The sequence below is a fragment of the Triticum aestivum genome, chromosome 3B, assembly GCF_018294505.1.
Source record: "Triticum aestivum cultivar Chinese Spring chromosome 3B, IWGSC CS RefSeq v2.1, whole genome shotgun sequence".
In the NCBI taxonomy this organism is placed as follows: domain Eukaryota; kingdom Viridiplantae; phylum Streptophyta; class Magnoliopsida; order Poales; family Poaceae; genus Triticum; species Triticum aestivum.
Window position 1 is genome coordinate 709,839,992 of NC_057801.1, and position 288,358 is coordinate 710,128,349.

Genomic DNA, 288,358 nt, shown 5'->3' on the forward strand with positions numbered 1-288,358 from the left:
GAGATCAAAGAAACTCAAATAATATTCATGGATATAGATCTGATCATAAACTCAAAGTTCATCAGATCCCAACAAACACACCGCAAAAATAGTTACATAAAATAGATCTCCAAGAGATCATTGTATTGAGAAACAAAAAGAGAGAGGAAGCCATCTTGCTACTTCCTACGAACCCTTAGGTCTATGGTGGACTACTCACACATCATCGGAGAGGCGCCAATGCGGATGATGAACCCCTCCATGATGGTGTTAGATTGGATCTCGTGGTTCTGGAACTTGCGGCGGCTGGAATGTTTTTCGTAGACTCCTTTAGGGTTTCTGGAATATTTTGGAATTTATAGGGTGAAGAGGCGGTGCATGAAACCCCCGTGGGTCCCACAACCCACCAAGGCGCGCCCTAGTGTCTTGTGGTCCCCACGGGACTCCTTTCTGGTGCATTCTTGCCCTCCAAGGTGTCTTCTGGTCCAAAAAAAATCTCCAAAAAGTTTCATTGCGTTTGGACTCCGTTTGGTACTGATATTCTGTGAAGTAAAAAACAAGCAAAAAAATAGCAACTGACACTGGGCACTATGTCAATAGGTTAGTCCCAAAAAATGATATAAAGTTGCTATAAAATGATTGTAAAACATCCAAGATTGATAATATAACAACATGGAACAATAAAAAATTATAGATACGTTGAAGGCGTATGAACATCCCCAAGCTTAATTCCTACTCGTCCTCGAGTAGGGAAATGATAAAAGCAGAATTTTGGATGTGGAATGTTGCCTAACATGTTCATCACATATTCCTTTTCTTTTGTAGCATGGACATTTGGACTTCAAATTAATAGTCTATATTTGACATGATAACTTCAATACTCAAGCATATCAACAAGCAACCATGTATTTCAAAATATCAACACTAAAGAAAGTTATCCCTAACCCATCATGCTTAATCATTGATCCATTCATGAAACACACTCGAATATTAGCTACATCCAATGCTCAAGTACGATCATAATGCTCCCTAGTTGGTGCTTTACAAGAGAAGATGGAGACTCAATAAACATTAAAACTGCATAAAGTAAATAGATAGGCCCTTCGCAGAGGGACGTAGAGATTTGTAGAGGTGCGAGAGCTCAAAGCTTAAATTGAGAGATAGAAATATTTTGAGAGGCATGCTTTTCCTGTCAACAAAATCGACCAAGTAATTCCCAACACTTTCCATGCTAGATATATCATAGGCGGTTCCCAAACATAAAATAAATTTTATTCTTTTTTCCACCATACTTTCACACTCCACGACTAGCCATATCCACGGGGGCCGTCCATACCAACGCTTTCCAAGGAATTTATTATTTGACAACATAAAGTAAATTTCTTTTCCATTTCGGGACTGGACATCCCTATTACTGCCATACTCTTGTGCAATGACAAGTGAATAAATACTCATCTTGAGAATAACACATCTAGCATGGAAAATCTTGGCCACCCCCGCTGCTTCATGAGCGGTATGGGCACACAAAAAGGAAATTAATTTTGAAAATTTAGAGTTGGCACATACAAATTTTACTTAGAACGGCATGGAAATACCACATACGGGTAGGTATGGCGGACTCATATGGCAAAACTGGGTCTAATTATTTTGGATCCACAAGTAGTATTTCTACTTGGTACAAGTGGAGGCTAGCAAAAATTGAGAAGCAACCAACCAAGAAGCAAAAATTCTCAGAAACGAGTGTTAAGCATAACTAACACCGAATAATGCATCATAAGTAGGATGCAATTTCATTGGATAACTATTGACTTTCGTGCTTGCATAGGGAATCACAAACCTTAACGCCAATATTCTTACTAAAGCACAATTACTCACCAACATGACTCATATATTACTATCATCATATCTCAAAACTATTACAAAGAATCAAGTTTATTTTGTCCAATGATCTTCATGAAAGTTTTTATTTTGTCCTTCTTGAATATCTATCACATTGGGACTAATTTCATATGTTGCTTTTAATAAGCTTAAACAAATTTAAGTGAAGAACATGAGCACAAATATTTTGTTCTCTCAAAATAATATAAGTGAAGCATGAGAGAATTTCTTAAAAATTTTACTAACTCTCAAATAAATATAAGTGAAGCATGAAAGTATTTCTTCAAAAATATGAAAGCACATCGTGCTCAAAAAGATATAAGTGAACCACTAGAGCAATTCCATAGCTCAAAAAAATCTAAGTGAAGCGTAAAGAGCAATTCTAACAAATCATAGCATCATTTTGGCTCTCCCAAATAGGTGTGTCCAGCAAGGGTACTTATGACAAACCAAAAATCAACAAAAAAAGACTTGTATAATACAAGACGGTCCAAGCAAAACTCATGATATCTGATGAATAAACATATAGCTCCAAGTAAAATACTGACGGTCGTTAGAAGAAAGAACCAAGCAACTAAGCTTGGGGATGCCTTCCGGGGCATCCCCAAGATTAGTTGCTTGGTTCTCCTCAAATATTAACTTGGGGTGCTATGGGAAATCACAAGCTTAGGCTCTTGACACTCCTTTCCTTCATCCATCGTGATCTCACCCAAAACATGAAAACTTCAATCACACAAAACTTAACGAAACCTTTGTGAGATCCGTTAGTATAATAAAGGAAATCACCACTCTAAGTACTGTTGCAAACCCATTCATATTTTATTATTGCATTATACGTACTGTATTCCAACTTTACTTTGTCTTATACCCCCCAATACAATCCATAGTTTCATCAAAATAAGCACACAATGCAACGAAAACAGAATCTGTCAAAGATAGAACAGTCTGTAGTGATGTAGACTCTAACCATACTTTGGTAACTCCAAATATCCTGTAAAATTAGGATGATGTAGAAAATTTGTATATCAAATTTGTGTAAAAAAATCATAAACTTTTGTCCTTCTGTGATTTATGAAAATTATTTTACTGGACGCAAAAGTTTCTATTTCCAACAAGATCAAATTAACTATCACCAAACATAATCCCAAAGAATTTACTTGGCACAAAAACTTAATGAAAACATAAAAACACAATCATAATAGTAGCATAATTGTGTAAACACTCAAGAACAAAAAGAAAAAGGCAAAAATAAATTTATTCATTGGGTTGCCTCCCAACAAGTGCTATCGTTTTATGGCCCTAGCTAGGCATAATGCATAGATTCAAGTATTGTCATCTTTGGTTTTCAACTCCTCAATCGCACAACCAAAATTCTTCAAAGATTTATCATGCGTATTTTCAATAACAATACTCCTAGGGATAAGATTGAAAAATTCATTCTTGCAAGTAGGGCATTTTACCACTTCAACAAAATTGGGGTGAATACTAATCATTTTAAGATCTACTTTTTTGTTATTATAAGTATTACCCTTGTTCTTAGTGATTTGAGTAGATTTGCAAATTTTTACGGGAGTTATTTCAAGAGTTTTAACAGAAGAAAAGCCCGAGCTTAAGTTACTAAAAATTTCTTCTAATTTATCAATCTGCGAAGGGCTTTCTTCTACGACTTACTTTTCCCTTAGAAATTTAAAAACATCTCCCGCTTTTGACCCAAATTTAGTGGCAAGATTATACATTTTTATCTAAATTTTCAACATGTTCTTTAGTGAGTATTTTCTTTTCAATAGCATCAAGCCTTTGCATAGCATGCTCGAGAGTTTAAACAGTTTCATTAATAATGAGAGGTGGTGCACACACTAGATCTCCCATAGCATTAAAAGCATCCAAAGTCAGGCACATTAAGAAATTTCCACCGGTAATCGTATCAAGGACGAAACTATACCAAGTGGTCATGCCCACATAAAAACTACGATGAAGAACAATGGTAGATTGCTTACGAATAGATCTATTATGAGCATTGCAAATCCTATACCAAGCATCTTTTAGATTCTCCCCTCCCCTTTGCTTAAATTTAGAACTTCATTCTGGGGGGTACATGCAATAGAGGAAGAACTAGCCATAACGACAAAGTAGGCAAACAAGATTGCGAGCAAAAAAATAGATCCGACGAGAAAAAAGCGAACGAAAAAGAAAGCAAGTAAAAAGTCATTTTTTGTGAAGTGGGCGAGATGAAAACGAGAGGCAAATGGAAAATAATGTAAATTGCAAGAAGATGAGATTTGCGATTAGGAACCTGATAGATGTTGATGATGTCTCCCGACGGTTCCTTAAATGCCTTTTGATGCGGCTAGAAACTGTGTCGATATTTCTCCAAAGAGGAAGGGATGATGTAGTATAGCTACGGTAGGTATTCCCCTCAGTTACAAAACCAAGATATCAATCCAGTAGGAGAACCAAGCAACACTATGTAAACAGTAGCTGCACACAAAGAACAAATCCTTGCAACCCAACGCATAACAGGGGTTGTCAATCCCTCCTCGGTAAAAAGATAGATAATTTTGTTTGAGTTTGGATAAATAGATCTCGGTAAAACATGAAATAAAATAAATAAATAAAAAGTGCAGCAAGGTAATTTTGGGTTTTTCGAATAATAGATCTGAAAACAAGTATGGTGGAAAATAGCTCTGAAAGCAATATAATAATAGATAGATCCGAGGGCCGTAGATTTCACTAGTGGCTTCTCTTGAGAACGTAACACACGGTGGGTAACCAAATTACTGTTGGGTAATTGATAGAAGATCGAATAATTATGACGATCCAATGCAATGATCCATTTATAGGCATCACGTCCAAGATTAGTAGACCGACTCCTGCCTGCATCTACTACTATTACTCCACACATCGACCGCTATCCAGCATGCATCTAGTGTATTAAGTTCATGGAGAAACGGAGTAATGAAATAAGAACTATGACATAATGTAGACAAGAACTATTCATGTAGGAATATACCCATCTTGTTATCCTTAATAGCAACGATGCATGCGTGCCTCGCTGCCCCTTCTGTCACTAGGAGAGGACAACGCAAGATCGAACCTATCACAAAGCATCTCTTCCCATGGCAAGAAAAATCGATCTAGTTGGCCTAACTAAACCAAAGATTCAAATAAGAAATAAGAGGCTATAAATAATCATGCATATAAGAGATCAAAGAAACTCAAATAATATTCATGGATATAGATCTGATCATAAACTCAAAATTCATCGGATCCCAACAAACACAGCGCAAAAAGAGTTACATCAAATAGATCTCCAAGAGACCATTGTATTGAGAATCAAAAAGAGAGAGGAAGCCATCTAGCTACTACCTATGGACCCTTAGGATGATGAACCCCTGTGTGATGGTGTTAGATTGGATCTCCTGGTTCTAGAACATGCAACGGCTAGACTTGTTTTCCGTTGACTCCTTTAGGGTTTCTGGTTCGGAATTTATAGGGCGAAGAGGCGGTGCAGGAGACCCCCGTGCCCCCCACAACCCACCAGGGCACGCCCTGGTGTCTTGTGGTCCCCACGGGACTCCTTCCAGGTGCTTTCTTGGCCCCCAAGGTGTCTTCTAGTCCAAAAAAATCTCCAAAAAGTTTCACTGCGTTTGGACTCTGTTTGGTACTGATATTGTTGGTGCAATGATAGGCCCCTTATATTTTAGAGTTTGTTGACATAAACAATATGGGACTTATGTGTTTGCTAGTGCACACAGAGTAACGTCCCTGAGATCATGAGGAGTTTGATGCAAACGACGAAGATAATCTTCCTGCATTGCAGCATAGGTTATCACCGAAGATGATGTTAACAAGAGTGGCCCCTAAAAAATGTTGATGTGAAGCAATTAGTTTGGTGTATGTCTGAAGGATATGACTGCGTCCGAGGAGAATGAAGACAAAGTGAAAACATAGCATTTATTTCGTTCTTCTTCTTCTTTTCATCGAGTCATAGGAGTAGGACCACCGTACTATTAAGAAGGGTGTAGCGTTCGAAACTTTGATTCTCTGATGCTAAACCCAAATCCTATGGATGTTGTGAGAGAAATCTCTTTGTGTTCCGAGCAAATACTTGCCAGCAAGAAACTGTGATCTTCTTCGCGAGAGATTTGTCTCTGACCTAGGAGTTAGCATTACTTATTCCTCAAGTAATTGTAGCGACCAGACCTCAAACAGTCTGATCTCTGTGCATCAGTGTCATCCCTGGATCGGTAATGCTAACACGCACAGTACTTAAAGGATTTATAACAGAGTAGAAATCACACACTTATTACATCGAATGTCTCAAAAGAGAACTTATTACAATAAATATGGCTTAAGGCCATCTAATAACGATAACAGTGGAAGGCTTGGACGATAAGCGAGTCCATCAACTCCAACGGCATCACTGAGTATAAGACCACGACCTAAGGCACCTTACTCGTCGTTTGAAAAGTATGCAACATGACCGTTGCAGCCCGAAAATGGGTCAGCACATGGAATATGCTGGCAATGTAACACATAGAGAGTAATGAACAGAATAATGCTATCACTACATGCATTTATGGATGGTGGAAAGCTCTATGGTTACAGTTTTGCATAAAGCCAATTTTTCCCTACTGCAAAGGAATGAATTTTATTTAACTATCATGGTGGTTGTTAAACATTGAGAAGGTTCCTACAACTCAATCCCTATTAAGTAGCATCTTTACCCCAACATGATTAAATTAAAGTAACATGATGAGATTCACATGATAATACAGGTACTAGATACTCAAAACATCCAGAACCGGGGACACGGCTAACCATGATTAGTTTGTACACTCTGCAGAGGTTTGCGCACTTTTCCCCACAAGACTCGATCTCCTCCGTTGGATTTCTCGCACTACATGGTGTTTGGGAAACGGATGACCAAGACACAGTCTTTCAAAAACAATAACTCTTTACTCCGGGTGGATAGTTACACCTACTTTCCCCTACATCTGCTAGCCCACCACTGAAAGAGGTCTTGTAACCTACTCCACTATGCTAGATCCCATAGTAGCTTGTGGCTGCACATGGAAGTTTCTAGCATGAATAATCTCATGATCCCTTTGAGCCTGGGTGGCGGTCCATAGGAGAATCACACGGTACCCTAGGATTTCAAAAAATACAGGCAACACTGGGTTCCCTAGGTGCCTCAATCCACCTAGATGTGATTTTCAGTTGCCACCTTAAGTAAACCATTAAATAACAATCTCACATCTGTCACAGATACACTCACCCAATCCACATCTACTAGCATAGCATGGCAATATAAGCAAACGTAGAAGTAACTCCCAGAGGTTTGATGATAAAACAGGTAATAGGTACTACCTCATCTACTTCCCAAAACCCACATATTACTCAGATCCTAATTATGCATTTGTTTGAGGATTGATCTAATGCAATAAAACTGGGTAGTAAAGAGGTATGATCAAAGTGTTACATGCCTTGCTGATGTTCCGTGAAACCTAGAGACTCGTAGTAGCAAGCGGCGCACTCCGGGTACTCTATCACAAACAAACAAGCATATGACAAGCACTCAACTAATGCACAGGTAAAACTCAAATAAAATATCTAACCAAAAAGTTCAACTTAAGAGCTCCGTTTTGCAAAAAGAATCAAATCAAACGAAGCAACGAAAGTCAAACGGCAAAACTCTAGGTCAAATTTAAGAGCTTCGTTTACTAATCTGGACCTAGGTCAAATTTTACAGTAACAAAAACTTATTTGAGTTGGCAAAATTGAAAGAGGGTTTCAAGACAAAACTCTAGGAGCTTGAATCGCCTGATTCTGATAAACGAGCGAAAAGTTATACGAAAACGAAAATCGAATCAGAAATCGCTATCTGGAATAATCGCGGAAAATCCAAGAAAAAGAAAAATGGATGAACAGGCTAACGAACGAACGTTCGCTGTCTATGGCTAAAAGACGAAAATCATTATTTAAAATGAACATACAAATGAACGTCCGCTAAATAGACTAAACCAGAAAAAAAACCGATCTATTAAAAAAAAGGATCTAGGGTTTCAAAAAAAACCAATCAGATTTCTTGCGAGAACCGAGGCGGCGGCGGCTACCTTCGGCGGCGGCGGACTCCGGCGAGGGTGGCGGCGGACTCCGGCGAGGGCTGCGGCGGCGGGGCGGACGGTGACGGCGGATGGCGGCGGCACGGTCGGTGACGAAGGTCGGCGGCGGCGGCAGCGGCGGCGGCTCGGGGCTAGTGTTTCGGGCGAGGCTGGGGGCTGGGGCGGCTCGGGCCTTCGGCCTTTAAAGGGCCGACCGGGCAGAGTTCTAGTCGGGTACGGCCTGGCTAGGTCGGTTCGTTTTCTTTTTAGAATATTTCCGCGCAGAAAAAAATTAAAAGAAATACTAAACAGACTATCAAAATCCCGAAGTAAATTTTCCCCGTCCTCTAAAATCAAGCCGGAAAAGGTGAACATTTATTTGGGGCCAAAATGCAATTTTGAAAAATGCGCATTTTTCCTAAATTCAAATAAAACCGCGATAAACACCAAAATAAAAACTTATTTGATTTTTTATTAAATCCTCAATATTTCTTTATTTTGGGAAAGTCATTTTATTCCCTCTCTCTTATTTTTATAATAGAAATAACTGAAGATAAAATAAATAAAATCAAATGATCCTATTTTCAAATTTTGAGAAAACTCAAATATGAAAATAACGAAATCCCCCAACTCTCTCCGTGGGTCCTTGAGTTGCGTAGAATTTCTAGGATCAAACCAAAATGCAATAAAATATGATATGCAATGATGATCTAATGTATAACATTCCAAATTGAAAATTTGGGATGTTACAAACCTACCCCCCTTAAGATGAATCTCGCCCTCGAGATTCCGGTTGGATAGAAAATAGGTGAGGGTGGTCCTTCAGCAGATCTTCCTCTCGCTCCCAGGTGGCTTCATTTTCGGTGTGGTGGCTCCACTGAACTTTGCAAAACTTGATAACCTTGCTGCGCGTGACTCGACTGGCAAACTCGAGAACCTTGACTGGTTTCTCCTCATAGGTCAAATCACTATCCAATTGAATCACTTCCAGTGGCACTGTAGCTCTCAGCGGTATATCAGCCATCTCTGCGTGACACTTCTTCAGCTGGGAAACATGGAACACATCATGAACTGCTGACAATCCTTCGGGCAATTCCAACTTGTAAGCAACTTCTCCCATACGTTCCAAAACTTTGTATGGTCCTACAAAACGTGGCGCTAACTTTCCCTTAACTCCAAAGCGCTTAACTCCTCAAAGTTGGGATACAGGAAGATAAACTCTGTCTCCGACTTTGTAAACTGTCTCCTTGCGTTTAGAATCTGAATAGCTCTTCTGCCTGGACTGGGCTACCTTGAGCCTATCGTGAATCAACTTCACCTTCTATTCAGACTCTTTAATCAAATCTGGCCCAAACAACTGACGGTCTCCAACTTCATCCCACAACAACGGTGTCCTGCACCTCCTTCCGTACAAAGCGTTGAAGGGGGCCATCTTCAAACTGGATTGATAACTGTTATTGTAAGAGAACTCTGCATATGGCAAATTCTTGTCCCAACTAGATCCATAATCTAGCGCACAAGCTCTCAGTATGTCCTCCAGAATCTGATTGACTCTCTCGGTCTGTCCATCTGTCTGCGGATGAAAGGCTATACTGAACTCTAGCCTGGTACCCAAAGTTTCGTGCAACTGATTCTAGAACTTTGAAGTAAACTGGGTTCCTCTATCTGATAAAATGCTCCTCAGAAATCCATGCAGACATACGATCCTGGTCATGTATATCATTGCCAACTTAGCACTGGTGTAAGTGGTCTTCACTGGGATGAAATAAGCTACCTTCGTCAATCGATCGACTACAACCCAAATCGAGTCATGGCCTGAATGAGTCCTGGGCAATCCCGTGATAAAATCGATGCCTAGCTTATCCCACTTCCATTCGGGTATTGGCAATGGCTGTAGCAATCCTGCTGGCTTCTGATGCTTTGCCTTCACTCTCTGACATACATCACATACTTCTACATACTCCGCAATATCCTTCTTCATTCCGGTTCACCAGAAAGTGTCCTTCAAATCCAGATACATCTTGGTATTTCCTGGGTGAATCGAGTACGGCGAATCATGGGCCTCTTGCAGAATCAACTTCCTGATCTTCGGGTCATTAGGCACATAAACACGATCTTCAAACCATAAGGTATCATGCTCATCCTCACGTAATCCTTTAGCTTTTCCTTTGCTCATCCTCTCCTTTATCTCGGCAATTTCCTTGTCAGTCTTCTGAGCTTCTCTGATCTTATCCATCAAAGTCGACTGAATCTCCAACGCTACAACATAGCCTCTCGGAACTATCTCCAAACATAGCTCGCGAAGATCCTCTGCTAACTCCTTCGGTAACTCTCTGGTCAAGAGTGTGTTGACATGGCTCTTGCGGCTCAACGCATCGGCTACTATGTTAGCCTTTCCGGGGTGATAATGCAATCACATATCATAATCCTTGATGAGCTCCAACCATCTCCTTTGCCGGAGATTCAACTCCTTCTGTGTGAAGATGTACTTCAAACTCTTGTGATCCATGTACACCTCACAGTGATTTCCGATGAGAAATGTCTCCATGTCATCAACGCATGCACAACGGCTGCTAACTCCAAATCATGTGTAGCATAATTCAACTCATGGGGCTTAAGCTGTCGTGAGGCATACGAAACAACTCTTCCCTCCTGCATAAGCACTGCTCCAAGTCCTTGATGTGAAGCGTCGCAATACACCTCATAATCCTTGCACTGATCTGGCAGAATCAACACCGGTGATGTAACCAAACATTTCTTCAACTCCTGAAAACTGGCCTCACATTCCTCCGTCCATTTGAACTTGGTGTCCTTCTTCAACAACTCCGTCATGGGCTTTGCAATCTTCGAGAAATTCTCAATGAACCTCCGGTAGTATCCTGCGAGTCCAAGAAAACTCCGGATCTCTCCAACTGTCATTGGGGCTTCCCAATTTGTCACAGTGACAACTTTGGTGGGATCTACTGCTATTCCTTCTCTGGATATAACATGTCCAAGAAATCCAACTTCCTTCAACCAGAATTCACACTTGCTGAACTTGGCATATAACTGATGTTCTGTGAGCTTCCCAAGTACCAGACGCAAATGCTCCGTATGCTCCTCTTCATTCTTCGAATAGACCAAAATGTCATCAATGAACACCACGACGAACTTATCCAGAAACTCCATAAACACCTTATTCATCATGTTCATGAAATATGCAGGTGCGTTAGTCAGACCAAATGACATAATGGTATACTCATACAGCCCGTACTTGGTGGTAAAAGTCGTCTTAGGTATATCCTGCTCTAGAATCTTCAACTGGTGGTATCCCGATCGCCGATTTATCTTGGAAAATACCTTAGCTCCTTACAACTGGTCAAATAGATCATTGATCATCGGCAGTGGGTACTTGTTCTTGATTGCCACTTCATTCAATCCTCGATAATCAACAACCATCCTTAAAGATCCATCCTTCTTCTCCACTAGAAGCACTGGTGATCCCCAAGGTGTAGAACTTGGGCGAATATATCGTTTATCCAGTAACTCCTTAATCTGCTTCTTAATTTCCTCTAAATCCTGTGCGGGCATCCTATACGGTCTCTTAGATATTGGCCCTACGCCTGGCAAAAGCTCGATCAAAAACTCAATGTCTCTATCCGGTGGTATGCCTGGCAACTCTTCTAGAAATACTTCAGGAAAATCCTTCACCACTGGTACTTCCTCCTGCACAACTCCTATTAAGGAATTCACTTGGGTCCTCTTCGGCTCATGCTGGATACATACTTGATCCTTCTTCCTTCTGGAGTGGTAAGCAAAATCGACTTACTAGCGCAATCGATGTTTCCTCCATACATTGATAGCCAATCCATACCCAGAATCATATCCAAACCTTGCGACTCCAAAATTATCAAATCCGAGGGGAAAACATGCCTGCCTATGGTCAATGGCACTTGAAAACATCCTGCACTGGCCATATACTCCGCTCCTGGTGAGCTTACTAACATAGGTGTTCTAAGAACCTTGGTGGGTAGTTTATACTTATCCACAAATCCCCTTGATATGTATGAATGCGATGCACTAATATCAAAAAGAATGATTGCAGTAAATGACTTAACCAAAAACTTAGCTTTTACTGCATCTGGCTGGGCTTCAACCTCCTCCACGCTAACGTGTTTACCTGTCCCTTGTTGAAAGGGTTAGGCTTCTTCCTAGATCTTCCATTGCCATTTCCATTCTTCGCTTCAGGACATCCAATGCATAATGTCCAGTCTTCTGGAATTTGAAACAGGTAATGTTGCTTAGATCCCTCTTAGCTGGGGTTGATGGGTTGGTACGACTCTGTCGTTGCTTCCTCCATTCCCATTACCATTTTTGGGGCCACTATGGTTGTGCGAACTACCTCCTCCATGGGTAAGGTGAAAAGGTCCTCTCGAGTTCGGGGTAAAACAAGGCTTCTGCTGAGCTCCAGAATTGTACTTCCCTTGTCCATACTTCCTCTTGTGGTTGTCAATCTGCTGCTGCTTCCCTTCAATCATGGGAGCACGATCTACCAACTCCTGGTAGTTGTTGAAGGTTGCAACCATCAACTGCATGCTCAGCCCATCATTCAGTCCTTCCAGAAACTTCTCCTGTTTAGCGGCATCCGTAATAACGTCATCTGGGCATAACGTGCTAGCTTACTAAAGTCATCCATATACTGGCTAACAGTACGTCCTCCTTGGCGTAAGTTGCGAAACTCACGCTTCTTCGTGGCCATAGCTCCTGCTAAAACATGAGTAGTCCGAAAGCCTGCTGAAACTGATCCCATGTGACAGTGTCGATAGGATAAGTGGCTGCGAAATTCTCCCACCATGATACTGCGGGTCCATCAAGCTGATGTGCGGCAAAACGCACCTTCTCCGCATCTATGCATCCTGCAATGGTCATCTCCCTTCCCATCTTGCAGAGCCAATCATCTGCAAATATCGGCTCGGTGCTACTGGAGAACACCGGCGGATTCAGTCTCAAGAAATGGGCTAAGTGATCAACAGGTGGTGGTGGTGGTGGGTTGTTGTTGTTGTTGTTCCCCTGATTCTGATTCTGGACTAGTATCTGCATCAATGCATTCTGCTTCTGGATCAACTTAGTGAGCTCTGGCGAGAAAGCAAATCCATTGTCACGTCTCGGAGGCATCTGAGGTTTAGAAAAGATGAGAATATAGAATAGAATGAGGTCTATAGAGAAAACACTACCCATATGCACATGAGACAATTTCAAACAATTTAACTTCAATCAAATCAAACAAGGGCATACAACAGTATAACTTACCGTTACAAAAGTGCCCGGACTATACTATATACATGGGGGAAATACTACTACTATTATGGTGGTCGACTAGAAAAATTGATCGGTCGAAGACTCCATGATATCTGCTCCAGCTTCATCAACAGAGTCATCCTCGCTATCGTCTGGGTCCGAGTCGGTGTTGTCGATGATGATGTAGTTCTCCGGGCAAGTGCAATCATTGTCTTCTCCTCCAGTCGCGGGAAATCCCATAAACACCTTTAGCTTCTTCTTCAGATCTTCATTCTTCTCCACGAGTGTTGTCATTTCCTCCTCATAACCATCGCGTGTAGACTTAAGTTCTTCCTCCAGCTCCGTGATGTTGGTCATAGCCTTCTTCAGACCTATCATGCCCGCGCACATCTGGTTCTCCTGGCGACGAATGTGCTGGTTTAACTCCTGGATGAAAGCTGCAATTGATCTATCCTTTCTAGTGTTGATCATCTCCCATTGCTCATTTCGGCACCAACAAATCTGGTAGATAATATCCTTGAGATCCTTGTGATAAACTTCTCCAATGCGTCCCATTGTGATGTGAGCTGTCATGCTCTTTCCTAGACTCCAGGTTGGTGCATCAAAGGAAAACTCTATGGGCTCGGTGACGGGCATGAACGTCCTTCCTGGAACTTGAACTTCAATCATCCAACACTCCTCTTCTGGTAAAGTGGCGATGTAGGTCCCGGTGAAGCTTGGTACTCCGATGTTCAGGTACTTAGTGACTTCCTTCAGGTGGCGTCCAAAGGGTGTATCTTCATCCGGTTGCGTGAACTTGTTCCTTGCATCCCCCATTCCTAAAAGAGTAGAAAAGATGAGGTGTCAGAAATGAGAAGAGATAGGGTGATCTAGGGCTTTAGCTTAGTGGCCGTGTCCTACAGTCAGCGTGTGCTCTGATACCATCTTGTAGTGACCAGACCTCAAACAGTCGGATCTCTGTGCATCAGTGTCATCCCTGGATCGGTAATGCTGACATGCATAGTACTTGAAGGATTTATAATAGGGTAGCAATCACACAGTTATTACATCGAATGTCTCAAAAGAGAACTTATTACAATAAATATGGCTTAAGGCCATCTAATAATGATAATAGCGGAAGGCTTGGAAGATAAGCGAGTCCATCAACTTCAACGGCATCACTGAATATAAGACCACGACCTAAGGCACCTTACTCGTCATCTGAAAAGTCTTCAACATGAACGTTGCAGCCTGAAAACGGGTCAGCAAATGGAATATGCTGGCAATGTAACACATAGAGAGTAATGAACAGAATAATGCTATCACTACATGCATATATGGCTGGTGGAAAGCTCTATGGTTACAGTTTTGCCTAAAGCCAATTTTTCCCTACTGCAAAGGAATAAATTTTATTTAACTATCATGGTGGTTGTTAAACATTGAGAAGGTTCCTCCAACTCAATATCAATTAAGTAACATCATTACCCCAACATGATTAAATTAAAGTAACATGATGAGATTCACAAAATAATCCAGGTACTAGATACTCAAAACGTCCATAACCGGGGACACGACTAACCATGATTAGTTTGTACACTCTGCAGAGGTTTGCACACTTTTCCCCACAAGACTTGATCTCCTCCATTGGATTTCTCGCACTACATGTTGTTTCAGAAATGGATGACCGAGACATAGTCTTTCAGAAACAATAACTCTTTACTCCGGGTGGACAGTTACACCTACTTTCCCCTACATCTGCTAGCCCACCACTGGAAGAGGTCTTGTAACCTACTCCACTATGCTAGAGCCATAGTAGCTTATGGCTGTACACGGAAGTTTCTAGCATGAATAATCTCATGATCCCTTTGATCCTAGGTGGCGGTCCATAGGAGAGTCATACGGTACCCCGGGATTTCCAAAAATACAGGCAACACTGGGTTCCCCAGGTGCCTCAATCCACCCAGATGTGAATTTAAGTTGCCACCTTAAGTAAACCATTAAATAACAATCTTACATCTGTCATGGATACACTCACCCAATCCACGTCTAGTAGCATAGCATGGCAATATAAGCAAACATAGAAGTAACTCCCAAAGGTTTGATGATAAAACTGGTAATAGGTACTACCTCATCTACTTTCCAAAACCCACATACTACTCAGATCCTAATCATGCATTTGTGTGAGGATTGATCTTATGCAATGAAACTGGGTAGTAAAGAGGTATGATAAAAGTGTTACTTGCCTTGCTGATGTTCCGTGAAACCTAGAGACTCGTAGTAGCAAGCGGCGCACTCTGGGTACTCTATGGCAAACAAACAAGAATGCAATAAGCACTCAACTAATGCATAGGTAAAACTCAAATAAAAGATCTAAGCAGAAAGTTCAACTTAAGAGCTCCGGTTTGCAAAGAGAATCAAATCAAACGAAGCAACAAAAGTCAAACGGCAAAAAAATCAAGCTTCCTTTACGAATCTGGACCTAGGTCAAATTTTACAGTAACGAAAACTTATTTGAGTTGGCTGAACAGAAAGAGGGTTTCGAGACGAAACTCTAGGAGCTTGAATCGCTTGATTCCGATAAACGAGCGAAAAGTTATACTAAAACGAAAATCGAATCAGAAATCGTGATCTGGAATAATCGCGGAAAATCCGAGAAAAAGAAAAATGGACGAATAGGCTAACGAATGAACGTTCTGTCTGCGGCTAAAAGACGAAAACTGTTCGTTAAAACGAATGTACGAACGAATGTCCGCTAAATAGACTAAACCGAAAAAAACCGATCTATTAAAGAAAAAATGGATCTAGGATTTCGAAAAAACCACTCGGTTTTCTCACGAGAACCGAGGCGGCAGCAGCTACTTCCAGCGGCGGTGGACTCCGGCGAGGGCGGCGGCGGCGGGGCGGTTGGCGATGGGACGGTTGGTGGCGGCAGACGGCGGCGTCGGCGGCGCGGTCGGCGAAGGCGGCGGCGGCGGCTCGAGGCTAGGTTTTCGGGCGGGGCTGGGGCCTGGGGCAGCTCGGGCCTTCAGCCTTTAAAGGGCCGGACGGGCAGAGTCTTAGTCGGGTACGGCCCGACTAGGTGGGTCCTTTTTTTTTAAATAATTCCGCATAGAAAAACAATTAAAAGAAATACTAAACGGACTCCAAAAATCCCGAAATAATTTTTCCCCATCCTCTAAAATCAAGCCGGACAAGGAGAACATTTATTTGGGGCCTAAATGCGATTTTGAAAAATGCGCATTTTTCCTAAATTCAAATAAATCCGCGATAAACACCGAAATAGAAACTTATTTGATTTTTTATTAAATGCTCAATATTTCTTTATTTTGGGAAAGTCATTTTATTCCCTCTCTCTTATTTTTCTTATAGAAATAATTGAAGATAAAATAAGAAAAATTAAATGATCCTATTTTTAAATTTTGAGAAAACTCAAATATGAAAATAACGAAATCCCCCAACTCTCTCCGTGGGTCCTTGAGTTGCGTAGAGTTTCTAGGATCAAACCAAAATGGAATAAAATATGATATGCAATGATGATCTAATGTATAACATTCCAATTTGAAAATTTGGGATGTTACAGTAATGTTACAGTTGCTCCAAATCCGACCGTGGCAAATGTGTCGGTTGCCCATTGGCTGGATCGCTTGTCAAAAATGGTCATTTCCCATCTGGGAAGGATGCGGCTATAAATGGCCACCCTGCACCGGTTTTGTCCGGTGGCTGCTATGTTTGAATCTGAGAAGATTATTGAGAAACCCACTCTTTGAGCGATTTGCGTTTAAAATCCACCAAGAGAAAAACTCTAGAGCCGAAGAATTAGATAGTGGTTAGCATCGCTCAAATTGAAGTCAAGTACGCTCCACCTTTTACTCTTAAGAGCTGCAAACTCTATAGACTGCTAGATGTCAATTTCTTTAGAGACCAAGAGTGATTGTGGTTCTTGAATAAGAAGTCTGTGAAGGTTTGGAGATCACCTCAAGTATCTACCATGAGTAATCGGCATTGGTTGACGAACTACTTTTTGAGGAGAATAGGGTGAAGATTGTTTATCTTCCGTGTTAAGTCACATCCCGTCCAACCAGACATAGTCCTTGTGCAGAAGGACGAAATGGTCGAACAAATATCAGGTCACCATCAAGCACCACAGGTTATGTCTTCTACTCTTGTTTTTCTTCGACATGTTTCCTTCGTGAGTTTTGTCTTGTTGCATGTTTAGTTTACTTTCGGTACTTAGAATTAGCTTGCAATAGTCTGTTTCTCATTTGATCTACTGATGGGTTCCGAGAGTTTTGAGATTACCAAAGAAATTTTAAAACTCCCATTCACCCCCTCTGGTACACATACTTCGCTCCTACAATTGGTATCAGAGCAACGTACTCCTTGACTCTGCTCATTTTGGTAAAATTACCTTGGAGTTTAAGTATGTCTTCAGTGAGCTACAAATTGCATCTCAAGATTCCCATATTTGATGGGACAGACTATCCCTTCTAGAAGGAGAAGATGAAGATCTGTCTCTGAGCAATAGATGATGGTATGTGGAATGTGGTGCACTTGGGGTTCACAGTTGCAATACCTCAAGCCCCCACTGACAAAGAGAAGAAACTCATTCAGATGGATGCTCAAGCCAAAGATGAAATTGGTGGCCATCTCTCTCGAGTGTAATTTCTTTGATATCGCCAATGTGAAACTGTAAAGGATTTGTGGGATGTCCTCGAGAAGATCAATGAAGGGGTTTCAACTCAGAAAGAAGCCCAAATTGATACTCTTCAAGTGAAATTCAATCATTTCAAGCGTATCTAAAATGAGAGCTGCCAGCAAACCTTCGATCTCCTCAATGACATTGCAAATGAGCTTGAAGGTCTCAGCGCAAAAGACATCACTAACCATGAAGTTGTGAAGAAAATGCTCCGATCTCCTGACAGTTCATTCGTCACTCTTGTATTGATGATTCGTGAACGTCCTAATTACAAATCCCTTGACTCTATTGATATCATGGAAAGGCTTAACATTCACGAGGAACAAGAAGAAGAGAAAACAGATCTCTATGGCTCAAGTCAATGCAAAAATCATGCTCTTAAGGCTGTGGCAGATTCATCATCCGATGGAAATACCGAAGAAGATTCAGATGACGCAGAAATGCTCAGCAAGGATCTTGCATTGATCACAAAAAGATTTCAGAGTCTTCACAGGAAGAGCTAGTTCCATAAGAAAGGTTCAAGCAACTTTGGTGGTTCAAAATCTTCATCAAAACCTGCTGGAGAATACACCTATTTCAAGTGCAAAAGCCTCGACATTTCATTTTGGACTGCCCTCTCAGGGAAGCTGAAATTCGTGCTAGTGGGAGATATGATTCTGGCAACTATCGAGGCAAAAACAAGAGCAAGAACTATGACTCTGATGATGAGAAGAAAACGAAGAAGTTCTTCAAGAAGAAGGATAGCTCCACCTCAAAATGTTCATGAAGATCTTCATCAAGGAACCTTTCCAAGTCCTCCTCCAACCACAAGAATAACTCTCGCAAGGCCAAGGTGTACATCGACAAGGAAATGTATTCTGATGAAGAAGAATCATCAGACTCAGAAGAAGCTGATGAATCCAATGAGGATTCTGACTCTGGCATGGCTGGCATAGCATATGCTTCGTCCCCTACGACAAACTTCATCGGGAATCCGTCAAGCAACAATGAAACCCCTGCCTACTGCTTCATGGCCAAAGTATCGAAAGAAAAGGTATCCTCCAAACATCACAAGGTTCTCTCCAGTGATCAATATTCTTCTGATGAGGATGATGATACGTCTCCAATGTATCTATAATTTATGAAGCATTCATGCTATTTTATTATCTGTTTTGAATGATTATGGGCTTTATTATACACTTCTATATTACTTTTGGGATTAACCTATTAACCGGAGGCCCAGCCGATATTGCTGTTTTATTGCCTGTTTCTGTATTTCGAAGAAAAGGAATATCAAACGGAGTCCAAACGGAATGAAACCTTCGGCAACGTGATTTTTTGGAAGAATATCACCCATGAGACTTGGAGTTCACGTCAGAAGACCCTCGAGGAGGCTAGGAGATATGAAGGCGTGCCCCCCCCCACTGGGTGCGCCCCCTGTCTCCTGGGCCCCTCGAGCACCTGCCGACCGACTTCTTTCACCTATATAAGCCTACATACCCTAAAAACATCGAATATCAAGATAGATCGGGCGTTCCACCGCCGCAAGCCTCTGTAGCCACCAAAAACCTCTCGAGAGCCATTCCCGGCACCCTGCCGGAGGGGGGATCCTTCACTGGTGGCCATCTTCATCATCCCAGCGCTATCCATGACGAGGAGGGAGCAGTTCACCCTCGAGGTTGAGGGTATGTACCAGTAGCTATGTGTTTGATCTCTCTCTCTCTCTCTCGTGTTCTCTCTCGTGTTCCCTCTATGGAACGATCTTGATGTATCCCGAGGTTTGCTATTGTAGTTGGATCTTATGATGTTTCTCCCCCTCTACTCTCTTGTGATGAATTGAGTTTCCCCTTTGAAGTTATCTTATCGGATTGAGTCTTTTAATGATTTTAGAACACTTGATGTATGTCTTGCCGTTCTTATCTATCGTGACAATGAGATATCATGTGCCACTTGATGTTTGTTTTGGTAACCAACTTGCGGGTTCCGCCCATGAACCTATGCATAGGGGTTGGCACACGTTCTTGACTCTCCGGTAGAATCTTTGGGGCACTCTTTGAAGTACTTTGTGTTGGTTGAATAGATGAATCTGAGATTGTGTGATGCATATCGTATAATCATGCCCACGGATACTTGAGGTGACAATGGAGTATCTAGGTGACATTAGGGTTTTGGTTGATTTGTGTCTTAAGGTGTTATTCTAGTATGAACTCTATGTTGGATTGAGCGGAAAGACTAGCTTCATGTTATTTTACTACGAACTCTTGAGTAGATAGAATAGAATAGAAAGGATAACTTTGAGGTGGTTTCGTACGCTACCATAATCTGTTCGTTTGTTCTCCGCTATTAGTGTCTTTGGAGTGACTCTTTGTTGCATGTTGAGGGATTGTTATATGATGTATCTATGTTATTATTGTTGAGAGAACTTGCACTAGTGAAAGTATGAACCTTAGGCCTTGATTCCTATCATTGCAATACCGTTTACGCTCACTTTTATCGCTTGCTACCTTGCTGTTTTTATAATTTCAGATTACAAATACCTTTATCTACTATCCATATTGCACTTGTATCACCATCTATTCACCGAACTAGTGCACCTATACAATTTACCATTGTATTGGGTGTGTTGGGGCACAAGAGACTCGTTGTTATTTGGTTGCAGGTTTTTTTGAGAGAGACCATCTTTATCCTACGCCTCCTACGGATTGATAAACCTTAGGTCATCCACTTGAGGGAAATTTGCTACTGTCCTACAAACCTGTGCACTTGTAGGCCCAACAACGTCTACAAGAAGAAGGTTGTGTAGTAGACATCAGATGACCGTGCTAAGTTGATCAAAATCACTAATATTCAACAAAACTCTCTTGAGAAAATTGAGAAAACCCTCAGGAAATCTGAAGGGTTGTTGGTTGAGGAGATGGAGAAAAATCACTCGTTGACCGAAGAGTATTCTACTCTCCAGTAACAAATGGAAGAACTGTCAAACCGTCATGAATTTCTCTTGACTGACCATGAAAGATTGACCTATGACTGCCTGAAACGGAAATAGGAACTCGAGGCGCTGAGAGAGGCTCATGAGGATTTGATTAGGGAAAACTATCTTCTCACCCAACAACGTAAAGAGAAACCTAAAGTGTTTGTTCCACCCTGCTTAAAATGCCTTGAACGAACCAATGCTCAATCATTTGCAAATGCTAACCCCTCAGTCGAGGGAAATAGTTGTGTCTCTGATGAAAATGCTAGCTTGAAGGATCTTCTTCAGACAGGAATGTTAAAATCTCTCAAAGGGCATCTAACCCTTTGTGACGTTTTGAAGAAATCCATTCTTCAGAAAATCCCAGAAAGTAAGGTATCAGTTTCGAAAGCAAATCGAATGAAAATGGTTCATAGTGGGAACCTCATCAATATCCTTGCCCTGTGTGGGTACCCATAAAGACCAAAACGCTCGATCCAACATTACTTTTGGGATAGAACTCTCCCATACCTGGATATCTTGATGATGATTCTCTGGACAAATATAAATTGTTCAAAAATCAATATGGTGATGCTGTTGCTCGCTATGTTGGACCTAACTGCAGAAATGGCTCCCTAGAGAAAGCAATTTGGTCGCCAAAGTAAACTATCGATGCATTACCTGTTACCACACTACTAACCATGCATGCTGAAAATGCTCAATTCTTCCTTGAAAAGGTTTGACAGAATGAAAAAATAAGCATTGTCTTCCCGACTTCTAACAATTCCTTCGTATTCGAGGGAATTAGAAAAGGTGATCTATATGTTGTGGATTTCTCTAAGGGTCCCTCGGTGCAAACTTGTTTGCTTGCAAAAGCAACCGAAGGTTGGCTGTGGCACCAAAGACTTGGTCATGCAGCTATGAGGAATTTGCAGACCCTGGTGAAGAAAAATCATCTCCGTGGCACTCTTGATGTAAAATTTGACAAGAATCGTCTCTGTGCTGCATGTGAGGCTGGTAAATTAGCCAAGAAGCATCATTCATCAAAGACAGTAATGACCACAACATGGCCTCTAGAAATTCTTCATATGGATTTATTCGGTCCTCAAAATTATGCCAGTTTCGGTGGCAGTCATTATGGTCTGGTTATTGTTGATGATTTCTCTCGATACACTTGAGTTTTCTTTCTTGAAGACAAAACCTGCACCCAAGATATCTTCAAAAGCTTCGCCAAGAAGGCCCAAAATCAATATGATGTGCAAAACAAGTAGTCGGAAGCAATAATGGGACTGAGTTCAAAAATACTCACATCGATGAATTTCTCGACGAAAATGGTATTACTCATGATTTCTCTGCTGCATACACTCCCAACAAAATGGAGTTGTTTAGTGAAAGAATAGAACTCTCATTGAAATGGCAAGAATAATGTTCGATGAGTATAAAACTCATATTCGCTTCTGGGCTGATGCCATTAATACTGCTTGTCATGTTATCAATTGTGTTTATCTTCACAAATTCCTTAAGAAAACTTGATATGAGCTTATCACGGGTAAGAAACCGAATGTTTCTTACGTACGTGTTTTTGGTGCACCCTGTTATATTCTTGACATGAATAATTCTTCCAAGTTTGCACCTAAGGCACATGAAGGTTTTCTTCTCGGTTATGGCTCAAACTCACATATATATCGTGTCTATAACTCTCACCAAAGGAAAGTTATGGAAATGGTAAATGTGCGATTTGATGAATCTAACATCTCCCAAAAGGAGCACATGCCAAATGTTATAGATGAACCGCCGATTTCTGATGCTATTCGGCAAATGGCTATTGGGATCGTCAAGCCTGTTGAAGGAAATGCACCTGAATCCTCTAATGATGATGCCCCCATGACTCGAAGCAGAACTCGTCAAGCTACGACTGAAACAAATGCCACTCAGAATGCAAGTGGCGATCAAATTCCAAATGCCGATCAAAATGGCAATCGTGAAGGGAACAATGACACAAATGCTGATGTTGATGAAAATGACAATGATCATCGCGAAGAAAATGCTCATTCTCGAGTGGTTGATCAAGTTGATCCTTCATTAATTCTCGATGAAGGGGTGTAGCGTTCGATGATTGGTTCTCTTATTTACCTATGTGCATCCAGTCCTGACATTATGTTGAATGTTTGCATGTGTGCCCGCTATCAAGCTGCACTGAAAGAATTGCATCACCAAGCAGTCAAGCGCATTCTGAGATATTTGGTTCACACCCCCACATTAGGTTTATGGTATCCTAAGGGAGCACAGTTTGATCTTGTTGGATATCCAGACTCAGATTGGGCTAGTGACTTGGTTGACAGGAAATCTATTTCAGGGACTTGACATTTCCTTGGTAGATCATTGCTATGTTGGTTATCAAGGAAGCATAATTTTGTATCTCTTTCTACGGCTGAGGCCGAATAAATTTCTCTTGGCGCTTTATGCACTCAGTTACTATGGATGAAGCAGACTTTGAAGGATTATGGCATCAAGGTCAATAATATATCTCTATATTGCGACAATGAGAGTGCCATCAAAATTGCACACAATCCTGTGCAGCATTCTCGCATGAAGCATATTGCCACCAGACACCATTTCATTCGCGATCATGTTGCTCGAGAGGATATTGTCATCAATCATGTCAAGACCAAAGACAATCTTGCTAATATTTTCAGCAAGCCTCTCGATGAGAAAAGATTATGTGCGTTACGGTGTGAGCTAAATACCTGGACTTCACAAACATGCAGTAAGCTAGACTCAACACTTGTGCCAACACTTCCACATCTTAGAAGGAATGGGTGCATAACACTCGAGAGTTTATAAATTTCGACAAAGTGAAATTTTCTTTCTGAGAGTGAATACATTAATGAATAACTAGACATACCGGGTGCCACGATAATTGTGCAATGCTTAGGGTCATATGGTTCTTATACGGTTGGTTACGCCACCACAATTTTCATTCATTGAATTTCTTCTCGATCGAAGTTTTTATGTTAGTCTGAACGCATTTCTCTCATAGCTACTCTTTTGGGCGTCTATGTTTATCTGTCTGAGTGCAATGCCTAGGACCCTATTTTTCTCTACTCTACCTCTTCTAGTCTATGCTATTCCGTTACAGATGCTCAAATTCCATCTGGAACGAAAGTTTATCTAGTGTCCTTGACCACGATTAAGATTCGGTGTGAACATTAATCTATTTTAGCAAAAGCTATCCGAAATTTGGGGTTTCCCGCCCAAGTTTGGACCACGATCTTTTACGGCGGTTGCCACGTGCTATCCATCAACTGCCATCCTATCATGTCCGATGAATCACAATAGTCTCTGAATTGAGGCCGTTCGATCGGACTCACCAAGTGCGGTTATTTCCATTCGCATATAAAAATCATACCATCCCCTCTTCCAGTTAACTTCTCTTTTTTATTGCAATCGTCTCCTCCGAAACCCTCGCCGAAACGCTCCTCCTTGAGCTCGACGCTGATGAACCCTTTGTTGTTTCACTGCCAGAAAGTGGTCACCGAAGTCTTTCCTCGCCGTCGTGGGGCATCTTCTTCCTCGCCCTGCCGTAGCTGTTGCATGCCACCGAGCTAGGGTACGTGCAGTTTGAACTCGGGCCTTCTTCTATCTCGTTCGAGTTTATCTGCGGTTAATTTTCTCTGATTTTACCACATATCTTAGATCTAGGATTTTACCTTTACTAGTGCGTATGTGGTTTGTAGTTATCCCTCACATCTGAAAAAGTTAGATCTAGGGTTTGTGATATGTCTTGCATGAATGAAATGCCTAGCATGCTGACTAGTATTTTTTTGGACCTACTAGTTCGTTATGTACATTTCCTTCATTCAAAACATTTCTCAAAGTCTGCATCTAATTCTTCTTCAAAATGTTTTTCTCGAAAAAATATTCACTGTGAGCATTTGTAACCCTATCCAAATTTTCCCTCGAAACTATTCTTGTTCACAGGTATATGCAGTCAGTTGAGGATTTTTCTAGACCACTTAGTATGGACGATGAAGAAGAGATATTTATGGGTACAACTGCTGAATCAAAACCTCCAAATGCCAAGGGCCAAATGGTAGGCCCATCAACCAGCAAAAGAAAGTGATCCGAACAAAACAAAGATGTGTAAGAAGAAAATGCACCAAAGAAAAGGAAAGGTGGCAGGAAACCATTCACAAATTCAGCTTAGTATATCTCTCATAATAACTACAACACTGTTCTAGGAGAAATAACAACGGAGAAAAGAAGGTGGCTGCAAAAGATTCGATGTCACTCGGTACACATGTGGTTTAACTATGAGATGATTCATCCTCGGTATGCAAAGAACTTTTCCTTCCATCCTCCATGGGGTGACTGCGATGAAATCGGACTTGTCCGAGCAAGTGATCCCCAAGAAAGACCACCGCCACCACCAACTGCTCATGAATCATCTCTTAAGACTCCCGAGTCTTCTCGTGATGAAAAGGCTAAGCGCCTAAAGAATGCTAAAAAGAGAGCCAAGAAGGCAGAAAAGGAAAGAGCTTGAGAAGAAGAAAATCGCCGTCTTATTAAATCTCACATTGAAAAGAAGAAGGCTGAAAGAAAATTGGATGGGTGTTCGAAGCACAAACATGATCCCAGCTCTGCTCCTTTGAAGAAAAACAGTGCACCGAAGAGAAGGTCATCTAAATCAGTTGACAGAAATGATGAAAGCGATCCATCCGATCAATATGATCCTCCACTCACAAGGGAAGAAGTTGATGCAACTCTCTCCGAACAAGTGAACATCACTACTTCCACCATATTGCCTGATCTTGGAGCTAGTCCCGTCATAATAGCACCTCCGAAGAAGATCACTTTGAAGAGAAAAACTCCTCCTACCACTGTCGCTATGGCCAACCATGTGGATACAACCCCTCATCCCGAGGCAATATACTTGCAAGATCTGGTTGTTGATGCCCCAGTGAGCACAATTAAGCTAGGAGAGACAGTTCCAAAGCCAAAGGTGAAGAAAATCACAGTTCCTTCTGCTGAGCAAAGTGCTCCATGAGCTGATGTTGTGAAAGAAATGGCTGCTCAATTTGCTCTGACCTTGACACAACCATTGGCATCTATGCCTCCAAATGAGCAAAGTCTAGTGAAATATGCTCCTATTGCATAGATTAATGACCACTTTGATGCCCCTCATTATTTCAATCAAGTCTTCATCATGGATCAGCTTGACAGATTCATGGAAAACGTATTTGATGGAGAAGTGGCATCTTTGCCGTTCCCTCTGACATCATTACTCAAGCATTTGATATTGTTCGAGAAATGGGAGAGGATTCCCTTGAGATCAATTCCCTCACTGCCCAACTCAATGAGTTTGACAACTGAATGAAAGCTACAACTTCCAAGTTTGTCATCAAGCAACTTGAAGAATCATATGTGGACTTCAATCGAGCTTTGACTATCCTTTGGAACAGAAGATTGTGATTTCATTCTAGTCTGGATAATATTGTTTGCAAGATTTGCCTGGATCATCAACCACAAGCCATTATCTATAATGATCTTGTCAAAGGGCATGGTTGTCGGTGTCAAAACTGGGGGATCTCGGGTAGGGGGTCCTGATCTGTGCGTCTTAGGCTGATGGTAACAGGAATCAAGGGACACAATGTCTACCCAGGTTCGGGCCCTCTCGATGGAGGTAAAACCATACTTCCTGCTTGACTAATATTGAAGATATGAGTAGCACAAGAGTAGATGTACCACGAGATCCTAGAGGCTAAACCCTAAGAGCTAGCCTATGATGGTATGCTTGTAATTGTGATCGGCCTTCTAAGGACCATCCTCTCCGGTTTATATAGACACTGGAGAGGGCTAGGGTTTACATGGAGTCAGTTACAAGGAAGGAAATATGATATCCGGATCACCAAGCTTGTCTTCCATCCAAAGGAGAGTCCCATCCGGACATGGGCCAGAATCTTGTGTCTTGTATCTTCACGCTTCAATAGTCCGGACGATGTATATAGTTCGGCTGTTCGGATACCCCCTAATCCAGCACTCCCTCAGTAGGCCCTAAACCAGGCTTCAATGACGATGAGTCCGGCACACAGTCTTGTCTTTGGCATTGCAAGGCGGGTTCCTCCTTCCGAATACTCCAAGGTTATTCTCGAACACGTAGACCGTGTCTGGATCTGCTACGATGAATAGTGTCCAGTTCTCCAAGATGATCTTCACACACCATTGTAGGGAACAAAGCATAAATCCGTTTTGTTGACAATCGTTGTATGTCGTGCCCTTGCATCATGGCCTGGTCCAACACGAACTGGCGTTTCCTGCCCCACCTCGACTTGCGCTGCGAGGTGGTTTTATTGGCACGTCCTGTCAAAGCAGAGATCGTGTTCCTCTTATTGCGGGATCTTTCATCAATATGTGCGTGTAAGACCCCACGGTGACCGTTGGTATGACTCCGTGTATTTTAGATAAGTCTCAAGCGGTCACGCCGAGGACTCTTGATATTCATCCCCTTTATAAAGGGGCTGAGGCCTACGCCTCTTTTCCACCCCCTTGCTCCTTCTCGCACCTCGAGCTCCAGCACTCAAAACCTAAGCTCCAACACCCCAGATCCTCCAGTATGTCCGGATCCGACACAAAAGGCGGTGGGTGGCCTCCTCGATCCAAGAGGAGGACATTACTAAGCTTAAGGAGGTCGGATACCTGACCACCGATATCCAGCACAGGCTTCCTGCTCCAGGGCAAGTTATCCCCACGCAGGAGCCCAATGAGAGCGTTGTGTTTGTCGCTCACTTCCTCCGAGGCCTGGGCCTCACCCTCGACCCCTTTGTGAGGGGGCTCATGTTCTACTATGGCTTGGATTTTCATGATCTGGCTCCAGACGCTATCCTCCATATCTCGTCGTTCATTATCGTGTGCGAGGCTTTTCTCCACGTCAACCCACACTTCGGCTTATGGCTGAAGACCTTCAATGTGAAGCCGAAGATGATCGAGAGGCGACATGCGGAGTGCGGAGGTGCCATAATAAGCAGGAACGCCGATGCCCCATGGCCAGAGGGTTATTTTCCGGAAGTATCCGATGTATGGCAATGGAGGTTGTTTTATGTTACAGCTCCCAGAGGCACAAAGTGGGTAGCCGCCCCCGAGTTCCGCTCGGGCCCTCCGTCACAGTTGGCGTCTTGGACCGACGTAGGACCGAATTGGGGGCCCGCTGGTGATGTACCAAAACTGCAGAATCACATCCGGGAGCTTATTGAGAGGGACATAAATCTCGTCAGCATAATTCAAGTGATGCTAATCCGATGGATGTAGCCGTGCAAACGTCGGCCTCTACGGATGTGGGAATTCAATCCGGAGGGTCCATGGACTATTAAGCACTTCTTCGGCCTGAAGCTCGAAGGGATGTGCAAATTATTCTTCGGTCCACAAGTAAAGTGTCCGGACACCACCGAGGATGCGGGCCTAAGCTGTAACCGCCTGGACGCCCAAGTAAGTAACCTTAAAGCCGGACACTTTGTTTATATTCTGAAAAACCCTCCATGGCCAGGAATGGCTCACCAAGGCGGAGAGAATCAGGTGTCCGGCGCCACTTCCTGAAGGCTCGCCTGGCCCAACCATGGCCAAGATGTTTGGCCGGGTGCTTAGCAAAATCCCCTCAGGGAAAGGCGAAGGAAAGGGCGGTGAAGCCGAACTTCACACACTACGCATCCAAACTAGGGGAATCGTTACCTCCCCTAGGGAGGATAGTCGGGAAGGGGAGTGTCGGTGTCAAAACCGGCGGATCTCGGGTAGGGGGTCCCGAACTGTACGTCTAGGCAGATGGTAACAGGAGACAAGGGACACGATGTTTTTACCCAGGTTCGGGCCCTCTCGATGGAGGTAAAACCCTACTCCTGCTTGATTAATATTGATGATATGGGTAGTACAAGAGTTGATCTACCACGAGATCAGAGAGGCTAAACCCCAGAAGCTAGCCTATGGTATGATTGTTGTTCGTCCTATGGACTAAAACTCTCCGGTTTATATAGACATCGGAGAGGGCTAGGGTTACACAGAGTCGGTTACAGTGGGAGGAGATCTTCATATCGTATCGCCAAGCTTGCCTTCCACGCCAAGGAAAGTCCTATCCGGACACGGGATGAAGTCTTCAATCTTGTATCTTCATAGTCCGGGAGTCCAGCCAAAGGTCATAGTCCAGCCATCTGGACACCCCCTAATCCAGGACTCCCTCAGTAGCCCCCGAACCAGGCTTCGATGACGACGCATAGTCCGGCGCATAGATTTGTCTTCGGCATTGCAAGGTGGGTTCTTCTGAAAATCCCATATACCTATCGAATAGTGTCCGGCTTCTGATGAATGCCATGCTCCTCGGCTTCCGCGCCCAATAATGGCCATTTTCCACGTGTCAAAAGAATGCGAAAAGACAGGGGTTCTTTTTGTCATTTAGCCCCTTAGCTGCGCAAAGGGGCCGCCTATAAAAGAGACGGGGATTTTAGATCCGAAATCACACCATCTTCCCTCCGCGAGCATCCATCAGAGCGCATTCCACAAAGATCCATTCTACCATGGCCGGTCAATGCAGCTCCTCCTCTCGCCCCTCCAGCCCTCGGCCCGGAGATTGGGAGAGGTGTTCTGTCCCGCACAGCGAGCTAGTTACGCTCCAAACCAAGGGGCTCCTCCCCCCCAGCGTACATGTTCCCAGTTCGAGCCGGGCTTGCAACCTATACTGGCGGAAAACAGGCGGAGAGCACCACCTCACGCCTGCCTCCATACTGCATATTGCGGGCTATGTGGCCCTTTGCGAGCTGTTTTGGGGCATCCAGGCCCATTTCGCACTATGGAAGAAGTTGTTCTGCCTCGTGCCCCACTCTCAGGAGGGGTCAATTTATCAAGTGGGCGGAGCCAAACTATGGCGCATCACCGGGACCGGATATCTATCCGGAACCCCAAAGAAGGCGTCCGAGGACTGGCCTTCAGAATGGTTTTATATAGATGACGTCCCCCTGTCAGACCCTGTACGGATCGGCCTCCCTGAGTTCAATAATGCTCCCTTGAAGAAACGCCTGAGCTGGTGTCCACGGAGCCCTCAGAGGGAAACTGACAGGGATGTCCTTTACCTGATGAGCCGGATAAGGTTGTTAGCTCATTCCGGACTGACCATGATCGAGGTCATGTCCACTTGCATTATGCGGGGGGTGCAGCCGCTTCAGTACAGAGGCCGCCCCATGTGGGATTTCAACAGGGAGGACAATGCCACCCGGTGCGGTCGCAAGGGGCCGGATTCGACTGCCACTCTAACGAAGATCTTATCCGCTTTGTACAAGGGAGAAGAGGAGGAATTCCTTTGTATCAACCAACAAGGCGGATTCTCTATGTACAATCCTCCAAGCTGGGTGAGCGAACACTTTCACTTGCCTATCCGTTTTCAAATTCCCATAGTTGAGTACTTAGCCTAGAAATTTTAATGCAGGAGCTACGCAAGACTGTAAAGGAGATAAACAGCCCTCCTCCACAACCCGAGGACCCGGAATGGTCCCTCGACCCGGATTCCCAAGAGGACCCGGACTTATGTGTGGAGCTGATTGACGGGGTGTTTCATCAATTGAGTAAGGACAACACCTTAGTGGCCATTACGGTTGATTATCCCGGACTACTCCCAGCCTCAGAGGTAACCGAGACCGAAGTCCCAGTTCTTTCAAGAGGACCATCTGTGCTTATTTTTGATTGCCGTATACCATTGGCGTTTTTTGCAGGGGAAGTCCTTGAGGCGGAGGGCCGAGCCCGCGATGGTGGGCCAACAAAGGTCATCGAGGCCCAGCGGGCTAAAAAGAAGTGCGGACCGGATCGAGACGCCGGCGCAACGGTACGGCGTGCAACTTCAATGCCCAGGGTTTATGCCCTCAAGGCATACTAACGCTCATGCTCTCTTCAGGAAGAAGAGTGCTCGCTGGACTATATCCACCGGCTAGGCTTCGAGGCCGGGTCCGGAAGCGGAGGTGAACACGGGGCATGCGCCGAACGTTCCTCCGACAGAGGACGTGGGCGGGCTATATGCCACCAATTCAGAGGTGGAGAGTGCCATGAACTACAGGCGTCGCCGGACTGTTCTTCGTGACGCTTGTTTTTTCCAAGAGGCGTTGGACGCCTTTAATACGAGAGATGCGTACCTCCGTGCCGCTCAAAATGGTCTAGCCAGAGCCATAGAGCAGTATGTAAAAGACATACGGGTGAGAAAATCTGATGGTTATATATGTCAGTAGCCCCCAAGACTTGAAACAGTTGGAATAACTGATTTAAGGATCATTTGTTATGCAGGATCTTACAAAAAAGAATACGCAACTGTCCCAGGAGCTGGAAGAGTGCAAGGACCAACTTGAGGCCGCACTAGCAGCAACAGGGAATGCCAAGGAGACCTCCACTGGTAATATATGCTTCGAAAGATGAGTATGTTGTGAAGTGTGGCATTTGTGCAATTCTGACAATAACAGTGCAGATGGCACCGGAGTGGATCCGGACAAGCAGCAACTCTTGCGCCAGTTAAAGGCCGGCGAGAGCATGCTTACAAGGGTGAGGCAAGAGAAGAACAAGCTTCAAGATGCCAATACCCAGCTGGGCGAGGAACTAAAGCATGTCCGTGCTCAGCTATCGGATTTCGTAAAGGAGAATCGGCGGCTTCGACGCGGCATTGTTAGTAAGTGCTTGAACGAACCTTCGAAAAAGAGTTCAGCGAGGAAGTCGATTGACAGAGTTATGTCTGTAGGGATGCTAACAGGTCGGCCTGCGGAGGAAATGCCCGGTTCCGCGGGTGACCTTATTCCTGAGCTATCGCAACTGCACGAACGAGTTCGGCAGGCGATGCAAGGCGTCGTACAGGCTTTGCGGCCATCCATCTCCATGCCCGAAGGTCTTGAAGAGCTTGTAGAGAAGCTAAAGGGAGCGCGGCAGCGCTTCCGATTATGGAAAATATCGGCCTGCCGTCAAGGCGCCATGGAGGCCTGGGCCATGGTGAAGACGCGGTACACGAATGCTAACCCAAACCACATGGCCGTGGTCGGACCTGTGGGGCCCGATGGGAAAGAGATCCTGTCAGTTTAGTGTACGGCCAGGTAGAGCTGGCCGCCAAGTATTCCCATAAGGATTGTAAATTGGACAACATGTTGGATGGTATTGAAGAAGAATATACCCAGTCAAATTGACTATGTAATTTAAAATGACATGTAAAATGTCTTCTAGCCGGATTGTAGATCATTTGTCATTGCGGACCTTTTCGCTTCAACCTCTGGACCCAATAGTCCTGAGTGTGTCCGAATACACTCTCGGTTATGTAAGAACCGGGGTATGTTTGGAGACCAGGCGTAGGGGTCATTTGTGCTTTAGCAGACAAGTGCCCAACTAGTTATGTTATATTACATGATTAGTAAGAAACATCTTCCAGGGAGAATAGTTCCGTTAGGGGTTCCTTTCCCTGGGGGGCATGCCCTAAAGTGCATGTCTGAAAAAAAAGGATCTGGGGGCAGATAAATAAACAAGTGAAAAATCATCTTTTAGTTCACCGACCGAATATTCCCTTAGGAATGCTAGCTTTCAGCTTCACCCAGTCTGAGGTACACATTCGGCTGACCCGGCAGTAACAATCACAGAGGTGCCCCCTTTACCACCTAGCCAAACAAACGGGAACGTAGGGGTAAGCACAGGAGCCAGGCAACCCATCTTGGCCAAAACTTAAGTCATATCGAGGCATATAATGGTGGATAAAAAGGTACATGCGGAAGTGTAATGCATGTGTTGGGCATAAGGCCCACAAGCTTCTGATAAAGAAGCCCCCAGGTATAATTAGCGCGGGTAGCGCGTCGATGATGTGCGAACCATGCGCAAGCGAGCCCTTAAAGGCTTGTAAGGAAAAAAAGGGAAGGAAGGAGAAGGAGGGAAATGTGAGGCAGCAAATGTGTAAAAAATAGATAGATGAAGGAGACGAACACAGAGTCCGGCGCTAGGTGTAGAATCTTCGTAGGCGTGCTGGTTCCATGGGTTCGGCTCGAGTCGGTTATCCGATGCATTTCGCAGACGGTACGCTCCACCAGTCAGGACTTGGTCGATTATGAAGGGACCTTCCCATTTGGGCTTGAGTTTTTCCTTTTTCTTGTCCGGCAAGCGTAGAACTAGTTCGCCAACATTGTAAGTTTTGGCCCGTACTTCTCTGCTTTGATATCTTTGAGCCTGCTGTTGATAGAATGTGGAACGGGCCTTTGCCATGTCGCACTCCTCCTCCAATGCATCCAGGCTGTCCTGCCGATCGAGCTCGGCCTCTCTTTGTTCGTACATGCGCATGCAAGGTGAGTCATGAATTATGTCGCAGGGCAGGACTGCCTCTGTGCCGTATACCATAAAGAATGGTGTGAATCCGGTGGTGCGATTCAGCGTGGTCCGCAACCCCCAGAGTACGGAGTCGAGCTCCTCTACCCAGTGCGTGTTAGATTCCTTGAGGGATCGCACTAATCTGGGTTTAATGCCGCTCATGATTAGACCATTGGCTCGCTCGACTTGACCGTTAGTTTGTGGGTGATAGACTGAAGCATAGTCAAGCTTGATGCCCATGTTTTTGCAATAGAGTTTAACCTCGTCGGCCATAAAGTTCGTGCCGTTGTCAGTGATGATGCTGTGGGGGACGACGTAATGGTGTACGACCCCTGATATGAAGTCTATCACTGGTCCGGATTCGACCATCTTAACAGGCTTGGCCTCTATCCATTTGGTGAATTTGTCCACCATGACCAGTAGGTATTTTTGCTTGTGTGTTCCTCCTTTAAGGGGTCCAACCATGTCAAGCCCCTAGACTGCAAAAGGCCAGGTAATGGGTATAGTTTGGAGGGTGGTAGGTGGCATGTGGCTTTGGTTAGCGAATAATTGGCAACCGATGCATCACTGGACAAAGTCCTGAGCATCTGCCCGGGCCGTCGGCCAATAAAATCCAGTACGAAAGGCCTTGATTACAAGGGCCCGGGCTGCAGCATGGTGCCCGCCAAGTCCGGCATGAATCTCAGCCAGGAGGTTCCGCCCTTCCTCTTCGGAGATACACCTTTGAAGGACTCCGGTGGTGCTTTTCTTATAAAGCTCTCCTTCGTGGACTTTATAGGCTTTAGATCGCCGCACTATGCGGTGTGCCTCATTTTGGTCCTCGAGAAGTTCCTGCCTAGTTAAGTAGGCTAAGAATGGTTCTGTCCACGGGGCAATTACTGCCATTATTACGTGGGCTGAGGGTGTGACTTCGTTGGCGGAGTCTTCCGTTGAGTCAGAATATTCGGCCAGGTCCAGACTGTTATTTCCGGATTCCCCTTCCCACTGTACGGATGGCTTGAATAGCCTTTCCAGGAAAATGTTGGGGGGACTGTATCGCGCTTTGCACTGATGCGTGCCAATACGTCTGATGCCTAATTGTTTTCCCGGACTATATGGTGAAATTCGAGCCCTTCGAACTGAGCTGACATATTTAGGACGGCGTTGCGATAAGCTGCCATTTTCGGATCTTTGGCATCTTTATTTGGGATATTGCGAGGTTCTAACCCCCACACACCTCTAGGCGTTGAATGCCCATGGAGACTGCCATCCGGAGGCCATGTAGAAGGGCCTCGTATTCGGCTGCATTGTTGGAGTCCATATACATTATCTAGAGTACATATTGGACTGTATATCCTATTGGGGACGCCAGAACGACGCCATCCCCCAGACCCACAAGCATTTTGGAGCCATCGAAGTGCATGATCTAGTTGGAATATGTGCCGTACTCTTTAGGGAGTTCGGCTTCAGTCCATTCAGCGACAAAGTCGGCCAAGGCTTGCGACTTGATGGCTCGCCGTGGCTTATAGGTTATGTCAAACGGGGGGAGCTCAATGGCCCATTTGGCAATCCAGCCCGTTGCGTCGCGGTTGTTTATGATATCATTAAGAGGTACTTCGGAGGCTACTGTTATTGAACACTCTTGAAAGTAGTGTCGTAGCTTCCGGGATGCCATGAACACTGCGTATGCTATCTTTTGGTAATGCGGGTACCGAGATTTGCATGGAGTGAGGACAGTGGACATGAAGTAGACTGGTTTCTGGACAGGGAATTTGTGTCCGTCCGTTTCTTGTTCGACGACGAGGACTGCGCTTACAACTTGGTGAGTTGCCGCGATGTATAACAACATTGGTTCGTAGATGTTAGGCGCGGCCAGGACCGGGTTTGTTGCCAATATGGCTTTTATTTCTTCGAGTCCGGCCGAGGCGGCATCCGTCCACTCGAAGTGTTCGGTGCACAGGAGGAGGCGGTAAAGGGGTAATGCCTTTACCCCCAAGCGGGAGATGAAGCGGCTTAGAGCTGCCACACATCCAGTCAATTTTTGTATTTGCTCGAGATCTTTTGGATTATTCAATTGTGATAGAGCTTGGATCTTGGCTGGGTTTGCTTCAATTCCTCTACCGGATACGATGAAGCCCAAGAGCTTTCTGGCTGGTACGCCGAAAGCGCATTTTTCCGGGTCAAGCCTAGTGTCATATGTTCGGAAGTTATCGAACGTGAGCCTCAAGTCGTCTATTAGAGTTTCGACATGCTTTGTTTTGACAACCATGTCATCCATGTATGCTTCAACTGTTTTGCCGATCTGGTTGGCCAGACATGTCTGAATGATGCGCTGATATGTTGCGTCGGTGTCTCTGAGCCCGAAGGGCATTGTATTGAAGCAGAATGGGCCGTATGGGGTGATGAATGCTGTTGCGGCTTGGTTTGACTCTACCATCTTAATTTGGTGGTAGCCATAGTACGCGTCGAGGAAACACAATGAATTGTGTCCTGCGGTGGCGTCGATGATTTGATCAATGCGGGGGAGGGGGAAGGGATCCTTTGGCAAGGCCTTGTTGAGGTCTTTGAAATCGACGCATAGGCGCCAGGATTTGTCCTTCTTTGGTACCATCACCAGGTTTGCTAGCCAGTCCGGATGTTTTATATCTCTGATGAATCCGGCTTCCAGTAGTTTGGCTAGCTCCTCTCCCATGGCTTGTCTCCTAGGTTCAGAGAAACGCCGAAGAGCCTGCTTAACAGGCTTGAATCCTTTTAGAATGTTAAGGCTATGCTCGGCCAACCTGCGTTGGATTGCTGGCATGTCTGAAGGGTGCCAGGCAAAGATGTCCCAATTTTCGCGTAGGAATTCACGTAGTGCGGCATCTACATCTGGGTCTAATTGTGCCCCGATGGAGGCCTATTTTGTAGGTTCCGTTGGATGGACTTGGAATTTGACTATTTCGTCTGCCGGTTTAAAAGAGCTGGACTTGGATCTTTTGTCGAGTATCACGTCGTCCCTGTCCACCGTGGAGCGCAGCGCAGTTAGTTCCTCGGCCGCTAGGGCTTCGGATAATGCCTCAAGGGCCAGTGCGGCTGTCTTGTTTTCGGCGCAGAGTGCTATGTCCGGGTCACTAGCAAGAGTGATGATTCCGTTGGGTCCGGGCATTTTGAGCTTCATGTACCCGTAATGGGGTATAGCTTGAAAAATTGTGAATGCCTCTCGCCCTAACAGAGCGTGGTATCCGCTAGTGAACGGGGCCACTTGAAATGTGACCTCCTCGGACCTGTAATTATCCGGCGTGCCGAATACCACATCCAGTGTGATTTTTCCTGTACAACACGCTTCCCTACTAGGGATTATTCCTCTAAAGGTTGTGTTGCTTCGCTCAATGCAGCTCCAGTCTATTTCCATTCTTCAAAGGGTTTCCTCGTAAACGAGGTTCAATCCGCTACCACCGTCCATGAGTACCTTGGTAAGTCGAAAGCCGTCCACTAAAAGTAATGGCCGAGTTGTTCGAAATTTAGGTTCGTCACTCGCATTAAAAGTAATGGCCGTGTCACTCCATGGGTTTATTGCTGCTACCTTGTAGACTTCGGTAAGGCTGCGGAGTGTTCGTTTCCGCACATTGTTTGATGCGAAAGTCTCGAAGACTGTTGATACCGTACTGGTATTCCTGGGGTGGTGCTCTGCGGATTCTGGAGTTAGAAGCTGCTCGCCACTTCTGGCCACCTGCTGGAGTATCCAGCATGCTCTAAGGCTGTGAGTTGGTGTGACGTCCTCTGTACTATGAATTTTACAGGGTCCATTGAGCCATCCCTCCAGTACGGTTCCATACCCTATAGAGGGTTTTTGCTTTTTGTTGTCTGGCCCAAGTGCCTGGCGATAATGCACCCTTTTGTTTCGGACTGGGATTGTATTCAGGGCCGGATCATCCCATAGTTTTATTTCGGTTTTCCGAACGCTTTCTGTCGCACAGTATTTTCGTACTATGGATGCCAAGTCAGCGAAGCGTGTAATTTCACGACGACTTATGGCATTGAGGATCCCGATGTCCGTACAATTGTTGCAGAAGAATGAAATTCCATCCTTCTCGCGGCAGTCCTCTATCATGTTCTTAACCAGGAGGAACCTGGCCCAGTAATGGTGTACTGTTTCTGTGGGCTCTTGCCGAATTTGGGATAAATCCCGTATAGTTGGGTGGGCGGGTGGACTTAAATCCGGGACCTCGCCCAATCTGAGACTCAGGGGCCAAGAAAGTTCCGAACTCGGAAACTTGGGTTCTTGGATGCTGTCCAATGAATCAGGCCTGCTGCCTGACTTTAAGTTCAGGGCTTGAGTGACGTCCTCCCCTCCGCAGGTATCCGGCTTGGAGGGATTAGGAATCCGGACATATCTGGTCCTTAGGATGGGTGAAGATTCGCCGCATTGCTCCTCCACCACCTCGATGTGGTGGGTGACCTAGGGAGAGTCAATCTCTCTTGGATCGAGTTTAAGCCCAATATGATCGTAATCTGTAGCGACTCCCAGGGCGGCGATGCGATCCAAGAGCTCGTTTAAGGAAGAGAGATCCATTGGATCTAACTGCTCGGCGAGTTCCGAGTTGACGTGGAAATTGATTTCGATGACCCGAGAAGTCATCGTCGGCGCGGCGGCCGAACATGTGGTCATTAGAAAACCGCCTAGCCGGAGAGTTTGGCCGGTAGCCAAAGCTCCTTTAGAAACAGCACCGTCTTTAAAGACAGGGTGTGGCATCCTTCCTGATGGCGACGGCACCGAGGAACTCTCAATGAAAGCACCAATGTCGGTGTCAAAACCGGTGGATCTCTGGTAGAGGGTCCCGAACTTTGCGTCTAGGCGGATGGTAACAGGAGACAAGGGACACGATGTTTTTACCCAGGTTCGGGCCCTCTCGATGGAGGTAAAACCCTACTCCTGCTTGATTAATATTGATGATATGGGTAGTACAAGAGTTGATCTACCACGAGATCAGAGAGGCTAAACCCTAGAAGCTAGCCTATGGTATGATTGTTGTTCATCCTATGGACTAAAACTCTCCAGTTTATATAGACACCGGAGAGGGCTAGGGTTACACAGAGTCGGTTACAATGGGAGGAGATCTTCATATTGTATCTCCAAGCTTGCCTTCCACGCCAAGGAAAGTCCTATCCGGACACGGGACGAAGTCTTCAATCTTGTATCTTCATAGTTCGGGAGTCCGGACAAAGGTCATAGTCCAGCCATCCGGACACCCCCTAATCCAGGACTCCCTCAGGGAGGTTAAAGCCTCCTCCCCGTGCGGGAGGAAGAGGGCCGCCTCCAAAGACTTGGAGGCGGAGATGCCCAAACAAGGGAAGGAGACATCACCAGGGGGCTCTTCCGCGCCAGGCACCCTCACCGCGTCGTGCCCACCAATGGGCCAGCCCTCCACCGAGCTGTAAGTTAATCGTTAATTCGAAAGTATGGTGTTTCTCTGAGATTCATAACCGGGACTTCGTCTTTTGCAGTCCGGCGAGCAGCTCCTCTCAACAGAGTTCGTCTTCGGGGGATCTTCCTCCGGAGATGATGGAGAGTGAGACCCCACCCACCTCTCTGCCTCATGAAGCGAGCGACACTGAGGTGTCGTCATGGAGGAGTCCGGATCTATCGAAGCCAGAAGCGAACCCGTCAGTCGCCCTGAGCCCGGAGCATTTGGCTCCCACGGGGGGCGATGAGAAGGGTCCGACACAGTTCGATGTCCGGCCGGACCTACCGATAGGCCTTTTGGAGCGAGCCACGCTCTCAGAGGAGTACCGCTCTTTAATGAGCACGGTGCTCACGAAGATTTCATCCCCTACTAGTGGTTTGAATGAGGCATTTACAAGTCTGCTCAAAGGCTTTGAGGTATGTAGTGAAAAATGCACTATTTTTTGGTTGTGAAGCACGCGCTAGGTGTGCTCCCGATGGATAATAGCCCCTGAGACTCTGGTTGCCCGCCATAGGCAGCAAACGGGGGATCACATAGTAATGGCTGCGCCGTACATGTGCGCAGGTATCTAAGGATCCGGCAGCCGACCAGTCTGTTGAAGTTGCCGAACTAAGGATGCAGATCGGATCTATTGATGCCGATATCACGCAGGTGAACAAATGGCTGGAAGAATCCCAGGGCATGTGCTCTACTTCCCTTATTATGTTGTATATGAAAATGCAAGAGGGGTATACTATTAATGCAATGTGTTTGTGCAACAGATGGTGTTGCTGCCGTGGAGGCCCTGAGGGCGGAACTTGCTCAGGCCAAGGAACAAGCTCGGGCTAGCAATGCGGCTTCCCTAAAGGCGACCGAAGAATTGAGAGCCGAACAGGCTGCTCATCGCCGAAGCGAGGAAAAGATAGCCAAAATGGCTGGGGAGTTGAAAAATGCCACCGACCGGTATGTACTCCTTGAGAAGGAGAATAAGGCTAGTTCGGTCGAGCTGGACAAGGCACTTAATGCCGCCAAGGAGATGCGGACCGAGATCCGGGGTATGCGGGAGGAGCTCCAACAAGCCGACAAAATCATGGCTGGGGGCTCCTACTTACTGCGGACGAAGTTTTTGGATCCGAAGTAAGATCCCCTGGCTGGGCGCTAGAGTCCTGCAAACGCATATGCAGACTTGGCGAATAGTACAGCTGATGCTCCCAAGTTCTTCGAGGATCCATGTGATAAGGAAGTAGAGAAGCTTTTCTAGTCGCAATTCAATGCTCCCACTCGCCAGCTGCCGCTAAATGAGAAGGTGGCTGCTGTGGCGGAGCTTCACAGGCTGTCCGGTCTTGCAATGCGGTCTGTAATAGACCATCTTTGGCCGAACGGGCCTAAGCCGGACAGTTACTTTGGTTTGGTGCAGAAATTCCTAGGGTCCGTGTCTCGGATTGACGCCATGAGGAGGTCAGCGTGCATAGAGGGTGAGCGAATGGCTCTTGCCTGTGTTAAAGCCTATTGGACTGATATGGAGGCCACCATTAGAGCGACCCAGGACCCGGCGGGAGGCCAATATCCGGCCGAGCACTACTTGGCGCAGGTCACAGAAGGTGCCTGCCTAATAGAGGCGCAGTGCTCGGAGAATGTTTTCTTCGAGTGATAAGTTGAATCATTGTAAAAACAATGTTTATTTTGATTATGAGGCTATATTTATACTTTTTGCCTGAAAATATGATTGTGTCCCCTGTACGGCCGTTTTTATATGTATAAGTTGTCTGAAAGATAGCAGTCGTTGGCTTCAGCCCCCACACGTACAATGCGGTGGTGTTCGTGAAAAATATGCTTAATCACACTTGATCCAACATCTTGGTCCATTTAGGAGGTGATCGCACGTCGAACTAGGCAACCGGACTATATAGCTGTAACACATTCGCTTAGCCATGGGAGTCTAATGGTGGGGCTACTATGTAGCCCCTGGTACCTTCGCGAGCATCCGAATACGGGCGCATGTGTACATGGCCGAAATGGCCCTTCATTAATGCGGAGGAATCCTAAAGATTCTGGTGAGTCTTCGAGTGGTTGAACAGTCTCTTGCTGCATCATGACAGTCAGTTTTTGGCTTTCTCTACTGAGGTGCTCATCCGGAATAACTGGGCACAATCATAGTAGTTCTCCTTTGGCCGCCTTAGCCGATAATAACGGGACGTAAGGCGGCAAATCCAGGAGCCGGGAAAACCCAACATTTGACCAAAGACATGATTCAGAGCTGATGCATATAAGGCCAAATTCGTGACGCCAAACACTCCCGAAGGTGTTCGGGCTTTATAACAGAAGATGGGCTCAAGAATGCCCATTCATTATGAACCCTGTGTTTCCAAGTGCGTGCGGTAATCTGTCGTGGCGAAATACCAATGACGACAGTATCCTCTGTGGGTATGGAACCCATGGAATGGTTTAAACTACAAGAGGCAATAGAAAAGGTTTAGACAGGGGCTTAATCTAAAAAGAAACTTGTTCAACGGGGCCCTGCTGCACGTCTGCGCCTTTGTCTCCGTTGTGTCGTATCCTGGAAGGGTATCGCGCAAACATTGTCTATGGAAAAAGGAAAACTCATAGGAGAGTACAACGTAAGTATGCGATGGATAGTAAAAGTGTTAGATGTTGGCCCGCCAATAAGGTTGAGCCAAGTGTGGGGTTGTATTAAATATTTATAGCCCCTGGTTTCCGCTATGGGATTACATATAGGGCGCCTTGGTTGAATTTTATCCGGGCTACCGGACTCGTCTAACCATGTCTGTGGTCTTAATGACCAATCATGTTTTCTTATATTGGAGGACGCTTATAGTCCGGCCGTTAGGGCCGCCGTGTGTTCCTCTGCGCAGCGCTCTGTGATTCTGCTAATGGTGATGACGACTCGGGGACCGGGCATCTTGAGTGTAAGGTAGCCATAGTGCGGTAATGCATTGAAGCGGGCGAAGGCCGTTCTTCCAAGCAGTGCATGATAGCCGCTTTGGAAGGGTGCAATGGTGAAGAGTAGCTCTTCACTTCTGGAGTTGCCTGGGGGGCCAAATGTTACCTTCAGTACGACGGAGCCCCTGCCGTAGGCTTCAATGCCTGGTATCACCCCTTCAAAGGTGGTGCTGCTTTGGCTAATTCTGGATGGGTTTATCCTCATCCTGCGGACAGTTTCCTCGTATATTAAGTTGAGACTACTGCCGCCGTCCATGAGGACGCGGGTGAGACGATATCCGTCGATTATTGGGTCCAACACCAAGGCCTTTGATCCTCCGCGCTGAATACTAGTTCGGTCGTCCATGCGATCGAAGGTGATCGGATATGACATCCAGTGTGCGTCTCTATGCGCGTGTTCGTGCCATCTCGTGGATATGTGAGTCTCGTGGATCATGTTTACTGTTTTAACCTCTGGCGGGAATTTTTTCTGTCCTCGAGTGTTCGGCTGGCGAGGTTCATCCTCGTCTTCACTTGGTGTTTCCCTCCCCTTGTGTTCGGCATTTAATTTGCCGGCCTGCTTAAAGACCCAGCATTCTCTATGCGTGTGGTTCGCAGGTTTCTCCGGGGTGCCATGAATTTGGCATAGTCTGTCCAGGACACTGTTCAGACCGGACGGTCCCTCTTTACTGCCTTTGAATGGCTTCTTTTGCTGATCAGGTCGAGAGCCCCTGAATCCGGCATTGACAGTTGTGTTGTCCGGGCTCTCTTCCTTGTTTTGGCGTTCGTTTTTATTACGCCGTGGCTTCCCGTTGCCATCCCTTATTTCGGATGTGCTAGGGTCGCAGGTGCCTTTACGGGCTAGCCAGCTATCTTCACCCGTGCAAAAGCGGGTCATAAGGCTTGTTAAGGTTGCCATTGTCCTTGGCTTTTCTTGGCCGAGGTATCTGGCGAGCCATTCGTCACGGATGCTGTGTTTGAATGCTGCTAAGGCTTCGGCGTCCGGACAATCGACTATTTGATTCTTCTTAGTGAGAAATCTGTTCCAAAGCTTGCGGGCGGACTCTCCGGGCTATTGGATTATGTCACTTAGATCGTCTGCATCCGGAGGCCGGACATAAGTCCCTTGAAAATTGGCCCTGAAAGCGTCCTCGAGTTCCACCCAACTCCCAATTGAGTTTTTGGGGAGGCTTTTCAACCAGTGTCGAGCTGGTCCCTTCAGCTTGAGGGGAAGGTATTTCATGGCGTGGAGGTCATCCCCACGAGCCATGTGAATATGCAGGATAAAATCCTCGATCCAAAACCCTGGGTCTATCGTTCCGTCGTATGCCCCTATGTTCACAGGTTTAAAACATTGTGGGAATTCATGGTCTAGTACTTCTTTGGTGAAGCACAGGGGGTGAGCGGCCCCTCTGTATCTGGACGCGCTGTGGCATGCCGTCGGCTGTTGTTGTGTCTAGTGTTTATTCTAAACTGGTATTTGGCTTGTATGATCGTTTTGGTGACCATATTCTCTCGCCAGGGTGTGTCCTTTAGATCGTAGATGGACCTGACCGCACCGGCTTTCTTATCCAGATGCTCACGTAGATTGTGCGCGGATTCAGTAGCCGATCTGGTGCGGTTGTGGAGCGGTACGTCTGGTCTCCTGCTCATATTATTCTTTGATGGAACGGCCTCGCCATCGAATACAGGCAGTAGCTTGCGTTTTGGGTAGCTCTTTGTATGGCGATCGTCGCCATATTGTTCTTTAGTGTCCAGCACTTTATTCCATCTGCGGTTGAGCGTTTCCTGTGCGGCTTTAGGCCGTTGCTTCGGCTTCTTTAGACTTCTCGCTGTGGCCATAAGCTTTTGGTGGAGGTTGTCTCGTTCCACGCGTTTGTCTGGAATGATGAATGCATCATCATCCGGACTGTGTTCCTGTTCTAGGGTGGTTTCATGAGCTCGTCGTTCCGGATCATTGTGATCGGGTATTTGCTCCAAACTCGGTTTGGTGTGACCTGGCTCATCCTGCTCCATCGCTGGGTCCATGTGGTCGTTACTGCCTTCGGGGTTTACTGGTATGTCGATCCTTCTTGCGCTCTTGTCGCTATTTTTACTGTTGCTGGACTTTGAGCGATGTCTGCGCCGCCGTTTTGGCTTTTGCCCGGGTGTTTTATCTTCCAGATTATCGCCGTCGTCCTTCTTGGGCGTATCCACCATGTATATATCATGTGACAAGGTAGTAGTCCCGTGCGTCAGAGATTCTGAAGCTTCTCCTGCATCGTCCTCCATACCGTCGATGTCTTCGGAGTCGAAGTCAAGAACGTCGGTTAAATCATCGATCGCGGCGATGAAGTGGGTGGTGTGTGGGCAACGAATTCCTTCATCGCCTGCTTCCCACTCAGGCCGGACATAGTTCGGCCCAGAGCCTCCTGACAAAGAGAGAGACTTTAATGAGTTCAGCATGTCGCCAAAGGGTGAGTGCTGGGAAATGTCCGCAGCGGTAAACTCCATTACCGGAGCATAACCTGGCCCGGCTGGCTCGAGGGTATGCGGACCGGAACCAACAACCGGATATGAGTCCGGGGCCCTGGGGTTACAGGCCTCCACAGAGGTGAGACCTGTGTTCGGCTCCACCGCCGGTGAGTATGCGGCCTGTGGGGCGGGGTCCACCCCTCCGTCCTTGGGCAATGCAACCTGCTCCGAATTTAGATCTGGGGCTACTGAAGGGGTGATGTCCCGAGCATTGTCCGACAGCAGGTCTAGGCCATGCTCGTCGTGACCGTCCGACACTCCTAGTACAGGGCCAAATTCGTCGAAGATCAAGTCTCCAGGAATATCCACCGTGTAGTTCAAGTTTACGAACCTGATCTGGTGGCCAGGGGCGTAGCTGTCGATCTGCTCCAGATGACCAAGCGAATTGGCACGCAGTGCGAAGCCGCCGAACACAAAGATCTGTCCGACGAGAAAAGTCTCACCCTGGACCGTGTTGTTGGCGATTGAAGACGCCATCAAGCCTCGAAGCAACGACACAGAGGAACTCTCAATGAAAGCACCAATGTCGGTGTCAAAATCGGCGGATCTCGGGTAGGGGGTCCCGATCTGTGCGTCTTAGGCTGATGGTAACAGGAAGCAAGGGACACAATGTTTACCCATGTTTGGGCCCTCTTGATGGAGGTAAAACCCTACTTCCTGCTTGATTAATATTGAAGATATGAGTAGTACAAGAGTAGATCTACCACGAGATCGTAGAGGCTAAACCCTGAGAGCTAGCCTATGATGGTATGATTGTAATTGTGATCGGCCTTCTAAGGACCATCCTCTCCGGTTTATATAAACACCGGAGAGGGCTAGGGTTTACATGGAGTCGGTTACAAGGAAGGAAATATGATATCCGGATCGCCAAGCTTGTCTTCCACGCAAAGGAGAGTCCCATCCAAACACGGGCCATAGTCTTGTGTCTTGTATCTTCACGCTTCAGTAGTCTGGACGATGTATATAGTCCGGCTGTGTGGATTCCCCCTAATCCAGGACTCCCTCAATGGTGATGACTTCGCTCAGCAGAAGCAGAAGAAGAAAAAGAAAATTGCGAACAAGAGTGCTCCTCCTCCTCCTGCAAAAGAAAAGTCTCCTGAAGCCGTGCCACAGAAGGAAAACACTCCGGAGCCAGCAATTCCATCACTAGTGAATGTTCAAGTCACATATGCTCCAACAACGACAAGGCCAACTGAACCAGTGCATGTGGCCTCCCCTATTCATAAGTAAATTCCCTCTCATCCACTTGTCTCAGAGGAAGTTGAAATTTATCAATCCAAGCCTCAAGCCTCTCCTACTCACAATGAACCAAATATTTTGGTACCTCCCTCTTCTCCACAACCAACTCCCGATGAACAACCTCAACAGCCTCTAGTGCCTGATTCAACCTCTGAGCCACATGTTGAAGAATCTGCTCCTCCTCAATTACAAATTTCAATCAACACAGCGACAAGAATCTTGGATGATGGACCGTCCGGTCACAAATCAGTTTTTGCTTATCACACTGACTCTATGGTATATGGTGATGAAGTGATTTCCATCAAGGATGAACTCAAGTATCCATACCCTCGAGAAGAATTGCCTCTGTTCAAGAAAGTCCCTATAGTGGGCCGCGAACATATGAATCACCTCAATTATGGACTCAGGAACAAGCCATTTATTATTCATGGATTCTCTATGACAGCAAGAAAATTTCTCCTCATGAATTCCTAGATATCGCAACTATGAAGAATATTGATTGTTTTGATCAGCTGTTGCAAGTTGTGGAAGACTATTGCCTCACCAGCGTGTTTTCATTTGAACATCCTTGGAATCGAAAAATTATTCTGCAGTTCTATGCAACCTTATATATCACTGGTGATGAATCTGACAGTTCAAAATGGATCATGGAATGGATGACCGAAGGGAAACGCATCAAGTGCACCACCATTGATTTTGTCTCACACTTTCATTTTCCTTGATTTGAGCATGACAAAACTGAAATCCGTGTGCACAACATCGATGCTATTTTAGATGATATGTTTGGGTGCACAATGGACAAGGAAAAGATTTGTGACTACAATGGTCGTCCCAAGCCAGAGCACCTGACGTTTGAGAATCAAACTCCATATCGTATGCTCACCTATACAATTTGCTCTCTGGCTGGAATGAATACCAATGGTACAATCTTAGTGTTCTTTCGAATACCATCTATGCCATCTCTGAAGGATCTGTGTTTGATATTGAGGATATGTTTCTAAACATTTTGAAGGATTCTGTTGAATATCCGAAAAATCTCAAGGTCTATGCTCCGTGGATTCAAAAGGTGGTTGATTATTCCATGAAGACCGAATATTTGGCAAAGGCTAGTCATAAAAGCTTCATTCATCCGGCATGAGACACCTTGCAAGTCATGCAAGAAATATTTTCAGGAAAAGTACCTGAGTCAAGCCATCACGATTGTCACAACACATTTGATGGGCCATGTCTACCAAAGCACGACTGAATGATTACTCTTCAAATTAACTCCATTACAACTAGAAGTCAGTATGCGCATGCAACAACTGCTGCTTAAGCATATAGCTGATGATCGATAAGAAAAATAGCACCTTGTTGCTGAGTTTAATGTTATTAACAACAAACAAGAATCATGCATCTAATAGCTGCCGAAAACAAGAAAAGGCTCTGGAAATTACTTCGGAAGTTCTTCTCCAAGAAGCAACTCAAGGATGCAGATCTCAAAGAGCTATATGATTATATTGACAAATGCCTCATAGTCAAAGATTACTAAACTCGTAGTACTCCTCCTCTTCCTGCCCGAGAGCCAACTACTGATCTACTACGTATTAATCTTCACAAGCTGCTTGACGAATCTGAAGCAACCTCCCCGATGGAAAAACCAGTTGAAGCAAATCTTCTTTCTCGTGTCACTACAGAAGCTAATCCAAATGTGCCTTCTTCATCAAAGCACCTGAAGCCAATCTTGAAGACAAATCTGCTGCAGATGACGATGAAGATCTTCCCGTGACCTCCGAATCAGAAACTTCTTTGGATAGTTCTTTTGGTGAATCCACTGAGTGAATTAATTTCAGAGCTTTTTGCACTCATGTTCTTCATCACCTTTTTGACACCTCTTGACAAAAGGGGGGAGAATTACACCGAGTTTCATTGATTTGCTCTCTGTGTTTATTTGGATTTAATTTCCCGTGTGGTTTGAAACATTTGCCTCAAAGACTATCTATGCCATGATGTAAAACTTCTGTGATGTAATATTATTAACCCCGCCCGCTGCACCATTTCTCGTGAAGCATTTGTTTTGTAGGTGGAACTTTTATTAGAAATCTTAAATGATGGCACTACAATCTTGATGGATTATATGATCAGTATGTCGAATGATTGAAATCTCCTCTCTATACTTCAATGAATTGCAGGAGAATTTTATCTCATATCTATTACCTTGCATGCATCTAGGGGGAGTATATCTCATATCTATTACCGAATATGATGGTAACAAGAGTGACCCCTAAAAATTGCTGAAGTGAAGCAATTAGCTTGGTGTCTATCTGAAGGATATGACTACGTCTGAGGAGAATGGAGACGAGGTGAGGACATATCATTTATTTCGTTCCTCTTCTTCTTATTTTCATTGAGTCATAGGACCACTGTACTATTAAGAGGGATGTAGCATTCGAAACTTTGATTCTCTGATGCTAAACCAAAATCCTATGAAAGTTGAGAGAGAAATATCTTTGTGCTCCGAGCAAATACTTGCCATCAAGAGACTGTGATCTTCTTCACTGCGAGAGATTTGAATCTGACCGAGGAGTTAGCATCACTTGTTTCTCAAGTAATGTTACCGTTGCTCCAAAATCCGAATGTTGCAAACGTGTCGGTTGGCCATTGCCTGGACCATGTGTCCAAATGGTCATTTCCCATCGGGGAAGGATGTTGTTATAAATAGGCACCCCGCCTGGCTTTGTCCGCTGGCTGCTCTGTTTGATTCTGAGAAGATTGTTGAGCAACCCTGAAAGTGCAAGTGGCACTTAAACTATATTTTGGAGTGATGACAATGTGTTTAGTGGAACCAATATCGGTAGCTAAAGTTTATCTCAGGATATTGGTTCCAAGTGTTTCGAGATGGAGATGTGCGACCCCCAATTCAAAAAGGTCAAAGGCACGATCGACCTGCGATTCAAAGGTTTTAGTTTTGGTTTTCTTCGAGTCGTAGGAAAGACCGCACTATTAGGAGGGGTAGGTGTGGATAAATATTGTGTGGGAATGCCATCGCCGAACCATATACACTAGCCTACCCATTCCTACCACTTAAAGTCATAGTGTGCATGCATGTGGTACTCAAAGAGCTTGCAACAGAAAGTTATTGGGTACCACATGCGCATGGGATCTTTGGACCCCCGTGCGCACGAGGTACTGCATATCTCTCTAGGTACCCTGTGCGCATGGGGTCTTTTGACCCCCATGAGCACGGGGTACTGCGTAAACTCTCTAGGTACCCTGTGCGCATGGGGTGTTTTGACCCCCGTGCGCATGGGGTGGTGTGAAAGTCTCTAAGTACCCCGGGCGCACGGGGCTGACTTGGCCCATGCGCACAGGGTCCAACAGGTAGAAACGGCCACCCAAGCATGAACACTATAAAATCCCCCTTCTTCCTCCTCCATCCATAACCCTAATTTCTTGTTGAGCTCCACCATTTCTACACTCCATTTTTCTCAATACTCTCAATCCCTCCACCCAAACGTGTTGAAACTTTGGGGACTGGGAGAGCTAGACCCGATCTACATCTTGACCAAGCCAAATCGGTTTCCCTGCAACATTTTGTCCCCAAATCGGTATGTGTCCTCACCTCACTTCTGGTTAATCCTTTCCCTCACTTTACTTTACCTTGGATGCTTGTTGCCTTGCTAATTAGATTGTAGCCTAGCATACTTTTCTTTAAGCTTTCTTATCATATAGGTTGTGTTCACCTAGCTGCATATCTAGTTAACCCTATTTATCCGCTAAACCTAAAAATTGACAAGAAAGATTAAAATTTATAGTCTCCTATTCACCCCCCTCTAGTCGACTGTATCAATCCTTTCAATTCGTATCAAAGCCTTGTGCTCTAATATAAGGTTTTACAACCTTATAGGATATGGTCGATCTAGGGAGTGTGGGAGGTGGCGCACCCATTGCGGAAAATGGTGAAAACCTACCCCCACCACGTCAGATGCACTTGGTGCCCCGGTCGTTGCTCCCATCGCGCCTATTAACCTGGGTGCCCCTTTGACCATGGCCGATATTCTTTCAAAATTTGCAGACCTCAAAGCCTCTATGTTGAAAGAAGTTTGTTCCTTGGTTAAGGAGGAAATGCTCGCTTAAAACCCTCGACATCTGCATCAAACTCATTTGATCTATATGACATTCATGATGCGGATGACTCGAGAGAACCCCTTGCATCTACGACTCGTACTCAAGTTGCCAAGTACAATGCCGTGGAACCCTTTTACTCTTTGCAACCCTTGCACCATCCTCGCATTAATCCTGTTGGTCCTCCGCCCCTTTGAAAGTATTGTGTTTGCTAAATGGAATCTAGATGTCTCATATTCGTAGTGCTTCAATGCAACTTTAGTGGATTGTGGTCAACGGATTCAACCCCAAGGACCCATTGAATCTCACTCCTAGAGAAGCGGTTGATGATGAACTTAATGCAACCGCCCACAACATGTTGTGCTCCGCGGTGACCGAAGACTATAGTGACTCCATTGCTCTTCTCAAGACCGCCAAGGAAATTTGGGATTGCCTTGAGGAGGCCCTCTAAGAATTTGAAGCAATTCGGAGATCTCGATTGGCTTTGCTCAAGCAAGAAGTCAATCTCTTTGTGAGGAATGAGGGAGAGTCCGTGGAAGAGGTTTACCGAAGGCTAAAGTCCCTTGTGCTCAACTTAAGAACCTTTGGGTGCACTTGGGAAAATGATGATTTCATCAAGGACAAGTTCATAGATGCTATGGTTCTCACTGAACATACCATGGCCAGGATGATACATCAACATCTGGATTATCACAAGTTGACCGCGGCTCCAGTTGTTTCCACTTTCTCCACTCATGTTCTTTTGGAGACCAAGTCCAAGAAGATCTTTGCAATTGCTCAAGAAACCAAGAACTCCAATCTTTCCTTGAAGGCCAAGAAAGTGATTATCCAACCCACATGGGATGTAGAAGTGAGTGAAGAGACTTGTGAGGAATATGTTGACACCTCATGCCCGGCAAATGATTTTGTAGAGGACTTGTCTCTCTTGGTCAAAAAGTACTCTAGGACCATGGCAAACAACGGGAAGAATCTTCAACGAAGATCGTTTGGACGAAGGAAATGCTACAATTGTGATAGCCCAAGACACTTTCTGCATGATTGTCCATATGAGAGACGGGAAGACAAATCCGAGAAGCTTGTGCTCAAGAAGAAGAAGTTCTCCAAGTTTGCAAAGAGGAAAGATAACAAGGCTCTTGTTCATGAAGAATACATGTCCGGAGATGAAGATAACAGTGATGATGATCAAGTGGGGACGGCTGCTATTGCCATGCATGCCACTACCTCCTCCTCCACCACCGTCCTCTTCAACTCTCCAAACGATGACAAGCCTTTCTGTCGCGGGAAACAACGGCCACCTATTGGACCAAGGGGCCCCTTGCCGGTTCGACAGGGGAGATGTTGCGTTACACAAAGAGCCAGGTTTGGGCCACCGCGAGGCGTAAAACACTACTCCTTCTTTGGTGGATTGATGGTGGAAGAATAGTTGTGGAGCATAGGACACTTGCCCGGCAGGGGCGACAGTGGCTATGCATGTATGGGCGTCTAACTTTGCAGCATCGCGAACCCTTTCTACGATTGCCACGGGCCTCCTTTTATAGGTTAAGGGGTCACCACAATGGCAAATCAGTCATTATGTAATGATAACATAGCAAACAGTGCTATCGTACCTAACTCTGCAGTCTGACATGGCACATTGAATGCGCCACTGAACGTCACATCGTTGCTCGCTCGGCAAACCTTGCCGGGTTTGTTTTTCCAGCTCCGCGCCTGCTTGTTTGGCACATCGCCGAACGGGTGTCATCTGTAGGTTTTCCTGTAGAAAGAGGCTGCCATGTGGCGAATGGCTACAACTTAATCACTTTGCGGCTTGACACCGCATTGATCCACGACGTGGGTCATGGGGGAGTGGGTGATGAGGTGTTTCTTGCATCTGCGAGTCCCGGCAGGCCCTGCCGGGACGTCTTGGTCACTTTCTTCCAGGGGTGGCTCTGTCCTTGCCATGCCCGTTTGCTCGGCAAGGGAGGCTTTTCTTCTGGTGGTACTTTGCTTCTCTGGCTTGATCTTGATCCTCTTGTTCTGCATCCTGGTACTTCAAAGATCTTGGTCTCTTGTTCTTTGGCATGGCCTGATGCCATAATCAAGTTCCCATGCCTATGCATAGTCAGGGCAACATACCCAGGCTCTGTTGCACCGACAGAAGCCCCCGGGCCTGCCCTGATCAGGCTACCGGGCGTCGTCGGGGTAGGCCCTAATAAGTGCATAGGCAGGGGTGCTGAATAGGCTGGCCCCTCGGTGTCTTCTTTGCTTCTTCATCAATCTTGAGTCTGGGCTAGTTTCCGGTTTTCCCGCGTGTCGTGCGCAACATTATGGAAAAACTTAGATCCTGGCCCGAATGGCGCTCGCATCCCACGATCACGGGGTGGAAACTGCCATCCCACATGTCTCAAGCTTTGGGCGCCTCCACCATGTGTAATCCATGCATTATGAGGGGTAGGTGGTGGATGCGGAGAGCACAGGTGTGAGTGCCATGGCGGGAAATTAGGCGTCGCTAGTTGGGGCAGCAGGTCTATCGGGGGGATGAACCCCAGGCAGGAAACGGAACCCGAATCCTTTTCAAAAACAACAGGGCTAGCACCGCCCCTCAAGCCGGCCCACGCTTGGCAGGGTCAGTCGACCTGCCCAGGCCCCTCGACCCGGCCAAGCCCCTCGACTCGGCCTCAACAATCAGCACAAGACAGCCGAACCCGGCACGCCAAGACTTCCCCGACAAGCAAGCTCAGCCCTTGGCGTGTTCCTCAATCCGGCCATGGGTCAGCTCCCATGCCATCCAGGCCGTACGATGGGACGAGTCTTCATCCACCAAATGACTGATGCAATAGTGCCTTGCCCATACCTCTGGTCAGCCGGAGCATGGCATCAGTTCTCCTCACCTACCCGCTGACCAGGGCCGGTGTGGCAACAGTGCCCCCATCATCAGCACTGATGCCAGCAAGCGGCGACCAGACGGAGCGCATTGTACCCGACTCAACTCGGCCACTCCCTAACGATCGACAAGATGGTGCACAGTACCCCTAGGCACGCGGGGCCCGCGCCTAGGGGAACCCGGCGAACCACAAGCCCCCGGCGGGTCCCAGCCCCGGGTCCCCTTACGCTGACAACCCAGCCCTACGGTCATATAGTATTACCGTTGTACCCCTGGGGGGTTGGCCTATAAAACCCCCCAGGAGCCCGAGAGAGAGAGAGAGAGAGAGAGAGAGAGAGAGAGAGAGAGGCAGTAAGCACACATGAACTAGCCACCGAACAGTAGAACACCCCATGGAAGAAGGAGCAGCCTAAGCCTTGGCCAGCCTTCCTTCTTCCTCCATACAGCTCCAGGAGCTACCTTCTACTGTTGCATATCAACCATATTCCGCAGGTCTAGGGGTATTATCTCTCCGGAGAGCCCCGAACCTGGGTATGTCTTGCGTCCCACGCTCGCTCATGCCAACCCTGCCTCTGGAGCCCACCAGCCCCCTCGAGCCTCCTCGTCTCTTTAGCCATCCCATGGCATCTGCCGTGCACCCACCACGATAGTTGGCGCCCACCGTGGGGAAGCTCGAGGAGCTGGATGGGAGCACACTTCAGACGGGGCTCCACTCCGACTCCGACGAGCCCGTCATGCTGGCAGACGACATCGTCAATGCACTCACCGCCTCTACCGCACTGCGCATCTCCGATGCGCCCGCGGTCGATGAGTACCCTAGCGAGGTACTCAGCTACTATGACTCCCCCCTATCCCTCGACGGCTGCATTCTTGCCGGGGCAATGGACATCCACGTGGAGGTTTTCGTCACCGGCACTGATGCCTCCTCCATGTCGAGCGCGACGAGGAAGGCTGCCGAAGCCAAGGCCACTGCAGAGCGGGCAACCTCGTCCAACCCGTTGTGCATCTTGATACAAAGCCTCCGCATCCCCATCGGCACCGACATTGAAGCCTCCAACATCACCGAGGCCCGAGCCCAGCTCGAGGAAAGACGCTAGCAGATGCTAGACCTGACCGAGACACTCGCCTCCATGCAGCGTCGTCTGGATTCCGCTTAACTGGAGCGCAGCGCCGCCTACGACTTCACGCATGCCGCGGCGGAGCCGAGCCGGGTCTCCGACGTGTGAACCCGGGGAAGAGCAATCGACCGCGCCCTTGGCGCCATCTCGACCGTCTATGAGACCCCAGTGAAGAACATGCGCGCTATATAGGCAGCCGCGGTCGGCCTGGATCAACTCACGGGCAGGAGCTGAAGGAGAGCATCAAGCGGATGCAAGATCTCCTCGACGTGGCCAACGCGCAGCAAGACCGCATCAACCAGCTCGCTCAGCCGGCCAGCTCCGGCTCCGCTTGCATTGCCGGACCCGGCGATCATCAGCACATGGTGTCCTCATCACTCGACGAGGCACACTCCGGCCGAACCCGGACTCGACGCGACCCGGCCCTGACGGATGCTGGCGGTTTAGGCTCCAAGCCGGCCCTGGAAGGTCGGCTCGGACCCGGCCAGCCTGGCCGGTGCCCGGCCCGACCCAACTCGGCCCCTCGTGGCCCGGTCGTCCGCCGACTCGGCGCACGCACCATCGACGACACCAACGCTCGCCACCGCCTCAAACAGCCCGCCTTCTCCCTGGAGGTGGTGGAGAGCGGAGCTGTAGGGACAGCGTGCATTGGCCCACGCATCCGGGAGGAGCCCTTTCTGAAAGGGTTCACGCTTCTCCGCGACATCCCCAAGTACAACGGAACCGTGAAGCCGGAGGACTGGCTCACCGACTACACCACCGCCATCAGCATCATCACGGACAACAGCACCAACTTCTCCAGAGGCGCGCTTGCACAATACTGCTCCGTCTCCGGCGTCCTCCTCGACCTGGCCTCTATTGCGCACCCGCAGTCCAACGGGTAGATCGAGCGCGCCAACAGCCTCATTCTATCTGGCATCAAGCCACGGCTTGTCGAGCCACTCATCCGGTCACCCGGCTGCTGGCTTGACGAGTTACCAGCCATCCTCTGGAGTCTCCGAACCACGCCAAACCGGTCGACCGGGTTCACCCCGTTCTTCCTCGTCTACGGAGTCGAAGCCATCATCTCGACTGACGTCGAGTTCGACTCGCCGCGTGTCGCGATGTACACCGAAGCCGAAGCCAAAGAAGCCCACGAAGACGTCGTCGACCTACTCGAAGAAGCCCGCCTTCTGGCGCTCAGCCGTTCAGCCATCTACTAGCAATGCCTGAGGCACTACCACATCAAGAAGATCAAGCCCCTCGCATTCTGCGGGGGCGACCTTGTCCTCCAACTCGTCCAGGAGCAATCCGGCCAGCACAAGCTGTCCTCTCCATGGGAGGGCCCGTTCATCATCAGTCGGGCCTTATGCGATCGCAACGCCTACTACCCCATCGACGCACGCAAGTCAAACAAGCTCAAGAGAGACACGCCGGCGAAGAAACGACCCAGCCGTGGAATGCGGAACTCCTTCGTCCATTTTACAGTTAGCCGTACGAATGTATGTATCACTGCCTTTTGTAAACTCATGAAACTATGGAGTTCCCGAATGATGCTCGGGGGCTGCCTTGTGCCGCCAAGTTATTGTGTCTCCTCCCTTTTTTCATTAATATGCTCCGGTACCCGGCCACCGGTATGACACGCTCGACCCGGGGGCTCGGGGGTTGGCCGGTTCGGTCGCGACCTGCCACCTTCCTTGGTGATTCCTGACACGCTAAGGACGCCGCGACCCCTCACTTCACCCTAGGCCATAGATCCGGCTTCGGCTATCGGCTCGCAAGCACAGCAGGCTAGAGCTCCTGCACGCCTCAAACACTAAGTCAAAGGCCATCGGGTCAACCAACCCGGCCGGTCACTCTAAAAAATAGCCGCACGACCGGGTGCTCGCCAACCGGCCCTACCGGGTTGCCGCCAGCTGGCCCAGTGGGTGTTTCAGTCGCGCTCAATGTTTTGAAGACCTAAGTACTGCGCGCCCCTCTCAAAACCCGAATCCCTTGTCACAGACCAGAGCCTCAGCCGTCAGACTCATGGGGGGAGGTTCGAGAGAGGAAAAAGCAAGAAATCGGTTCAAAAACGAAAGCAAGGGCAAAGGCATTCACAAAATGTACACATCACAGAATATTTAAGCAAGGGCCCACGGCCAGAGTTCACTACATCCAGAAACCCCTAGTGGGTGGGTGGACCTGCTACCTCACAGCAAATTCTACTAAGTCATAAACAGGAAGCATGGCCTCGGGCATCTCCGGCTTCGGGTCGCGAAGTACCGGTGTCCTCCTCGGCGCCCCCGTCATGGTAGACCTCCGTCTCCTCAGAGCTGCCCTCCGGGTCATGCAGAATCAAGCCATAGTCATTGCCATCAACGACTCCGCCATCTTCATCCCGCTCCGGGTGGAACTCGTCGTGGAAGGCGAACCCGGTGATGTAGCTGGCTCGGGAAGCAATCCGGACGACCTGCTCCTGTAGGTGCTGCTCCGAACCGGCCCACTGTCCCATCAGCGCGTCCAGCTGCAGGTCTGGGTGCCAAGACATCACGAAGTGGAGCGCCATCTCGGCGCCAACATGAGCGGCGGAGACGCGCCACTCATGGAGCCGGTCCGGCCCCATCTCCAGCCAGCGCGTCAGCCACGTGAAGCTGCTAGGCGCGACTGAGCCCGACTGCACAGTCGCCGTCATCGCCATGCAGGCCTGGGACAGTCGGCCCATCTGATCACCTAGGACCCGCAGGCGAGCCTCCGTGGCTCATGATCGCTGGGAAGGTCCACGCCACCTTCGGGTCGGTCCCAGAGCTGGCGACCCCCAGCGGGTCACGCTGGAAGTGGATGACCTCCTCCGCCAGCTGATGCGTCTCCGAGAAGGCCCCTGTCAGAAAGCAAAGCAAGTCAGAAAAGAGACATTAAGGACAAGAAGCCAGATCCCAACCCGGCCAAACTCAAGAAAAAGCACTTACTGGAGAAGGATTCTTCCAGGTGCTGTGCTTCGAGCAACATACCGTGCCGCTCTCTATCAATGGTGCGGTCGCGCTCCTGGAGCGCCTTCTCTAAGTCGGCCGCCTTGTCAAGGGCCGCCTTCAGCTCAGTGTCCTTGCCCTCGGCCGCCTCGCGCCGGTGGGCCTCCTCCTGGCGGGCCACCTCTGCCGTGGTCACCTTCTCTTTCAGGCGTTCCATCTCAGCTTTGCAGCTGGCCCTCGTCGTCGGCCAGCCTGCTGCTTTGCTGGTCCGCCTCGGCCAGGGCCCACTTCGCCTCCACCACCTTGGCGGCCTCCACCTTGAGGCGCTCCACCTCTTCCTCGAGGAGGGTCTTGTCACCCGCCAACTGCTCATGCAGCCGGCTGGCTTCATCGAGCGACCGCCGGGCCGCCTCCGCCTCCGCCTTTGCCTACACCACCTCGGCTCCTAGACGGCTGGCATCGGCGACAAGCCGGTCATAGTGGTGGCCGGCCTGAAACAGCCGCGTTTGCTTAGCCATCACCTCAGCTGCAAAAAGAAAATTCAGAATAGAAAAGCAAGATTTAAGATTCGACCCAACTATTACACAGTTGGCCCTAATCTCGGGGCTACACCCACTGGGTGCGCTAGCGCCCCCCACTAAAAAGAGCATGAAGATACCTGCGGCGATGTAGAGCTGCTCCACCTTAGCATCGAGCTGCTCCTTGAGCTCCCGGTGCTTGCCCAGGAGGCGGTTGAAAGTGCTGACGCGGTAGCCGTCCAGTTGCTGAAGAAGGCAGCAATCAAACTAGAGAAGCAAGAGTTACGATTCGACCCAATTGTTACACAGTTGGCCCGAACCTCGGGGGCTACACCAAGTGGGTGCACTAGCGCGCCCCCACTAAAAAGAAGCTACAAAGAAAGAAGTACCAGAAGGCGGCAAGGGAGCTTACCAGCATGGCGCGCTCCAGCTCCTGCGTCCGCTCCACCTCGGCCTGGGCGAAGGTCTCGATTCGGTTCGTCTGCCCACGCAGACGGCGGCTAACGACGTGTTGGGGATCGTTGCGGAAATTAAAGAATTTCTACGCATCACCAAGATCAATCTATGGAGAGACATCAACAAGAGAGAGGGGAGTGCATCTTCATACCCTTGAAGATCACGAGATGGAAGCGTTGCAAGAACGCGGATGAAGGAGTCGTACTCATAGCGCTTCAGATCACGGTGGATTCCGATCTAAGCGCCGAACAACAACAACTCCGTGTTTGACACACGTGTAGCCCGGTGACGTCTCCCGCACATTGATCTAGCAAGGAGGAGGGAGAGGTTGAGGAAGATGGCTCCAGCAGCAGCATGACGGTGTGGTGGTGATGGAGTGGCAGTTCTCCGGCAGGGCTTCGCCAAGCTCACGCGAAGGAGGAGAGGTTTTGGGGAGGGGAGGGGCTGCGCCTTGGATGTGGTGCTGCAGCCCTCCCTCCACCCCTCTATTTCTAGGGAGAAGGGGGAAGGGGGCTGGCCCCACTAGATGAGATCTAGAGGGGGGGCAAGGGGAGGGGACTTGCCCCCCAAGCCAAGGGGGCGCCCCCCTTAGGGTCCCCCCAAACCCTAGGCGCATGGGCCCAAGGGGGGATGGCGCCCAGCCCACTTAGGGGCTGGTTGCCTTCCACCTACAGCCCATAAGGCCCTCCGGGGCAAGTGGACCCTCCTGGTGGACCCCGAAACCCCTCCGGTGGTCCCAGTACAATACCGATATACCATGAATATTTCCGGTGACCGTATGATGACTTCCCTTATATAAATCTTCACCTCCGGACCATTCCGGAACTCCTCGTGATGTCCGAGATCTCATCCGGAACCCTGAACAACAATCATTAATCACACACAAATCTTCCCTATAACCCTAGCATCATCGAACCTTAAGTGTGTAGACCCTACGGGTTCGGGAATCACGCAGACATGACCGAGACAGCTCTACGGCCAATAACCAACAGCGGGATCTGGATACCCTTGTTGGCTCCCACATGTTCCACGATGATCTCATCGGATGAACCATGATGTCAAAGATTCAAGTAATCCCGTATACAATTCCCTTTGTCAATCGGTACGTTACTTGCCCGAGATTCGATCGTCGGTATCCCAATACCTCGTTCAATCCCGTTACCGGCAAGTCACTTTACTCATTTCGTAATGCATGATCCCATGACCAACTACTTAGTCACATTGAGCTCATTATGATGATGCATTAACGAGAGGGCCCAGAGATACCTCTCCATCATACGGAGTGCAAATCCCTCTCTCGATTCGTGCCAACCCAACAGATACTTTCGGAGATACCTATAGTGCACCTTTATAGTCACCCAGTTACGTTGTGACGTTTGGAACACCCAAAGCACTCCTACGGTATCAGGGAGTTACACAATCTCATGGTCTAATGAAATGAAACTTGACATTAGAAAAGCTTTAGCAAACGAACTACACGATCTTGTGTTATGCTTAGGATTGGGTCTTGTCCATCACATCATTCTCCTAATGATGTGATCTCACTATGAATGACATAAAATGTCCATAGTCAGGAAACCATGACCATCTGTTGATCAACGAGCTAGTCAAATAGAGGCTCACTAGGGACATGTTGTGCTCTATGTCTTCACACATGTATCACGGTTTCCGGTTAATACAATTATAGCATGAATAGTAGATAATTACCATGAACAAGGAAATATAATAATAACCATTTTATTATTGCCTCTAGGGCATATTTCCAATAGTCTCCCACTTGCACTAGAGTCAATAATCTAGTTACATTGTGATGAATCGAACACCCATAGAGTTCTGGTGTTGATCATGTTTTTCTCATGGAAGAGGTTTAGTCAACGGATCTGTGACATTCAAATCCGTATGCACTTTGCGAATATCTCTGTCTCCATCTTGAACATTTTCACGAATGGATTTTAAGTGACGCTTGATGTGCCTGGCCTTCTTGTGAAACCCATGCTCCTTGGCAAGGGCAATAGCTCCAGTGTTGTCACAGAAGAGAGTCATCGGTCCCAACGCATTGGGAATAACTCCTACGTTGATAATTAACACCTTCATCCAGATTGCTTCTGCCTCCGAGGCTGCCAAGTACTCCGCTTCAGATGTAGATCCCGCCACGACACTTTGCTTGCTACTGCACTAGCTTAGTGCCCCACCATTCAAAATATACATGTATCCGGTTTCTGACTTGGAGTCATCCAGATCTGTGTCGAAGCTAGCATCGATGTAACCCTTTATGACAAGCTCTTCGTCACCTCCATAAACGAGAAACATATCCTTAGTCCTTTTCAGGTACTTCAGGATATTCTTGACCGCTGTCCGGTGTTCCATGCCAGGATTACTTTGGTAGCTTTCTACCAAACTTACGGCAAGGTTTACATCAGGTCCGGTACACAGCATGGCATACATAATAGACCCTATGGCCGAGGGATAGGGGATGACACTCATCTTTTCTCTATCTTCTGCCGAGGTCAGGCATTGAGCCGAACTCAACTTCACACCTTGCAATACAGGCAAGAACCCCTTGTTGGACTGATCCATGCTAAACTTCTTCAATATCTTATCAAGGTATGTGCTTTGTGAAAGACCTATGAGGTGTCTAGATCTATCTCTATAGATCTTGATGCCTAATATGTAAGCAGCTTCTCCAAGGTCCTTCATTGAAAAACACTTATTCAAGTAGGCCTTTATGCTGTCCAAAAGTTATATATCATTTCCCATCAATAGTATGTCATCCACATATAATATGAGAAATGCAACAGAGCTCCCACTCACTTTCTTGTAAATGCAGGCTTCTCCATAAGTCTGCATGAACCCAAACGCTTTGATCATTTCATCGAAGCGAATGTTCCAACTTTGAGATGCTTGCACCAGCCCATAGATGGAGGGCTGGAGCTTGCATACCTTGTTAGCATTCTTAGGATTGACAAAACCTTCCGGCTGCATCATATACAATTCTTCCTTAAGAAAGTCGTTAAGGAATGCCGTTTTGATGTCCATTTTCCATATCTCATAATAATATAATGCGGCAATTGCTAACATGATTCGGACGGACTTTAGCTTCGCTGTGGGTAAGAAGGTCTAATCGTAGTCAACCCCTTGAACTTGTCAGTAACCCTTGGGCGACAAGTCGAGCTTTATAGATGGTGACATTACCATCCGCGTCCGTCTTCTTCTTAAAGATCCATTTATTTTCTATCGCTCGCCGATCATCGGTCAAGTCTGTCAAAATCCATACTTTGTTTTCATACATGGATCCTATCTTGGATTGCATGGCTTCAAGCCATTTGTTGGAGTCTGGGCCCGCCATCGCTTCTTCATAGTTCGAAGGTTCACTGTTGTCTAACAACATGATTTCCAGAACAGGGTTGCCATACCATTCTGGTGTGGAACGTGTCCTTGTGGACCTGCGAAGTTTAGTAGAAACTTGATCCGAAGTACCTTGATCATCATCATTAACTTCCTCTCTAGTCGGTGCAGGCACCACAGAAACATCTTCCTGAGCTGCGCTACTTTCCAGTTCAAGAGGTAGTACTTCATCAAGTTCCACTTTCCTCCCACTTACTTCTTTCGAGAGAAACTCTTTCTCCAGAAAGGACCCATTCTTGGCAACAAAGATCTTGCCTTTGGATATGAGGTAGAAGGTATACCCAATGGTTTCCTTAGGGTGTCCTATGAAGACGCATTTTTCCGACTTGGGTTCGAGCTTTTCAAGTTGAAGTTTCTTGACATAAGCATTGCATCCCCAAACTTTTAGAAACGACAGCTTAGGTTTCTAACCAAACCATAATTCATACGGTGTCATCTCAACGGATTGAGACGGTGCCCTATTTAAAGTGAATGTAGCTGTCTCTAAAGCGTATCCCCAAAATGATATCGGTAAATTGGTAAGAGACATCATAGATCGCACCATATCCAATAGAGTGCGATTACGATGTTTGGACACACCGTTACACTGAGGTGTTCCAGGCGGCGTGAGTTGTGAAACAATTCCACATTTCCTTAAGTGCGTACCAAACTTGTGACTTAAATATTCTTCCCCACGATCTGATTGTAAGAACTTTATTTTTCTGTCACGTTGATTCTTCACCTCACTCTGAAATTCCTTGAACTTTTCAAAGGTCTCATACTTGTGTTTCATTAAGTAGACATACCCATATCTACTTAAGTCATCAGTGAGGGTGAGAACATAATGATAGCCACCACGAGCCTCAACGCTCATTGGACCGCACACATCAATATGTATGATTTCCAATAAGTTGGTTTCTCGCTCCATTGTTCTGGAGAACGGAGTCTTGGTCATTTCGGTTCCATGAGGCGTGGTTCGCACGTGTCAAATGATTCGTAATCAAGTGACTCCAAAAGTCCATCTGCATGGAGCTTCTTCATGCGTTTGACACCAATGTGACCAAGGCGGCAGTGCCACACGTATGTGGGACTATCATTATCAACCTTACATCTTTTGGTATTCACACTATGAATATGTGTAACATCACGTTCGAGATTCATCAAGAATAAACCATTGACCAGCGGGGCATGACCATAAAACATATCTCTCATATAAATAGAACAAACATTATTCTTGGATTTAAATGAGTAGCCATCTCGCATTAAACGAGATCCAGATACAATGTTCATGCTCCAAGCTGGCACCAAATAACAATTGTTGAGGTTTAAAACTAATTTCATAGGTAAATGTAGAGGTAGTGTGCCGATGGCGATCACATCGACCTTGGAACCATTCCCAACGCGCATCGTCAGCTTGTCCTTCGCTAGTCTCCGCTTATTCCGTAGCTCCTGTTTTGAGTTACAAATATGAGCAACCGCACCGGTATAAAATACCCAGGAGCTAGTACGAGTACTCGTAAGGTAGACATCAATTACATGTATATCACATATACCTTTGGTGTTGCCGGTCTTCTTGTCCGCTAAGAACTTGGGGCAGTTCCGCTTCCAGTGACCGTTTCCCTTGCAATAAAAGCACTCAGTCTCAGGTTTGGGTCCGTGTTTTAGCTTCTTCCCGGCATCTGGCTTACCGGGCGCGGCAACTCCCTTGCCGTCCTTCTTGAAGTTCTTTTTACCCTTGCCTATCTTGAATCTAGTGGTTTTATTGACCATCAACACTTGATGTTCCTTTTTGATCTCCACCTCCGCTAATTTCAGCATTGAAAATACCTTAGGACGGGTTTTCACCATCCCCTGCATATTGTAGTTCATCACAAAGCTCTTGTAGCTAGGTGGTAGGGACTGAAGGATTCTGTCAATGACCGCGTCATTCAGGAGATTAACATCCAACTGAGACAAGCGGTTGTGCAACCCACACATTTTGAGTATGTGCTCGCTGACAGAACTATTTTTCTCCATCTTACAACTGTAGAACTCGTCAGAGACTTCATATCTCTCGACCCGGCCATGAGCTTGGAAAACCATTTTCAGCTCTTGGAACATCTCATATGCTCTGTGCTGCTCAAAACGCTTTTGGAGCCCCGGTTCTAAGCTGTAAAGCATGCCGCACTCAACCAGGGAGTAATCATCACTACGCGACTGCCAGGCGTTCATAACATCTTGAGTTGCTGGGAAAACGGGTGCTTCACATTGCAGTGCATCTAGGACATATGCTGTCTTGGAAGCTATGAGGATGATCCTCAAGTTCTGGACCCAGTCTGTATAGTTGCTACCATCGTCTTTCAACTTGGTTTTCTCTAGGAACGTGTTGAAGTTGATGACAACATTAGCGTGTGCCATTTGATCTACAAGACATATTGCAAAGATTTTAGACTAAGTTCATGATAATTAAGTTCATCTAATCAAATTATCTAAAGAACTCCCACTCAGATAGACATTCCTCTAACCATCTAAGTGATACATGATCCGAGTCAATCCGATCATCACGTGAGACAGACTAGTCATCATCGGTGAACATCTTCATGTTGATCATATCTTCTATATGACTCATGTTCGGCCTTTCGGTCTCTTGTGTCCCGAGGCCATGTATGTACATGCTAGGCTCGTCAAGTCAACCTAAGTGTTTTGCATGTTTAAATCTGGCTTACACCCATTGTATGCGAATGTTAGAATCTATCACACCCTATCATCATGTGGTGCTTCGAAACAACGAACTTTCGCAACGGCGCACAGTTAGGGGGAACACTTTCTTGAAATTTTATGAGGGATCATCTTATATATGCTACCGTCGTTCTAAGAAAATAAGATGCAAAAACATGATAAACATACATGCAATCAAATAGTGACATGATATGGCCAATACCATTTTGCTCCTTTTGATCTCCATCTTCGGGGCGCCATGATCATCATAGTCACCGGCATGACACCATGATCTCCATCATCGTGTCTCCATGAAGTTGTCTCACCAACTATTACTTCTACTACTATGGCTAACGGTTTAGCAATAAAGTAAAGTAATTACATGGCGTTATTCAATGACACGCATGCCATACAATAAATAAAGACAACTCCTATGGCTCCTGCCAGTTGTCATACTCATCGACATGCAAGTCATGAATCCTATTACAAGAACATGATCAATCTCATACATCACATATATTTCATTCATCATATCCTTTTTGGCCATATCACATCACACGACATATGCTGCAAAAACAAGTTAGACGCCCTCTAATTATTGTTGCAAGTTTTTACGTGGCTGCTATAGGTTTGTAGCAAGAACTTTTCTTACCTACGCCAAAAACCACAACATGATATGCCAATTGCTATTTACCCTTCATAAGGACCCTTTTCATCGAATTCGATTCGACTAAAGTGGGAGAGACAGACACCCGCTAGCCACCTTATGCAACTAGTGCATGTCAGTTGGTGGAACCTGTCTCACGTAAAAGTACATGTAAGGTCAGTCCGGGCCGCTTCATCCCACGATGCCGCCGAAACAAGATAAGACTAGTAGTGGCAAGTAAATTGACAAAATCGACGCCCACAGCAAACTTGTGTTCTACTCGTGCATAGAAACTACGCATAGACCTAGCTCTGATACCACTGTTGGGGATCGTTGTGGAAATTAAAAAAATTCTACGCATCACCAAGATCAATCTATGGAGAGACTAGCAATGAGAGAGAGGGGAGTGCATCTTCATACCTTGAAGATTGGGAGACGGAAGTGTTGCAAGAACGCGGATGAAGGAGTCATACTCGTAGCGATTCAGATCGCGGTGGATTCTGATCTAAGCACCGAACAACGACACCTCCGCATTCAACACACGTGCAGCCAGGAGGAGGGAGAGGTTGAGGAAGATGGCTCCAGTAGCAGCACGACGGCGTGGTGGTGATGGAGTGGAAGTTCTCCGGCAGGGCTTCGCCAAACTCACACGGAGGAGGAGAGGTGTTGGTGAGGGGAGGGAAGGGGCTGCGCCTTGGATGTGGTGCTACAGACCACCCTCCACCCCTCTATTTATAGGGAGAAGGGGGAAGGCGCCGGCCCCTCTAGATGAGATCTAGAGGGGGGGGCAAGGGGAGGGGACTTGCCCCCCAAGCCAAGGGGGGCGCCCCCCCTTAGGGTTCCCCCAAACCCTAGGCACATGGGCCCTAGGGGGGATGGCACCCAGCCCCCTTAGGGGCTGGTTCCCTTCCACTTACATCCCATATATAAGGCCCTCCGAGGCAGGTGGACCCTCCCGGTGGACCCCCGGAACCCCTTCGATGGTCCCGGTAGAATACCGGTATACCTCGAACATTTCCGATGACCGTATGATGACTTCCCATATATAAATCTTCACCTCCGGACCATTCCGGAACTCCTCGCGACATCCGGGATCTCATCCGGGACTCCGAACAACATTCGGTAATCACACACAAATCTTCCCTATAACCCTAGCGTCATCGAACCTTAAGTGTGTAGACCCTACGGGTTCGAGAATCACGCAGACATGACCGAGACAGCTCTCCGGCCAATAACCAACAGTGGGATCTGGATACCCATGTTGTCTCCGACATGCTCCACGATGATCTCATTGGATGAACCACAATGTCAAGGATTCATGTAATCCCGTATACAATTCCCTTTGTCAATCGGTACGTTACTTGCCCGAGATTCGATCGTCGGTATCCCAATACCTCGTTCAATCTCGTTACCGGCAAGTCACTTTACTCGTTCCGTAATGCATGATCCCATGACCAACTACTTAGTCACGTTGAGCTCATTATGATGATGCATCACCGAGTGCGCCCAAAGATACCTCTCTGTCGTACGGAGTGACAAATCCCAGTCCCGATTCGTGCTAACCCAACAGATACTTTAGGAGATACCTGTAGTGCACCTTTATAGTCACCCAGTTACATTGTGACGTTTGGAACACCCAAAGCACTCCTACGGTATCAGGGAGTTACACAATCTCATGGTCTAAGGAAATGATACTTGACATTAGAAAAGCTTTAGCAAACGAATTACACGATCTTGTGCTATGCTTAGGATTGGGTCTTGTCCATCACATCATTCTCCTAATGATGTGATCTCGTTATCAATGACATCCAATGCCCATAGTCTGGAAACCATGACCATCTGTTGATTAATGAGCTAGTAAACTAGGGGCTCACTAGGGACATGTTGTGGTCTATGTATTCACACATGTATCACGGTTTCCGGTTAATACAATTATAGCATGAATAGTAGGAAATTATCATGAACAAGGAAATATAATGATAACCATTTTATTATTGCCTCTAGGGCATATTTCCAACACGGCGTCCATCTCCTCCTCCTCCTGGGTCTGAGGCACGAAGACAACGGTGGTCCCGCTCCATGCTGGCTGCGGCATGGCGGCCCGACGCCCCCCGGACTAAGCACCAGGGCGTGCTCTCTGCCGGCCGCTCCCGCCGCGGCCGGCATCTCCTCCGACGCCCTCTCCGGCGTCGCCACGAACCCGGCCGTCAGGGTAGCCTGCTGCATCAACGGCTTGATAGCTAGGGTGGCCCGCGGCTCCACCACCTGCGGCGCCTCCTCCAAGACGGCGTCGCCGCCGGCTCCGTCGACCCCCGCCCGCTCGACCACGGCGATCCGCGGCGGGGTGTCGTCCCCGGCAACCACGACCTCTCGGTCGAGGTCCACCACCTCCGCATGCCCCCCTTGGCCGTGCTCCCTCATCGATGACGGCTCGAAGACTATCGCCGCCACCATCGTCCCCTCTGGCATCTCGGGCCATGCCGGGTCCTTGCCGGCTCGCGCCGACGCCGCGGCGGCATTGGTCCAGGCTTGGAACAATGCCGCCTCCAGCTCCGCCTCGGCCCGGTTCCGGTCTTGCCAGGCCAAGCCCTCGGCATCGACGGGTCCAGACCAAGATCCAGTTCCGCAGGCTCCTCCTCGTCCCGGTCAATGGCGGCGGACCGGCTCCGCCGGAACACGGTGCCCTTGGCGGCCGCAGCATCGGCCGCCGCCCTCGCCAGCACGATCCGCGACCTGAAGGTCAAGACAAAGTGAACAACGAGCAGGGCCGACCCGGCTACTCGGAGACAAATAGAAGAAAATCTTACCCTGACAAGACCAGAACTGCGGGCCTCGCCGACCTGTCCTGCGCGGCGCTGCGCCTCCTCTTGGCGGTCAGCCCCGCGCCCCCGACCGGGTCCGACGCGCGCTTCGTGGCCCAAGGCCATGGCACGATGCTGTCCTTCCCGTGCGTCCGGCTCGGTGTCGCCATCCTCGATGACCCGGCTCCACCCGCGTTGCCACCTCCTCTGCCCAACGCGACTGCATCAACGGTCTGCATCAGTACTGTACATGCCGTGCCCCACCCGACAACTCAAGAAGCACAAAAAAGAAAGCAAAGAGCGAGACTTAACTGCACGGCGCCTCGCGCAGACATCGGTGTCCTCCTCCTCCCCCTACCCCTCCTTGGGCCACGGGCTCCTCCAACGCCGCCCACACAACCTGCGACGGAGCCCGGGCGTAAGGGTGCCGGATGGCATTCATAAGCACCTCCCGCGTCGCGTAAGGACGGATGAGGAGATGCGCAACAACGAAATACGAGGACCAGAGACTCACAAGGGCGCCGGATTCAAGTGGTTGTACGGCGGCTTGCCGAACCGCCAGTCCTCCCTCAAGTTGACCTTGGAGATGTCATTAACCTGGCGCATGATCTGGCCCGCCGCCAGGCGCGATGCCCCCAGGCGATTGGGGTCTTGGAGGCCGGTCATCTCCCCGATGAGGCAGGTGCGCCGTTGCAGCGGAAGGACCCGACACATAATGAATGCGGCGAGGAGGTCGGTGCCACTGAACCCCTCTCGCGCCTTTATCACCGACACCCGCTTGCAGAGATTGTGAATCTCCTGCGATGGGTGCCTGGGGTAATAACCCCAGTTCATCTTCAGCCACGGCGGCGTGATGGCGAAGGCCGGCAGGTTGATGCGGTCCGCGCCAAGGTTGCGGACGTAGAAGAAAGAATTCTGCCACTTCTTGGCCGAATCCTCTAGTGGGATCTTGGGGCAGTCAGCTCCCGACCGCTTTGAAAAGACGGCGGCCCCGTAGTCGGAGAACTCACCGACCGTCGGCCCCTGCTGCTTCAACGAGAAGAAGTGCGCCCAGAGGTCGATCGTGGGTTCGACCCCCAGGTACCCCTCGCGGAGGGTGACGAAGCCCGATAGTTGAACGATGGCGCCAGCGCCTAGATGGTGGGCTGGAGCCCAAAGAACTCCAAGAAGGTGCGGAAGAAGGTGCTCACCGGAAGCCCGAACCCGCGCTCAAAGTGTGGGAGGAAGACCACGCACTCTGTGCCCTAGGGCTGCGGCCTCTGCTCGCCGCGCGGCAGGCGCACAACGACCTCCGTTTCCCCCGGCAAGCGCCGGGAGGCGCAGAGGTAGGAAATGTCATTGGTGGTGATGGGCGAGCCCATCCACGAGCCCGACGACAGCACCGTCGACGAAGATGCAAGAAAGGAAGGAAGCTGGATGACAACGGAGCTCTGCTCAAAGCAGCGGGTGTCGCAGTGCGGCGGTCGCAAGAAGCAGGAGAAGGATGAAGAGGCAGGGGCGCATGAGCGAGAATAATGTCCGCTGCCCCCCTCGGCCCGATTTATAGCCCCCTTTGCGAACGTGGGGGAGTGGGATCGTTTGCACTCGCCTTTCCCACTACCCCGCAATAAGTGCGCATGTATGCATGCAATAACTACACGGGGAAGAGCATCCGACCCCCGAACGCCGCAATAAATCCGTGTGAGTGGGCTAAAGGGCACGCAGTGGCAGGCCCCAGCGCTCGCCCAGTCTCGTCACGCGTGTGTGCTGTCAGGCCCCTCCGACTTCCAGGTGCCACGTGGCGCCCACGCGAAGCCCAAGGGATTGCCCCAAGATTCGATGGACTCCTCGGTTTCCCTCCACTACCAGGTTGCCGCGATCGAGTTTCCAAAAACCGGCATGCAGTGGGTGTTGCCGGACCCGGCGGTCACAGGATTCGCCTCCTCAAGGGGGAAACTGCGAAGGCCCTCCCATCCGAAGACGGCGGGCCTTCACAGCTTCGGGGACTACTGTCGGGGGGATGGACCCGGAGAAGGCAACGGAACCCGGATCCTTTTCAAAAACAACGGGGCCAGCATCGCCCCTCAAGCTAGCCCGCTCTTGGCCGGGTCGCTCGACCCGGCTAGGCCCCTCGACTCGGCCAAGCCCCTTGACTCGGCCTCAACAATCAGCACAAGACAGCTGAACCCGGCACGCCAAGACTTCCCCGACAAGCAAGCTCAGCCCTTGGCGTGTTCCTCAATCCGGCCACGGGTCAGCTCCTGTCCCATCCAGGCCGTACGATGGGATGAGTCTTCATCCACGAAATGACCGACGCAATAGTGCCCCTCCCATATCTTTGGTCAGCCGGAGCGTGGAAATAGTGCTCCTCACCTACCCGCTGACTAGGGTCGGCGTGGCAATAGTGCCCCCACCGTCACCACAGATGCCAGCAACTGGCGACCTGATGGAGCGCATTGTACCCGACTCAACTCGGCCACTCCCTGACGATCGACAAGACGGCACACAGTACCCCTAGGCACACGGGGCCCGCGCCTAGGGGAACCCAGCGAACCACAAGCCCCCGGCGGGTCCCAGCCCCGGGTCCCCTGACGCTGACGACCCGGCCCTACGGTCATGTAGCATTACTGTTGTACCCCTGGGGGGTTGGACTAAAAAAACCCCCAGGAGCCCTTGGGAGAGAGAGAGAGAGGTAGTAAGCACACATGAACTAGCCACCGAACAGTAGAACAACCCCTGGAAGAAGGAGCAGCCTAAGCCTTGGCCAGCCTTCCTTCTTCCTCCATATAGCTCCAGGAGCAACCATGTACTGTTGCATATCAACCACACTCGGCATGACTAGGGGTATTATCTCTCCGGAGAGCCCCGAACCTGGGTATGTCTTGCATCCCACACTCGCTCATGCCAACCCCGCCTCTGGAGCTCACCAGCGCCCTCGAGCCTCCTCCTCTCTTTAGCCATCCCATGGCATCTGCCATGCGCCCACCACGACTAGGTCGGCCGTGATCCTTGCACCTCTGGATGGGCGAGGGAAGCGGCATTGGATGAGCTGGGCGGACACCCTCTAAACGAGAGGCCATCTCCCGGCTCGTCCTTCTATATATAAAAGGGGGTAGAAGTGGTGCATCTCCATACACACCTGCTTCTTCTGACCTCATAGCCTTTCTTCACTCACCATGGTGAGAGGACGAGGGTGTGGTGCTATTCCAGTGATGGCGACAAGGGCTTCTGATCGATGGTGCATTCCCCCTCCTCCGGACCCCGTGGCACCGGAACCTATTGCGAGGGGCAGAGGGAGATGGCGTGGCCATGGTCGCTGCTGAGCTCGAGGGAGAGGAGGAAGGGGCGGTGCTCTGGCCGCGCCCCCGCCGGTGGCTCCTCCCCCAATGGAAGGCCATGTTGGAGATAAGGCTCGGGAGTTCGTCATCGGGCTATACAAGCCTCTATGCGGCCACCTCCGGTGGTCTCCCAGTTGGACCCCGGCTGGCTTCCTCTTGGGTTGCAGCTCCATTAGCCCTGTCGTGCCCATCTGGCCCTGGTGGCGGTGGTTGTTGGGTCGCCCCCGCCATGCTCTCCATCGACGTGTCTATCAGTGTCTCCTTTTGCCCTCTTTTCCTTCACCTGCCGTGCCTAGGAGGAGAGGGACAAGAAAGGGGATTACGGGGTACTTATCTATTTTTGATCTTAAACTTATAGGCACTTGCCAAATTTTAATTGAAATAATGTAATCTCTTGAGTCCTTGTATGTATTCTGTAAGGCTTGTACTTGTCTATGATGAGACTTGCTGATACGTCTCCAACATATCTATAATTTTTTATTGTTCCATGCTATTATATTACCCGTTTTGGATGTTTATGGGCTTTACTTTACACTTTTATATCATTTTTGGGACTAACCTACTAATCGGAGGCCCAGCCCAAATTACTGTTTGTTTGCCTATTTCAGTGTTTCACAGAAAAGGAATATCAAACAGAGTCCAATAGAAATGAAACCTTTGTGAGCGATCTTTTTGGAACAAACACAATCCAGGAAACTTGGAATGGACGTCAAGAAGAAGTCGAGGCGGCCACGAGGGTGGACGGCACGCTCCCTGCCTCGTGGGCCCCTCGTGGCTCCCCTGGCCTAACTCATTCGCCTATATATATCTTCGTACCCTAAAACCATCCAGGGGCACCACGAAAAACTACTTCCACCGCCGCAGCCTTCTGTATCCACGAGATCCCATCTTGGAGCCTTCGCTGGCGCTCCACCGGAGGGGGAATTGACCATGGAGGGCCTCTCCATCATCAGCAAGGTCTCTCCGTTGAGTTGTGAGTAGGTTACCACATACCTTCGGGTCCATAGTTATTAGCTAGATGGCTTCTTCTCTCTCTTTGAATCTCAATACAAAGTTCTCCTTGATCTTCTTGGAGATCTATCGATGTAACTCTTTTTTGCGGTGTGTTTGTCGAGATCCGATGAATTGTGGGTTTATGATCAAGTTTATCTATGTGAAATAATTGAATCTCCTCTGAATTCTTTTATGTATGATTGGTTATCTTTGCAAGTCTCTTTGAATTATCATTTTGGTTTGGCCTACTAGATTGATCTTTCTTGCAATGGGCGAAGTGCTTAGCTTTGGGTTCAATCTTGTGGTGTCCTTTCCCAGTGACAGCCGGGGTAGCAAGGCACGTATTGTATTGTTGCCATCGAGGATAAAAAGATGGGGTTTATATCATATTTCTTGAGGTTATCCCTCCACATCATGTCATCTTGCTTAATGTGTTACTCTGTTCTTATGAACTTAATACTCTAGATGCAGGCAGGACTCAGTCGATGTGTGGAGTAATAGTAGTAGATGCAGGCAGGGGTCGGTCTACTTATTGCGGACGTGATGCCTATATACATGATCATGCCTAGATATTCTCATAACTATGCACTTTTCTATCAATTGCTCCACAGTAATTTGTTCACCCACCGTAATACTTTTGCTCTCTTGAGAAAAGCCACTAGTGAAACCTGTGGCCCCCGGGTCTATTTTCTATCATATACATTTCCAATCTAGTTTATTTTGCAATCTTTACCTTTCAATCTATATCATAAAAATACCAAAAATATTTTTCTTATTATATTATCTCTATCAGATCTCACTTTCACAAGTGGCCATGAAGGGATTTACGACCCCTTTATCGCATTGGTTGCGAGGTTCTTATTTGTTTGTGTAGGTGCGTGGGAGTTGGGAGGAGCCTCCTACTGGATTCATACCTTGGTTCTCAAAACCGAGGGAAATACTTACAGCTACTTTGCTGCATCACCCTTTCCTCTTGATGGGAAAAACCAACGCATGCTCAAGAGGTAGCAAGAAGGATTTCTGGTGCCGTTACCAGGAAGGTCTTCGGTCAAGTCAAGACATACCAAGTACCCATCACAAACTCATCTCCCTCGCATTACATTATTTGCCATTTGCCTCTCGTTTTCCTCTCCCCCACTTCACCCTAGCCGTTTTATTCGCCCCTCTTTCATGCGATCTTATGTTTGCTTGTGTCTGCATGTGCCTTCTATGTGCTTGCATCTTTGCTTGCTAAACATCTATTAATATGGATCCACTTAAAATGTTCTACTTGGATCATCTTCGATCCTTATGCACTCGTGCTGGAACCGCAACTAGCCTAGTTGATGGGGAATCTTTAGATGAGCATGCTCATTTTGTGCGTCACCATTTGTCTGAAAAAGGGAGACTCTTATGGGATCAAATAAATAGATTGATGTGTTATGCTTGGAATGTTTGTGAGATTTGTGATTTTACTTGTTGCCCTAAGAACCCTAAAAACACCTTCCCTACCTATGTGAGTTTAATGAAAATGAAATCTTATCTTCTTATGCAAAGGGTGTTTATAGTTACTATGATATGAACAAATTGAAGAACTTGTTGCTTTTAAGGGTGCTTATGAAGTTGCTTCTTTGATTGGAAAGTATGATATTACTCTCTACGAATCTGAAAATTTTGACATACTTAAATATTGCTATGAAAACTATGCTCATAATGTCTATGTCAAATAATTTATTGAGAGAATGACTGTGGCTTTGGAACAAAATAATGATATGCAAGAATCTATAGATAAGATTCTGATGATTTGATTGAAATATCCCTTGATGAACATGATGCTTGCTATTCTTGTGGCCATGATGCCAATATTTATGAAGATGAATTTGCTATTGTTCCTTATGTTAAACATGAGAATGTTGCTATTGCACCCATACTTGGTAGTTCCTTCAATGAAAAGCATGATTGCAATGATGTTACTATAATTTCTCTTGATGTCAATTTTTCTAATAATATGCAAAACCCTAAGCTTGGGGATGCTAGTTTTGCTATGTCTACTACTTGTTGCAATGATCATGATTGGGGTGACTCTTCTTATGATCTTGAAAATTTATTTAAGCCCCATGATGAATATGAGATTGATAATAGTGCTTGCAATAATATTGAAAGTGGGTTTGGAAGAGTATCAACTTTCGATCCCACATATTTGGAGTATTTTCAATCTTATGATATTTTTGATAAAAGTGGGTTTGGAGAGGTCATGACTTTAGTTAATGTTAATCCCACTATCTTGGAAGAGTGCCAACTTTGCATGCATGTGGGTCATGTTGAGAATATGTTTTTTGATACCTATATTGTTGAATTTGCTTATGATCCCACATGTAACTATTATGAGAGAGGAAACTATGGTTGTAGTAATTTTCATGTTACTAAATTACCTGTCGTCATGTTGAGATTGCTATCGACTCTTTCTTCTTCCTTGCATATGATAGTTTTTGCTTGCCTTGCAAATTTGTTTGCTTATAATATGCCTATGCATAGGAAGTATGTCAGACTTAGACGTGTTTTGTCACATGTTTTATGATGCTCTCTTTATGCTTCAATTCTTGTCTTTCATGTGAGCATCATTGAAATCTCAATGCCTAGCTAAAAAGGCTTTAAAGAAAAGCGCTTGTTGGGAGACAACCCAATATTTTTCATTGCTGTTATTCAATAAATAATTCATTTATCCTCTGGTTAGATATGATTTTATGTTTTAATTAGTGTTTGTGTCAAGTAGAACCTATAGGATCATCTTGGATGAAAGTTAATTTGATTCTGCTGAAAAACAGAAACGTTGCGCTCACAAGAAAAATTCAATAAACCATAGAAATGTGGTTTTGAGTTGATTTTTTTGCAGTAGATCAATAGACAAATTACCTACGACTTCCTATTTTGTTAGGAGTTTTGGAGTTCCATAAGTATTCAAAAGTTACAGATTGCTACAAACTGTTCTGTTTTTGATAGATTCCATTTTCATGTGTTGTTTGCTTATTCTGATGCATCTATGGCTAGTATCGGGGGGTATGTGTTGGATATAAGGTTCCGGCAAAACCCTTAAAGTTCGAACTCTGTGGTGTGCACGAAGATCTTCTCCCTACCGATCCACGCCCACAACCTCTCCACGATTCTAAGCTAACATGATGAACAACACAAGGGACACAAGGTTTATACTGGTTCATGCCGCCATTGTGGTGTAATACGCTACTCCAGTGTGTGGTGTGTGGATTGCCTCTTGGGCTGATGATGAACAATACACAGGGAAGAACTGCCTCGCAAGGAGAGGTGTTCTTGTGCTGATGTAGGGTGTGGATGAACTCAATCCTCCCTTTGCTATTGTGGTGGCTAGTCCTATTTATAGAGGCCCTGGTCCTCTTCCCAAATATTGAGCGGGAAGCGATTCCACAACGGCGGGATTTGAAGGGAGACAGCTAGTACAGGCTATCCTGACTAAAGGTGGTCTTCGACTGCCAAAGACACTGGCGATGACGCCGTCTTGGGCTCCACGGTGACCTCCGTCCTGCCGTCCTGCTGGTCTTGGTCTTGTTGCACCGATATGGAAACCTTTGCTTGATGCCTCGGTACTCCGCGCCTGCACTTGCCCCCTTTGCACCATAGAGTAAGCGAGGACACTGCGCTGGCTGGCGCCCGCCTGGTCTTGATCGTCATTACTTGTGTCATGTGCACCTCGCGAGGTACCCCTCCCCTTGATCTCTCCCCCTCCTCGTGAACATGCCTATTGGGGCCACCCCTGAGGAGGCTTTGCATTGTCCTCCCCACGAGGCTTGGCCCCTCGCGAGGGTCCTGAACTTGGGTTGATGAAGACGGGCCATACTGGGCCACTGCTAAGCCACGCCGCAGGCCGCAGGTAGGCAAGTCTGGGGACCCCCGTTCCCAGAACACCGACAGTATGAACCATAGAGAAGTTGGAATACAGTAGGTTTAACACCAATATAAATAAAGAATGAGTTCATTATAGTACCTTAAGTGGTGGTTTTTCTTTCTTGCACTAATGGAGCTCATGAGATTTCCTGTTGAGTTTTCTGTTGTGAAGTTTCAAGTTTTGGGTAAAGATTTGATGGACTATGGAATAAGGAGTGGCAAGAGCCTAAGCTTGGGGATGCCCATGGCACACCAAGATATTCAAGGACAACCAATAGCCTAAGCTTGGGGATGCCCCGGAAGGCACCCCTCTTCCGTCTTCATCTATCGGTAACTTTACTTGGAGCTATATTTTTATTTACCACATGATATGTGTTTTGCTTGGAGTGTCTTGTATGATATGAGTCTTTGCTTTTTAGTTTACCACAATCATCCTTGCAATACACACCTTTTGGGAGAGACTCACATGATTCGGAATTTATTAGAATATTCTATGTGCTTCACTTATACCTTTTGAGCCATGCAGTTTTGCTCTAGTGCTTCACTTATATCTTTTTAGAGCACGATGGTGATTTTATTTTGTAGAAATTATTGATCTCTCATGCTTCACTTATATTATTTTGAGAGTCTTTTAGAACACCGTCGTATTTGCTATGGTTATAAAATTGGTCCTAGAATGGTGGGCATCCAAGTTGGGTATAATAAAAACTATCATGACAAGTGAATTGAATACTATGATCAACTTGATGCTGAATAACTGTTTTGAGATATGAAGGTGGTAATATTAGAGTCATGCTAGTTGATGTAATTGTGAATTTAAGAAATACTTGTGTTGAGGTTTGCAAGTCCCGTAGCATGCACGTATGGTAACCATTATGTGACAAATTTATTGCATAGGGTGCTCTTTTGATTGCCTTCCTTATGTGTGGAGGTCGGGGGCGCGTGATGGTTAACTCCTACCAACCTCCCCCCTAGAAGCATGCATAGTAGTACTTTGGTTCGAGGGCTAATAAAACTTTTGCAATAAGTATATGAGTTCTTTATGACTAATGTTTAGTCCATGGATTATACGCACTTTTACCTTACCATCATTGCTAGCCCCTACGGTACCGTGCATTGCCCTTTCTCACCTTGAGAGTTGGTGCAAACTTCGCCGGTGCATCCAAACCCCGTGATATGATATGCTCTATCGCACATAAACCTCCTTATATCTTCCTCAAAACAGCCACCATACCTACCTATTATGGCATTTCCATAGCCATTCCGAGATATATTGCCATGCAACTTTCCACCATTCCGTTTATTATGACACACTTAATCATTGTCATATTGCTTTCTGCATGATCATGTAGTTGACATCGTATTCGTGGCAAAGCCACCATGCATAATTTTTATACATATCACTCTTGAGTCATCGCATATCCCGATACACCACCGGAGGCATTCATATAGATTCATATTTTGTTCTAGTATCGAGTTTTAATTCATGAGTTGTAAGTAAAATAGAAGTGTGATGATCATCATTTTTAGAGCACTGTCCCTAATAAAAAAAGAAAGGCCAAAAAAAGGGAAAGGCCAAATAATAAAAAAAAAGAAAGGCCAAATAAAAAAAAGAAAGTCCCAAAAAAGGGGGACAATGCTACTATCTTTTTCCACACTTGTGCTCAAAATAGCACCATGGTCCTTATGATAGAAAGTCTTCTATGTTGTCACTTTTATTTACTAGGTGGGATTCTTTCATTATAGAACTTGTCTTGTATATTCCAACGATGGGCTTCCTCAAAATGCCCTAGGTCTTCATGAGCAAGCAAGTTGGATGCACACCCACTTCATTTCTTTTGTTGAGCTTTCATACATTTATAGCTCTAGTGCATCCATTGCATGGTAATCCCTACTCCTTGCATTGACATCAATTGATGGGCATCTCCCTATCCCATTGATTAGCCGTGTCGGTGTGAGACTTTCTCATTTTTTGTCTTCTCCAATCCCTATCATTATATTCTATTCCACCCATAGTGCTATATCCATGGCTCACGCTCATGTATTGCGTGAGAGTTGAAAAAGGCTGAAGCGCATTAAAAAGTATGAACCAATTGCTTGGCTGAAACCGGGTTTGTTCTTGATGGGAGTACTTTGTGTGACGAAAATGAAACATAGCCAAACTATATGATTTTGTAGGGTTGAACTTTCCTTTGCCATGTTATTTTGAGAAGACATGATTGCTTGGTTAGTATGCTTGAAGTATTATTATTCTTTTATCAATATGAACTTCTATTTTGAATCATTTGGATCTGAACATTCATGCCACAATAAAGAGAAATACATTGAGAAATATGCTAGGTAGCATTCCACATCAAAAAATCTGTTTTTATCATTTACCTATTCGAGGACGAGTAGGAATTAAGCTTGGGGATGCTTGATACGTCTCCAACGTATACATAATTTTTTATTGTTCCATTATATTATATTACCTCTTTTGGATGTTTATGGGCTTTAATTTACACTTTTATATCATTTTTGGGACTAACCTACTAACCGGAGGGCCAGCCTGAATTACTGTTTGTTTGCCTATTTCAGTGTTTCGCAGAAAAGGAATATCAAATGGAGTCCAAACGGAATGAAACCTTCGGGGGCGTTCTTTTTGGAACAAACGCAATCCAGGAAACTTGGAGTGGACGTCAAGAAGCAGTCGAGGCGGCCATGAGGGTATCCTTGAGATCCCATCTTGGAGCCTTCGCCGGCGCTCCGCCGGAGGGGGAATCGACCACGGAGGGCCTCTCCATCATCACCAAGGCCTCTCCGATGAGTTGTGAGTAGTTTACCACAGACCTTCGGGTCCATAGTTATTAGCTAGACGGCTTCTTCTCTCTCTTTGAATCTCAATACTCTTTTTTGGAGATCTATTCGATGTAACTCTTTTTGGAGATCTATTCGATGTAACTCTTTTTTGCGGTGTGTTTGTCGAGATCCGATGAATTGTGGGTTTATGATCAAGTTTATCTATGAGAAATATTTGAATCTCCTCTAGATTCTTTTATGTATGATTAGTTATCTTTGCAAGTCTCTTCGAATTATCAGTTTGGTTTAGCCTACTAGATTGATCTTTCTTGCAATGGGAGAAGTGCTTACCTTTGGGTTCAATCTTGTGGTGTCCTTTCCCAGTGACAGCAAGGCACGTATTGTATTGTTGCCATTGAGAATAAAAAGATGGGGTTTATATCATATTCCTTGAGTTTATCCCTCTACATCATGTCATCTTGCTTAATGCGTTATTATGTTCTTATGAACTTAATACTCTAGATGCAGGCAGGAGTCGGTCGATGTGTGGAGTAATAGTAGTAGATGCAGGCAGGAGCCGATCTACTTGTTGTAGACGTGATGCCTATCTACATGATCATGCCTAGATATTCTCAAACTATGCACTTTTTTATCAATTGCTTGACAGTAATTTGTTCACTCACCGTAATAGTTTTGCTATCTTGAGAGAAGCCACTAGTGAAACCTATGGCCCCCGGGTCTATTCTCTATCATATACGTTTCCAATCTACTTTATTTTGCAATCTTTACCTTTCAATCTATATCATAAAAATACCAAAAATATTTATCTTATCATATTATCTCTATTAGATGTCACTTTCGCAAGTGGCCGTGAAGGGATTGACAACCCCTTTATCGCGTTGGTTGCGAGGTTCTTGTTTGTTTGTGTAGGCGCGTGGGACTTGGGAGGAGCCTCCTACTGGATTGATAACTTGGTTCTCAAAACTGAGGGAAATACTTACGCTACTTTGCTGCACAACCCTTTCCTCTTCAAGGGAAAAACCAACGCATGCTCAAGAGGTAGCACTTGCCAGGAACTCTTGCATGTGGATGTCCATGCAGAGGTGGGATGCCTCTTTAGTTTAATAAACGAGTCTTCCCCGGTAGGCTAGGCTATCCTGCTGGTACCCTTTTTCTATTTTGTTGCCGGGGACCGGAGTCTACCGGGAAAAATAATAAAGGGATTAGCCTCCCGCCAACCCTTTCTTAGCAAAGGCCAATGCGACCACTTAGGCTGAAGCAACGTTCGACCCAAAAGGGGGAGCACCAAAGCTTTGAAGAGCGGAGAAGCCTTCTCATCCACACGTTTTAGCTTACAGACCACTTATGGACAAGAGGTAGAACTTATCTGTTTGGCTTGCCGGGGAACGTAATGCTGGTTCATCCTCTCAACTCCTTGTAGAAGCCAGGTTCATGGTAGGAACCTGCAGCTTTATGCAGATGATAATGATGCAGGATGCGATCCTATCTATATGCATATGCAGATGTTCATGAAATGCTTATGCAAATTCTCTTAGAATGCTCATGCATGCATGCAACTTGGTTGCCCCCCAGCGCTTCGTTTATTTCTCTGGTGGACATGATCATCGCCCTGGCTTTGCACAAGGGGTTACATGTAGCTGAGGCAAGGCCTGTACAAATAGGTGGCTGCCAGGCAGGGCCTGACAGCTGTGCCTTATGGGTAGAACTTGTGGAGATGCTCCATATTCCATGAGTTTTGGAATTGAATGCCATCTACAGTCTCGAGACGGACTACGCCGGGTCTGGTGACTCATACTACCCGGTAAGGGCTTCCCACTTTGGTGTCAACTTGTTTGTACCCTTGGCCGACTGGACGCGCCTAAGGAAAAGGTCGCCTTCCTCAAAACATTGGGCATGAACCCTGCGGCTATGATAGAGACACGGGGCTTGCTGATAGAGTGCAGCACGCGTAGCAGCCCGGAGATGGTTTTCCTCGATTAGCACAGCGTCGTTATGCCAGTGCTGATCTTGCGCTACTTCATCGTAGGCAAGCACTCAAGGCGACCCGTAAATGAGTTCCGTGGGGATAACTGCTTCTGCCCCATTGACCAGGGAAAAGGGAGTCTGCCAGGTAGCTCGATTTGGTGTCGTTCTGAGGGACCAGAGGACTAGCGGCAACTCATCGATCCACTGCCTGCCATGCTTCCGGAGCGTATCAAAGGTTCTTGTTTTGAGTCCTTGCACCACTTCAGTGGTTGCCCTCTCAGCTTGCCCATTGCTTGTGGGATGTGCGGCCGAGGCATATGAGATCTTGGTTCCGAGGGTGCAAACATATTGCATGAAGGAGCAGCTCGTGAACTAGGTGCCATTCTCGGTAATGATCCTTGTCGGAACTCCAAAATGACACACCAATTCTTTCAAGAACTTGATAGCTGATTGAGCAATCAACTTTCTCACGGGAGTCACTTCCGGCCACTTTATAAACTTGTAGATGGCAACAAACAAGAATTCAAAGCCCCCGATTGCTCGGGGAAAGGGCCGAGGATATTGAGCCCGCAGACCGAAAATGGCCATGATAAAGGGATTGTATGAAGAGCTTGGGCAAGCAGGTGGATGTTCTTGGAATGGAACTAGGAGGCTTCACATTTTGTGATGAGCTCGACCACATCTTGGAGGGCTATGGGCCAATAGAATCCTTGATGGAATGCTTTCCCAACTAATGCCCTTGATCCAATGTGGGAGTCGCACATGCCTCTGTGTATCTCAGTCAGCAGTTCCTTTCCTTCTTCCCGGCAGATGCACTTCAATTTCACACCGTTGGGCCTCCTTCTATACAAAGTGTCATCGACAAACTGGTACATATTGGTCCTTCGGGCTACTCTTTCAGCCTCATCTTGGTCATTGGGGAGTTCTTCGGTTTCGAGAAAGTGGACTATGTGCCTTGCCTAAGTTGGAGCGTGAGGCTCAGCAATGAGGACTGGCGGCACCTCCTCAACAGCAGGGGCACACTCCTCGTCTGCGGGGACCGTGGTCCCGGCAGGAGGGTGCGTGCCAGCAAGTTGTGAGTTTCCGGTAGGGTCCCTGCTAGGAGCACAAGGCTCTACCGGGAGAGGCTTACCGGAGTCCATCTTTCTCCTCTTCCGGTCCATTATGGCCAGGGATACGGAGGACTGGGTAAGATGGAGAACAAAAGTTCCTGGTTCCATAGGAAGCTTTTGCGCAGCACACTATGACAGATGATCAGCTATGCTGTTTTCTACACGGGGTACATGCTCTATATGCAATCCGTCAAAGTGCTCCTCCAATCTTCTCACTTCCTCAACGTATGCCTCCATTAATGGACTTTGATAATCCTTGTTAACTTGTCTTACCACAAGTTGTGAATCTTCTCAAATAATCAGCTTCTTGATTCCCAATTCTGCGGCAATCCTAAACCCAGCAAGGAGCCCTTCATACTTTGATGTATTGTTGGTTGCCTCTTCCTGGGAAAAATGCATTTGGACGACGTACTTCAAGTGCTCCCCTGAGGGTGCGACAAGAAGCACGACAGCCCCTGCACCCTGTAGGTAAAAGGCACCATCGAAATACATGATCCATTCTTGGGGCACCTCCTTGCCGGGGATAATTGTTTCTGTTACTTCCTCATCAGGGGTTGGCGTCCATTCTGCAATAAACTCTGCCAATGCCCTGCTCTGAATTGTTGATGTGCTCTCAAACTTCAGACAAAAACTGGACAGCTCCAAAGCCCACTCCACTATTCTGCCAGTAGCCTTAGGGTTTCGGAGTATCCTTTGCAACGGGAAGCGAGTGACAACTGATAACCCACAAGTGTAGGGGATCGCAACAGTTTTTGAGAAGTAAGAGTGTCGAACCCAACGAGGAGCTAAAGGTAGAATAAATATTCCCTCAAGTTCTTTCGACCACCGATACAACTCTACGCACGCTTGACGTTCGCTTTACCTAGAACAAGTATGAAACTAGAAGTACTTTGTAGGTGTGATAGGATAGGTTTGCAAGATAATAAAGGGCACGTAAATAAAAGCTAGGGTCTGTTTAAACAAAGATGCAGTAAAGTAAATATAGCGAGTGTGGAAAAGCGGTGGTAGGAGTTGTGGAATTGTCCCTAAGCAATTGACTATGTTACTAGACCGGTAATCACTATTGCAATTCCATTTGAGGGAGAGGCATAAACTAACATACTTTCTCTCCTTGGATCATATGCACTTATGATTGGAACTCTAGCAAGCATCCGCAAATACTAAAGATTCATTAAGGTAAAACCCAACCATAGCATTAAAGTATCAAGTCCCCTTTATCCCATACGCAAGAATCCCCTTACTCGGGTTTGTGTTTCAGTCACTCATGCAACCCACTATAAGCGAATCATGAATGCATTGCAACACCCTACAGCGGGAATCCCTCACGCTTGCGCGATACAGGGAGCACCATAGGACAGTGTAACGCCCCGGATTCGATGCGCAGGTGTCTGCCAGTTATTTGCCAGCGTTGCCATGTCATTTGCTTGCGTGTTGTATTTTGCTATGTCATCATTCACATTGTGTCATCATGTGCATTGCATTGCATCGCATACGTGTTCGTCTCATGCATCCGAGCCTTTTCCCCGTTGTCCGTTTTGCAATCCGGCACTCCTATGCCCCCCGGCATTCCCCTTTTGTCTCTCGTTGTGAGCGGGTGTTAAACTTTCTCAGAATGGACCGAGTCTTGCCAAGCGGCCTTGGTATAGCACCGGTAGACCGTCTGTAAGTTTCGTGCCATTTGGAGGTCGTTTGGTACTCCAATGGTTAACCGCGTAGCCCAAAACCCCCTTTATCTTTCCAGCCCAACACCCTTCCAAAGTGGCCCAAAACCCAGCAAACTCCCCTCCATGCTCTCGGTCGTTCGATCGCGATCGCGTGGTCGAAAACCGCTCCTCATTTGGAGTCTCCTAGCTCCCTCTACTTATAAATATGTGATACCCTCCGATTTTTCGCGCAGTCCAACCCTAGCCCCGCTCCCTCTCCGCCGCCGGACACGTCCGAATCAGACCGGACATGTCCGCCGCCCGCAGCCACCTCACTCCGGCCACTCCCAAGCCGCCACGTCCCCGCGCCGCCGCTCCCAGCCTCTCACGTTGCGCCACGTGGCCCGGCCACCGCGCCCCACAGCCAGCCCGCGCGAGCCCATCGCGGGCCCGCCGAGCCCATCCGGCGCCGCCCCGTGTCGTCGCCCGACCCTGGCGCTCGCCTCCTCCCCAAGCAACCAGCGCCCCGCCGCCTCTCCGCCCGCTGGCGACCAAGGCCGCTGGGGCAAGCCCGCCGCCGGTCACCTCGACCCACGCCAGCGCCACCGCGTCCATGGAGCTTCGCCCCGTCATCGCCCGACCCTGCCGCCGCCGGGAACGGATCCGACCGCTCTAGATCCGCCCGGATCCGGCTGGTCCCCACCCCGTCTTCGCCGCTCGCCGCCGGGCAACCGACACCGCCGCCGCCTGCCTCCCCGATGCAGTCGGGACCGAGGAGGACGACGTCCATCTCCTCCCGCGCGTGGGCCACCGCGGGCCCTGCTCCGTTCCAGATCCACCGGCCCGATCTGCCTCCTCCCTCTGCGTCCTGGACCGAGCCCACTTGGTGAGCTCCACCTTCCCGCGCCCTGAGCGTCTCATAGCATCTTGCGCTCATCTCTGTTTTTTCCTGAAAACGCCTAAGTCCGTGACATTTTCATGCCATGTTCATCACATCTATCTCTGCATCCGTTGCTCCGTTTTGTGCGTGTAATATGTCAAATTGTTCGCCTCAACGAGTACTTCATTTAATTCCATTGCATCATGTTCATTTGAGGTCATCTTGATGCCTGAATCATCGTTGCAAGAGTGCTTCATGATGTTGTCTGCTGTCTGTTATCAGAACGTGCTCATTTGTCATTTTTGCCATGATTTATGTGTGCATCCTATGAGGTTGATTTCTACATGTGTTTTTAACTATGCCATGTCTTATTTACAAAGGTGCTTACCATGTATTTTTGTGATCAATGTGGTGACAAGCACAAGCATGCAAACTAGGCTTCGTGATATTGCTATTTTTAGTCCCTGTTCTGCTGTTATTTTGATGCCATGTAAACCTGATGCTACAGAGAGATCCATGCATATTTTGAGATGCTTCACTAAGGGTGTTTTGAACATATGGTTATTGTATATCCATACCTGCCCTTGGTTGAAATTATCGAGTAGTATAGCATGTCATTTTCGTGCTCACTTTTGCTCCAAAATGTTTCCTGGCAGATTGTTTACATGTTATTCAATTTTGCCAAGGTTGTTGTAGTTGATCCTTGCATGCTATGAACTTGTTCTTGCCTTGGTTTGTTTATCAAACATGTCTTCTTGCTGATGCTATGCTTATCTTGTCATGCAATGACTTGTGGTGAGTGAATCAAGCTTGTTAAGTAGTGTACTCGCTGTTGCTGTTTTGCTAGGCTGAATATGTTATTTCGTGATGCTATGTAAACCGGCTGCTAAAATCATTCTATGCATAATATGGAGATGTTCACTAAATATGCTTTGATCTAGATGTTATGCTCTATCCATCAATGCCCCTGGTTGCATTTATAGCCTACTGTAGCTTGTTGTTTCCTTGCTCCAAAGTTGCTTCATAATGTTGTTGTCAGCCTGTTAACATTAAGTTCAGTTGTTACCATGATTGTTGCTAGTGTTCCATGCACCCTATGGACTTGATCTTGCCATTCTTAGCTTCTCAAACATGTCTTCTTACTGTTGGTTGCCTTGCCATGCCATGTTTTGGTCTCTAGTGAGTTGCAGTAGCTCATCTACATGCCTTCATAATTCTGTTTCTGCCATGTATGAATCTGTAATATAACTTGCCATGTTTACATGGGTGCCATCATATTTTCTGATCCTTTTTGGCTCATGGTCAGTAAGGGACTCTTGTTCTATGCAATTAGTAAGTTCATGCCATGCCTTTTTTTGCCATGATAAGTTCCTGTAACATGTTGTTTGATAGCTCTAAATATTGCAACCTGATGTTATTTTCTGCAAAGTCTGAATTGTTATTATTTGCAATATTGCCATGTGTGTTTGAGCATGTTCTAGTGATTTCTGGAGATAGCTCAGTGTTCATGTTTTATTATGCTTTACCTGTACATCATGCCCATTCCTTTATTTATTATGTTGGGGTGCTGTAGCATGTTGTTTTGATGCTTGCAGTATGCCTAGTTGCTGTTTTGGACAGATTGTTGCTATAACTTGTTTCATGTGTGTGTGTTGAACCGTTGCTCCGTTTTGAGTGTGCTCTATATGAAACTTGCTTAGAATTACATGTAGTTTCATATTATCATGTTGCATCCTTGTTTTGAGGTCTTTGCTTGATGTTTGGGTGCATTTTGCATCAATGCCATGTTTAACTTGTTTTGCTCATATCTTCTAGGTCGTAGCTCCGAACTAAATGAACTTTATATGTAACTTGACTAGAATGTCGTGTAGATCATCTTGGTGCATCTTAACTTGATGCTTAACAACTTGAACATAAGGTTTATTCAGATCTGGACCAACTTCGAAATTGCCTATGAGGACTTACCGGAATTGTTATTTGTTGTTGCTGGCCTCATTTAAACTTGCCTTGATGTGTTGCTCTTGTTTGCATCATCTCTTGCCATGAGTAGCTCCATATAGCTTTGTCATGCATCATGCCTTGTTCATGTGCGGTGTGTTTACCATGTTCTTTGCTTCTTCTCGATAGTTCCTGTTTCGTTGCAATCGTGAGGATTCTTTCGTTTACGCTTGGTTCATCTTCGTGGCTTCATCTTCTTCATGGACTCGTTCTTCTTCCTTGCGGGATTTCAGGCAAGATGACCGCTACCCTGGATCTCACTACTATCAGTTCTATGCTAGTTGCTTCGTTCTATCGCTATGCTGCACTTCCTATCACCTGTTTATCAAGCCTCCCCAAATTGCCATGAACCTCTAACCTTTGAAACCTTTCCTATGCAAACCGTTGCTTGGCTATGTTACCGCTTTGCTCAGCCCTCTTATAGCGTTGTTAGTTGCAGGTGAAGTTGAAGATTGCTCCATGGTGGACAGGATTTTGTTGGGATATCACAATATCTCTTATATTATTAATGCATCTATATACTTGGTAAAGGGTGGAAGACTCGGCCTTATGCCTGGTGTTTTGTTCCACTCTTGCCGCCCTAGTTTCCATCATACCGGTGTTATGTTCCCGGATTTTGCGTTCCTTACGCGGTCGGGTGATATATGGGACCCCTTGACAGTTTCGCTTTGAATAAAACTCCTCCAGCAAGGCCCAACATTGGTTTTACCATTTGCCTCACCACCACCTACTTTCCCCTTGGGAGTTGCTCTCTCGAGGGTCATCTTTATTTTAGCCCCCCCCGGGCTAGTGCTTGTCTAAGTGTTGGTCCGAACCAGAGCCACTTGCAGCGCCACCTCGGGGAAACTCAAGGTCTAGTTTTAGTTGTACGTAGTGTTCATCCGGTGTTGCCTAAGAACGAGATATGTGCAGCTCCTATCGGGATTGTCAGTGCATCGAGCGGTCTTGCTGGTCTTGTTTTACCATTGTCGAAATGTCTTGTAAACCAGGATTCCGAGTCTGATCGGGTCTTCCTGGGAGAAGGTATATCCTTCGTTGATCGCGAGAGCTTATCATGGGCTAAGTTGGGACACCCCTGCAGGGTATAATCTTTCGAAAGCCGTGCCTGCGGTTATAGGCAGATGGGAATTTGTTAATGTCCGGTTGTAGATAACTTGACACCAGATCCGAATTAAAACGCATCAACCGTGTGTATAGCCGTGATGGTCTCTTTTCGGCGGAGTCCAGGAAGTGAACACGGTCTTTGGGTTATGTTTGACGTAAGTAGGAGTTCAGGATCACTTCTTGATCATTGCTAGCTTCACGACCGTTCCTTTTGCTCTCTTCTCGCTCTTATTTGCGTATGTTAGCCACCATATATGCTTAGTCGCTGCTGCAGCCTCACCACTTTACCCCTTTCCTTTCCCATTAAGCTTTGCTAGTCTTGATACCCATGGTAATGGGATTGCTGAGTCCTGGTGGCTCACAGATTACTACAACAACAGTTGCAGGTACAGGTTATGCGATGATCATGACGCGAGAGCGATGCTTGCTTGCGTTGAGTTCTTCTTCTGCTTCTTCGATCAGGGGATAGGTTCCAGGTCGGCAGCCTGGCCTAGCAGGGTGGATGTCATTTGAGTTTCTATTTGTGTTTCATCCGTAGTCGGATGATGCTCTTATGTATTGTGATGTTGTATTCGTGTGGCATTCTATGCCTCTTGTATGTATCCCCATCTATTATGTAATGTTGATGTAATGATATCCACCTTGCAAAAGCGTTTCAATATGCGGGTCTATCCTTGGCGGGACCTTCGAGTTCCTTTTGGATAGGGTCGCATATTGGGCGTGACAAGTTGGTATCAACGCCTCGACCAACCTTAGGAGCCCCCTTGATTGATCGTGTAGTTTGGCCGTTGTTGAGTCTAGAAGAAAAACTATTTTCTGAGTCTAGTTATATCGGAGAGTAGGACTTCTTTTTACTGCTCAGCCCCTTCGTCGCTCTGGTAAGGAATCTTGACGTAGGTGTTTTGAATTACTCCTCTTCCCCTTCAAATTTTTCTTTAGGTTCACGCAGTTGGTTTTTTGATTATTGGTTCTCAGCTCTTTTCATAAGGTGCATTTCTCGTCAAGTCGACTCGAGCCTCTTCGTCTTTGAGTTCAACCCTCAGTTGTTTTCTTTCCCACCCGCCCACCCCTTTTCATCTCGGAATTGGAGTCTTTGCTTTCTTTCCTCAATGATTTCAACCGGTGTTTTCTCTTCAAGATATTCGTCGATTTCCCCTTCCAAGATGATTTTTTTCCCGCCCTCCCACCCTTTTCTTCCCGGAGTCTGATTCTCTTTTGAGAATCTATCTCATTCGTGCGGAACCTCTTTAGCCTTTCGTAAATTATTTCAACCGGTGAATTCTCGTCTCGTTCGACATTCTTCATCTCTTTTCTTTTCCGGTGGATTTCAATTCAAGTTTTTTCGGGTTGATCACATTCTTTTCCTTGGTTAAAGTATTCTCCCTGCTCATTCGCCTCTCGCCAGTTATCCTTCCGGAGTGTTCAAGACATCTCAGGAGATTCGACTGTGTTCGAACTAATGCGAGGTTGTCACCTTATTCAAATATTTCAATTGTTCCGGTGCATCATCTATCTGTTCAACATCCCTTTCCAACGGTGTTCTATTTTAGCGGGCCCTAACCCACAGGTCTTTTTCCAGGATCTTACCTGACTCTTCTAATTCTCCCGGAGTATCTCAGTAATTTTGGTGTTGTGTCTCGTCGTTAGTAGAAGACCGAAGAAGAGTTTTTCCTCTAAATCTTGCCTGTTCTCTCGAAGATTTGTGGTTCTAGCTTCATATCATCCTCTTGAATAATTTCAGTTTGTCAGATATTCTTTCTTACCTATCCAGAGTATTTCAGGAGTTGATTTCTGTTTTGCTTCACCGGAGGCCATCATTCCAGAAGAATTCTTCGTCCTCACATTTCAGCTACCGTTATCCAATTATCCCGGTGCTTCATTCAAGTGTTGTTTAATCAGCTCGTCATCTCTTCGTTCTTGTGCATCTAAATCCCCTCGAGCATATTTTTTCTTCTAATTCTTCCCGTTGATTCATCCTCTTTAGTCAGTCATTTTTGAATTTTTATGGTGGTTCATTCAGATTCTTTTTCCTTTGTTGTCGTATCAATCCATTCGTGTCTTTCCAATCCTACCGGTGCTTCATGAAGACCTTCTCAAGTTTGTGATATGTCACTTCTCAATCCTTTTCAAGAAGAATAAGTAGTATGCAAAATCCATTGCTCGTCATCAATTTATTTTGATGAAGGAGAAGCATACAATAAATCTTATTCTTATTTCATCAGAGTGTTTAATCCCTTCCTTCGGAGTTTGTTCTGTTGAATAAATTCTAGGTTCAAGTGTTTTCATCTTTTCTTTTCCGGAGTTCAATTTCCTCAGCCATTTTGTCAGAACCTCCATCTAAATCATCGAGGCTCATCTTATTCTTTCTTCCTTCATTCTATCTCATCATCCTTTTGTCACCGGAGTTCTTCATGGTGGTTCTTCATGATTTAATTCATTCTTCAAATGTTCATCAAGATTCTTGTTCAAGGAGTTCTAGTATCTTCCTTCTTGCATCCCAAAGTGCAATTAATTCTCCATATTCTTTTGAAGTGGAGTTTTGCATTTCTTCGTTCTTCTAAGCTATCCAATCATTTTCATTTGTGGTAGGTTATCACCTCATAATTTTGAGATGTTTTCCATAAGTCCACAACAAGCTTATTCTTTCGTTGTTGATTTTCTCAACAACTCCGTTCAACCCTTCCTTCTAAGCTCTTTTCATTCAATTCATTCAATTCTTCTGGGGACATTGTGTTGTTCCTCTCGTCAAGTATCATTCCATCTTCTCTAGTTCATGATTCGATCCTCTCCTTGTTTAGCCGGAGTGCTGCCTAAATCCTTTCAGTCTTATTCGTTTCTTATCTCGTTCTAACCGGAGTGGTTTCTTAGTCTACCTGATTCCGGGAGCTTTCGATTCTCGTCATTCTCGTCGTTCCTCTCTTTTTCTTGAGTGCTCTCGATTCTTTGCTTCTTATCTCGAGTTTTTGCTTCACCTCATCCCTTTTTCCCTTTCGTCTAGGTTCTAAGATCTCGGGACGAGATCTCTTGTTAGTGGAGGAGTGTTGTAACGCCCCGGATTCAATGTGCTAGGTGTCTTCCAGTTATGCGCCAGCGTTGCCATGTCATTTGCTTGCGTGTTGTATTTTGCCATGTCATCATTCGCATTGTGTCATCATGTGCATTGCATTGCATCGCATACGTGTTTGTCTCATGCATCCAAGCCTTTTCCCCGCTGTCCGTTTTGCAATCCGGCACTCCTATGCCCTCCGGCGTTCCCCTTTTTTCTCTCGTTGTGAGCGGGTGTTAAACTTTCTCGGAATGGACCGATTCTTGCCAAGCAGCCTTGGTATAGCACCGGTAGACCGCCTGTAAGTTTCGTGCAATTTGGAGGTCGTTTGGTACTCCAACGGTTAACCGCGTAGCCCGAAACCCCCCTTTCTCTTTGCATCCCAAAACCCTTCCAAAGTGGCCCAAAACCCAGCAAACTCCCCTCCATGCTCTCGGTCGTTCGATCGCGATCGCGTGGCCGAAAACGGCTCCTCATTTGGAGTCTCCTAGCTCCCTCTACCTATAAATATGTGATCCCCTCCGATTTTTCGCGCAGTCCAACAATAGCCCCGCTCCCCCTCCGCCGCCGGACACGTCCGGATCGGACCGGACATGTCCGCCACCCGCAGCCACCTCACTCCGGCCACTCCCAAGCCGCCACGTCCCCGCGCCGCCGCTCCCAGCCTATCACGTTGCGCCACGTGGCCCGGCCACCGCGCCCCACAGCCAGCCCGCGCGAGCCCATCACGGGCCTGCCAAGCCCATCCGGCGCCGCCCCGCATCGTCGCCCAACCCTGGCGCTCGCCTCCTCCCCGAGCAACCAGCGCCCCGCCGCCTCTCCGCCCGCCGGCGACCAAGGCCGCCGGGGCAAGCCCGCCGCCGGTCACCTCGACCCACGCCAGCGCCACCGCGTGCATGGAGCTCCGCCCCGTTGTCGCCCGACCCTGCCGCCGCCGGGAACGGATCCGGCCACTCCAGATCTACCCGGATCCGGCCGGTCCCCGCCCGTCTTCTCCGCTCGCCGCCGGGAAACCGCCGCCGCCGCTGCCTGCCTCCCCGATCCAGTCGGGACCGAGGAGGACGACGTCCATCTCCTCCAGCGCGTGGGCCACCACGGGCCCTGCTCTGTTCCAGATCCACCGGCCCGATCTGCCTCCTCCCTCTGCGTCCTGGACTGAGCCCACTTGGTGAGCTCCACCTTCCCGCGCCCTGAGCGTGTCATAGCATCTTGCGCTCATCTCTGTTTTTTTCCTGAAAATGCCTAAGTCCGTGACATTTTCATGCCATATTCATCGCATCTATCTCTGCATCCGTTGCTCCGTTTTGTGCGTGTAATATGTCAAATTGTTCGCCTCAACGAGTACTTCATTTAATTCCATTGCATCATGTTCATTTGAGGTCATCTTGATGCCTGAATCATCGTTGCAAGAGTGCTTCATGATGTTGTCTACTGTCTGTTATCAGAACGTGCTCATTTGTCATTTTTGCCATGATTTATGTGTGCATCCTATGAGGTTGATTTCTACATGTGTTTTTAAATATGCCATGTCTTCTTTACAGAGGTGCTTACCATGTATTTTTGTGATCAATGTGGTGACTAGCACAAGCATGCAAACTAGGCTTCGTGATATTGCTGTTTTTTGTCCCTGTTCTGCTGTTATTTTGATGCCATGTAAACTTGATGCTACAGAGAGATCCATGCATATTTTGAGATGCTTCACTAAGGGTGTTTTGAACATATGGTTATTGTATATCCATACCTGCCCTTGGTTGAAATTATGGATTAGTATAGCATGTCATTTTCATGCTCACTTTTGCTCCAAAATGTTTCCTGGCAGATTGTTTACATGTTATTCAATTTTGCCAAGGTTGTTGTAGTTGATCCTTGCATGCTATGAACTTGTACTTGCCTTGGTTTGTTTCTCAAACATGTCTTCTTGCTGATGCTATGCTTATCTTGTCATGCAATGACTTGTGGTGAGTGAATCAAGCTTGTTAAGTAGTGTACTCATTGTTGCTGTTTTGCTAGGCTGAATCTGTTATTTCGTGATGCTATGTAAACCGGCTGCTACAAATCATTCTATGCATAATCTGGAGATGTTCACTAAATATGCTTTGATCTACATGTTATGCTCTATCCACCAATGCCCCTGGTTGCATTTATAGCCTGCTGTAGCTTGCTGTTTCCTTGCTCCAAAGTTGCTTCATAATGTTGTTGTCAGCCTGTTAACATTAAGCTCAGTTGTTACCATGATTGTTGCTAGTGTTCCATGCACCCTATGGACTTGCTCTTGCCATTCTTAGCTTCTCAAACATGTCTTCTTACTGTTGGTTGCCTTGCCATGCCATGTTTTGATCTCTAGTGAGTTGCAGAAGCTCCTCTACATGCCTTCATAATTCTATTTCTGCCATGTATGAATCTGTAATATAACTTGCCATGTTTACATGGGTGCCATCATATTTTCTGATCCTTTTTGGCTCATGGTCAGTAAGGGAATCTTGTTCTATGCAATTAGTAAGTTCATGCCATTCCTTTTTTTGCCATGATAAGTTCCTGTAACATGTTGTTTGATAGCTCTAAACATTGCAACCTGATGTTATTTTCTGCAAAGTCTGAATTGTTATTATTTGCAATATTGCCATGTGTGTTTGAGCATGTTTTAGTGATTTCTAGAGATAACTCAGTGTTCATGTTTTATTATGCTTTACCTTTACATCATGCCCATGCCTTTATTTATTATGTTGGGGTGCTGTAGCATGTTGTTTTGATGCTTGCAATATGCCTAGTTGCTGTTTTGGACAGATTGTTGCTATAACTTGTTTCATGTGTGTGTGTTGAACCCTTGCTCCGTTTTGAGTGTGCTCTATATGAAACTTGCGTAGAATTGCATGCAGTTTCATATTATCATGTTGCATCCTTGTTTTGAGGTGTTTGATAGATGTTTGGGTGCATTTTGCATCAATGCTATGTTTAACTTGTTTTGCTCATATCTTCTAGGTCGTAGCTCCGAACTAAATGAACTTTATATGTAACTTGACTAGAATCTCGTGTATATCATCTTGGTGAATCTTAACTTGATGCTTAACAACTTGAACATAAGGTTTATTCAGATCTGGACCAACTTCGAAATTGCATATTAGGACTTACCGGAATTGTTATATGTTGTTCCCGGCCTCATTTAAACTTGCCTTGATGTGTTGCTCTTGTTTGCGTCATCTCTTGCCATGAGTAGCTCCATATAGCTTTGTCATGCATCATGCCTTGTTCATGTGCGGTGTGTTTACCATGTTGTGTGCTTCTTCTCGATAGTTCATGTTTCGTTGCGATCGTGAGGATTCGTTCGTCTACGCTTGGTTCGTCTTCGCGGCTTCATCTTCTTCATGGACTTGTTCTTCTTCCTTGCGGGATTTCAGGCAAGATGACTGCTACCCTGGATCTCACTACTATCATTGCTATGCTAGTTTCTTCGTTCTATTGCTATGTTGCGCTTCCTATCACCTTTTTATCAAGCCTCCCCAAATTTCCATGAACCTCTAACCTTTGACACCTTTCCTATGCAAACCGTTGCTTGGCTATGTTACCGCTTTGCTCAGCCCTCTTATAGCATTGTTAGTTGGAGGTGAAGTTGAAGATTGCTCCATGGTGGACAGGATTTTGTTGGGATATCACAATATCTCTTATATTATTAATGCATCTATATACTTGGTAAAGGGTGGAAGACTCGGCCTTATGCCTGGTGTTTTGTTCCACTCTTGCCGCCCTAGTTTCCGTCATACCGGTGTTATGTTCCCAGATTTTGCGTTCCTTACGCGGTCGGGTGATTTATGGGACCCCCTTGACAGTTTGCTTTGAATAAAACTCCTCCAACAAGGCCCAACATTGGTTTTACCATTTGCCTCACCACCACCTACTTTTACCTTGGGAGTCGCTCTCTCGAGGGTCATCTTTATTTTAGCCTCCCCGGGCCAGTGCTTGTCTAAGTGTTGGTCCGAACCAGAGCCACTTGCAGCGCCACCTCGGGGAAACTCGAGGTCTGGTTTTAGTTGTACGTAGTGTTCATCCGGTGTTGCCCTGAGAACAAGATACGTGCAGCTCCTATCGGGATTGTCGGTGCATCGGGTGGTCTTGCTGGTCTTGTTTTACCATTGTCGAAATGTCTTGTAAACCGGGATTCCGAGTCTGATCGGGTCTTCCTGGGAGAAGGTATACCCTTCGTTAATCGTGAGAGCTTATCATGGGCTAATTTGGGACACCCCTGCAGGGTATAATCTTTCGAAAGCCGTGCCTACGGTGATAGGCAGATGGGAATTTGTTAATGTCCGGTTGTAGATAACTTGACACCAGATCCGAATTAAAACGCATCAACCATGTGTGTAGCCGTGATGGTCTCTTTTCGGTGGAGTCCGGGAAGTGAACATGGTCTTTGGGTTATGTTTGACGTAAGTAGGAGTTCAGGATCACTTCTTGATCATTGCTAGCTTCACGACCGTTCCTTTTGCTCTCTTCTCGCTCTTATTTGCGTATGTTAGCCACCATATATGCTTAGTCGCTGCTGCAGCCTCACCACTTTACCCCTTTCCTTTCCCATTAAGCTTTGCTAGTCTTGATACCCATGGTAATGGGATTGCTGAGTCCTCGTGGCTCACAGATTACTACAACAACAGTTGCAGGTACAGGTTATGCGATGATCATGCCGCGAGAGCGATGCTTGCTTGCGTTGAGTTCTTCTTCTGTTTCTTCGATCAGGGGATAGGTTCCAGGTCGGCAGCCTGGGCTAGCAGGGTGGATGTCGTTTGAGTTCCTGTTTGTGTTTCATCCGTAGTCGGATGATGCTCTTATGTATTGTGATGTTGTATTTGTGTGGCATTCTATGCCACTTGTATGTATCCCCATCTATTATGTAATGTTGATGTAATGATATCCACCTTGCAAAAGCGTTTCAATATGCGGGTCTATCCTTGGTGGGACCTTCGAGTTCCTTTTGGATAGGGTCGCATATTGGGCGTGACAGACAGCACCAATAATAAAACATGCAACTCAAATCAATCATAGCAATTCCTCAATCACCGACAGGACAACGAAAATCTACTTAGACATCATAGAATGGCAACACATCATTGGAAAATAATATGAAGCATAAATCACCATGTTCAAGGAGAGTGGACCGCTGGGTATAGAGGGGGGAAAGTGTTGGAGATGTTGGTGAAGATGACGGCGGTGTTGGTGAAGATCGTGGTGATGATGATGGCCCCCGGCAGCGCTCCGGCGCCATCGGAAGCAAGGGGGAGAGAGGCCCCCTTCTTCTTCTTCTTCCTTGACCTCCTCCCTAGATGGGAGAAGGGTTTCCCATCTGGTCCTTGGCTCCCATGGCTTGGGAGGGGTGAGAGCCCCTCTGAGATTGGATCTATCTCCCTGTTTCTCCGTTCTTTGATTCTGCCCCTTCACCGTTTCCTTTATATCTGGAGATCTGTAACTCCGATTGGGGTGAATCTTTTGCCCAGATTTTTGTCGTAAAATTAGCTTTCTTGCGACAAAAGAAGGGCATCAACCGCCTTACGGGTGGCCCACGAGAGTCCAGGGCGCGCCCAGGGGTAGGGGGCGCGCCCCCCTGTCTCGTGGCCACCTCGGACACTGTTTCATGTTGATTCTTCCTCTGGAAAATCTCAAATATTCCAAAATAATTCTCCGTCCGTTTTTATCCCGTTTGGATTCCATTTGATATTGGTTTTCTGCGAAACATAAAACATGCAACAAATAGGAACTGACACTGGGCACTGGATCAATATGTTAGTCCCAAAAAATAGTATAAAAAGTTGCCAAAAGTATATAAAAGTTGAATAATATTGGCATGGAACAATAAAAAATTATAGATACGACGGAAACGTATCAGCATCCCCAAGCTTAATTCCTGCTCGTCCTCGAGTAGGTAAATGATAAAAAAGATAATTGTTGATGTGGAATGCTACCTAGCATAATCTTGATCATATGTCTAATCATGGCATGAATATTAAGACACGAGTGCTTCAAAGCAATAGTCTATCTGTCGGGGGTTGGGTGCGACATATGCCAAAGGATGGCTTATCATGGTGGGGCCGAGTAGAACGTCGCCGGTGCCTGGAAACGGGATGAGGCGAAAACATGCACACCGGCGGATCTTACCCAGCTTCAGGGCTCTCCGAGGAGATAACACCCCTACTGCTGCTCTGCGGGGTCTCCGCATGATCACTATGGCAAAGTGAATACAAGGTTGCTCCTAGAGCTATTTCCTGGAGGTAGGAGAGGGCAAGGCTAGCTCTCTCTTTCCTATATGGTCGGGTCTAATGCTAAAGAAGCTATCCCCCTTGCATGGGTGCCCCGGGGGGCTTGTATAGGCCTGCCCCCCAGGGATACAATGGTAATCCGGCTGGGCGCGGGTCCCAGTCGTCTGTCTCTCAGGCCGCCGTCTTCTCCGCCGACTGCTGGGGCCCGCCGACTGGTGGGCCCCGCCGACATGCCTGGTACTGTAGCCGTGCTTCTAATGACGCTGGCTTGGTCATGCGGTCGTGGCAACAGTGCCGCCGCCTGGCGGACGATCACTGTCGCTATTCCCCGTCTTGTCTGGTTAATGGCGTGCGGGGCCCGTGGGAGAGGCCGGCCGACTCCAGGGGCCGACTTCCACGGGTCCGTCTTTGTGGCGCCCTCACCGCCTTACGTACCCCCGCTGACGGACGGGTCCTGCCGTCTCTGGGCCATACAGGTAGGCTGTCATGGGCATAGTGCGCCGCCCATGGGGGCTGAGGTTAGGGCAGGCATGGCAACAGTGTCGCGCCACGATGGAGATCTCCAGCAATACGGTGCACTGTAGCCATGCCAGCCCTTCGTAAGCGGGGCAGGGACGGCCATGCGGCAACCGTACCCCGCCCCGTCCATCGTGGCGAAGGCAGGAGGTGGTTGGAGTCGTGGGCCGACTCCCCGGAGCCGGCTTCTCTCGAAGCCGTCAGTTAAGAGTCGGCATATCTCGAAGTCGTCCCTGGGGTTCGGCCGCGAGGGGCAGTCGGTGGCCTTACCGCCGACTTCCCGAAGGCGGCTCTTTATCGTGGGATCTTCAGGGGCACAGTTCGCCCCGATTTCTTGAAAGGTTCAGGGCCTTGGGTTAGCCTACCCGTGGCCCATTACTCCGACAGTAGTCCCCGAAGCTGGTGAGGCGCCGAGGGAGACATGTCAAGAAGCCTCAACAGTTTCATCTTTCTAGGGGTGGAATCTTGATCTAACCCGCCGTCTTCCTCTAGGCCGACAAGCGGGAGTCGGACTTGCAGAAGGCCGTCTTGCCCCCTTAAAGAGTTTGGAGGTTGCAGCGGAATCCAGGCAGCGTGCCTGATAAGCTTCCGGGCAGCCGCCGTTGCGGATCCGTCGCGTGGCGCCACCTGGCAGGGTCAGTCTGCCCACCCACGCGCGCGACGGGACATGACCTCAGGCGGGGCCCGCCACTACCGCGCCTTGGCATACGAACGGATTTGTTGCGGCTGTGCGGACGGTTGGGTTCCCATGTTGTAACTGCACGCAGTTACTTCGTGTGGTAAATTGTGGGGGGCGTGGGGTCCTGGGCACAGTTAATCCCACGCCCGCCCCATCGGCTTCTCAGCCCACGGGCCTATAAGTAGGCGGGAGGAAGGGGGCGGCAAAGCACGCGCGCCCATCTCCCCTACCTCTCTCGCTTCCTCTTGCTTCTCCTTGCTTCTCCTCGCCGCTGGCGCGCCGGACCACGCCTCGCCCGCAGCGATGATCTCTTCCTCCGCCGCCGCACCCCCCGCTTTGCACTCCAGCGTATGGGACGGCTCCGAGGTGGACGACGACCACATCGAGTTTCTTTGCCAGACGCGTCGCCTCCCCGGCGAGGACCTAGTGCGGGCCCGCACCGCACCGGAGAGGGAAATATCGCCGACGCCGGAGGAGGGAGAGCGGGTCGTATTACGCTCGCACCTCATGCGCGGCCTGGGGCTGCCGGCGAGCGGTTTCTTCCGCTCCTTCTTGGAGTTTGACAGGCTCCAGCCGCACCACCTTACCCCGAACACGGTGGTGCTGCTGGCTGCCTTCGCCACCTTGCGCGAAGTCCTCCTCGGCGTTCTCCCCACCATCGAGCTGTAGGGGTAATTCTTCCAGTCCAAGCTCGGCACGCACGTCCCCGGCGTTCCGGCCCAGTGTGGTGCCTTCAACGTGATGCGGAGATTGGTGGCCGACAACCCATTTCCCACCATTCCGCTGATCAAGTCGGTGAAGATGTGGCAGCGGTCATTTTTTTACGTGAAAAATGTCGCCCCAGACGGCGACTGGGTCAATCTACCGCCTTACGAAGCCGGCGCTCCGGCTGGGAGGCTCCCCAGCTGGTCCCACCGAGTCAAGACGCTGACTCTCGCTGGAGCCGCTGCCGTTGCGCGACTCCGAGTGCTGAAGCAGTCGGAGGGTCTGACTGGGGCCGACGTGCTGGCCGCCTTCGTGGCGCGCCGAGTCCTCCCGCTCCAAGGCCGACCTCATCTGATCTGTCAGATGAGCGGCCACCGAGACCCGAGTCGGATGTGCTCCAAGGACATGCCCCACACGGAGGTGGCGGACACGGTGAATTACATCGCGAACTACAGTCTTACGGCGGATTGGCGGTTCGGCAAGGAGCCGTACTCGCGCGCCAACCCCCCACTTGCTGTAAGTCGTCTCTCTTTTTCTTCTATCTTCTTTTGCAACCGAATCCGACTTCTGATCTTTTTGGTTTTTTCTCGAGTCAGAACCCCCTCACGCAGCCTTCGGCCGGCACCACAGGCCCGGCCCCTCAGTTCGTCTCCGACCGGGCGGAGAGCGACGTCGACGACCCTGACTTAGGGGCGGCGGCGATGGAGGCCGACGCCGAAGGAGGAGGAGGAGGAGGGGGAGGAGGCTTCAGGCCCTCGGCCACCTTTGCCGACTAGCCTGATGACGACACCAAGGGGGAAGTCGTCCCGCGCCGCCAACCAAGGGTCGGCCAGCCGGGTGCGAGCTGCTCCGCCGGCTTGGATGGTCAAGGCGGCGCGAAGAGGCGCCGCGCTGGGCCGAGCTTGCTCGGCGGCAGGTCGAAGAAGTTCAAGGTGGCGGCCGCCGCGACCAAGCGGGAAGAGGCGATCGCGAAGGCCAACCACTTCCGTAAGGAAGTGAAAAAGCCGCCACTGGTTTCCGCGTAAGTGCCTCCACCTTTGTCTTGTTTTCCACTAGTGAATTCGTCCAAATCTTTTACATGCCTTCCTCGCTCCAGGGCTCCCCTTACTTTTGAGAGGGTCGCCGCCGCCTCCGTCATGGGGTCGGCAGAGACGTCCGCCACTACTCGGTGGATTGACCCCGACGCCGACCTCCGGGAGGCGACGGAGCGGAACGCACGGGAGAAGCGCGACGAGGATGAAGCCGCCCGCCTGGAGAAGGCGGAGGCCGAGAAGGCCGAGGCTTCCGCCCAGAGGAAGCTGGATGAGGCCGAAGCCGCCGTCGGGGCAAGACGGCGAGCTGAGGAGGCCGCGCACCGCCAATCGGTGTTGCTTGTCATCCCACTGAACTCCGCGTAGCCGCCCCTGGAGTTCACGGGGCAGACTTGGGAGGCCGGCGGCCAGCACCCCATCATCGAGCAGGAAAGCGGTGAGGCCTCCATGTCGGACACGGCCGTGCCGCCACTGCCGCCTCCACTGCCGTCTGGGACCGCGCGAGGTAAACAGCCGGCGGACCCGCTGGTGCCGCCGACTCAGGACGAGTCCGAGGCGAGGCTGCTCCTTCAAGTCGCCTCGCCAGCACGCCGTCGCCTCGCCAGCACGCCCGTTGGAGACCGGTGCCGCCAGCTCAGCCATCCCAGATGCTAAGGCAACGAGTGCCGCGCCCGTTGGGTGGGTGCGAGGAGGCGGCGCAGGCCCGTTGAACTAGGCGCTTCTGGATGTTCAGGCGAAACTGTGAGCCGAGGGCGACGCCATCCAGAGCTGCAGTAAGGCGCATCTGGCGTCGCGAGCAGCCATCTGGTATGCTTTATTTTGACTTTGTTTTTCCTTGTTCTTCTCTGTGGGGGCGCGCCAACGCACCCACTGGGTGTAGTCCCCGAGTTTCGGGCCGGCTGCTGAGCAGGCGGCCCAGAACTTCATCTAGTGAGTTCCAAATATTTACCTTTGTCTAAAGTTCTTATTTCAGGAGTATCACAACCTTCGCGCCACTGCCTTCAACCGCAATGTCAAGGAGCTGGGCAGGCAGACTGCCGACTTGTCGGAGAGCCGGAGTGAGTCCTCCTTCTTCTTCGCGGGGGTGCACTGGCGCACCCGCGGGCTGTAGTCCCAAAGATTCGGGCCGACTGCTGAGCAGTCGGGCTGGATCTTCCCGACGGCCTTCTTTGTTGACGACTTGACGTCTTTTCCTTTTCATTCTTCAGAGGCCAACGCCACTCTTCAGCAGCAGCTGGGCGAAGCCAACACCGCCTTGCGCGTCAAGGCAGAGGAGTGCAGCAAGCTTGCCGCGGAGCGCGACCTGCTGGCTGCGCAGCTGGCTGTGCAGAGGGAGCTGCTCAAGAGGGTGCAGGACGAGCCCGAGAAGAGAGAGAGACTGCTCTCCTGGCCAAGTTCGAAAGGGAGCGCTCTTCCTGGACAGACAAGGAGGCACATCTGACCTCCGGCTTCCATGAATTGAGTACATCGTTGACGATGAGTTTCTTTTCTTCCTTTCTTTCTTTGAGCCTCCGACTATGGGTCGAGCTGACTCCTGTCTTGGCAGACTTTTTCCCTGGCCACTCGCAGGCGGTCACATAGGCCATCGAGGCTGATCGCGAGGCGCGGAGGGCAAATGGTGAGGAGATCGCCGCCAACGCCCCCCAGACCCTCGATGAGCAACTTCTGAGCATCGAGGCCTGTCTTCGGCCGGCCCATCGGATGATGCGCCGGCTTTAACGTGCCGGCGCCCAGGCGGTTGCTGCCCTGTGGCCAAACATGCCGGTTCTACGCACTCCCAGTCGGACTGCCGACTGGCTCGAGGTCGCGGCTGGTCGTCTTGAGGCTTGGAAGGATTCCTCGGCCCGGGAAGGAGCACGCCGGGCCTTGGAATTCGTCAAGGCGTGGTATCCAGGGCTGGACCTAGACCGGCTGGCCGCGTTCCGGTCAGAGGCCCAAGTGGAGCTACTAGCTGTGGAAGACGCCCTCATCGCGCGTGCAGTGGCGATCGCCGACTACGCAGACACTAGCATCCTCGTCCTTGATCGGGCTAAAGACGGCAGGGAGGCGCCGCCGGAGTGGTTCGGGATGAACCCAGATTATGACGAGGACTCGGCGGAGGTGATCGATTCCAGCGCCGAGGAGGAAGGCGAATCGGAGGACGGAGGTGAGACGGAGGCGCCAGAAGACGGAGCGGGAGACCAGCCTTCGCTCGACCGCGCCTCTAGCAACGAGCCACGCCCAACCGAGTCGGCTGCTGCCGAAGACGCTCAAGCCGAGACTGTTCAGCCGGCCGCCCGGCGCCTGACACCGCCGTCTCTTCCGACCCTCCGAACCCGTCTGCCGCTTCCTAGGCTGCCGTCTTGCCCTCATTTTATCTGCTTTAGTAGTCTTTGAAAAACTTGTTAATTCGAACAATTCCACCCGCGGGGTGTATTTTGAACTTCTGCTGGAAGATTCGGCCAAGGGCCTATGCTATGTAAATATTTATCTGAGTTCTATCTTTCCTTGCTCATTGCTCCTTTGGATTTTTCCTTTGCCGCCTTCCCTTAGCCGCTGCCTTGCCAGTCGGACAACCGTTCTGCGGCTGCCACTGGATCAAATGCTTGGCTACTTTGGGAAGGCAAGTACTTGGCCATTTTTAGAGTCTTCTTAACAAGTTGGATAGAAAGCAGCAGGCCAACTACTAAAGAGTTGGTTTTGCTAAGAGAGGCAGGAAGCCGGCTTAAGCTATGTTTATGCTTTGAGTCCTTAGCCATTTTTCATGCGGACGCCCATTCTTCTTACTCATGTCCACCAAACAGTCGCTCTGCAAGCTGCGGCTTCTGACAGGAGACGGCTTAGGCGCCACGCACTACTTGTCCAACTGCAGGATGCGTTTCATAGTGCAAGGCGGCGAGTCCCCGGGCCGACTAGTCGAGCCCGGTGCCAAGCGGCATAACAAAGAGTAGTATACTCGAAGGCATAGTTCTTATCATATAGATAACAAAAAAGGGCAGTCCCCGAGCTCGTCTCGGGGGGCCCAAAGTCTTGGTACTTTAATACAAGGGGTAGCGTGATACATACTGCATCAACTGTAAAATCTTCGGAGAAGATTTGCATTCCACGGGCATTCTGTCTCTTTGCCGGAGTCGTCCCTCTTGCGTGCTCGGGGCTTCTGAGGGTCGATCAGGTAGTAGGAGTCGTTTCCCAGCACTTTGCTGATAATGAAGTGGCCTTCCCAAGGTACCGACAGCTTGTGCTGGCCGGCTGTTCGCTGGATTAGCCGGAGCACAAGGTCGCCCTCTTGGAAAGATCTCGGCCTGACCTTCCTGTTGTAGTATCGGTGCAGACTCTGCTGGTAGATGCTGGACCAGCCGAGTGCCAACAGCCGGCCCTCTTCTAGCAGATCGACACCGTCTTGACATGCTTCTTCTGCTTCTTCCTCGGTGTACATGGTGACTCGCGGGGAGTCGAACTCTATGTCCGTCGGGATGACGGCTTCAGCACCGTAGACGAGGAAGAAAGGTGTGAAGCCGGTTGACTTGTTTGGAGTCGTGCGCAGACTCTAGAGGACGGCTGGCAACTCATCAAGCTAACAGCCGGCCGAACGCTCCAGTGGTTCGACCAGTCGAGGCTTAATTCCAGACAAGATGAGGCCGTTTGCTCGCTCTACCTGGCCGTTTGACTGCGGATGGGTAACAGACGCTAAGTCCAGTCGGCTGCCCTGAGTCACGCAGAAACGGGCCAAGGCACCTTTGGCAAAATTTGTGCCATTGTCGGTAATGATGTTCTGCGGTATGTCGTACCGGGTCGTGATGTCAGCGATGAAAGTCACTGCAGTTGGACCATTCAACTTCTTGATGGGCTTTACTTCTATCCACTTGGTGAACTTGTCCACCACGACAAGTAACTGAGTTAGGCCGCCTCGTGCTATTTTGAATGGTCCCACCATGTCCAGGCCCCAAACCGCAAAGGGCCAGGCGATGGGGATACTATTGAGTGCGGAAGTCGGCTGATGTGGCTTGGAGCGGAACATCTGGCACCCTTTGCAGTTTTGGACTAATTCTTTGGCCTCTTCTAGTGCAGTTGGCCAGAAGAAACTGTGTCGAAAGTCTTTGGCGATGAGTGCTCTTGAAGCCGCATGGTGGCCGCACTCGCCTTCATGGATGTCTCTGAGAATTGCTTGGCCTTGCTCTGGCTCGACGCAACGCTGGTAGACACCAGTGACACTGCGCCTGACCAACTCTCTGTTGACTATGGTGTAGGATGCCGCTCGGCATTGTACTTGCCGAGCCAAGATTTCATCAATTGGCAGTTCTTTGCTCACCGGGAACTTGAGGATGGGCTGGGCCCATGATGGTGCTGCTATTTCTACAACTGCCAGTACTGCGACTTGGATGAGGGTGGCTGGGCTGGGAGGCAGCGGGTTGGAGTCCGCGGCCGCTTGCTGGATTGACGAAGTCCCCGGGCCGACTGGTGCAGTCCCCGGGCCGAGTTCTGGAGTCTTCGGACTGGTCGCCGCAGTCCCCGGGCCGGGTTCTGAAGTCCCCGGGCCGGGTTCGACTACGGCGTGCTTGGAGCTGTCTATAAGAATTTTCGTGCCGTCTGCTGGGGCTCTTGAGTCGGATCCGACTTCCTCGAGGGGAGCCGGCACAAAGATGGAGTCTGATTCCGGTGAAGGCTTGATAGACGGCTTGAGGAGGCGCCGAAGGGTGACGCCAGATGGTATTGCTTGGTGGGTGGAGCCGATTCGTGCCAGGGCGTCTGCTTGGTCGTTGTCATTTCTTGGCACGTGGAGGAACTCGCACCCCTTGAAATATCCGCTGAGTTGCTGCACAAGGAAGTGATAGCTCGCCATGTTTGCATCCTTGGCGTCCCAATCACCAGATGACTGCTGGACCACTAAGTCGGAGTCGCCATAACACAGGATCCGGCGAATGCCAAGTTCTTTGGCAAGCCGGAGCCCGTAAATGAGCGCCTCGTACTCAACAACGTTATTGGAGGCGGCGAAATGGATCTGCAGCGCATATCTAAGCTTGTCGCCTTTGGGGGAAGTGAGGACGACACTGGCTCCCAAGCCGGTGCGCATCTTGGAGCCGTCAAAATGCATCCGCCAATGGGTGGAGTCGGGTGCTGGTGGCAGGTACTGGGTCTCGGCCTAGTCAACGAGAAAATCGGCCAGTGCTTGCGACTTGATGGTGGTGCGGGGCTGGTAGTAGATAGTGTAGGGAGCCAGCTCGATGGCCCATTTGGCCACTCGGCCAGAAGCATCTCGGCTTCCGATGATCTCGGCCAGTGGGGCCGTGCAAACCATAGTGATTGGATGGTCCTGGAAGTAAGGCTTCAATTTCTTGGCAGCAAAGTGCACGCCGTAGCACATCTTCTGGTAGTGGGGGTAGTTCTGCTTGGAGGCCGGCAGTACTTCGCTCAGGTAATATACCGGTCTCTGGACAGGTAGCGCCTTGCCTTCCTCCTTGCGCTCAACCACAATAACTGTGCTAACTGCCCGGCTGGTGGCGGCAATGTATAGGAGCATGGGCTCTTTAGGAGTCGGAGCCGCCAACACAGGAGTAGTAGTCAGCATTTTCTTCAACTAGAGAAAAGCTTCGTCCGCCTTGGGGTTCCACTCGAAAAAGGTCGTCTTCTTCACGAGCTGGTATAAAGGGAGAACCTTCTCGCCCAGCCGACTGATGAAACGGCTGATGGACGCCAAGCAGCCGGTGAACTTTTGCACATCTAGCCGTCGGCTGGGTACATCCATCCTCTCGATGGCCTTGATCTTTACAGGGTTGCACTCTATGCCGCGTTCAGAGACCAGGAAGCCAAGGAGTTGGCCGGCTGGTACTCTGAAGACGCATTTCTCAGGGTTGAGCTTGATCTGGAATCGGCGCAGGTTCTCGAAGGTTTCCTTGAGGTCTTCAAGCAATGTTCCATGCTTTTCCATCTTCACCACCACATCGTCCACGTAGACGTGGGCGTTTCTGCCAAGTTGCTTGAGGAGGCACTTCTGCATGCAACGCTGAAAGGTGGTGCCGACATTCCTCAAGCCGAACGTCATGGTCAGGTAGCAGAAGGCTCCAAACGGCGTGATGAAGGCGGTCTTCAGTCTGTCAGCCGGGTTCAGCTTGATCTGGTGATATCCCGAATATGCATTTAGGAAGCTCAACAGCTCGCATCCAGCTGTGGTGTCTATCACCTGATCAATTCTAGGCAGAGCGAATGGGTTCTTAGGGCAGGCTTTATTGAGGCTTGTGTAGTCAATACACATCCGCCACTGCTTGTTCTTCTTCAGCACCAGGACCGGGTTTGCTAACCACTCTGGCGAAAATACTTCCATAATGAAACCGGCTGCCAGGAACCGGGCTATCTCTTCTCCAACAACTCTTCTCTTCTCTTTTGACAGGGGGCGCAAGGGCTGCCTGACGGGCTTCACATCAGACCGGACATGTAACTTGTGCTCGGCGAATTCCGTCGGTACACCTGGCATGTCTTTAGGGGACCATGCGAGGATGTCTCGATTCTCACGGAGGAAACTGACGAGCTCACCTTCCTATTTGCTGTCAAGGTTTGCACCTATGACAGCGTACCTCTCTGGGTGCTCCGGGTGCAAGGGTATCTTCTTTGTTTCCTTGGCCGGCTTGAACGAACCTTCAGCTTCCGACTCCTTGGTGTCGGGCGACATCTCGGGCTGCTTGCCGGCCATCGCCACAACCCGATCGAGAAGCCGCTTCTCAGCCGCGATCACCAAGGACTCGGCCAGCCGACTGCTTTCGGCCGCGCAAGTGGACGACTTTTTGTAGTCGCCGGCTACGGTTAGAATCCCCTTGGAACTCGGCATCTCCACTTGAGATAGGCGTAGTGGGGGACCGCCATGAACTTCGGCAAAGAAGGTCGGCCAAGCAATGCATGATACGGGCTTTTGAGGTGCACCACTTCAAACCAAACTGGCTCTCGGCAGAAACGATCTTTGTCCCCAAAGAGGACGTCTATCAGGATCTTGCCGATTGGCGAGCAGGAAAGGCCAGGAACAATGTCGTGGAACACAGTCCGGCTGCTCTGAAGCTGTCTTTGCTTGATTCCTAACTTCTCCATGGTATCCTTGTACAGGATGTTGATACTGCTGCCTCCGTCTATCAGCACTCGCGAGAAACGAGTGGCCCGCCTATCTGTGGCGAATGTGGCACCTAAGACCAGGGCGTAGAAGCCCGGATTCGGCATCACCTCTGGGTGATCAGCTCTGCTCCAACTGATGGGCCTCTCGGACCAGTGCATGAACTCTGGAGTGCTTGACGCGACTGCGTTCACCTCTTGCTGCTGCAGCCGCCTGCTGCGTCGATCGTGAGCCACACTGGTGAACACCACATAGGCTCCATGCTCTTCTGGGTACTCGTCTTGTACTGCGCCGACTAGCCTGACAGCCGGCTGCTGGTGCGGCGGTGGAGGCGGCGGCCCAGCAGGTGGGGGAGGCAGGAGGCCATCTCCCTTGGCGATTCTGGTGAGCCAGTGGCATTTCCGGGTGGTGTGGTTCGACGGCTTCGCGCCGCTGTAGAACTTGCAGGGGCCATCTAGGGTCTGCTCGTAGGAGAAGGCCGGCAACAAGTTGGACTTGCCGCCTCTATGTCTCTTGGTCGGAGGCTGCTCCTCCGGCTGTTGGTCTTCGACTGTCGCAACTTGCCGGCTGCTGGTAGCCGGCTGTGGGGCTTTGCACGTGTGGTCATTCTGCTGTTGTCGCCGACTGGCGTCCCCAGCCGGAATTCTGGGACCCCAGGGGCGACTTTGCCAGTCAGGCTAACTTGAATCTCCGCCTTCATGGAGGAGTCGGCCGTGGCGTATTTGTCTCGTATGATCAGCAGCTCGTCGAGTGTCTCCAGCTCGTCGCAGAGGAGCTTGTTTTGAGGAGGGTGCCTTCTCTGCACCCGGCAGTGAAGTACTCGATAGCCTGCACCTTGTGCACGCCCTCGTAGGAGTTCCGAAGCTTGGTCCAGCGCATGAGGTAGTCGCGAGTTGACTCGTCGGGGCCTTGCACGCATAAGGAAAGTTGGCGAGGCTTGGGAGGCCGCTTGTACGTGCTCGTGAAGTTGCGGACGAAGGCTTCGGTGAAGTCGACCCAGCTGTTGATGCTGCGGGGCTTCAGGCTGTTCAACCATGTCCAGGCCGTGCCCTGGAGCATGAGCGGAACGTACTTTACGGCAACACGCTTGTTGCTGTTTGCTATGTTGACGGCCGTGGAGTAGTCAACTAGCCAGTCTTCTGGCTTCACGGAGCCGGTGTACTTGGACGTATCTCGGGGGAGCGTGAACCCTTTGGGAAAGGGCTCATCTCGGATGCGAGGTCCGAAACAGGGAGGACCCAACTCGTCCTCTTCTTCCAGTGCCAGGGATCAGTGCAGTCGGTCGATCCGGTGGCGGGCGTCATTTTCTCCGACTCCCTCTCAGTGGCCAAGGCGGTCGCCGAGGGTCGGATGCTCAACAAGTGGTGGGGAGACTCACTTTCTTTGCAAGGCGGAGGAGGCAGATAGTCGTCCTGCCGTTCTACTGCTTAGGGGCGGCCGTCTTGGTCGCGCTCGATGGTGATGCGAGTTCGACTGTGGCTGACAGTCCGATCCTTGTCTTTCCATCTGCGGACACCGCCAGTTGGTGTCCGAGATGTCGCGCCTTGATCTCGGCGGGGAGGCAGGTCGTCGTTTTGTCGTTGCGGCGCCTCCGTGCGGCAGCGGGCTTCGTTCTGCGCGGCGGCCGTGTCGAGGAGATGCTGAAGTCGCTCCATCATCAGGCGGCGCTCTTCACCCTCGAAGTTGTCTAGCTCATCCGCCGCCGCCTGGGCGGCACAGATGTTCTCCGCAGGCGTGGCGTACACAGGGCGATTGGCCCCGAACGGGTTGGCGATGGCTGCGCCACGCAGTCGGACCGCGCCTAAGCGGCTAGGCCCGGTTGGGGCCGGTGAGCCGCCCACAGCGTGATCCATATCACGCTGGTAGGCTTCTGACAAGCGTCTCATGCTTTCCAGCTTCTTCGCGCCTTCGACGAGCTGAAGGCGGCGCGCCTCCAGCGTCTCGGCGTCAGCGTCTCCCGGAATGGGCGCGGTCAGGTCTTGTAGAGCCGCGTCGAGTGGATCATGAGCTCCTTCGCCGGAACACTCACCGTAATCGAGGATGAGAACCTCCCTGATGGTGCTTCCACCGCTCTCCGCGCGAGGGAGCGGATCATCATAGACCACCACGTTGGTGGGGAACGCGTCGAGCGACGCGGTGTCGGAGTCGAACAGCATCGGGTCAGTGGAACCTATGGACTCCAGGTCCACTGCAGGCTCTCCGGCGACGTGGAGTTGGTCAAGGAGGCCGGCGACGTGAACCTGCGTCGGTGCGGGCTCATCGGAGAGGCGAACCTCACCGACAAGTTCAGCGAGGCAGCTGGCCGTGCAGGCGATCTCAGCACCGTGCAGCACGTCGGCACAGACTCTGTCTGGCGTGCCGGGCTGGCTGCGCTTGCCAGGGAGGAATAGGGTTCCCGTCCAGAGCAGGTCTCCGGGCGACGGTGCACCTCGCCCCACGGTGGGCGCCAAATGTCGGGGGTTGGGTGCTACATATGCTAAAGGATGGCTTATCATGGTGGGGGCGAGAAGAACGTCGCCGGTGCCTAGAAACGGGATGTGGCGAAGACATTCACGCCGGCTGATCTTACCCAGCTTCAGGGCTCTCCGAGGAGATAACACCCCTACTGCTGCTCTGCGGGGTCTCTGCATGATCACTATGGCAAAGTGAATACAAGGTTGCTCCTAGAGCTGTTTCCTGGAGGTAGGAGAGGGCAAGGCTAGCTCCCTCCTTCCTATATGATCGGGTCTAATGCTAAAGAAGCTATCCCCCTTGCATGCGTGCCCCGGGGGCTTATATAGGCCTGCCCCCTAGGGATACAATGGTAATCCGGCTGGGCGTGGGTCCCAGCCGTCTGTCTCTCAGGCCGCTGTCTTCTCCGCTGACTGCTGGGGCCCGCCGACTGGTGGGCCCCGCCGACAGGCCTGGTACTATAGTCGTGCTTCTAGTGACGCTGGCTTGGTCATGGGCTCGTGGCAACAGTGTCGTCGCATGGCGGACGATCACTATCACCATTCCCCGTCTTGTCTGGTTAATGGCGTGCGGGGCCCGTGGGAGGGGCCGGCCCACTCCAGGGGCCGACTTCCACGGGTCCGTCTTTGTGGCGCCCTCACCGCCTTCCGTACCCCTGCTGACGGACGGGTCCCGCCGTCTCTGGGCCGTACAGGTAGGCCGTCGTGGGCACAGTGCGTCGCCCACGGGAGCTGAGGTCAGGGCAGGCATGGCAACAATGCCGCGCCACGATGGAGATCTCCAGCGATACGACGCACTGTAGCCATGCCAGCCCTTCGTAAGTGGGGCAGGGACGGCCACACAGCGACCGTACCCCGCCCCGTCCATCGTGGCAAAGGTAGGAGGTGGTTGGAGTCGTGGGCCGACTCCCCGGAGCCGGCTTCTCTGGAAGCCGTCAGTTAAGAGTTGGCTTATCTCAAAGTCGTCCCTGGGGTTCGGCCGCGAGGGGCAGTCGGTGGCCTTGCCGGCGACTTCCCGAAGGCGGCTCTTTATCGTGGGATCTTGAGGGGCGCAGTTTGCCCCGATGTCTTGAAAGGTTCAGGGCCTCGGGTTAGCCTACCTTTGACCCATTACTCCGACACTATCATTTGACATAAAAGATGATAATACTTCGAGCGTACCAATAAAGCAATCATGTCTTTTGAAAAGAACAAGGCCAAAGCAAGCTTATCCCTACAAAATCATACAATTTGGCCATGCTTCATCTTCGTCACACAAAATGCTCCCATCATGCACAACCCCGATGACGAGCCGAGCAACTGGTTCATACTTTTTAACGCGCTTCAGCTTTTTCAACCCTCACACAATACATGAGCGCAAGCCATGGATATAGCACTATAGGTGGAATAGAATATAATGATGGAGGTTATGTGGAGAAGACAAAAAAGGAGAAAGTCTCACATCAACGCGGCTAATCAACAGGCTATGGAGATGCCCATCAATTGATGTCAATGCGATGAGTAGGGATTGCCATGCAACGGACGCACTAGAGCTATAAGTGTATGAAAGCTCAAACTGAAGAAACTAAGTGGGTGTGCATCCAACTTGCTTGCTCATGAAGACCTAGGGCATTTGAGGAAGCCCATCGTTGGAATATACAAGCCAAGTTCTATATTGAAAATTCCCACTAGTATATGAAAGTGACAACATAGGAGACAATCTATATGAAGAACATGGTGCTACTTTGAAGCCCAAGTGTGGAAAAAGGATAGTAACATTGCCCCTTTTCTTTTCCTTTTTTTCTTTTTTCTTTTCTTTTGGTGGGCTTCTTTGGCCCCCTTTTTTATTTAGGCTTCTTTGGCCATTCTTTTTTTCTCTTTTTTTTCATGGGGCAATGCTCTATAATGATGATCATCACACTTTTATTTACTTACAACTCAATATTACAACTCGATACTAGAACAAAGATATGACTCTATATGAATGCTTCCGGCGGTGTATCGGGATGTGCAATGATCTAGCGTAGGAATGACATAAAAACGGAGAAGCCGTGAAAACATTATGCTAGCTATCTTACGGTCATGCAAAGCGATATGACAATAAATGATCAAGTCATGTATATGATGATGATGGAATTTGCATGGCAATATATCTCGGAATGGCTATGGAAATGCCATAATAGGTAGGTATGGTGGCTGTTCTGAGGAAGATATAAGGAGGTTTATGTGTGATAGAGCGTATCATATCACGGGGTTTGGATGCACCGGTGAAGTTTGCACCGACTCTCGAGGTGAGAAAGGGCAATGCACGGTACCGAAGATGCTAGCAATGATGGAAAGGTAATTGCGTATAATCCATCAACTCACATTAGTCATAAAGAACTCATATACTTATTGCAAAAGTTTATTAGCCCTTGAAGCAAAGTACTACTACGCATGCCCCTAGGGGGATAGATTGGTAGGAAAAGACGATCGCTCGTCCCCGACTGCCACTCATAAGGAAGACAATCAAAGAAACACCCGATGCTTCAAATTTGTCACACAAAGGTTGCCATACGTGCATGCTACGGGACATGCAAACCTCAACACAAGTGTCTCTACAATCCACAACCACCCACTAGCATGACTCTAATATCACCATCTTTATATCACAAAACTATTGCAAGGAATCAAACATATCATATTCAGCGATCTACAAGTTTATGTAGGAATTTATGACTAACCATGTGAATGACCAATTCCTGTCATCTCTCTAAATTGATATAAGTGAAGCAAGAGAGTTTAATTCTTTCTACAAAAGATATGCCCACGCTCTAACAAATAGAAGTGAAGCAAAAGAGCATTCTACAAATGGCGGTTTTCTATGTGAAGAGAATCAGGCAATCCAAACTTCAAATGATATAAGTGAAGCACATGAAGCATTCTATAAATACATAATCAAAAGATTTAAGTGAAGTGCAAAGAGCATTCTATAAATCAACCAAGGACTATCTCATACTAGCATGGTGCAAAAGACGCTCCAAGGTGGCACATATCACATGAACGAAACGAATCCAAAAACATACCGATACTTGTTGAAGAAAGAGGGGATGCCTTCCGAGGCATCCCCAAGCTTAGATGATTGAGTCTCCTTGAATATTTACTTGGGGTGCCTCGGGCATCCCCAAGCTTGATCTCTTGCCTCTCTTCCTTTTCCTCATATCAAGACCTCCTCGTTTAGACACTTCATCCACACAAAACTTCAACAGAAAACTCGGTAAGATCCGTTAGTATAATAAAGCAAATCACCACTCTAAGTACTGTTGCAAACCAATTCATATTTTGTTTTTGCATTGTGTCTACTGTAATATAACTTTTTCATGGCTTAATCCACTGATATAAATTGATAGATTCATCAAAACAAGCAAACTATGCATCCAAAACATAATCTGTCAAAAACAGAACAATCTATAGCAATCTGCCAAAAATTCTAGAAAAAATAGTAAACATAAACAAGTTGTACAACAAGATAGTGCAAAAGGAATCAGACCCACTTGACGTTCCAGTTAAAAATGTAAAATCGAGCACTACAGCCAAAGTTTCTTTCCTGCACCGTACAAACCAACAAGCATTGTAAACATCCTAAAGGCAAACGTTGGCACATTATTTTAATAATACAATGGAATTGTACAAGGGGATAATTATTTTTGATGGAAAGTTTCTATAATCAAGATTCACAAAGTTTCCGTGAGCATGAACAACGTTCAAGGAGCTCTCCCACTCAACAATGCTTGTCTTTCTCACTTTCACTTTACTTTTTGAAAAGTTTTTAGGTTCCCCTCTTTTTTTTAAACTATATGAAAGCACTCAACAGAAATAAATGACTCTCTAAAACTTCTGAGTTGTCTCCCTGGCAGCGCTTTCTTTTAAGCCATTAAGCTAGGCCTTTAGTGCTCAAGTAATGGATCCACCCGGATCCCAAGGTATATCAAAGCCAATTTTAATTAACAATGATTTGTAATTTAGTAGTGAGCACAAAGTAACATATATCAAGCAATGACGAAGTCTAACCCTCTTCCTATGCATCGGCATGTCATAAAAGAACAATTCATGCACACCAAGTAAAGGCCAATGCATAGTATAAGCAGTTTCTTGCAATTCTATCGTGTTGGTAACATAAAGAGGGGGAGATGTAGTTTCTCTCTCATAATAATTGCAAGTAGGAGCAGAAAGCACATGCATATTATATTCATCAAAATCATCATGTGCAATGGTAAAAGGCAACCCATCAATATAATACTTAATAAGCACAAACTTCTCCGATATAGTGTGGTAGGGAGAATTCAAAAAGATAATAGGACTATCATGTGTGGGTGCAATAGCAACAATTTCATGTTTAACATAAGGAACTATAGCAAGTTCATCTCCATAAGCATAATTCATATTGGCATCTTGGCCACAAGCATAGCAAGCATCATCAAAAAGGGATATTTCAAAAAAATTAAAGGGATCATAGCAATCATCATAGCAATCATCCTTCGGTAAGCACGAAGGGGAATTAAATAATGTATGAGTTGGAGGGTTACTCTCATTAGAAGGTGGGCACGGGTAGCTAATCCGCTCTTCCTCCTTTTGTTCTTCGCTCTCCTCATCATCTTTTTCATCCAATGAGCTCATAGTTTCATCAATTTCTTCTTCCATAGCTTCCTGTAAAATATGAATCTCTTCTTGGACAGCGGGGTAGGCCTCAATATATAGTTTAACATAGGCATTAGAAGCATAATTATCATAGCAATATTCAAGTATGGCAAAATTTTCAGATTTGTAGAGAGTAGCATCATACTTTTCAATCAAAGAAGCAATTTCATATGCACCCTTAAAAGCAACAAATTCCTCAATTTGTTGAACATCATAGTAATTATAAACACCCTTAGCATATGAAGATACAATTCCATTATCACTAAACAAGCATTGGTAGGGAAGGTGTTTCTTAGGGTTTTCAGAACAACAAGTAACATCATATAATTCACATAAAGTCCAAGCATAGCATTGCAATCGCTGAATTTGATCCCATAATAATTTCCCTTTTCCAGATGTACGGTGTCGCACATAACAAGCATGCTCATCTAAAGATTTGCCCTCAACTAAGCTAGTTGGGGTTTCAGCACGAGCACAAAGGGATCAAAGATGATCCAAGTAAAAAGCTTCAGTAGTGTGATAGATTTTTAGTGGTTTTTCAAGCATTGGTGCAGTAGGTACAACTAATTTTTTTGGTATTTTGCGTTTCCTACCCATAACTAAAGATAGAAAACAACCAAGAACAACAAATAAAAATTACTTAGTGATAAAGCAAACAGGCATACACGAGAATATTCACTCCATGCTATGACTCCCCGGCAACGGTGCCAGAAAAAGGTCTTGATAACCCACAAGTGTAGGGGATCGCAACAGTTTTCGATAAGTAAGAGTGTCAAACCCAACGAGGAGCTAAAGGTAGTATAAATATTCCCTCAAGTTCTATCGACCACCGATACAACTCTAGGCACGCTTGACGTTCGCTTTACCTAGAACAAGTATGAAACTAGAAGTACTTTGTAGGTGTGATAGGATAGGTTTGCAAGATAATAAAGAGCACATAAATAAAAGCTAGGGGCTGTTTAAATAAAGATGCAATAAAGTAAATATGGCGAGTGTGGAAAAGCGGTGGTAGGAGTTGTTGAATTTTCCCTAAGCAATTGACTATGTTACTAGACCGGTAATCACTATTGCAATTCTATTTGAGGGAGAGGCATAAACTAACATACTTTCTCTCCTTGGATCATATGCACTTATAATTGGAACTCTAGCAAGCATCCGCAAATACTATAGATTCATTAAGGTAAAACCCAACCATAGCATTAAAGTATCAAGTCCCCTTTATCCCCTACGCAACAATCCCATTACTCGGGTTTGTGTTTCAGCCACTCATGCAACCCACTATAAGCGAATCATGAACGCATTGCAACACCCTACAGCGGGAATCCCTCATGCTTGCGCGACACGGAGAGCACCATAGGACAGAACCAATAATAAAACATGCAACTCAAACCAATCATAGCAATTCATCAATCACCAATAGGACAACAAAAATCTACTCAGACATCATAGGATGGCAACACATCATTGGAAAATAATATGAAGCATAAAGCAACATGTTCAAGTAGAGGGTACAACGGGTTGCGGGAGAGTGGACCGCTGGATATAGAGGGGGGAAGGTGATGGAGATGTTGGTGAAGATGACGGCGGTGTTGGTAAAGATCGCAGTGATGATGATGGCCCCCGGCAGCGCTCCGGCGCCACCGGAAGCAAGGGGGAGAGAGGACCCCTTCTTGTTCTTCTTCCTTGACCTCCTCCTTAGATGGGAGAAGGGTTTCCCCTCTGGTCCTTGGCTCCCATGGCTTGGGAGGGGCGAGAGCCCCTCCGAGATTGGATCTATCTCTCTGTTTCTCCATTCTCTGATTCTGCCCCTTCACCGTTTCCTTTATATCTGGAGATCCGTAACTCCGACTAGGGTGAATCTTTCGCCCAGATTTTTCTCATAAAATTAGCTTTCTTGTGGCAAAAGAAGGGCATGAACTGCCTTACAGGTGGCCCACGAGAGCCCAGGGCGCGCCCAGGGGTAGGGGGCGCACCCCCTGTCTCGTGGCCACCTCGGACACTGTTTCGCATTGATTCTTCCTCCGGAAAATCCCAAATATTCCAAAATAATTCTCTGTCAGTTTTTATCCCGTTTGGATTCCGTTTGATATTGGTTTTCTGCGAAACATAAAACATGCAACAAACAGGAACTGGCACTTGGCACTGGATCAATATGTTAGTCCCAAAAAATAGTATAAAAAGTTGCCAAAAGTATATAAAAGTTGAATAATATTTGCATGGAAAAATCAAAAATTATAGATACGACGGAGACATATCAACAACCATAATCTCATGGGCTTGGAAGTAGTGGCGAAGTTTCCTTGAGGACATGATGAGACTAAAGATCAATTTTTGCATGCCAGAGTACCTCGATCGAGCCCCCTGTAACAGATAACTGACAAAGTACACTGGGCACTGCACCACTTTTTTCCTTGCCGTGTCATTGGGGTTGCCGTCGCTGTTGTGCTCACTTCTATCCCGATCTTTATCTGACTCTATCGGACCGTGCTCACTCTCTACCTCGTCCACTTCCCGCTGCGCCACCAAGGCCTCACTAACCACTTGATTGGTTGCCACTAAGTATAGTAGCAACGACTCGTGCGGTTTGGGAGTGACCAAGGTAGGCACAGAAGATAAGTATGCCTTCAACTCTTGCAGGGTTGCATATGCTTCTAGGGTCCACTTCATGGGTCCTGTCTTCTTCAAGATTTTGAAGAACGGCGGGGTGTGCTCGGCAGGCTTGGATATGAATCTTCTTAGCGCGGAAACATACCCTGTCAGATGCCTCACATCCTTAACTATCCTTGGTGCTTGGATCTGCTCGATGGCTTTGATCTTGTTGGGATTGGCTTCGATCCCCTGATGGGACACAAAGAACCCAAGTAGCTTGCCGGAGAGAACACCGAACACACAATTCTCTGGGTTGAGCTTCAAGCTGATCTTGCACAGATTTGCAAACGTCTCCTCTAAATCCTGGATAAGAGTTGCTCTATCCTTGGTTTTGACAACAATGTCATCCATGTAAGCTTCAACGTTTCTGTGTAGCTGTGGCTCAAAACCAATCTGGACTTCCCTTGCAAAAGTAGACCCAACACTATTTAATCCGAATGTCAAGCGGATAAAACAGTATGTACTACATGGGGTGATGAATGAGGTCTTCTCTTCGTCTTCCTTGGACATGAAGATCTGGTGATACCCAGAATATGCGTCCAGGAAGGAAAGCAAATCGCAACCTAATGTGGAATCCACGATCTGGTCGATGCGCGACAAAGGAAATGGGTCCTTGGGGCAAGCCTTGTGGAGATCTGTGAAATCTATGCAAAGCCTCCATTTCCCGTTAGCCATCCGAACTACTACTGGATTTGCTAGCCAAGTGGGATGTAGAACTCCTCTAACCAAACCAGCTGCTTCAAGCTTCTTGATCTCCTCTGTAATAAACTGCTGCCTCTCCAAGGCCTGCTTGCGGACTTTCTGCTTGAACGGTCTAGCGTGTGGGCAGACAACAATGTGGTGCTCGATTACTTCCCTGGGAACACCGGTGATATCAGATGGTTGCCAGAAAAATACATCGATATTCGCCCGCAGGAAGGCAACAAGCGTGCCTTCCTATTTGTCGTCGAGGGTGGCACTGATGGTGAAGGTACCATCAATGCCAGCCAGCCTTGTCGAGACCTTCTTCACTTATGGAGCAGCAACCCTGGTCCTTTAGCTGTTGGAACTCTTTGGCAAATCATCAATAGGTGCAGAGCACTTCGAAGAGGTATGCTTCCCGGATTCTTTGCCAGCGTCCTTGCTATCCTTCTTCTTTCATCTGCTTTCCTTGACGGTAACTACTGCCGCCGCTGCCTCTGCCACGACCGCGTCCCGATACATCTTGTCCAAGAAAATGATTGCATCTTTCTCATCAGATGGGATGGAGATGATTCCAAGTGGCCCAGTAATCTTCAAGGTATTGTAGGCATAGTGGGATGCCGCCATGAATTTGGCCCAGGCTAGTCGTCCAAGAATCGCATTGTACGGCAAAGGGAGGTCGACCACATCAAACACAATCTTTTTTGTCCGACAGTTCAACTGTTGGGGAACGTTGCAGAAAATAAAAATTTTCCTACGGCTTCACCAAGATCAATCTATGAGTTAATCTAGCAACGAGAGAGAGGAGTGCATCTACATACCCTTGTAGATCGAGCGGAAGCGTTCAAGGGAACGGGGTTGAAGGAGTCGTACTCGTCGTGATCCAAATCACCAGAGATCCTAGCGCCGAACGGACGGCACCTCCACGTTCAACACATGTATGGTCAGCGTGACGTCTCCTCCTTCTTGATCCAGCAAGGGGGAAGGAGAGGTTGATGAAGATCCAGTAGCACGACGGTGTGGTGGTGGATGCAGCAGGGATCCCGGCAGGGCTTCGCCAAGCGTCTGCAGGAGGGAGAGGTGTATCAAGGGGGAAGGGAGGCGCCAAGTGCAAGGGTGCGGCTGCCCTCCCTCCCCCCTCTTTATATAGGGACCCTTGGGGGGGGGCGCCGGCCCTAGGAGATTGAATCTCCAAGGGGGGCGGCGGCCAAGAGGGGTGCCTTGCCCCCCAAGGCAAGTGGAGGCGCCCCCTCCCCTAGGGTTCCCACCCCTAGGCGTAGGGGGAGCACAAGGGGGGGCCCACCAGCCCACCAGGGGCTGGTTCCCCTCCCACTTCAGCCCATGGGGCCCTTAGGGATGGGTGGGCCCACTCGGTGGACCCCCGGGACCCTTCCGGCGGACCCGGTACAATATCAGTGACCCCCGAACTTTCCCGATGGCCGAAACTCGACTTCCCATATATAATTCTTTACCTCCGGACCATTCCGGAACTCCTCGTGACGTTCGGGATCTCACCCGAGACACCGAAAAACTTTCGGTTTGCTGCATACTAATATCTCTAGAACCCTAGCATCACCAAACCTTAAGTGTGTAGACCCTACGGGTTTGGGAGACACGTAGACATGACCGAGACAGCTCTCCGGTCAATAACCAACAGCTGGATCTGGATACCCATGTTGGCTCCTACATGATCCTCGATGATCTCATCGGATGAACCACGATGTCGAGGATTCAAGCAACCCCGTATACAATTTCCTTTGTCAATCGGTATATTACTTGCCCGTCGGTATCCCAATACCTCGTTCAATCTCGTTACCGGCAATTCACTTTACTCATACCTTAATGCATGATCCCGTGACCAGACACTTGGTCACTTTGAGCTCATTATGATGATGCATTACCGAGTGGGCCTAGAGATACCTCTCCGTCATACGGAGTGACAAATCCCAGTCTCGATCCATGTCATCTCAACAGACACTTTCAGAGATACCCGTAGTATACCTTTATAGTCACCCAGTTACGTTGTGACGCTTGGTACACCCAAAGCACTCCTACGGTATCCGGGAGTTACACGATCTCATGTTCTAAGGAAAAGATACTTGACATTGGAAAAGCTCTAGCAAACGAACTACACGATCTTGTGCTATGCTTAGGATTGGGTCTTGTCCATCACATCATTCTCCTAATGATGTGATCCCATTATCAATGACATCCAATGTCCATAATCAGGAAACTGTGACTATATGTTGATCAACGGGCTAGTCAACTAGAGGCTCACTAGGGACATATTGTGGTCTATGTATTCACACATGTATTACGATTTCTGGATAACACAATTATAGCATGAATAAAAGACAATTATCATGAACAAAGAAATATAATAATATTCCTTTTATTATTCGCTCTAGGGCATATTTCCAATAGTCTCCCACTTCCACTAGAGTCAATAATCTAGTTCCATTGTGATGAATCAAACACCCATAGAGTTATGGTGTTGATCATGTTTTGCTCGCGGAAGAGGTTTAGTCAACGGATCTGCGACATTCAGATCCGTATGTACTTTGAAAATATCTATGTCACCATCTTGAACATTTTCACGGATGGAGTTGAAATGATGCTTGATGTGCCTGGTCTTCTTGTGAAACCTGGGCTCGTTGGCAAGGGCAATAGCTCCAGTTTTGTCACAGAAGAGAGTGATCGGCCCCGACGCATTGGGTATGACTCCTAGGTCGGTGATTAAATCCTTCATCCATATTGCTTCATGCGCTGCCTCCGAGGATGCCATGTACTCCGCTTCACATGTAGATCCCGCCACGACGCTCTGCTTGCAACTGCACCAGCTTACTGCTCCACGATTCAACATATACACGTATCCGGTTTGTGACTTAGAGTCATCCAAATCTGTGTTGAAGCTAGCATCGATGTAACCCTTTACGACGAGCTCTTCGTCACCTCCATAAATGAGAAACATGTCCTTTGTCCTTTTCAGGTACTTCAGGATATTCTTGACCGCTGTCCAGTGTTCCTTGCCGGGATTACTTTGCTACCTTCCTACCAAACTTACGGCAAAGTTTACATTAGGTCTGGTACACAGCATGGCATACATAATAGATCATATGGCTGAGGCATAGGGGATGACACTCATCTCTTCTTTATCTTCTGCCTAGTCGGGCATTGAGCCGAGCTCAATTTTACACCTTGCAATACAGGCAAGAACCCTTTCTTGGACTGATCCATATTGAACTTCTTCAATATCTTATCAAGGTATGTGCTTTGTGAAAGACCTATGAGGCATCTTGATCTATCCCTATAGATCTTGATGCCTAATATGTAAGCAGCTTCATCAAGGTCCTTCATTGAAAAACACTTATTCAAGTAGGCCTTTATGCTGTCCAAAAGTTCTATATCATTTCCCATCAGAAGTATGTCATCTACATATAATATGAGAAATGCTACAGAGCTCCCACTCACTTTCTTGTAAACGCAGGCTTCTCCATAAGTCTGCATAAACCCAAACGCTTTGATCACCTCATCAAAGCGAATGTTCCAACTCCGAGATGCTTGCACCAGTCCATAAATGGATCGCTGGAGCTTGCATACCTTGTTAGCATTCTTAGGGTCGACAAAACCTTCCGGCTGCATCATATACAGTTCTTCCTTAAGATAGCCGTTAAGGAATGCCGTTTTGACGTCCATCTGCCATATCTCATAATCATAGTATGCGGCAATTGCTAACATGATTCAGACGGACTTCAGCTTCGCTACGGGAGAGAAAGTCTCATCGTAGTCAACCCCTTGAACTTGCCGATAACCCTTAGCGACAAGTCAAGCTTTATAGATGATAACATTACCATCCGCGTCTGTCTTCTTAAAGATCCATTTGTTTTCTATTGCTCGCCGATCATCGGGCAAGTCTGTCAAAGTCCATACTTTGTTTTCATACATGGATTCTATCTCGGATTGCATGGCTTCAAGCCATTTGTTGGAATCTGGGCCCGCCATCGCTTCTTCATAGTTCGAAGGTTCACCATTGTCTAACAACAAGATTTCCAGGACAGGGTTTCCATACCTCTCGCGTGGAACGTGTCCTTGTAGACCTACGAAGTTCATTAGCAACTTGATCTGAAGTAGCTTGATCATCATCATTAATTTCCTCTCCATTCAGTGTAGGCACCACTGGAACATTTTCCTGAGCTGCATTACTTTCCGGTTCAAGAGGTAGTACTTCATCGAGTTCTACTTTCCTCCCACTTACTCCTTTCGAGAGAAACTATTTTTCCAGAAAGGATCCGTTCTTGGCAACAAAGATCTTGCCTTCGGATCTAAGGTAGAAGGTATACCCAATGGTTTCCTTAGGGTATCCTATGAAGATGCATTTTTTCGACTTGGGTTCAAGCTTTTCAGGTTGAAGTTTCTTGACATAAGAATCACATCCCCAAACTTTTAGAAACGACAGCTTAGGTTTCTTCCCAAACCATAATTCATACGGTGTCGTCTCAACGGATTTAGACAGAGCCCTATTTAAAGTGAATGTAGCTGTCTCTAGTGCGAATCCCCAAAATGATAGCGGTAAATCGGTAAGAGACATCATAGATCGCACCATATCCAATAGAGAGCGATTACGACGTTCGGACACACCGTTACGCTGAGGTGTTCCAGGCAGCGTGAGTTGTGAAACGATTCCACATTTCCTTAAGTGCGTACCAAATTCGTGACTTAAATATTCTCCTCCACGATCTGATCGTAAGAACTTTATTTTTCGGTCACGTTGATTCTCTACTTCATTCTGAAATTCCTTGAACTTTTCAGAGGTCTCAGACTTGTGTTTCATCAAGTAGACATACCCATATCTACTCAAGTCATCAGTGAGAGTGAGATCATAACGATATCCTCCGCGAGCCTCAATGCTCATTGGACCGCACACATCAGTATGTATGATTTCCAATAAGTTGGTTGCTCGCTCCATTGTTCCGGAGAACGGAGTCTTGGTCATTTTGCCCATGAGGCATGGCTCGCATGTGTCAAATGATTCATAACCGAGAGACTCTAAAAGTCCATCAGCATGGAGCTTCTTCATGCGCTTGACACTAATGTGACCAAGACGGCAGTGCCACAAGTATGTGGGACTATCGTTATCAACTTTACATCTTTTGGTATTCACACTATGAATATGTGTAACATCATGTTCGAGATTCATTAAGAATAAACCATTGACCAACGGGGCATGACCATAAAACATATCTCTTATATAAATAGAACAACCATTATTCTCGGATTTAAATGAGTAACCATCTCGTATTAAACGAGATCCAGATACAATGTTCATGATCAAACTGGGCACTAAATAACAATTATTGAGGTTTAAAACTAATCCCGTAGGTAAATGTAGAGGTAGCATGCCGACGGCGATCACCTCGTCCCGACGCGCATGCAACCATTCCCGACGCGCATCGTCACCTCGTCCTTCGCCAGTCTCCGCTTATTCCGCAGCTCCTGCTTTGAGTTACAAATATGAGCAACGACACCGGTATCAAATACCCAGGAGCTACTATTAGCACTGGTACGGTACACATCAATTACATGTATATCACATATACCTTTAGTGTTGCCGGCCTTCTTGTCCGCTAGATATTTGGGGCAGTTCCGCTTCCAGTGACCCTTCCCTTTGCAATAAAAGCACTCAGTCTCAGGCTCGGGTCCATTCTTTGACTTCTTCCCGGCAACTGGCTTACTGGGCGCGGCAACATCCTTGTCGTCCTTCTTGAAGTTCTTCTTACCCTTGCCTTTCTTGAACTTGGTTGTTTTATTGACCATCAACACTTGATGTTCCTTTTTGATTTCTACCTCTGCTGATTTCAGCATTGAAAATACTTCAGGAATAGTTTTCACCATCCCCTGCATATTGTAGTTCATCACAAAACTCTTGTAGCTCGGTGGGAGCCACCAAAGGATTCTATCAATGACCGCCTCGTCCGGGAGGTTAATGTCCAGCTGGGACAGGCGGTTGTGCAACCCAGACATTTTGAGTATGTGCTCACTGACAGAACTATTTTCCTCCATCTTACAACTATAGAACTTGTCGGAGACTTCATATCTCTTGACCCGGGCGTGAGCTTGGAAAACCATTTTCAGCTCCTCGAACATCTCATATGCTCCGTGTTGCTCAAAACGCTTTTGGAGCCCCGGTTCTAAGCTGTAAAGCATGCCGCACTGAACGAGGGCGCAATCATCAACATGTGACTGCCAAACGTTCATAACGTCTTGGTTCTCTAGGATGGGTGCTTCACCTAGCGGTCCTTCTAGGACATATGCTTTCTTGGCAGCTATGAGGATGATCCTCAGGTTCCGAACCCAGTCCGTATAGTTGCTGCCATCATCTTTCAGCTTGGTTTTCTCTAGGAACGCGTTGAAGTTCATGTTGACATGAGCGTTGGCCATTTGATCTACAAGACATTTTTTGCAAAGATTTTAGACTAATTTCATGATAATTAAGTTCATCTAGTTAAATTATTTAATGAACTCCCACTCATTTTAGACATCCCTCTAGTCATCTAAGTGTTACATGATCCGAGTTGACTAGGCCGTGTCCGATCATCACGTGAGACGGACTAGTAATCATCGGTGAACATCTCCATGTTGATCGTATCTTCCATACGACTCATGTTCGACCTTTTGGTCTCTGTGTTCCGAGGCCATGTCTGTACATGCTAGGCTCATCAAGTTAACCTAAGTGTTTTGCATGTGTAAATCTGTCTTACACCCATTGTATGTGAACGTTAGAATCTATCACACCCGATCATCACGTGGTGCTTCGAAACAACGAACTGTCACAACAGCGCACACTTAGGGGGGACACTTTCTTGAAATTATTATGAGGGATCATCTTCTTTACTACCGTCGTTCTAAGTAAACAAGATGCAATAACAGGATAAACATCACATGCCATCAAATAGCAGTGACATGATATGGCCAATATCATATAGCTCCTTTGATCTCCATCTTCGGGGCTCCTTGATCATCTTTGTCACCGGCATGACACCATGATCTCCATCATCGTGTCTCCATGAAGTTACTCACCAACTATTACTTCCACTACTATAGCTAACGGTTTAGGAGTAAAGTAAAGTAATTACATGGCGTTAAATCATCATGCAGGTCATACAATAATTAACATAACTCCTATGGCTCCTGCCGGTTGTCATACTCATGGACATGCAAGTCGTGATTCCTATTACAAGAACATGATCTCATACATCACAATATATCATTCATCATTCATCACAACTTTTGGCCGTATCACATCACAAAGCAATTGCTGCAAAAACAAGTTAGACGTCCTCTAATTGTTGTTGCATCTTTTACGTGGCTGCAATAGGGTTCTAGCAAGAATGTTTTCTTACCTACGAAAAAGCCACAACGTGATTTGTCAACTTCTATTTACCCTTCGTAAGGACCCTTTTCATCGAATCCGCTCCAACTAAAGTGGGAGAGACAGACACCCGCTAGCCACCTTATGCAACTAGTGCATGTCAGTCGGTGGAACCTGTCTCACGTAAGCGTACGTGTAAGGTCGGTCCGGGCCGCTTCATCCCACAATACCGCTGAAGCAAAATAAGACTAGTAGTGGCAACAAAGTTGACAACATGTACGCCCACAACATATTTGTGTTCTACTCATGCAAAGAGAACTACGCATAGACCTAGCTCATGATGCTACTGTTGGGGAACGTTGCAGAAAATAAAAATTTTCCTACGGTTTCACCAAGATCCATCTATAAGTTCATCTAGCAATGAGAGAGAGGAGTGCATCTACATACCCTTGTAGATCGAGCGGAAGCGTTCAAGGGAACGGGGTTGAGGGAGTCGTACTCGTCGTGATCCAAATCACCGGAGATCCTAGCACCGAACGGACGGCACCTCCGCGTTCAACACACGTATGGTCAGCATGACGTCTCCTCCTTCTTGATCCAGCAAGGGGGAAGGAGAGGTTGATGAAGATCCAGCAGCACGACGGCATGGTGGTGGATGCAGCAGGGATCCCGGCGAGTCTTTGCCAAGCGTCTGCGGGAAGGAGAGGTGTAGCAAGGGGGAAGGGAGGCGCCAAGTGCAAGGGTGCGGCTACCCTCCCTCCCCCCTCTTTATATAGGGACCCTTGGGGGGGCGGCCCTAGGAGATTGAATCTCCAAGGTGGGCGGCGGCCAAGGGGGGTGCCTTGCCCCCCAAGGCAAGTGGAGGCGCCCCCTCCCCTAGGGTTCCCAACCCTAGGCGCAGGGGGGCCCAAGGGGGGGCGCACCAGCCCAGAAGGGGCTGGTTACCCTCCCACTTCAGCCCATGGGGCCCTCCGGGATGGGTGGCCCCACCCGGTGGACCCCCGGGACCCTTCCGGTGGTCCCGGTACAATATCGGTGACCCCCGAAACATTCCCGATGGCTGAAACTCGACTTCCCATATATAATTCTTTACCTCTGGACCATTCCGGAACTCCTCGTGATGTCAGGTATCTCATCCGGGACTCCGAACAACTTTCGGTTTGCTGCATACTAATATCTCTACAACCCTAGCGTCACAGAACCTTAAGTGTGTAGACCCTACGGGTTCGGGAGACACGTAGACATGACCGAGACGGCTCTCCGGTAAATAACCAACAGCGGGATCTGGATACCCATGTTGGCTCCTACATGCTCCTCGATGATCTCATCGGATGAACCACGATGTCGAGGATTCAAGCAACCCCGTATACAATTCCCTTTGTCAATCGGTATGTTACTTGCCCGGGATTCGATCGTCGGTATCCCAATACCTCGTTCAATCTCGTTACCGGCAAGTCACTTTACTCGTACCGTAATGCATGATCCCGTGACCATACACTTGGTCACTTTGAGCTCATTATGATGATGCATTACCGAGTGGGCCCAGAGATACCTCTCCATCAAATGGAGTGACAAATCCCAGTCTCGATCCGTGTCAACTCAACAGACACTTTCCGCCTCCCTTCCCCCTTGCTACACCTCTCCCTCCCGCAGCCGCTTGGCGAAGCCCTGCCGGGATCCCTGCTGCATCCAGCACCACAGCGTCGTGCTGCTGGATCTTCATCAACCTCTCCTTCCCCCTTGCTGGATCAAGAAGGAGGATACGTCACGCTGACCGTACGTGTGTTGAACGCGGAGGTGCCGTCCGTTCAGTGCTAGGATCTCCGGTGATTTGGATCACGACGAGTACGACTCCCTCAACCCCGTTCTCTTGAACGCTTCCACTCGATCTACAAGGGTATGTAGATGCACTCCTCTCTCTCGTTGCTAGATGAACTCATAGATTGATCTTGGTGAAACCGTAGGAATTTTGTTTTTGTTTTCTGCAACGTTCCCCAACAGTGGCATCATGAGCTAGGTCTATGCGTAGTTCTTTGTGCACGAGTAGAACACAAATCTGTTATCGGCGCAGATGTTGTCAACTTTCTTGCCACTACTAGTCTTATGTTGCTTCAGCGGTATTGTGGGATGAAGCGGCCCGGACCGACCTTACACGTACGCTTATATGAGACAGGTTCCACCAACTGACATGCACTAGTTGCATAAGGTGGCTAGCGGGTGTCTGTCTCTCCCACTTTAGATGGAGTGGATTCGATGAAAAGGGTCCTTATGAAGGGTAAATAGAAGTTGACAAATCACGTTGTGGCTTTTTCGTAGGTAAGAAAACGTTCTTGCTAGAACCCTATTGCAGCCACGTAAAAGATGCAACAACAATTAGAGGACTTCTAACTTGTTTTTGCAGCAATTGCTTTGTGATGTGATATGGCCAAAAGTTGTGATGAATGATGAATGATATATTGTGATGTATGAGATCATGTTCTTGTAATAGGAATCATGACTTGCATGTCGATGAGTATGACAACCGGCAGGAGCCATAGGAGTTGTCTTAATTATTGTATGACCTGCGTGTCAATGATTTAACGCCATGTAATTACTTTACTTTATTGCTAAACCGTTAGCTATAGTAGTAGAAGTAATAGTTGGCGAGCAACTTCATGGAGACATGATGATGGAGATCATGGTGTCATGCCGGTGACGAAGATGATCATGGATCCCCGAAGATGGAGATCAAAGGAGCTATATGATATTGGCCATATCATGTCACTAGTATTTGATTGCATGTGATGTTTATCATGTTTTTGCATCTTCTTTACTTAGAATGACGGTAGTAAATAAGATGATCCCTCATAATAATTTCAAGAAAGTGTTCCCCCTAACTGTGCACCGTTGCGACAGTTCGTTGTTTCGAAGCACCACATGATGATCGGGTGTGATAGATTCTAACGTTCACATACAACGGGTGTAAGACAGATTTACACATGCAAAACACTTAGGTTAACTCGACGAGCCTAGCATGTACAGACATGGCCTCGGAACACAGAGACCGAAAGGTCGAACATGAGTCGTATGGAAGATATGATCAACATGGAGATGTTCACCGATGATGACTAGTCCGTCTCACGTGATGATCGGACACGGCCTAGTCGACTCGGATCATGTAACACTTAGATGACTAGAGGGATGTCTAATCTGAGTGGGAGTTCATTAAATAATTTGATTAGATGAACTTAATTATCATGAACTTAGTCTAAAATCTTTGCAAAAAATGTCTTGTAGATCAAATGGCCAACGCTCATGTCAACATGAACTTCAACGTGTTCCTAGAGAAAACCAAGCTGAAAGATGATGGCAGCAACTATACGGACTGGGTCCGGAACCTGACGATCATCCTCATAGCTGTCAAGAAAGCATATGTCCTAGAAGGACCGCTAGGTGAAGCACCCATCCTAGAGAACCAAGACGTTATAAACGCTTGGCAGTCACGTGCTGATGATTACTCCCTCGTTCAGTGCGGCTTGCTTTACAGCTTAGAACCGGGGCTCCAAAAGCGTTTTGAGCAACACAGAGCATATGAGATGTTCGAGGAGCTGAAAATGGTTTTCAAAGCTCACTCCCGGGTCGAGAGATATGAAGTCTCTGACAAGTTCTATAGTTGTAAGATGGAGGAAAATAATTATGTCGGTGAGCACATACTCAAAATGTCTGGGTTGCACAACCGCCTGTCCCAGCTGGACATTAACCTCCCGGACGAGGCGGTCATTGACAGAATCCTTCAGTCGCTCCCACCGAGCTACAAGAGCTTTGTGATGAACTACAATATGCAGGGGATGGTGAAAACTATTCCTGAAGTATTTTCAATGCTGAAGTCAGCAGAGGTAGAAATCAAAAAGGAACATCAAGTGTTGATGGTCAATAAAACCACCAAGTTCAAGAAAGGCAAGGGTAAGAAGAACTTCAAGAAGGACGGCAAGGATGTTGCCGCGCCCGGTAAGCTAGTTGTCGGGAAGAAGTCAAAGAATGGACCCAAGCCAGAGACTGAGTGCTTTTATTGCAAAGGGAAGGGTCACTGGAAGCTGAACTGCCCCAAATACTTAGCGGACAAGAAGGCCAACAACACTAAAGGTATATGTGATATACATGTAATTGATGTGTACCTTACCAGTGCTCGTAGTAGCTCCTAGGTATTTGATACCGGTGCCGTTGCTCATATTTGTAACTCAAAGCAGGAGTTGCGGAATAAGTGGAGACTGGCGAAGGACAAGGTGACGATGCGCGTCGGGAATGGTTCCAAGGTCGATGTGATCGCCGTCGGCATGCTACCTCTACATTTACCTACGTGGTTATTTCTAAACCTCAACAATTGTTATTTAGTGCCAAGTTTGAGCATGAACATTGTATCTGGATCTTGTTTAATACGAGATGGTTACTCATTTAAATCTGAGAATAATGGTTGTTCTATTTATATGAGAGATATGTTTTATGGTCATGCCCCGATGGTCAATGGTTTATTCTTAATGAATCTCTAACGTGATGTTACACATATTCATAGTGTGAATACCAAAAGATGTAAAGTTGATAACGATAGTCCCACATACTTGTGGCACTGCTGTCTTGGTCACATTGTTGTCAAGCGCATGAAGAAGCTCCATGCTGATGGACTTTTAGAGTCTCTCGATTATGAATCATTTGACACATGGGAGCCATGCCTCATGGGAAAAATGACCAAGACTCCGTTCTCCGAAACAATGGAGCGAGAAACCAACTTATTGGAAATCATAAATACTGATGTGTGCGGTCCAATGAGCGTTGAGGCTCGCGGAGGATATTGTTATGTTCTCACTCTCACTGATGACTTGAGTAGATAGGGGTATGTTTACTTGATGAAACACAAGTAGGAGACCTTTGAAAAGTTCAAGGAATTTCATAATGAAGTAGAGAATCAACGTGACCGAAAAATAAAGTTCATACAATCAGATCGTGGAGGAGAATATTTAAGTCACAAATTTGGTACGCACTTAAGGAAATGTGGAATCGTTTCACCACTCACGCCGCCTGGAACACCTAGCGTAATGGAGTGTCCGAACGTCGTAATCGCACTCTATTGGATATGGTGCGATCTATGATGTCTCTTACCGATTTACCGCTATCATTTTGGGGATACGCACTATAGACAGCTACATTCACTTTAAATAGGGCTCCGTCTAAATCCGTTGAGACGACACCGTATGAATTATGGTTTGGGAAGAAACCTAAGCTGTCGTTTCTAAAAGTTTGGTGATGCGATGCTTATGTCAAGAGACTTCAACCTGAAAAGCTCGAACCCAAGTCGGAAAAATGCGTCTTCATAGGATACCCTAAGGAAACCATTGGGTATACCTTCTACCTTAGATCCGAAGGCAAGATCTTTGTTGCCAAGAACGGATCCTTTCTGGAAAAAGAGTTTCTCTCGAAAGGAGTAAGTGGGAGGAAAGTAGAACTCGATGAAGTACTACCTCTTGAACCAGAAAGTAGTGCAGCTCAGGAAAATGTTCCTGTGGTGCCTACACCAACTGGAGAGGAAATTAATGATGATGATCAAGGTACTTCGGATCAAGTTGCTACTGAACTTCGTTGGTCTACAAGGATACGTTCCACGCCAGAGTGGTATGGCAACCCTGTCCTGGAAATCATGTTGTTAAGTAAAGCGATGGCGGACCCAGATTCCAACAAATGGCTTGAAGCCATGCAATCCGAGATAGAATCCATGTATGAAAACAAAGTATGGACTTTGACAGACTTGCCCGATGATCGGCGAGCGATAGAAAACAAATGGATCTTTAAGAAGAAGACGGACGCGGATGGTAATGTTACCATCTATAAAGCTCGACTTGTCGCTAAGGGTTATCGGCAAGTTCAAGGGGTTGACTACAATGAGACTTTCTCTCCCGTAGCGAAGCTGAAGTCTGTCCGAATCATGTTAGCAATTCCGCATACTATGATTATGAGATATGTCAGATGGACGTCAAAACGGCATTCCTTAATGGCTATCTTAAGGAAGAACTGTATACGATGCAGCCAGAAGGTTTTGTCGACCCTAAGAATGCTAACAAGGTATGCATGCTCCAGCAATCCATTTATGGACTGGTGCAAGCATCTCGGAGTTGGAACATTCGCTTTGATGAGATGATCAAAGCGTTTGGGTTTATGCAGACTTATGGAGAAGCCTGCGTTTACAAGAAAGTGAGCGGGAGCTCTGTAGCATTTCTCATATTATATGTAGATGACATACTTATGATGGGAAATGATATAGAACTTTTGGACAGCATAAAGGCCTACTTGAATAAGTGTTTTTCAATGAAGGACCTTGGAGAAGCTGCTTACATAATAGGCATCAAGATCTATAGGGATAGATCGAGACGCCTCATAGGTCTTTCACAAAGCACATACCTTGATAAGATATTGAAAAAGTTCAATATGGATCAGTCCAAGAAAGGGTTCTTGCCTTTATTGCAAGGTGTGAGATTGAGCTCGGCTCAATGCCCGACCACGGCAGAAGATAAAGAAGAGATGAGTGTCATCCCCTATGCCTCAGCCATAGGATCTATTATGTATGCCATGCTGTGTACCAGACCTGATGTAAACCTTGCCGTAAGTTTGGTAGGAAGGTACCAAAGTAATCCCGGCAAGGAACACTGGACAGTGGTCAAGAATATCCTGAAGTACCTGAAAAGGACAAAGGACATGTTTCTCGTTTATGGAGGTGACGAAGATCTCGTCGTAAAGGGTTACATCGATGGTAGCTTCGACACAGATGTGGATCACTCTAAGTCACAAACCGGATACGTGTATATGTTGAATCGTGGAGCAGTAAGCTGGTGCAGTTGCAAGCAGAGCGTCGTGGCGGGATCTACATGTGAAGCAGTGTACATGGCAGCCTCGGAGGCAGCGCATGAAGCAATATGGATGAAGGAGTTCATCACCGACCTAGGAGTCATACCCAATGCATCGGGGCCGATCACTCTCTTCTGTGATAACACTGGAGCTATTGCGCTTGCCAAGGAGCCCAGGTTTCACAAGAAGACCAGGCACATCAAGCGTCGTTTCAACTCCATCTGTGAAAATGTTCAAGATGGAGAAATAGATATTTGCAAAGTACATACGGATCTGAATGTCGCAGATCCGTTGACTAAACATCTTCCGCGAGCAAAACGTGATCAACACCAGAACTCTATGGGTGTTTGATTCATCACAATGTAACTAGATTATTGACTCTAGTGCAAATGGGAGACTGTTGGAAATATGCCCTAGAGGCAATAATAAAAGGATTATGATTATATTTCCTTGTTCATGATAATTGTCTTTTATTCATGCTATAATTGTGTTATCCGGAAATCGTAACATGTGTGAATACATAGACCACAATATGTCCCTAGTGAGCCTCTAGTTGACTAGCCCGTTGATTAACAGATAGTCATGGTTTCCTGACTATTGACATTGGATGTCATTGATAACGGGATCACATCATTAGGAGAATGATGTGATGGACAAGACCCAATCCTAAGCATAGCACAAGATCGTCTAGTTCGATTGCTAGAGCTTTTCCAATGTCAAGTATCTTTTACTTAGACCATGAGATTGTGTAACTCCCGAATACCGTAGGAGTGCTTTGGGTGTACCAAACATCACAACGTAACTGGGTGACTATAAAGGTATACTATGGGTATCTCCGAAAGTGTCTGTTGAGTTGACACGGATCGAGACTAGGATTTGTCACTCCGTATGACGGAGAGATATCTCTGGGCCCACTCGGTAATGCATCATCATAATGAGCTCAAAGTGACCAAGTGTATGGTCACGGGATCATGCATTACGGTACGAGTAAAGTGACTTGCCGGTAACGAGATTGAACGAGGTATTGGGATACCGACGATCGAATCCCGGGCAAGTAACATACCGATTGACAAAGGGAATTGTATACGGGGTTGCTTGAATCCTCGACATCGTGGTTCATCCGATGAGATCATCTAGGAGCATGTATGAGCCAACATGGGTATCTAGATCCTACTGTTGGTTATTGACCAGAGGGCCGTCTCAGTCATGTCTACGTGTCTCCCGAACCCGTAGGGTCTACACACTTAAGGTTCAGTGACGCTAGGGTTGTAGAGATATTAGTATGTAGCAAACCGAAAGTTGTTTGGAGTCCCGGATGAGATCCCGGACGTCACGAGGAGTTCCGGAATGGTCCAGAGGTAAAGAACTATATATGGGAAGTCGAGTTTCGGCCATCGGGAAAGTTTCAGGGGTCACAGGTATTGTACCGGGACCACTGGAAGGGTCCCGGAGGTCCACCGGGTGGGGCCACACATCCCGGAGGGCCCCATGGGCTGAAGTGGGAGGGGAACTAGCCCCTGGTGGGCTGGTGCGCCCCACTTGCCCCCCCTGCGCCTAGGGTTGGGAACCCTAGGGGAGGGGGCGCCTCCACTTGCCTTGGGGGGCAAGGCACCCCCCTTGGCCGCCGCCCCCCTTGGAGATTCAATCTCCTAGGGCCGGCGCCCCCAAGGGTCCCTATATAAAGAGGGGGGGAGGGAGGGCAACCGCACCCTTGCACTTGGCGCCTCCCTTCCCCCTTGCTACACCTCTCCCTCCCGCAGACGCTTGGCGAAGCCCTGCCGGGATCCCTGCTGCATCCACCACCACGCCATCGTGCTGCTGGATCTTCATCAACCTCTCCTCCCCCCTTGCTGGATCAGGAAGGAGGATACGTCACGCTGACTGTACGTGTGTTGAACATGGAGGTGCCATCCGTTCGGCGCTAGGATCTCCGGTGATTTGGATCACGACGAGTATGACTCCCTCAACCCCATTCTCTTGAACGCTTCCGCTCGATCTACAAGGGTATGTAGATGCACTCCTCTCTCTCGTTGCTAGATGAACTCATAGATTGATCTTGGTGAAACCATAGGAATTTTTTTGGTTTTCTGCAACGTTCCCCAACACTAAACCCTAGAAGCTAGCCTATGGTATGATTGTTGTTCTTCCTACAAACTAAAACCCTCCAGTTTATATAGACACCGGAGAGGGCTAGTGTTACACAGAGTCGGTTACAATGGGAGGAGATCTACATATCCGTATCACCAAGCTTGCCTTCCATGCCAAGGAAAGTCCCATCCGGACACGGGACAAGGTCTTCAATCTTGTATCTTCATAGTCCAAGAGTCCGGCCAAAGGTTATAGTCCGGTCATCCGGACACCCCCTAATCCGGGACTCCCTCAGTAGCCCCTGAAACAGGCTTCAATGTCGACGAGTCCAGTGCACATATAGTCTTGGCATTGCAAGGCGGGTTCCTCTTCCGAATACTTCATAGAAGATTTTGAACACAAGGATAGTGTCCGGCTTTGCAAAATAGGTTCCACATACTATCGTAGAGAGAATAATATTTGTGCAAATCTAATCTGCTGACGTATTCCGCAGCGTGACATCACGCCCCAGCCAAGCCTTTATTTGAATCCTTTTACTGTCCCACCCCAACGCGTTTAGCGAGGTGGTTTCCTTGGCACGTCTTGTCGAAGCAGAGATCGTGTCCCCTTATTACGGGATTCTCATCAATACGGGCGTGGGTAACCCAACCGTGCCATTAATCATGGCGCTTGGGAGATAAGCGAGTTTTACCAGGCTGGTGGGGGCACATAGTTTCGTCCGCCCATATAAGGGGATAAGGATCCACCTTTTTTATCTACGCCTTCTTCCTCCTCCGCTTATCCATCTCCGCACACTCGAACTCCATCGCCCAAGTCCGCACTTCCCACCTCAACCTTCTCCAGCCATGTCCGGAGCGGGAGGCAGGTGGATGGCCTCCTCCGTCACAGAGGGGCACATCAAAAAGTTGAGGAAAGCCGGATAGTTGTCCAATGACATTGCGCACCGGCTTCCCGATGAGGGGCAGCTCATCCCCACCCCCAGGTCCCATGAGAGGGTGGTGTTCCTCCCCCATTTCCTCCGCGGACTGGGCTTCCCACTCCACCCATTTATCCACGGGCTCATGTTCTACTATGCCCTGGATTTCCACGATCTGGCCCCGAACTTCGTCCTCAACATCTCGACGTTTATCGTCGTGTGCGAGGCCTTCCTCCGCATCAAGCCCCACTTTGGCTTATGGCCGAAGACCTTCAATGTCAAGCCAAAGGTAGTGGGCAGCCAGAAAGGGGAGTGCGGAGGCGCCATGGTGGGCAAGATGCCCAATGTCATGTGGCTAGAGGGCTCCTTTGTGGAAACCATCAAAGGGTGGCAATCGGGGTGGTTCTACATCACCGAGTCGTGTGACCCTGAATGGGCAGCGGCCCCCGAATTCCAATCTGGCATCCCCACATGGCTCACCTCCTGGAAAGAGACGGGCCTGTTGTGGGGTAATTCGGGAGAGCTGACCGGACTCCAAACCTGCGTCCAAAACCTGGTGGACAAGAAGGTTAAACTTGTCAACGTAGTCCAGGTCATGCTCCTCTGCCGGATCCTCCCGTGTCAACGAAGGGCTTTTAACTTGTGGGAGATCGACGCGGCCCAGCACCAAACCTTGTCCAGGCTCTTTGACACAATGCACGAGGATGCCTGGAAGGTGCTATTCAAGGGCGCCGAGGTTCCCCCTCCCATTACTGAGGATCGCGGATTCTGCGCGAAGCGCCAAGCCAGCGTGGTAAGCTTTTTACCCTTTACGGGATACTGGTTTTTCATAGTGTGACTCTATGCGGGATCTAAGCTCCCGTTCCTTTGACAGGACTGGCAGAAGAAGTCCGGACAAATTGACTGTCCGGCTCCTTTGCCCGAAGGCCCAGCAGATGCCCGCTTGGCGAAGCTGCTGGTCCCGGTACCTCACGTGGTGCCAGAGAAGAAGGCCTAGAAGAAGGCCACGGGAACTTGAAAGAGTTCCCGGCGCCTGGTGGTGTCGGATTCGTCATCCGATGACTCCAAAGGGCACCCCTCCCACGGAGACGAGGAGGAGGAGGAAGAGGCCTCTCCCCCTCCAACAGGGGGAGGAAAGAAAAGGAAGGTCGCCCCAACTAGGTGGGCCGGAGGGTCCAAGAAGGGAAAGACCCTTCCTCCGGACTACTCCACCAACGCCAACGACGGCGAAGAGGAGTGGCCATCCAGGGCCAAGCCCCTAGCAAAATCGTACGTATCCGGATAACAAAATAACTCATGGCGTTCCTTTATTGCACAGTATCTTCTGACGTCGAATATAATTATGCAGTCCGCCCAAAGCCCGGCTCGACGCTTCATCGAGCGGCTCCCTGGATTCGTCGGATGTGAATAGTCTTTCACTCCCGACTGCTACCCCCCTCGCCCTACAGACGATGCCGAGGTGGAGTCCCCAAAGGGGCCAAGCTAGGAGGAGGTGGTCCTGGAGGCGCCGCAAGGCGACCTCCCGGACTCCAGGCGCAGAGGGGATAAAACCCCAAAGGGATATAAGTCCGGCCCTGGGCCGGACACCGCACCAGAACCTTCAGTGGTTCTGGAGTCCGGCAGGCGGCCCCCTAGTAAGAAGGGCAAGCCTACGATGCCGGTGACCTCCGTCCAACCGGAGGCACCGGATAATTTACTGGAGGTGCTTAACGGCGCCTCCATCGATGAGGAGCACCGCAATATTATGAGTGCGGTGATCCAAAAGGTTCAGTCCGCCAAGAGCAGGCTGACGGAAGCCTGTGCCAGCCTTCTAACAGGCTTTGAGGTATGTATCTAAGATATGTAAAAATATTACGACATAGACAGTAGCCCCTGATGCTCAGTTTGGTTTTCGGAAAGAAAAGCCAAACTGAGGATCTAAAAAGAGATATGCAGGAGTCTAACATAAGTATGTCAATATTGGAATGCAGGCTGCGCTGCTGACCTCTGCCGCACTGACTGCTGAGGTCGGTGCATTGAAGCAGAGCCTCGAGCGGTCCGAGAATGAGCTCGACCTTGCCAAGAAGTAGCTCGAGGACAAGGAAGGTAAGTAATACCTTATGTAAGTATATAAAAAGATCTGGTTGCCAATAATGACAGGACTAACATGAGTTTTACAGGGGCCATAACCGAGGTGGCGACCCTAAAGGAAGCGTTGTCTAAGGCCGAAGACAATGCGGCCGTGGAGCGCACCGAGTGAGAAAAGCAGGAGGCGCGGGTGGTGGAGGTGCAGCAAGAGGTCCACGTTCTTGTGAAAAAACATGAGAGTTTGGAGCTTGACACAAAGACTCAAGAGTCTGAGCTTGCCTCGGCCGTTGAGAGCACCAAATCTGCCAAGGCCGAAGCCCAAAAAGCCCTCCAGGAAATTGAGGCGATGAAGAAGATAGCAGCGGGTAAGGCATTCTTTATGCAAAGCAAGCACGTGAAAGTGAATTACTTGTTACTTACCCGAGTCCGGAGCTCTCCAGGAGCATTGCAGATCTGCCCCGCAGTGTGTCCGACGCTGCCGCATTCTACCGAGCCGAGGAAGGGAGCTCGACGGAGAAGGTGTTCTGGTCCCAGTATGTTGAGGCCGGACACCCAGTGCCCTTGAGCGACCAGCTGAAGCAGCTGGTCGAGCTCCATAAGGTAGCTGAACAGGCCATGAAGGGCCTTATAGGCCGGCTATGGCCTGGGGAGGTCTTGCCAGGGAGCTACTTAGGGCTGGTGAGGCGGCTGGTGGATGCCTGTCCATGACTTGAAGTCATCAAGCACTCCATATGCATCGAAGGCGCCCGTAGGGCCCTTGCCCATGTTAAAGTACACTGGGGCAAGATGGATGCTGAGAAGCTGGTGACAGATGGGCCACCGGAGGGGAAGGAGCATCGCAAGCCCGAGTTGTATTATGAGGGCGTCCTGAAGGGTGCCTGCCTTGTGGCGAATGAGTGTTCCAAGGATGTAATTTTTGAGTAAACTCGCTCGTGTTATCATGTGCGCTGAAAACTTGTTCATATGCGCTAAGCAACGCTTTTTGAATTTAAAATATTACCTTCTGTGCGGCCGTTTATTAAATCTGAGAGATGGCGAGTCGTCGGCTTCTACCCCCATGCCACGAGTGCTGGGGTGTTCGGGATAAACCTGAGCGCTCTTGTTCCCATTCTTGGGTCCTTCGAGGGAGGCGCTCAGCACAACGAACAAGGCAATCGGACTATAATGCTTTATCACTCTCACTTAGCCATAGAATTCTATAATTTTAAATTTCGGCGAAGCCCCTAGTATTCGGAAGACCGAGTTCGGGGCGCTATCCACGCCTAGGCCGGACAAAGCCAGCTCCTCGCTCTAAGCGGCATAAGTCTTTAGGGACTCGAAACCTCTCGAACAGCGACCGGCTCTCGCCCTATCATGACGGTCAGTTTTAGCTTTCTCTACTGAGGTGCTTAACCCAGCTCAACCGGGGCACAATCGCAGTAGTTCTCCCAGCGCTACCTTAGCCGATATAACGGAACGTAAGGTACCAAAACATGGGAGCCGGGCAAACCCAACTATTGACCCAAGACATGATTCGGAGCCGATGCATATAATGCTATAAGTTCGGGGTGCCGCACTCGTGAGAGTGTTCGGACTTCTCACACCATATTCTGGGGTACTTAAGCCCCTGGTGTATTGGCCGTACCAAAGTGTACGGTTGCATAATGTCATAACTGAACATATTTACATAAAAAATGAATGCAATAATAGACAAGAGCTATGTATTGTTTATTAAAAGGCTGCTGTGAAAGCAGAACGATACAAATAGTGCGATAAGCAAGAGATGGGATTATTTGACATGTCCCCCTCCAGGGGCAAGCTGCGAGACTTTATGTAAGACAGGTATTTAGCTCGTTATAGAGACAACCTGGACATTCGATGTAGCTTGCTGCCTCCCTAGCTATTGCATCGTGTGTTCGGCGATTGTACTGCCGGACAGGCCTTCCGGAGAGTGGAGTCCTGAAAGTAAGAAAAAAGAAATGACAAAATCGGGAGCCCCTAGTGCGGTTGAGCCGCATTTTGGGCGTGCCGTGTTTGTGCCCCTCCCCTTATGCCCATGGTATTTCCAGGGCGTAGTTATGTACGCGTGGTACTGGTTTCGCAATTTCGCGAGGGCTGGGGTTGGGGCCGCACTGCTACGCTTGCTCGGACCGTGCCAGGCGGTCTTGTTGTAGGTTACTCCGGGTGCGCTTGACGGTGTCCGGACATTTAATAGCAGGACCAGAGAATTTCCTTGAGAGACTACTTTGTACTTCGCCCGCGAGGGCCACCGTATGCTCCTCCGTTCAGAGAGAGCATTCGGTGTTTCCATTGACCGTAATGACTCCTCGAGGTCCTGTCATCTTGAGCTTGAGGCATGCGTTGTGCGGCACCACATTGAACTTTGCAAATGCGGTTCGTCCGAGCAGGGCGTGATAGCCACTGCGGAACGGGACTATATCGAAGATTAACTCCTCGCTTCGGAAATTATCCGGGGATCCGAAGACCACTTCGAGTGTAACTGAGCCTGTACAGTTGGCCTCTACACCTAGTATGACGCCTTTAAAGGTCATCTTTCTGGGTTTAATCCTTGAGGGATCTATGCCCATTTTTCGCACTGTATCCTGATAAAGCAGGTTCAGGCTGCTGCCCCCGTCCATAAGGACTCTAGTGAGGTGAAATCTATCAATGATTGGGTCTAGAACCAATGCGGCGAATCCACCGTGCCGGATGCTAGTGGGGTGGTCCCTTCGATCAAAAGTGATCAGGCAGGAGGACCATGGGTTGAACTTTGGGCGACTGGCTCCAACGCATATACGTCCCTGAGTGCATGCTTCCGCTCTCTTTTGGGGATGTGGGTTGCGTATATCATGTTCACCGTCCGCACTTGTGGGGGAAAGCCCTTCTGTCCCCTATTGTTCGGCGGCCGGGGCTCCTCCTCGTCATCGCTGTGCAGCCCCTTGTCTCTGTTTTCGGCACTTAACTTGCCTGCCTGCTTGAACACCCAACAATCCCTGTTGGTGTGATTGGCTGGTTGTTCGGGGGTGCCGTGTATCTGGCACGAGCGATCGAGTATTCGGTCCAAACTGGACGGGCCCGGAGTATTTCTTTTGAATGGCTTTTTCCGCTGACCGGGTTTAGAGCCTCTGAATCCGGCATTAACTGCCGTATCCTCAGCATTGTCGCCGTTAATGCGGCGCTTGTGCTTGTTGCGACGCGACCTGCCATTGTTGTCCTTGGTATCCGAATTACCAGGGCTCTTGGTCATGTTATTACTACGAGCTAGCCAGCTGTCTTCTCCCGTGCAAAAGCGGGTCATGAGTGTTGTGAGGGCTGCCATGGATTTCGGCTTTTCCTGTCCTAGGTGCCGGGCAAGCCATTCGTCACGGATGTTATGTTTGAAGGCTGCGAGGGCCTCTGCGTCCGGACAGTCGACTATTTGATTTTTCTTGGTTAGGAACCGTGTCCAGAATTGTCTGGCCGGTTCCTCTGGCTGCTGAATTATGTGGCTTAGGTCATCGGCGTCTGGTGGTCGCACATAGGTGCCCTGGAAATTGTCGAGGAATGCGGCTTCCAGGTCCTCCCAGCAACCAATTGACTCTGCTGGCAAGCTGTTAAGCCAATGCCGAGCTGGTCCTTTAAGCTTGAGTGGGAGGTATTTGATAGCGTGTAGATCATCACCGCGGGCCATGTGGATATGAAGGAGATAATCCTCGATCCATGTCGTAGGATCTGTTGTGCCATCGTATGATTCGATGTTTACGGGTTTAAAACCCTCAGGGATTTGATGATCCATTACTTCGTCTCTGAAGCATAGTGGGTGTGCGGCGCCTCTGTATTGGGCTACACCATGACGTAGCTCAAATGAGCTTTGTCTGCTCTGTTCGGCCTGGCCGTGTTTGCCATATCCGGCGTGACGGTTATCATCACGTGTCGTGGAGCGCCCATGCGATCCGTAGATCAATCTTGTTGGCCTTGCCTTGTCCTCCAATATGTCTCGCGGGTCTGGCGCATTTCCCCGTGCCTTGGTATTTTTTGAGCGACGCCGGGGTGCGGCTTGAGTGGATGGCTGAGAGGCCTCTCTATTGCGGCCACGAGGTGGCCGGTCGGCCGCATCGTGCACTGGTGATGTAGGTTTAGGTGCTTCCTCCTCTAATCGGGGTAGCAGCCTGCGCTTTGGGTAACTCTTGGAGGGGCATTCGAGTTCGTACTCTTCGGCCGCAAGGACTTCAGTCCATCTGTCGGCTAGCAAGTCTTGGTCAGCTCTAAGCTGCCGCTGTTTTTTCTTGAGGCTGCTCGCCATGGCCATAAGCCCGTGTTTGAAATGCTCAGTTCGACGGGATCCTCAGGTATGACAAATTCGTCATTGTCGAGGCTTACCTCGTCTTCAGAGGGAGGCATGTAATTATCGTCCTCTACCTCTCTGTCTGCTACTCTCTCATGAGGGCTGGCTTCTCCATCCTCATGTGCTGAATTTTGCTGGAGGGGGTTGTCTTCGGCACTGTCCGGGGTGTTATTATCTCCCGTGCCGGAGTCGCTGTTTTTTCTTTGGCGGGACTTAGAGCGGCGCCGCTGACGCCGGTGCTTAGGCTGCTTCTTGGAGGGGTCATCCTTCGTTGTTCCATCGCCATTCCCTTCTTTTGGGGTGTCCACCATGTATATGTCGTATGACGAGGTGGCCTTCCAGTGCCCTATAGGCGCTGGTTCCTGGTCGTCTCCTGCATCGGCGTCCATACCGTCGATGTCTTGGGAGTCGAAGTCGAGCATGTCGGTTAAATCATTGACAGTGGCGACGAAGTGGGTGGTGGGTGGGCTTTGAATTTCTTCGTCGTCCGCATCCCAACCTTGCTGACCATAGTCCAGCCAGGGCTCTCCTGATAAAGAGAGAGACTTTAGTGAATTCAGAATGTCGCTGAAGGGCGAGTGCTGAAAGATGTCCGTGGCGGCGAACTCCATGATCGGCGCCCAATCGGGTTCGATCGGTAGGGGAACGGAAGGTTCGGAGTACGGAAAGGAGTCCGGCACCTTGGAGTCATGAGCTTCGCAAAGGACAAGGCTGGTGTTCGGCTCGATCGCCGTAGAGATTGTAGCCCCAGAGGCGGCATCCAGCCACCCATCCTCGATTGGCGCAGTCGGCTCCGAGCTAAGGGTCGGAGTGGACACTTGGGCGGCCTCCTGGGTACTGTTTGGTGGCAGAGCTAGATCATGCCCATCGTGACAGTGCGGCGCGCTCGGCTGTGGCTCGAACCCGTCGAAGATCAAGTCTCCGCGGATGCCAGCCGTGTAGTTCAAACTTCCAAATCTGACCTGATGGACAGGGGCGTAGCTTTCGATCTGCTTCAGATGGCCAAGCGAATTGGCCCGCAGTGCAAAGCCACCGAATACGAAGATCTGTCCGGGGAGAAAAGTCTCACCCTGGACCGCATCGTTGTTGATGATCGGAGGAGCCATCGGGCCTAAAGATGATGACACAGAGGAACTCTCAATGAAAGCACCAATGTCGGTGTCAAAACCGGCGGATCTCGGGTAGGGGGTCCCGAACTGTGCGTCTAGGCGGATGGTAACAGGAGACAAGGGACACGATGTTTTTACCCAGGTTTGGGCCCTCTCGATGGAGGTAAAATCCTACTCCTGCTTGATTAATATTGATGATATGGGTAGTACAACAGTAGATCTACCACGAGATCAGAGAGGCTAAACCCTAGAAGCTAGCCTATGGTATGATTGTTGTTCATCCTACGGACTAAAACCCTCCAGTTTATATAGACACCGGAGAGGGCTAGGGTTACATAGAGTCGGTTACAATGGGAGGAGATCTACATATCCGTATCGCCAAGCTTGCCTTCCACGCCAAGGAAAGTCCCATCCGGACACGGGACAAAGTCTTCAACCTTGTATCTTCATAGTCCAAGAGTCCGGCCAAAGGTTATAGTCCGGTCATCCGGACACCCCCTAATCCGGGACTCCCTCACCCGTGCCATGGGCTCCTTATCCGTGCATGGGGGACGATGGCACGGATCGCACCGTCGCTCGGCTCCTGAAGGTGCCAGCAGCGATAGCACTGCACCCGCGCTATTGCAGAACAGCCACCTAGATGGCATGGTCGACTCGCCCAGGGGAAGGCTCACATATAGCGGTCGCTCCCGTGATAGGGGCGGCCCGAGGGCGGCGGTTCGCCCCGGACCGAGCGCCATCATTAGGGCTGTGCCCGCTGGCGAGAGGGGGAGATGTGGACAAAGTGGCCCCTCCACCCGTACCTCGTGGAGCATGGCGTCAGGGTATTGCTGATGTCGCTCTCCTCCATTGCCTCATGCTTCGGCTTCGGCCGTGGGGGAAATGGCGACGGTGCCGCCTGCTCCGACCACATCCCCAGCGCCGTCCACATCCGCACATCCCGTAGCGTTGGAAGTTGTGGGTGGCGGAGCCTTTGAGGTGGATGCTAGAGCCGAAACTGTCGGCATTCTGGATATGGGGGTATCCAGACCTGCCTGCCTGCGGCTCACCACGTGGCCCCATCAGCAGCTTGGTACAGCCCAGCTTCAGCATCACCGACTCAAGACCATCGTGAGGGGCCAAGCCTCGCGAGGCGGACGACACTTTGACCCCCGAGGGGATAGGCCTCCTCAGGCTGGCTCCCGAGGGGAGGAGAGTTCTATGCAAGGTGCACCTCATGAGGCTTAGCTGACGTGAGCCATGATGACCAAGGCCAGGCGGGCGCCAGTTTCCTCTTTGGTGCAACGGAGGCAAGCTGCAGGCGCGGAGTCCCGAGGAATCACCCAAATGTTTCCATTCTGGTGCAACAAGACCAAGACCAATAGAACGACGGGACGGAGGTAATCACCGAGCCCACCACAACTTCACGACTAGAGGCTTTTCGCAGGAAAAGACCACTTTAGTCAGGATAGGATGTACTACTTGTCCCCTTTCAAATCTGGCCATGGTGGGATCCCTTCACGCCAACATTTGGGAAGAGGACCAAGGCTGCTATAAATAGGACTTAGCCACCACCGTATAGGGGGGACCATTCTCACCCGACCACCTCACCAGCTCTCTTGAGCTAAAGAACACCTCACCTCCTGAGGCCAGTTCATCCACTGTACTAGTTCATCCTCATCCCTTCGAGGCAATGCACCAAAATGCTGGAGTAGGGTATTACACCACAGGGTGGCCCGAACCAGGATAGACTGCCGTGTCTCTTTGTCTCTTTGAGTCTGACACGCTAGGCTTAGGAGGATTGCGAGTAGGCAGGTTGGGTATGTTGAGATCTCCGCACGCACCTAGAGTTCGAACCTTTCAAAGGTTTGCGGAACCCATAATCCGACAAAAACACCAGACTTCTTCGTGGGTGCCATGGCTGATGGCGTCATCGAAGACCAAGATGGCGATGAACATGATGCGCTACACACGCTTTCAGGTTCGCGCAAGCGATCCCCCTACCTGGCGCGCCAAAAATGTCGCGGGAAACCACGACCACCTATGGGACCAAGGGTCCCCTTGCTGGTTCGGCAGGGGGGGTGTCGCATTGCACAAAGAGCAGAGGAGCATGGGGCAGCACGACAGGGATCACAAGAGCAATTATACCCAGGTTTGGTCCACCGCGAGGCGTAAAACCCTACTCCTGCTCTGGTGGATTGATGGTGGAAGAATAGTGGTGGGGCGTAGTACCCTTGCATGATAGGGGCGGCAGTGGCTACGTGCGTATGGGCGTCCAACTTTCTAGCCTCGTGAACCCTTTCTACGATTTCCATGGGCCTCATTTTATAGGTTAAGGGGTCACCACAATGGCAAATCAGTCATTATGCACTGATAAGATAGCAAACAGTGCTATCATACCTAACTCTGTAGGCTGATAGGGCGCATTGAATGCATCGCTCAACGTCACATTGTTGCTCGCCCGGCAAGCCTTGCCGGGCTGGTTTTGGCAACTCCGTGCCTGCTTGTTCGACATATCGGTGGATGGGTGTCATCTGTAGGTTTTTTCTATAGAAAGAGGCTGCCATGTGGTGAATGGCTGCCACTTAATCACTTTGCGGCTTGACACTGCATTGATCCACGATGTGGCTCATGGGGGAGTGGGTGATGAGGTGTTTCTTGCCTGCGTGAGTCCCGGAAGGCCCGGCCGGGACATCTTAGTCACTTTGTTCCGGGGTGGCTCTAAGCTTGCCAAGCCTGTTTTCCCGGCAAGGAAGGCTTTTCTCCTAGTGGTACTTCGCTTCTCTGGCTTGATCTTGGTCTGCATGCTGGTCCTTCGAAGATCTTGGTCTCTTGTTCTCTAGCATGGCCTGATGCCATAATCTTGGTCCCGTGCCTGTTCATAGTCAGGGCTACATACCTAGGGTCTGTTGCACCGACACTTGCACTCATCAGCGCCTTATGGCCAAAGAGGTAAAATCAAAGTCCAAATCAAAAAAACATGCCATCTACACTCCCAATGTCTCATGTGAGATAGTGGAAGATGAGTGTGACGAGGGCATGGATAATGCTGAGAAATCCTTGATGGATTTCATGAAAACTCTTCATGGTGAAGCTTGTGCTCATTTTGGCAATCTCCTTAAGTCACTCACTGAATGCGATGACTTTATTAAGAACGTTGAAAACCTCCTCATAGAGGAAAAAGAGAGAGTCGAACTCCTCGAGCATGAACTAAATGAAGAGAGTGTCATGAGAGTATAACTTGAGAAGCCTTGTCGGCTCATCAAATTGACTTTGTTAAAACCAATGATGCTTTGCAACTTGCTCTTGAGAACCAAGATGCTCTTAATGTTAGAGTTGAAAATCTTCTAGTTGATCACACGAGACTTGTTGAGGAACATGAGTTCCTTGTGACTAGTGTGGGAGTCCTGGACTAGGGGGTCCTCGGGCGTCCGGTCTATTGATATGGTCCAGATTGATGGGACATCAAGATACAAGACAGAAGATCACCCCTCGTGTCTCGTAGGGACTCCCGAATGCGTGAATGGAAAGTATAGGTGTCCGGATATGTTATTCCTTTCTGTACAACCGACTTTGTACAACCCTAAGCCCCTTCGGTGTCTATATAAACTGGAGGGTTAGATTGGAGGCAGAACCACAACATTGCTAGGCTAGCTAATCTAGGGTTAGCCAACTCGATCTCATGGTAGATCAACTCATATAACCCCTATACCTTTCAAATATAATCAAGAAGGAGTAGGGTTTTACCTCCATTAAGAGGGCCCAAACCTGGGTAAACACTGTGTCCTTGTTCATAGATATCATCGGTCTTTAGACATACAACTTGGCCCCCCTACCCGAGATTAACCGTTTTTGACACCGACAAATAGTTCCAAGGTTGTCAAAGGTGACCTCACTGAGTCTTATGCTCAACTTAAAGCTACATCCATTAAGGCACTCACTTCCGTACCTCATATGGATTTAAATGATGACTCACGTACGTCTAACTTTGTTCATGATTGCGCCTCTCTCCAAGAGGAGAAGAAGAAGTTGAAGGCCAATTCGAGAAAGGGCTTGTATCATGCATCCAAGGGTAGAAAAACCTCAATGACCTCTTGATTAACCAAAAGAAGTGTGTTGCCAAGGAGGGAATTGGGTTTGATCCCTCATCCAAGAATGGCAAGAACAAGAAGAAGAACAACAAGAAGAAGATCGGTCCTCCTCCTCCTCCCCAAAAGGTAGTGTTTGTGCAAGAAAGGCACAAGGAGAAGGAGAATGAAAAAGTGGTTGTTGGGAGCGGAAAGGTCACTAGGACCAAGGCCATTCCCAAGGATTTTGCCGGCAAGAACAATCCATCTTATGTCCTCATGGGAGAAGATGATGGCTATACCTTTGCAAAATTTGTTGGCACTAACTATGATGATTATGCTTGGACTATTTGGGTTCCTAAGACCCTTGTTGCTAACTCTCCAGGACCCATTGCAAAATGGGTACCTATGACCAAAGCTTAATTCTTGTAGGACTATATCTCCGGTGGAAAAATGGGTGATCGATAGTGGATGCACCAATCATATGACTGGAGAAAAGGAGATGCTTATGGAGTTCGTTGATTCTCTCAAGGCCTCTTCGAACATCTCCTTTGGTGATAATAGAAAGGGCAAGGTATTGGGTTTGGACTAGGTGGTAATCTCTAATGATTCCTCACTTTCAAATGACATGCTTGTCCACTCCCTTCACTACAATTTACTTTCAACTATTCAATTGGCACGTGCCGTTTATGATTCTCATTTCAGTGAATTCCATGTGACCGTCTTTAAGAGAAGCAATGTCAAAGTGGTCTGTGTTGGGCAGGTTGAAGACAACCTTTACGTGTGAAAGCAAGTCAAGTAGTGCCAGATGATGATAAAATAGCGGCGCATCCTTCTTTTGAAAAGTGACTAAATGGGACTTTTCAGCATAATATCAGATGCCTTATTTTGTTAGTTTGGATCTCCTTCTCACTCCAAAGTATGGTTGGTGTAGGTTGATTTCTCAAGATAGAAAACTCATCGTGCAACAAGCCTAATGGCCAAGGCTAACATGGGGCAGCTATGGCACCGACGGCTAGCCCATGTTGGCGAGAGAAATTTAGAAGCTCTCTTAAAGGGGGAGCACATCCTTGGACTAACCAATGTGTCTTTTGCCAAAGATCGTCCGCGTAGTGCTTGCATTGCTGGAAAACTACATGAGAAAGCTCATAATTAAAGTGAAGACTATCATTACCACCTTGAGGCCCCTTGAGCTTATTGTCGTGGAATTAACACGTCAGATGTCCTTAGTGTCAGGACTTAGTCGCGAGGCTAACACATCTATGTGGTAGCTTGAGAGGGGTTGATCCGTACGAGAGACGCAACACACAAGACAAGCATTTAGATAACTTCGGGCCCCGGGAAACATCATCCGGTAATATCCCTACATGTTGTTTGTGGCTAGGTCTCGTTATGCTCATGGGAGTGGCCGTAAAATGGCTCTCCTCTAGTTGTATCTAGCCCTCAATTGTTTCTTGTTGCTTGTCCCTCTTCGGGAGCCCTGCCCCTCCTTATATAAGTTGAAGGGGCGGGTTACATGTGGAGTCCTATTAGGATTAGGACTACTCTACCTTCTAATACAAATCGGATACATGTCCGGTTCTTGACTCCTTCTAAGGGAAATATTCCTCACGCCTTTCCTCTTAAACCGGCCCGCCATTAGCATAAACTGGCCTTCTAGGCCTTGGGCCTTGTCATCCGTCTGTCCCGCCCACCGGGTTACCAATGAATCATAATGTTCAGGTAGGACGCTTGTAAACCGTCTGGTCAGGGCAGGTCGCCAGTGAATCGCCAAGTGTAAACCGGGTCTCTAGTAAACCGCCAAGTCCGGCCGGGTCATATTTCCGGCCGGTTCATACCGCGGGGTATATCCCCGACACTTATCCACTTGGATCTTTTTGGGCCTCCAACTTATGATAGTTTGGGACGGAGGATGTATTGCCTTGTCATTGTCGATGACTTCACAAGATATACTTGGTTGTTCTTTCTCAAGACCAGAGATGAAACTCAAGAAACCTTCATCAACTTTGCCAAAGAAGCTCAACGTCAACATAATTGTGAGATCAAGGCAATTCAAAGTGACGATGGCACCGATTTCAAGAACTACAGGATGGATGAAATTTTGAGTGAAGAGGGGATAAAGCATCAATATGCTGCTCCATATACTCCCCCAAAAGATGGTATTGCATAGAGGAAGAATCAGACTCTTATTGAGATGCTAGGACCATGCTTGACGAGTACAAGTTTCCTTACAAGCTTTGGGCCGAATCCATCAACACCGCGTGTCATGCTTAAAACCTGCTTTATCTTCGCAAGCTCAAGAACAAGACCCCTTCTGAACTTATATTTGGGAGAAAGCCTAACGTCAAATACTTCCGGGTATTCGGTTGTAAGTGTTTCTTTCTAAACAAAAAGTCCCATTAGCTAAGTTTGGGCCTAGAACTTATCAGGGCATATTTGTTGGATATGCATCAAACTCTCATGCTCATGGAGTTCTCAATAAATCCACCGGATGCATTGAGGAAATGGTAAATGTGGATTTTGATGAAGATAACAGTTCCCATGTGGAGCAAATTGTTCCTAGTGTTTTAGGTGATGAGGCTCCTTCACAAGCTATAATGACAATGGGGATAAGCCACAGGCTTCCACAAGAAACACTCCAAGTCCATGTAGAGGAAAAAGAAGGAGCCCCTCTTATGGAGTCTCCAAAAGGGAAGTCATCACCGGCACCATTTGTACAAGATGCTACAGGAGATCATGAACCTATCCAAGAACAAGATCAAGTCCCTCATATTCCCGAGCAAGATCAAGGGAAAGCTCGGTCAACTGGTGAATAACCAATTATTGAGGCTCAAGATCAAGATCAAGTTCGTGATCAAGATCAAGATCAAACCCAATCACAAGATTCTTCATCATTGTCACTTCCCAATGAAAAAAAACTTGTGGTTGCAAAGAGAAGGGTGTCTCCAAGGCTAAAACAATCTCAAGGACAATCTTCATCATCAAGTCCAAAACCAAGTGAAGAAGAGCTTGCCATCAAAGAGCAAAGAGTGGCCGCCATGCTAAAGCATCTTCAACACATCTATGGAAGAATCAAAAAGGGATAACTACTCATAGATGTTTGGCAAACTTTTGAGCATCACTCATTTGTCTCTTGTGTTGATCCCCTTAAGGTAGAAGATGCACTTGACGATCCGGATTGGATAGATGCCATGCATGAATAACTCAACAACTTCACCCGCGACAAAGTATGGACCCTTATGGAAAGACACAAAGAGCATCATAATGCCATTGGAACAAAGTGGGTCTTCAAGAACAAACAAGATGAACATGGCCAAGTAATAAGGAATAAGGCAAGGTTAGTGGCACAAGGTTTTACCCAAGTTGAAGGTTTGGACTTTGGTGAAACTTTTGCCCTTGTTGCCCATCTTGAATCCATTTGCATCTTGCTTGCATATGCCTCTCATCATGATTTTAAATTATATCAAATGGAGGTGAAGAGTGCATTTCTTAATGGTCCTCTTAAGGAGTTGGTGTATGTCAAGCAAGCTCCTAGTTTCGAAGACCCCGATCACCCCTCTCACATTTATGAACTCCATAAGGCGCTCTATGGACTCAAACAAACACCTCGTACGTGGTATGATCACCTTACGGCGTTCCTAAGCAAGAAGGGGTTCTAGATTGGGGTAATAGGTTCCACTCTCTTCAAAAAGAGGGTAAAAGGAGAATTGTTTGTGTGCCAAATATATATTGATGATATTATCTTTTGGGTCCACTAACCATGCTATTAACGTTGAGTTTGAGAATCTTATGACTAAGGAATTTGCTATGAGCATGATGGGAGAGTTGAAGTTCTTCCTCAGTTTTCAAGTGAAGCAATTGAGAGGAGGAACCTTCATCAACCAATCTCTTTATATTCAAGACATGCTCAAGAGGTTCAAAATACAAGATGTCAAGCAAATGAAGACACCCATGCCCACAAACGGCCAACTTCATCTTGACCCCAATGGTAGAGAAGTGGATCAAAAGGTATATCGCTCCATGATCAGTTCCTTGCTTTACCTTTGTGCATATGGACCGGATATTAGGTTGAGTGTGTGTATGTGTGCAAGATTTAAATCCGCTCCTAAGAAGAGCCACTATTCGGCAGTGAAAACGATCCTTGGATATTTGGTTCATACCCCAAACTTGGGCTTTTGGTATCCGAAAGGATCATCGTTTGAGATAATGGGATACTCAGATTTGGATTGGGCTGGAGACAAGGTTGATCGTAAGTCCACTTATAGTTCATGTCAATTCCTAGAGAGATCTTTGGTAAGTTGGTCTTCAAAGAAGAAAAATTGTATATATCTCTCAACGGCCGAAGCCGAGTAGACTACCGCCAGAAGTTGTTGTGCTCAGTTATTATGGATGAGGCAAACTTTGATGGATTATGGTGTCAAATGTGACAAAGTGCCTCTTTGGTGCGACAATGAAAGTGCAACCAAGATCGCTGATAATCCAGTACAACATAACAAGATCAAGCATATTGAGATTCGTCATCATTTCATTAGGGATCATGAGGCCAGGGGAAACTTAAACTACTCCATGTCAACGAAAAGAATAAACTAGCCGATATTTTCACCAAGCCACTTGACGAAGCAAGATTCTGCGAGTTAAGGCATGAGCTAAATATCGTCGATATAAGTAACTTGGGTTGAGATTCTTGCTCATGCACACATACTGACATAATATATTGCTTAGATGTAGGCACATGCATAGAGGGAGATAGCTCAAATCATGAGTTACCTTATCCCAGAAGTGCATAAATTGAACAAAATCTTTCACATTAGCCACTTTGAGGTGGCACTTGTGATTCAAACATGAGTGTTGGTCTTGGGCCCAAGGTTCATATCTTCGTCGTGCCATACCAAACAATCTCAGACATGGTGGCTGAGGGAGTCCTGGATAAGGGGGTATCCAGACAGCCGGACTATATCTTTGTCCGGACTGTTGGACTATGAGGATACAAGATAGAAGACTTCGTCCCGTGTCCAGATGGGACTCTACTTGGCGTGGAACGCAAGCTTGGCAATTCGGACGTAGACCTCCCTCTTTGTAAACCGACCCTGTGTAACCCTAGCTCCCTTCGGTGTCTATATAAACCGGAGGGTTTTAGTCCGTAGGACTTACGATCATCATCAACAATCATACCATAGGCTAGCTTCTAGGGTTTAGCCTCTCTGATATCGTGGTAGATCAACTCTTGTAATACTCATATCATCAAGATCAATCAAGCAGGAAGTAGGGTATTACCTCCATCGAGAGGACCCGAACCTGGGTAAAACATCGTGTCCCCAGTCTCATGTTACCATTAACCTTAGACGCACAGTTCGGGACCCCCTACCTGAGATCCGCCGGTTTTGACACCAACATTGGTGCTTTCATTGAGAGTTACTCTGTGCCATCGCTGTAAGGTGAGATGGATCGCCTCGTCGTCAAGGTCAACATCACCTCCAGGGGAGCCCTGGCTTTCAGCCAAACTCTCCGGCTGGGCGGCTTCGTTTTGACCGCTCGATCAGCTGTCGCGCCGACAGTGACTTCTCAGGTCATCAAAAATAGCCTCCACGTTGGTTTGAAATTTGCCGAACAGATGGATCCAATGGAGCTCTCCTCCCTCAATGAACTCTTGGATCGCATCGCCACTCTGGGCGTCGCTACGGACTATGATCGGATCGGGCTTAAATCTGACCAAAGCAAGATTCACTCTCCGCCGATCACCCATGAGATAGTGGTAGTGGAAGAGCATCACCCTAATTCTCCCTCTATCTTGAGGACAAACTATGTCCGGATTTCCGAGCTCTCTGAGCCGGACACCCGCTCGCGGGAGGACATGACGCAGGCCCCGGACTCAACATCAGGCGTCGGGTTGAAGGAATCGGGCAACGCCCCAGAACCCGAGCCATTAAGCTCGGAAGCCTCTTTGCCCCTGGGTCCTAGACTCGGTCGGGATTCGGATTCAAATACGCCCACCCAACCAGATTTGTCATATCTTTCCCATATCAGACAAGAGCCCCAAGAAACAGTACACCGTTACTGGGCCATGTTCCTCCTTGTGATAAACAAGGTCAAGGACTATCGCGAGGTAGATGCAATCTCCCTCTTCTGCAAAAATTGCACGGACAAAGGGATTCTCAATGCCATAAGACGCCGCGACATAGTACACTTTGCTGACTTAGCGGCCATAGTGCAAAAGTACTGCGCGATGGAAAGCGCCTGGAAAACCCAAACAAGTTTCTGGGACAGTCTGGCTCTAGCCAAATCCCCTGTCCGAACTAAAAGGGTAAACTCTCGTAAGTCACCCGATTCAAGTACCAAAAAAATAAAGCCCACCGCAGGGCCCGGAACCATATTGGAAGAATGGCTACACAGGCCGTGCAAGATTCATAGCACACTGGATACTACGCCAATGCATAGCCTTAGAGCATGTTGGATACTCCGGCAGGTGGCAAAGAGCAGTGAAGATCTCCTCATAGACCATCCCGCCGGAGACAACAATACGGTATTTACATTCTTCGAGACTTTCGCCTCAAATAATAGGCGAAAGCGAGCTCAGCGCAGCCTCGCAGAAGTTTGCCATGTGGCAACAATAAACCCATGGAACGACATGGCTATAACCTACAATGCCAGTGACGAACCCCAATTCCGGACAGTCCGAGCACCAGCCACTTTGGTCCTTAGCCCAATCGTGGATGGCTTCAGGCCTACTAAAGTGCTCATGGACGGCGGAAGCGGACTAAACCTCATCTATGAGGAAACCCTCAACAAGATGGAAATTGACAAGAGCCGCATTGAACACAACAGCACTTCCTTCGGGGGAATCATCCCTAGTCGAGAGGCACAATGCGCGGGAAAAATCACACTCGATGTGGTATTCGGCACGCGGGAGAATTACAGGTCCGAATAAATTACATTCCAAGTAGCCCCGTTCAGCAGCGGATACCACGCCCTCTTAGGGCGGGACGCATTCACGAGTTTTCAGGCTATACCCCATAACGGGTACATGAAGCTCAAAATGCCCGGGCCCAACGGAATTATCACTCTAGCTAGTGATCCGTACATCGCACTCCGCGCCGAAAATAAAACCGCCACCCTCGCCCTGGAGGCATTATCAGAAGCCCTCGCGACCGAAGAGCTGACAACACTACGAGCAACAGTGTACAGAGACGATGTGATACTCGACAAGCGACCTAAATCCACCTCCTCCAAGCCAGCGGACGAGATAGTCAAATTCCAGGTCCACCCAACGGACCCCTCAAAGATAGCTTCCATAGGGACACAACTGAACCCCACAATAGACGCCGCACTGCGAGACTTCCTGCGTAATAATTGGATATTTTCGCCTGGCATCCTTCAGACATGCCGGGCATCCCACGCGGACTGGCTGAACACAGCCTCAATATACTAAAAGGATACAAGCCAGTCAAGCAGAATCTTAGGCGCTTATGAGAGCCTAAGCGGCAAGCCATGGGAGAAGAGCTAGCCAAGATACTCGAAGCCGGATTCATCAGAGACATCAAACATCCGGATTGTCTAGCAAACCTGGTAATGGTACCAAAAAAGGATAAATCCTGGCGCTTATGTGTCGATTTCAAAGACCTCAATAAAGCTTGCCCAAAGGATCCCTTCCCCCTCCCCCACATTGATCAAATAATCGATGCCACCGCAGGACACGGCTCATTATGTTTCCTCGACGCATACTCCGGATACCATCAAATCAAGATGGCGGAGTCTGACCAGGCTGCAACAGCCTTCATCACCCCATACAGCCCTTTCTGTTTCAACACCATGCCCTTCGGGCTAAAAAACGCCGGCGCAACCTATCAACGCATGATTCAGACATGCCTGTAAAAGCAAATCGGCAAGAAAGTAGAGGCCTACATGGACGTAGTGGTCATCGAAACAAGACACGTTGAAACCTTAATAGATGACTTGAGGCTTACGTTCGACAATCTCCGAACATACGACCTCAAGCTCAACCCGGAGAAGTGCGTCTTCGGAGTACCATCCAGAAAATTGCTCGGCTTCATCATTTCCAATCGTGGAATTGAAGCCAATCCGGCAAAAATCCGGGCTCTGTGACATTTGGCCATCCCAACAGACCTCAAGCAGATCTAGAAACTAACTGGATGTGTGGCTTCCTTAAGCCGCTTTATCTCCTGCTTAGGAGAAAAGGCGCTACCCTTGTATCGCCTTCTTCGATGCACCGAACACTTCGAGTGGACGGATGCGTCCACGGCCGAACTAGAAGAAATCAAGGCACTCTTGGCCACCAACCCAGTCCTAACCGCGCCAAATATTGGCAAACCCATGCTACTATACATAGGTGCAACAAATCAAGTTGTGAGCGCAGTGCTCGTCGTCGAACGAGAGGCAGACGGACACAAGTTCCCGCTCCAAAAGCCGGTATAGTATGTGTCCACTTTCCTCACTCCATGTAAATCTCGGTACCCACACTATCAAAAGATAGCGTATGCGGTCTTCATGGCATCCCGGAAACTACGACACTACTTTCAAGAGTGCTCAATCACGGTGGCCTCCGAAGTTCCATCAATGATATACTCCCTCCGTTCCTAAATATAGGTCTTTCTAGAGATTTCAACAAATGACTACATACGGAGCAAAATGAGTAAATCTACACTCTAAAACATGTCTGTATACATCCGTATGTGGTAGTCCATTTGGAATCTCTAAAAAGACTTATATTTAGGAACGGAGGGAGTAATAAATAACTGCGACGGAACAGGCCGAATTGCTAAATGGGCTATTGAGCTCCTTCCGTTCGACATAACATACAAACCACGATGGGCCATTAAGTCGCAAGTACTGGCTGACTTCGTCGCCGAATGGACAGAAGCCGAACTCCCTAAAGGGTACGACACGTACTCAAATTGGATCATGCATTTCGATGGCTCCAAAATGCTGGCCGGATTGGGAGCAGGTGTCGTTCTGACATCCCCCACCGGAGATACGGTGTAGTACGTCCTCCAAATATTATACACAAACTCTAACAATGCAGCCGAATATGAGGCCCTGTTGCATGGTCTTCGGATGGCAGTCTCCATGGGCATTCAACGCCTCGAAGTGCGCGGGGACTCAAAATGAAATATCTCAGGTAAACGGAGACTTTGATACCAAGGATCCGAAAATGTCAGCCTATCGCAATGCCGTCCTCAAAATATCAGGGCGGTTCGAGGGGCTCGAATTCCACCATGTGGTTAGAGAAAACAACCAAGCGGCCGATATACTCGCCCGCATCGGCGCTCGACAGGACCCCGTCCCACCTAACATCTTCTTAGAAAGGTTGTTCAAGCCATCCGTGGCATGGGAAGGGGAGTACGACACTATTAGTCCGGCCCCGAACAGAACCCCAAATTCTGAACCTTCAGACGTAATCGGAGGCTCTGCCACCAAAATAACTTCTTCGGCCCAGGAGATAATGGTTGTCATCGCCCCGTGGACCGAGCCCTTCTTGGCCTACCTTAATAGGCAAGAGCTCCCCGAGGACCAAAATGCGGCACATTGTATTGTGCGACGCTCTAAAGCCTACAAAGTCCACGAAGGAGAACTCTACAAGAAGAGCCCCACCGGAGTGCTCCAATGATGCATCTCCGAAGAAGAAGGGCGGAAGCTCTTAGCTGAAATCCATTCCGGACTAGGCGGGCACCACGCGGCATCTCGAGCTCTCGTAAGCAGGGCTTTCTAGACAGGATTCTACTGGCCGACAGCCTGGGCGGACGCACAGGACCTTGTCCAACATTGCGTTGGTTGTCAACTATTTGCCAATCAGAGCCATATGCCCCCTACCGCTCTACAAACTATCCCCATAACTTGGCCCTTTGCGGTCTGGGGGCTGGATATGGTGGGACCCCTTAAAGGGGGAAGCCATAAGAAAAAATACTTATTGGTCATGGTGGATAAATTCACCAAATGGATAGAAGCCAAACCAGTTAAAATGGCCGAATCCGGACCAGTGATAGACTTTATATCAGAGGTTGTACACCGATACGGCGTCCCCCACAGTATCATCACTGACAACGGCTCAAATTTTACAGCCGAGGAGGTGAAAGCCTGGTGCGGCAAAATGGGCATTACGCTCGACTATGCCTCTGTCTATCACCCCCAAACAAATGGTCAAGTCGAACGCCCAAATGGTCTTATTATGAGCGGCATCAAACCCAGACTAGTGCGATCCTTGAAGGAATTAGATATGCATGGGGTCAAGGAACTCGACTCCGTACTCTGGGGGCTGCGGACCACGCCGAATCGCACCGCCGGATACACACCATTTTTTATGGTGTACGGCGCAGAAGCGGTACAGCCCTGCGATATAATTCATGACTCACCTCGTGTGCGCATGTATGAAGAGAAGGAAGCCGAGCTAGATCGGCAGTACAACTTAGATGCTTTGGAGGAGGAGCGTGATGTCGCTAAAACCCATTCCGCATTCTATCAGAAACAGGCTCGAAGGTATCAAAGCAGAGAAGTACGGGTCAAAACTTATAACATTGGCGAACTAGTTCTACGCCTACCTGAGAAGAAGAAGGACAAGCTCAAACCCAAGTGGGAGGGTCCCTTCATCATTGATAAAGTTCTCACCGGAGGAGCGTACCGTCTGCGCAACGCCTCTGATAACAGACTCGAGCCGAACCCATGGAACGCGGCCAGACTCCGGAGATTCTACGCCTAGCACCGAACCTAGTGTTCGTCTCCTCACCTCCGCCTCTTCAATTATGTTCCTTTCCCTCCTTTCTCGCCCTGTTTTATTTTCCCCCGTTTTTTACACATACAGCCTTAAAACTGTACCGATGCACTAAGCACTCCGGCCGCATTATGCGCGCGCACTATACCTGGGGCTTCCTATTCGGAAGCTATATATATAATCACTTTAATGGCTTCTTGCCAAGCCACATATGCATTCTTCTTTCCATATGTGCCTTTTCTTCACCATTATATGCATCGATATGACTTAAGTTTTGGCCATGCTGGGTTGCCTAGCTCTTGTATTTATGCCCTACTTTCCCGTTAATTTGGCTAGGGCATAAGGGGAGCACCTCTGCGATTGTTACTGTCAGTTGAGCCGGATGTGTACCTCAGACTGGGTGAAGCTGAAATCTAGCGTTCTTAAGGGAATATTCGGTCGGTGAACAAAAGATGTTCTCGTTCCTAACAACGAAAATACCCAGATGTTTTGTTTCCTGCGCTTTCGCGCGCAGTTCGGACATGCACATCGATGCATGCGTACCCAGAGAAAGGAACCCCTAACGGAACTATTCTCTCTAGAAGATGTTTCTTACTGCCCATGTAATATAACATAACTAGTCAGGTACTTGTCAGTTCACGCACTTATGACCCCTACGCCTGGTTTCCACGCATGCCCTGGTTTTCCATAACTGTGTGAGTATTCGGATACACCCCGGACTGTCGGATCTGGGGGCTGAAGCGAAAAGGTCCGCCATGACAAATGATTTTCAATCTGGCTAGAAAGTACATGAGCCCATTCAAAATTACATAATCACACTGACAGGATGTACTCTTCCTCTATACCATCCAAGAGGATGTCTAGCTTACAATCCTGCTGGTAATACTTTCCAGCTAATGCTACTTGATCATATACTAAACTAACGGGCATCTCTTGTCCATCTGGCCTAGCCGGTACGACTTCGGCCATATGATTTGGGTCAGCCTTGGCGAAGCGCGTCTTCACCATGGCCCACGCTTCTCTCACACCTTGACGGCAGGCTGATATCTTCCATAATCGGAAGTGCCACCATGCTCCTTTGAGCATCTCTACAAGTTCGCCCATGCTTCCAGGCAGGGAAGCGGACGGCCACAAAGCTTGGGCAATACCCCGCATCACCTGCCGAGCTCGTTCGTGCAATTGTGACAGCTCTTGCAGCATATCGTCTGCGGAGCCGGGCATCTCTTCTTCAGGATGCCCTGTGATCATACGTGCAGACATAACTTTGTCAGTACGCCTCCTCGTCGAACTATAGCATAGTTCGTTCAAGCACTTACTATAAATGTTGCGTTGAAGCCTTCGGTTCTCCTTCACGGATTCTGCGAGCTGAGCCCGAACATCTTTCAGTTCAACGCTCAGTTGGAGATTGGCATCTGCAGCTTATTCCTCTCCTCAATAGACTTCGTCAGCAAGCGTTCGCCCGCCTTCACCTTACTTCACAGATGTTGCTCATCATCTACTACAATCTTCGGATTTTCCCCGGGATTGTAGGGCAAACTTCTCGTCAGATTTTTTAAAACTATGTCGAACACATAAACTGGTAGAATAAATTCATACCCACAGACGGCCTTTTGGATCCCTCTTGTTCATCTACGTTACCCTTCATTTGGGCCTTACACTCCTCCAGCTCCTGAGACAGTTGGGCATTCTTCTCCACAAGAACCTATGCATTTAATGATCCTTAAATCAGTTGTGCCAACTGCTTCAAGTCTCAGGGGCTACTATTATACATACTTGTTAAATTTTCTTACCCGTATATCCTTAACATATTGGTCCGTTGCTCTGGCAAGTCCATCTTGAGCAGCGCGGATATATGCGTGTCTGAAATTGAAGGCATTGAACGCCTCTTCAGAAAAAATACCACCGTGGGGTATGGCCCGTCGGCGCCGGTGATTCATGGCGCTCTCCACCTCTGAATTGGTGGCGGAAAGCATATCCGTATCCTCCGCAGAAGGACAGTTTGGCATTGTCCCCACATCTGCCTCTACCCGTGAATCCGATTCAGGAATCGGGCTGCTGGAGGCATGGCCGGTAGGGTCCCTGGGCATAGTTCGGCCTTTCCTGTCTGGACGTAATTAAAGTGTTCTCGCCTCGACAAAAAGATCAAATGAACCACGGGGCAAGCTTGACGAATACCTCTGTGCCTGCGTGTCGCTCCTGACCGCCTTCCTTTTGAGCCTACCTTGTCCAGGTGCCTCTTGCTGAGAAGGCCCCGCGGGTTCCGCGTGACGCCCCGCCTGCCGTTTCTATAACAATGCAGCATGTGAGCTTAAGGTACGGCAAAACGAAGGAATTCTTTCAGAAGGTTGGAACTCCTACATTACTTACGCGGGACACGGGAAGTAGTCCGGGATAATCCATGATGATGGCCACTAAGGAGCCATCACTGCTCGCCTAATAGAAGTTCCCATTGACGAATTCCACGGATATATCCGGATCCTCTTCAGATCCGAGATCGAGAGCCCGACTAGGATCCTCTGGCTGCGGAGAGGGACTGTTGAATCCTTTCACGGCCCTCCTTAGCTCCTGCTTTGAAGCGACAAGATAAATAACGGTGGTCGAAGGGGTAAGAGCGAATCGAGTTGAGTAACAAATAATGACTTACCCAGCTTCAGGGGTTGTACATGGAAAATCCATCCCGTGGTTTAATGCGGAGGAACTCCTCTTCTTCTCCCTTGTACAATTCGGATAATATCTTCGCCAAAGATGTGGCGGAGTTCGGACCTTTGCGACCACAGCGGGAGGCATCATCTTCTTCATTGAAGTGCCACATGGGTTTTCCCCTATATTGAAGTGGTTGCACTCCCCTTATTATTCATATTGACATAACTTTGATTATTGTCAATCCTGATTTGGCCAGGGTTTGTATCTGGCTCATCGGATAGGAGACTTCCCTGTATTCTTCCTCCTGGGGGCTCCGAGGGCGCCAGCTTTGGCGTTTCTTCAGTGGAGCATTGGCGAACTCAGGAAGGCCCGTCCGGACTGGGTCCGGGAGGGGAACGTCGTCAACATAAAACCACTCCGAGGGCCAGTCTTCAGACGCCTTCTTTGGAGTACCGGACAGGTATCCGGTCTGGGCGATGCGCCATATTTCGGCTCCGCCCACTTGATATATGGATCCCACCTAGTTGCGGGGGACGAGGCAGAATAGCCTCTTCCATAGCTCAAAGTGAGCTTCGCAGCCTAGGAACAGCTCGCAAAGGGCGACGTAGCCCGTGATGTGCAATATGGAGACGGGGGTAAGATTATCTATCTGGTGACCGTAGAACTCTAGGAGCCCGCAGAGGAATGGGTGGACTGGAAACCCGACGCCTCTTAGCAGATATGGGACAAGGCATACCCGCTCCCCCCCGAGAAGGTTTAGGGAATCTCTCCATTTGCTCCCCACCATTATAGGTGGCTAGTCCGGATCAGACGGGGACCATGTATGTGGGCGGAAGGAACCCTTTGGTTTGCAACTCTATTAGGCGGCTGTGAGGGATGGAACACTTTTCCCAGTCCCCTGGCTTCAAGCTGGGGAGGCGGCGGTGGGGCTGCGGCGGCCGGTCATGGTGGAATGGCCTCTCTTGGATGCGCTCTGCAAAATGCTTGCTAGGGGAGAGATGGTGTGGTTTGGATCTGAGTATCCCCGCCTCCTCAAATAGGCGATTCATCTACGGGATTAGGGTGTCAAATGAGAAAATGCCTCAGCCCCTCGGCTTCGATCGACACATGCAGGATTATTAATTGAGGCATAGAAGCCGAGGAGTACAACCTTGAAGGCCGGACACTATTCGCCATGACGGATGCATCGGATCTGGAGAACAACCTGCCTTGCAATGCCGAAGACAATCTGCGCGGCGGACTCAACGTCATTGAAGCCTGGTTCGGGGGATACTGAGGGAGTCCTGGAAAAGAGGGTATCCGGACAACCGGACTATAACTTTGGCCGGACTGTTGGCTATGAAGATACAAGATAGAAGACTTCGTCCAATGTCCGGATGGGACTCTCCTTGGCATGGAAGGCAAGCTTGGCAATTCAGACGTAGACCCCCTTCTCTGTAAACCGACCCTGTGTAACCCTAGCTTCCTCCGATGTCTATATAAACCGGAGGGTTTTAGTCCGTAGGACATACGATCATCATCAACAATCATACCATAGGCTAGCTTGTAGGGTTTAGCCGCTCTGATCTCGTGATAGATCAACTCTGGTAATACTCATATCATCAACATCAATCAAGCAGGATGTAGGGTATTACCTCCATCAAGAAGGCCCGAACCTTGGTAAAACATCGTGTCCCCAGTCTCCTGTTACCATTAACCTTAGATGCACAGTTCGGGACCCCTACCCGAGATCCACCGGTTTTGACACCGACAGTGGCCTCAGCCACCGCCCTCCATTGGGTTTTCAGTCTATTTTTTCTTGTGTGTGGTGGTTTTGGCTCTTTTTTCTCTTTTTTTGTTTGTTTTGTGCTTTGATTGATTGTTGTCATTCTCTTCTTGTGCAAGTATTCCACATACTCCCTTCTAGTAGTAATAGGATTTTGCGTGCGACGTATTCATAGACTTAGGCCAAAAGTCTCTGAGTACCGCGTGTCCACGGGCTTGTACCATGCGCACGGGGCTCTGTACCGTTTGCACAAGACCCGTGCGCATGGGGCTCACTTAGCCCGCGCGCACGGGGTCTGCGGTTCCAGGCCCTGAAGATGTGGGGTGTGTGGGGGGGGGATTGGGTTCATTCCCATCCAATCGCCCCCTCCACTCCCAGGACGCCTCTAGGACCGCTGGCGTTGCCTCCTCCCACCTGAGCTCCTCTGGGCACCATCGGGTCCTTGCTCCGTGGAGATCTCTTAGGGTGGGCTCTGCCTCCGGTTGGTCCTTCCCCTCTTCATCTGTTTCCTCCATGGATGCCTTTGATACGACCATTTTGCATCATAATTTTATAATGATATTTATTGCATTATGGGCTGTTATTACACGTTATATCACAATACTTATGCCTAGTCTCTCTTATTTGATAAGGTTCACATGAAGAGGGAGAATGCCGACAGTTGAAATTCTGGACTAGAAAAGGATCAAATATTAGAGACCTATTCTACGCAACTCCAAAAGTCCTGAGACTTCACGAAGAATCTTTTTGGAAAATATAAATAATATTGGGCAAAGAAAGCACTAGAGGGGGGACACCTACGATCCACAAGGATGAAAGGCGCGCCGTCCGTCCTTATGAGCCCCCGGGCAGGCCCCAGACGCCCATCTTCTGCCATATGGGGTGCTCTGGCCTGGAAAAAATAAGAAGGAACCTTTCGGCACAAAGCGCCACCGTCCCGAGGCGGAACCTGGGCAGAACCATTCTAGGGCTCCGGCGGAGCTGTTCTGCCGGGGAAACATCCCTCCTGGAGGGGGAAATCATCGCCATCGTCATCACCATCGATCCTCTCATTGAGAGGGGGTCAATCTCCATCAACATGTGGGTTGCTAGTAGTGTTGATTAGTCCTTGTAGTTGATGCTAGTTGGTTTATTCGGTGGAAGATCATTTGTTAAGATCCTTAATGATAATTAATACTCCTATGATTATGAACATGAATATGCTTTGTGAGTAGTTACGTTTGTTCCTGAGGACATGGGAGAAGTCTTGTTATAAGTAATCATGTAAATTTGGTATTCGTTCGATATTTTGATGAGATGTTTGTTTTCTTTCCTCTAGTGGTGTTCTATGAACATAGACTACATGACACTTCACCTTGATTCGGGCCTAGGGGAAGGCATTGGGAAGTAATAAGTAGATGATGGGTCACTAGAGTGACAGAAGCTTAAACCCTAGTTTATGCGTTGCTTCGTAAGGGGCTGATTTGGATCCATATGTTTCATGCTATGGTTAGGTTTACCTTAATTCTTCTTTCGTAGTTGCGGATGCTTGCAAGAGGGGTTAATAATAAATGGGAGGGACATCACCAAGCACTGGTCTACCCACATATCAATTTATTAAAGTAACAAACGTGAATCATATGAGCATGATGAAAACTAATTTGACAATAATACCCATGTGTCCTCGGGAGCGCTTTGCTTTATATAAGAGTTCGTCCAGGCTTGTCCATTGCTACCAAAAAGGATTGGGCCACCTTGCTGCACCTTGTTTACTTTTGTTACATGGTACCCGTTACGAATTATCTTATCACAAAAATATCTGTTACCGATAATTTCAGTGCTTGCAGAGAATACCTTGCTGAAAACCGCTTGTCATTTCCTTCTACTCCTCGTTCGGTTCGACACTCTTACTTATTGAAAGGAATACGATAGATCCCCTATAATTGTGGGTCATCAAGACACTTTTATGGCGCCATTGACGGAGAGAGAAGTGCCTTTTGTAAGTGGAATTGGGTAAGGGAACATTTATATAGTATGCTGAAATTTACTATCACTTGTTACTATGGAAAATAATCCTTTGAGGGGCTTGTTCGGCATATCTTCACCTCGAACGGAAGAGAAAAGAGTTTATCCTCAACCTACTGCACCTACTGAAAATATTTATTATGAAATTCCTTCGGGTATGATAGAGAAACTGCTAGCTAATCCTTATGCAGGAGATGGAACATCACATCCCGATATGCACCTAATATATGTGGATGAAGTTTGTGGATTATTTAAGCTTGCAGGTATGCCCGAGGATATTGTCAAGAAGAAGGTCTTCCCTTTATCTTTGGAGGGAAAGGCAGTGACATGGTATAGGCTATGTGAGGATATCGGATCATGGAACTACAACCGATTGAAATTGGAATTTCATCAGAAGTTTTATCCTATGCATCTGGTTCATCGTGATCGGAATTATATATATAATTTTTGGCCTCGTGACATGGTATAGGCTATATAAAATTTAGGCACTTCATTCTTCCTTGAAAATTACCTTGGGGTGCCTTGGGCATCCCCAAGATGAGGGTCTTTCCACTCCTTATTTTCCTCGTATTGATATCTCACCCAAAACTTGAAAACTTCAATCACACAAAACTTAACGGAACTTCGTGAGATGGGTTAGTATGATAAAGAGTAAATCATTCACTTTGGTACTGTCAAGATAAGATTCATAATTGTTCTCACACAATGCCTACTATACCATAACATTTCTACAATTTATAATGAGAAATATAAGCCATAGAAACTAGAAAACAAGCAATCTATGCATTGAAAATGGAATCTGCCAAAAATAGAACAATATGTAATGATTTGAACAACAACCATACTTCCGTTACTCCAAAAAAATCTAAAAAATTAGGAAAACCTAGGAAATTTGTATATTAATCTTGTGTAAAAAATTCAGATCAAAAGCACACTCCTGTGATTTTAGAAAATTAATTTTACTAGGCGCAAAAGTTTCTGTTTTTCAGCAAGATAAAATCAACTATCACCATAGGCCATCCCAAAGGTCTTACTTGGCCCAAAACACTAATTAAAACACTAAAAAAATTACTATAGAGGTAATAATGTGTATTTATTGAAAAACAAAACCAAAAACCAAAAACATAAAAATAAAATTGGGTTGCCCCCAACACGCACTATTGTTTCAACGCCGCTAGCTAGGCATGATATTTTAATGATATTCTTCCAAGCCCAATTTTGATGATAATCTTATTCATACTCCAAAATATATAAGTGAAGTTCATAGAGCATTCAAAAATTAATATGAATTAACTAATATCCAAGATCAAAATATATAAGTGAAGCACATGAAGCATTCTATAAAGCCATACTCAAAAGATTTAAGTGAAGCACAAAGAGCATTCTATAAAGCCATACTCAAAATATTTTAGTGAAGAACATGAAGCATTCTATAAATCAATGAAGTTATATCTCATAATAGCCTGGTTCATATTGGAAAGAAAAGAAAAAATAAATACAAAAGACACATATCATGTGAACAAAATGAAAATCGAGGTATACTGACAATTGTTAAGGAATAAAGATGAGATGCCAACTTGGGCATCCCCAAGCTTAGATGCTTGTATCCTTGAAATATCTACTCGGGGTGCCTTGGGAATCCCCAAGCTTGAACTCTTGCCTCTCTTTATTCTTATCATATTGATAACTCCTCGATCTTCGAACACTTCATCCACACAAAACTTAACAAAAAACCTTGTGAGATCCGTTAGTATAATAAAGCAAACTTGGGTACTGTTGTAGACTCAATCCAATTTCATATTAGCATTATACCTATTGTATTCCAACTTCACCATGTTTCATAACCCCCGACACTACCCATAGATTCATCAAAATAAGTGAACACCACATAGAAAACAGAATCTGTCAAAAATAGGACAGCCTGTAGTAATCTGGAAACTTCATATACTTCTAGAACTCCAAAAATTCTAAAAAATTAGGACAACCTAAAAAATTTGTATGTCAGTACTGTGTAAAAAATTCATAAACATTTGACGTTCCAGTAAAAAAATGAAAATCCATGCACTAGAGCCAAAGTTTCTATTTTTGCACTGTACATAGCAAACAAGCAATCTAATCATCCTAAAACCAAAAGTTGGCACATAATTTTAATAACACAATGGATATGTACAAGGTTATAATTATTTTTGAGAAAATTCCATGAAAAATTCTACATTGTTTCCATGAGCATGAACACAAGTGTTCAAGGCCGACCCTCACTTCTCCAATGCATAACCTTCCAATCGCTTCTCTTTTTGAAAAAGTTTTTAGGCATAAGAGGCAAGTAATTTTTTTTGCATTTTCATTCTTTTAAATTTTTTTGTTTGTTTCAGCCACAACTAAAGAAAACAAAAACAGAAGGGAAAACAAATATCTACTTAGTGAAGAAAGCAAACTAGCATACACGAAAATATTAACCGCACGATATTGCTCCCCGGCAACGGCGTCAGAAAAGATCTTGATAATCCCCAAGTGCAAGGAATCATCGTAGAAATTTTCAAATGTGGAAGTGATAAGTATGGAGTGTCGAACCCACAAGGAGCTAAATGTAAGATCAATATTCCCTCAAGTTCTATCTTCCACTGATAAAACTCTACATACACCGAACCTTTGCTTCCATCTAGAAACGAGAAATAAAACTATGTTGTGTTTATGAAGAGGAAAACTTTGCATGATATACAAGAACTAAATATAAAAATAGGTGTAGTTAACAAAAAGTTAGAATATATTACCATATATTATAAATAGTGAATGTGGAATAATGATGGATCGGTGTGCGGAATTATCCTAGGCAATTATTAACAAGATCGGTAGTCGTCATTGCAAGTTTATTTGAGGGAGAGGCATAAGCTAACATACTTTATCTTCTTGGACCATATGCACTTATGATTGTAACTCTAGAAGGCATCTGCAACTACTAAAGATCATTAAGGTAAAACCCAACTATATCATTAAAGTATCAAGCCCCCTTTATCCCATATGCAACAACCTACTTACTTGTGTTTATGCTTCTGTCACTCAAGAAACCCACTATAAGTGAATCATGAACGTATTGCAACACCCTATAGTGGGAATCCTTCATGTGTGCGTGGCATGGAAGGCAACATAGGACATCACCAAAATAAAACATACAACTCAAACCAATCTAGATCATCAATCAACCCAAAAGACAAAAGAAATCTACTCAAAACATCATAGGATGGCAACACATCATTGGATCATAATATGTGGCATAAAGCACCATGTTCAAGTAGGGGATTACAACAGGGTGCGAGAGAGTGGAACGAGTAGAAGAGATGGGGAAGGTCATGAAGATTGTGATGTTTATGAAGACGATCACCGCGGCGATGGTTCCCCCGATGGCACTCTGGCGCCACCAAGAGAGAGGGGGAGGGAGTCTCCCCCTTGTGCTTCCTCCTCCATGGCCTCCCCCTAGATGGGGAGAGGTTCTCCCTCTAGTCCTTGGCCTCCATGGTGATGATGGCCCTCTTTGGGATCCTCCTCCATGGCCTCCGGTGATGATGGCCCCCTGCAGCAGGGTGCCAGAGAGGGCCTAGATTGAATTTTCGTGGCTACAGAGGCTTGCGGCGGCGGAACTTCTGAAGTAGGTTTATTTCTGGGGTTTTTTGTATTTATAGGAATTTTTGGCGTTGGTCTCACGTCAAGGGGGTCCACGAGGCAGCGACAAGGTAGGACCACCCTTCGGGGGGGGGGGGGGGTAGGGCGTGCCCCTACCTTGTCATCGCCTCGGGACTCTTCTGGTCCAACTCTTGTGCTTCGGGGTTCTCTTTTGGTCCACAAAAAACCACCGTAAATTTTCAGCCCATTCCAAGAACTTCTATTTCTCACAAAAAACGACACCACAGTAGTTCTGCTGAAAACAACATCAGTCTTGGTTAGTTCTAATCAAATCATACCAAAACCATATAAAATCGTTTTAAACATGACAGGAATACTTCATAAATTATAGATACGTCGGAGATGTATCAGCATCCCCAAGCTTAATTCCTGCTCGTCCTCGAGTAAGTAAATGATAAAAGAAATAATTTATGAAATGTGAATGCTAGCATAGTGCATAAATTTGATCAATGATAATTCCAATCACTTTTTCTAGCATTATTATACATCATAAACAGTAGCTTATCTCATAAAACTTCTCATGATCAAGTGGCAAGCTATTCACATGTTAAAGTATAGACCATAAACTTTCTTGAAAACTAACAAATCATGTTCTTGGTCATCAAACAATTTCAATTCATCTTATTTTCAGGAAGGGTCTATGTAAGAGCTTTGATTTAGCAAATTCCACATACTCAACTATCATATAGTCTTCCATGATTTCTAACACTCAAAGCATATTTTTAGAACAAATAGCATTCGTTGAACACAGAGAAAGATAGGCGCTTAATGTTTCGCCTCCCAACTTATTTACCATAAAGATAATTGTCAACAATAATAATTCATGATCAAATACATTTTAATGGATATATATTCTTAGATCATTCGCCACCACATGATGCTTGCCAGCTAAAGAATAATCTAGGTTTAAATAAGAAGAAATACTATTGACTCTTACATAAAGTACATACATGAAAGTAAAGGATAGGCCCTTCGCAGAGGGAAGCAGAGGTTGTCATGTGCTTTTTAATTTTGGATGTCCAAACCCTTAATGCAAAGGAACGTCACATTGTATTGCCCTTTGTGATATCAACCTTTAAAATGCAGTCCATCACTTTTATTTCTTTACAATCACTAGTTCGTACAACACTTATTTTCCCTTACAACAAAAGATCATACATATTTAGGAGCAATTTTTATTGCTTTTTGCACAACTTACTTGAAGGATCTTATTCAATCCATAGGTAGATATGGTGGAAACTCATGGCAAGAAATGGGGTTTAAGGGTTTTGGATACACAAGTAGTATCTCTACTTAGTACAAATTTTTTGCAAGCAAAAGGTCCTAGCAAGCACCACATGTTGGAGGATCCATAGCAATACCCAAACATAACTCATTATGTTCTCTTCCTTGTCCAACTTCAACTAATTTTCTCAAGTTTGAAAATAATTATTGGGGCTCACGATCATAGATATGTCCAAGATAGTATATTTATATGTGAAATCTCTCTTCTTTCAATATTCTATCATGAATTGTTCAAGTGACCAATGTTGAGTTTGCTAACTTTAAATAAATTTTACCACCTATACTTCTTATATGTGAATTCATTACTCCCCATGGAATAAGCATATGAATCATATATAGTTTTAGATTTATGATATTTAATTCTTTCAACCCTTTACTCATAGGATATAAGTGAAGCACGCGAGTAATTGACAAACTACTCCAAAAAGATTATAAGTGAAGATCAATGAGTAGTCAAATAGTTAAATAGCCATGGGAGGACTCTATGTCATTCAAGATTTCAGATCCAATGATTTTATTTAAACATCAAGTAAAATATAAATACGCTCCAAGCATGTAACACTCCAAAAAATTTGATTTGTTTTTTTAATCTTTATTTGATTTAAAGGAGGTTATTTGATTTTTTTAAGAAGGACTCTTCTTCTCAAATCCTTTTTATGACAAATATTTTTTTATGAGTCCTTCTCAATATTGATTTTGGTCTTGAGGGTTTTTCAACATGTGTTGAGTCAACACAGAGAATCTTGGGTTTTCTTAATATTTCTTTTATTTTAAAAAATAAAATATCCCTATGACTTATGGATTGATTCTTCCCCATTCAATTTTTTTTCTTGCCATGACCTAGGTTGAAAATTTTATTCCAAAACCCACCCCCTACTTTGGGTCAAGTCAAATATCCAACTCCAGCAAGTTTCAACCCATTTTTTATTTTTATTCTATTTATTTTATCCTCAAAACAATTTCGGTCTTTTATTTTGGACCTAGGTGACTTACAAAGGAACTACAAGATTCCTTTTGAGTTTTGGTCCCAAATAAACTCCTATGGCTAGTCCTTAGTACTCTCAACCTAGATCCATCAAGATCCACTGGTCCACAATTCAATTTTTTCAAATTTTTGCTTGCTACAAGTTTGGACCAGATTTGCCATTTTTTGGTGAAATCCATAGTTTTTCTTCTCCTAAAAATCTCAGATAAATCAGGCAGCCCCTAGATGCATTGAGAGGTCACCTCACCAAGGATCAACTCCAGAAAAAAATTTCCACATGCCAAAAACATTTCATCGAACAGCTGGCATGCATTGTTTCGGTCAAAATTCAGAAAGTTCAGAGATTCAGTAATGAAGTTCTGTCGTCAGTGTCATTTCTTCAGAACCGCGGCGTCAATCTCACCAGTGTGCACATTGGCGCCTTGCTCCGTGCTCCTTCTCCTTATCCAGTGCTCCGCACAATCGTTTGGACGGGCACAAGCGACGGTGGCGACGTGCCTCGCCAATGCCGGAGTCTTCTGCGGTGGCAGAACCACCCGTGGCCGTGCCAGCAGGGTCCAGCCCTTCCTTTCGGCGCCGCCCAGCACCGCCCAAGCCACCAGAAGCCTCCGCGTGGCCATCCCCTCCCCTGTGCACGCTGCAGCACCGTCGCCGTGGCCTGAGAAGCACAGGGCGCGCTCCCTGCCGCCGACGTGCCCGCGAGGCTGTTCTGTCGATAACTTGGAGTCTCACCCAAGGCATGCCAAGTTTAGCCCCGGGATGGAAACAGTGGACCAATCCGCAGCCACCTAGCCACCTAAACCACCTGACCGACCACTACCTTGCCATAATCACTCGCCGAAGCTATCCAGTTCTCGGCAACCGCCTCGGGCCGGCTATAAATATCGACCCCGAGCTCGCCTTCGACCAGGCATCACCCCTCCACCTCACCAGAACCACGCCCAGCCACTAGGAGGGCCTCAAGGAGGTCTTCTTCCCCGACTCCGGCCGCCCCGATCCACTTCAGGATCCGGCACGATTCTCTTCGGTGAGGTGCACCTCCACCTCCCAAACCACGTTAGCAACCTCCTAGTGCACCCACTCTGCTGACCCTAGCCTCAATTTGACACCTGCAGCTCTCCGCGGCGAGAACCACCACCACCCGAACCACCGTCCGACGGAGTGAAGGCCGTCGTTGATGTGGTGCTCGCCGACAACCAACTCCACCACCCATAGACGTGGGAGAGCACCGTGAGTCCATAGGTACCATCCACTCCCGCTACCTCGCCGTGGATTGACGCCGGCGACCACCGCGGTCCACGGGCGCCGGTGCACTCTGTTTTGAAATTCAAACCTGACGGGTGGGACCCCTCGTCAGCTTTTTCTTCTTTTTCGTAATGTTTTCTGAAAACACCTTCGGGCAAAATACGTTTTCTAACTGAAACGTTTTCTGTCTTTTTATAAACTACCCCCTGGAAACTTTCTGTTTCATTACAGATGAGTCCCTAGACTAAAACCTTAATAACTTTTAAACAAAAGATGATTTGGAGTTGATTCTTTTTCTGCCATCTTTATTTTTCTGTCTAGTTTTTTATAATATTTATTTGAAAAATAGTTGGAACAAGTTTTATGCACACACGGTATTTACGTTAGTATGCGATTACTTTATACCGTAGATACCGGAGGAGGTGACAGGACCGCAAACTTCGCCAAGCTAGACTTCGACTACTCCGAACCAGGCAAGCATGTTTGAACCTTTGATATGATGAGTGTCTTGCATGTTTACTGGAGTAGTTTCTCATGGCATGCTCGTATAAGCATTAGCGAATGTTATATTGCATGCAAAGCAAGCTACAAGTGAGCTCGGAAATTTGATGAGTTTATATGATGGAGATATAACCTGATCATGTGGTGGCATGATAGGTTGCAAGCTGGTATTGTTGAAACATGCCATGCTTACGTCAACCGTTTAACTCCAGTATTAACGTGGATCAAGTCATATTCCCGTTCGTCCCCTTTTTTGTGTTGCTACATGTCTTCTATTAAGAATGCGGTCTAGTCAGTTGGAAACCTCTTTCCTCGTACACACCAAATAGAGGGGCCATGATGAGGGTTCCATGGCCCTAGATTAAAGCCCACGATCCGGTCAGGGGCATGGGTGTTTTCGGTTGGGACCGAGAGGGGGCACCCCTTAGAGCGCGCGATATAAATTTGATCCCATGCTATTCGAGGTTGTGGCCTCCCCGTCTTAAAGTTTTTCTTGAACGTTGCCTAGGGTGATCCCTAGCAACGGGATGTGGAATGGGTGTGTACTTGTTAGATGTGTTTCCTCGAAAATACCGTAAACGGAACTAGTCCTTTGTGACTACCAAAATCCGTTGGCTGTGGGTAAAGAGTACAAACTCTGCAGAGTCAAAACCATTCGATTAACCATATCTGTGGTCAAGGACTGTGACCAACTTATCTATGTCAGTGTTAGTGTTAGTCTCCACGTCCGTCTCATCGACAGTCTCAGTGTCAGTTTTAGTGACAATCTCCGGTGAATGAACATGAGTATTAAAACCGGTCGAATGTTATTCTAGTGGATGGACTAACCCGTTTATTATTATGTACTGAGTATTCCCTTGGAATGATTTAAATTCATGAACTGATTGAATTCGAATGATGAAATATAAGCCCTTTACGTGATGTCGCTCAGACGTCCGACTGTGGCACTCTTGTTATTTACTTTTGATATAAGGCCTTTATGTGTTGTCGCTCAGACGTCCGACTGTGGCACTCTTGTTATTTACTATCGATATAAGCCCTTTATGTGATGTCGCTCAGACGTCCGACTGTGGCATTCTTGTTATTTACTTTCGATATAAGCCCTTTATGCGATGTCGCCTAGACGTTCGACTATGGCATTCTCGTTATTTACTTTTGATATAAGCCCTTTATGTGATGTCGCTCAGACATCCGACTGTGGCATCCATGGTATTTACTTTCATTATAAGCCCTTTTCGAGATGTCGCTTAGACGGCCAACTGTGGCACGTATTGTCCTTTATATTTCAATATAAGCCCTTTATGTGGTGTCACCCTGACGCCCGACTGCGGCATGTTAATTTATTGTTACCTTTCGAGGCGTCGCTTCAGACACCTGATCGGTCTTCAATTATTTTATTGGGATTTCGGGAGGACTACCGCGTGACTTCCTTTTTATTTAACATACCGTGCAAATTTATTATCTGACTGTGCATTACTAATCTGCTCATGTGCATCATATTTGCATTTGTTATATCTTGTGCCCAAAGTGTCTTGCGAGTACATTCAAAGTACTCACCTGGCTTGTTGATTTGGCCGGATATCGATGAAGGCGATCTTATGGATGAAGAGTACGATAGCGAGTCCGACGCCTAGAGGAGTCCCAGTCAGTCCCGTGCGATCCTGGAATTGGTCACTTGTATCATATACGCTTCCGCTACCCAAATAAATCATCGAGCCTCACTCCGGCGCTCGATGAGTTGTAAGATTTAGGAATCATGTCACCCACGTCACTGTGACATATCCACCACCACTTTTATTACGAGTCAGTAGTTACGCCAACGTACTCCATGTGTCATATCCGCCTTTATGTATAATATCGGCGTGCTTGTCATAAATTGTTGAGCAGCCTCAGCTCAACCCTGTATAATATTTAGTACTACTGGATTTCTGTATCAAGGATTTGCCTACTAGTAAGGAAGATTTTCCTATACTGGTCCGATAAAAGGGTCGGTTTCTCAATAGAAGTTTTATTGGAAAACCGACAAACTTGGTATCAGAGCCAGGCTGACTGTAGGAAGCCACTAGGTGCGATCGCTAATCGGTTATTAGCATAATAAGTGCTTTTATTTATCTATTTGCAATTGTAGAAATTTTCTGCTAGTCATCATAAATTTATGATTTGACTATTCGGAATTTCTGTCTACTTTTGTAGATAGCTGGCAGCGGCTGTGAGTCGCAGGTGTTCGCCAATGTACCTGAGGGGTTTATCAAGCTTCTCGTCTCCATCACCAAAGTCGCGATCGGGCCATCGACTCGTACGGAGTTCACACTCTACCAGCACAAGATCAGCGACAGCGTGTCCATGCACCAGGCTGTGGTGCAATTCAAGGGAGGACGTGCTGAGTCACGCCGCTTCCGATTTGTGGGAAGGGCCATGCCTACGGAGAGGATGCCATGCAGATGGTTTCCCGTGAGGCGATAGCTCGTCTCCGAGATGTTCTTCCTTGTATGAAGACTCGTTGCTACCGCTACCTCCCATTCCATGTGCCATACACATGTCACTATGCGTTCGCTTGTGCTAGGGGGGGGGAGAGATGAGGCTATTGAGATGTTGGTTGAATATCTCAAATCTCTTGAGGCAGCTTTTGATAACCTCGTGGACGACTTTGCCAACGCTCGCCGCCTACCTACTCCTGAAGTGTTTGACCAAGTCATTGCTCCTACCCCAGTCAGAGCTGTACCACCTACCACGCCCGCACCAGCTCCTCAACTCAGTACTTCATGTCTAGAGCCTATTAGTGAGGAGGAGGTTGAGTCTCCAGCATCACTGGGTCTTACCCTTGGCAGGCCGAGGGAAGTTCTTACCATCTCCGACTGAGTGCGCCTAGCAGTCATGCGATGTACCAACTTGTATGATATGTTTATATGTACATTGGTTTGGTGAGAAGTAGTTTGTGTGCTCATCATGTAGGATCTCGGAGAAATGCACTAGCCTAAATAACATGTCAAGAATGTGTACGCACATCCTGAGTGATGTATTGTATAATTACTGCTTGCATGTAAGATATGTGTTAAGCGGTCCTTCTCCATGAGCAATCAAGTATTTTACTTGAAAAAAATCTTGGAGTTTTTGAAAATTCGCCTTTGCAAAAATTATTTATTTTTGCCACTCAGTTTTCTCATGGGTTCTGCAAAATACCCCAGAGTGGAGAATGCCTTGTCCCTGGACTCGTTCCATGCCAAGTCTGTCGGAAGAAAATTATGGTACCCAGACAAGTAATAATTTCACACAAGGGCAGTCAAGTCAGCAAGGCAGTTAAGCAGCATTTTCTCAAGTATGCCACCTTTATGAGCAAAGCCAACAACAACATCAAGAAATGATGAACCATGTTATCAATATGGGAAATCACCATGGACCATATCAGCAGCAATCCAAATTGTCTGAACTACAAAAGACACGTCCCCCAACGTTCTCTCACACTGATAGACCACTTGAGGCCGATGATTGGCTTCGAGACATTGAAAGGAAATTAATTATTGCATAATATTCGGACCGTGAGAAGGTACGATATGCACCTCACTACCTCACTGGAGCAGCTGCATCATGGTGGGAAAATTTCCTACACATGCACCCCAATCAAAATAACATCACCTGGGAAGAATTTAAAGAAGGTTTTCGTGGGGCGCACATTCCTAGAAGCATTATGAAGATCAAGAAAAGGGAGTTTGATGACCTCAAGCAGAGGAGTATGACAGTGACTGAGTACAACAGTCAGTTTACTCAATTATCTCGTTATGCCAATGAAGAGCACATGACTGAAAGTAAAAAGATGGAAAAAATTCCTAGACGGTCTGGCACCAGCACTTAAATGCCAGCTGGTCGTACACACCTTTCCGGATTTCAAGACACTTGTGGACAAAGCCATTACATTAGAAAATGAGCGCCACAGCTTGGAGGACTCTCGCAAGCGCAAAAGGGACAAGACTACTCACACTCACAACAACCGGAGCAAGACTGATTTTCAGAAAAGTGGAGCAAAGAAATCCACGACCAATGTTCCACGCCCAAATAAAAAATTTCATGCAAGAGAAAAGGATTTTACAAAACGTCCAGGTGTTACTTGCTACGCTTGTGGAGAGGAAGGACACTATGCCAAACAGTGCCCAAAGTCAAGAAACTCGGCCCCCAAGCCGAACAACAATGGTAATAATTCAACACCCAAGCGAAACAACTTCAACCCCAATAACAATCACAAGAAGGGTCACTTGAACCATGTGACCAAGGAGGAAGCACAGAGTGCCCCAGATATCATACTCGGTACGTTCCCTGTCAACACAATACCTGCCACGGTTTTGTTTGATTCTGGAGCTTCTCACTCGTTCATTTCAAAGAAATCTGCTTTGCAACATGATTTTTCGATGCTTCCCTTGGAAAAATCCATGATCATCAAGTCCCCTGGGGTTAAGAAGAACACTAAGAGTTACTGCCAAGGTGTGGTTATTGAGTTTGTGGGACTGAAGTTTTAGGAAAACCTCATTGTATTGGAAAATAAGGGACTGGATGTTATCCTAGGAATGGACTGGTTAACCACCAACAAGGGATTTGTCGACTGCTTCAATCGGACTGTAATTCTTACCCATAATCACGGGAAGACGATAAAAATTGCAGCTCAAGAAAGACCAATGTTACGAAAATTAAGGTTGAATAAGGTGGACGTTTCGGAGTTAAGAAAAGTTCCAGTGGTATGTGAGTTCCCTAACGTATTTCCCGAAGAACTTCCAGGCATGCCGCCAGACCGGGAGATAGAGTTCATCATTGAACTAGCACCCGAAACCACCCCCATTTACAAGAAACCCTATAGAATGGCACCCTCCGAATTGGTAGAATTAAAGAAGCAAATAAAAGAATTACTGGACAAAAGATTTATACGAGCCAACTCCTCACCTTGGGGATCACCAGTTTTATTTGCCAAGAAAAAGGATGGGACACTGAGATTATGTATCGACTATCGACCACTCAACATAGTCACCATCAAAAACAAATATCCGATGCCACGGATAAATGATTTATTTGACCAGCTCGCGCAAGCTAAGATTTTCTCAAAAATTGATTTAAGGTCGGGGTATCATCAATTAAAAGTACAGACAAAAGATATCCCCAAGACAACATTCACCTCCAAATACAGACTATATGAGTTTACAGTAATGCCGTTTGGACTTACGAACGCCCCGCATATTTTGTCCACCTCATGAACAAAGTGTTTGTGAAATTTATGGACAAATTTGTTATGGTGTTCATTGATGATATTCTGGTATACTCCAAGACACCAGAAGAGCATGCTGAACATCTTAGGATTGTACTGGGAGAATGAAGGAAACATCAATTATACGCGAAATTCAGCAAATATGAATTTTGGTTAAGACAGCTTGGTTTTCTAGGCCATGTATTGACCCAAGAAGGTGTTGCCGTAGACCCAGAAAAAGTCAAGGCCATACTTGGCTGGAAACCACGAGCCAACGTAATAGATGTAAGAAGTTTCCTAGGAATGGCTGGATATTACCGGAGGTTTATTGAAGGGTTCTCCACCTTAGCAAAACCAATGACACAGTTACTCAAGAAGGATAAGAAATTTGTATGGACTGAAGCTTGCGAGAAAAGCTTCCAAGAACTCAAAAGGAAATTAACAACATCACCAGTATTGGTTGTGCCAGACATACACAAAAGTTTTGAAGTGTATTGTGACGCATCCCGGAAGGGCCTCGGATGTCTATTAATGCAAGAAGGCAAAGTAGTCGCATACGCTTCCAGGCAACTACGGAAGCATGAAGAAAATTATCCTACTCATGACTTAGAGTTGGCAGCAGTCATTCATGCACTCAAAGAGTGGAGGCACTTTTTGCTCGGAAATCGTTGTGAAATATATACGGACCATAAAATCCTCAAGTATATTTTCACACAACCAGAGCTCAATTTGCAACAATGGCGCTTGTTGGAATTAGTGAAAGATTATGATGTGGGCATTCACTACCATCTAGGAAAGGCGAATGTAGTGGCTGATGCTCTTAGTCGAAACCCCAGCTCGGGGAACGACAGTCTACAGGACTTGAGACCTGAATTTCAGCAGGAGTTCGCCAAACTCAACTTGGTGATGGTCACTGAAGGTGAAGTGTCAAATTTGGAAATACAGCCCACCCTAATGGAGCAGATTAAGGAGGCTCAGCCTGGACACCCCAACATCGAGGGCCTAAAAAGAAAAGTGAGTTCAGGCAAGGCCTCAGAATTCGTCATAGACGATAAGGGAATATTGTGGTACGGAGACAGACTTTGCATACCAAATATAGAAGACCTCAAACAATAAATTCTAGCCGAAGGTCACACCGCTCCATATTCAATCCATCCAGGAGGAACAAAGATGTATAAGGACATTCAGGAAAAAATTTGGTGGCACGGTATGAAAAGGGATATAGCCACATTCATTGCATGTTGTGATTCATGTCAGCGCATTAAAGACGAGCACCAAAAACCAGCAGGACTATTACAGCCAAACAAGATACCTGAGTGGAAATGGGATGAAATTGGAATGGATTTTATTATCGGACTACCTCGGTCACGATACGGAAATGATGCCATATGGGTCATCACAGATAGATTGACTAAGGTAGCACATTTCATCCCAGTAAAGACGACCCACACCACTCAAAAGCTTGCCAAACTTTATCTCTCCCGTATAGTTTGTCTGCATGGGATTCCAAAGACTATAATATCTGACAGAGGCACTCAATTCGTCTCTAGATTTTGGGATCAATTACAACAAGCTCTGGGAACTCAACTGGTATTCAGTACAGCATACCACCCCCAGACTGATGGACAAACTGAATGCATGAACCAAATTCTAGAGGACATGCTGAGAGCATGTGTTCTCACCTATGGAACCAGTTGGGAAGAAAGCTTGCCATATGCCGAGTTCGCATACAACAACAGTTACCAAGCCAGCTTACAAATGGCACCTTTTGAAGCCTTGTACGGGCGGAGATGTCGTACTCCATTAAATTGGTCAGAAACAGGAGACAGTCGTATCTTCGGCCTAGACATGCTCAAAGAAGCTGAGGAGAAAGTTAGGCTAATCAGGGACCGACTCAAGACAGCTCAAAGCCGACAAAAGAGTTATTATGATCGAAAACATCGGGAAGTCAGCTTTGAACCCGGTGACTATGTGTACCTACGAGTATCTCCTATGAGGAGCCTGCAACGGTTCAAAGTTAAAGGAAATCTAGCACCAAGATTTATCGGACCCTTCTGTGTAGTTGCGCGAAGAGGCACAGTAGCCTACCAGCTAGACCTACCCGAAGAGTTGTCAGACGTCCACGACATGTTCCACGTCTCACAGTTTAGGAAATGTGTAAGCAACCCAGAGAATCATGTATCTCATGAGGACATTGACGTGCAACCAGACCTCACCTACAGGGAACGTCCAATAAAAATATTGGAGGAGTCTGAAAGGTGAACCCGTAAGAAAAAAATTAAGTTTTTCAAAGTTTAGTGGAGCAATCACACCGAGGACGAAGCAACATGGGAAAGAGAGGATTTTCTTCGGACAGAGTACCCACACCTCTTTGAGGATCAGCTGAAATCTCGGGGACGAGATTTTTCCTAAGGGGGTAGGTGTTGTAACACTGCAAAAAAAATTGATTTGATTTTCTTAAAATCTTTATTTGATTTAAAGGAGGTTATTTGATTTTTTTAAGAAGGACTCTTCTTCTCAAATCCTTTTATGAGGGTTTTCAACATGTGTTGAGTCAACACAGAGATTCTTGGGTTTTCTTAATATTTCTTTTATTTAAAAAAATAAAATATCCCTATGACTTATGGATTGATTCTTCCCCATTCAAAATTTTTCTCTTGCCATGACCTAGGTTGAAAATTTTCTTTCAAAACCCACCCCCCTACTTTGGGTCAAGTCAAATATCCAACTCCAGGAAGTTTCAACCCATTTTTTATTTTTATTCTATTTATTTTATCCTCAAAACAATTTCTGTCTTTTATTTTGGACCTAGGTGACTTACAAAGGAACTACAAGATTCCTTTTGAGTTTTGGTCCCAAATAAACTCCTATGGCTAGTCCTTAGTACCCTCAACTTAGATCCATCAAGATCCAGTGGTCCATAATTCAAAATTTTCAAATTTTGCTTGCTGCAAGTTTGGACCAGATTTGCCATTTTTTGTGAAATCCATAGTTTTTCTTCTCCTAAAAATCTGAGATAAATCAGGCAGCCCCTAGATGCATTGAGTGGTCACCTCACCAAGGATCAGCTCAGAAAAAAAAATCCACATGCCAAAAACATTTCGTCGAAAACCTGGCATGCATTATTTCTGTCAAAATTCTGAAAGTTGAGAGATTCAGTGATGCAGTTCTGTCGTCAGTGTCATTTCTTCAGAACCGCGGCATCAATCTCACCAGTGTGCACGTTGGCGCCTTGCTCCCTGCTCCTTCTCCTTATCCAGTGCGCCGCACGATCGTTTGGACGGGCGCAAGCGTCGGTGGAGACGTGTCTTGCCAACGTCGGCATCTTCTGCGGTGGCAGAACCACCTGTGGTGGCCAGCAGGGGCCAGCCCTGCCTTTCGGTGCCGTCCAGCACCGCCCAAGCAACCAGAAGCCTCCGCGTCGCCATCCCCTCCCCTGTGCACGGTGCGCACCATCGCCGTGGCCTGAGAAGCACAGGGCGTGCTCCCTGCCGCTGACGTGCCCACGAGGCCGTTCCATCGAGAACTTGGAGTCTCACCCAAGGCATGCCAAGTTTAGCCCCGGGATGGAACCAGTGGACCAATCCGTAGCCACTTAGCCACCTAAACCACCTGCCTGACCACTGCCTCACCGTAATCACTCGCCGGAGTTATCCAGTTCTCGGCAACTGCCTCGGGCCGGCTATAAATAGCGACCCTGAGCTCGCCTTGAACCAGGCATCACCCCTCCACCTCACCAGAACCACGCCCAGCCACTAGGAGGGCCTCGAGGAGGTCTTCTTCCCTGACTCCGGCCGCCTCGATCTGCTTCAGGCTCCAGCATGATTCTCTCCGATGAGGGCACCTCCTCTTCCCAAACCGCGTCTGCAACCTCCTAGTGCACCCACTCTGCTGACCCTAGCCTCAGTTTGACGCCTGCAACTCTCCTCGGCGAGATCCACCACCACCCGAACCACCGTCCGCCGAAGTGAAGGCCGCCATCGACGTGGTGCTCGCCGACGACCAACTCCACCACCCACAGACGCGGGAGAGCACCGTGAGTCCATAGGAACCATTCACTCCCCCTACCTCGCCGTGGATCGACGCCGGCGACCACGGCGGTCCTCGGGCGCCAGTGCACTCTGTTTTGAAATTCAAACCTGACGGGTGGGACCCCCTCATCAGCTTTTTCTTCTTTTCCAAACGTTTTCTGAAAACGCCTTCGGGCAAAATACGTTTTCTAACTGAAACGTTTTCTGTCTTTTTATAAACTACCCCCCTGGAAACTTTCTGTTTCATTACAGATGAGTCCCTGGACTAAAAACTTAATAACTTTTAAACAAAAGATGATTTGGAATTGATTCTTTTTCTACTATCTTTATTTTTCTGTCTAGTTTTTTACCATATTTATTTGAAAAATATTTGTAACAAGTTTTATGCACACACAATATTTACGTTAGTATGCGATTTCTTTATACCGTAGATACCGGATGAGGTGATGGGACCGCAAACTTCGCCGAGCTAGACTCCGACTACTCCGAACCAGGCAAGCATGTTTGAACCTTTGATATGATGAGTGTCTTGCATGTTTACTTGAGTAGTTTCTCATGGCATGTTCATATAAGCATTAGCGAATGTTATATTGCATGCAAAGCAAGCTACAAGTGAGCTTCAAAATTTGATGAGTTTATATGATGGAGATATAACCTGATCATGTGGTGGCATGATAGGTTGCAAGCTGGTATTGTTGAAGCATGCCAGACTTATGTCAACCGTTTAACACCAATATTAACGTGGATCAAGTCATGTTCCCATTCGTCCCCTTTTTCGTGCTGCCACATGTCTTCTATTAAGAATGCGGTCTAGTCAGTTGCAAACCTCTTTCCTCGTACACACAAAATAGAGGGGCCGTGATGAGGGTTCCATGGCCCTGGATTAAAGCCTGTCATCCGGTCAGGGGGCATGGGTGTTTCTGGTTGGGACCGAGAGGGGGGCACCCCTTAGAGCGCGCGATATAAATTTGATCCCTTGCTATTCGAGGTTGTGGCCTCCCCGTCTTAAATTTTTTCTTGAACATTGCCTAGGGTGATCCCTGGCAACGAGATGTGGAATGGGTGTGTACTGGTTAGATGTGTTTCCTCTAAAATACCATAAACGGAACTAGTCCTTTGTGCCTATTGAAATCCATTGGCTGTGGTTAAAGAGTACAAACTCTGCAGAGTGAAAACCATTCGATTAACCGTATCTGTGGTCAAGGACTGTGACCAACTTATCTATGTAAGTGTCAGTGTCAGTCTCAACGTCGGTCTCATCGACAGTCTCAATGTCAGTTTTAGTGACAATCACCGGTGAATGAACATGAGCGGTAAAACCGGTCGAATGTTATTCCTCTGGATGGACTAACCCGTTTATTATTATGTACTGAGTATTCCCTTGGAATGATTTAAATTCATGAACTGATTGAATTCGAATGATGAAATATAAGCCCTTTATGTGATGTCGCTTAGACGTCCGACTGTGGCACTCTTGTTATTTACTTTCGATATAAGCCCTTTATGTGAGGTCGCTCAGACGTCCGACTTTGGCACTCTTGTTATTTACTGTCAACATAAGCCCTTTATGTGATGTCGCTCAGACATCCGACTGTGGCACTCTTGTTATTTACTTTCGATATAAGCCCTTTATGTGATGTCGCCCAGACGTCTGATTGTGGCATTCTCGTTATTTACTTTTGATATAAGCCCTTTATACGATGTCGCTCAGACATCCGACTGTGGCATCCATGTTATTTACTTTCATTATAAGCCCTTTTCGAGATATCGCTTAGACGTCCGACTGTGGCACGCACTGTCCTTTATATTTCAATATAAGCCCTTTATGTGGTGTCGCCCTGACGCCCGACTGCGGCATGTTAATTTATTGTTACCTTTCGAGGCGTCGCTTCAGACACCCGAGCGGTCTTTAGTAATTTTATTGGGATTTTGGGAGGACTACCGCCTGACTTCCTTTTTATTTAACATACCGTGCAAATTTATTATCTGAGTGTGCATTACTAATCTGCTCATGTGCATCATGTTTGCATTTTTTATATCTTATATCCAAACTGTCTTGCGAGTACATTCAAAGTACTCACCTGGCTTGTTGATTTCACCAGATATCTACGAAGGCGATCTTAAGGATGAAGAGTATGATAGGGAGTCCGACGCCTAGAGGAGGCCCAGTCAGTCCCGTGTGATCCTGGAATTGGTCACTTGTATCATATACGCTTCCGCTACCCAAATAAATCATCGAGCCTCACTCCGACGCTCGATGAGTTGTAACATTTAGGAATCATGTCACCCACCTCAATGTGATATATCCACCACCACTTTTATTATGAGTCAGTAGTTATTTCACCGTACTCCATGTGTCATATCCGCCTTTATGTATAATATCGGCGTGCTTGTAATAAATTGTTGAGCAGCCTCAGTTCAACCCTGTATAATATTTAGTACTACTAGATTTCTGTATCAAGGATTTGCCTACTAGTAAGGAAGATTTTCCTATACTGGTCCGATAAAAGGGTCGGTTTCTCAATAAAAGTTTTATTGGAAAACCGGTCCTGACAAAGCAAAACACATATCATGTGATGAATAAAAATATAGCTCCGAGTAAGGTATACCGATAGTTTTGAAGACGAAAGAGGGGATGCCTTTTAGGGCATCCCCAAGCTTTGGCGCTTGATTCTTCCTTGAATATTACCTTGGGGTGCCTTGGGCATCCCCAAGCTTAGGGTCTTTCCACTCCTTATTCTCCTCGTATTGATATCTTACCCAAAACTTCAAAACTTCAATCACACAAAACTTAACGAAACTTCGTGAGATGGGTTAGTATGATAAAGAGTAAATCATTCACTTTGGTACTGTCAAGATAAGCTTCATAATTGTTCTCACACAATGCCTACTATACCATATCACTTCTACAAAAGCAAATTATGCATTGAAAATGGAATCTATCAAAAACAGAACAGTCTGTAATGATCTGAAAAACCACCATACTTCCGTTACTCCAAAAAAATCTGGAAAATTAGGAAACCTAGGAAATTTGTATATCAATCTTGTGTAAAAAATTCATATAAAAAGCACACTCCTGTGATTTCAGAAAATTATTTTACCAGGTGGAAAATTTCTGTTTTTCAGCAAGATAAAATCAACTATCACCGTCATCCATCCCAAAGGTCTTACTTGGTCCAAAACACTAATCAAGACACCAAAAAAATTACTACAGAGGTAATAATGTGTATTTATTGAAAAACAGAACCAAAATCCAAAAACATAAAAATAAAATTGGGTTGCCTGCCAACAAGCGCTATTGTTTCAACGCCCCTAGCTAGGCATGCTATTTTAATGATACTCTTCCAAGTCCAATTTAGATGATAATCTTATTCATAATCCAAAAGATATAAGTGAAGTTCATAGAGCATTCAACAATTAATATGAATTAACTAATAACCAAGCTAAAAATATATAAGTGAAGCACACGAAGCATTCTATAAAGCCATACTCAAAAGATTTTAGTGAAGCACAAAGAGCATTCTATAAAGCCATACTCAAAAGATTTAAGTGAAGCACATGAAGCATTCTATAAATAAATGAAGGGCTATATCATACTAGCCTGGTTCATAAAGGAAAACAAAATAAAAAATAAACACAAAAGATGCATATCATGTGAACGAAACAAAAAGAGGTACACCGATAATTGTTGAGGAATAAAGATGGGATGCCAACCGCGCATCCCCAAGCTTAGATGCTTGAGTATCCTTGAAATATTTATTTTGGGTGCCTTGGGCATCCACAAGCTTGAACTCTTGCCTCTATTTATTCTTCTCATATTGATAACTCCTCGATCTTTGAACACTTCATCCACACAAAACTTAACAAAAAACCTTGTGAGATCTGTTAGTATAATAAAGAAAATCACTACCTTTAGGTACTATTGTAGATGCATTCCAATTTTATATTAGCATTATATCTACTGTATTCCAACTTCACCATGGTTCATACCCCCCGACACTACCCATAGATTCATCAAAATAAGTGAACAACACATAGAAAACAGAATCTGTCAAAAACAAGACAGCTTGTAGTAATCTGGAAAGTTAGTATACTTCTATAAATCCAAAAATTCTAAAGAATTAGGACAACCTAAAAAATTTGTATGTCGGTACTATGTAAAAAAATTAGAAATGATTGACGTTCCAGTAAAAAATGAAAATCCACGCACTAGAGCCAAAGTTTCTGTTTTTGCATTGTACATAGCAAACAAGCAATCTAATCATCCTAAAACCAAACCTTGGCACATAATTCTAATAATACAATGGGTATGTAGAAGGTTATAAATTTTTTTGAGAAACTTCCATGAAAAATTCTACATTGTTTCCATGAGCATGAACACAAGTGTTCAAGGCCGACCCTCACTTCTCCAATGCATAACCTTCCAATCACTTCTATTTTTGAAAAAGTTTTTAGGCATAAGAGGCAAGTAATTTTTTTATATTCATTCTTTTATTTTTTTTGTTTGTTTCACCAACAACTAAAAAACAACAACAAAAGGGAAAACAAAAATCTACTTAGTGAATAAAGCAAACTAGCATACACAAAAATATTAACCCCACGCTATTGCTCCCCAGCAACAGCGCCAGAAAAGAGCTTGATATTCCCCAAGTGCAAGGAATCATCGTAGCAATTTCCTAATGTGGAAGTGATAAGTATGGAGTGTTGAACCTAGAACGAGCTAAAGATAAGATCAATATTCTCTCAAGTCCTATCTGCCACTGAAACGACTCTACGTACACCGAACGTTTGCTTCCATCTAGAAACGATAAATAAAACTACGTTCTGGTTATGAAGAGGATAAGTTTGCATGATATCAGAGAACTAAAATATAATGATAGGTGTGATTAACATAAAGTTAGAATATATTACTATAAAATATAAATAGCTAGTGTGGAATAATGATGGATCGGTGTGCAGAATTGTCCTACAAGATTGGTAGTCGTCATTGCAATTTTATATGAGGGAGAGGGATAAGCTAACATACTTTCTCTTCTTGGATCATATGCACTTATGATTGGAACACTAGCAAGCATCCACAACTACTAAAGATCATTAAGGTAAAACCCAACCATAGCATTAAAGTATCAAGTCCCCTTTATCCCATACGCAACAACCTCCTTACTCGGGTTTATGCTTTTGTCACTTAAGCAACCCACTATAAGCAAATCATGCATATATTGCAACACCCTACAGTGGGAATCATTCACATGTGTGCGACATGGAAGGCACCATAGGACAACACCAAAATAAAACATACAACTCAAACCAATATAGATCATCATCAACCCAAAAGACAAAATAAATCTACTCAAAACATCATAGCATGGCAACACATCATTGGGTCATAATATGTGGCATAAAGCACCATGTTCAAGTAGGCTATTACAGCAGGGTGCGGGAGAATGGACCGCGTAGAAGAGATGAGGAAGGTGATGAAGATGGTGATGTTGATGAAGACGATCACCGTGGCGATGGTTCCCCCGGCGGCACTCTGTCGCTAGAGAGAGATAGGGGGAGAGAGTCTCCCCCTTGTGCTTCCCCCTCCATTTCCTCCCCTAGACGCGGAGAGGTTCTCCCTCTGGTCCTTGGCCTCCATGGTGATGATGGCCCTCTTCGGGATCCTCCTCCATGACCTACGGTGATGATGGCCTCTGATTCGTCTCAATCGTATCTAAAATTTTTGATTGTTCCACGCCAATATTCTTCAACTTTCATATACTTTTGGCAACTATTTATACTATTTTTGGTACTAACATATTGATCTAGTGCCTAGTGCCAGTTCCTGTTTGTTGCATGTTTTATGTTTCGCAGAAAACCAATATCAAACAGAGTCCAAATGGGATAAAAGCGGATGGAGAATTATTTTGGAATATTCGGGATTTTCCCGAGGAAGAATCAACGCGAAACGGTGTCCGGGGTGGCCACGAGACAGGGGGCGCGCCCCCTACCCCTGGGCCCACCCTGGGCTCTTGTGGGCTACCCGTAAGGCGGTTGATGCCCTTCTTTTGCCGCAAGAAAGCTAATTTTATGGGAAAAATCGGGGCGAAAGATTCACCCCAATCGGAGTTACGGATCTCCGGATATTTAAGAAACGGTGAAGGGGTAGAATCTGAGAACGCAGAAATAGAGAGATAGATCCAATCTCGGAGGGGCTCTCGCCCCTCCCAAGCCATGGGAGCCAAGGACCAGAGGGGAAACCCTTCTCCCATCTAGGGACGAGGTCAAGGAAGAAGAAGAAGAAGAAGAAGGGGCCCTCTCTCCCCCTTGCTTCCGGTGGCGCCGAAGCGTTGCCGGGGGCCATCATCATCACCGCGATCTTCACCAACATCGCCGTCATCTTCACCAACATATCCATCACCTTCCCCCTTCTATATCCAGCGGTCCACTCTCCCGCAACCCGCTGTACCCTCTACTTGAACATGGTGCTTTATGCTTCATATTATTATCCAATTATGTGTTGCCATCCTATGATGTCTGAGTATATTTCCGTTGTCCTATCGGTGATTGATGAGTTGCCATGATTGGTTTGAGTTGCATGTTTTATTATTGGTGCTGTCCTATGGTGGCCTCCGTGTCGCGCAAGCGCGAGGGATTCCCGTTGTAGGGTGTTGCAATGCGTTCATGATTCGCTTATAGTGGGTTGCGTGAGTGACTGAAACACAAACCCGAGTAAGGGGATTGTTGCGTATGGGATAAAGGGGACTTGATACTTTAATGCTATAGTTGGGTTTTACCTTAATGAATCTTTAGTATTTGTGGACACTTGCTAGAGTTCCAATCATAAGTGCATATGATCCAAGTAGAGAAAGTATGTTAGCTTATGCCTCTCCCTCAAATAGAATGGCAATAGTGATTACCGGTCTAGTAACGTAGTCAATTGCTTAGGGACAATTCCATCACTCCTACCACCACTTTTCCACACTCGCTATATTTACTTTCTTGCATATTTATTTAAACAGCCCCTAGTTTATGTTACATGTTCTTTATTAGCTTGCAAACCTTCCCTACCACACCTACAAAGTACTTCTAGTTTCATACTTGTTCTAGGTAAAGCGAACATCAAGAGTGCGTAGAGTCGTATCAGTGGCAGATAGGACTTGAGAGAATATTTTTCTACCTTTAGCTCCTCGTTGGGTTCGACACTCTTACTTATCGAAAGAGTCTACAACTATTCTGTATACTTGCGGGTTATCAAGACCTTTTTCTGGCGTCGTTGCCGGGGAGTCATAGCGTGGGGTGAATATTCTCGTGTGTGCTTGTTTGCTTTATCACTAAGTAATTTTTACTTGCTGTTCTAAGTTGTTCTCTATCTTTAGTTATGGATATGGAACGCAAAATACCAAAAATTTAGTTGTACTTGCTACTCATGAAGATGGGGTAACTCCTAAAACCCTCGATTCTCATTATGCGAAAGATATTATGTACTACTTTGATAATCTTGAGAAAGCCCCATTCAACATTATAATGGGAGACACGTTGGATCAACGTGAATACTTAAGGGATTATCGCACGACACAAAAAGGGAAACTATTATGGGATCAATTTATTATGTTGCGTTGGTATGCCTGGAATCTGTGCTTGAGATATTATATTACTTGTTGCTCTAGGATGGAGGCTCCACACCTCCCCTTTTCATGCAAATTTAACGATAATGAAACCTTAGCTTCCTATGCTAATGGTATATATGATTACTATGATGTGGAACAAATAGAAGAATTTGTTGCTTTTAAGGCTACCTATGATATTGAAGCTTTGTTTGAAAAGTATGAAGCTTTTGATGATGATGGTTATAGGCCGGAAAATCTTGCTATACTTGGATATTGCTATGAAAATTATGAATACAATTACTATATTAATGCTTTTATGAAGAAAGTCAACGCTGTCCAAGAAGAGACTAATATTTTGCAGGAAGCTATGGAAGAAGAAATTGATGAAACTGTGAGCTCATTGGATGAAAAAGATGATGAGGAGAGCGAAGAACAAAAGGAGGAAGAGCGGATTAGCTACCCGCGCCCACCTTCTAATGAGAGTAACTCTTCAACTCATACATTGTTTAATTCCCCTTCGTGCTTACCGAAGGATGATTGCTATGATGATTATGATCCCTTGAATTTGTTTGAAATATCCCTTTTTGATGATGCTTGCTATGCTTGTGGACAAGATGCCAATATGAATTATGCTTATGGAGATGAACTTTCTATAGTTCCTTATGATAAACATGAAATTGTTGCTATTGCACCCACGCATGATAGTCCTATTATCTTTTTGAATTCTCCCTACCACGCTATATCGGAGAAGTTTGTGCTTATTAAGGATTATATTGATGGGTTGCCTTTTACCATTGCACATGATGATTTTGATGAATATAATATGCATGTGCTTGCTGCTCCTACTTGCAATTATTATGAGAGAGGAACTTTATCTCCACCTCTTTATGTTTCCAATACGATAGAATTGCAAGAAACTGTTTATACTATGCATGGCCCTTTACTTTGTGTCCATGAATTGTTCTTTTATGACATGCAGATGCATAGGAAGAGAGTTAGACTTCGTTGTTGCTTGATATATGTTACTTTGTTCTCACTAAAAAAATACAAATCATTGTTAATTCAAATTGGCTTTGATATACCTTGGGATCTGGGTAGATTCATTACTTGAGCACTAAATACCTAGCTTAATGGCTTTAAAGAAAGCGCTGCCAGGGAGACAACCCGGAAGTTTTAGAGAGTAATTTATTTCTCATGAGTGCTTTTATATAGTTTAAAAACAAAAAATATAGAGGGGAACACAAAAACTTTTCATAAAGGAAAGTGAAGGTGAGAGAGACAAGCATTGTTGAAGTGGGGGAGCTCCTTGAACTTTGTTCATGCTCACGGAAACTTTGTGAATCTTGATTACAGAAACTTTTCATAAAAAATAATTATCCCCTTGTACAATTCCATTGTATTATAAAAATAATGTGCCAAGGTTTGCCTTTAGGATGTTTACAATGCTTGTTGGTTTGTATGGTGCAGGACTGAAACTTTGGCTGTAGTGCACGATTTTACATTTTTAACAGGAACATCAAATGGTTCTGCTTCCTTCTGCACTGTATTTCTATATAAAGTTTTTATTTTTCCTAATTTTGGTAGAATTTTTGGGGTAACAAAAGTATGGTGGATGTTCAGATTGCTACAGACTGTTCTGTTTTTGACAGATTCTGTTTTTGATGCATAATTTACAAGTTTTGATGAAACTGTAAATTTATATCAGTGGATTAAGCCATGGAAAAGCTATATTACAGTAGACACAATGCAAAAACAAGATATGAATTGGTTTGCTACAGTACTTAGAGTGGTGATTTGCTTTATTATACTAACGGATCTTACCAAGTTTTTTGTTGAAGTTTTGTGTGGATGTAGTGTCTAATCGAGGATGTCTCGATATGAGAAAAAGGAAGAGAGGCAAGAGCTCAAGCTTGGGGATGCCCTAGGCACCCCAAGTAAATATTCAAGGAGACTCAAGCGTCTAATCTTGGGGATGCCCCGGAAGGCATCCCCTCTTTCTTCAACAAGTATCGGTATGTTTTCGAATTCGTTTCGTTCATGCATTATGTGCAAGTCTTGGAGCGTCTTTTGCATTTAGTTTTCATTTTTATTTTTTGCACCATGCTGGTATGAGATAGTCCTTGGTTGATTTATAGAATGCTCATTGCACTTCACTTAAATATTTTGAGTATGGCTTTATAGAATGCTTCATGTGCTTCACTTATATCATTTGAAGTTTGGATTGCCTGTTTCTCTTCACAAAGAAAACCGCCATTTGTAGAATGCTCTTTTGCTTCACTTATATTTGTTAGAGCGTGATCATATCTTTTGTAGAAAGAATTAAACTCTCTTGCTTCACTTATATCTATTTAGAGAGATGATAGGAATTGGTCATTCACATGGTTAGTCATAAAATCCTACATAAACTTCTAGATCGCTGAATATGATATGTTTGATTCCTTGCAATAGTTTTGCGATATAAAGGTGGTGATATTAGAGTCATGCTAGTGGGTGGTTGTGGATTAGTATAAATACTTGTGTTGAGATTTGTGATTCCCGTAGCATCCACGTATGGTGAACCGCTTTGTGATGAAGTTGAAGCACAATTTTATTTATTGATTGTCTTCCTTATGAGTGGCGGTCGGTGACGAGCGATGGTCTTATCCTACCAATCTATCCCCCTAGGAGCATGCGCATAGTACTTTGTTTTCAATAGCTTGTAGATTTTTGCAATAAGTATATGAGTTCTTTATGACTAATGTTGAGTCCATTGATTATACACACTCTCACCCTTCCACATATTGCTAGCCTCTTCGGTACCGTGCATTTCCCTTTCTCACCTCGAGAGTTTGTGCAAACTTCACCGGTGCATCTAAACCCAGTGATATGATACGCTCTATCACACATAAGCCTCCTTATATCTTCCTCAAAACAGCCACCATACCTACCTATCATGGCATTTTCATAGCCATTCCGAAATATATTGCCATGCAACTTTCATCATCATCATCATATACATGACTTGAGGTTTTAATTGTCATATTGCTTTGCATGATCGTAAGATAGCTAGCATGATGTTTTCATGGCTTGTCCTTTTTTTGATGTCATTGCTATGCTAGATCATTGCACATCCCGGTACACCGCCGGAGTCATTCATATAGAGTCATATCTTTGTTCTAGATATTGAGTTGTAAGTAAATAAAAGTGTGATGATCATAATTATTAGAGCATTGCCCTAGTGAGGAAAGGATGATGGAGACTATGATTCCCCCGCAAGTCTGGATGAGACTCCGGACTTTATGAAAAATAAAAGAGGCCAAAGAAGCCCAAATAAAAAAATAGGCCAAAGAAGCCCACCAAAAAGAAAAAAAATAAAGAAAAAAAGAGAAAAAATAAAAAAAATGAGAGAAAAAGAGAGAAGGCGCAATGTTACTATCCTTTTACCACACTTGTGCTTCGGAGTAGCACCATGTTCTTCATAGAGAGAGCCTCCTATGCTTTCACTTTCATATACTAGTGGGAATTTTCATTATAGAACTTGGCTTGTATATTCCAATGATGGGCCTCCTCAAGTGCCCGAGGTCTTCATGAGCAAGCAAGTTGGATGCACACCCACTTAGTTTTAGTTTGAGCTTTCATACACTTATAGCTCTAGTGCATCCGTTGCATGGCAATCCCTACTCACTCACATTGATATCTATTGATGGGCATCTCCATAGCCTGTTGATACGCCTAGTTGATGTGAGACTTTCTCCCTTTTTGTCTTCTCCACATAACCCCCACCATCATTTTCTATTCCACCTATAGTACTATATCCATGGCTCACGCTCATGTATTGCGTGAAAGTTGAAAAAGTTTGAGATTACTAAAGTATGAAACAATTGCTTGGCTTGTCATCGGGATTGTGCATGATTAAATACTTTGTGTGATGAAGATAGAGCAATAGCCAGACTATATGATTTTGTAGGGATAACTCTCTTTGGCCATGTTGTTTTGAAAAGAGATGATTGCTTTATTGGTACGCTCAAAGTATTATTGTTTTTATTTCAAATGATAGACTATTGCTTTGAATCACTCGTGTCTTAATATTCATGCCATGATTAGACATATGATCAAGATTATGTTAGGTAGCATTCCACATAAAAAATTATCTTTTTTATCATTTACCTACTCGAGGACGAGCAGGAATTAAGCTTGGGGATGCTGATACGTCTCCATCGTATCTATAATTTTTGATTGTTCCATGCCAATATTCTTCAACTTTCATATACTTTTGGCAACTTTTTATACTATTTTTGGGACGAACATATTGATCCAGTGCCCAGGGCTAGTTCCTGTTTGTTGCATGTTTTATGTTTCGCAGAAAACCAAAACGGAGTCCAAACGGGATAAAAACGGATGGAGAATTATTTTGGAATATGTGGGATTTTCCGGAGGAAGAATCAACGCGAAACGGTGTCCGGGGTGGCCACGAGACAGGGGGGCGCGCCCCCTACCCCTGGGCGCGCCCTGGTCTCTTGTGGGCCACCCGTAAGGCGGTTGATGCCCTTCTTTTTCTGCAAGAAAGCTAATTTTATAAGAAAAATCGGGGCGAAAGATTCACCCCAATCGGAGTTACGGATCTCCGGATATTTAAGAAACGGTGAAGGGGTAGAATCTGAGAACGCAGAAACAGAGAGATAGATCCAATCTCGGAGGGGCTCTCGCCCCTCCCAAGCCATGGGAGCCAAGGACCAGAGGGGAAACCGTTCTCCCATCCAGGGAGGAGGTCAAGTAAGAAGAATAAGAAGGGGGCCTCTCTCCCCCTTGCTTCCGGTGGCGCCGAAGCGCTGCCGGGGCCATCATCATCACCGCGATCTTCACCAACACCGTCGTCATCTTCACCAACATATCCATCACCTTCCCCCTTCTATATCCAGCGGTCCACTCTCCCGCAACCCGCTGTACCCTATACTTGAACATGGTGCTTTATGCTTCATATTATTATCCAATTATGTGTTGCCATCCTATGTTGTGTGAGTAGATTTCCGTTGTCCTATCGGTGATTGATGAGTTGCCATGATTGGTTTGAGTTTCATGTTTTATTATTGGTGCTGTCCTATGGTGCCCTCCGTGTCGCGCAAGCGTGAGGGATTCTCGCTGTAGGGTGTTGCAATGCGTTCATGATTCGCTTATAGTGGGTTGCGTGAGTGAGTGAAACACAAACCCGAGTAAGGGGATTGTTGCGTATGGGATAAAGTGGACTTGATATTTTAATGCTACGGTTGGGTTTTACCTTAATGAATCTTTAGTATTTGCGGATGCTTGCTAGAGTTCCAATCATAAGTGCATATGATCCAAGTAGAGAAAGTATGTTAGCTTATGCCTCTCCGTCAAATAGAATTGCAATAGTGATTGCCGGTCTAGTAACATAGTCAATTGCTTAGGGACAATTCCACAACTCCTACCACCACTTTTCCACACTCTCTATATTTACTTTCTTGCATCTTTATTTAAACAGCCCCTAGTTTATGTTACGTGTTCTTTATTAGCTTGCAAACCTTCCCTATCACACCTACAAAGTACTTCTAGTTTCATACTTGTTCTAGGTAAAGTGAACGTCAAGCATGCGTAGAGTCGTATCAGTGGCATATAGGACTTGAGAGAATATGTGTTCTACCTTTAGGTCCTCCTTGGGTTCGATACTCTTACTTATCGAAATAGGCTACAACTATTTCGTATACTTGCAGGTTATCAGCCTCTTGTGGCTGGGTGCCAGAGAGGGCCTAGATTGATTTTTCATGGCTACAGAGGCTTGCGGCGGTGGAACTTCTGATCTAGGTTTATTTCTGGGGGTTTTGGTATTTATAGGAATTTTTGGCGCCAGTGTCATGTCAAGGGGGTCCACGAGGCAGCGACAAGGCGGGAGCACCCTCCCGGGGGGTAGTGCATGCCCCCCTACCTTGTCGTCACCTCGGGACTCTTTTGGTCCAACTCTTGTGCTTCGGGGTTCTCTTTTGGTCCATAAAAAAATCATCATAAATTTTCGGCCCATTACGAGAACTTTTATTTCTGCGCAAAAAATGACACCATGGTAGTTCTGCTGAAAACAGAGTCAGTCTGGGTTAGTTCTAACCAAATCATACCAAAGCCATATAAAATTGCTGTAAACATGGCATCAATACTTCATAAATTATAGATACCTCGGAGACGTATCAGTTGCCAATAGAGATACTATATCACCAATTGGGATTGTTATAGATGTTGAAGTCTTGTGTGGGAAAATTAAATACCCTACTAATATTCTTGTTCTTGGTTCCCCACAAGATGATTTTTGTCCCATTATATTTGGTAGAACTTTCTTGAATACTGTTAATGCTAAGGTAGACTGCGAGAAAGATATTGTTACTTTCAGTTTAGGGGATATGTCTCATGATTTTAATTTCTCTAAATTTCGTAGACAACCCCATGATAAAGAATTGCCTAGTAAGGATGAAATTATTGGTCTTGCTTCTATTACTGTTCCTCCTACTGATCCTTCAGAATAGAATTTGCTAGACCATGAAAATGATATGTTTATGAATGAAAGAAGGTGAATAGATGAGATATTTTGAAACACAATTTGCCTGTTGAAATCCTTTGGGATACTCCTCCACCCAAAGGATATCCCGTGTTTGAGCTTAAAAAATTACCTGACACTTTGAAATATGCTTATCTTGATGAAAAGAAGATACATCCTGTTATTATTAGTGCTAACCTTTTGGAGCATGAGCAAAAGAAATTATTGAAAACTCTAAAGAAGCACTGTGCCGCTTTTGGATATACTCTTGATGATCTTAAGGGCATTAGTCCCACTCTATGTCAACACAAAATTAATTTTGAACCTGATGCTAAACGAGTTGTTGATCATCAACGATGGTTAAATCCGAAAATGAAAGAAGTTGTAAGAAATGAAATAATAATGTTTCTGGAGGCATATATAATTTATCCTATTGCTGATATTAAGTGGGTATGTCTCGTTCATTGTGTCCCTAAGAAGGGATGTATTACTATTGTTCCTAATGATAAGAATGAATTGATTCCACAAAGAATTGTTACAAGTTATAGAATGACAATTTATTTTCGCAAATTGAACAAAGCTACTAGAAAATATCACTACCTTCTACCTTTTATTGATCAAATGCTAGAAACACTATCCAAACATAGACATTTTTGCTTTCTAGATGGTTATTCTGTTTTTTCTCAAATACTCGTGTTAAAAGATGATTAGGAAAAGACCACTTTTACTTGCCTTTCGGTACCTTTCCTTATAGACGTATGCCTTTTTGTTTATGCAATGCACCTGCTACCATTCAAAGATGTATGACTGCTATATTCTGACTTTTGTGAAAAGATTGTAGGTTTTCATGGATGATTTCTCTGTTTACAGAACTTCTTGTGATGATTGCTTCAACAACCTTGATCGAGTTTTCAGAGATCTGAAGAAACCAATCTTGTTTTGAGTTGGTAGAAGTGCCACTTTATGGTTAATGAAGGCATTGTCTTGGGGCATAAAATTAATGAAAGAGATAATGAAGTTGATGAAGGTAAAGTAGATGCTATTGAAAAGATGCCATGTCCTAAAGATATCAAAGGTATAAGAAGTTTCCTTGGTCATGTTGGTTTCTATAGGAGGTTTATTAAAGACTTCTCTAAAATTTCTAGGTCTCTCACTAATCTCTTGCAAAAATATGTTCCTTTTGTTTTTGATGATCATTGTGTAGAAGCATTTGAAATACTTAAGAAAGCCTTGATTTCTGCACCTATTGTTCAACTGCCTGATTGGAATTTACCCTTTGAAATTATGTGTGATGCTAGTGATTATGTTGTTGGTGTTGTTCTAAGGCAAAGAGTTGATAAGAAATTAAATGTTATTCATTATGCTAGTAAAACTGTAGACAGTGCCTAGAGAAATTATGCTACTACTGAAAAGGAATTTTTAGCAGTTCTTTTCGGTTGTGACAAGTTTAGAACTTATATTGTTGATTCCAAAGTAACTGTTCACACTGATCATGCTACTATTAAATATCTTATGGAAAAGAAAGATGCTAAACCTAGACTAATTAGATGGGTTCTCTTGTTACAAGAATTTGATTTGCATATTGTTGATAGAAAGGTAGTTGAGAACCCCATTGCAGACAACTTGTCTAGGTTAGAGAATGTTCTTGACGACCCACTTCCTTTGATGATAGCTTTTCTGATGGACAATTAGCTGTCATAAATGCTTCTCATAATACTCCATGGTATGCTGATTATGCTAATTACATTGTTGCTAAATTTATACCACCTAGTTTCACATACCACCAAAAGAAAAAGTGTTTTTATGAATTAAGGCATTACTTTTGGGATGACCCACACCTTTATAAAGAAGGAGTAGATGGTGTTATTAGACGTTGTGTACCAGAGCATGAACAGGAATAAATCCTACGCAAGTGTCACTCCAAGGCTTACGGAGGACACCATGCTGAAGATAGAACTGCACATATGGTATTGCAATCCAGTTTTTATTGGCCCACTCTCTTCAAAGATGCTCGTAAGTTTGTCTTGTCTTGTGATGAATTCCAGAGAATTGGTAATGTTAGTAGACGTCAGGAAATGCATATGAATTATTCACTTGTTATTGAACCATTTGATATTTAGGGCATCGATTATATGGGACCTTTCCCTTCCTCTAATGGGTATACACATATTCTAGTTGTTGATGATTATGTTACTAAGTGGGTAGAAGCTATTCCAACTAGTAGTGCTAATAATAGCATCTCTATTAAGATTCTTAAAGAAATAATTTTTCTGAGGTGTGGAGTCCCTAGATATTTAATGACTGATGGTGGTTCACATTTTATTCATGGTGCTTTTTGTAAAATGCTTGCTAAGTATGATGTTAACCATATAATTGCATCTCCATATCATCCTCAGTCTAGTGGTCAAGTAGAATTGAGTAATAGAGAGACTAAATTGATTTTGCATAAGACTGTTAATAGATCTAGAAAGAATGTGTCCAAGAAACTTGATGAGGCATTATGGGCTTATAGAACTGCTTATAAAATTCCTATGGGTATGTCTCCGTATAAAATGGTTTATGGAAAAACATGTCATATTGGGCTATTAAAGAGATCAATTATGATTTCAAACTTGCCGGTGAAAAGAGGTTATTTGACATTAGCTCGCTTGATGAATGGAGAACCCAAGCCTATGAGAATGCCAAGTTGTTTAAAGAAAAGGTTAAAAGATGGCATGACAGGAGGATACAAAAGCGTGAGTTTAATGTAGGTGATCATGTTTTGCTATACAACTCTTGTTTAAGATTTTTTGCAGGAAAGCTTCTCTCTAAATGGGAAGGTCCTTATATTATCGAGGAGGTCAATCGTTTCGGTGCCATAAAAATCAACAACACAAAAGGCACAAATCCGAAGGTGGTAAACGGTCAAAGAATCAAACATTATATCTTAGGTTATGCCATAAATGTTGAAACCAATATAATTGACATCGTAACACCGGAGGAGTAAATAAGGGATACTTTCTAGAACGTTTTAGACTCCGAAAAGGAATGCGTATGTGGTACAGTAAGTAAACCGACTCCAAAACTGTTCTAATTGCAATTTTTCTCTGTTTTGGAATATTCAAAAAATTAGGAAAATTAAAATTAGTCAGAAAGAGACACGAGGAGACCACAAGGGTGGAGGGCGCGCCCTACCTCCTCGGGCGCCCCTACCTTGTGGCCACCTAGTATGCCCTTCGTACTCCATTTTCTTGCACAATACTTCTTTTGGTTGGTATAAATTATTATATAATCTCCGGAAGGTTTTGACCACCGTACCATGGCAAAATCCCTATTTCCGTTTTGAGTTGTTTTCAGCAAGAATTTTCAAGGCCAAGCACCATGTCCTCCTCCTCCTCTAACAACGCGGATGGCGATGGTTGGTTGATCTTGATGGAACTTAGAAGGAGGGATGCCGAGGGAGCCATGATGGAGGAGCATGAAAGAGATTCGCTTGAGGACCACCATCCGGGTTCGGAGAGAGGCACTCTGGCTGGCATCTCCACTATTCCCAATCTCCATCAAGCAATAGGACCACAAACAACCATGAAGACGAAGAGGTTCGAGAAGGGCTTCACCCTAGGAGGCCCTTACACAGGTTACATCGGAACAACTTCCATAACTTGGTTCATAATTATGGAGTGGAGAGCACCCCTCGTACACATATACCGTCCAATTGGGACATATCCCATCCAAGTGAAAGCAATGTAGGAAAGAGCTCTTGGGGGCCTGAAAATAAGCATCTTATGGAGGAAATTCAGAAGAATGCAAATATGCTCCAACGTGTGCTCTAAGAACTTCATGTTTTGGAGAATGCATTAATGAAGCTAATAGATTCATCAACAACTCCATCATCACCACCTCCAAAGAAAGAGACATAAATACATGGGTATGGGCACTCCCCTTGGCAACTGCCAAGCTTGGGGGAGGAGCCCCAGTATTGTATCACCATCACACCTTTACTTTCATTGTTTTTCTTAGATTTGATCCGTTTGGTTATATCTTGATCTAGTAGAATAAAATATTAGTATGATCTTGCTTTGAGTTTTGTTTTGATCTCTATCTACGTAATCAAATCCGTGAGTTATATATAATAAAGAGTAGTTTTGAGTTGAGGGCTTTGCTATCTTGCTATGATCTTGAGGGAACTAAAGAAAAAATAAAAAGAAATAAAAAGATCATATATTGATCTTATGGAGAGTAATGACTTCACATATGAAGAGTATGATGAATAAAAGTTATTGAGAGTTGACAAACATAGTTTTGGTCATTATTGCAATTAATTGAAAGTAATAAAGAAAGAGCGGCTTCACATATAAATATACTATCTTGGACATCTTTTGTAATTGTGAGCACTCATTAAAATATGACATGCTAGAAATTACATGTTGGACAAGGAAGACAACATAATGGGTTATGTTTTCTTATATCCGAATAGAAGTTATATTGTCATAGATCCTCCAACATGTTGAACTTGCCTTTCCCTCTCATGCTAGCCAATTTCTTTGCACCAAGTAGAGATTCTACTTGTGCTTCCAAACATCCCTAAACCCAGTTTTGCCATGAGAGTCCACCATACCAACCTATGGATTGAGTAAGATCCTTCAAGTAAGTTGTCACCGATGCAAGCAATAAAATTTCTCCCTAAATATGTATGATATATCAGCGTGAAGAAAAGAAGCTTCATATGAACTTGTGATATGGAAGAAATAAAAGCGACAGACTGCATTATAAAGTTCTTTATCACAAGCGGAAATATAAGGTGACGTTCTTTTGCATTAACATTTTGTGCATCCAACCATAAAAGTGCATGACAACCTCTGCTTCCCTCTGCGAAGGGCCTATCTTTTATTTTGACCTTCTACAGTTATACAAGAGTCATGGTGATCTTCACCTTTCCTTTTTACACTTTTTCCTTTGGCAAGCACTATGTGTTGCAGAGATCCGGATATATATATCCACTCGTATGTTGGTTTTCATAAAGTATTATTGTTGACATTACCCATGAGGTAAAAGGTCGGGAGACGAAACTAAAGCCCCTATCTTTCTTTGTGTACGATTGAAAACTTGTACCCATAAGTATCGCAGGTATTAGCAATTGTAAAAGACTAAATGATAGTTGAGTATGTGGACTTGCTGAAAATCTCTTATATTGAATCTTTCCGATGTTATGATAAATTGCAATTGCTTCAATGACTGAGATCATAGTTTGTTAGTTTTTAATGAAGTTTCCGACTCATACTTTATCTTGTGAATGAATTGTTACTTTAACATAATAAATTATATGAAAATATATGTTGTTGTTCTAAAGATGATCATGATGCCCTCATGCCCTTATTTTATTTGATCGACACTTCTATCTCTAAACATGTGAACATATTTTTCGATATCGGGTTTCTCTTTAGGACAAGCAAGATCTAAGATTGGGGGAGTTGATACGTCCATTTTGCATCATGCTTTTATGTTGATATTTATTGCATTATGTGCTGTTATTACGTTATATCACAATACGTATGCCTATTCTCTCTTATTTTTTATGGTTTACAAGAAGAGGGAGAATGTCGGCAGCTGGAATTTTGGACTAGAAAAGGAGAAAATATTAGACATATTCTGCACAACTCCAAAAGTCGTGAAACTTCACGGAGAATATTTTTGGAAAATATAGAAAATATTGGGCGAAGAAAGCACCAGAGGGGGGCCACCTGCCATCCACAAGGATCGAAAGTATGTCTAGAGGGGGGGTGATTAGACTACTTGACCAAATAAAAGCTTAACATTTTCCCAATTTTAGTTCTTGGCAGATTTTAGCAACTTAGCACAAGTCAAGCAATCTCAATACAATTCAAGCAATCATGCAAAGAGTATATGGGCAGTGGAAAGTAAAGCATACAACCTGCAAGAAAGTAAATGGGGGAGTTTGGAGGGAGCAAACGCAAGGTTGACATAGAGATTTTTGGCGTGGTTCCAGTAGGTGGTGCTATCGTACATCCACGTTGATGAAGACTTCAACCCACAGAGGGTAACGGCTGCGCGAGTCCATAGAGGGCTCCACTCACAAAGGGTCCACGAAGAAGCAACCTTGTCTATCCCATCATGGCCATCGCCCACAAAGGACTTGCCTCACTAGGGTAGATCTTCACGAAGTAGGCGATCTCCTTGCCCTTACAAACTCCTTGGTTCAGCTCCACAATCTTGACGAAGGCTCCCAAGTGACACCTAACCAATCTAGGAGACACCACTCTCCAAAAGGTAATAGATGATGTGTTGTTGATGTAACGCCCCAGATTCGATGCGCCAGGTGTCTGCCAGTTATTCGCCATTGTTGCCATGTCATTTGCTTGTGTGTTGCATTTTATCATGTCATCATGTGCATTTCATTTTGCACACGTGTTCGTCTCATGCATCCGAGCTTTTTCCCTGTTGTCCGTTTTGTAATCCGGCGCTCCTATGTCATCCGGCGTCCCCTTCTTGCCTCTCTTCATGAGCGGGTGTTAAACTTTCTCGGAATGGCCCGAGGTTTGCCAAGCGGCCTTGGTATAGCATCGGTAGACCGCCTGTCAAGTTTCGTGCCATTTGGAGTCCGGTTGATACTCCAACGGTTAACCGCGTAGCCCGAAACCCCCGTTTCTCTTTGCAGCCCAACACCTCTCCAAAGTGGCCCAAAACCCAGAAAACTCCCCTCCATGCTCTCGGTCGTTTGATCATGATCACGTGGCCGAAAACTGCTCCCCATTTGGACTCTCCTAGCTCCCAGAAACTATAAATAAGCCCCTCCCCCGAAAATCCCGCAGATCAAACCCTAGAGCCATTCCTCTCCACGCCACCGGACACGTCCCCCCTGCGGATGAACATGTCCACCGCCGCCCTCCAGCCAACGGACGCCCGCCACCTGTCCGCCGCCACCGCCCGCCTCCGCCGGCCCGCAAGGCCCGCGCCAGGCCCGCGGGGCCCGGATCCGCCGCCGCCGCTGCCCGCAGGACGCCCGCGCGCCCGCCGCCGTGCCCGTGCCGCCGCCGTCTGCCTCCCTCCGCACCCCGCCGCCTCGGCGCCGCCTTTCGCCGCCCGCCCTGCCGCGTCGCCGCCCGGCGCCGCCGGCCTGGGCCGCCGCCGCCTCCATCGACGTCCGCCTCCCGCGGATCCGCCGCCCGGCGCGCCCCTCCGGCCCCGAGCTCCCGCGCCCGAGCCCGTCCGCCGGAGCCCCGAGCCCCGCCGGCGAGCTCCTGCTCCAACTCCGGCGCCCGCTTGCCGGCCCCGCCGCCGCAGCGGCCCCGCCTCCGCCCGCTTCGGGCCCCGCCCCGCCATGCCCGCGCCGCCCCTCGTCCGCCAATTCCGGCGACACCGCCGGCGTCCGTCTCCAGTCAGATCCGGGCGGGTGGATGAGATCCACCCGTCCCGTGATCCAACCGGCCGCATCCCGCCTGTATCTCTCCGTCCCGCACGACCACGTCCATTTTTCGGAGGTTGAAATTCGGTTAAGTCCCTGTATATTTCAACATTATCATGCCCTGTTCATCGCATCATATCTCTGCATTTGTAGCTCCGTTTCGTGCGTGTAATATGTCAAATTGTTCGCCTCAATGAGTACTTCATTTCATTCCATTGCATCATGTTCATTTGAGCTCATCTTGATGCCTGAATCATCGTTGCAAGAGTCTTCATGATGTTAATCTGCTGAAACTGATATAACATGCACTTTTGTCATTTTTGCCATGATTGATGTGTGCATCCTATGAGGTTGATGTCTACATGTGTTTTGATCTATGATATGTCTTCTTTACAGAGGTGCTTACCATGTATTTTTGTGATCAATGTGGTGACTAGCACAAGCATGCAAACTAGGCTTCGTAATGTTGCCGTTTTTAGTCCCTGTTCTGCTGTTATTTTGATGCCATGTAAACTTGATGCTACAGAGCGATCCATGCATATTTTGAGATACTTCAGTAAGGATGTTTTGAACATATGGTTATCGTCTATCTATTCATGCCCTTGTTTGCAATTATGGAGTAGTCTAGCATGTCGTTTTCGTGCTCTACTTTTGCTTCAAAATGTTTCCTGGCAGATTGTTTACATGTTATTCAATTTTGCCAAGGTTGTTGTAGTTGATCCTTGCATGCTATGAACTTGTTCTTGCCTTTGTTTGTTTCATAAACATGTCTTCTTGATGATGCTATGCTTATCTTGTCATGCAATGACTTGTGGTGAGTGAATCGAGCTTGTTAAGTAGGGTACTTGCTGTTGCTGTTTTGCTAGGCTGAATCTGTTATTTCGTGATGCTATGTAAACCTGCTGCTACAAGTCATCATATGCATAATCTGGAGATGTTCACTAAGGGTGTTTTGTTCTACATGTCATGATCTATCCATACATGCCCCTAGTTGCAATTATAGGTTGCTGTAGCTTGTTCATATCTTGCTCCAAAGTTGCTTCATAATGTTGCTGTCAGCCTGTTAACATTAAGTTCAGTTGTTGCCATGTGTTTTGCTAGTGATACATGCATCCTATGGACTTGCTCTTGCCATGCTTAACTTCACAAATATGACTTCTTACTGTTGGTTGGCTTGCCATGCCATGTATTGCTCTATGGTGAGTTGCACAATCTCATCAACATGCCTTCATAATTTTGTTCCTGCCATGTTTGAATCTGTATTATAACTTGCTATGTTTACATGGGTGCCATCATATTTTCTGATCCTTTTTGGCTTATGGTCAGTAAGGGACTTTTGATCTATGCATTTAGTAGTTTCATGCCATGCCTTTGTTTGCCATGATAAGTTCCTGTAACATGTTGTTTGATAGCTCTAAACATTGCAACCTGATGTTATTTTCTGCAAATTCTGAAATTGTTATTACTTGCAATCTTGCCATGTGTGTTTGAGCATGTTCTAGTGATTTCTGGAGATAGCTCAGTTTTCGTTTTGTAATGCTTTACCTGTACATCATGCCCATGCCTTTTGTTCTCATGTTGGGGTTCTATAGCATGTTGTTTTGATGCTTGCAATATGCCTAGTTGCTGTTTTGGATAGATTGTTATTATAACTTGTTTCATGTGTGTGTTGAACCGTTGCTCCGTTTTGAGTGCGCTCTATATGAAACTTGCTTGATTTTGCATGTAGTTTCATATTATCATGTTGCATTCATGTTTTGAGGTGTTTGCTTGATGTTTGTATGCATTTTGCATCAATGCCATGTTTGTCTTGTTTTTCTCATATCTTCTAGGCCGTAGCTTCGAATTAAATGAACTTTATATGTAACTTGACTAGAATCTCGTGTAGATCATCTTGGTGAATCTTAACTTGATGTTTAACAACTTGAACATAAGGTTTATTCAGATCTGGACCAATTTCGAAATATGCATATGAGGACTTACCGAAATTGTTATATGTTGTTCCCGGCCTCATTTAAACTTGCCTTGATGTGTTGCTCATGTTTGCATCATCTCTTGCCATGAGTAGCTTCATGTAGTCTTGTCTTGCATCATACTTGTCTGTGCATCATGTCATGTTTATGTGTGGTGTGTTTACTATTGTGTGGTTTCTCTCGATAGTTCCTGTTTCGTGCATTCGTGAGGATTCTTTCGTCTACGCTTGGTCCGTCTTCGTGGCTTCATCCGTTCGTCTTCTTCATGGACTCGTTCTTCTTCCTTGCGGGATTTCAGGCAAGATGACCGCTACCCTGGATCTCACTACTATCATTGCTATGCTAGTTGCTTTGTTCTATCGCTATGCTGCGTTACCTATCTTTTGCTCATCAAGCCTCCCAAATTGCCATGAACCTCTAACCTTTGACACCCTTCCTAGCAAACCATTGCTTGGCTATGTTACCGCTTTGCTCAGCCTCTCTTATAGCGTTGTTAGTTGCAGGTGAAGTTGAAGATTGCTCCATGGTGGACAGGATTTTGATTGAGATATCACAATATCTCTTATATTATTAATGAATCTATATATTTGGTAAAGGGTGGAAGGCTCAGCCTTATGCCTGGTGTTTTGTTCCACTCTTGCCGCCCTAGTTTCCGTCATACCGGTGTTATGTTCCCGGATTTTGCGTTCCTTACGCGGTCGGGTGATTTATGGGACCCCCTTGACAGTTCGCTTTGAGTAAAACTCCTCCAGCAAGGCCCAACCTTGGTTTTACCATTTGCCTCACCACCACCTACTTTTCCCTTGGGAGTCGCTCTCTCGAGGGTCATCTTTATTATAGCCCCCCCCCCGGGCCAGTGCTTGTCTAAGTGTTGGTCCGGACCAGAGCCACTTGCAGCGCCACCTCGGGGAAACTCGAGGTCTAGTTTTAGTTGTACGTAGTGTTCATCCGGTGTTGCCCTGAGAACGAGTTATGTGCAGCTCCTATCGGGATTGTCGGCGCGTCGGGCGGTCTTGCTGGTCTTGTTTTACCATTGTCGAAATGTCTTGTAAACCGGGATTCCGAGTCTAATCGGGTCTTCCTGGGAGAAGGTATATCCTTCGTTGATCGCGAGAGCTTATCATGGGCTAAGTTGGGACACCCCTGCAGGGTATAATCTTTCGAAAGCCGTGCCTGTGGTTATAGGCAGATGGGAATTTGTTAATGTCCGATTGTAGATAACTTGACACCAGATCCGAATTAAAACGCATCAACCGTGTGTGTAGCCGTGATGGTCCCTTTTCGGCGGAGTCCGGGAAGTGAACACGGTTCTTGGGTTATGTTTGACATAAGTAGGAGTTCAGGATCACTTCTTGATCATTGCTAGCTTCATGACCATTCCTTTTGCTCTCTTCTCGCTCTTATTTGCGTATGTTAGCCACCATATCATGGTTAGTCGCTACTGCAGCCTCACCACTTTACCCCTTCTTTTCCCTTTAAGCTTTGCTAGTCTTGATACCCATGGTAATGGGATTGCTGAGTCCTCGTGGCTCACAGATTACTACAACAACAGTTGCAGGTACAGGTTTATGCGATGATCTTGACGCGAGAGCGATGTTTGCTTGTTTGGAGTTCTTCTTCTGCTTCTTCTTCGATTAGGGGATAGGTTCCAGGTTGGCAGCCTGGGATAGCAGGGTGGATGTCGTTTGAGTTTCTGTTTGTGTTTCATCCGTAGTTGGATGATGCTCTTATGTATTGTCATGTTGTATTCGTGTGGCATTGTATGCCTTATGTATGTGTCCCCATCTATTATGTAATGTTGATGTAATGATATCGACCTTGGAAAAGCGTATGAATATGCGGGTCTATCCTTGGTGGGACCTTAGAGTTCCTTTTGGATAGGGTCGCATATTGGGCGTGACAAGTTGGTATCAGAGCCTCGACCGACCCTAGGAGCCCCCTTGATTGATCGTGTAGTTTGGCCGTTGTTGAGTCTAGAAGAAAACTGATTTCAGAGTCTAGTTATATCGGAGAGTAGGAATTCTTTTTACTCCTCAGCCCCTTTGTCGCTCTGGTAAGGAATCTTGACGTAGGTGTTTTAATTACTCCTCTTCCTTTTCAAACTTTCTTTAGGATCATGCAGTTGGTTTTTTGTTCGTTGTTCCTCAGCTCTTTTCATCCGGTGCTTTTCTCGTCAAGTCGACTCGAGCCTCTTCATATTTGCCAAGTTCAATCCTCATTTGTCTTCTTTTCCCACCCGCCCACCCCTTCTTCTTCTCGGAACCGGAGTCCGTAATCGAGTATCCATCCTACTCGTGTGAAGTCTTTGCTTTCTTTCCTCAATGATTTCAATCGGTGTTTTCCTCTTCAAGATATTCGTCGTTTCCCCTTCCAAGTTGCTTTTGTTTTCCCGCCCTCCCACCCTCTTCTTCCCTGAGCTTGAATCTCTTTCGAGCATCAATTCCATTCGAGCGGAGTCTCTTCAATCTTACCTTAATTATTTCAACCGGTGAATTCTCGTCTCGTTTGACATTCTTCATCTCCTTTTCTTTTCCGGTGGATTCAATTCTAATTTTGGTAGTGATTTCATTATTTTCCTCGGCTCAAGTATTTTCCCTGCTCGTTCGCCTCTCGCTAGTTTATCCTTCCGGAGTGTGCAAGACATCTCAGGAGATTTGTCTGTGTTCGAATTAATTCGAGGTTGTCACCTCATTCAAATATTTCAGTTGTTCCGGTGCATCATCTATCTGTTCAACAATCCTTTTCAACTGTGTTCTATTTTAGTGGGCCCTAACCCACAGGTCTTTTCCCAGGATCTTACCTGACTCTTCTAATTCCCCCGGAGTTATCCCAAATTCTTTTCAAGTGTGATGTAAGAATGGATTCCATCAGTAAGATGCCTTCTCCAAGATCTCATTCAAATTCTTTTCATTGTTGGCTCAACCCCTTCGCTTTTCATTCTCCCAGAGTATCTCAATAATTTTGGTGGTGTTTCTCGTCGTCTTTTGAAGATTGAAGAAGAGTTTTCCCTCTCAATCTTGTCTGTTCTCCCGAAGTTTCGTGGTTCTAGCTTCATTTTATCCTCTCAAATTATTCCATTCATCAGATTTTCTTTTCGTACCCATCTGGAGTATGTCAGAAGTTGATTTCTGTTTCTTTTCACCGGAGGCCATCATTCCAGCTATCGTCCTCTAATTATTCTGGTGCTTCGTTCAAGTGTTCTTTAATCAGCTCATGATCTCTTTGTCCTTTTGCATCTAAATCCCCTCTAGCATATTTGTTCTTCTAATTCTTCCCGGTGATCCATTCTCTTTTATCAGTCTTTTTCGAATTCTTACGATGGTTCGTTCAAGATTCTTTTTCCTTGATTATCATATTAATCCATTCGTTCTTTCAATCCTATCGGTGGTTCATGAAGAGCTTCTCAAGTTTGTGATATGTTCCTTCTCAATCCTTTTCAAGAAGAATAAGTAGTATGCAAAAATCCGTTGCTTGTCATCAATTTAAATTGGTGAAGGATAGGCATGACATAATTCTTATTCTTATTTCATCTTCGTCTAGTAATCCCTTCCTTCGGAATTTGTTCTTGATTAATAAATTCTAGTTCCAAGTGTCTTCATCTTTTCTTTTCCGGAGTTCAAATTTCCTCGGTCATTTCGTCGGAACCTCCATCTAAATCATTGCAAGGCTCATCTTATTATTTCATCCTTCATTCTATCTCATCATCCTTTTGTTACCGGTGTTCCTTACGGTGGTTCTTCATGATTTAATTCATTCCTCAAGTGTTCATCAAGATTCTTGTCGGCGGAGTTCAAGTATCCTTTTTCTGGCATCTCGAAGTGTAATTAATTCTCCGTATTCTTTTAAATTGGAGCTTTGCATTCCTTCGTTCTTCTCAGCGATCCAATTATTCCCGTTTGTGGCCTGTTATCACCTTATGATTTTGAGATGTTACTTATAAGTCCACAACAAGCTTATTCTTTCGTTGTTGATTTTCTCAACAACTCCATTCAATCCTTCCTTTTAAGTTCTTTTCATTCAACTCTTTCAATTCTTCCGGAGGTTTTGTATCATGTCTTCATCAAGTATCATTCCATCCTCTCAAGCTTGTGTTCTATTCATTCCATTTTCAGTCGGTGTGCTGTCTAAATCGTTTCAGTCTTATTCGTTCTTATCTCGTTATAATCGGAGTGGTTTCATAGTCTATCTGATTCCGTGAGCTTTCGATTCTCGTCATTCTCAACGTTCCTCTCTTCTTCTCGAGTGCTCTCGATTCTTTGCTTCTTCTCTTGGGTTCTTGTTTCACCTCATCCCTTTTCCCTTCCGTCTCGGTCCTAAGATCTCAGGACGAGATCTCTTGTGAGTGGAGGAGTGTTGTAACGTCCCGGGTTCGATGCGCCAGGTGTCTGCCAGTTATTCACCGTTGTTGCCATGTCATTTGCTTGCGTGTTGCATTTTATCATGTCATCATGTGCATTTCATTTTGCATACGTGTTCGTCTCATGCATCCGAACTTTTTCCCCGTTGTCTGTTTTGCAATCCGGCGCTCCTATGTCATCCGGCGTCCCCTTCTTGCCTCTCTTCGTGAGCGGGTGTTAAACTTTCTCGGAATGGCCCGAGGTTTGCCAAGCGGCCTTGGTATAGCACCGGTAGACCGCCTGTCAAGTTTCGTGCCATTTGGAGTCCGTTTGATACTCCAACGGTTAACCGCGTAGCCCGAAACCCCCCTTTCTCTTTGCAGCCCAACACCTCTCCAAAGTGGCCCAAAACCCAGCAAACTCACCTCCATGCTCTCAGTCGTTCGATCCCGATCACATGGCTGAAAACCGCTCCCCATTTGGACTCTCCTAGCTCCCAGAAACTATAAATAAGCCCCTCCCCCGAAAATCCCGCAGATCAAACCCTAGATCCATTCCTCTCCGCGCCACCGGACACGTCCACCCTGCGGCCGAACATGTCCGCCGCCGCCCTCCAGCCAATGGACGCCCGCCACCTGTCCGCCGCCGCCGCACGCCTCCGCCAGCCTGAGAGGCCCGCGCCAAGCCCGCGGGACGCCTGCGCGCCCGCCGCCGCCGTCTGCCTCCTTCCGCACCGCGCAGCCTTGGCCGCCGTCGTTCGCCGCCCGCCCCGCCGCGTCGCCGCCCGGTGCCGCCAGCCTAGGCCGCCGCCGCCTCCATCGACGTCCGCCTACCGCCGGAGCCCGCCCCGCCGCGTCCCCTCCGGCCCCGAGCTCCCGCGCCCGAGCCCGTCCGCCGGAGCCCCGAGCCCCGCCGACGAGCTCCTGCTCCAACTCCGGCGCCCGCTCGCCGGCCCCGCCGCCGCAGCGGCCCCGCCTATGCCCGCTTCGGGCCCCGCCCCGCCATGCCCGCGCCGTCCCTCGTCCGCCAACTCCGGCGACCCCGCCGGCGCCCGTCTCCGGTCAGATCCGGGCGGGTGGATGAGATCCACCCGTCCCGTGATCCAAACGGCCGCGTCCCGCACGACCACGTCCATTTTTCGGAGGTTGAAATTCTGCTAAGAACTTGTATAATTCAACATTATCATGCCCTATTCATCGCATCATATCTCTGCATCCGTAGCTCCGTTTCGTGCATGTAATATGTCAAATTGTTCGCCTCAACGAGCACTTCATTTCATTCCATTGCATCACGTTCATTTGAGCTCATCTTGATGCCTGAATCATCATTGCAAGAGTGCTTCATGATGTTAATCTGCTGAAACTGTTATAACATGCACTTTTGTCATTTCTGCCAAGATTGATGTGTGCATCCTATGAGGTTGATGTCTACATGTGTTTTGATCTATGCTATGTCTCTTTACAGAGGTGCTTACTATGTATTTTTGTGATCAATGTGGTGACTAGCACAAGCATGCAAACTAGGCTTCGTAATGTTGCTGTTTTTAGTCCCTGTTTGTTGTTATTTTGATGCCATGTAAACTTGATGCTACAGAGAGATCCATGCATATTTTGACATACTTCAGTAAGGATGTTTTGAAAATATGGTTATTGTCTATCCATTCATGCCCTTGTTTGCTATTATGGAGTAGTCTAGAATGTCATTTTCGTGCTCTACTTTTGCTTCAAAATGTTTCCTGGCAGATTGTTTACATGTTATTCAATTTTGCCAAGGTTGTTGTAGTTGATCCTTGCATGCTATGAACTTGTTCTTGCCTTGGTTTGTTTCATAAACATGTCTTCTTGATGATTCTATGCTTATCTTGTCATGCAATTACTTGTGGTGAGTGAATCGAGCTTGTTAAGTAGGGTACTTGCTGTTGCTGTTTTGGTAGGCTAAATCTGTTATTTCGTGATGCTATGTAAACCTGCTTCTACAAGTCATCTTATGCATAATCTGGAGATGTTCACTAAGGGTGTTTGGTTCTACATGTCATGCTCTATCCATCCATGCCCCTGGTTGAAATTATAGGTTGCTGTAGCTTGTTCATATCTTGCTCCAAAGTTGCTTCATAATGTTGCTGTCAGCCTGTTAACATTAAGTTCAGTTGTTGCCATGTGTTTTGCTAGTGATACATGCATCCTATGGACTTGCTCTTGCCATGATTAACTTCAAAAATATGTATTCTTACTGTTGGTTGGCTTGCCATGCCATGTATTGCTCTGTGGTGAGTTGCACAAACTCATCAACATACCTTCATAATTCTGTTCCTGCCATGTTTGAATCTGTATTATAACTTACTATGTTTACATGTGTGCCATCATATTTTCTGATCCTTTTTGGCTTATGGTCAGTAAGGGACTTTTGATCTATGCATTTAGTAGTTTCATGCCATGCCTTTGTTTGCCATGATAAGTTCCTGTAACATGTTGTTTGATAGCTCTAAACATTGCAACCTGATGTTATTTTCTGCAAAGTCTGAAATTGTTATTACTTGCAATCTTGCCATGTGTGTTTGAGCATGTTCTAGTGATTTCTGGAGATAGCTCAGTTTTCGTTTTGTAATGCTTTACCTGTACATCATGCCCATGCCTTTTGTTCTCATGTTGGGGTTCTATAGCATGTTGTTTTGATGCTTGCAATATGCCTAGTTGCTGTTTTGGACAGACTGTTATTATAACTTGTTTCATGTGTGTGTTGAACCGTTGCTCCGTTTTGAGTGCGCTCTATATGAAACTTGCTTGATTTTGCATGTAGTTTCATATTATCATGTTGCATTCATGTTTTGAGGTGTTTGCTTGATGTTTGTATGCATTTTGCATCAATGCCATGTTTGTCTTGTTTTGCTCATATCTTCTAGGCCGTAGCTTCGAATTAAATGAACTTTATATGTAACTTGACTAGAATCTCGTGTAGATCATCTTGGTGAATCTTAACTTGATGTTTACCAACTTGAACATAAGGTTTATTCAGATCTGGATCATCTTGGTGCATCATGTCATGTTTATGTGTGGTGTGTTTACTATGTTGTGTTCTTTTTCTCGATAGTTCATGTTTCGTGCGTTCGTGAGGATTCGTTCATCTATGCTTGGTCCGTCTTCGTGGCTTCATCCGTTCGTCTTCTTCATGGACTCGTTCTTCTTCCTTGCGGGATTTCAGGCAAGATGACCGCTACCCTGGATCTCACTACTATCATTGCTATGCTAGTTGCTTCATTCTATCGCTATGCTGTGTTACCTATCTTTTGCTTATCAAGCCTCCCAAATTGCCATGAACCTCTAACCTTGGACACCCTTCCTAGCAAACCATTGCTTGGCTATGTTGCCGCTTTGCTCAGCCTCTCTTATAGCGTTGTTAGTTGCAGGTGAAGTTGAGGATTGCTCCATGGTGGACAGGATTTTGGTTGAGATATCACAATATCTCTTATATTATTAATGCATTTATATATTTGGTAAAGGGTGGAAGGCTCGGCCTTATGCCTGGTGCTTTGTTCCACTCTTGCCGCCCTAGTTTCCGTCATACCAGTGTTATGTTCCTGGATTTTGCGTTCCTTACGCGGTCAGGTGATTTATGGGACCCGCTTGACAGTTCGCTTTGAATAAAACTCCTCCAGCAAGGCCCAACCTTGCTTTTACCATTTGCCTCACCACCACCTAGTTTTCCCTTGGGAGTCGCTCTCTCGAGGGTCATCTTTATTATAGCCCCCCTGGCCAGTGCTTGTCTAAGTGTTGGTCCGAACCAGAGCCACTTGCAGCGCCACCTCGGGGAAACTCGAGGTCTGGTTTCAGTTGTACGTAGTGTTCATCCGGTGTTGCCCTGAGAATGAGATATGTGCAGCTCCTATCAGGATTGTCGGCGCATCGGGCAGTCTTGCTGGTCTTGTTTTACCATTGTCGAAATGTCTTGTAAACCGGGATTCCGAGTCTGATCGGTTCTTCCTAGGAGAAGGTATATCCTTCGTTGATCGCAAGAGCTTATCAAGGGCTAAGTTGGGACACCCCTACAGGGTATAATCTTTCGAAAGCCGTGCCTGTGGTTATAGGCAGATGGGAATTTGTTAATGTCCGGTTGTAGATAACTTGACACCAGATCCGAACTAAAACGAATCAACTGTGTGTGTAGCCGTGATGGTCTCTTTTCGGCGGAGTCCGGGAAGTGAACATGGTTCTTGGGTTATGTTTGACGTAAGTAGGAGTTCAGGATCACTTCTTGATCATTGCTAGCTTCACGACCGTTCCTTTTGCTTTCTTCTCGCTCTTATTTGCGTATGTTAGCCACCATAACATGCTTAGTCGCTCCTGCAGCCTCACCACTTTACCCCTACTTTTCCCTTTAAGCTTTGCTAGTATTGATACCCATGGTAATGGGATTGCTGAGTCCTCATGGCTCACAGATTACTACAACAATAGTTGTAGGTACAGGTTTATGCGATGATCTTGACGCGAGAGTGATGTTTGCTTGTTTGGAGTTCTTCTTCTGCTTCTTCTTTGATCAGGGGATAGGTTCCAGGTCGGCAGCCTGGGCTAGCAGGGTGGATGTCGTTTGAGTTTCTGTTTGTGTTTCATCCGTAGTTGGATGATGCTCTTATGTATTGTGATGTTGTATTCGTGTGGCATTCTATGCCTTATGTATGTATCCCCATCTATTATGTAATGTTGATGTAATGATATCCACCTTGCAAAAGCGTTTCAATATGCGGGTCTATCCTTGGTGGGACCTTCGAGTTCCTTTTGGATAGGGTCGCATATTGGGCGTGACAGTTGATGAACTCCTTGCTCTTGTGGTTCAAATGATAGTCTCCCCAACAATCAACTCTCTTTCACAGATTTGGCTATGGTGGAAAGATGATTTGAGTGGAAAGCAACTTGGGGAAGGCTAGAGATCAAGATTCATGTGGTAGGATTGTAATATCTTGGTCTCAACACATGAGTAGGCGGTTCTCTCTTAGAAAATGAGTAGTGGAAGTGTAGGTACGTTCTGATGGCTCCTACACCAATGAAGAGTGGGTGGAGGGGTATATATAGCCTCCACATAAATCTAACCGTTACACACAGATTCTCAAACTCGGTGGGACCGAATCAGCAAACTCGGTCAGACGATCCAGGTAAAAATATGAACATTAGAGTTTTTGGTGGGACCGATATAGTCATCTCAGTGTGACCGATATACTAGGTTTAGGGCATAACATAATATCAGTGTGAACAATCACATAAACTCGGTGGGACCGATTTCAGCAATAGGTACATAGAGGGTTGGTCAGGCAAACTCGGTGGGACCGATTCGCTCACTTCGATAGGACCGAAGTGTTACGAAAAGGAAATAGGGAGTTTGCAATGCAGACTCAGTGGGACCAATTTGCTCATTTCGGTAAGACCGAATTGTTACAAAAAGGAAACGAACAGTTTGCAATCCCATCTCAGTGAGACCGAGATCCCTATCGATGAGACTGAAGTAACTAGGGTTTGTGGTAGCGGCTATGTCAAATGAAACTCGGTGGTACCGGATATATCCAATTTGGTGGGGCAGAAATTGACTTTTAGGTTTAGGACATATGTGGAAATGAGAAAGTGGTTGAGGGTTTTGGAGCATATCACTAAGCATTTTGAGCAACTAAGCCATTAAGCAACACATCATCCCCTTTTAATAGTATTGGCTTTCCTATAGACTCAGTGTGTTTTGGATCACTTAAATAGAAAATTTTGAGTGTTGATCTTGTTGACAATATATGTCCTTTGCATTTTGAGGGGTCAACATCTCTAGTCCATGCCATGCCAATCATTGAACTTTCTGAAATGATCATCTTGAAATAGCATTAGTTCAATGAACTATATGTTGTTAAGACTTAGCAAAACCACCCAGGGATTAGTTGCACTTTCAATCTCCCCCTTTTTGGTAATTGATTACAACATATAGATCAAAGCTTCGACAAATGATAATAAGAATGAAGTACATTGTCGCTTTGAGAGGTATGTGATAAGCAAGTGCTCCCCCTAAATTTGTGCATTGTTTAAAATTTTCTTTGGACTGAAAATGCACAATCTGTTAGGATCATGGGTTACTCTTCCATGTCACATACATCTTTGTCATGGTGGGTGCATGTCAGATGCCAAGGGATGGCTAAAGAGAGGAGGAGGCTCGAGGGCTCTGGTGGGCTTCGGAGGAGAGGTTGATATGCGCGGGCGCGGGACGCCGGAGATACCCAGGTTCGGGGCTCTTCGGAGAGATAACACCCCTAGTCCTGCCGAGTTTAGTTGGATGGTCGATTGTATAATGTCACTCCTCGAGCAGTATGGCGGAGGAAGGAGGCTGACCAAGGCTTGGGTTGCTCCTTCTTCCTGGCGTTGCTATGTAGTGGCTAGTCCTATCTTGCTTGCTTTTGCATGCCGGGGGTCTTACATATGATATATCTCATGCCCCTATGGGCGTGGACTCCTGGGGGGTTTTATAGATCAACCCACCCAGGGTTACAATGGTAATATGCCGAGTCGGTTGGTCCGTATTGTCGGTGTCCGGGGTTCCGGGCTGGGTCCCGCTTGGGGGCTTGTGGTTCGCCGGATTCCCCTAGGTGCGGGCCCCGCGTGCCTAGGGGGACTATGCACCGTCTTGTCAATCGTCATGGCGTGGCCGAGTCGAGCCGCGCACAGTGTTCTCCGTCAGGCCGCCGCTTGCTGTTGTCAGCGGTGAGGGCGGGAACACTGTTGTCGTGCCAGCCCTGGTCAGCGGGTAGGTTAGGGGCACTGTTGCCATGCTTTGGCTGACCACGGGCATGGGCGGGGACACCGTAGTCTTGGTCATCGGTGATTGAGGTCTTGTCCCATCGTCCGGCCTGGATGGGACGGGAGCTGACCCGTGGCTGGGTTGCTGTGGACGCCATAGGTGGGTTGGCTTGCTGGGGAAGCCAAGGTTGCGCCGGGCTGAGTTGCCTTGCGTCAGCCGCTGCGGCCGGGTCGACATACCTTGCCGAGTCGAGGGGCTAGGCCGGGTTGCGCGCCTTGCCGGGTCGAGCGACCCGGCCTGGCGCGCGCCGGTTTGCAGGGCAATGCGGGCCCCGCTGTTTTTGAAATAGATCCGGGTTCCGTTCCCTGCCTGGGGTTCATCCCCCCGACAGTAGTCCCCGAAGCTGTGAAGGTCCATCGTCTTCGGATGAGTGGGCCTTCGCAGCTTCCCCCTTGAGCAAGGCAGAATCTGCGAACGTCGGGTCCAGCAACACCAACTGTGTGCCGGTTTTCTCGGAAACCGGATCACGGCATCCCGGCCGTGGCGGGAACAGAGGAGTCCATCGAATCTTGAGGCGATCCCTCGTGCTTCACGCATTCGCCACGTGGTGCCTGGAAGTCGGAGGGGCCTGACAGGCCGCGCGCATGACGGGACTAGGCGGCGGGGCGGGGCCCTCCACCGCGCGCCCATGGCCACGCGTGCGGATTTATTGCGGCGTCTGGGGGCCGGTTGCACTTCCACGCGCAGTTAGTGCGTGTGTACGTGTGCACTTATTGCGGGGTAGTGGAACGAGCGCGTGCAGATGATCCCGCTCCCCCACGTTTGAACCGGGGGTTATAAATTGCGGGGGGCAAGGGGGCGACGGACATTATTCTCACTCGCGCCCTGCTGTCCCCCTGCTCTCGCTCTGCTTCTTGCCACCGACGCACACCTGCGCCTGCGGCCTTGATCAGATTTCTTCTTAGTCGTCCTTCTTCCTCTTCTTCTTCCGGTGATATGGCTGCCATCGGGCTCCTGGATGGGCTCGAACGCGCCGTACATCCAAGCGAACCCGGCACCACAGATGAGCATCTGGTCTTGCTATGTTTCCGCCGCGCATCTTCACATTCGTCCCGACGCATTGCGGGAGATTCTTCTGAACGTGAACCAACACCCTTACGCCCGGGCTCCATTGCAGGTGGCGCCGGTGGCGCCAGCGGAGCCCGCGGCTCACGGCGGTGAGGAGGTGGCCGAGTCCAACGTCGGCGCTGGGTGTCATGCGGGTAAGCTTTGAGTCTTTCTCTTATTCATTTGCCATGGATCATTTTTGGGCGTGTTGCGGCGTTGGCGACGCTGACGCCAGTTGTTGATGTAGCGGCATTGGGCGGGGGAGGCGGCGAGGCGGGAGGAGCCGGGTCCTTGCATGGGGCGGCGCCTAGCCGCCCACACAGGAAGGACAGCGTCACGCCGCGACCCCGGGCCCTGAAGCGCACGGCGGATCCGGCCGAGCCTGGGAGATCGGCCAAGAAGAAGCGCGGGAAGCCGACCCCGGTCCCAGTCTTGTCGGGGTAAGTCCTGTTTCTTGCTTGCACCCTGATTTCTTGGGCCAGCCTCGTCTTGCATTTGCTCATTCTTCTTTTTCCTTCAGGTCACCGATCACACTAGCGAGGGCGGCGGCGGAGGCCGCGGCCGCCGAGGGGGCCGCGTTTCGCTGGAGCCGGTCCGACCTCGCCGGCCTGGCCGGGGAGGAGGGATGGGGTGACTCGAAACTCGGCCTGGACCCGGATGACACCGAGGCCTTGGCCTGGCGGGACAGGAACCAGGCCGAGGCGGAGTTGGAGGCGGCGTCAGTCTGGGCTTGGACCGATGCGGCGGCGGCATGGGCGCGAGGCGGCGCGGAGCCGTCCTAGCGTGAGATGCCGGAGGGCACGGTGGTGGCGGCGATGGTTTTTGAGCCATCGATGTTGAGGGAGCGCGGCCGCGGAGGCCGGGCTGAGGTGGTGGTCCTTGACCGGGAGGTCACGGAGGTGGGGGACGGAACCCCGCCACGGGCCGATGTGGTCGAGCGCACGGGGACCGATGGTGCTGGAGGCGACGTCTCTTTGGAGGAGGCACCGCAGTTTGTGGTGCCCGAAGCGCCGCCGGTTGTTGGCGACGCAGGGCGTCCCGGCGTCCGAGGAGGTGAGGACGCCGGGAGGGACATCGGAGGAGGTGCTGGCCGCATCGCAAGCGGCCAGCGGTGGGCCTGCCTTGGTGCTCTGCCTGGCAGGGCGCTGAGCCGCCGTGCCGCCGCCCACGCGAAGCGGGGGCGCGACCGTCTTGGGCCCCAGACCCAGGAGGAGGCGGCGCTGGACGCCGTTAGCCGCCGCCTTCAAGGTCTGACGGAGCGGCTTGAGGCCTTTGCCCAGGCCGAGGGGGAGCGGACGCGCGACTTGGAGCGCGCCGTCTTGGTAAGTTCTTCTTTCCTTCTTGGTTTCTTGTGATTTCAACTTTGTGGGGGCACGCCAGCGCACCCACTGGGTGTAGCCCCCGAGGTTCAGGCCAACTATGTAGTAGTTGGGTCGAACCTTAGGAGCATTGGCCTTGTGTTGAATTTGGTTTTCTCTTCAGCACCTCGACGCCTTCCGGGTTGCCGCCTTCAACCGGCTCCTGGGCAAGCATCGGGAGCTCAAGGAGCAGCTTGCCGCCAAGGAGGAGGAGCTTCGCATCGCTGTAGGTACTTTGTTTTGTTCTTTTCTTCTGGTGGGGCGTGCTAGCGCACCCACTGGGTGTAACCCCCGAGATTCGGTCTAACTGTGTAACAGTTGGGCCAAATCTTAGGTCTTGTCTTTTTCTTTCTTTCTGTTGAGTTCTTCTTCTTCGCAGCCGAGGTTCTGTCTTGGCGGACCCGGCTATTCCGGGCTGGTCATCACTATGACCGGCTTGTCGCTGATTCCGTCCGTCTCGGCGTCGAGGCGGCGCAGGCAAAGGCGGAGGCGGCCGCGGCCCGGCGGTCCCTTGATGAGGCCAACCGGACCGGCTGCACGAGCAGCTGGCGGGTCACAAGAGCCGCCTCGAGGCTGAGGTGGAGCTTCTTAAGGCGGAGGCCGCCAACGTGGTGGAGATGCAGTAGGCCCTGGTCGAGGCGGACCAGTAGCGCGGCCATCTGGTCAACGAAAAGGGCTGGCTCCAGGCCGAGGTGGAGCGTCTGCCGGAGCAGGCCACCACGGCTGAGGAGGCCTGCCAGGCCGAGGCTCGCCGTCGTGAGGCGGCCGAGAATTCGGCCGAAGACAAAGACACCGAGCTGAAGGCGGCCCTTGCTAAGGCGGCCGACCTGGAGAAGGCGCTCGGGGAGCGGGACGTGTCTTGGAGCGGGAGCAACGTGGTACGTTGCTCGAGGCGCAGCACCTGGAAGAGTCTTTCTCTAGTAAGTGCTGCTTCTTCGTTGTTTGCCGGGTCGGGACCCGGCCCTTTCTTCTTTGTTGCCCTTCTAACTTGCTTCTTCTTTGGCTGCAGGGGCCTTTCCAGAGACGCAGCGGCTGGCGGAAGAAGCCATCTGCTATCAGCGTGACCCGACCGACGTTGTTGGGTCTGGGACGGATCTGCTGACGGCCTGGACTTTCCCGGAGATCATTGCCGCTGCCGAGGCCCGGCTGCGTGTCTTGGGGACGCAGATGGAGCGGCCGTCTCGAGCCGGCACTACAATGACGGCGGCCTTGTGGCCGGACTCCGTCCATCCGCGCAGCTTCTCGCGCCTGGCATGCTGGTTGGAGATGGGCCCGGATCGCCTTAGCGACTGGTGCGTTTCTGCCGCCCGGGCCGGTGCTGAGATGGCGCTCCGGATCGCGCTATCTTGGCATCCAAATCTTCAGCTGGACGCGTTGATGGTTTAGCGCGCTGGGTCGGAGCAGTTGATGCAGGAGCAGGCCGGCCGGATCGCCTCTCGGGCCAGCTATATCGCCGAGTTCGCCTTCCCTGATGAGTTCCATCCGAAACGGACGGAAGACGACGCGGTTGTGGAGGGCGACGACTACGGCTTGCTTCTTCGCTGGACCCAGAGGCCGGCCGGGGGGAGCCGTCGATGTCGCGACGTGGCGCTGGAGATGCCTGAGAATCTTTGTGCAAATTCTGTTAAGTAGCAGGTCCACCCACCCACTGGGGTTTTCAGGGTGTAATGAACTCGGGTCGTGGGCCTTTGCTTGAAATATTTATGTATAAATGTTGTGAGTGTTTATTTGCTTTTTGCCTTTTGCTTTTTTCGAACTTATTTCATGAGTTGCACCTCTATGAAACTCCCCCCCCCCGCGAGTCAGAGGGCCGAGGCTTCGGTCCATGACAAGGAGTTCGGCTCTTCGAGAGGCGGCCGCCGGAGTTGGGTCCTTAGAAGCATTGAGCGCGAGCGAAACACCCACTGGGTCGGCTGGCGGCAATCCAGCTTGGCCGGTTGGAGAGCAACCGGTCGTGCGGCTAACTTAGTTGACGAGCGTCGGACCGGGTTGGTCGACCCGACGGCTTTGACCTAGTGTATGAATCGTAGGGGAGCTTTAGCCCGTTGTGCTTGCCCGCCGTCAGCCAGAGCTGGATCTGCGGTTTTACGGCGTAGTGGGGGACTGCGGCATCCTATCTTTATCAGGAATCACCAAGTAAAGTGACGGGGTGATGATCAAGCCGGCCAGCCCCCGAGCCCCCTGGTCGAGCTAGTCGAGCCGGCGGCCGGGTTCGGTAGTGATGTGAAATATGGACGCAATAAATTGGTCGGCAAAAGGCAGTCCTCGAGTCTCGTTCGGGGACCCCCATAGTTTCACATGCTTACAAAAGGCGTTGATACATACATTCATGCGGCTAACTGTAAAACAGACGGAGGAGTTCCGCGTTCCATGGCCGGGTCGTTTCTTCGCCGGCGGTGTCCCTCTTGCGCTTCTTCGATTTGCGCGCGTCGATGAGGTAGTAGGCATTGTGGTCGCGCAAAGTCCTGCTCATGATGAATGGGCCTTCCCATGGAGAGGACAACTTGTGTTGGCCGGCCTGCTCTTGGACGGGTCAGAGGATGAGGTCGCCTTTGCAGAATGCGAGAGGCTTGATCTTCTTGCTGTGGTAGTGCCTCAGGCCTTGCTAGTAGATAGCCGAGCGGCTAAGTGCCTGAAGGCACGCCTCTTCGAGCAGGTCGACACCGTCTTCGCGTGCTTCTCTTGCTTCTGCTTCGGTGTACATCGTGACACGCGGTGAGTCGAACTCGACGTCGGTCGGGATGATGGCTTCGGATCTGTAGACGAGGAACAACGGGGTGAACCCGGTCGACCGGTTTGGTGTTGTGCGCAGTCTCCAGAGAACGGCGGGCAACTCATCGAGACAACTGCCGGGTGAGCGTACGAGTGGCTCGACGAGTTGCGGCTTGATGCCGGACAAGATGAGTCCATTGGCCCGCTCGACCTGCCCGTTGGACTGCGGATGTGCCACGGAGGCCAGGTCGAGGCGGATGCCAGAGACGGCGCAGTATTGCTCGAGCGCGCCCTTGGGGAAGTTGGTGCCATTGTCGGTGATGATGTTGTTCGGCAAGCCGTAGCGCACCGCTATGTCCTTGATGAATCGGACGGCTGTTGGCCCGTCCAATTTCTTGATTGGTCTTGCCTCGATCCATTTGGTGAACTTGTCCACTGCCACCAGCAAGTGCGTCATGCCGCCTCGAGCGGTTTTGAAGGGTCCCACCATGTCGAGTCCCCAGACCACGAAAGGCCAGGTGATCGGTATGGTGCGGAGTGCTGACACCGGCTGGTGGCTGCGTTCGCTGAAGTGCTGGCATCCTTCGCACTTGAGGACGAGCGACTCGATGTGTTCCAGGGCCGTTGGCTAGTAGAAGCCGTGGCGCAATGCCTTGGCCACGAGGGATCGAGATGCGGCGTGGTGCCCGCACTCGCCCTGGTGAATGTCGAGGAGGATGTTGATGCCGCGGTCCTGCTCGACGCAGCGCTGGTGTCAGGACCCCTACTCGATGCCACATCGATCTAGCATGTAACACCTCATATCACTTTGCGGCCTCACGCACGGTATTCCCACGGGTGTCGTCTTACCTTTCCACGGGACCGTTTGCGCCTTTTGGCACACGTATATGATAGTGTCGCTAGCATCCATATGGTAAGGAGCCTGGGCTAACATGGCTAGTCGTAAACCCAAAGTGGCACAGACTTATAGGGACAGGCATCCATGACCCAACATCGAACGTGTCGGTCATCAGCAAGTGAATCCGGGCTGTAGCACTGGGCTAGCAGGACTTCGGTAAACCGGGCTATAGCAGGCTAACAGGACTCCGGTATCCATCGCGTGACATTTCCCCGAAGGGACAGACACAGGAACGAAGAAGGACACATGCCGGCCAGCCTAGTGTTCCGAAGTAGTAGCAAGCTACCAAGGCTCAGTGGAGACACTAGGAGTCATTTCCCAGTAAGAGAGGCTACTAAGAATAAACAACTAGATAGTCAGATCCCACACATACCAAGCATTTCAATCATACACACAATATGCTCGATATGTGCAAATACAACAAGGCATCACAACATGACTCTACAACACAAGTACTTTATTTAAGGGCTCAGAGAGCCATACATAGCATACACGCAAGTACGGGTCACACGACCCAGCATTCAAGTCGTACAGACATACAAGCCAACAGCGGAAGTAACTTGTTTGGGTACAGACAACTAGTAAAATAAAAGAGGCTTGGAAAGCCTGGCTATACTACGTGGTCCTTCACAAGCTCAGGGTCACCACTTGGCCCTCAGTCTACTCATCGATGTCAACGTCTACGAAGAACCCATCAGAAGGGGTTGCAGTGTCTTATGAAAATGAAAATTAAAGCAACATGAGTAGAAAGGTACTCAGCAAGACTTACATCAGATCCTACATACATGCACATTTTCAAGAAGGGTTGGTGGGGTTATTGCAGCAAGCCAGCTTTGACTCTTGGCTAAGCTATCCTACGATACACCAACTTGAAATGGTTTTGCGCACACGAGTCCACTACTCATCATTTCAATACACCACCGAGGATCCACCTCCGTCATCCTACGGAAGAGCCATCCTCGGCACTCACGCTTATCTTGAGATTTTTAGTAGTATCCATTTACTTCTCTATGAACTGTATAGGCAACCAAGTAGTCCTTTACCGCGGACACGGCTATTCGAATAGATAATGTTAACCCTGCAGGGGTGTACTTCTTCATACACGCTCTCACCACTTAATGCCGTTTACACGACATGTACTCGGCAACCTTCAAGCGGAAGCCCAACGTGGGTGTTGGCCACGACCTACCTAACACCTAAGTCTCTAGTCCAGGTTTATCGCCTATCCAGGTTCCATCCGTAGGCAGTCCGGCCGAGGTTTCCACATACGGCCCCGAACGATGTGTACAGGGTTCCCGAGATACCTAACGGGTATCCGGTACACCGTTCCACGTACCAACCGCATCACAGCCCACCTCGCGGGCAGCGCTGTCCACGGCCTCCAGTAGGCTACAAACACCAGAAACTACTTGCAACTCCTGGACAGAGGACTAGGGTGAATAAGAAGCCGAGAGGGTCCATTGGTTTCGGGCCCAATGCATGGTAGTAGCTGATTCTTAAATCACACATACAGATCTCAGTGCTTAAGGATGGCTTCAATGAAACAACCCACCATGTACTCCTACATGGCCTCTCATCGATACCTTTACCAAATCGGGTTCAACACATTACTCTCATACCCACATGATCATTTCACTCTAGCCCATCACCCAGATGAACCAGACCTGACACGACTCTAAGCATAGCAGGCATAGCATGGTAGGAACAACACATACATATGGCTTATTCAACTCCTACACATGCTAGTGGGTTTCATCTAGTTACTGTGGCAATGACAGGTCATGCAGAGGAAATGGGTTCAACTACCGCAGCACACAGCAGTTTGAAACGCATTGTCTTAATGCAGTAAAAGAGAGCAGGAGCGAGAACATGGGATTGTATCGATATGATCAAATGGTTGGTTGCTTGCCTGATGGGTCGGTGCACTGGTAATGTTCTTCGTTGGGGTAATCACGATACTCCTCAGGGGCAGGACCTGCCGCAGAGAGCACCGATACACCATCATCACCAAACAATATGCAACAATATGATGCATGCATGAAACATGGCAATATGAATGTGTTGGGCTAATGCAACTAAGACAAGATAGGTTTGAACCATTTTGAATCAAAGATTCAAGTTTCAAACTTATACCTGGCCCTTATAAGTGCTTTATCTAGTTCTGCTCTAGACATCAGGTTAGCTTGCTTAAACATGCATGAAACTAGTACAGATGGATAGATTGGATTTTTCTGATCATTTTTCATATATAAAACTTTGCACTTGGAGTTACAGATTAATTTCTATGATTTTTTAAAGTTTGTGGTATTTACTGGAATTTCCTGTGTAATAATAATTCCAGTAAATAAATTACTGTGTCAGCGTTACGTTAGGATGACGTCAGCGGTCAACGGAACAGTCCAGGTCAGCCCTGACTAGTGGGTCCCGTGTGTTAGTGTAATTAGATTAACTAAATATTAATTAAAACTAATCCTGATTAGTTTACAGGGCCGGGCCCCACCTGTCATTGACCCAGGGGGGTCAAACTGGGCCCACTCGTGGTCAAACGAGGGGTCAACGGGGGTCAACTCACCGGCGTTTAGCCGCCGGCGCGGCCGAATGCGGCGGCGAGAGTGGTTTTGTGCATTCCAGCGACTAAAAGAGCCGCGGAGGGCATCTACGTGTAGCTAGGAGCAAGCCGCAACTCTTGGTGGCGTTGGTTGAGCTCGGGGTGGCCAGAAACGGCGCTGGCGACGACGTTGGCGGTCGCCGGAGTTCGGGTGAGGTCGAACTCGACGCTAGGGGGTACGGCGAGGCGCGTGGAGTGATGCTACGGGTTCCTGCGGGTGCGGTGAGTGCGATGGACACGATGGTGTGGCCGGTGGTTGGCCAGAGACACGTCGGCGACGAGCTCGGTGGCGGTGCATGCGGTGAAGCTTTGTGCGCTCGCTGTGGTGCACGAGAACGAGAGAGGAAAGGGGGGAGAGGTAGCTGGGCTCACGGCGATCTCGAGGAACCAGATGGCGCGGTCGGAGAGGAGCTGGTGCGGCGGCGACGGCGAAGGGGATCTCCGGCAATGGCGGACCGGACGAGGTCGGTGCAGTGGCTTCGAGGAACGTGAGCGCTCGGGGCTCGACTAGCTCGAAGGAGAGGAGGGCGGCGGAGCTTCTGGACATGGTGGCGCGGCGCGGGGACGACGGAGAGCGCGACTACGTCGACGGTGCAGCTGCGGTGGTGTCGGCCATGGCGTGGGAGAGCGAGGGAGAGGAGCTGGGGGTGAATGGGTGTGTCCTGGGGGTTCGAGGCTCGACATGGAGCTCATCCAGGCCAGCAGAGAGGCAAGGGGGTGAAGCAGGGCGGCGGGCAGCTGCGTAGCGCGTGCTGGCGTCGCTGTCGAGCACCTGCCTGCCTGCCTGGCGAAGGCAAGCAGCTCGCTGGAGCAGCTGCTGGGCTGGGCCGGCAGGTGGGCTGGCTAGGCGGGCTGCCAGGTTAGTTTACTCTCTCTCTCTATTATTTATCTTTTTTAAATATTCTGTAACTTTTTGGACTTACTAAAAATACCTAAACAACTCCTAAATTTCCCAAACTGCTCATGGCCACTAGCTGGAATATATACAACATGGAACATTTTAGTTTGGAATTATTTGAGCATTTAAAACAATTTATATAATTTAAATGCCCAAACTCAAATACTTATGATTTAATTCAAAAACCTTATGACCTAGAAAATTGAGCACCACTTTTGGGAGAGGTTCTGAACCAAGACAAAAATGATGGACATTTTAGAAGGGCATTTCAGGTTCATTGAAAATATTTTTAGTAAACCCTAGTTGGTTTCAGAGGGGCTGGGGCTTCTTTCATCCCCATTTCAAGTTTCTGTTGAGAAAAATAGACATGAAGCAACACTCTAATGCATGAACTAGCTAGGGTGTGACAACTCACCCCCACTCAAAAGAATCTCATCCCGAGATTTAGGTTCCTCCGAAAAGAAGGCGGGGTACTCAAGTCGAAGACGATCCTCCCTTTCCCAAGTTGCTTCCTTCTCAGAATGGTGCGACCATTGAACCTTGAGAAACTTGATATTATGACGTCGAGTGGTACGCTCGGCTTGATCGAGGATACGAACGGGGTACTCTCGATACATGAGGTTATCTTGAAGATCAAGCGTTTCGTGGTCCACTCCACAGATTGGATCCGAGAAGCAACGCCTGAGTTGAGAAACGTGGAAGAGGTCATGGACTCTGGAGAGATGCGGAGGTAGTTCTAATTGGTAGGCAACTTCTCCTCGTTTAGCGAGAATGCAAAAGGGTCCAATGTAGCGAGGAGCCAATTTTCCTTTGATACCGAAACGATGGGTTCCCTTCAGAGGAGTAACCCAAAGGTAAGCCTTCTCGTCAACCTCAAAAGTCATAGCCTTATGTTTTCGGTCGTATTGACTCTTTTGACGAGATTGGGCTGTTTTCAACTTTTCACGAACAATGCAAACTTGCTCTTCTGCTTCTTGGATCATGTCCGGGCCAAAGAATTGACTTTCCCCGGTTTCTGACCAGTTAAGAGGCGTTCGACACCTTCGTCCATAGAGAACTTCAAAAGGGGCTTTACCCAAGCTAGATTGACAGCTGTTGTTATAAGCAAATTCAGCAAATGGAAGGCATTTCTCCCAATCCATTCCGAATGAGATAACAGAAGCTCGAAGCATGCCTTCTAGAATCTGGTTAACATGTTCTACTTGACCACTTGATTGAGGGTGAAAGGCAGTGTTAAAGGAAAGGCGGGTTCCCATAGCATTTTGGAAACTTTCCCAAAATTGAGAGGTGAAGAGACTTCCTCGATCCGAGTTAATTCCCAGTGGAACACCATGGAGAGACACTATTCGGGAGATGTACAAGTCTGCTAATTGACTAGTGGTTATACTCTCGCGAACAGGTAAGAAATGGGCTACTTTGGAAAGACGATCGACAACGACGAAGATAGCTTTATTCCCTCTCTTGGTCCTGGGAAAACCGGTAATGAAATCCATACCAATTTTGTCCCATTTCCATTCAGGAATAGCTAAGGGTTGAAGGGTGCCAGCAGGCCGTTGATGCTCTGCTTTTACACGACGACAGATGTCGCAACTAGCAATATACTGAGCAATTTCTCTCTTCATCCTAGTCCACCAGAACCTCTGGCGTAGGTCCTGATACATCTTGGTACTACCGGGATGAATGGTGAGAGAAGATTCATGAGCTTCCTTCAGGATCAATCGCCTCAGGTTTCGCACTTTGGGAACCACTAGACGGTTCCCGAAGTATACGACTCCTTGATCATCAATGGAGAAACAATTCGCAACTCCTTTCTTGATGTTTCTTTTGATGCGGGAAATCCCCGGATCTACCCTCTGCGCTTTGATGATCTGATCCGTAAGGGTAGGTTTCGCCACCAAGGTGGAAAGGAATCCTTGAGGAACAATGTGAAGGTTAAGTTTCCGAAATTCCTCATGGAGAAGTGGTTGACTTTGTTGCAACTTTAGATTGTTGCAATAAGATTTACGACTTAGCGCATCAACCATGACATTGGCCTTTCCTGGGGTGTAAGTTATCCCTAAGTCGAAATCTGTGATCAACTCAACCCAACGTCTTTGCCTGAGATTCAAATCCGGTTGGGTGAAGATGTACTTCAGACTTTGGTGATCGGTGAAAATTTCGCAACGATTACTGAGGAGGTAATGTCGCCAGGTTTTAAGTGCATAGACTACAGCTGCAAGCTCTAGATCATGAGTAGGATAATTCTCCTCATGTGGGTGCTATTGCCGTGAAGCGTAAGCAATTACGTGACGATCTTGCATGAGAATGCAACCTAGTACTTGTCGTGAGGCGTCGCAATAGATAACAAAGTCCTTGGAGAAGTCTGGTGGTACCAATACGGGAGCAGATGTCAGGCGTCTTTTTAGTTCCTGTAAGCTGTGCTCACATTGTGGGGTCCACTCGAACTTTTTATCTTTCTTGAGGAGTTCAGTTAGAGGTTTAGCAACCTTGGAGAAGTTCTCGACAAAGCGGCGACAATAGCTCGCTAGGCCAAGGAAACTCCGAACTTGCTTGACCGATTCAGGTGGAGTCCAATTAAGGACGGCTTGAACTCGCTCGGGGTTAACAGCAATACCTTTACCAGAAATTACATGTCCTAGATAGGTCACTTCTGGCAACCAAAATTCACATTTAGAGAACTTGGCATAAAGGCGATGCTCTCGAAGTTTCATCAACACTAGCCTTAGATGTTCGGCATGTTCTTCCTCGTTCTTGGAGTAGATGAGTATATCATCGAGGTAAACCATGACGAATTTATCCAAATACGCCATGAAGATTGAGTTCATTAACCGAGAAAAGGTGGCTGGGGCGTTGGGTAAACCAAAGGACATGACGGTGTACTCGTATTGGCCATAACGAGTAACAAAGGCCGTTTTAGGAATGTCCCCATTCCTAATTTTGATTTGATGGTAGCCCAACCTCAAATCCATTTTAGAGAAGACTGAGGATCCAGCGAGCTGATCATACAGGTCGTTCATCCTGGGGAGCGGATACTTGTTCTTGATTGTGACCAAGTTGACGGGTCGATAATCTACAACCATCCGGTCCGTACCATCCTTCTTCTTGACGAAGAGGACGGGGCAAGCCCATGGAGATGAACTAGGTCGGATGAAACCCTTTTTCAAGGACTCATTGAGTTGTTTCTTAAGTTCGGCTAGTTCAAAAGGTGCCATCTTATAGGGTCTTCTAGAAATTGGGACAGTTCCTGGAATGAGATCTATCATGAACTCGACATCTCTGTCAGGTGGAACACCTGGCAATTCCTCTGGAAAGACATCCGGAAAGTCACGGACTACCGGAACGTCTTCGAGGTCTGGCAATGGACTAGCGTTAAGAGAATATAGCTGTCGCTTGGCTACTCGGGTCAAGACATTGACTATCTTTCCCGAAGGATGTGTGAGTTGGACAGTCCTAGAGAAGCAATCAATATTAGCATGATGGGCTGACATCCAGTCCATACCCAAGATGATATTAATATCCGAAGACTTGAGAGCTATCAAAGATGCGAGAAAAACAAGTCTGTTGACTTGAATTTCATTCCCATGGCTTACACTAGAAGTTTTCCATTTGGATCCCGGGGTTTGAATTGCCATAGAGGTGGGCATCTCACAGAATGTGGTGTTATGCAGTCGAGCATAGCTCTCGGATATAAATGAATGAGATGCTCCAGTATCGAAAAGAACAGATGCCGGGTGGCAGTTAACAAGGAGCATACCAAGAACGACGTTGGGATCCTCTTGAGCTTCTTCAGCAGAGATACAGTTGACATGGCCACGTGCAGCGGTGGCCGGCTTGGCGTAGAACACTTTTCCTGTCGGCTTGCCACGGCCAACAGCTTTTCCAGACTGGTTGGGGTTGGTCTGGGGGCACTCGCGTAGGTAGTGGCCCAATTCCCCACACTTAAAGCAAGTCACGGAGCTGGTACATGGAGGAGCATTGTTGGTTGGACCACCATAGGGCTTGGCTGGTGCAAATTGTTGAGTGGGGCGAGGCGCCTGAAAGGATGGCCTCGATGTGAACCTGGGTGGCAGGGCAGTGTTAGGCACCCACACGCGGCGCTTCTAAGGACCAGCACCGGATGAGGAACGCATGTCACGGCCATGCTTGCGTGTTGCTTCGTAATCAGTCTGACCAGACTCACCACTGATGGCTTTGTTAACAAGCTTCTGGAAAGATGTGCACTCATGCAGACGGAGGTCGTGGCGAAGCTCAGGGCTAAGTCCCTTGCAGAACCTTGCTTGCTTCTTGGCATCAGTAGAGACTTCCTCAGTTTCATATCGTGCAAGGTTACCGAACTCCCTGCTGTAAGCGTCAACAGAGAGTCGACCTTGAGTGAAACTGCAGAACTCCTCACGTTTACGGTCCATGAGACCCTTCGGAATGTGATGTTCACGGAAAGCCTCACTGTATTCAGCCCAATTAGTGACATGGCCCGCTGGGCGCATAGCTCCATAGTTCTCCCACCATGGACTGGCGGGGCCTTCAAGATGATATGCAGCAAATGTTACTTTGTCAGCCTCAGCTACGAGTGCAAAGCGTAGCTTATGAGTAATACTGCGAAGCCAGTCATCAGCGTCGAGGGGCTCGACAGAGTGGTGGAAAGTGGGTGGATGTAACTTGATGAAATCACTGAGTGACACCAAGTTATTCCTCTAATGGTGTGCTGTGTTTTGCTCGATGCGCTCCAATAAACGGTTGGTCTCCCGCTTGTTTCTCTCGGCTTCCAGCATAACTTCGGCCAGAGAGGGAGGGTGAGGCAGGTTTGTTCCCCCAACTCTGCTGCCTTCGGCCTGCTCTGGGGGAGCAGGGTTGGTGCGGGTGTGAGTCCTCCTGAGTGGAGTCAGCATAGATAGCCTGGAGATACCCTTGTGCTCCCGGGAGTGAAGCGGGCATATACCGGAAGTCGGAGTCCCGAAATAGGCCAGTCCTGACTCGCATGATGGTCATCATAGAGTAGGCGGCATCCTGCACAGCCATCTCAATAGTAACCCCGAGTCCATAGGAGCAGTGGAGGGGCTCGGTAGATCCAGGATAAGATGGAAATATCCTGATAGTGCAAAAATATTAACTTTGATTAAAGTCTCGGAATTGCTCTTCGACCATGTACTCAGGATACCAACGGTATCCAGCCTTGGTCATTACCCTGACCAACATGGCAGTATGGCCGGGTACATCTAGACATCAAGTCAAATGAACCACTTGATTCTGAGGACGGGACACCCTCTGGAACATGATAAACACAAGACATTAAGATTCCTAGCAGAAATTGGACAGCATAACGGCTATAGATGCTCAAAAAGGATTTTGAGGCATTTGACAAAGAATTGCATAGACACTCAACAACATCATATCAAGGTTCTGGGTCCATCTTAGCAACATAATGGGGTAGTAGAACTGAACTAGGTTTGTATCCATCAAACCTATAAGGTACTACTGATTAGTAACATGTGAACCTGATAGAGAGAAGAGATCCTAATTCCTTAACCCTCGGTGGAAGAATAGACTGACTCAGATCAGAATGTCATGAGATAAAGGAGTAAAAAGAGCCTTACGTTCCATCCCACAATCAATTCCCCTACATATAACTAAAGCATTTCTAGACTCAACATCGACCAGTTTGGCTTGGAGAACCTACAGGCAGTCTGGCTCTGATACCAACGCTGTCAGGACCCTGACTCGATGCCACTCCGATCTAGCAAGTAACACCTGATATCACTTTGCGGCCTCACGCACGGTATTCCCACGGGTGTCGTCTTACCTTTGCCCGGGACTGTTTGCGCCTTTTGGCACACGTATATGATAGTGTCGCTAGCATCCATATGGTAAGGAGCCCGGGCTGACATGGCTAGTCGTAAACCCAAAGTGGCACAGACTTACAGGGACAGGCATCCATGACCCAGCATCGAACATGTCGGTCATCAGCAAGTGAATCCGGGCTGTAGCACTGGGCTAGAAGGACTCCGGTAAACCGGGCTGTAGCGGGCTAACAGGACTCTGGTATCCATCGCGTGACATTTCCCCGAAGGGACATACACAGGAACGAAGAAGGACACATGTCAGCCAGCCTAGTGTTCCGAAGAAGTAGCAAGCTACCAACGCTCAGGGGAGACACTAGGAGACATTTCCCGGTAAGAGAGGCTACTAAGAATAAACAACTAGATAGTCAGATCCCACACATACCAAGCATTTCAATCATACACACAATATGCTCGATATGTGCAAATACAACAAGGCATCACAACATGACTCTACAACACAAGTACTTTATTTAAGGGCTCAGAGAGCCATACATAGCATACACGCAAGTACGGGTCACACGACCCAGCATTCAAGTCATACAGACATACAAGCCAACAGCGGAAGTAACTTGTCTGGGTACAGACAACTAGTAAAATAAAAGAGGCTTGGAAAGCCTGGCTATACTAGGTGGTCCTTCACAAGCTCAGGGTCACCACCTGGGCCTCAGTCTACTCATCGATGTCAACGTCTACGAAGAACCCATCAGAAGGGGTTGTAGCGTCTTCTGAAAATGTAAACTAAAGCGACATGAGTACAAAGGTACTCAGCAAGACTTACATCAGATCCTACATACATGCACATTTTCAAGAAGGGTTGGTGGGGTTATTGCAGCAAGCCAGCTTTGACTCTTGGCTAAGCTATCCTACGATACACCAACTTGAAATGGTTTTGCGCACGCGAGTCCACTACTCACCATTTCAATACACCACCGAGGATCCACCTCCGTCATCCTACGGAAGAGCCATCCTCGGCACTCACGGTTATCTTGAGATTTTTAGTAGTATCCATTTACTTGTCTATGAACTGTATAGGCAACCAAGTAGTCCTTTACCGCGGATGCGGGTATTCGAATAGATAATGTTAACCCTGCAGGGGTGTACTTCTTCATACACTCTCTCACCACTTACCGCCGTTTACACGACATGTACTCGGCAACCTTCAAGCGGAAGCCCAACGTGGGTGTTGGCCACGACCTACCTAACACCTAAGTCTCTAGTCCAGGCTTATCGCCTATCCAGGTTCCATCCGTAGGGAGTCCGGCCGAGGTTTCCACATACGGCCCCGAACGATGTGTACAGGGTTCCCGAGATACCTAACGGGTATCCGGTACACCGTGCCACATACCTACCGCATCACAGCCCACCCCGCGGTCAGTGCTGTCCATGGCCTCCAGTAGGCTACAAACACCAGAAACTACTTGCAACTCCTGGACAGAGGACTAGGGTGAATAAGAAGCCGAGAGGGTCCATTGGTTTCGGGCCCAATGCATGGTAGTAGCTGATTCTTAAATCACACATACAGATCTCAGTGCTTAAGGACGGCTTCAATGAAACAACCCACCATGTACTCCTACATGGCCTCTCATCGATACCTTTACCAAATTGGGTTCAACACATTACTCTCATACCCACACGATCATTTCACTCTAGACCATCACCCAGATGAACCAGACCTGACACGGTTCTAAGCATAGCAGGCATAGCACGGTAGGAACAACACATACATATGGCTCAATCAACTCCTACACATGCTAGTGGTTTTCGTCTAGTTACTGTGGCAATGACAGGTCATGCAGAGGAAATGGGTTCAACTACCGCAGCACACCGCAGTTTGAAACGCATTGTCTTAATGCAGTAAAAGAGAGCAGGAGCGAGAACATGGGATTGTATCGATATGATCAAATGGTTGGTTGCTTGCCTGATGGGTCGGTGCACTGATAATGTTCTTCGTTTGGGTAATCACGATACTCCTCAGGGGCAGGACCTGCCGCAGAGAGCACCGATACACCATCATCACCAAACAATATGCAACAATATGATGCATGCATGAAACATGGCAATATGAATGTGTTGGGCTAATGCAACTAAGACCAGATGGGTTTGAACCATTTTCAATCAAAGATTCAAGTTTCAAACTTATACATGGCCCTTATAAGTGCTTTATCTAGTTCTGCTCTAAATATCAGGTTAGGTTGCTTAAACATGCATGAAACCAGTACAGATGGATAGATTGGATTTTTCTGATCATTTTTCGTATATAAAACTTTGCATTTGGAGTTACAGATTAATTTCCTGTGTAATAATAATTCCAGTAAATAAATTACTGCGTCAGCATTACGTCAGGATGACGTCAGCGGTCAACGGAACAGTCCAAGGCAACACTGACTAGTGGGTCCCGTGTGTCAGTGTAATTAGATTAACTAAATATTAATTACAACTAATCCTGATTAGTTTACAGGGCCGGGCCCCACCTGTCATTGACCTAGGGGGGTCAAACTGGGCCCACTCGTGGTCAAACGAGGGGTCAGCGGGGGTCAACTCACCGGCGTTTAGCCGCCGGCGAGGCCGAACGCGGAGGCAAGAGTGGTTTTGTGCATTCCGGAGACCAAAAGAGCCGCGGAGGGCATCTACGTGTAGCTGGGAGCAAGCCGCAGCTCTTGGTGGCGTTGGTTGAGCTCGGGGTGGCCGGAAACGGCGCCGGCGACGACGTTGGCAGTCGCCGGAGTTCGGGTGAGGTCGAACTCGACGCTACGGGGTACGACGAGGCGCGTGGAGTGATGCTACGGGTTCCTGCGGGTGCGGTGAGTGCGATGGACACGGTGGTGTGGCCGGTGGTTCGCCGGAGACACGTCGGCGACGAGCTCGGCGGTGGTGCATGCGTTGAAGCTTCGTGCGCTCGCTGTGGTGCACGAGAATGAGAGAGGAAAGGGGGGAGAGGTAGCTGGGCTCACGGCGATCTCGAGGAACCAGACGGCGCGGTCGGAGACGAGCTGGTGCGGCGGTGACGGCGAAGGGGATCTCCGGCGATGGCGGACCGGACGAGGTCGGTGCAGTGGCTTCGGGGCACGCGAGTGCTCAGGGCTCGACTAGCTCAAAGGAGAGGAGGGCGGCGGAGCTTCTGGACACGGTGGCGCGGCGCGGGGACGACGGAGAGCACGACTACGTCGACGGTGCGGCTGCGGTGGCGTCGGCCATGGCGTGGGAGAGCGAGGGAGAGGAGCTGGGGGTGAATGGGTGTGTCCTGGGGGTTCAACGCTCGACGTGGAGCTCATCCAGGCCAGCGGAGAGGCGAGGGGGTGAAGCAGGGTGGCGGGCATCTGCGTGGCGCACGCTGGCATCACCGTCGAGCACCTGCCTGCCTGCCTGGTGAAGGCAAGTAGCTCGCTGGAGCGGCTGCTGGGCTGGGCCGGCAGGTGGGCTGTCTAGGCGGGCTGCCAGGTTAGTTCACTCTCTCTCTCTCTCTCTCTCTCTTATTTATCTTTTTTAAATATTCTGTAACTTTGTGGACTTACTAAAAATACCTAAACAACTCCTAAATTTCCCAAACTGCTCATGGCCACTAGCTGGAATATATACAGCATGGAACATTTTAGTTTGGAATTATTTGAGCATTTAAAATAATTTATATAATTTAAATGCCCAAACTCAAATACTTATGATTTAATTCAAAAACCTTAGGATGACCTAGAAAATTGAGCACCACTTTTGGCAGAGGTTCTGAACGAAGACAAAAATGATGGACATTTTAGAAGGGCATTTCAGGTTCATTGAAAATATTTTAGTAAACCCTAGTTGGTTTCAGAGGGGGCTGGGGGTTCTGTCATCCCCATTTCAAGTTTCTGTTGAGAAAAATAGATATGAAGCAACACTCTAATGCATGAACTAGCTAGGGTGTAACAGCTGGAACACGCCGGTAGAGCTGCGCTTGACGAGCTTGTTGTTGATGATGCTGTAGGCGGACGCCCGGTGCTGAACTTGCCGAGCCTCGGTTTCGTCCATGGGGAGAACCCCGTTCTCCACCCATTTTGATATCGACAGGGCCCAAGATGGGGCCATGACGGCAGTGAAGACAGCCACCTGGGTGGGTTCCCAGTCGACGGCTCCTGGGCCGGGTTGAGCAGCCTCCGGGTTGGTGACGGCGACAGCCGGATCCGGGATGATGGTGGTCGGGTTGAGCTGAGCAGCCCCCTGGGCCGGGTTCAGCAGTCCTCGGGCCGGGTTCAGCAGTCCTCGGGCCGGGTTCAGCAGTCCCCGGGCCGGCTTGCGGCGCGGCCGGGTCTTCTGGGATGTGGATGGACTCGGAGTCCGGCAACGGCTTGACGGACGGCTTGCGCAGGTGCTCGAGGGAGACGCCGGACGGGATGGCTTGGCGTGACGAGGCGATCTTGGCGAGCGTGTCGGCTGCCTCATTCTCCGTGCGCGGGACGTGGAGGAACTCGCAGCCATCGAAGGATCCAGACAGCTTCTGGATGAGGAAGCGGTAGTTTGCCATGTTGGAGTCGCGGGCGTCCCACTCACCGGAACACTGCAGCACCACCAAGTCTGAGTCGCCGTAGCACAGGATGCGCCGGATGCCGAGTTCCTTGGCGAGCCAGAGGCCGTGCACAAAGGCTTCGTATTCGGCGACGTTGTTGGAGGCGGCGAAGTGGATCTGGAGTGCGTAGTGGAGTCGGTCGCCCTTCGGAGATGACAGTACGATGTCGGCCCCTAAGCCGAGTCGCATCTTGGACACGTCGAAGTGCATGCGCCAATGCGTCGAGTCAGGAGGCGGCGGCAGGTACTGGGTCTCGGTCCAGTCGACGAGGAAATCGGCCAGGGCCTAAGACTTGATCGTGGTGCGGGGCTCATAGAGGATGGTGTGGTCGGCTAGCTGGATCGCCCATTTGGCAACCCGGCCAGAGGCGTCCCAGCACCCGATGATTTCTTCGATCGGCACCGTGCTAACGACGGTGACGACGTGCTCTCGAAAGTACTGCTTCAGCTTCTTGGTGGTGAGGTACACACCATAACACATCTTCTGGTAGTGCGGGTAGTTCTTCTTGGAGGTGGAGAGCACTTCGCTCAGGTAGTAGACCGGGCGCTGGACGGCATGGATCTTGCCCTTCTCCGATCGCTCGACCACCAGCACCGTGCTGACCGCCCGCGAGGTCGTGGCTATGTTGAGCAACAGCGGCTCCTTGTCGGTCGGCGCGACCAGGACGGGTGCGGTGGAGAGCATGCGCTTGAGGTCTTGGAAGGCTTCGTCCGCCTTGCCGTTCCACTCGAATGGGCTTGTTTTTTTCATTAGCTGGTACAGGGGCAGTGCCTTCTTGCCCAGCCGGCTTAGAAACCGGCTAACTGAGGCCAGGCAGCCTGTGAACTTCTGGATAACGCGCAGCGGGGTTGGCTTGCGCATGCGCTCGATGGCCTTGATCTTCTCTGGGTTCACCTCGCTGCCGCATTCCGAGACGAGGAAGCTGAGCAGCTTTCTGGCTGGTACGCCGAAGACGCACTTTTCTGGGTTGAGCTTGACCTTGTATTCGCGGAGGTTGGCGAATGTTTCCTTCAGATTGTCGAGGAGCGTGAGGTGCTGCTTGGTCTTCACGACGATATCGTCCACGTATACGTGGATGTTCTTGCCGAGTTGCGGTAGCAGGCATTTCTGCAAGCAGCGTTGGAAGGTGGCGCCGGCGTTCTTCAACCCGAACGACATGGTGATGTAGCTGTATGCCCCGAAGGGCATGATGAAGGACGTCTTCAGGGCATCGGCTGGGTCCAGCTTGATCTGGTGATAGCCGGAGTAGGCCTCCAGGAAGGACAGCAGCTCGCACCCGGCGGTCGAGTCGATGACTTGGTCGATCCGCGGGGGGGCGAACGGATCCTTGGGACAGGCCTTGTTGAGGCCAGTGTAGTCGATACACATGCGCCAGGTCTTGTTCTTCTTCAGGATGAGGACTGGGTGGGCCAGCCACTCGGGGTGAAACACTTCCATTATGAAGCCGGCCGCCAAGAGCTTGGCGACCTCTTCACCAATGGTTCTTCTCTTCTCTTCAGAAAATCGTCGGAGGGGTTGACGGACAGGCTTAACGTCCTTGCGGACATGGAGTTTGTGCTCGGCGTACTTCCTCGGATACCCGGCATGTCTTTGGGGGTCCATGCGAAGATATCCCGATTCTCACGAAGGAAGTCGACGAGCTCACCTTCCTATTTGCTGTCGAGGCGGGCGCCTACGTCAACGTACTTGCTGCAGCTGCGGTCTTTCGGGTTCAGCTTCACTTTCTTGGTTTCCTTGGACGGTTGAAGGCGGCCTCATCTGCTGGGTCCAGGGTCGGGATCGACGCGTCGGAAGCCTCACCGGCCATGGCGACGACCCGGTAGAGCTGACACTGCTCCTCGGCAATGACCAGCGACTCGGCCATCTTGGCGCCGTCTCGGGCGCACTCCCTAGACTTGCGGTAGTTCCCGGTGACGGTAATGAGGCCCTAGGGACCCGGCATCTTCATCTTTAGGTATGCGTAGTGGGGGACCGCCATGAACTTGGCGAGCGCGGGCCGGCCCAGCAACGCATGATACGCGCTGGACAGGTCCACCACCTCGAACCAGATTGGTTCGTGTCGGAAGTGGTTGATGTCGCCGAACAGGACGTCGAGCCGGACGCGGCCAATGGGTGAACAGGAGAGGCTGGCTACGATGCCGTGGAAGACGGTCCGGGTTGGCTCCAGGTCCTCGGCCTTGACGCCAAGCTTGGTCATCATGTCATGGTAGAGGATGTTGATGCTGCTGCCGCCATCGATGAGGACTCGGGAGAACTTGCAGGTGCGCCGCGCGATGATGGTAGGGTTGAGGACGAGGGCGTAACCAATGCATGAAATCCGTCTTGGCCGGAACGAAGGTGTTCACCTCCTGCCGGAGGAGGCGCTCGCTGCGCTTGTCGTCGCCGAGGCTGGTGAAGACGATCTAGGCCGCGTTCTGGTCCGGGTAGGCATCGTTCCACATCGCGCTGTCGGCAGGAGGCGGCGGTGGAGGCGGAGGTGGCTGCCCCGCGCCCGGAGCCGGAGCCGAAGCCAGAGGAGGCGGAACATCGCCCCTCATGATGCGCTTGGTGATGGCGCGCTGTCGAAGCGTGTGTGTGGAGGGTCTTGCGCCCCTGTGGTGCTTGCATGGGGCGCCGAGCATCACTTAAAAGCTCATGGCGGGTTGCCACGCCATCTTGCCGGTCTGTCGGCGCTTCGCTGTCGGGTCCGCCGCGGGCTCGACGGCCGTGACGAGCCGTTTGTCGTGACGCTGCACCGGCTGCTCGGCCTTGTGCTTGTTATTCTGATGGTGCTGCTGCCGGCTGCTCTCGCCGGCCGGCTTCTGAGGAGGGTCCGACTTCGCCTTGCCGGCCTCATCCAGCGCAACCTGGATTTTCATGGCGGAGTCGGCATGGGAGTACTTGTCCGCCGTCACCATGAGCGCAGCCATGGTGGCCGGCTCGGAGCGTAGAAGCTTGTGCTTAAGGAGGGTGCCGTCTCGGCACCCGCTGACGAAGTATTGGATCGCCTGGACTTCATGGACGCCCTCGCAGCTATTCTGGAGCTTGGTCCAGCGTGCGAGGTGCTCGCGGCCGGTCTCCGTCAGCCCCTGCACGCACATGGCGAGCTGGCTGGGGTGACCAGGCCGTTTGTACATCCCCGTGAAGTTGCGGACAAACGCTTCCTCGAAATAGACCCATGCGTTGATGCTGCCCATCGGCAGGCTATTCAACCATGTGCGAGCCAACCCTTGGAGCATGAGCGGTGCGTAGCGCACGGCGAGACGATGATTGGCACCGGTGATGCCAATGGCCATGGTGTAGTCGGTGAGCCAGTCTTCTGGCTTCATGGTCCATTGTACTTGGGGGTGTCGCGGGGAAGCACGAACCCCTTGGGGAAGGGCTCCTCCCGAATGCGTGGGCCGAAACACGCCCACCCGATAGCGCCGCTCTCCTCCACCTCCAGGGAGCGAGCGAGCTGATTTATGTGGTGGCGTGCGTCAGCGTCGTCGATGGCGCGCGGGCCGAGTCGACTGGCGGCCAGGCCCCGAGGGGCCGGGTCGGCAGGAGCCGGACGTCGGCCAGGCTGGCCGGGTCCGCGTTGGGTCTCTGGGGTGGGCTCGTTGCCCAGAGCGTCGGCGGCGGTGCCGGCCGGGTTGCGCCAGGTCCGGGCTTGGCCGGAGTGCGCCTCGCCGGTCGGCGAGGAGGCCGTGTGCAGGACTTCGCCGGGTACGCCAAGGCGGGCGGAGCCGGACCCTGCCGGCTCGGCGAGCTGGTTGAGGCGATCCTGCTGGGTGTTGGCGGCATGGAGGAGCTCGCGCATCCGCCCGATGCGCTCCTTGATCTCCTCGCCCGCGAGTTGGTCGAGGCCGACAGTGGCTGCCTTCGCAGCGACATGTTCTTGACTGGGGTCTCGTAGACGGTCCGGACGGCGCCGAAGGCCCGGCCGATCCCTCCTCCCCGGGCGCGAGTATCGACCCGGCTTGGCTCGGCCGCGGCGGGCATGAATCTGTGGGTGGCGTCGTGCTCCATCTGAGCAGCTTCTAGGCGGTGCCTGGTAGCGGCCAGGGTCTCGGACAGGTCCAGCATCTGCTGGCGCCTGTCCTCGAGCTGGGTTCGGGCTTCAGCGACGTTGGTGGCGTTGACATCGGTGCTGATGGGGATGCGAAGGCTCTGCATCACGATGCGCAGCGGGTCGGACGGCTCCATCCGCGCCGTGGTGGCGCGGCTTCGGCGACTCTTCTCGCCTTGCTCGACGAGGAAGAGGCGCCATCGCCGGTGACAAAGACCTCCACGTGGGTGTCCATCGCCCCGGCAGTGAATCCACCGCTGAGAGGGAGCAGGGAGTCGGAGTTGCTGAGCACCTCGCTGGGGTACGTACTCGTTGGCCGCGAGCGCGTCGGAGATGCGCAACGCGGTGAAGGAGGCGGAGAGCGCGTCGATGACGTCGTCCGCCAGAGCGACGGACTCGTCGGAGTAGGAGAAGGGCCCCGTCCGAAGCATGCTTCCGGCCAGCCCCTCGAGCTGCCCGACATTGGGCGCCAACAGTCGTGGTGGGCGCACGAAAGATGCCAAGGGATGGCTAAAGAGAGGAGGAGGCTCGAGGGCGCTGGTGGGCTTCGGAGGCGAGGTTGATATGCGCGGGCGCGGGACTCCGGACATACCCAGGTTTGGGGATCTCCGGAGGGATAACACTTCTAGTCCTGCCGAGTTTAGTTCGATGGTCGATAGTACAATGTCGCTCCTGGAGCTGTATGGAGGAGGAAGGACGCTGGCCAAGGCTTGGGCTGCTCCTTCTCCCTACCGTTGCTATGTAGTGGCTAGTCCTATCTTGCATGCCGGGGATCTTACATATCATATCTCTCATGCCCCTATGGGCGTGGACCCCAAGGGGTTTTATAGATCAACCCACCTAGGGTTACAATGGTAATATGCCGAGTCGGTGGGTCCGTATTGTCGGTGTCTGGGGTTCCGGGCTGGGTCCCGCTTGGGGGCTTGTGGTTCGCCGGGTTACCCTAGGTGCGGGCCCCGCGTGCCTAGGGGGACTATGCGCCGTCTTGTCGATCGTCATGGCGTGGCCGAGTCAAGCCGCGCACAGTGTTCTCCGTTAGGCCGCCGCTTGCTGTCGTCAGCGGTGAGGGCGGGAACACTGTTGTCGTGCTAGCCCTGGCAGCGGGTAGATTAGGGGCACTGTTGCCACGCTCTGGCTGACCACGGGGATGGGCGGGGGCACTGTAGTCTTGGTCATCAGTGATTGAGGTCTCGTCCCATCGTACGGCATGGATGGGACGGGAGCTGACATGTGGCTGGGTTGCCGTGGACGCCACGGGTGGGCTGGCTTGCTGGGGAAGCCAATGTTGCGCCGGGTTGAGCTGCCTTGCGCCAGCCGCTGTGGCCGGGTCAACGTACCTTGCCGAGTCGAGGGGCTTGGCCGGGTTGCGTGCCTCGCTGGGTCGAGCGACCCGGCCTGGCGCATGCCGGTTTGCAGGGCGATGCGGGCCCTGCTGTTTTTGAAATAGATCCGGGTTCCGTTGCCTGCCTGGGGTTCAACCCCCCGACAATCTTGGTGGAGCGCTCAAAATGATAATAAATAAGAACAAGCATGCATCACCAAGGGAAAGTGAATGATCATACAAGAGATAGATAATGTCATCATTCAAGCATAAGCATAAAGTCTGATATGATCAAGCACATGATCATACAAAGTATTTCACACACACAGACATAATGTATCTCACAAGCAAACAAAGTAAACAAAGCGAATAAGTAGCAAAAAGAGACAACTCTCTCTCTCTCTCTGAAGCCTATGATCTACACACTTTCTCCCCCTTTGGCAACAAGTTACCAAAAAGCTCAAAAATGCATAGTGCTATGCAACTCTCTAGGCTTGATCTTCGTAACAAGGTGTTGAGATGACTCCAAGGATGAAAGCATCTGTAGATGATGTTGGAGCTGGAGGGGTTACCACTAGAGGGGCAACAGGAGCTGTGGGAGTTGGGGCTGCAGGTGCTGTAGTTGTAGCTCTAGTGTCCGTGACAGGCACTGCTGCAGACCTCTCTGCCCTAGGCACTCTCTAGAACACCTATGTAGTAGCTTTACCCTTCCTCTCCTGTTCTTCTTCCTGGAGTTCTTCCACAACTGTCTATATCTTTCAAGACCAGAGCATAGAATTTTGTCTCAATGATCCTCTCCAAGCTCTCCTGGTTTTGAGTCAGCGTAGCTAGTCCTTTCTCAATCCTTAAGGTTGCTTGAATCAGATATCCAAGCTGGTCTTGCTTTGACTTAAGAAAGAATTCGGAAGCTTCTATTGCACTGGGCATCTTTTCTACTTTTTCTGCTATGCTTTCTCCTTCTTCTGATGAGCTGCTACTGAAGTAGGATCTTCGGCATCCATGACAACTGTGTTGTCCTAAAAATCAGGCAACAAAGGAAGATGTTCTTTGTCCAAAAGATACACTCCTTGCTTCATCTTGGAATTGATTAGCTCTTGGATATGTGGAGCATATCCACATGATCTCTTTGGTCAGCCGTTGTCCTTTTGATTGTCTCAACAATCAAACTCATGACCTTGAACTTCTGTGGCACAACATCAAATAACTGCGGCAAGTTGATGGAGTGGCCTCTGATCATCATGTGTTCTCCAGATTTGGGCAACATAGTGTGCCTCAAGATGGTGTTTATGGTTGCCAAACAAGACAACAAGTAGTAGACTGATCCAAACTTATGTGTCTCCAAGGCCTTATCTAGAATCTCCTTATACATATTGGACATGGTGTTACGATCTTTCTTCTTTTCAACATACACATCTATGTAATTTTCTTCTTCTTCAGGTGCATTTATGAGTCTAGCCCACTGACCAACTGTTGATTGGTGCCTCTGACCTTCTGTCATCCACACAATCCTTCCATCTGGAAAGAAGTGAGCTGCTGAATAGAATTGCATTATTAGCTCATCATTCCATTTGGTGAGTTTCTGACCAACAAAGTCATCAACACCATTTTCTTTGAAGCTTTCATGCACTTCTGGGAAATGATCAGCATTTGCATCAATGTATTTCCAGTCCACCCATCTCATATCACTGACTATGGGCTTCTTGTCTAGGAAGACTGTCTCATAAAAATTATGTTGCTCTTTGGTGTGGAATCTGTAGTCTACTGCAGTCCTCCTCCTCTCAGCATATGGATCAGCTTGTCTCCATTTTATGAAACAACATCCTTTCTTTCATTCATATTTTCAGCAACTGGGTGACTGTCATTGTGGTCTGGAATCTTGGGTTTGAGCTGCCTAAGCACTTGGGCTTCAACTTCTTCTGCAGCTTCACGCAGTGGGGCCTTGTTCTTCTCTGTTGCAGGTATATTCCTGGTGCTTCTCTTGGAGCTTTAGTTGGAGCTTTGGGGGCTGTCTTGGGCTTTGAAGGAGCTGCCCCATACTTGATGGCATCCCCCATAAGCTTCTGTGACTTAGCAGGAGGTGCTTGAGAAGCAACCTCTTCTTCTTCTTCCATCATTGATGGATGTCCAATAATTCTTGCCATGCTTTTATTTTCTCTCTCCTTCCTCTTTTTGTCACCTCCAACAGCTTCACTAGGTTTTTTGCAGGAATTTGTGTTGAAGCTCTTGCTTTTAGCATTGGAGTTATCTTGGAAGGTTCCTTCTTGTGCATACCAGGTTTTGTTGCAGCAGCAGTTCCATATTCCTTCTTCAGCACTTTCTTCTTTGAGCCGACTTCCTCAAGCTCAAAATCTTCATCTTCAGTGTCTAAAGTTTTCTTCTTTCTTGTCCTTCTAGCTGCCTTGGGAAAATTGCTTGGAGTGCTCCTGCTTCCTTCATCAGAGCTGCTAGAGGGACTAGTGCCATCACTCATGTTCACTTGCTCTTCTGATTTGTTCTGGCTATAACTCTGGTCAGACATTCTGGCAAAGCACACTGACAGTAGACCCTGTGAATAGATATAGATGAGGTAGAGTAGCTGAGCATCACAAAGTGCAAAGTTTTTGCAAAAAGAATGAGTCAGAAACTTAGTTTTAGTTTTCTATAGGAAGCATTTCGGAGCTACCGATTTGAAAAACTTGGTGATACAAAAGCAACTTTGGAGTCTAAACATGTGAAATCGGTCAGACCGAGACATAGTTCGATGACTCTGAGTTTGCTTGGGTTTCACAAAGTCCCGGTATTGGTCACACCGATTCGCGACTTTCGGTCAAACCGAAAATCAATTGTGCTTTGGCCTAAGCCAAATCAGTGGAATCAATTCCTACAACTCGCTCGGTCCGAGATGAGTCCAGCGAAAACCTAACCCTAAATTTTCAATTCAAATCTAGTCTAATGGAGGTTTTCTGTGGATGGATTGATCTCATACGTGGTAAAGAACATGGCATTGACCTTGCGCACAGAATTGGAAGTAAAAGGAATGCACAAGGGGTCAAACTCATACCCTAGTTCGGCAGTGAGTTCTCTACAGCGGCAACAACGGTGTTGAAATATGTTGACGGCGGTGGACACCAGGGGCGGGAGGCTGGTGGCAACGAGGTGATGATCCGGAGACCCGAGAGGCAGAGCAGGACACGCGCGGGCGAAGAGGTTTTGAAGTAATTTCCAAAATCTGGCCTGTTAGTATATATATCCTGACACTCTCGGTGTGACCGAGTGGAACAACTCGGTGGCACCGAGACGCAGAATGGCAAGCGGTTACTGCAACTTGGTGAGACCAAAATGTTCTAATCGGTTGCACTGAGATTGAAAACTTGATCAACCGAGTGAACTTGGTGTGACCGAAATGGAGGAGTCGGTCAGACTGAAATACACAGAGAGGTTTTGGAAGTTTTAAGTCTGTGACAAAATGGAACTCCGAGTGCTCCTCAGACGGAGAGTTTGAATTTGACTTAGATCAAACTTTGTGATGTAGGATGAATCGAGTTTGAGAAGAGAAAAGTATAGATAGCTAGAGGGAGTTCTTAGGCATTCTTGTCCATCCATTTGGCAAAAAAGAAGAAACACCAAACAATCAAGGCAACAAATGGATGTCCTTGAATGAATAAAATTATGCAATCAGCATGCTCACACAATAAAATGGCAAATGAAATATGTGGCAACGTATGCACAATCACTCTAGCATCTATCAAGCAATTGGCCATAACTAGGTCATCTATATATGATTATATTGACTTAGGAGTCAAATGAGAACATTTGATCATAGGTCATACTCATCGTTTAAGCGCAAGTGGGGTTACCACTTTTACATAAAGCATCGTTGTGTTCACACCATTATAGTTGCTTTCGCTCAATTCTTAGAGTAAAACTCCCCCTAGATGTGATATTCCCCCCCCCTAAGAGGGGTGAACTAACCTTGGGTTTTTTCAATGATGACTTCATGTAGATGTTGAAGATGTGGATGCTCATTATTGATGTAGATCATTTGAAGAAATCCATTGGAATGAGTTGCATTTTCAATACCTACATGGTTTAGTCCCACAAGGGCATGGATATCCATAGACATAGAGTGAAGCACACACATAATCATGTCCATAAAATCATTAGGTTACCTTGTCCCTTGTCTTACCAACAAGAGGGTTTGTGACTCCTTGAACTAGTGCAAGATGTGGAAGTTGTTTGCACTTGCCCTTGCCAAAATAAATATGAGTGAAGTATGCTCGCGGAGTCACCCTCAAGAATTCTCAAGTTCTTCTTCTTCAGGATCCACATCATCTTGATGGGAGTCCCTAGAGTTGTAGATGTACTTGATGAAGTAGAACTTGATGTTGTCTTGGGAACCCACTTGACCTTGGCCTTCGGAGCATCTTCAAATGCATCAATATCTTCTTGAAGGTTGTCCTTGCCCTTTAGCTTGTGGTGTTCTGGTGGAAGATCATCTTAAGCTTGTGTCCCCTTGAAGGAAGTAGGGTCATACTTCTCTTGTCGAGGAACAAACTTCGTCTTGGGGTATTGTTCTTCTTCCCACTCAACTCCATTGGCATTGAACTTTCGTTCAAAAACAAAACCTTGATTCTTCCGGTGCCTTCCTTGCTTGCGTACAATTTCTCAAATTGCTTACTTCCGGCAAGGCTTTTGTAAACACCTTTCTCTATAATTACATTCAATAAGCTATTTTCTTTATCAAGTGTAACTTGGCTAAGAGAGTCACTAGTGGAATCAAGAGAACAACTAGAAGCAACAATATTGGATTTAGCATGATTTTTGTTACTACTATAAGAAGAATCTTTCTTGTTCTTGTTGCTAGATTTTACTTATGGAATGTAAGTAGACAAGAGTAAACGTTTGGCAATGTAAGAAGAACTTTTCTTCCGAATATCATCATTGATGGCCTTTAAGAACCCATGCTCTTTCTCAAGATTGAGCTTTTCGAAGCGTAACTTATCATGAGTTTTTAAAAGTTCCCGATGATCTTCTAAAGTAGTTTCACGAGCTAACTTAAGAGTGTTTATTTCTTTAGTTAGATGCTCAATCTCCTTCTTATCATTGTCATTCGTATTGTCTTCATTATCATGATTAATTAACGTTTCATCATGGTATTCATCACTAGAGTTGTCAACAAGTAAATCATCATCACCTAGCAAGTCATCTTCATCACTATTCAAATCAACATACTCGGGGTGCGTTATCTTGGGGCCTTTAGCCGTGAAGCATCTCCCAATTCTTTCATTTGGTGAATCAAATATGTCATAGGAGTTGGTTGACACAAGTGCTACATCGGCAACACCTTCATCTTGAGTATTGTCGGTGTACTAAAGTAGGGGCTCTCCTTTGTACCCCTTACTAGTGCACACACAGTCAGAGCCGCGCCCACGACCACACTTGGCAGGGCAGAGGGAGGGGGTTAAAGCCGTAGGATGGTCAAAGAAACGCCACGACCAGGAACACAAAGGCCAAGAAGGAGAGTTAGACTCCCCCGGCAAGACCCTTGCCGGGGCAGCCTTCGCAGCTCCGGCAGGAGCCTTGCCGGGGCAACTTGCCGAACGCCAGAAGGGCACGCCACCCTTGAGCCCAAGGTTTCCGAACACCATCAACCACGTTGGAACCAGGGCTCGGGAGGCACCTCTGTGGTGGCATGCAGATCTTTGTGAAGACAAGGATCAGAAGACAACAATCCTTGGCAAGACCCTTCCCAAGGGAATCCACAAGTCCTCCGGCAAGATCCTTGCTGGGGACGACCATAGTGTCACGGAAAGACCCTTGTCGGGGCCCCAGCAAGGCCCTTGCCGAGACATCCGCGGGGCCACCGCCAGGACCATGCTTGCCAAGGTTCCACCGCCGTTCCATGCAGCTGCCAGCCCACCAGCTAGGCGGGCACCTGCGTGTCGACGTGAGGCTTCTAGGCCAACTCAGCGAGCGCCTACGTGGTGGCATGAAAATCTTCGTCAAGGCCCTACCACTGTGCCACCTCAGCAGCCTGCCAGCCTACATGGCACCGTGCGCACTGCTGGCCTAGACGCGTGTCGGAGTGAGGTGGGGCGGTGACGGACGGCACAGGGGCTAGTTACCGTCCCCGCTAAAGTGTGGGGGACACCTCAGGGGCGCATTAAATGCGCTTTGTCCTGTAATGGCTAGCGATAAGCTTAGCCACTGTACACCGTTGCCACCTCCTGTGTGCCACTATGGCGATCCCCTTGACTATAAAAGGGGGCCCAAGGCATACTAGAGGGGGATTCGGACCCGTTTATAAGTTATGCATTGTAGCTAGCTCAAGAACCCCAACAACACTCAAATAGACACTAAAAGCGGGACTAGGGTATTACGCACGTCGCGGCCCGAACCTGGGTAAACGACCCGTGTGCTTGACTGACTGCTAATCCCGCTCTTCTTTCGATCCCGCGCCCTGCAACCGTAGTAGGGATTCTCGTGATCCCATAGGTGTCGTTCCCACCGACATCTTTGGTGCGCCCGGTAGGGGGCCCAGTTGAGAGAATCTGGTTCGGTAGTTACTTCTACAGTTATTTTTCATCATGGCTCCCAACTGGAAGACGACGACCGTGATCGGCTCATCCGGAACCGGACTGCCCGTGCCAGTGTTGGCGGGTAGCAGGGCCGTCGTAGACAAAACCCGAGGCGCGGCCCGCGAACACCCGCGTCGCTCTGGCAGCCAGACCCGGGCGGGCGATGTCGCTCGTGAGCGAGACGACGAGCCGCAGGCGGCGCGGGGCCCTCCAGAGCCGTCATTGTGCCGCCTGCCGGTGGCGCGATGACCTCCGAGATGCCCATGCCGGCGCCCATGGTGCCCTCCTCCCAAGTCATGCGCGATGAGGAACTTCACCATGTTGGTGACCCTGGGCGTCATCGTGGGAAGAGCCCTGCGCATCACTCACAGGGCGGAGAAGACCGGCATGCATGCAGAAGCGCTGGCGAAAATGGTGTACGGCCGCAGGACCGTGATAGAGCTCCTTCTAACGTGGTTACAGGTCAGAGCGCGTCACGGTCCATGCAGCTTTCGCCACCACCCACGCCAGCAGAAGCTTTGGCGCGCACGCAACTGCTCCTTGAATTCCCTCCTGCTGTGGAGAAGCTCAACGAGTGGAGAGCCACTGTCCGGAGCCTCGTCGGCATCGCCAACAAGGATATGCCATGACAAACGGCACCCGTAGGCTAACGCTCCGTCCAGCCACCGCATCCCAACGGAGGAAGGGTCGGAGGTGATGCAGCCACGATGCACTCTCCTCCCCCACACCAGCCACCGTGGGTGTCGGTCCGTCGTGATGGCGCTTGTGATAATATATCCATAGCGTCGTCCAATCGATGGACCCACCATGACTAGCGTCAAGTTATTCAAGAGCGGGCCCACGAAGACGCTCGAACTACCATCGAGCACCGGCATGGAGCGCGCCACAAATGAGATAGGCGGGCAGGGCCCACTATGCACCACCCAGCACCGGGAGACTATGGTGGCCTACCCTATGAGGTGGGTTGCCTGGCTTTTACCCGCGAGCTGCGGTAGTTCGAGTGGCCCTCCCACCGCACATTCAAGCCCGACTATGGAGAGAAGTACAATGGCAAGACTCACCCGTTGGAGTTCCTCAGCATCTACACCATCGCGATGCAGGCTGCTGGGGCACGCGACAACAAGGTTCTTGCCAATTACTTCCCGTTGGCACTCAAACCCAATGTCATGTCATGGTTGATGCATATGCCGGCAGATTCCATTTTTTCTTGGTCGGATCTGTGTCATGAGTTTGTTGGCGCCATCACCGGAGGCCATCAGGCTCATGGCCAGGCGAGTGATTTTCATATCATTCCCCAGAAGGAAGGTGAAAGCCTGCGCAAGTATATCCGGAGGTTCAGCCGGGTGCAATACAACATCCTAGACGTTCATCCTGCCGCCGTGATCAGCGCATTCCGTCAGAATGTGCGCAACCGCAAGATGCGTGAAGAGCTGGCAATGAACAAGGTCAAAGATGTCGCCAAACCTTACGTTCTGGCCGATAGGTGCACCCGTGCTGAAGAGGGAAGGAAGTACCCCGGTGAGGACGCCGGTGCGGAAACCGACTCCACAGACGACAACGCCGCCCCTACGAAGAAGGGTTAGCGCCATAACAAAAAGCGCAAGGGCAAGATTGTGCTTGCCATCGAGGGATCCGACGACACCGGCGCTGCCAAGAAGGCCAAGGCAAGTGACCCCAGCAAGGAGGTTGTCAGGTGTGCCGCTTGCCGGGCCTTGGCGGCTACCGACAAGCCTGGGAGCTCCGACAAGCAGTATTGCAAGATCAACCGCACCAAGGGCCATGACTGTCGGTGTCAAAACCGTCGGATCTTGGGTAGGGGGTCCCGAACTATGCATCTAAGGCTAATTGTAACAGGAGGCGGGGGACATGATGTTTACCCAGGTTCGGGCCCTCTCTATGGAGGTAATACCCTACTTCCTGCTTGACTGATCTTGATGATATGAATATTACAAGAGTTGATCTACCACGAGATCGTGGAGGCTAACCCTAGAAGCTAGCCTATGATTATGATTGTTCTTGTCCTATGGACTAAACCCTCCAGTTTATATAGACACCGGAGGGGGCTAGGGTTACACAGAGTTGGTTACAGAGAAGGAAATCTACATATCCGAATCGCCAAGCTTGCCTTCCACGCAAAGAAGAGTCCCATCCGGACATGGGACGAAGTATTCTATCTTGTATCTTCATAGTCCAACAGTCCGACTGAAGTATATAGTCCAGCTGTCCGAGGACCCCTTAATCTAGGACTCCCTCAGTAGCCCTTGAACTAGGCTTCAATGACGATTGAGTACGGCGCGCAGATTTTCTTCGGCATTGCAAGGCGGGTTCCTTCTCCAAATACTCCAAAGTAGATCTTGAACACAAGAAGCATGTCCGGCTCTGCAAAACAAACTCCACATACCACTGCAGAGATGTCACATCCCTAGTCTGGTATGACCTAGGCTAGCTAGTCATTTGTGCATCATGTTTATATTCCATTTAAAATTTGAAATGAGGATTGGTGGAACCCTCAGAATCATCTTTGAAAATGACCCAAATAAAAATTTCTCCAAAAGGGTCCAAGAAAATGCTCATGTTGCTCTCTGAAAATATTGGACAGAGATAAAAATCAAACCAATATTTTTAGGAGCTCATGGATATTTATTTTGGCCATTTGGATTAATCGATAAATATTTGCATTGGAAATATATTAGTTATATATATTAATATATGTCCAAAAATTATGCCATTATAAGGGAGCTCTGGAATAATATAGCTAGCTCCTGCAAAAATTGGCATAAGGTAATAAATTGATTTAGTATTTTATTAAATCAAAACAAATGTCAGAAAAATTAGAAAACAAAAAATAAAAGAGGAGAACTTACCTGGGGCTCCTCCCTGTGCAGCCCAGCAGCAGCAGGCCGGCCCAGCCAGCAGGCGGCCCAGCCCGCCTCCTCCTCTGTCGTCTTCGTCCTCGACAGAGGGAGGGGAGCGTGCCCGGCGCGCGCGCGCGCCACCGCGCCACGCCACCAGTCTCCCTGCTTGCCTGGCGCCCTCCTCGTCGCCCTGGAACGCCCGGACGACGCCACGCAGCCACCCCGACCTCTCTCGCACTCTCCCTCGCCCTCCTTCTCTCCCCCTGCTCTCTCTCTCTCTCACCCGAAGCACTGCCGCCGCCGCAGCTCACCACCGACGCGCTCCCCGCCGTCCCCTCGCCCCTCCGTAGAGTTCCCGAGCTCCGCCGCGACCCCCTCTCCCTCCTCACCGAGCAAGCAACCCGGGCGAGCTCCGCTTCATCGCAATCGCCGTCGTCTTCAAGCTCCGGCCGACGAGATCGCCGTCGTCGCTCCGGCTGCCCCAAGCCTTCCCCGAGCTCGCCGACGACGCCGTTGGATCCGCGGTGAGCTCCGCCACCGTTCCCCTCTCTTCTCCCCCTCGTTTCCGCGCCGTAGCGCCGTTCCCCACCACGGCCGAAGCCTCTCGCCGCCGTCCATGTCGCCGTCGCCGTCTCGGCCCGCCTCCGCCCAAACCGAGCATCCCATCGCGCTCCCAGTGCCACGAGGGTGCCGCCGAGCCCCTCAGGGGGCCTCCCCGTGCCCCGAAGCCCGTTCCCACTCGAAGCCGAGCTCCGGCCACCGCCGCGAGCTTTGCTCCGGCGAGCTCCGGCCTCCCCCGCTCCTTCCACCTGCCCCACCAGATGCGCGAGAGCCCGGGCTACGCCCCGGTGCTCTCCGACGCCGCCCCCATGGCCTGTTTCGCGGACGCCGCCGCGTCCAGAGGTCGCCGCCGACGACCTCGCCGGCCTGACCAGTGGGCCCCATCGGCAGGTGATTAGCTTAGTGCTAATCACTGTTAGCTAACCCCCCCTGACACTGACAGTGGGCCCCAGCGCCACTAACTTTTAATTAGGATTAAACTAACCTTGGTTAAACCCCCCTGTCACTGACGTGTGGACCCCACACGTCAGGTTTGACCCCAGCCAGCCACAGTTGACTGCTGACGTCGTGCTGACATCATGCTGGCGCAATATATATTTCTGGAATTAAATTAAATCAGGAAATTCCAGAAATTGATTTAAACTTCAAAAATTCATATCAATTCAACCGTAGCTCAGATTAAAATAATTTATATATGAAAAATTATCAGAAAAATGCAATCTTTCCATCTGTACTAGTTTCATGCATGACAAACCAACCTATACATGCTGATATGAGAAAACACATTATGGCATATATAAGAGACTTAATTTAGAATTGCATTTGAGCTTTGGTTCAAATGGACTTCAAACCAAATGATTACTAGTTGCATTAGCTCAAACAGCATCACATCTTCATGCCATGTTCATGCATCATATTGTTGCATATGTTGTGTATTGATTGCCGGCACCGTTCCTTCTCGATAGGTCCTGCTCCGGAGCTGTTCCAGAGTACCTGTCTGTGAAGCAGTGCCTCCTCTGTTGATTTACCAGGCAAGCAAACCCCCTTGTTCATTTCGATAAAACCCTACTCTCTCGCTCCTGCTCTCAGTTATTGCATTAGGACAACAACGATTCATCTGCTACTTTGTGCTGCGGTAGTTGAACCCATTCCTCTGCATGACCTGTCATTGCCACAGTAAATAGTTGAAACCCACTAGCATGTGTAGGAGTTGATTGAAGCCATGTTGTGTTCCTACCATGCTATGCCTGCTATTGCTTAGAGTTGTGTCAGGTCTGATTCATTGGGAATGAATTGGAGTGTTACGATATGTTCTGATGCTGAGAGTGAAGTGTGTGAACACGATTTGGTAAAGGTAGCGGTGAGAGGCCATGTAGGAGTACATGGTGGGTTGTCTCACTGGAACCGTCCTTAAGCACTGAGTTCTATGTATGTTGTCCAATGACTCGATACTACCACACATTGGGTTCCGGTAACTCGACCCCTCTCGACTTATTAACCAACTTGGTCTCTGTCCAGGAGTCGCAACTAGTTTCTGGTGTTTGTAGGTAGTGCTATTTTTCTACCAAGTGGCACCCGGCAGGGTGGGCTTGGGACAGACTAGGCACACATGGCCCGGTGTACCGAGTGGCACCCGGATGGTGGGCTCGGGAACCCTGCTCACATCGTTTGGGGCCGTGAGCGACACCCCGGCCGGATCTCCTTGCGGATGGAACCCGAATAGGCGATAAACCTGGACTAGAGTCTTGTGTGGTTAGTCAGGTCGTGGCCGACACCCTCGCCAGGCTTCCGCTTGAAGGTTGCCGAGATACATGACGTGTACATGGCGGTAAGTGGCGAGAGCGTGTGTGAAGAAGTACACCCCTGCAGGGTTAACATGATCTATTCGAATAGCCGGGTCCGCGGTTATGGACTTCTTGGATGCTTACATGGTACATAGACAACTTGAAGTGGATACTCTAAAATGCTCAAGACAAGTGTGAGTGCTATGGATGGCCTTCTCGTAGGGAGACGGGGATGAATCCATAGTAGTGTATTGTGTGGTGATTAGTGGACTCGTGTACGTTGTCTCACCTCAAGAGTTTCTGGTAGTCGTAGAACAGGATAGCCACAGAGTCAAAGCTGGCTTGCTGCAACTAAACCCCACATTACCCTCTTGATACAAATGCATGTATGATAGGATCTGATGTAAGTCTTGCTGAGTACCTTTGTACTCATGTTGCTTTATTTATGTTTTTGCAGCGGAGACTTCGGTCTTACTAGTGTTCTCGTGGACTTCGACTAGTAGCTTGTACCTCAGCTACGATCTTGATCGGACGTTGTAGATAGTCAGGCTCTTCAGCCTTTTTCATTTGTAGATGTCTGTACCCAGACATGTAATGCTTCCGCTTGTTGCTTGTATGCTCTGTATGATGGGTCTTGTGACCCCTGTTTGCAATAAATGCTATGATGGCTCTTCTGAGCCTTTATCTATATGAGTTGTTGAGTTATGCTGTGATGCCATGTTGTACAGCACATACTTGCATGTTATGCGTACGTGTAATGTGTATTGCTATGTGTGGGATCTGACTATCTAGTTGTTTATCCTTAGTAGCCTCTCTTACCGGGAAATGTCTCCTAGTGCTTCCACTGAGCCCTGGTAGCTTGCTACTGCTCCGGAACACTTAGGCTGGCCGGCATGTGTCCTTCTTCGATCCTGTGTCTGTCCCTTCGGGGAAATGTCACGCGATGAATACCGGAGTCCTGCTAGCCCGCTACAGCCCGGTTCACCGGAGTCCTGTTAGCCCAGTGCTACAGCCTGGATTCACTCGCTGATGACCGACACGTTCGATGCTGGGTCATGGATGCCTGTCCCTGTAAGTTAGTGCCACTTTGGGTTTACGACTAGCCATGTCAGCCCGGGCTCTTTATCATATGGATGCTAGCGACACCATCATATACGTGTGCCAAAAGGCGCAAACGGTCCCGGGCAAAGGTAAGGCGACACCCGTGGGGATACCGTGCGTGAGGCCGCAAAGTGATATGAGGTGTTACATGCTAGATCGATGTGGCATTGAGTCGGGGTCCTGACAGCGTTGGTATCAGAGCCTGACTGCCTGTAGGATTACCAAGCCAAACTGGTCGAAGTTGAGTCTAGAAATCTTTAGTTATGTAAGGGAATTGATTGTGGGTTGGAACGTAAGGCTCTTTTTACTCCTTATACCTCATGGCCTTCTGATCTGAGTCATCCTATCTTTCCTACGGGGTTAAGGAACTAGGCTTTCTCTTCCGTCTATCAGGATCACGTGTTACTACTCCGTAGTCCCATAGGATTGGTTGATCAGAGTCATACCCCAGTTTTGAGTATTTCCGGTGTAGTCTGTTTAGTATGATCTCAGAACCTTGAGTAATGATGATGAGTATGTTACCACCCCATTTTTAGTAGGATGTCTCATTCTGAGCATTTTACTGCCGTTATGCTGCCGGAATTTCCCTAGGAGTTCGAGAGATACTAATTCCTTGTCCTACATTCTACAGTCCATAGTTGATGCTGATTCCGTCCTTGGTTCGTTTCTCAGGATGTCATCAGCTAAGCGAAGTTCCGTTGCTCGTAGCCAGAACCACGGAGATGGCAGAGATGAGGATCCTCCCGACCAGCCTTCGTTGACAGAGTTCATGCTAGAGATGGAGAGGAACAAGCGTGAGTCTAACCGTTTGTTGGCACGTATCGAGGAGAACACCGCACATCAGTCCAATAAGGTCTGCTACCATTCATGACTTCATTCGCTTGCACCCACCTACCTTTCATCATTCCATCGAGCCACTCGATGCAGATGACTGGCTCCGTAGCATCACTCATAAGCTGCGTTCCGCGAGCGTAGCTGAAGATGACAAGGTCACTTATGCCACATACCACCTGGAAGGTCCTGCTAGTCTTTGGTGGCAGAACTATGAGGCTATGCTTCCAGCTGGCCAGATTCCTACCTGGAGAGATTTCACTGAGGCTTTTCGCGAGCATCACATTCCCCAGGCCCTCATTGATCGCAAGAGAGAAGAGTTCTGTAGTTTCACCCAGAATAAGATGGCTGTTGATGCTTATAGCAGAGAGTTCGAGAACCTCGCCCGCTATGCCACAGAAGAAGTGTCCACGGACGCCAAGAAGCAGGCTAGGTTCCGGAAGGGTCTCAACCCCAAGTTGCGTCGTGATCTCCACCTGCATCATTGTGATACATTCCAAGCCCTTGTGAACAAGGCCATTAATGCAGAGACAGCTCAGCTCACTTACGAGGAGTCTCGTAAGCACACCCGTGATTTGGGATCTTCCTCTGGCTCTAGTTCCCAGAAGCGCCGGATTTGGGTTCCAAACTCCGCTCTTCCTTCCGGTTATACACCGAGGCCATCCATGTGGTGCCTTCCCCAGCTCAGTCATATGTTCCACCCAGGCCTACTGGTAGACCGCTTGTCAGTGCGGGTCCACGTCCAACCTCAGGGACTTGCTTCACATGCGGGAAGCCAGGACACTATGCACGTGACTGCTCTCAGACTAGTTATGCTCCACCCCAGCCCGAGAAGACTGTTGGCTGTGTTAAGCCATCACGCAAGATGATCAGTGTCAAGTCAGCCCCACTGAACGTGGACGTGTGCATCACGTCTCAGCTAAAGACGCTCATGATGATCCGGATGTCGTTCTTGGTACACTCCTTGTCAATTGTCACCCAGCATCAGTTCTATTCGATACTGGAGCATCTCACTCCTTCATTTCTGAAGGCTATGCTCGTTGCACGACATGTCATTTTGTGATATGCCAACTCCGCTTGAAATCCAAACCCCAGGGTCTAGATGGCAGACCACCAGAATCAGCCATGGTAATGAAATCCTTGTTGACAGACTTGTATTCCTTGCATCACTTGTAGCCCTCAAGTCCTCAGATATTAACATCATCTTGGGTATGGACTGGATGACAGCTCATCATGCCAAGATTGATTGTTACACCAGATCTGTTCAGCTTACACACCCATCTGGCAAGATAGTCACCGTCTCCACTAGAGTTGCAAAGCGTCAGCTCTATTCTCTTAATGCCAGCCCTCTTCCAGACCTTGAAGATATCCCGGTAGTCCGTGACTTTCCGGATGTCTTTCCAGAGGAACTGCCAGGTGTTCCACCTGACAGAGATGTAGAGTTCGTCATAGATCTTATCCCAGGAACAGCTCCAATCTCCCGGAGACCTTACAAGATGGCACCCTTAGAACTAGCCGAGCTTAAGAAGCAACTTGATGAGTCCTTGCAAAAGGGTTTCATCCGTCCTAGTTCTTCTCCTTGGGCTTGCCCCGTCCTCTTTGTCAAGAAGAAGGACGGTACGGACCGGATGGTTGTAGATTATCGTCCCGTTAATTTGGTCACGATAAAGAACAAGTATCCGCTCCCCAGGATCAACGACCTGTATGATCAGCTCGCTGGATCCTCAGTCTTCTCCAAGATGGATTTAAGGTTAGGATACCACCAAATCAAGATCAGAAACGGGGACATTCCCAAGACAGCTTTTGTCACTCGTTATGGCCAGTACGAGTACACCGTCATGTCCTTTGGCCTAACCAACGCCCCAGCCACATTCTCCCGCTTGATGAACTCGATCTTCATGGAGTACTTAGATAAGTTCGTCGTGGTTTACCTCGATGATATTCTTATTTACTCGAAGAACGAGGAAGAGCATGCCGAACATCTTAGACTTGTGTTAGAAAAACTCAGAGAGCACCGCCTTTATGCCAAGTTCTCCAAGTGTGAATTTTGGTTGCCAGAAGTGACCTACCTAGGCCACGTAATCTCTGGTAAGGGCATTGCTGTCAATCCCGAGAGAGTTCAAGCCGTTCTCGATTGGACTCCACCTGAGACCGTCAAACAAGTTAGGAGTTTCCTTGGTCTAGCCAGCTATTGTCGCCGCTTTGTTGAAAACTTCTCCAAAGTAGCCAAACCCCTCACGGAACTTCTCAAGAAAGATAAAAAGTTTGAGTGGTCCCCACAGTGTGAGTACAGTTTTCAGGAACTGAAAAGACGCCTGACTTCTGCTCCCATACTTGTGCCACCGGATTTCACTAAAGACTTTATTATCTACTGCGACGCCTCACGACAGGGACTAGGTTGCATTCTTATGCAGGATCGTCATGTGATTGCCTATGCATCTCGACAGTTGCATCCACATGAGGAGAATTATCCTACACATGATCTAGAGCTTGCAGCCGTAGTCTATGCACTCAAGACCTGGCGACATTACCTCCTTGGTAAACGTTGCGAGATCTACACCGATCACCAGAGTCTCAAGTATATCTTCACCCAACCGGATCTGAACCTTAGGCAAAGACGTTGGTTGGAGTTGATCACAGATTATGATCTAGGGATTACCTACACCCCAGGCAAAGCCAATGTCATGGCTGATGCTCTAAGCCGTAAATCCTATTGCAACAATCTCATGTTGCAGCAAGGCCAACCACTTCTCCATGAGGAATTCTGTAAGCTTAACCTTCACATTGCTCCTCACGGATTCCTTTCTACCTTGGTGGCGAAACCTACCCTTGAGGATCAGATCATCTCTGACCAGAAGTTGATAGGGGGTTATCCGCATTAAGAGAAACATTAAGAAGGGAGTTGGTGGATGTTTCTCTATGGATGATCGTGGTGTTGTTTTCTTTGAGAATCGCTTGGTGGTTCCCAAGAATCAACATCTGCGACAATTGATTCTTAAGGAGGCGCATGAATCTCCTCTCACGATTCATCCCGGTAGTACTAAGATGTATCAGGACCTACGCCAGAGGTTCTGGTGGACTAGGATGAAGAGAGAAATCGCTGAGTTCATTGCTAAATGTGACGTTTGTCGTCGCGTTAAGGCAGAGCATCAAAGACCTGCTGGCACCCTTCAGCCTTTAGCTATTCCTGAATGGAAATGGGATAAAGTTGGTATGGACTTCATCACCGGCTTTCCCAGGACCAAGAGAGGGAATAACGCTATCTTCGTAGTCGTTGATCGTCTTTCCAAAGTGGCTCACTTCCTTCCTGTTCGAGAGAGTATCACTGCTAGTCAGCTTGCTGACTTATATATTTCTCGAATAGTGTCACTTCATGGTGTTCCACTAGAGATCAATTCAGACCGTGGCAGTCTTTTCACTTCTCATTTCTGGGAGAGTTTCCAAACTGCCATGGGAACCCATCTTTCCTTCAGTACCGCTTTCCACCCTCAGTCGAGTGGTCAGGTGGAACGGGTCAATCAAATTCTCGAAGACATGCTCAGAGCTTGCGTTATCTCATTCGGTATGGATTGGGAGAAATGTCTTCCTTTTGCCGAGTTTGCTTATAACAATAGCTACCAATCCAGCCTCAAGAAAGCTCCTTTTGAGGTTCTCTATGGACGAAGATGTCGAACACCTTTGAACTGGTCAGAAACCGGTGAAAGACAATTCTTTGGACCGGACATGATCCAGGAGGCAGAAGAGCAAGTTCGCATCATTCGTGAGAATTTGAAAACAGCCCAGTCTCGTCAGAAAGAGCCAGTATGATCGTCATCATAAGGATATGACTTATGAAATTGGCGACCAAGCTTACCTTCGGGTTACTCCTTTGAAGGGTACCCATCGTTTCGGTATCAAGGGCAAGTTGGCTCCTCGTTACATTGGTCCTTTTCGCATTCTCGCTAAACGAGGAGAGGTTGCCTACCAATTGGAACTACCCCCACATCTTTCTCGAGTTCATGATGTCTTCCACGTCTCTCAACTCAGGCGTTGCTTCTCGGATCCTATCCGCGGAGTGGACCACGAAACGCTTGATCTCCAAGATAACCTCACATACCGAGAGTACCCGGTTCGCATTCTTGATCAAGCAGAGCGTGTTACTCGACGTCAGAACATCAAGTTTCTCAAAGTTCAGTGGTCTCATCATTCCGAGAGAGAAGCTACTTGGGAGCGAGAAGATCGTCTTCGACTGGAGTACCCCGCTTTCTTTCCGTCGACCCCTGAATCTCGGGACGAGATTCTGTTAAGTGGGGGCGAGTTGTCACATCCCTAGTCTGGTATGACCTAGACTAGCTAGTCATTTGTGCATCATGTTTAAATTTCATTTAAATTTGAAATGAGGATTGGTGGAACCCTCAGAATCATTTTTGAAAATGACCCAAATAAAAATTTCTCCAAAAGGGTCCAAGAAAATGCTCATGTTGCTCTCTGAAAATATTGGACAGAGATAAAAATCAAACCAATATTTTTAGGAGCTCATGGATATTTATTTTGGCCATTTGGATTAATCGATAAATATTTGCATTGGAAATATATTGTTATATATATGAAATATGGTCCAAAAATTATGCCATTTATAAAGGAGCTCTGGAATAATATATCTAGCTCCTGCAAAAATTGGCATAAGGTAATAAATTGATTTAGTATTTTATTAAATCAAAACAAATGTCAGAAAAATTAGAAAACAAAAATAAAAGAAGGAGAACTTACCTGGGCTCCTCCCTGTGCAGCCCAGCAGCAGCAGGCCGGCCCAGCCAGCAGGCGGCCCAGCCCGCCTCCTCCTCTGTCGTCTTCGTCCTCGACAGAGGGAGGGGAGCGTGCCCGGCGCGCGCGCGCGCCACCGCGCCACGCCACCAGTCTCCCTGCTTGCCTGGCGCCCTCCTCGTCGCCCTGGAACGCCCGGACGACGCCACGCAGCCACCCCGACCTCTCTCGCACTCTCCCTCGCCCTCCTTCTCTCCCCCTGCTCTCTCTCTCTCTCACCCGAAGCACTGCCGCCGCCGCAGCTCACCACCGACGCGCTCCCCGCCGTCCCCTCGCCCCTCCGTAGAGTCCCCGAGCTCCGCCGCGACCCCCTCTCCCTCCTCACCGAGCAAGCAACCCGGACGAGCTCCGCTTCATCGCAATCGCCGTCGTCTTCAAGCTTCGGCCGACGAGATCGTCGTCGTCGCTCCGGCTGCCCCAAGCCTTCCCCGAGCTCGCCGACGACGCCGTTGGATCCGCGGTGAGCTCCGCCACCGTTCCCCTCTCTTCTCCCCCTCGTTTCCGCGCCGTAGCGCCGTTCCCCACCACGGCCGAAGCCTCTCGCCGCCGTCCATGTCGCCGTCGCCGTCCCGGCCCGTCTCCGTCCAAACCGAGCATCCCATCGCGCTCCCGGTGCCACGAGGGTGCCGCCGAGCCCCTCAGGTGGCCTCCCCGTGCCCCGCAGCCCGTTCCCGCCCGAAGCCGAGCTCCGGCCGCCGCCGCGAGCTTTGCTCCGGCGAGCTCCGGCCTCCCCCGCTCCTTCCACCTGCCCCACCAGATGCGCGAGAGCCCGGGCTACGCCCCGGTGCTCTCCGACGCCGCCCCCGTGGCCTGTTTCGCGGACGCCGCCGCGTCCAGAGGTCGCCGCCGACGACCTCGCCGGCCTGACGAGTGGGCCCCGTCGGCAGGTGATTAGCTTAGTGCTAATCACCGTTAACTAACCCCCCCTGACACTGACAGTGGGCCCCAGCGCCACTAACTTTTAATTAGGATTAAACTAACCCTGTTTAACCCCCCTGTCACTGACGTGTGGACCCCACACGTCAGGTTTGACCCCAGCCAGCCGCAGTTGACCGCTGACGTCGTGCTGACGTCATGCTGGCGCAATATATGATTTCTGGATTTAAATTAAATCAGGAAATTCCAGAAATTGTTTTAAACTTCAAAAATTCATAACAATTCAACCGTAGCTCAGATTAAAATAATTTATATATGAAAAATTATCAGAAAAATGCAATCTTTCCATCTGTACTAGTTTCATGCATGACAAACCAACTTATACATGCTGAATATGAGAAAACACATTATGGCATATATAAGAGACTTAATTTGGAGATGCATTTGAACCTTTGGTTCAAATGGACTTCAAACCAAATGATTACTAGTTGCATTAGCTCAAACAGCATCACATCTACATGCCATGTTCATGCATCATATTGTTGCATATGATTGTGTATTGATTGCCGGCACCGTTCCTTCTCGATAGGTCCTGCTCCGGAGCTGTTCCAGAGTACCTGTCTGTGAAGCAGTGCCTCCTCTGTTGATTTACCAGGCAAGCAAACCCCCTTGTTCATTTCGATAAAACCCTACTCTCTCGCTCCTGCTCTCAGTTATTGCATTAGGACAACAACGATTCATCTGCTACTTTGTGCTGCGGTAGTTGAACCCATTCCTCTGCATGACCTGTCATTGCCACAGTAAATAGTTGAAACCCACTAGCATGTGTAGGAGTTGATTGAAGCCATTGTTGTGTTCCTACCATGCTATGCCTGCTATTGCTTAGAGTTGTGTCAGGTCTGATTCATTGGGAATGAATTGGAGTGTTACGATATGTTCTGATGCTGAGAGTGAAGTGTGTGAACACGATTTGGTAAAGGTAGCGGTGAGAGGCCATGTAGGAGTACATGGTGGGTTGTCTCACTGGAACCGTCCTTAAGCACTGAGTTCTATGTATGTTGTCCAATGACTCGATACTACCACACATTGGGTTCCGGTAACTCGACCCCTCTCGACTTATTAACCAACTTGGTCTCTGTCCAGGAGTCGCAACTAGTTTCTGGTGTTTGTAGGTAGTGCTATTTTTCTACCAAGTGGCACCCGGCAGGGTGGGCTTGGGACAGACTAGGCACACGTGGCCTGGTGTACCGAGTGGCACCCGGATGGTGGGCTCGGGAACCCTGCTCACATCGTTTGGGGCCGTGAGCGACACCCCGGCCGGATCTCCTTGCGGATGGAACCCGAATAGGCGATAAACCTGGACTAGAGTCTTGTGTGGTTAGTCAGGTCGTGGCCGACACCCTCGCCAGGCTTCCGCTTGAAGGTTGCCGAGATACATGACGTGTACATGGCGGTAAGTGGCGAGAGCGTGTGTGAAGAAGTACACCCCTGCAGGGTTAACATGATCTATTCGAATAGCCGGGTCCGCGGTTATGGACTTCTTGGATGCTTACATGGTACATAGACAACTTGAAGTGGATACTCTAAAATGCTCAAGACAAGTGTGAGTGCTATGGATGGCCTTCTCGTAGGGAGACGGGGATGAATCCATAGTAGTGTATTGTGTGGTGATTAGTGGACTCGTGTACGTTGTTCACCTCAAGAGTTTCTGGTAGTCGTAGAACAGGATAGCCACAGAGTCAAAGCTGGCTTGCTGCAACTAAACCCCACATTACCCTCTTGATACAAATGCATGTATGATAGGATCTGATGTAAGTCTTGCTGAGTACCTTTGTACTCATGTTGCTTTATTTATGTTTTTGCAGCGGAGACTTCGGTCTTACTAGTGTTCTCGTGGACTTCGACTAGTAGCTAGTACCTCAGCTACGATCTTGATCGGATGTTGTAGATAGTCAGGCTCTTCAGCCTTTTTCATTTGTAGATGTCTGTACCCAGACATGTAATGCTTCCGCTTGTTGCTTGTATGCTCTGTATGATGGGTCTTGTGACCCCTGTTTGCAATAAATGCTATGATGGCTCTTCTGAGCCTTTATCTATATGAGTTGTTGAGTTATGCTGTGATGCCATGTTGTACAGCACATACTTGCATGTTATGCGTACGTGTAATGTGTATTGCTATGTGTGGGATCTGACTATCTAGTTGTTTATCCTTAGTAGCCTCTCTTACCGGGAAATGTCTCCTAGTGCTTCCACTGAGCCCTGGTAGCTTGCTACTGCTCCGGAACACTTAGGCTGGCCGGCATGTGTCCTTCTTCGATCCTGTGTCTGTCCCTTTGGGGAAATGTCACGCGATGAATACCGGAGTCCTGTTAGCCCGCTACAGCCCGGTTCATCGGAGTCCTGTTAGCCCAGTGCTACAGCCTGGATTCACTCGCTGATGACCGACACGTTCGATGCTGGGTCATGGATGCCTGTCCCTGTAAGTTAGTGCCACTTTGGGTTTACGACTAGCCATGTCAGCCCGGGCTCTTTATCATATAGATGCTAGCGACACCATCATATACGTGTGCCAAAAGGCGCAAACGGTCCCGGGCAAAGGTAAGGCGACACCCGTGGGGATACCGTGCGTGAGGCCGCAAAGTGATATGAGGTGTTACATACTAGATCGATGTGGCATTGAGTCGGGGTCCTGACTAGAGAGCATAATATTTCACGAATCCAATCTGCTGACAGTTTCTTAAAAGTGTAACATCACACTGCGACCCAGTTATTATTCGAACCATTTTATCGTGAAGCGGTTTTATGGGCACGTCTTGTTACAGCAGAAATCATGTTCCCTTATCATTGGATTCTCATCAATACGGGCGTGGGTAACCCAACCGTGCCACCAGTATGGTGTCAGTGTGCAAAAGTAGGGGCTCTCCTTTTGACCCCTTTACTTGTGCATGGGCAGTCAGAGCCACTCGCCACGGCCACGCATAGTAGGGTAAGGGAGGGAAGCCGAAAAGAAGCCGAAGGCACAAAAGCAAACAAAGCAACATCAAGGACCAAGGCCACAAGGATCGGATGGACGAAGCAGGTTTCCCCGGCAAGGACCCTTGCCGGGTGCAGCCCCGGCAAGACCCTTGCCGGGGCAACTCGCCCACACCAACAGAGCGAGACACCCTCGAGCCCACAGTTTTCAACACCAACAACCATGTTGGGACAGGGCTCGGGAGGCACCTCCGTGGTGGCATGCAGATCTTTGTGAAGACAAAGAATATTCAAGATCAGATGAGAATTGGAAGGCAACGATCCTCGACAGGGTTCCTGCCGAGGAAGCCCACAAGACCCCCGACAAGGCCCTTGCCGGGGACAACAGCGCGCCACGACAAGACCCTTGCCGGGACACCCGGCAAGGCCCTCGCCAAGGGCGCTAGCGGGGCCACTGCTAAGTCTCCGTAGCCGCTCACACGCAGCTGCCGACCCAACCAGCTGGGCAGGCACCCGCGTGGCAGCATGCAACCCTTCGTGGAGGCTCCACCACCATGCCACCTCAGATGCTTGCATGCCTACATGGAACCACATGCATCGCTGGCCAGGGCGCGTGTCAAAGCGAGGTGGAGCGGCGACGGATAGGACGGGCCTCGCCCCCGTCCCCGATAAAGTGAAGGGACACCTAAGCCTCACATTAAATGCACCTTGTCCTGTAATACCAGCGATAGGCTCGCAACACTGTAGAACTTTCCACCTCCTATGTGCCAGTGTGGTAGCCCATTTCGCCTATAAAAGGAGGCCCATGGCGCACTGGAAAAGGATTTGGCTCTTTCAAACCAGGTAGCACCCATAGCTAGCTCGAGAGCTCAAGAACACTGAATACAACCACCAAAGCAGTACTGTAGGGTTTTACGCATCCTTGCGGCCCGAACCTGGGTAAATCACCTTTGTGCTGATTACTAGTCCTGCCCTTCTCACGATCCCGCGCCCCGCAACCATAGTAGGGATTCTTGTGATCCCATAGGTGTCGTTCCCTACTGGGGTTCTTTGGCGCGCTAGGTAGGGGGCGCAATTGTGAGAATCTGGTGTAGTAGTTGGCCTAGCAGTTCATCATCGCCTTGGCTCCTAAGAAGAAGAAGACCACCACGATCTGTTCATCCGGGACTGGATTGCCATCACCAGTGCGGGCCAGTAGCGGGCGAGTCATGGAGAGAACCCGTGGCGCGGCCCGCGAACACCCACATCGCCCTAGCAGTCCAGGCCCGGCGGGCGGCGTTATTTGTACGATGGGCGACGAGCCATGTGACGTTGGCCCCAGAGACGGAGTCGGGCCCCCCCGCAAGTGGCGCGGGGCCCTCCAGGGACATCGTCACGCCGCCAACCGATGGTGCGGCGACCTCCAAGACACCAACGCCAGCGCCCACGGCGCGCTCTTCTCAGATCGTGCATGATGAGCAGCGCCACCCCACTGGTGACCCAGGACGCCGCCCTGGGAAGAGCCCCATGCATCCTTCGCAGGATGAGGGAGGCCAGCATGCGCCGAAGCGTCGACAAGGGTGGCGGACGACTGCAGAGCCGTGGTGAGGCTCCTTCTAACGTGGTTAGAAGTCGAAGCGCATCACGGTCCACCCATCTCTCGCCGCCGCCCACGCTAGCAGAAGCCCTAGCATGCGCGCAGCTGCTCCTCGACTTCCCTCCCACTGTGGAGAAGCTTGATGAATGGAGGGCCACCGTCCAAAGCCTCGTCGGCATCGCCAACAATGATGAGTTGCAACCGGCGGGATGCATTGGCCGTCGCTCCGTTGAGCCACCGCATGCCAGCGGGGGCCGAGCCGGAGGCGATGAGGCCATAGTGCATTCCCCTCTTCCATCTCGGCAGCCGCGTGTGTCGGTCCGTTGCGACGATGCTCGTGATGACATCTCCATAGCGTCATCCGACCCATGAACCCACCGCGACCAACGCCAAGTTCTTCGGGAGCAGGCTCATGAGGGCGCTCGAACCACCATGGAGCACCGACATGACGAGCGCCACCAGTCGGAAAGGCGGGTAGGGCCCGCTATGGACCACCCAGCACCGGGAGGCTATGGTGGCCTACCCTATGAGGTGGGTTATCCGGCCTTCATCCATGAGCTGCGGCAGTTCCAGTGGCCCTCTTACCGCATGTTCAAGCCCGACGTTGGCGAGAAGTACAATGACAAGACTCACCCATCAGAGTTCCTCAGCATCTACACCATCGCGATGCAAGCTGCTGGGGGCCGCGATGATAAGGTGCTCGCCAACTACTTCTCGTTGGCACTCAAGCCTAATGTTATGTCATGGTTGATGCACTTTCTGATGGACTCCATTTCTTCTTGGGCGGATCTGTGCCATGAGTTTGTTGGCGCCTTTACCGGAGGCCACCAAGCTCATGGCCAGGCGAGTGATTTACATATCATCCCCCAGAAGGAAGGAGAAAACTTGCGCAAGTACATCCAAAGGTTCGGCCGAGTGCAGTACAACATCCCCGACGTCCATCCTGCCACTGTGATTAGTGCATTCCACCCACTGTTCAAGATATCTTCCGATATTCCAATAAAGCGGCCGATTTATCACTTACCGTTTTCTAACCGATAAGATAAATCAGCCGATAATTCAACCGATATGGCGATAAATCGGCCGATATGCCGATAAACTGGCCGATTTAACCCTTATCATTGGTCGACCGATAAGTTCCAGATAAGCGATATCCCCAACATTGATTCCACCCGAATGTGCGCAATCGCAAGATGCGTGAGGAGCTAGCGATGAACAAGGTCAAGGATGTGATCGAGCTTTATGCTTTGGCCGGTCGATGCGCTCGCGCTGAAGAGGGAAGGAAGTACCCCGGCGAAGATGCCGGCGCGGAAACCGACTCCACGGGCAATACCGCCACCCTGGTGAAGAAGGGTTGGCACCGTAACAGGAAACGCAAGGGCAAGGCCATGCTTGTCGTCGAGGAATCCGACAACACCGGCACAACCAAGAAGACCAAGGTGGGCGACCCCAGCAAGGAGGTTGCCGGGTGTGTCGCCTGCTGGGCCTTGGCGGCTGCCGACAAGCCAGGAGGCTCCGACAAGCAGTATTGCCAGATCCACCACACCAAGGGCCATGACCTCCAAAACTGCCGGCAGGTAGAGCTGCTCGCCGAGAAGCAGAAGGCCGAGTAAGAGTGGCGGGACAAGGAGAAAGGCCAAGATGGTGCCGAGGGATCTGGCAAGAAACTTGGCATCCAAGGAGGCCGCCGCGGCGAAGATAATTAGCAAGAGAGGCCCGCCCGGGGCCGCGACAAGAAGCAAGAGGACGATGATCATTACGAGGACGACGAGTCCGGCGATCACGAGTTCCAGAAAGCCACAAAGGCCATGTGTGTCGATGGTGGCGCCATGCTGCATGCATCCCACCGCCAACTCAAACAGTGGGCGCGTGAGATCACAACGGTCGAGCCATCGTTCGACGCACGGAAGCCTCTAAAATGGTCCAGCACGCCATTGTTGGTTTCACCAACGACCCACAACCTCAAGGTGACAAAGATGTTGGTTGACGGCGGGGCCGGCCTGAACTTGATCTCGCCTGTTGTGGTCAAGAGGCTGCAGATCCCTCATGGAGACCTCGAGGAGACGGGCACGTTCCAAGGGGTTAACTCGGGGAGGATCCGACCAAAGGGAAAGATCATGCTACCCGTGACGTTCGGAGGCGAGCTGAACCACGGGACGGAGAACATTGTTTTTGATGTAGCCGAGATCCCCTTGCCTTACAATGAGATTCTCAGCCGCCGGCAGTAGCCAAGTTCATGGCGGCTTCACACTATGCCTACAACATGCTGAAGATGCCCGGGCCGATGAACATCATCACCGTCCCCTCCAACAAGAAAGATGCGTTGATTTGCGTCGATCAACTCTACCGGGAAGCAGTTGCAGCGGCTGCCGCTAAGGCAGCCGCTCCTGCCGACGGAGCCCCGGGAGGGAAGAAGACCAGCGAGACCCCTCGCACCCACTCCGGCAACCGCACCTCTTTGGGGTGTTGCGCTCTCATTGAGGACGTGCCAGAGAGCTCCGTCGGCAAGAGCAAGAAGTCCAGAGCCGCACCACCAGAGACCAAGAAGGTGCTCGTCAAGGAGGACGGCACGGGGGGAGCTTTTACCATAAGCTCCACCCTTGACGGCAAATAGGAAAGCGAGCTCGTCACCTTCTTGCGAGCGAATGCTGATGTGTTTGCATGGCAAGCCTCCGACATCCCCGGCGTTCCCAGGGAGGTGATGAAGCACCACCTTGTTGTCTGTCCTCATGCGTGGCCCATCAAGAAGAAGGTCAGGAAGCAAGCTCTGGAGAGACAGGAGTTCATCACGGAGGAAATCACAAAGCTAGAGGTTTGCAGGCTTGGTAAGAGGAGTACTCCATCCGACGTGGTTGGCCAATCCGGTAGTGGTGCACAAGGAAAATGGGAAGTGGAGAGTGTGCATTCATTACACAGACATCATTAAGGCTTGTCTAAAGGATCCCTTCCTGTTGCCGCGCATCGAACAGATTGTTGACTCCATGGCTTGGTGTGACCTGTTATCATTCCTCGACACCTACTCAGGGTACCACCAGATCTTCATGATGAAATAGGACAAGGAGAAGACAACATTCATCAACCCATGTGATACGTACTGCTTTTTACGGATGCTTTTCGGGTTGAAGAGTGCTGGCTCAACCTTTGCAAGAGTGGTCCAAATTGGTTTTGAACCCCAGCTACATAGAAATATGGAAGCTTATATGGATAACACAGTGGTGAAAACCAAGGACAAAGCAACACTTGTGCAAGATCTGGAGGAAACATTTGGAAACCTGCGCAAGATCAACCTCAAGTTGAACCCTGAGAAGTGTGTCTTCGGTGTCCCGTCTGGCAAGCTTCTCGGGTTCTTTGTGTCGTAGCGCGAGATTGAGGCAAACCCAGACAAGATTAGGGCTATCGAACAGATTGAGGCACCCAGACGGATCAAGGACGTGCGTCGGCTCACTGGTTGTGTTGCCGCCATGAGCAGATTCATCTCCAAATCCGCGGAGCGTGCCCTTCCCTTTTTCAAGATCTTAAAGAAGACGGGCCCAGTGGGGTGGACCCTAGAGGCCGAGGCGGTGTTGCAAGACTTGAAGAAGTACCTCTCCTATGCACCGGTGCTAGTTGCGCCCAAACCACAAGAATCATTGCTGCTATATTTAGCGGCAACAAATCAAGTGGTTAGCGCCACATTGGTGGTGCACAGAGAGGTCGACAAAGAGACAGCAGCAGCGGCAGAATCAACGGTTGGCGGGCAAGAACCCTCCCCGGCAGAGCTCGGTCCCGGCAAGACTGAGTCCCCGCCAGGGCTCGGTCCCGGCAAGACTGAGTCCCTGGCAGGGGCTGACGCCAGTATGGCAGGGCCTGCATGGCCGGGTGAAGTGGTGCAAAGGAAGAAGATGGTGCAACACCCGGTTTACTTCATCAGCTCCCTCTTGCACGGAGCTAGGTCGAGGTACTCAGGTGTGCAAAAATTGCTCTTCAACCTCCTTATGGCTTCTAGGAAGCTGCGCCACTACTTCCAAGCACACGAGATCACCGTGGTCACCTGCCTCCCGTTGCAACGGATACTGCATAACCCAGATGCAATGGGGAGGATCGTGGAATGGGCCCTGGAGCTGTCGAGTTTCGGCCTAAAGTTTGAAAGTACCTCGATGATTCAGAGCAGAGTCTTGGCGGAGTTTGTTGCAGAATGGACCTCGACGCCTGACGAAGAGGCACAGGAGACCACTCTCCCCAGAAAGGAAACGAGACGCAACTGGATCATGTACTTTGATGGGGCCTTTTTGCTGCAAGCCGCCGCTGCTGGTGTGCTACTTGTCGTACCCACCGAAGAGCACCTCAAGTACGTCATCCAAATGCACTTTCCCTGGGAGATGTCAACCAATAACATGGCCAAGTACGAGGGTCTGCTTGCTGGTCTCAGGATCGCGGTGGACCTCGGAGTCAAAAAGCTTATCGTCAGGGGCGACTCGCAACTTGTCGTCAAGGAGATCAACAAAGATTACCAAAGCCTATTGATGGAAGCCTATGTGGATGAAGTGAGGAAGTTGGAGGAGCGCTTTGACGGTATACAAGCAGAGCACGTCCCTCGGACGGAGAACGACATCACTGACTAGTTGTCAAAGTGCGCTGCCCTCAAGCTACCTGTGGAACCAGGTACTTTTGTGCTTCAGCTAACTCAACCATCCATCAAACTATCAGCCGGGCAGAACAAGCGGAGAAAGCTAGGCCCCGACAAGTACTTCCCCTCCGAGCCCCCTAGGGCTACTGGCGAAGATACCGCCGCGGATGCCAGCCTTGCCGCGGGACAGTCGACTCCGACAGGGCCTTAGCACTACAAAAAAAAGATACATCCGTGACATTTTGGGCCGAACAAAAAAAAATTCTGTCATACATATGACACTTCTATATGACAATAATTGTGACAAAACCCGGTAATCATCATAGAAGTGGTGGACTCCTACTTCTATGACAAAAAAGCATGACAGAAAATGGGCTTTTCGTCCTAGGCGGGCCGGAGACACAGCTGCATGACATTCCTTGGGCCGTCCATGACGGAAAAAACCATGGTAGAAGCGACGGGGAGTAAAATTTTGGGGAGTTGCCGGTTACGGTGGGAGGTCGGGGGCCGAGCGATGCACGTTTCTCTCGTACATGTGCTAGGTGTTGGCTCTAACTGAACCCGAGCGAGGCGTTGGGCTCTAACTAAACCCGAGCGATTGCACTGCAGGCTACGCGTTATTGAACCTGAGCGATGAACCCGATGGAGCGATTCCTTCACTAATGCTGCTAACTGAAGCCGATCGATTGGATGAACAGTGACCGTTGTGGGGGGGGGGTGGATGAACAATGATCGGTGGCGTTGCCTCTGGATGAACAGGACCCCGTGGTGTGGAGGGCTGGGTGAGCAGTAGAAGGTGGAGGCGTGGCCGTGGAGGGGTGGTTGAAAAGGACCCCGTGGTGTGGAGGGCTGGATGAACAGTAGATGGTGGAGGGCTGGATGAACAGTAAATGGTGGAGGGGTGGTTGAACAGTAGACGGTGGAGTAGCGCGCGGTGGAGGCTGGATGAACAGGAGCCCGTGGAGGCTGGAGGAGGTTGACGGTAGCCCGTGGAGGCTGGAGGAGGTCGACGGTGGAGATGAACAGTATCCCGTGGAGTCACGTTTTGCGGTACGCCACACCCCTCCCGATGAACAGGACCCCCATTTCGACCATAGGAGGTCCGTTTCCTTCGTTTTGCGGTACGCCACACCCCTCTCGATCAACAGGACCCCTGTTTCGATCGTAGGAGGTCCGTTTCCTCCGTTTTGTGGTATGCCACACCCCTCCCGGTCAACAGGACCCCCTTTAGAACATGGCCGGTCGAACACAAGGCCATTTTCTCCATTCTGTGGTACACCAGGCCTCGTTTCCATCGCCTGTTCCGTCCAAGCCGGTTGGCTCCCACGCGTTCCGTTGCCTCCCGATGAACACAACGCATTCCGTTGCCTCCCCATGTAACACAACGCATTCCATTACCTCCCCATGAACACGAGGCATTCCGTTGCCTCCCCATGAACACGACGCATTCCGTTTCCTCCCCATGAACATGAGCCCTCGCTGTACGTATGCGCGACTAAGCGTTCGAGACCCCGCCCTTATGTACACATACGTGGCCGTATTTTCTTTCTTGCACCCTCGACGTTGTATGTACGTGTACATGCTACGTGCGTGCCTCTACTACGACACGTGCGCGCCACTACTATGACACGTGCACGCCTCTACATCGACCAGTATGTACGTACACGTTCGCGACCAGGATGACAACGCTACGTACGCTTCGACCAGGTGGGTCCCGACTGTCAGGCACTTCCTTGCCTGCGAAGATGTAGCTGGTGGGTCCCAGCAGTCGGGGGGCGAATTGTTTTTTTTTGCGCGGACGCACTTCCTTGCATGCGAAGGTGTAACTGCTGGGTCCCATCAGTTAGGGGGTGAATCATTTTTTTGCCCGGATGCACTTCCTTGCGTGCGAAGGTGTAGCTGCTGGGTCCTAGTAGTCAGGGGGGCGAATCGCTTTTTTTTTGCCCGGACGCACTTCCTTGCGTGCGAAGGTGTAGCTGGTGGGTCCCAGCAGTCGGGGGGCGAATCTTTTTTTTTCGAACGCACTTCCTTGCGTGCGAAGATGTAGCTGGTGGGTCCCAGCAGTCAGGGAGGCGAATCGTTTTCTCGGACGCACTTCCTTGCGTGCAAAGATGTAGCTCGTGGGTCCCAGCAGTCAGGGGGCGAATCATTTTTTTCGTGAAATACGGTGGCCCATTTGGTGGGTCCCCGCTGTCAGGTGGAGGAATAATTATTTTGCGCGTAATAAGGAGGCACTTCCTTGCGGCTGCCGTGGACCCAGCTGTCAGCCTCTCCACATACAGTCCACGTCCGATGGAAGTCCTTCCTTGACCAGTTGACCACGCCGCGCCGAGAGCACCACGGCGGTGGACAACAGCAAGGCCTAGGAAGGGGACGACGCGGAGCTAGGGAAGACGCGGCAGTGGATGCACACGCGGAGAGGAGTACAAGGGTTCACTGGTTCGGCTGCACTACCGTCACCGCAGAATAATAGGGTGTGTGGGTGAGTGGAGGGATGGCCTGGCCAGCGGTGGGAGTAGTAGGGGGCGGTGAGGCCTTCGCAGTAGCACAGACGGCCACAGGAGGCAGGAGCAGGCGGCACGAACAGCGCTGCTTTGGGCAGCTGGATCACGAAGACCTAAGGTTGAAGAAGCACGACGGCCGTTGGATGGACATCATACGGTCACTGCAGCTAGAATCGTTTATATTGACTAAGTTGACAAAGCCCTTGGTACGTCAACTTAGTAGGCCCACAGGTCAGCTTCCAAAACGGTGCGCCCCAGATGTCAGGGGGAGGAATCATTTTTTTGGTGGGTGCAGCTAGAACATTCGAGATTGAAGAAGAAGCACGGCATCCGTTGGATGGACATCCAATGGCCACTGCTGCTAGAACCGTGTGTTGACTATAAGTTGACAAAGCCTTGCATACGCGTCAACTCTGTTTGTTTTAGGGGACGCGTCAACTTAGTAAGGCCAAAAGTGTGTGGCAGAGAACTTATAGCCCATTTGAGATTTGTAAGAATGTGTAGCCCATTTTTGAATTCTAATGGAATTAATACTGCCCATTTACAGTTTGTTAAAAGTACAGCCCATTTCAACCAACCGTTCAAAACAGAATTCAATAAAATTTCCCTCATTTTGATGGGATCCGAATATTTTTATCCCGAAATTTCTAGTCAGATTAAATACAATTTCAATGTAAATTTATATTACGTAAAAATCGAAGGAAACATTGCTCTCGCAACAATTAATGAAATTAAATTTTCAATATTCCAAAAATAATATTTTATAAAGTAATCACTGTTTGGTGCATTTTTTTATAGTTACTACCTAGTTTTTATAATTACATCCCATTTATTATTTCTTAAATCCCATTTTCTTGTTAAGCCTAATGCATCCCTCCAAGGAAAGATTTGCAGCCCAGCGGGGCGGAGAATAACAATTTGACCTTGCCTGGGTATTCCTCAAAAAAAGTATAGCTGGGCTAGCCTTTTTCATCTTGAAAAAAATTAATATCTGGGCTGGATATCTGGCCTGGGCTAGATGGGCCACAGCCCGCCCAGTTAATACCTGCAGTGATGTTTTTGTTGTTGTTCAGAGGAGAAAAGTTAATATCTGGGGTAAACATCGAAAAACTCTGCAGTGCTCACACCTCAAAAACACATATACTACTCGAGCTGCTTGGTCCCAGCTGTCGGCCGCTTCTTGTGCAATTCTCTCGTTTATTGACTACTCCCTCCTTTCCGGTTTATAATGCTCAATTCAAAAATCTCACCAATCAAGGTCTATGGTGAGTGGTGGAATACTTTTTGTAGTTTTGCAAAAGCACCTAATTAATGCTCTTGTTATCCTCAAAAAATTATGTTTATCAATGCATAAAGTACATGCATTGGTCCATTTTCTCTTCATACTTGCATGCAATAATTTAATGCACCTTGGAATCTGAACATGTGATGGAAAACAACCAAATTAAGCCTTATAAAATGCAACAACTAAAATTTCGAGATAAGCCCAATAAACCGGAAAGAGGGAGTACATAGGTTGACAATGGTGTGGGACCGTGATGTCAGGAAACCAAGAGGAAGCAAAATAAATCATAGTTATATATATATATATATATAATAAGGAGGCACTTGCGTACGTGAGGCTATGGACCTGGTGGGTCCCCATTGTCATCCTATCCAATAAAATCATCTTCTCGCCCGTGCGCGCTTTCCGCCCGAAAGAGTCAGCGCCGGCCGCCCTGCTTCCCGGTGCAGGCGATTGCTCCGCCTTCAAACAACACAAATGCCATCCGTCCGTCCATATGCCGCACACATTAATGATACGCAGTTGCCGAGGCGGCTACTCCGGTGCCACACGTCCGTCCCTCCGCCCGCCCACCATTGCTATATAAATTGCTGCACCAGCCATAGCCACAGTCATCCACATCCGTTCCCTTTCTCCTGCCCACACCACTACTTCCCATCATGGCTTCCTCGCACTCCAGCGCTCTTCGGGATGCGCGGAAGATGGACCACAAGGAGATGGCAGCCATTGCTGCCGACCAGATGGCCGGCAGGCAGCTGGAGGACGACGACGTCCTAATGGAGAACATGGTAGTCGACGATCCGGTGCCAACCCCCTCCTCCGCGCCATCCTCGTCGATGCATTGCACCATGACCATCGGCGAGGCCCGTGCCCAATATATGGACAGGGTGAGGCAGATGCATGAGGAGAAGTTCCGGGAGGCGCAGGCCGCCGCCGCCTACAACCACCATCTCCTCCAGGAGCACCTGCAGGCGGAGGAGCAGATCGCAGCGGAGCCGGCGGAGTAGGACGCGCTGCTCGACTCGTATCGCTCCGCCCGCAAGGGACGCCTCGAGCGCTGGCGGTACCGCATGCGGGTGGCGGAGGCTGCGGCCGCCTACAAAGAGGCTAGCAAAGAGGCCGATGAAGCGGGCGAGGCGCTGTTTGGCGAGACCGAGGACAAGGCAGAGGACAATGCCGGTTCCGACGAGTCCCCGCTATGCTGGCGTCGACAACGCCCTGCTCCGCTAAGGCCCCGGGGCGCCAACAACAAGGCAGAGGACACCGCCGGCTCCACCGAGGCCCCGCCCCGCCAACAACGAGGCAGAGGACATCGCCAGCTCAGCCGAGGCCCCACCCTGCCGGCAACGTGAGGGAGGTTTCCACCGCTCCGCTGAGGCGCCGCCCGCCGGCAACAAGACAGAGGACATTGCCGGCTCCGCCAAGGCCCCGCCCCGCTACCAACGAGGCCGCGCCACACAGAAAACGAGGAAGAGTAGAACACGGTAGGTCACCGCCGCTCGGGTCCAAGTAAGGCCATCGCTGCTACCCTCCGGTTGAAGCCAAGCTAGGCGGGATGACCATTGACGGCCGGTTAGCTTCTTAGCGGCGATGTGGAATCGGAGATCTGTGCTGGAGAAGAAGGCTGCTTCTACTTAACTGCTAGTGCAGTTAGCTGACTGACATGTGGGCCCAACAGGCCACATGTCAGTTAGGCAACTGCACCTACAGTTAAGTCACTGAAGCTTCTGTTCGGCTCAGCGGGACACATGTGGATAGCTTCGGTTAATTAATTATACCTCCAGCGCACCCCTTTTTAGTTTTTTTAGAAAAGGAGGATGACCCCCGGCCTCTGCATCTGGGAGATGCATGTGGCCACAAACACCCCTTTTTAGTTGAAGAATGTATGAAATATAATGAAATCCGGCATCTTTATATGAAATCCGACCGTGTATGAATGAATTTATTTCGATTAGTTCGAATTCCTGTATCACTGGCATTGGATGAACATGCAAAACAATATGTACTAGCATTATTCCCAGGGTGATCACCTCGTTTGCAGCAGTTTCACATGTACTCCCTCCGGTCCTTTCTATAAAAGTTTTGTCTGCAGTCAAAGTATCTCTACTTTGGCCAATCTTATACAAAAAATTATGCACTTTCACAATGTGTGAAGTAAAAAGGAACAGAAGGAGTACAAAGAGTTTGAGCTGCTTTTTAGCGTTTCTGTACATTGCAATCAAACACACAGGGTAGGCAATTCATAGAGAACATTCAAAACAATCGAAGATTATGCATCTTAGCGACTCACATGTTAGAGGCAATATTTACTTCACAACTAAAGAATAAAGAAAAAATTGATCGACGGTGCTGACAGCAAGGGCGTCCCATTCGAAAATATCAAACGCATGTCTTAAAATCAATGAGAAAAATTTGACAAGGTTGTCCCATTCCAAAATATCAAATGCCTATGATTGTGGAATGGGGAGGGTTTTCCATTAGTTTGGACATTGACATGGCACCTCGTGCTAAATAAACCAACTGTTCTTTTTGTGCAGTTCCACCAAAATCAACCAAATTCGCACGTAGCTTGTATGATTTGGCCCTTATATGTTGCAACACCTTGAACTTATCGGCACGTCCGTTCTTGTGGTGGAAATGAATGATTCGATGTATTCATGAACATTTTGTCCAGTTCCCATTGAAACAAGTTGATCACCTCTGTTTGCACAAATACAAAAAAAGTGATTAGTATAAAGAAAAATGTACTATGAATTGAAAGTTTAAACAGGCACCTACATGGTCCATGTAGGGCACACTTTTAGAAAAATGGAACTCACCAGAAAGAATCCTAGAACAACATTGTACTCGCGCATCACAGCCAAAAAATGGAGATTTGTCAGTCCTTCTGAGCTGAAGTTAGTTTGGTCTTGTGGGGAGTAATGTAACCATCCTTCAACTGCTCCTTCTGATGAGAATCCTAGAACAACATTGTACTCGCGCATCACAGCAAAAAAATGGAGATTTGTCTGTCCTTCTGAGCTGAAGTTAGTTTGGTCTTGTGGGGAGTAATGTAACATCCTTCAACTGCTCCTTTTGATGAGAAGATAGACAGGGCTTCTTCATCCTGGCATAATCGGAACTAGTCACTTCACGTACTCCATATTCTTCTTCAGAGGAAGATGATCCTATTGTGCAAAGACAAGAGGACAACTAAATGCTAGCATCCCTATTTGCTCGAAAAAAAGGAAAGGAACTATTTAAAACAGCACAGATGAAGCACTTCTCAAGGACAATACAACTTTTTCATGACAGTATCTAAACAGTAGCACAACACCAATAGAGATGAAAAAGCTCAATCATATGGATGAATTAGTGGGCGAGTACCAACCTTTGTCAGGAGGCTTATTGTGTAGAGCATACAGATCAAGCACTTCTCCGAAACCATCTGTTGCTATCTACTATGGTGGCCATGCTTACTATATACTCCTCGATTAGTTTAATGTTTCCAACATATTTTTGTGGAGTTCCACTAAAATATATGGTATCTTCAAAGAAGATCCCTGTGTGCACAAGTAGAGATAATTATGTATTGCATTAAGAGTGTCATCAAATCAGTGGCAAAACAATTGCTCGTTCCAGCCATAGCAATAAATTAAGATGCAAAACTATATCATTTCTTGTGTCATCACAGTTCTAGTGCTTCATTACAGCACCGGGAGTTGATTTTTGTTTTTCCGCTTGTTCTTCCCCTTCATCACTTGGTTCAATAACAGACAAGCTTCACCTTCAATGTAAGATTTGGCATGTCAATTAGGGAGCACAAGTATAGCACTAAATAATGACATTAATTTTCTGATGAAAGTGGCAAAATACAGGCCAGTAGTTGTGAAATATCCTTATCTTACCTCAATGGGATATTACGGTGCACATACAGATTGGAAGTCTTGTCTCCATTTGTGCAGTTCACTAAAATCAAGCAACATTATCGTACAAGTAGCACAACATATGAAAGCACACTAGAGAATCATGTGAAAGAAGGCTAGTACTGACCTCTCATGATGCGGAATTCAAACAACTCACAAGAAGAAGATCTGAACCAAATTTGCCTTAACGGATAGGAAGTAAGATCTCCTCTTGTGCAGTTCCAATAAGATCAAGCAATCAAGCAACATCGTCGGTGTGAAATTTTGGTTGAACTGCACAAACACTCTTAAAACAAAAGTGTTTTGTGCAGTGCAACAAAAGGTCACAATGGCAACGAGGTGAAGTAGATAACCCTGTTTACACAGAGGTGCAAAGGAAACAATTAATGGTCAATAACGATGGATGACACAGAAGCCAACAAAAAGAAGCATCTACCTTATCTAAATGGGAAAGAAAGCAAGACAGTAGCATTTCTCAAATGGTGGCATTGATTAATATTAACATAGAGATTATATTAACAATAAAATTCGTTAAACATGTAATTTTCTTTTAACTGTGGCATTGCATCAATTTTCTAGCGGCATTATTAGAGGGTGTTTGTTTACAGGGACTTTTTGGTGTAGGGACTAAAAAAACTCCATGTCAGTGACATCTAAACCAAACAGGAGGGACTTTTTGGGACTAAAAGTGGGCATTTGGGACTAAAGAAAGAAGACCTCGAGGGAGTCTTTTTGGGACTTTTTCCAACAGTTGCCCCTGCCACGCATCGCACCTTGTTTCTATTAGTTCATTACTAGGGGTAACATGGTCTTTTATCATGTCATTTAGTAACCTCTAGTCCATGTTTAGTCCCTGGAACCAAGCAGGTAAGGAATAGGGAGTTTTTAACCAAACAGGGCCTTAGATTAACAACAGCTAATGAGTTGCACAGGACAGTGGACGCACCAGCACCATGTGCATTTACCGATGTACTATGGTCATGCACAGTCTATTGCAACAAAGAACAAACAACCAAGGAGCATATTTGTGTTGGTCCCAGTTTTGTTATCTTTAGACACCTTTTCCTATGTGAGCGCAGCAAATCTAGTCCTGCTCAAACTCTACAGCCTTGTCCCTTCCTTTCCTTTTTGAACTAGTACTTTCGCCCCTTCCTTTCCTCTTTGAACCACGTCCTAGATTTATGCGATACAACTTTCCCCACTACTTTCCCCCATTCCTTTCCTCTTTGAACCACGTCCTAGATTCATGCTATACAACTTTCCCCCTTCATTTCCTCTTTGAACCACGTCCTAGATTCATGCTATATACAACTTTTCCCACTACTTTCCCCCACTCCTTTCCTCTTTGAAGCACGTCCTGGATTCATGGTATACATGCAGCTAGAGCAATGCATGTGGAGTAAGTAAAATATACCTTAAGGTTCTTGGGGCGTGGTTCGGTGGGCGACAGGACGGCGGCAAAGAAGAAGGGGTCGGAGGCCCTTCCGCGCAGCCGCTGGGTGGAAAGTGAACAGCAGCGCCGGTAGTGGACTCCCTCCCTCGCCGACGGCGACAGCGTTAAGCCTCCTTCCCTTCCCGGCGGACGGATCCTGCCGGCTCTTTGAGCAGCAGTGAGGGGAGAGAGAGGCCAATGAAGTCTTGTTTAGATCTGGAGAGGGCGAGAGAGTGTGAAGATAGCAACTACAAGCGCTGAGGCTCCAGCGAGAGAGGGCGAGAGAGTGTGAATCGAGCAACTACAAGCGCGGAGGCTCCAGCATGTATATATATACTGGAGAGAGAGTGTGAAGCGTGCAAACCCTAGAAAACTTTTTGACCAGTCAAAGAATCCTCCTAGAAAAAATTATGCTCAAGTGTAGTTATCGAACCCGAGACCTCAAGTTTGATGAGCGAACAGGCTAACCAGCTACACAACCCTCCCGTTATGTTCAACGAGAGGAAAATAACCTTTTATACATTCCTGCATTCGTGTGACAGGCATGCCGTGTTTTTTTGTGTGTGTGGGAGTCATTAAGATTTCAATCATAATCGTGTCATGTGGCTTTGTTGGTAAGACTATCCACAGTGGTGCAGAAATAATGCAGCCTTAGTCACCTTACCTATCTCCACGTAGTATGTTGGGTCCCACCGGTCAGAGGGTGAAACAAACAAATTAATAAGAAAAATTAAAAGCGCCAGCGGTGTATCTTACTACCTCACACATCTCGCTACTGCTCGGGAACACTGTCCAATTGATCCCTCTGTTCACTGTACTATTTTAAGTGAATCCTTATTATAACATGCACAAAAATTTTGGACACTTGTATTCTTCTTAAGTCAATGTGCCACCGTATCTCGTATACTTACTACTCCCTTCATCTAGGTGTAATAAGTCATGTTAGAAGGTGCAACGGGACCAAAGATATGATCGACCTATGTGTGTTTAACAGCATGCGTGTGTTAGAGAGTGCGACAGATCGACCTACTCCTACAGAGATATGGTGTGTAGTGTACGATTTTAGCCGCGAGAGTCGATGCATCCTCTCGTCTCCGGGCGTGTCTGGTAGGGACATGCGGACAACTGCCACGCCCGCTCCTGACCAGCCTGGTCCACCCAAAGCCCCTCCATCGCCCGCGCGCGCTTCCCGCCCAAAATGATCAGCGCCGCTCCAAAGAATCGGTGCCGCATTCATGCTTGGGCAGAGCGGACGCTACCTCTCACTAGCGCAAGAGTGATGGTTGCTTCGTCCGTCCAACTTACTACTGGGTCTATGTGATTTGACGGCTCATTGGTATTTATTACTGAGGTGGTAGGACTGCTGGATGTCCCATGCGTTCAGCGAAAGGAGGTAGTAGATTACAATTTTCTCCATTCTTACAACGGAGGAGTGCGAGAGCAGTGAAAACACGCAGGCTCAGTGATTACATGGCCCACCTAACACTATCACCGTGCGACACCTAACTCTTTACATAGTACTCCCTACGTTCCTAAATATTACTAGATGAGTCCCCGCGCGTTGCCGCGGAACAGCGGTATATCTCTTTGTGCAAAATTATCGATTTCATAGAACTAAAAAAATCTATAACTGCATGACAAATGTGGTAGCCAAACTAAATAAACTCCCATCATCATTTAGGTCATCCCACGTAAGGAAAAAAGATCAGCCAACTCCTACTGCATAGTGGGATTATATTTTTCTTTTTGACATGCTAATGGGACTTAAAAGCTCACTTACATGCATGCTACTGGTGCATGCTTGCATGCAGACATGTTGATGTGATTCAAAACCCACTCACATGCATGTGGCACGGTATTTCTGCATGCTTGCATGTGGCTTAGTCCGGAGCCTCTCAACGTCTAGATCAGATGGCTATTATGACTGATTTACTTCATCTAACGGCTACGTCAATTTTGATGATGTGGCTCAAGAAGAGGATAGAGAATTCCTAGTAGTGGGGGCTAGCTATTACTAGTAGATAAGTCTTTGTAGAGATTCCACTAGGTGAACTACATACGGAACAAAATGAATGAATCTACACTTAAAATGCATCTATATACATCCGCATGTGGTTAATTGTGAAATCTCTACAAAGACTTATATTTAGGAACGGAGGAAGTACTAGTATAGTACTAGTACATACAGTAATTTATCAGCGAGATAAATTTGTACAATGCTATGAAGCTTCCAGCTCCTGTTACATGTATCTTGCGTCCAAGGTTGCCCGTTGCGTCAAAGGAGACTAACATGCATGCTATTGCATCTCAATGATTGACAGATCATAGCAAATATGTACTCCCTCCGTTCCAAAATAAGTGTCTCAACTTTGTGCAAACTTTAGTACAAAGTTGTACTACTACTAAAGTTGACACTTATTTTGGAACAGAGGCAGCTAAAGAAAAAACGATCCATGCAGTCCCTAGCCCTTGAACCGTGAACCCTGACTAGGCTTCAATTTGTTGGCAACGTTCGAGCTTCCTAATAAATGAAGTTTGCAACCTTTTGACCATCGGTTCATTTTTTGCAGTTTCACCAAAATCGAGATGAGCAACCCTGTGGCAAAGAAATTGAAGAAGCATGATTAGAATAAGATTACTAGGACTAGTTGATGAGACTTAAACTCATCAAAAATGCAGTACATAGAAGCCAGTAGAGGTATCAGGTATGTGTGGGGCAATGAAGTAGAGAAATATCCACAGGGAGTGATGTGGGCAGCTGGAGCAGTGTTGCAAGCCGGCTGTAAAGGGAGCTGTACCTGAGGGACGTAGCTCAACCTTGAGGAGGGCGGTGGGAGGCGGCAACTTCCCACGTCGTGGCAGTGAGCAAGGGACGAAGGCAACCTCACCGGCTTTGTGACAGAGAATGGCGGGGACCCCTGATTGGGACGTGCTGACAGTGGGTTTTCGCTGTCGGCGACGGCCACCGCATCTACACTAAGCATCCACCGCTTCCCCAAGCGGACGTGATCCGCTGGGATGTTAGAGATGTGGCCACAGTCATTTTTGCGAGAGAGTGTGAAGAGAGCAGCCCCAGCAAGCAACCGTGTAGGCTAGCCCGTCCTGACTATGTATATAGTGGAGTGGTTTCCTTTTCTCTCCATATGAACCTATCATATTGCGTACGTACCACTGAAGAAAAAAATATATTTATAAATGACGCGACACCTACTACTCGTTCTCCTGTAACCTTGCGCTTGGCATCTCCAAAATATTAACCTTGCGATTGGCTCTTCGCCTCTTCGGGAAGTGGAGCAATAATGGTAGTGCAGTATATATCGTTCTGGCTATATGAGACCGAATGAATTGCTGCACGTCCACCACGTGGGCGAGGGTCGAGGGGCGAGGGAGAGTGCTACTACATACGGAGCAGAATGAGTGAATGTACACTCTAAAATTCATCTATATACAGCAGTGTTTGGAGTATGTACTAGTAGTTCATATTGAAATCTACTAAAGGACATATATATTCCAAACAATATGATATAATCTCTATAACCAAGGTACTAGGGACGAGGAATAAACGGAGGGAGTAGTAAATTTTTCTCCTCGTCCTGCGAGCCACCGCGCGCATGGGCGAGGGAGGAGCAAGCTTCACCTCATCCTGCGAGCCACCGCGCCCATGGGCGGGGGAGACGGTGTACTAAGCAAGCTTCTCCTCATTCTGCGAGTTGATGGGACACATCAAAAGTACTCCAGTGTATAGAGCCTTGCCTCTAAGCTAGGCCCCACATGGTTTGCCTCCTTTTTTAATTTAACATAACGCGTCAAGTTGCAATTTGTTTGTTCACCCGTGGTAGATGATCCTCCTTCCACCAAGTGGACAACCAGTACACGTGCCAAATTACCACGTGGGCTGCCTTTTTCGTACAGAAATGAGCTCCACCATGTACCCGCATGGGTGTGGTTGGGAAAGAGACGGGAGTACGTGCGCTGTGCATGCACCTATTCTCTTCGTGCACGTCCCCCACCTACGTGGGTGTGTGTGAGAGATACAAACCACGTTTGTGAGTGTTTTTTGTTTTGTGGTGGGGGGTGGGGGTGGTGTGGGGGGTTGATTTCATGAATTATTTGTGGGAATATGTGTTGATGACATCTCAAACAAATTTTTGCATGCAATGTGTGTGAAATGGAGGCATGTCCATATCATACATAGAGGGTCGGGCAATCCACGAGAACAGAGGGAGGGGTCATAGATATCGATAGAGTCGAAGAGAGGATCAAGTGGGTGGGTGTGAGATTAATGAAGAGAGCCATCGAAATTGTGTGTGTGTGTGTGTGTGTGTGCAAGTCAAAGATATAGGGTGACTGGCCTACCGGAACGTTAGAGGGCACATGTCAAGTTTGTGTGTGGCAGGGAGACATGACTAGAGCTCTTGATGTATTGGTGTGTGGGGGGGAGGGGGTGGGGGGAGGGGTAGGCAGAGGCCTAACTATAGAGGTAGAACGACTCGTATATGTGTTGAGAAGGAGAGACCCAGCTATGTCTTGAGGGAGATCGGTCGACATCCATACATAACTGAAGGACGGGAAATATGATGGGACAGAGAGAGAGGAGAGAGAGAGGGAGGGAGAGGGAGGGAGAGGGGTAGAGTGCTGGATGGGTGATGGAGTTGCTTCTCGGAGATGTTGGGAAAGGCCTACAAGACAAACTGAGGGTGGAACTGCAATGTTATCAATAAGAGTGGGGATGTGTTTCTGTGTGTGCCTATGCGTGATAGATCTGTCGGGACGCATCCATGGATGATGAAGGGGAACCATGTGTTTGGTAAGCAAACCTAACTAGATCGGTAGATCAATTGTTGTTTGTCGGAGGAAGGGAGAGACACAACTAATGAGGTAGATCGATCGATGTGTGGGTAAAAACGAGTTATAAGGACCTAGCTGGCTATATGTATAGCGAGAGATCGGTCGGTCTATGTCCATTTGTTAGAGGCAAATAAGGCCCAGCGAGACGGATAGACAGAGAGAATGGAGCTAGGAGGTGGTGCGAGAGGCCCAACTACTAGCTAGATAGGGGGAGGAGTGTGCGGTTGTGAGATCGATGAAAATAGGGGCGAGAGTTTACATGTGTGTCTGACCATATGAGAGACACGAGGCAAGGACACATAAAGGAGGAGATTGAAGCTGTGTGTGTATGTTGTAGGCAGGCATCGCTGGAGAGGTTTATCGATCGGTGTGTGTCGGAAAGGAGTTGTGGAGACTCTGGGAGAACAACCTAAAGGAAAAAATGAATGTGCCCGGTGGATAGAATGCCGAGGGAGGGGAGGGCGAGGAGGGCGTGTGCATGCACGAGAGAAAGTTAGTGGTAGCTACCAAGGTTAGAGGATTGTGTGGGTGTAAGAGACTAACAAAGATCATAATTTGATATGAAATCGGATTCATATATTTGAATAGGAGATCATAGTGTTTTAAACATTGCATGCATGAATATAGCAGTGATACACGTGTTGTGCACATGTTATACCATAATGTGATAATGCATGGCGTTTGCAACTCACAGCTAAATGCCGAACAATCTAAACCATACTATAGATCAAACAATCTCACATTTTATTTGAATTTGTGATTACGTGCGGCGTTTGTAGCTTACAACTAAATATCGAGCAATCTAAACAATACTATATATCGAACATTCTCACATTTTATTTGAATTTGTGGTAATGTGTGGTGTTTGCAACTGACATCTAAATACTTGTAGGCGTAGGGGGCGGCGCACCATACATAATGTGATATACACATTATACATATGAGACATGGTTTAGATTATGAAGATCTAGCTAGAGCTAGAAATGTAATGTGATTTGAAATCAAAATAAAGTGGATTCAAAAAATCTAGTTTGAGTTCATATAGTACACATAGTTCATATGTAACTCGAGACTAATCATGTGGTGTGCTGTGAAGATAATACACAAACGATGGTTTAACTTGACAATAATGATGATTGTAGATCTTATTAAAACAGAGAAACGAATTCAAATGCTTTGACTTCACAACAATCATTACTGTAGATCTTATTCAAATTTAGTTCATATTTAAGCGGTAGTATATACGTTTGGAATGCACTAAAACGTTCATTTGAGTAGTAGGTTGCATGCATTATACACGTAGAGAAATATTTTAATTGAACATAACATGAATTCAAAGTTTTGAATGACATTTGTAGTGCGCATTGATTTGGTACAGTACACGTTAGGCTTGTCCGGAAATTTCAACCCGCGCCTTGTTAGCCCGAAATATTTAAGATATATCTTTGTCTCGTTGTGCTCCGACAACTCCCTCCATCTCAACCCGCGCCTTGCTATTCCGAAACTACAACGCACGTGAAAACTCCCACCTCCCGTGAAATCCCGACACGCGAAATGCCCGTGTTACCCCTAAACCGAAAGAACTGCCTCAAATCGGTGGGGTGTACTTTCGTAACTTACCCCACATTTCGGACAAGCACGTCTCTAAGCCATGGTTCGCCACTGCCATCCCATCCGCCCACCCATTCGTACACCGAGGCCGCGAAAACCCGCGACGAAACCCCACACGCTGCATCGTCCGCCACCCAGCCAGAGCCTCTTCCCTGACGATGTCGTCCACAGCAACACCTCAATGTCCCTCATCCACTGTACTGGATGAGGATCCATCATCGATCTCATCGTCCTGCCGGTTCAGCCACCCCGTCCTCCACCTCCAAGGAGCTGCCCCGACGTTCCCGTCGTCTTTCGCGCCACCTATATTCCCACACCACCGTCTTCACCTGCACCACCGGAAGAGCATCATCATCACCATTTCCTCGGATGAAGTTGCGGCCTAATCGGCGCCACCAAAGAGGTTATACACTAATCGCCACATTTTCTTCTTGATTCGATCTCACGGTGCTTCCGGCGCTCAGTCCCGAGCCGACACGGCACGGCTCCATCCACAGCGGTGTCGCCGGCCACTTCCTCCATGGTGTCGCTCCCTCGGCGGCGACGTCCACATCAGTAGGAGCTGCTGCTGCTTTAGCTCTCGCTCGCGCAGCTACTCTTGCTCTTGCTCTCGGTCCCCTGCCTGGTCTGATCTTGCTATTGCTCTTGCTCGTTATGCTGCTCTCGCTCTTGCTCTTGCTTGCCATGCTGCTCCGATTTGGCTACACTTCAGTCGACTGAATCGACTTTTGGGTCAGTCGATTTTCAAGGGGTGGGCTCGCCGGGGTGAAGGAAGAACCAGCCGCAGCGGGGAGGGGGGCTGGCCGGAGAGGTACCCCACTCTCTATCTTATGGTTCAGGATGGGGGCGGTGGTCACCGGCGGTGGCGGGGTGTTGGCGGGGCGGTGGCGTGGGTATCGCCGGAGAAAAAGCTCGGCACGGGGGGGGGGGGCCTAGAGGGATGGGCGGGGCGGCGGTGAACCGATGGTGGGGAGTGTTTGCGGGGCGGGCGAGGCGGCGCACCGCCGGCCGCGGGCGGCGGGGGGCTGCTATTTGGCCGGTGGTGGCTGGCGGCTCAAGGGGGTGGAGGTTGAAGATGAACCGTAGGCCCTTGATTTCGTATCCAACGGCTACAAAATTGACTAACCAGAGATGAAAAAGTCCGTCGACCGACGTGTAGCCTCACCTTGCTAGTGCGTTCAGTTTCGACAGCAAAATTCAGTTTCGACAGTTAGTCAGTTTCAACAGTTAAGTTCAGTTTCGACAGTTAAGTTCAGTTTCGATAGTTAAGTTCAAAGATGAGCGGCTGATGTATTTTACATCTAGCACTTTGTGGTTATGTATTTTACGTCATGTATTGGAGATACTATTAGAATTCCACTCAGGTTAACGTTGTTCGTTTTCTCTCTTGTCCTGCTTCAGCCTCGGCGTCGTACAACTCACCGGAGCTGCTCCAACAACGAACCCTCCATCACAGGGGAGCAGTACCTCGGGCTCCATCTGTAGACGCCTAAGATCTTCTTCCCCTCCTCCGATAGCAAAGTCAGCTAGAGCATCCTCACGGGCCAACCCAATCACGCTGAGATCGACATGGCTTCGCGAAAGAGGTTGTACACTTGTTGCATCTCTTTTTTACTCTATATGTTATATATATTGTCCACTTAGCACACAGATTTGTTCATTTAGTGTCTCCTTGAAAGAAAAAACGTAGGAATTTTAATTTTCACTTGTCCTCCTTTTCAAATTCCTATTCATGAAGCACAAGACTAAGAGATAGTAGCATAATAGCATTATAGCTGTACATTTTCTTGTGGTTTGACTTAATCTCACCGTGCTTCTTTGCATCCTGTGATCTTCCAATTGTTCTGAATCAAACACCCAGATTGGCAGAAATCCTGTGTTTTTAAATTCTCTATTTTGCACGTGCATTCCTATCCTATTCCTGTCTATTTCCTATCCCTGCATTGTTGGAATCCTCCAACTCAAACGAGCCCTTACAAAATTACTTCTCTTACAGATAGTTGTCAAAGAAAACCTTGCGTGGTTTGTCCCGCTCCTGCTATGCCGTTGTCCACCCCAGCTCAGCTGCTCCAACGACAGAAGGGTCCAGCACAGCAGGGATCCGGCCTCTAGACTGTCTTTCGCGGCCTCAGATTTTCTTCCCCGCCACTGGCAGCCATGAAAATTGTATTACCATCATCAACCGAGCAGATGACCTCGAGGACTACACGGGTCCGCAAGAGAGGTCGCACTCTTTCGTGTCTGCTTATGTTATGCATCGCTTAATATTACATGCTACTTTATCATCCTGTTCACCGATTAGACTCTGAGTCAGCTCCAAACTAATGGTCAAACTTGAGTTTTTAAATGGTTGTAGGGTACATATCAGGGCCACTATCAATAGTATCTATCTACTATCTGGTTAATCTCCTGTGTCTACTATGAGTTTCATGTTGGGTGGGAAACAAACAGTAAAGAAGGCATTATCTGTATTTATTAACTGAAGCCATTATCTGCCTGCTATTATTGGTTTTGGGTCTACCCACAGGTTGCTACCATCACTCAGGATTTCTGCATGCACTCCTTACATAATCTCACTATGTTTTATTCCTATGCATGACAGTTACTGTAAATAATGGAACTGAACATGTAGAGCAAAAGAGACGAGTCTTGCGTGGCAATATAATTTCATGCAGACGTCGCTCCATGGTAGGCGCAAAGGCAGCCCCCCCCTCCACGCATTTCGGATTGTAATCGAGAGGAAGATATCTGTTCTGAGGGGGATTCAGAAGGAGAAGATAACTCCTATTTACCCCCTGATGTCTTCGCTCTAACTTGGCATGCCGATGTTGGTTATATCATGCATATGGTGTCTTGCATTGCTTACTTTATACATCAAATATGTCATCTGCTTAGTTTAGACATCCTTTGTGCGAATGCCATCTGTTTAGTTTATTCATCGTTTATGTGAATTATGCAACGCCACCTTGTTTAGCCAGGCATCATATATGTGAATTTTGCAATGCCATCCTGCTTAGCCAATCATCTTATATGTAAATTATATCAGGCTATCCTTTTTTCGTTACATATTACATTTGTCAACAATGTTAGTACATTCAACTGCTCTTCATGTGCATCAGCCATTTGACACGGTGATGGCAAATTCTGGAGTGAAAACAAGGTCGTCTGAGCACACTATGCTATCGGACGAAGCGCATATCTCGTTGATTACGGATAGCTCCTCTGAGGAGGATTCAGAGACAGATGACCAGTCCTATTCCCCCCCCCCTCGAGGTGTATGCTCTAACTTGGCAGGGTTATGTTGCTCATATCATGCATATGGTGTCTCGCATTGCTATGCCATTTGATTAGTTTAGACAGGCTTTGTGTGAATGCCACCTGTTTAGTATCTAATTACCATATATGTGAATTATGCATTGCCATCTTGTTGCAAGACATTATATATGTGAATTATACAATGCTATCTTGTTGCAAAGGAATTATATATGTGAATTATGCAATGCCATGCTGTTTAGCCAATCATCATGTATGTGAATTATATCATGCTATCATTTTTTTGTATTACGTGTTCCATTTGTCGACAACGTTTGTATATTCAACTACTCTTCCTGTGCATCAGCCATTTGAAGCGGTGACAGAAGTATCTGGAGTGAAAACAAAGTATTCAGAGCAGACAATGCTACCTGCTGAAGCAGACATCTTGCTGGCTACAGAGAGCTCCTCAGAGGAGGATCCAGAGACTGATGACCAGTCCTATTTCCCCCCTGAGGTCTATGCTCAAACTTGGCAGGGTTATATTACCCATGTCATGCATGTTGTCTTGCATTGCTTAGTTTTTACATCATATATAGATTGCCATATGCTTACTTGCTTACTATATAAATCATATATTTGAATTATATCATGCCATCATGTTTACATAGTACATACACATCATCTATCTGAATTATGGCATGGCAACCCATTTAATAAAGACATCATATAGTTATATCATCTCATCCTGTTTAGTGTCTATAGTCATCATATTTAGAATTATGGCATTCTGTCCATGAATGTATGTGAATTATGGCATGCCAACCTATTTAATAAACACATTATATAGTTATGTCATGTCATCCTGTTTACATAGTCTCATATTTTGAACTATGTCTTTCCATCTTTTTTAGTTAGCCATCATAATGTTAAATTGTGTCATGCTATCCTGTTTAGTTAGCCATCATATATGTGAAATTGTGTCATGCTATCATGTTTGGTTAGACAACATAAATATGAATTATTTCATGCCCTCTTTTATTCCCCACTATCCATTGCACCTTTCTATCATACAATGTCTATACTTTCAATTACTTCTCTTGTTTATTAGCCATTTGATAACAACACGGTCTTTAGAAAAGATAGTACTACCAGTTGATGCAGATAGAACCACAGTTGTACTTGCCCAAGGACTAGATCCACCGCACATAACCCAGACTCTCGCAGATTGTAACCCTACCCAGTTGGACAGAGAACCAGCTACACCCCTTCTAACCCCAACCACGGCAGATAGTAACCTAGTTCCAGTTGACACAGCACCGTCTCCACCACAGAGCACCCAAACACGAGCGGTTAGTAAGGGAACTACAGTGCCCAAAGCACGAGGACCACCACTCTGAATCCCAACTCAACGCTTAAAGGAGAAGACGATTTGTTCTCAGGTCAGGTTCTGTAGCTATGGTTCATATTCCTTTGCTCTTGCATTACTGTATTTACCTATACCGACTATTTTCAAATTTGAAGGATGGAATTGAAACTCCAATGGCGCAACATGTATGTTTTAAACATGTTTCTTTAACTGGTTTGCTGTTGTAACCTGCTCTATGTTGATTTCAGTTTCAATTGAATAAACAGTTATGTTCTCATGTCATGCACATTACAAGTGTTGTTATTGCTCTATAGTTATCCACACTTATATTCTGTCTATTCTGCTTTGTCTTGAACAAATATTATTTGAACTGTGTCTCTATCTTGATTTGGCAACAAAAACTAGAATGATATAGACCATAAAGTGACCATGGTACATAGATATATGTTTTTTTCACGTTGTTATCCTGCCCACTTTACTACTGAACTCATTTACCAAAATGAGTTTCATATACAACATGGTAAACATGTGATGTGACTGCTTGTTTCTCTTTTAGAAGGCGGACAAAATATTGGAGAACAGTACCACGTTATCCAATGGTAAAGGAAGTAATGTAGATAAGGTTCAAGATAGTGAGACATCCCTGTTGGTCTCCAAGAAAGCTGATAAAAAC